The sequence below is a fragment of the Epinephelus lanceolatus genome, chromosome 13, assembly GCF_041903045.1.
Source record: "Epinephelus lanceolatus isolate andai-2023 chromosome 13, ASM4190304v1, whole genome shotgun sequence".
NCBI lineage: Eukaryota > Metazoa > Chordata > Actinopteri > Perciformes > Serranidae > Epinephelus > Epinephelus lanceolatus.
The window spans coordinates 19,670,932-19,945,905 of record NC_135746.1 but is presented as its reverse complement, the minus strand read 5'-3'; the positions used below and the strand labels follow the sequence as shown (position 1 = coordinate 19,945,905).

Sequence of the window (274,974 nt, the reverse complement as noted above, 5' to 3'; positions counted from 1 at the left end):
TTTCATGTGCAGCTAGCTTTAGTTGCAGCCTTTGTGTAGTTTATTATGGCAACGGTTTAAGTGCTTGGCTGTGACCCTGACTGAATGTTTCAGCGCATCATCGGTTATGAGTTATTTATTAAAAATAATAATAATAATAATAATAATAAAAAATCAGTTATGAGTTGAGGCTTCTTATTTCCTGATGTTCACTGATTTACATATTTTGTTAGTGTGAGAATGTTCTTGAATGAGATATGGGGAAGTCTGAACATCCTGAATAATTTTGTTTGTTGGCCTATTAGTAGGCATACAATTACTAAGTGACAATATTCACTTATTTGTCCAGAATAAGTTTGTATGCCAAGTTAGTTATTCAGTCTTTAACCCACCCATCACAAATACTGAGGTGTCGTTGGTTTTAATTTAATTTAATTTAATTTAATTTAATTTAATTTAATTTTATTTTATTTTATTTTATTTTTTGGTTTCTGAGTGATTCATTTGCCTCAACATAGACGATCTCTGGTGTTGCCTCCGCTGTGGTAGAAGAGACGTTCACGTGATTCTTTACTTTTCTGTTAGTTTCAATATTTTTGCTAAGATGTGCAGCACACTGCTACAAATTATTTACAATTATCATGTTTATATTTTTTTATTTTAGTACGTATAATTTATTTACCATGATATCGCATGTTTCTAAACGAAAAGAGAAAACAATATAATTTATAGACTATAGATTATTTCTATAACAAAACATATGCAACGGCAGTTAGCTGCACTCATGCACTTGTAGGGTGAGTTGAAAAATGTTTTAGAACAGGGAGGGATAAAATACATAATCTGATATATTTAGATATATTTCGACACATCACGTTTTTATCACACATATCTGTATTTTTTATGTATAAATATTTATGATAGAAATTGTGGCTTCAGTTGTTGCAGTTGAGGTTTATCTAATTCCTGTACACTCCCGTCAACACCCCCGCGGGACGATGATGGTACGTTCAGCTGCGCTGTCAAGTTGAAAGTGCTCATTTCAAGGGCAGTTAGGAGTTTGCGTCTATTCTGTCCCGTTTACCCAGCTATCACTAACATGAACATGCTGTGCAGAGTTGGCCAAATACGCAGGTAAAACGGATATCACCTCAGCCTTTAGTGGCATTACCCTGTTCAAAGAGCAAATGGGATTAAGACAGCTGACTCCTGCTAGCAGCGTTGAACTTGAGACAGTTGTTTATTTAGAGCTAACAGCTAACGTTAGCTAACTTAGTGTAGCAGCGCGGGGTTAGCTTGTGGCGCACCATATAAAGTATTTAGCTTAACTATGGTAAAGTCCTGCACTCATGGCCTTCAGTGTGATTTGTTAACTTCATGTTATATTTGGATACACGTATTTATTGCTAGCTAACTCAGTGCCACCTGCTCATTCAGCTAATATCTAAACACTTAACCAAGGTACTATGCTTGAATTCACATGTAACACCAGAAATTTGGGTCACTTACAGCCAGTTGCTCAAGGCTTATCAAACAGGACTTGTGCCAGGCTATCTTGGGCTAATATTGTGCAATTTGATAACACAGGCACCATTGTTAGCTATGTTATTCTTGTCTCTCCATACATTTATAAATTATTGTTCATGCTCAGCTGTATGCCACATTTATCTTTCATGCTGGCTACACTAAACCTGACTAAAAGCTGAATTCTGGTTGGTAAGTTTCACCTCTGATTTGTTCCAGGTGTGCAGCCAGCCTCAGCCAAACTATAAACCAGGTAGCTGCATCCAGGCAGAAGCACACGCTCCCTGACCTGACCTACGACTATGGTGCCCTGGAGCCCCACATCAACGCAGAGATCATGCAGCTGCACCACAGCAAGCACCATGCCACATATGTCAACAACCTCAATGTTACAGAGGAGAAATATCAGGAGGCGCTAGCAAAGGGTATGATCTCACATGAGAGAATTAACTAATATTTATATCAGGAAAACATCTGTACATTTCCTGACATCTGTTAATATATCGTTAAGTTGTCTTCATATTCACCTGCATGTGTTTGACTTGTATTTTAGGAGATGTGACCACTCAGGTTGCCCTCCAGCCTGCTCTGAGGTTTAACGGAGGTGGCCACATTAACCACACTATCTTTTGGACAAACCTTTCTCCAAATGGTGGAGGCGAGCCACAGGGTAAGACAGAAACTCATCCAGTACTCATATTTTTTTCCCCACACTGCTTAGTTTTGTATTTAACTTCAACATGCATTAAGCAACACATGACTCTGTGCTGTGAAAGGGTTGTTAGTAGCGCTGGACGTGAGTGAACAGCCAACTCTGCAGCTCATTGTGTTTGCATTATTAGCCCTCACAATGACTCTATTTTTGAGTGTTACCACACTCTCCAGCCACCAGTATAAAACATAAGCAGCCACTCCCTGTTAACAAGCTCAGACATGCTGAAAATATACCACATTTGTAACACCAATCAGCAGAGAATAACATCAGTGAGTGGCTTGTGAAGCATCCAGTAAGTACAAGGCTTTTATATTAAATTAATATGTGTGGTGTGTATATTAGGTGGGCAGAAACATGACTCCAGTGTCTGTCCCATTAGCTGGTGGTGGCTCAGCTTTGTGCATTTTCTTTTGTCATTCTGCCCTCTAGTGGTCCAAAATGCTGCCAAAACAGCTGATATGGAGACATTTTGCTTTCTAAAAAAAAATACATTTTCCTGCTATGTTATTTATTGCATAATTATTAGTCAGTATGCAGCTAACAGGGCAGCTCTCTTTCAGACTATGTAAATACAAAAATGGACTCTTTCTGATTTTGTTTTTAGCTTTTAGTGTCCAGTTTTACTCTGAATAAGCGCCAGTCTGTGTTATTTCTTGTAGGGGAGCTGATGGAGGCCATTAAGCAGGACTTCGGCTCCTTCCAGAAGATGAAGGAAAAGATGTCCGCAGCTACAGTGGCAGTGCAGGGCTCAGGCTGGGGCTGGCTGGGCTACGAGAAGGAGAGCGGAAGACTTCGTATCGCTGTTTGTGCTAACCAGGATCCCCTGCAGGGAACTACAGGTCAGTTGAAAACAGCTTTGAAGTAGAGACAAGACTCTTTCTATTATGTTATTTATATTTAAAGCCACCCTCCACTCAAAAATGTGTTTTTGGTATACCAGTGCCCCCTCACGTGTCTAACCTTGACTGTATTGACTTGTATCTGTGCAAAGTTTGTCACTAGAGGGATGTAGGGGGACAGACTTCGACACAACACTGGTAAAGGAACCTAAAACCTCCAGTACAGAGGGCAGAGTTAGCATTAGCATTGTGAAAGTTTTGACAGCAAACATGGTAGAGTGTGCAGTTTCTGGATGTAAAATGGACCCTGGAGCTTCCTTCCACTGTCTACCAAAAATTCCATCGTTGCAGAAATTATTGTATATTTCACAAAACACTAACGCAATGTCAGCCAACGTGTTCTCAGCTACTGCTAGTTAGCCTACAAGCTAACATACAACATAAATAAAAGATGCTAACTAACTACACTTACTGTTCCGGGACGTCGGTTGTTCTCATCTGAGTCTGGGTCTTACTAAGGCTCAAATATGTTCGGCTGAATCTCTCCGATGTTTCTACTAACGCTAATGTTAGCAATGTTGTTGCGCACTGCTCTTTCACCAGTCAACCAAGTGTGAGCAGCGCTGGAGAAAGCAGAGAACTAAACCTACCACAGACATTTCTCAGTGATGGAAAAACAGTAGATCTTCCTTTATCTCCTTTTAGGAGTTTTTTGTTAATATTATGAAGGAAAACTGTGTTACACAAAATATTAGTAGTAGTATAAGAGCCATCCTCAGTGTGAAATGTATACGCAGGATGCTAATTTGTCCTGTAGGGGTCACTGTATTGTCATGGATGTCTGTCAATATGGGTAGGAACCATTCATTGAGGGACAGTTGTTGCTAGATGGGGAGCACACATAGTTTTTTGACCGCAACACCGGGCCAGTTTTTCATTGAAGACTACAGCGGTGAGAAATAAATTATGCATCAAAGAAGAAGAAGAAGCTGACTCTGTTTTCACCTGATGAGCAGCGGTCAATTAGGCCAGGCAATGGCATCAGTCAATAAGTAGCCTGTCTATGCAGCCCCTCAGTAGCTTTAAGTGAAGGCTTAGCCGCTATTACAAGTCTTTTTACGTACTTCAAAATGTGTCTGGAGAGTGGACTTTAAACCGAGTCATTAGAGTAATTCTGTCCTATCTCTGACCCTCAGGTCTCATCCCCCTCCTCGGTATCGATGTATGGGAGCACGCCTACTACCTTCAGTACAAAAATGTGCGGCCGGACTATGTAAAGGCTATCTGGAATGTCATCAGCTGGGAGAATGTGAGCGAGCGTCTCCAGACTGCCAAAAAGTAGAACCTAATCCCAAATATTCTCAATTACTCCTCTCACCCTGACCTGGATTAAACAGTAGTTGCAAATAATGTTCAGTTTTATGATACATGGATTGTCAGAGTGGTGATGTTTTTTGTATTCAGAGAGTTTGGACTGTTGGATGATCCCCTGCATCAAAGTTGATTAAGTTGACTTAAGAGATTACATTCTTTATGACAAACGTGTTGCCCTGCACACATGCAAGTTGAAGTGAAAAATTATTTGCAAGTGCTTTTTATCTCAGGTCTAATCCCGACCTTCATACCTTTTTCAAGCGCACAAATTGGCCACCTTTCACATCAAGGCTGGCCAATTGTCTGGCATTAATTTAAAGTAGGTGTCCGATAAACAGAGTGAGCATATTCAGTGAGCTTTGTCTTTGACAGAATACATCGCACTAAAATCAAAGAGTTTGCTGTTCATGTTTTGATGTATTATAATAAAATTATAGGATTTCAATAATACAAGCTGCATGGTTGGTGCTTTATTCTTTTATTTTTGTGTGTTGTGACAGATAATCCAGTTAAAATGTTTTTTAAAGCTGTCGTTAGGGAGTTATAAAGGCATCAGAGAAAAGAAAAACATGGTTATTGTAGTCACAGCAGTGTACAGCACGGAGCCTTCAGAATAACAGTAAAGATCAGTGTTAATGGGTGTTAAACACGGGTCATGAAATTTCTGATTTAATAATAAAAACAACAGTCTTAGTGAGGTAAGTGAAAGCATTTTTTACCACATTTGGTGCGGCATGCAAGATATCGAGAATTTAAATTATCAGTCCGATTCAAAGGCCTCCTCTTGGCTGTAATTCTCAGCTTTCATCTTCGTGTATGGCGCTGCATGATGGCTATCAACATTTGTTTTCCCACTATTTTGTAGTGATTTAGAGATGTCTTTCTTCTACAGCACGGCCAAGTTGGCTTTAGTCCAATCAAAAGGATTAAGTTTTAGTTGGAAAAACAGTGCTTGCTGAGAAACCACAGCCCTGCTGATAAAGTCAACATGAGTGAACGAGGTGTGCAAGCAGGACGTTAAACACTAGATGAAGCATATACTGTATGTCCGGTACTGTAATAATACTTCTTAATAATAATACATTCTATTTAAAAAGGTGCCTATTGTTGCTGTGATAAAATCAGGAAGGTGGGGGTGCAGAGGGTACAGTCAGTGTAAAGTGCATATGCCAGTTTGAACAGGTGAGTTTTGAGATGGGATTTAAAGGATGTTATGCTGTTGGACTGTCAAATGTGCAGAGGTAGGGGGTTCCAGATCCTGGGGGCAGTGCAGCTGAAAGCCCTGGCACCCATAGTGCTGAGGCGTGAGGTAGGAATGGTCAGGAGACCAGTAGAAGAAGAGCGCTGGGAGCGGGATGGGGTGTACTGGAGAAGGTCAGAGGGCTAAGTGGGGGCTTTGAAAGTGAGCAGAGGGTTTTTGTAATCCATCCAGTACTGATCAGGGAGCCAGTGTAGTTGGATGAGAATGGGGGAGATGTGGTGAGATGATTTGAAGCCTGTTCGAGTTTGGTGGGAAGGCCAGAGAGAACTGCATTACAATAGTCAATACAAGATGTGACGAATGTCTGAACATACTGAACGAACGTTTGATCAACCCATATTAATTTCAGGCTTAAAATAACTTCCTAACCTAACTAATGCCCCACCCATTTCCAGTTTAAACTCTGATCATTCAAGAGTACAAATACAGTTAAAGATAATGGTGTACTTGCTTATCCATGTTAATAATGATCTTGAAGAGGTCTTAGAAAGCATTAAATTTAAATGTCTGATACCTGTGGACACCCTGGTGGACTGTATGTTGTATGATCTGTGCTGCCTTTTTACAGTGTGACCAAAGGGGGGCAGTGTTTGCCAAGGTTTTCTGCTGTAGATGCTCTGTGGCTTGTATGCGCACATTTTCCTTTGCAAAAAAATCCTTTATGATCAAGTGCATTTAAATGATGAATATACAGGACTTATATATTCATGGAATTGGCTCAGACAAGCTTTCAAAAGATCATCACCTCTTAATTCACACAACCCACAGTGGATTTGTTCAAAGGCTTCAGCAGCATAGTGTGCTTGCCTCAGGAGTTCTATGTTAAAAGAATAGGTTTCCTTTAAAATTATATCAAGGACTTTACTTTGCCTGTACAAATAGTTTCCAGCTGCTTCATCTCCCGTCATCCAAGTGATTCCGCTCTTCCTGTCAGTGATTAAGACTGACCAGTTTGCCAGTGGGAATTTCACATTCCAGAGATCTCTCCCTTTTCCTGGAGGTGGTGTCATGATGGAGAGGTGAACTGGTTTTCGGTGGACACTGTGAGCTCAGGCACATGGCGACCAGACTCCGACTGAGCAACTGGAATCAGCACCCTTTATTAAGTTATGTGTGATCTTGGTCAGGAGGGATAACTGAATGAATCAGAAGCATGTCATTTAAACAGTTTTGATTTACACTCTGCAGATGCGTCTGTAAGTTATTACAGATTGGCGTATTTTGACTCCATTGTTACATGGATATTAATTGTTCAATTTGACCTACAGGTCTTTTGGGACTTGTGTATCAAAATACTACTGATGTGGCAGAGACCAGCTGCAGCTGAAAGCCTGTGGGAACACAAGCTAATGACAACTGACTTCTGACTGCTTTGGAAAGGACGACTAAGAATTTCTCTGAATTTATCAGAGCTGTAAATACGACAAGACAGACTTGAGTAGTTTCATTTCTGAGACGTCGCCAGCCTTTAAAAACAGAAGTCTCCCCCATTTATAAGATGGTGGTTTGTCTAAATGTGGCCTACTTTTGCTCTGTAAAAGTTGGGGTGTGCCAAAAATTATTTCCTTCCTCCACAACTCGTAAAAAAAGATGGAACTCACTCAGGATAAAGTTTCTTTAACCTCTGGAAGGGAAGAGAGGAAAATAGTGGGACTGAGTAAAACTCCTCTCTGAAGTCTGTCTTTTCGTCTTACTCCCCTCTCCCTGATTTTCTCTGTTTTCCTTAAAACCAAATTTCATGCAAAAATCTGCAAGTGAAACACATTCAACTTTGTGGCTTATCTTATTATCACCCTCCATCATGAATGTCCATCCAAAAGAAACACATGTTGATCAGTGTTAGAGAGAACTTTCGATTTCAACCAAGACTGTTTTGTTTAGCTGTCTTCAAACACACACACACACACACACACACACACACACACAGGCACGGACACAAACATTGGGAAACATGAGCTCAACTGTTGGTGTGGTTTCCTCAGTGCGCGCACACAAGCATGCAATGGGACTCGCATGTGGCTTTGTTTCACATCCTTTCTTTCATTGTCAGGGCATGAGTGGTGGAAGTGCATGCCCATCACATACTGTATTCTTTACTCATTCAAGTAATGGCCTGCATTACCACACACAGAGGCATTTATTTTTCTTCTTGCATAACACTGTTAATGTTGTCCCATATTTCAAAGATAAATGTTGGAACGCAGGAACCTTCAAATATAAAATCACATTATTCAGGCTTGTTAGCATTTTCTATGCCTCTTTAGCCTTCTGTTGGGTTTCAAACACAGGAACAATGGAAAGGATATGGTGTTTAAATGAGCACGGAGAAATAGGGTTATTCATATTCCCTGTATACACCCTGATTTTTTTCAGACTCCAGCTCCAGCTATTCGGGTTTCTCATAAACAGAATATGCCATCTATTGTCATCTCACCAAACATACAACAGTAATGCAGGTAAAACTTAACAGTGTTTGCGGGGCCATTCCAACACTAAATTAATAAATACTAATACCATAAAATAGACATCAATTAAATACAATGAAACACTAACTATCCAGCAATAACTCACAAGCCAAAAGTCCAGTATGACACTCACAGTTTCTAGGCAGAACATTATTGTACAATAGCGTGACTAATTTAAAAAAAAAACAACTGAAATTACAATTTTATTTAATAAAAAAAAAAGAAGAAGAGAAAAACCACATATTGAGTCACCTGTAACACCTGAACACTGCTTGTTGCAATTGAGAGTGTGTTTGAAAACTAGCTAGCATCAATGACCGTATATTAGCATATGAACAGAAGTCTTAGCTAAAAGTAATGGATAAATGGTTAAAATAGATAGTTTAAAGCAATGCATAAACTGTTTAAATAAGTATAGCCTAAATGAAATAAATGGTTGTGTGCTAAAAAGTTGAACTAGTTAGCTAAAACCTATGCGTACACAGTTGACCTAGTTAATAAAAACCCGCAAAACAAAACAAAACACACATACGATTGAACTTTTTAGCTCTATATGTATATGTATATGTATATGCATTTACATTACATTTAGATAAACATTTGAACTAGTTGTCAAAAAAGTAGTGGACAGGCTAGCTGAAGGAGTTAGCTAAAACTAGTTCAGTTAAACTCGTTAGCGAACAGTAATGCATAGCTATACAGTTGGAGCTAGTTAGCGAAAGCTAAAGGATATACAGTTAACCTAGTTAGTAAAAACTTATGGATAGAATTACTATAGCCTACAGTTGAATCAGTTAGTTATAAATAATGGATAAAGCTTACAGTTAAAGTAGTTAGCAAAAAATAATTGATAGCTATACAGCTGGAATTAGTTTTCTAAAAATAATGTATAGTTAAATTAGTTAGCTAAAACTCATGAATATACAATTAAACTAGCTGGCTCAATTTAATGGAGATACAGTTAGAACAGTTAGCAGTTTGAACTAGTTAGTAAAAAGTAACAGATACCATTGCTATACAGTTGGAACTAGTTAGCTAAAACTAATACAGTTGAGCTAGATAGCCAAAACTAATGGATATACAGTTATATTAGTTAGCTAAAACTAATAGATGTATAACATTAGTTGAATTAGTTAGCAAAAACTAATGAATATACAGTTGAACTAGTTAGCTAAAACTAAATTGAACTAGTTAACTAATCGATATACAGTTATACTAGATAGCTAAAACTAATATAACATTAGTTAAAGCCGTTAGCTAAAACTAATATATATATTGTTAGTTTAACTAGTTAGCTAAAACAAATTAAAACAGTTGAACTAGTTAGCTTAAACTAATAGATAACGTTAGTTGAACTAGTTAGCTAAAACAAATGGATACAGTTGAAATAGTTAGCTAAAACAAATGGATACAGTTGAACTAGTTAGCTAAAACTAATGGGTATACAATTGAACTAGTTAAGCTAACTAATCGGTATACAGTTATACTAGATAGCTAAAACTAATGGATATATACCATTAGTTCAATTAGTTAGCTATGGATATACAACTAATTAGCTAAAATTATTGGATATTTAACATTAGTTAACGCAGTTAGCTAAAACTAATATATATATTGTTAGCTGAACTAGTTAGCTAAAACAAATGGATACACTTGAACTAGTTAGCTTAAACTAATAGATAATGTTAGTTGAACTAGTTAGCTAAAACTAATGGGTATACAATTGAACTAGTTAGCTAACCAATTGATATACAGTTATACTAGATAGCTAAATCTAATGGATATACCATTAGTTGAACTAGTTAGCTATGGATATACAGTGAAACTAATTAGCTAAAATTATTGGATATATAACATTAGTTAGCTAGATCTAAATATAATAGCTAAATCTAATATATGTATATATATATATATATATATATATATATATATATGTGTGTGTATGTATGTATGTATATATATATATATATATATATATATATATATATATATATATATATGTATGTATGTATGTATGTATATATATATATATATATATATATATAGTTAGTTAGTTGAACTAGTTAGCTAAAACTAAAACAAATGGATACAGTTGAACTAGTTAGCTAAAATTATTGGATATATATATAACATTAGTTAACACAGTTAGCTAAAACTAATGGATAAATTTATGGATAAATGATATGAAGTATCATCCACTTTTAAATCCATCTAAATGAACAGATTGGAACATGACTGGTGATGTCAATGAGGGAACTGAGTTCATCTGACAGGGCTGCATGATACATCATACAAAAAAGCTTGGGAGCCACGTGGTCTACAGCATTTACACCTGCAGAGAAAGATTAATACTTGTCATTAGCCTGCAAGCAAATCTGATATTCAAGCTCTGCATACTTGTTATATGACTCTCTCTTGAATGGAGGTCTTTAATCTCTGTCTCCTCAACCCTTGCAGCTTTGTCATCACATTTCTAGGCTCCAGACTCTCCTCCGCCTTGCAAAGCTGTCCCACATTGTTCCCTCATGGGAATTGCCAGTGCGTTTGCTCTACACAAGCTGTCATTGTCCCATTTGGACTGGAAAGCCATTAGAAAAAGTGAAGTGTCAACATTAAGGAGGTAAAACTTTCCAGCATTCGCCGTCCGTTGTTCCTGGCAGAGAGGGTGACGGAGCTAAATTTGGGGCACCCGTTTGGGTCCGAGCCCGAGTCTGAGTGCTTTGGAGAGGGAGCTCTCCACCAGGCGCTGAGAGCCAGGAACCAGACATTTCAGTGGGTCCGTGGCAGCAGGCTTTTGTGGGAAGCTTTTGATACCTCGGCCTGACAGAGTGATTGATTCATCATGGCTTCTGAGAAGACCAGGCAGACAGAAAAGCATCCTCAAGAGCTTGAATAAAGTATAGGTGTATACAGTATATTTCATCAGCTCCCTATGACTTGGACTCATCTGCCTCTGTTAGTGTTTCATCTCAGCATTAACATTTCTACACCTGAAAATCTTTCTCTGAGAAAGTGTTTGCTTTCAAGAAAAGAGAGGAAAAGATTGTTTTAGCAAGAGGGCGTGACTGTGTCTGGTTAATTCTTCCCAGTTATGTAACAGTCACTTGCACCAGTGAGTCTAAAGGCTTGTGGACATCATTCAGGCAGCAGAGTGTGATAAATCACTGCAGGCCTGGGGTCATTTAGGTTTATGTGGGATTGATCCAAGCTTGACAAATCCACACGGAGATCACTGACTTTTCTCTAAAAAGTGAAATGCTCTCCTCACTGCCAAGTGTAGCTCATACAAGGACGAAAAAACCTTGTATCTATGAACTGAACAATAATTGCACATATTTATGCTCATCAAGCCCCACCTCTGCGTGGTTTATGGATCATTTTACAGACTCAAATCAGTGAAACTGGAGCACTAGCTTTGAGCGTGGAAGTGAAAAGCTTTATAACACCGACACCTTGTTTTAAAGTTGTTTAAAAGTTATTTTCTTTGCCTATATTTTCTTTTTCCATATCCATAATTACTAAAGCTGCCGTCTCCATTTCTGCATTATTCGTCTTGGCAATTAAGCCTGTTGGATTTTGATTCAATAATCCCATTGGATTCAATCAAGAGAGTGGCAAAGTTTTTCTGTCAGAATTTGGCCGCTCTCTCATCCTTTGCTGAGAGTCAGCACTCAGCAGATCCTCTTTGGCCGGGCACTCAGGATGTCAGAGGGGGAAGAGACTGAAAAGACATGAAGAGTATCTGGAGGATACCCGGAGAGTAGAGAGCATTTTAATGCAATATGGTGCATTCAAGTGCAGTAGACTGGACTTCCTGTCTGGGATGGAGTGTACGTTCGTATTTAAAATCATATCAGTCTCTCCAGGTGGCCTCTTATGACAAAAACTTCCATAAACACAAAAACCTCCTTTTTCTCCCACATTTCCAGGTATCCTCAAAAGTGGCAGAAGGTGCGACAGTAGCAAGAGTGGCAGCGTCTTTGGCTTCTCTCATAGGAAATGCCATTATTTAGCATGTGCCTGAAGGATTTACTGCTGATTTAATGAAATATAAACACGCATTAAATGCGCTATACAGCATTCAGAGCATTAACATAGCAGCAAACCACTATTTGAATGCAACGCTATGGTGGAGTAATGGCGTCCTGAGCAGAGAATAAAGTCATGCTCTCCTTGTGTGTCGTAATCTGAGATTCTCTTTGTTGTGCTGGACAGTCCAGCAATGAGTGCATGTTAGTGCATGTCCCTGTGTGTGTATCCCACCAGCTAGCTTATTGCTGCTGCTCTGCACTGCGCTCAGATGGCGGTTACTATTGATATTGGGGCAGCATCTTTGCAGAGGCCCACCCTCCAGTTCTCCCCCACTTAACATTGTTAGCTCTGTCAGCACTGTTGTTAGCACCTCCATGTTTAGAGCTGTTTGCAGGCAACAGTGTTGGGCACTAATAATGCATTACAGTAAAATTACTTTTCCCATTAATGAGTAGTGTAACAAATAATGGATACAATTCCTATAGTAATATTACAGTTAATGTTACCCCCCAAACAAACAGCTCTTTACAACCTTACTTTTGTTGTCAGCCCCCTACTGGATTCATTTTCATAATTGTTGCACAGCGTATGCATGTCACAAAACAGCAAGCTATCTTAAAACATCAAAATGCTTATCATACATTCAGCAGCTATAAATATTCCCCATGCTTTGATTTTGTCAGGAGAAACAAGAACAAGAAACAAGACTCTCTCCACTGCAAGAATCATGACCTAAAACTCCCTCAAACACCTGCTACAACATACATCAAAACAACTTGAAGCTTTTGGAAATACTTCCCACCAAAGATGAGTCCTCTGCAACCGCCGAGGATGTCTGTATCCCTACAATGGTTAGGCAACCAAAATTGGATTTTAATGGTGGACAGCTGCAGGCTACAGGGGACAAAAAACTAATGAAGCTTGCGGCTGGATGTGTGGTGGATGAAATGTTGCTTGTCGACACGATTGACTTTCCGTCCTTCCGACAGATCCTTGGGAAAATACCGGTCACAGGCAACAGGAGACCCCTGGGTAAAAACTCATTTGCAAGCTATCTAGCCTTGGCGGCGCCTACCAGAGGTAACCCTGACATTTACACAGGTGTACACGCCAAGTCGGAATTGTGAGGAGAAAGGAAGCAATTTCCAATTTTGTGGGTGTAGCTGAAAAGTAATAAGGTAACAATATTACTTTTGAAAACAGTAATGAGTAAAAATAACTAATAACTAATAAAATAAAACATGTATTAAGACAGAATTGAGTTCATTTTCCATACACCCCCTCTTTGGCTTTGGCCATGCATTGTGTGTTTACAGTACATCTGTTTCTACAAGACTATATATAGAGCAAACCTGACATAGTTTTGGCTCCAACAGTAAAGATATCACTTAGATACACATGTCGACCTTTGGGAAATTATCTTATGTTTATGACGTTTTGGTACCAGTTCAACAAAGACTGAGGCATGAATGAGAGAAGCTGCAAGATCAAAGAACGAAAGACCTAATCGAATACTGTCTTTACAAGGTGATGGAGTAACAGATTTGACAATGTGCAGACAAGACAGAACCCTGGATCAAAAGAAGGACTTGATTAAACGTGAGCTTAGATGCGTGACAGAAGTGAAATATCACTTTTAACTTTAAAAAACTGGCTTAAATCCATGCACTGAAGCAAGTACACAACTCAGCGGGCGCCAGTGCTAAAGTGGTTCGATCATATATCACAAAGCACCCCCCTACATGTGAGAAGAGCCTGTACTTGCAACGTGTGACATGACTAATTCACAAAAAGCTATAAAAGTCTGCAAACTTTATTTAAATGGCCCGAAGCCTGCACACTTGTTCTGGCAAAGAAATTGATTTGCTCTGATACACTCACACAACATCCTGTTCTGGCTGCAGCACATATCCAACAGTCTTTGTATTAAGATGATATAGTTAGGATGTCAATGCTTGGCCCAGTTACTTGCTTTGCTTTTGGTATGTTTCGTCTACGCCAGACAAGGTCAGAGTCTGTGTGCCAAGTATAAGTTCTCTACGTAATCTGTATTCAGATGAAAGCTGGGCTGCAGCCAATGATATTAATACCAATAACAATATCAATATTTGAGTGACACTGTTTCTAAACTATACCTAAAAAATATTATAATGGCAATTCATTATCATCTATCAGCTGACGTATACTCCATTATAATTCTGCTGGCAACAATGTGATATCGGCTAACATAGCACTCCAGTAGATTCATTAGTCTAGCACTAATACATGCAAAAGATTAATAATAAAAAAATTAACATGAAAGTATTCTTGTTTACTGAGAGAGTATACATCTAAAAAAAAGTGCGCTTATTTGTGATATTTATCTTAAAATTTGTGACATCTATATGTGAAAATACACACATACTGTTTCGATCCTATCAGAATGTAAGAAAATGTTTACTACCTATAGCTGTTAAGATTAAAGTAGCAGTATGTGACCCTCAGAGCATATCTATGATTCAGAGTCCAAGCCAGGATTGCCTGCATAGGCTCTCAACATGGAGGTGGTTGAGCTGGCAGCTAGCAGCTAGCAGTGCCAACAACCAAGTAGGTGTAACTGTAGCTGGAGCAGCGATGTTACCCGCCCACCGTACCTATCGTCAGTCCATGATCAGCTCCATTCGCCTTTTGGCCTAGAAGCAAAAGATGAAAATGCTATGTCAGCATTTAGCTCACTATGAAGTATTAGGTTAAACAAGAGGTGGTTGAGGTTAGGGTAATGGTAAGGGTTACATCTCGTTGCTTATAAAGCAAATTATTGCTACATTTGGCCCCGTATTTAGTCGGTACAGCATCACGTTGTGGCACGGTTCAGATAATCGTCACAATGATGAGTTTGTCTTGGAGATGCACAATATTAGATTTTTTGCCAATATGCTGATATGTAACAACTTATTTGACTGATATTAATACCAATATTGATATATCCACTTATTCCCCTACTTAATTTTAGTGATCCTCAAGTCTCCTCTGGAGTGGAAGTATCATCATATTATGCATGCATACTCTTATAGTGATGGGCCATTAGCAGATGAAGACAAGGAATACAATGCTTTTCAGTGTATGTGATATTCATTCAATATGCAAAATAAGAAAAAGCATGTGGGCTGGTTCTGATAGTTCATTTTAAAGCCAATATTGGCCGATACCAAAGACGTGCCAATATTATCGTGCATCCCTAGTTTGTGTTGTATTAGTGGTGGGTGCTGTTTGTAGGGTATGTTGTGTATGCTGCAAATGGAATGTGTCTGCATCTATACATGTCTCCTAACAACAGCAACAGTGCTGACAGAGATGATGGTGTTAACCTGGGTGGTACTGGAAAGAGGGTGTATACGCTTCTGCAATGATGCTGTGGGTCAGGATGGCAGTATTAGTAGTAATGACCAGATAGCGCAGTGCAGAGCGGGGTTTAGCTAGCCAGTGGGAAACACACACAGGAACTCACATGCACTTATATGTGGGGCTGGAACGTACCACAACAACGAGCAGAGAAGTTCTGAATTCAACACACAGAGGTAGCAAGACATCATTTTCCGCTCAGAATGCTGTAACTCCACTATATCTTGACATAACAAATAATGTTTACTGCTATATTAATGTTATGAATGTCATACACAGCACCTTTAAACAACACTACAAAAATAAGGCAGAAAAAAGTTTAACCAAAAAATATTTTTATTTCTTACAGTAACTGTTGAGATTGAACAACGTAATGTTTCAGCTTTGGACCCAACCAATGGTATCCTAATCAAAGTTGCATGTTCATGAGCAGCGCATATGAGTCTGAACAAGACATAAATTCTATTAGCAGTTACTCAAATGCCAACGCATTGAGCTGTGTCTGCAATTTTTCCTGCTTAACCTTTACCAATACACCGTGGAAAGCTGGCTGTGTTAATAGCAGCAGCAGCAGCAGTAGACGTGTTTTTTTTCCCCCTCGGGAGGTGGAATGAAGGAGAATCTCCTTATAACACACTAACTGGAAAACAGGCCCTCTGACAGATGTGCATGCAGGAGAAATAAGACTATAAAATGAGTTGAGGCTTACTGTAAATAATCATGTCTGTTAGCCGAAAGTGGAATCACACAGACCTTTGTCCTCACGGTGCATGTGTGATTGTTTATTGTGTTAGTCGATATTTCATCTTTCAAGTGCTGAACATCTTCTCTAACATTGGAATGGACCATTTTTTACTATCTGAAGCTGACAATAACGTCAACTGCACACAGAGATTGATCAGGTGTGCAGAGGTGAGAACTTTGAACTCTGTGCTTTCATTCCTCACACAACTTTTTGTGTGCACCACAGTAAGATACCACACCTGAGCCCAGCAGGACTCAACAGAATTGACAACGCTGAAAGCATCCATGGTGGATGCTCTCACCTTCCAATGCAAGAACTCCAATAAAATAAACCATAACAGTTGGATTATGTCAAAAGTTCAGTTAACAGCACTTAAGAAGAGTTAATGGAGGTGAAGACTTAACATATGCCAAAAGTAAGGCTCAGATTTTATTATTTATAACTGCTGATGACATTGTGTAATGTGCGTGTCTGTGGGATGTGTGTGTTAAAACAATCTACCTGTATAACCACTGACAGCTATTTATAAGGTGTCATGTGTAATCACGGTATACAGGTAAGCTGTAATCATGGTAGCATGACAGGAATGAAGTCAGTGCTTCAGTAGTCTGCATTAACTATGCCATCTTGGGTCAGGTTCAGGCAGGTCAGGTTTGGGTTGGCCACGGTTACTACTCTTTTGGGCTCGGGTCAGGTTCAAACATATGTTGCCTGAGCTGCACTCTAGAGCGTACAACTGATTGCATTCATTGCCACACCGTGAAAGTCTTCAAGAAGAGATTGTCCGGCAGTGTGTGTCATTATTCCCGTTTGTACGATCAAGCATCAGCTCACAACACGCTGTGGTATGTTGTGAATATATCACCAATAAGGGGAGTTATTTGGCCCAGTGTGGAGCCAAGTGAGTTTTCCCTCGGATATACACACTGCTCAATCTACTCCTCCACAGTTAAGCTGCCACGAAGGTTGAGGCTAACCTTAAATGTTTTCATTTTGTAGCAGCAAATGTGGAGTGATACTGAATTGTGTGAAGGAATTAGATGTCATTTTCACTGTATGTGCTCATTATTACAACCATTCAGATTCCTTGACGTGACAAATCTTTTATAATTCTTCAAGGCTTGCCACTCTTTACCATGGCAGACTTTGGCCTTTTCACATGCATGGACTTTTCACGTGTATATAAAGATAGACAGCACATCTCCATTGCCTTCCACTGTACAAACACAAAGCCACAATATCCAAGATACCGCTGCTGGCATCTTGCACTGTGGACGTAATTTGGTGCCAGAGTCAGTGCAGTGGTGACCTTTAGGGTATTGTGTTCCTACCGCCTGACCAATTGGTGCACAAAGCTGTCAGACATATCAGACCCTCTTTTTATAGCATCAGATTACTAGTTATAACCAAACTTACAATTACAAATTACAGAAACCATCTTTCGGAAAAAAATTATTTCATGTGTACCACAATCCTTTGTGGTCCCATCTGCTAACATGGAGGAGGCAGAGTTATGACCTATACTGCAGCCAGCCACCAGGGGGTGAACAAGATGTTTTGGCTTCACTTTTGGGTAGTTCCACATGGATGTATTAAGATACAGCGTTGGAGGTGGGGCCCCCGTTCATTCCTATTAAAATTCTGCTGGCAGGTATAAAACTATCTGGATGATCAGTACTTCTTTCGCACTGTGTGGCCCATAGAGCAGGCGCACTAGAGGCTTCCACTAGCGGAGCCAGCTACTTCTGGTTTGCGGTCTGCTAACTTGAATGGGGATAAAATGATTAAATTGTGTGGCTCTTCTAGACTTTTCAAATATTTTTAGACTGATAGTGAAACGAGTCATTTCACGGAGGTTGTGATGCTCAAAAATATGTGTCCATTGATTTACAGATGTCTCTTTCACCATCTAAGTCTATGGGGAAAAGTGTTTTTGGACCACAGGGTATCACGTGATTGTGTAATTACACAGTTTGGCCACACTGCCACCCTGCGGCCTGCAGCTGTGATGTCATCCACACAGATACGTCATACAAACTAATTTGTTTTAAGCATAACCCCTTAAGTTGTGAATCTTTGTAAAGCTGCCTGGAAAGTGATGTTAAAATGATATTGTAAGCTGCTAAAAAAGTCACCTCCAGAAGAGTTGTGATTGGTGAAACTTCAAGATCAAAGAGGACGTCCAGTTGCCTTTAAGGTCCAATGTCCTGGATGACTGAATATCTTTCTAGAAAGCAGTTAAGTATCAACTCATTGATGTAAAGAAGGATCCAATAATCTAAGCAAGCTATTTAAACTTGCAAACTGCTCTCAGCTGACTTCATGTCATACATAATGAAATCATGCTGGACAGGAGGGATGGTTGTCTGTGTTTTCGCTAGAATCCATCAGAATCCATTCATCATTCTGGTCTGCTATATTTCATTGTCTGTCTAAACACATCTCCACATGGAAAACTAGGAGCAGGGAGCAGAATGGAAAAGATGACTGGGTCACAACAGAAGGTATTTTGAAAAGAGAAGAAGAAAAAAAGAGACGTGAGGTCAAACGCTACTTCAAATGTCGCAACGGCAGATTTTTCACCTCCTGTCCACATTTTGAAAAAATGATCGAAAAGATAAGTTTCCCATGAAGACATCTAAAGGAGTTTTCAGTCTAAAGGGAGACTTTTGAGGGCTTTTTAACTCATTTCCTTTCCTTGTCTTGTTTCACCTGCCACAGGCCTTTACGGGTCTGAATCCTGCTTGAAATGGTGACTAAAAAACAAAGAAAGCTGCCCACAATTAGCAGGAAAGTCTAGACTGCCACTCTGTAACAAGAACCAGCCTTTGATTGTCGATCAATTTAACATTCCTGAATGTGGCATGAAGTGTTGGTCGCTCGTGGGGAAGGAAGGAGAAAAGCATGTGAGGCCGGAGAGGATGTGGCAGGAGATGAGATCTGGATAGAATAAAGTGACATGAAGGGGCAAGCCTCAGGGTGGAGGGTGCAAAGGTCAACGTCAGAGCCAGCTATAAGAGATCAAACTAGATAGGGTGAAGGTAGAGCTGCAGGTTTGATGTGCATGTTTGTGTGCATCCATGTGTGTGTGTGTGTGTGTGTGTGTGTGATGGAGATTCTTCCTGCCAGGGGATTTTCCATAGTCACTGCTGTGTTCAGAAACAGATGCAATATTGGCAGTCAGACTAGTAGTTGGGTAGAAAGTCTTAGCAAAATAAGCCCTCAAAGCATTCTTCCTGCTGTCCCAGATAATTTCACACTCATCCACTTTCTTGCTGCCATTCCGTCTTTTAATACGACCTCCTCGACTACACTGATTCCTCTTGTTCATTTTACTCCCGCCTCAATATTTTACTCCCAGTCTCAGCCTGTTTTTCTTCTCATTCTTCCACTTCTTTTTTTTTTTAAGGATTCTGGATTGAGCCTCTTCTCAGCAGTTGCTCATTTCAAAACAAACACACTGATTAATGTCAGTATTTAAAAGACAAATTTATTGCACATCGTTCATTTCCTGCAAGAGGAAATCTTCCGCTTTGATGAGAATCTTTCATTAATGCAGGACAGATTTAAGCAACAAGTAATTCATTCTCGCGCCTTTCCTGTGCGCTGTCTGTTTCTCTCACTATTACCCTCCCCTGCCTCCCTCCCTCCCTCTGCTGCTCTCTGTCCATGTGACGTGATTCAGCATCAGTGTAAGTCTTTAAAGCAGCACGTGAGTGACCTCATCCTCACACATCTGCCGCTGTGTGTTACCAACCAGGGCACCATGAAGGGCCTCAGCACTCTGCAGGGGTTATGATCAACACATGCAAGCATACACTCTTGATGAAAAAATTAACACAGTGAACACATGTTCATCCATTCAGACACAAAAGCACAGACCATGTGAAAATGCTTATCAAATACAGTGTGTGCTTAAAGTCTGCAGGCAACGCAGACCCACACTTAACTGTCATATTTACAGTAACAATAAAGATTCTTACAGTGTGTTCACACCAGGTGCAAGTAAACTATTTGCCTTGCTCTACTCGTGCGAGTTTGACCACTGGAATATTTGTTTTTACTCGCGACATTCACACGAGTCATTTGTGTGAGCAACAGTGTGTTCACACCGCTAGTAAATGAGACAAGTATGCCGGCCGGAAAGCAAGCTACATCGGTTGTGCTAACTGGGGCTAATGCTAGTGCTAACTTTGTTGATAGAAACGTACAGCCGATAGTTGGAATCAATTTTCAAAACTTACCAGGCAGACCGACCTCCTCACTCACTTTCCTCCACGCCAGGTCTTTCTTGGTCCGAAGCTTATAATTTGGGGACGTAACGTCATAAAGCTCAGGGTGGCCACAAACAGCTATTATTAGCTTGTCCTCCATTTTCGGAACAACACGGGGCAGTTGTTGACCATTGACGTCCATCCAGATGTGGCAGAGAAGTGCGTGAAGGCTACCTGCATTCTCCATAACCCAGACACCTGCAGTGAGGGCGAGCATCCCAGTCGCCGTCGGTGAAGTGGAGCCTGCATTGAATATTAGCAACAAAATAAATATCCATCTGTCTCCGGTGAGTTTTTTGCGTGTGAAAATCAATAAATATTCACTGTATCCGGCAAGTCACATGTCGCCTGAATGAATGTTGTTTACTACAACGGCAGCAGCACGTCAGTGACGTCGGTGGGTCGGTGACGACAGGAAAATCTCAACGCTGATAGGCTGCCCCGACACAGCATCAAGCGAATATTTCGCTCGAGTTCAATATTTTGAACTTGCACGAAGAGGCAAATGACGCGAATTTCACGTGTTTGCTCCATTCGTGTCGCGCCATTCGCGTCGCGTCATTCGCGTCGCTGGCACAAACTCGCGTCTTTACATTGACTTTGTATGTAATCTTATCGCGCGAAAAATTCGCCTCGCGTCCGGTGTGAACACACTGTTACAAACACCCACACAATAGAAACAATGCAACTGTGAAAGAAGGGCTTGGTATCAACACTACATCGGCTAATTAGCAGTATAAAGGCCCTGACACACCAAGCAGCCAGTTGACCGTCGGTCAAAGTTGGGCTGTGAGTAGGCATCCGCAGCCCTCTTCAGTGCGATGTGTCCCGCACCAATGTCCCTCATCAGCACCACAGGCTTTTTTCGGCTGTCCACGATAGCGGATCCCATTGGTGAATGAAATCACTCTAATTGGCAGTTTAGTTCGATGCACGAGAAGAGAAACCAAAGTGAGGAAAGTAAACAAAGAGCGCAAGTCAAGAGGGCGTGAGACCAAAACAAACTTGTCACATAAGATAAGATTTTTTTTCTTTAGTCATTGAGCTCTTTAGCAGAAATGTTTCATGATGGTTTGTGTTACTGTTCATTGGTGCATGATAAATATGCTTTGTATGCGTTGTTGCAGCTACTGGCTAACCGACCCCAAGGCCATCTTCCAGCTTCCCTTTTTGAACGAGGATTACAGACAACCATCGTCTGCTGGTGTGGGGAGTTATTTCCTCTCACACAGACGCAGTACCTATGTGCTGGTTGACCATCATGTGTAGTCTTTGCGATGTGTTCAACCTTCCAATTAACTTTTTTGGCCAAAACACAGCGATGTCAGGTGTCAGGTCCAACAATCACCGGACTTTGACCCTGGAGATTTGTGTCCGAGACCAAAAAAACAATGGCATCGGTTGCAGAATTTGTGGCACTCAAAGCCAGGTGTTTTTAGTATCATGCCACTGTCTTTCCAGCTATGTTTGTAGAACTCAAAGCTTGGTGTTTTTGGTGATAACTGCATTCTTTTCCTACCAATAACCAAGTAGTTTTGTTTCTTAAATCTTACTGCTGACCCCTTCCTCTTGCCAAGTTTGTGCCACTCAAAGCCAGGTGCTTTTTGTGACTTGGGTCAACCACGATCTCCTCCTAACTAAAACCAAGTAGTTTTGTTACCTGATCCCAACCACAGACCCCTTCTGCTTTAAGATACAACTCAAAAGGCTGCCCTTGGCATCATTTTAGTAACACCCAGGGCTTCTGCTAAAACAGCAAAATATGATGAGCAGTCATGAGATCACATTGAGATGATGATGCTAGATAAGTGAAAAGCCAGGGTATTGATGATCAGTGTCTGCACCAAGCTGCATCATAATTCATCCAAAAGTTGTGAAGACAATTTTGTCTGATCCACAACCTTCAAATGGCATTGACAGAAAAATCTAATCACCTAAGTTATTTGGATTCATCCTCCAAGGAATAAGAATGTCTGTGGAAAAATTTCATCCAGTAGGTGTTGAGATATTTTTATGTGCACCAAAGCGGTGGATGGAGCAATAGAAAAATCTGATGCAGCTTGAGACAAGGTTGAAAGCAGTGAGAGGGATCCAAAACAATAAACTTGGGGCAGCTGTGGCTTAGAGGTAGAACGGGTCGTCCACTAATTGAAAAATCAGCCTTTGATCCCTGGCTCCTCCAGTCCACATGTCGAAGTATCCTTGAGCAAGATACTGAACCCCAAATTGCTCGTGATGGCTGTTCCATCGGTGCGTGAGAGCATGTGATTGGTCACTGAGTATCAGGTAGCACCATGTGTGGTAGCCTCAGCCACCAGTGTGTGAATGGGTGAATGTGGCATAGTGTGAAAAGTGCTTTGAGTGGTCGGAAGACTAGAGGGGCGCTATACAAGTAAACTTGTGGGGCAGTTAAACCAAAACAATGAGCTGAAAGTTACTAAAACGCTGCACAGAGCTGAGGGAATTATAGAGTCAGGTGATATCTCTCTGTTGGTTTTCACTACAAGCAACTTTTCCTCTGCAGCTTTGAATTAATTAGCAGTCACATTTACAGTTGCCTTCCCCACTGCCAATGCATCCACACATACATACATACAGCATGAGCCCTGTCACTGTAAAGATACACCTACAACCTCCATACACATCCTATGTTGCACTCCTTTTGTCCCTCCTATGAGCTTCTGTTTGTTGGCCGTCGTCTCGCCTCAGCCAGCCAGCCAGCCCAGGCAGCTCCTGTTGTGATGTGACTTTTCCATCCAGAGCTGTGGGACTCAGCCAATCAGACTGAGACGAGCAGGGCCTGTTCTTTCACAACATCTCCTGGCTCCACCGTCAAGGATGTTTTTTAATGCAGAGTGATTAATAATACACTAAGTAAAATATTGCTTTGGAAGCCTCTTTGGGAAACTGCATTCTAAATTTTCCATGTATGACTTCCCCTTTCGTGTGAGATGGCTTTTCAAGATGGGATGTTTCTCTTTTTCTTTTTTTTTAATTTAGTGTTGTAATACATGAGGCAAGAAGGGAGCAGAGCAATGCGTATCTTCAAACCCCGGTTTCAGATTCGTAAGACAATGGACAATGTTTGGATCAAGCATCACTTCCGCTCACTGAGTCGAGTGTAATCATGTTTGTATGTGCTGTTGCATTGTTTTCGTGTCGGTACCGTTTGTGTTCTCATCTGTTTGCAGCGTATGCCTGCACACACGGAAGTACTTGTGTTTCTGTTTATTCCACATCTGTTAGTGTCCCTCTGCGCATAAATAAATCTTGTCCCCGAAGTGCTTTCCAATGGCAGTTAAATGATAAGTAACGACGTCTATCATGAGCACACGGACCAGACCGGTTACGTCTTTGCTTAAAAGCTACCGCCTGTAAATCCAGATTGTTTCTATGTGTTGCTGTGTTCCCTGTCTGTCTGTCTGTTTCCTCAGCCACCGGCAGAAGGGTGTAACATTTACAGCCTCAGACAGGGTGGGATTGAGTATAAAAGACTCATGGAAATGGAGGCCAGTCTCAGAGAAAGAAAAAAGTAAAGTAAAAGAGACCAAAACCAAGGCAAGAGGTGGTCGAACAGCATTTGCAAACAATTCTTCGTTTGTTTTAACTTGCGTCAGATGAGTTTTGACATGTAGGACAATACAATGTGCCACAAGAAAGCTGGTTGGCACATCGTTGACCCACCCGACACCATCCGAGTGGTCCTGGTCTACCTGTGTGGCGATCTAGCAGGTTTACACAAATGCCAACAATTATTTGCAACAACTGTCTTCCCCCTTCTGACGTCAGGCCAAGGCTGATTGACTTTGAGGGATCACAGCAGCTGAGATTCAATAGCCCAGAGACATATGGGAAGAAATTCCAACAGAGTAACGCACATATTCCACCTTCATCTAACACGTGGCAAAGAGGAATAAGTCAGCTTGTCAGATTTTCTCAGCTCAATAAATGAGCTGAGAGAGAGTGAGACATAATAAACCAAAACACTTTCCATACCATGCTCACATGCAGAGACATGTCTGCTTTACGTTAAGCGGCCGCTAGCCATGCCTTCTTTTATTGTGTGTTTACAGTGTAACCTTTTTCTGCTGACTTCATGCTGTCTCACTGTATGCACGATACTTGATGTAACATCCCATCAAATTACATAATGTGATAAAAAAAGTTTAAGCACCAATTTAACAGTGTGTTACAGTCTTTGGCTCAGACATGAGTCATTACTGCTGCATCAGAAAAAGGCAACCTCCTCGTTCGTTTCAATGAGGCCACTGTGTTGGTCTCCAGACAGAGGAGAAAATGTTTTCTGCCTTGATAACTTTCCAGAACAGAAAGATCCTGCTTCAAAGGAGTATAGACCGCTGTGCAGTGTCTTGGCGTCTGATAAGCCTTCAAACTGAATTTCCTGGTTCATATTTTATCTTCTCATTGGTACCTGTATGCTTTTTTTTTTTTTTTTTTTTTTTCTGAAGTGGATGCTTCTCCAGAGACAGTGGAGGTTTCTGGACAAGGATAACAGCAGAGGAAGGGAAAGCTCCTTGTGATCATCCCCGTCATCTGAGGAAAAAACTAGGAAACCAAACAGTTACCTGGCTGTTTGCAGCACTGACCTCGGATTTACTCCATATTACGGGGAACCACATGAAGACAGATGAACATTTGGTTAAGCCCTGTGGTGATCAATATGTTCTCCAGACCAGTTGTAGGGGAATAAATATGTGCTGAAAGCTTTTGGTGCTTGGGGCCAGAAATTTGAGATTTTATTAAACTAATAGCCATATATATTTTGGGGAATACACTGTAGTGCTGTAGTGAAGGGTATACACATGAGTGCAGGGTATACCCAGCTCTTTGTCTGGTTGTTTACTGTATGTATCCACCTATCAGACAAAAAAGCCATCTGAAAGTATAGGAGAGTAAAACTACTTCATTCTCAGAAACCTATTTATCTTCCTAAGAGTGCACCCACCTCATAAACACCACTGGAAATACACTTTTTGCTTTCTTGGTGACAGTGAGATGAGAAAACCGAGAAAACCACTCTCATGGCTGTGCTTAATGTCTGGAGCTAGAAGTACAAGGCAACAAGCTTAGATTAGCTTAGTTTAGCAGACACAAACATGGTAAATCTCATTTGTTTAGACCTTTTTCACAGCAGACATTTTGTGTTGCCATAGCAAGAAAAGCACAGGTGAAACTGATCACATTAACAATGGCTCAGTTCCATTAAGTGTCCCAGTCAGCTGTTCCAGTGAGCCAGCATGCACAATGCCAGTGACTCCCATAAGTGGAATGCAGCCACCATTAATGTTTTTAAATACAGCTGTGCTTTTCTTACTTTGACATGCCAAAATGTCTGCAGTGATAGCTGTTTTCCTCAGCTTCCAGACTTTATGCTAAGCTAATATAAGCTAACCTCTTCTGGCTGTAGCTTCATAATATATACATATATTGATATGTCCAACGCTCTCTCTTACCTTAAACACTTTCTTAATGGCATAAATTGGTCGCTGTTCTGTTCCAAAACCACCTGCATAGGTTTAGGAAACAAAACTAAGTGGTTAGATTTAGAAAAAACATCATGATTAGGCATTAAATAAGTACTTTTGTCATTAACATATGTCAAATACAACACGTCACATACGTCACTAGGGTAGCACACTACAAATACTAGCATACAAGGCTACTACCCTTTTTCCATTGTCACTCCTGGCTGCACCGAGTAAAGCCATGCCGCGCCAATTTGTGTTTCCATTGTCAGTTTAGATGCGCCATGACACGCCAAGCCACGAGATGGACCTTCTCTGGAGTAGGTCCAAAAGCCAGGCCGCACAGGTGGCGACGTCTTGCTGACCACAGCCAACCCCCGACAATCCCCCTTCTCCCCTCCAAGTCTAATAATATGGCAGGGAGGAAAGTGAAAGCAGAAACAGCCACAGTGAGATTTTAGATTTAGAGCTGCAGACAACAGGCTCTTATTGCACCTCTGCAAATAGCTCACCTCTAACAGGTAAACTTCTTTTACCTGCCCTGCTGTGGAAAAACATGCGCAGCAAAAATAAAAGGGACTTAAGCTGCAGATCAGCTCGCTGCTTTTAAACATCATCACTCAAGACAAGCCATCGTCAGTTCAAGACACACCTTCAAGAAGGTAGCCCTGTTGTAATGGAAATGCAAATCCCTGCTGTGCTCAGCTGACAGCCCAAACCAAGCCAAGCCAGCCCATGCCTGTCGAAAAGGGGCATTCGTTATTATTAAAAGAGGTGAATCTTGAGTTCTGGACCAGCCTACTGGTTGAAAGCTATGTGTTTTTTTGACCCATCCACTGCTCATGTGATTATTAATATGGCCAGTAGAGGCGCTGCCTTACAATAAACGCAAGTATGGGTCGTAATAAGGCTTGCACAATCGACCTCTGTGGCTGTTTTTTTGGTGAGAGCAGGCTGGATATACTGTGTATGTCTGAAAATATTCACTGACATCATATTTCTTTTTTATTTTTTTGCCAGAATAGGCAATCTTGCAAAACACTATCCACTCTGACTACAGCATTATTTTTTTTTTTATCATATTATATTTTTATTAACATTTAACCAAAATCACGATCTTCCCCTAACCTCAACCAAAGTGCTTTTGTTTCCTAAACTTAACCACAGACAGGAGATTGGATGCAACCCTAGATCCCTGTCCTGCACTTTGTATGTCCTCCCCAACTACCTCCTTGTGATCCCAGCACGGTAAATAAATGTAGTATTTCATTAACTCAAAGGAAAATTGTCTCTGAACATAATCCAGGCAGCGATTACGTTCTCACCACAACCTTATTATGAAAGCAATTTAGTAATACACAAACAGAACTTCTAGGAGACAGGCTTATTCTCTAAACATGTACTGAGTAAGTATCGTCTTGTGAGTGACAGCTGAGCTAACATCAGAATATACCCACGTATCTGATACTGAGCTCATCTGACACTGTGTTCCAGACCTTGGGCACAGTTACAAACCTTCGGATTAAGGCTCATTAAATCACCTCCACTGCTCTTGTCAAATGCCAAGTTGCTCAGATTTTCTATTACTTCATTATTATCCTCCACCTCTGCAGCAGATACAAATACGTCATTGGAAAAGTCGGTGCCAGTGAAGGCCAAGGCCAGCAGCGGCTTTTATTGATAATCAAAACACAACGTTGGCAGCCGTGTCTACCTTTGACAAGTTTATTGTTTTGGACGTCATTTTTCTCCATGTTAACTTTCCAACACGGTGGCCCCTATTGTTGAGTTCAAAGATGTGATCTCATCAGAATTAGTGAGGGTAGTTTGATGTTAACACTGCTCTGATATTATCTAGTTTTATCAATCCAAAACACTTACAAGCATCCCATTATGATCATGTGCAGAAAGTGCCACAAAGACAAGTGCAAATATGGCAGTGAAATCTGTTGTATCTGAATTTTTACCTGTCATTAAAGGAATAGTTCAGCAATTTGGGAATTATGCTTATTCACATGAGAGGATCAATACCTCGCTCCATATTTTACAAAATCGTCAAACCATCCTTTTAAAATCTAAGCAAATGACGAACTCAGAAAGTATTTTCCAGCCCATTATCCCTAAAAATCAAGCCTGGCAGAAGAAGTAAAAAACATATTGTCACATTCTCCTTTTATTTTAATGCTCCTACATAAAAACAACAGAACTCCCGATGCCCTCAGTTAACTGTGAGATCATTCTGCTTCAAGGCAAATTCAGGTTTATTACAGCGAGGGTCTTATTTTAATAGTTTCAACGATAATTTTTATTGATTACACTGTAACTGCTGAGATCTGGGATTACTCAAAGTAAATACACCCAAACAAAGTCTGTAGTAATCACTTATTGTCAAATTAAAAGTGCGCAAACAACTTCAGAAAGTCTGGTAGGTCAAGGTTGTACCAGGAAGTGGGTCTGTAAACTGTGATGGATGTTTACAGCAGACAGTTTGGATAAGAATTTTACCATTTGAACTTTGTTTTCCCCCCCACAAAAGTTTGGCTAATGTGGGGGTTTGTTTCAAACTGTCTGACCCTCTGACTACTCATGTTTCCTGCCACATCAGACTTCTTATGACATATAGAAGCAAATAAAGTTGGAAAGCACCAATGGAAAAGATGGACATGATTTGGAAAACCAGATAGTATAAATTTTAGGATACTGAAATTTGCCTGCTATTTGGTCTTTATTTAGATGTGACATATTTTGTAGAGAGATAGTTGTCAGGAACTTGTTCCCTTTTTCAAAGAGTCAGACTTGTTTTACTCCGTTTAGTGCAATCAGCTTCCCAATATGTCACCTCACACCATTAACAAGAACTTAAAGGGATAGTTTGGGTTTTTTAAATGGGGGTTGTATGAGGTGCTTATCCATAGTCAGTGTATTACCTACAGTAGATGGCCCACAGTTTGGAGAAGCAGGCATAAGTGCAGCCACTGCAGCCAAGCAATGTGCTGCTGTGGACAGGGGCAGCAGCAAAATGTACATTATCTACAAATGTACAAATCTACACTGTATGTAAAATATTGTGAGCACTTAACCTTTCCGTCAGACAGCCCTTTCTAACTGGGAACTACTGACTGAAAACTACTAACTGAACTGAAAGTGAGACCTTTGGCCTTTGCACACTGTGGCTGTTTTTTTGTCCAAAATTATCGTATGTTTAAAAATAAATATGACCTCAAGTTGTGTCAGTCATGTTTGCAACTTTCATCCGACATTAATATTTTCAGAACAGGTCGATTTTCTGTGTTTTCACATCCGTCAGAACCCTTTCAAGAGTTTTTTGACCAAGAATTAGTGAAGAAAATGTGGCGGCAGGACATAGCCGTGACAAGACAGAGGAATGGGGCACACAGAATCCAGATAGTTCAATTTCTACAGGTTAGATAGTAATATTCAGGTATATGATGATGATGAAGAGGAGGAGGATGGGGACCGCACACAGAGTGTGGAGGACAGAGAAGGATGATAGCTCAGCCCCTTCATGCAGCTGAGATGCCAAATGCAAGACAGGGAGGGAATGGTGACAGCCAGGTAGGTAACTCCAGTGGAGAGAGGCAAAGAATGAAATATATCTTTATTTGGTATTGCGAATTTTCACAACCTTTAGAACAGTACAATGCATCAGAATCAGTGTGCAAGGCTTCTGTGCATACCGTTTTTTTTTTTCAGATAACGGATTAGAAAAATGCATCCATACAAAACGGACTCAATGTGCAAAGGTCTTTACTCTCTTTATGGCCAGATGCCTTTGACAAAAAAAGTCATTTTACCTCGCAGAACATGGAGTTATGGAGTTTTTTTAAAATCCGTCATACTATAAAGATCATGGCACACAGAAATCTTGTGCACTGAGTCTGGTGTGTTTTATTGTTCTAATCATTGCGACACCACTGGAGTTACCTCACTGGCTGTCGCAACTCTGCTTATGTCTTGCATTTAACACCACGGCTGAAGGGGCTGAGCTGTCCTCACCAACTGTCTCCACACTGTCATTTTTTTGTCTGTGTGTCTGTGTGCATTCCTCATCCTCTATTACATCCTCCTCCTCATTGTGAAAGTAAGCTATCTGAGTTATGAAATGACATGGTGTACCCCAGTCCTCTCTGTTGTTGCAGATGTATGTGTCCTGCAGGTTACGCCACATTTTCTTCACAGCTTCTTTATCAAACAACTTTTGACAGATGCAAAAAAAAATGCAGAAAATCAAATTTGTTCGGAAAACTTTGATGGATGAAAGTTTTAGTGTCAGTGTATAACCATAATTAACATAACATGTGGTGGTATTTATTTTTAAACGTGCAACAATTGCGGATAAAAAATATGGACTTGGTGTGCAAAGGCCTTTAATTTGGTAGTTACCAAAGTCACAAAAAGCCACACAATAACACAAACAAACTAAATGATCAAGGCAGCCAACCCGGTCTCACTCCGAAGTTGTCGAGATCTGGCTCTTGGGCTCCTGGGTGACTTGCGGTGTCAGACACTGATGAAAAAAGATGTCCTTTAATGTCGGCATTATTTGCAGCCGGTTGCAGTTATAGTTTACAGTGGCGTCAGGAAGAAATGCGGTGGTACAGGAACTAAAGTAAAGTCCATCATACATTGACTTTCACCCAGGAGAGTGGTGTTTGCGTCCCGTAAGATTATAAAGCCAAACCCTGTTCTTTTTTCCTAAACCTTACCATGTGTTTTTGTGCCACGTGCGTTAGTTGTTGGAGGAAAAAAAAACATGTTAACTTGTTGTAGTGCTTTTATTTTGAAAGAGAACTGTCCCAGATTGTCACCAACCAAAGCACCCAGGATACCTTTCACGTCGTATCTGGATGTGGAAGGTCCACGACCAAACATAAATATGTGACCAGGTTGGAGTGAGATTGTGTTGAAAAGAGCAATATAACAGCTTCAGTTCCTGGTTGTAAATTGCTGTCTGAACTGATATTGATTTTTTTTAAGGGGCTAAAATACATTTTGCCCACATGCACAGCAGTGGCAGTATTCCTGTCTGCTTCTCCAAACTGGGTGCCAACTGCCATCTACTGTGGGCAATGCTGTGACTATGGATAAGTACCACGTGCAACCCCACTTAAAAAAATCCAACCTATCCCTTTAACGCTCTCATCATCCTCTCACAGTAAAGGAGCAAATCATGATAATAAATTGCATCATTCTTCTGCAGCTGGGCTAGAACTGAAGTTCATGACAGAAGACACTACAGCATCTAAAGCGCCTCTGAGTTCTGGCAGTCAGGAATTTCGGAGCCTCATTAATCGATCACAGTGTCTAAAATTGACTTCATTATGGGTTTAACAGAGACAGTAAATACACCACAACTCAGTTATGCTCTTTCACTGCCTCTTTATCAGGTCTTCAGTATATAAACCACCCATGTATGATAGGATGACATCGTGGTTTAGTTCGCCAAAGCCATGGGAACAATTATCTATAATCCCAAACTCTATCTTTGTGGTTTATGGGCCAGTAAAAGAGAATATTATCTAGAAGCCACTGGATTTGGAAGAATCTGTTCACATAAGTGTCATGAAGGTGTACATGTGTGCTATGTATTTACACAAGTGCAGTTGTTTATGAGCAGCATGCATATCTGTCGTTGCATATAATGACTCGTGGGACATGTTAAATGCACGTCAGACCTCACATGCAGTCACAGAGGAAGGTCAGCTGTAATCAATGTCAGTGCTTAGGTGTAAGTAAATACCCTGCTCTCCCAGAGTTAACAATGTCTAAAATCCTCTCTGTTTTTCCAGATCTGTTTCCATCACGTGAAGTATTTTTAGGCTAATCTGTTGACAGAACTGGGATATGCTACAACACTTTTTCTCACCCTGACCTGATTACCTGGAAATTAGTTTGCCTTAAAAATGTTATCCTTATTTGACTGCCTTAGATTGCGGTATGCCCAAAACATTAAACAGCGCTTTCATAATAGGGTGTGTTTACTTTTTAAAGCTGAATGAACATTGGCAACATTTTCTGGGCAACAGGAGCTGAGTTTAAAGACTTCCACAGTGCTCCATGACATGAATAGTACGGTATGTCTCTAATTTCTAAGCTCCCTGTCACCATATTGTGTCTGCCTTTTTTCTCTCCTGCATCTCGCACAATAGGATATGAGACACTGAGGTTTATGTTTCAGACTTTCACTTCTTGTGTGTAACTTTAACCTTTAAAGGTTCAGTGTGTAGGATTTAGGGGGATATATTGGCAGCAATGGAATACAAATATAACAAGTATGTTTTCTTTAATGTGTAATCAATCGAAAATAAGAATCATTGTGTTTTTGTTGCCTTAGAATGAGCTGTTTATATCTACACAGGGAGCGGGTCCTCAGCTACGGAGATTGCCATGTTTTTCTACAGTAGCCCGGAATGGACAAACCAAACACTGACTCTAAATAGGGCTATTCACATCCTTGCATCGGTCACCATAGTCTGCAGTGTGATGGGAGCATTGGAAAAACACGAGACTGCTTTAATTTGGTGTTTTTACCGGTTTAGATTATTGCGAAGGCACAAAACAAGGTCTGAAAGAGGTGTACAGCACTTCGTACACAAATGTGATTTATAAAAACAGACTTGATGCGAGAAATTTTGACCCATGTTTAAAGACATTTTGGAGACGGGAAACTGGCGATGCAGATGGTGAGGTGGAAGCCTGATTGTAGGAATTGTTGAGTATTTTTTTTGGCGTGTATCCTTTTTGGCTTTGTTTGTACGCGCATTTTTCGTATGGATCCTATGCATTGTTTTATAAATGAGACCCCTGGTCTGCGGCATGGTGGTGCAATGCAAGAGGGTTCCTGGTTCAAACTCAGGGTGGGGGAGCCCTTCTGTGTGGAGCTGCATGTTCTCCTTTCGGTAGCGTGGGTTTTCTCTGGGTACTCCGGCTTCCTCCCACAGTCCAAAGACATGCAGGTTAATTGGTGACTCTAAATTGCCCGTAGGTGTGAATGTGAGTGTGAATGGTTGTCTGTCTCTATGTGTCAGCCCTGTGATAGTCTGGTGACCTGTCCAGGGTGTACCCCACCTCTCACTGTCAGCTGGGATAGGCTCCAGCCCCCCGCAACCCCATACAGGATAAATGGTGAATGAGTGAATTACCTGGTCCATTTGTTTTGGAAAGGAAGTGACCTCTGTGGATAATCCGGCTTCTGGTTAAAAACTCTTGAACATCTGGATCTTAAGTTATCAGAGACAAAAGGTGAGCACAGATTAGCAGGTGCTAGGCTAGCAGCTCATCTCCAACATGCCAAACAGCATCGGAGAAACACTGATTTGTAACCTAAAACTGCTTATTCAGTGTTTTAATCAGTTTTAATCACCTGGTGTGTTTGTTTTGAAGAGGGAGAGACTTTTGAGGATAATTCAGCTGCCGGTAAAAACCTCCTGAACTCTGAACACTGAAGGAATTCTAACCAGGAGAAGTTTTAACTGGCTGTAGTGTGTAATTCTCACCACTAGATGCCACTAAATATTACACAGTGTTACGTTTTTCAGGCAAAGGACCTCTTAGCTGAAAGAGAGTCGCAGCAGTGACTCCCTACTAATATCTAATATAAAATTGCATTGCAACTTAAACCCAGCAGATAGAGGTTGTCAGGCAGCAGGCCATATCAGTCTCTGGCTGCAGTCCTGTCCTGTATTTGCTTGTCAGATAGGAGAGGGAGGAAACTCCACTTTCACAAAGATAAGTTGTTGAAAAGGCAAAAAATGTTGGATTTATGTCAATGTGTGTTTAAAAAAAAACTTTCAGAAAATTAGCAATCAATAATTTGGCGTCTCCCCTGCATTAACTGTGAAGACCCCCTAGGGGTCCAGCACCCCCTGTCGAAGTAACAAAAGCCTAATCACAGATAATTAGAAAAGATAATGACGATATCTGACTCCTCTGTGCTCACCTCTCAGCTCTCCCCCGCGGAGTCTCTTAGGTTTATGCATGAGCTCTCCACGTGCCAGAAGAATGATACCACTGCAAACGCGCAGCAGGCTGAGTTCATAACTGACTTTTACAATGAGCTCAGAGTAGTGAACAAAAAAGAGTCCCGACTTTCATCCAAACCCCATTAAAAGAACAGTCAGCCGAGAGCAAAACAACTGAGTCTCTGTCACTGCAGCCTGCCTGTTATGTAATCTTGGAGTTCAGTAAATATTATGTCTCTGAGCAATTGAGAATTCCCAGATCTTTAATTTTCAATAGACCCCTTTTTTTTCATCATGAAAACCTTGTTCAGAGGGACAGGCCATTTTCTCTGTCTCTCTGTTGTTTATGGCTCCCGTCATTCCAACTGATACTGCAGAGGATACTCGATAGTCCCTCTGATTCTCTGCAAATGCTTTCTCCTGCCAATATCATTTCTCCTCCAATACATGTAACATTTTTTATTTGTCCTTACAGAGCTGAAACCTTAGGACTGTATTTTCTGGGTGCCTTACAGCCTCATTGTCCATCACAAGTAGTTTTTTGCTTAAACCAAAACAGCAACAGAAAGTGACAGATTCAGGTTTATAATAAACAGCTCAAGTTCAGACTAGAAATTGAATTCTTTTAACAAAAAAATATGGCTGTGCTTTTCCAAATTCTGCAGAAAAATAAAGCATACAGGAAAAATGAAGCCGTTTGGAGATGTGCCTCGTGGTTTTACTTACTGTATATCTGAAATGGATACAACAAAAAGGAAACACTTTCAAAATCTATTAAAGCTGGGGTAGACAAAAATGTGGAGAAGGAAAATACACTCCTGCAGCTCTCCCCTATCTGTCCTAAGCCCCTCGCAGCAGGCGTCCAAGGGCATAAGCACACGCTTCATTCGGTAACCCAGTGTTTCCCATACATTGAGTTCTTTAACCTTAATTAATTGTAGAGCTCATGCCCTCTCTTTTTCTCCTTCTGTTTATCAGCCCACTAGTGAGACAAGAATTAGCTAGCTAACCCTAACCCCTGGAGGAGAGTAGGCAGCAGTTCGGGAGACGGACTTTCTGTCGGCAGCTGTTGTGGCTTGGGTTTGGCCAGTGCAAACCCCCCAGCACTGGGTGTCACAATGGTACCAGGAGTACCAGGTACAACCTGTTAGTCTTACCTGTTAGCTGCAGCTGGTCTACCTCAGGAGCTGCTACCAGCTTTTCTCTTTGAGGTGGTCTGAAGCAGTGAGGAGAGACGGGGAGGAGACACTATGATACAAGGCTAAAGCTAACATTAGCCAGGCCTGCATGAAGCTGGAGCTGTGAGCCTTTGGCTCCGGTTAGCAGAAGGCTAAACTATTGGTAATATTTCTGGTCCATCTCTGAAACTCTTTGTAGATGCTGACACTTGTTTTATTTTGTATTGTCAGACTTTCTTTCAGGCTCTCTTTTTGATAAGTCTATCTTCCTTTTTTGGGTTGCTTTGCAGTGTAGGTAGTTGTTGCCAATGCTAGAATGGCAACTTTCTCTGCAGGATTCTTCACTATTGAATCAGGCTTTCACTGAAAGAATGTGCGTGCGCATCTGCATCTGTAGAGCAAACAGGGACATCCTCTCTCTGATGGACAGGTAAGCTATCCAATAATTTCATTTGACCCAAATGCGATGGTTTGACCTTGGACTTTTTTTGACCATAGAGCAAGCGCACTGGAGACTTCTGCCAGCCGAGCCAGCTACTTCTGGTTTAACATGCTGCTAACTTAAATTGGGATAATATGATTCAATTGTGCGGCTCTTTCAGACTTTAGAAATGTTATCAGACTGAATGGATCAAATTCTGATATGAAATGAGTCATTTCGCAAGAGTTGTGACTCACAAAAAACTTAATCCACTGATTTAAAGACTCTTCTTCACAATATAAGTCTATGGGAAAAAGTTTTTTTGGGCCCAATGGCATCACATGACTTACTGAGCAGTTACTGTTTGGCCACTTTGAAAAGTTGTCTACAGGCCTGAACAGCCACAGATACTGGGTTTTCTTTTTTTTTCTTTTTTTTTAAAAAACATTTAATTTATTGGCTGCTATCGGGATCTAAAAAGAATTTCAATATATATAACAAAAAAAGCTTCTAAAATGAGATGCTTACCATAGCTTTAAATATCGTAGCACACGAATACAACATGACATAGCTTGTAAAATTCTTGGTGTCTGTTTTTCACCCTTTCCCCCTCTCTGTTGCTTTTCTCTCTTCAACCTTCAACTGATTCTTCTTGCAATGATTTCAGCTCTCTAGAATGAAGTCTAACTTTTTCCAGCCCAAACAGCGTGTGACCCACTTCTATCAAAAAGAAACAAAAAAACAGGCAGCATGTGGAAAACAGTTAGAAGACCTGCATTCTTTCACAACCACACATTTTTTTACATATGAGATTTTAATGTGACTGTAATTAAGCAATTTTGTGGGATATTCAAATGTGTGGAGATGAGCTTTTTCTAAATCAACACAATAAAGCCAGGAGTAGCTCACTGGCATTGAGCAGCCAGAGTCTGAGAAGTAGCTGAATTTATAATGTAGGATCCACGTGTGGAAAGTCAGCTGGGCCTGGACTCAATCAAGCTAGCGTGGCCTTTTGCCCTTTTTTATATAAAGGATCTGCAGTTTGCTCCGTGCACGGACCTTGACTGAAAACTATTACAGAGGATCTGACACACACTGGAAAATAGCTGACACATGATGTTTTAGTGCCGTGTCATTATGGATGGATGTCACAGTGTTAGCTTGGCTGCAAAGAAGCAAAATTTCAACATCTTTGGATGGATTTGAAAGGCAGCGTTTGTGTGTGCGTGTGTTTTTGTTTATGTGTACATGGGGTTGATGTTGACGGCGGTCACCATTTCATCCTTCTGTCTACTGATGTCAGCTCTTGGCTTGTCGATCAAAGCAGATGCAACAAATCACAATCCAGCTCTTAATCCAAAGGTTGAGGCTGAAGGATGACGAAGTAAATTCTTAATGAGAAGAGAAAATGACAACAACATCAGTGATCCTACACTTGATTAGCCAAGCCCTGTCTGTTCATTGATGTGTGTGGAGTGCATTTTTTTCCCTGAGGACCACCCTGTCTAAATGAACCAAGCACTCAGGAACAGTGCTGGACATTGAAGCCAATTTTTTTAGAAGTAGCCAAACAGGGAATTAAAACATTCAGGTCTGTCACGTGATGTCCTGTGACCCAAAAAGACTTCTTCCCATAGACTTACATGGTGAAAGAGATGTCTGTAAATCAGTAGGTACATTTTTCTCAGAGTCACAATCCCCACAAAATTACTTATGTCACTATCTGGATTTGATCCAATTGGTCCCATAACATTTTTACAGTCTAGAAGAGCCACACGATTAAATAATTCTATCCCCATTCAAATTAGTGGAGCGCTAAATTGGCAGTAGCTGGATGGACTAGTGGGATGGAAGTTAGCCACTTGGTTGCTGTGAGGGCCGAAATACATGGAACATGCAGATGGCGTGTGGGTCTCCAGTGCACATCCTCTATGGGCCCCATGATGCAGAAGATCTTGGTCATTTTATATCATGAAAATTGAGCTTTATTGGCTTCATGCGCCACTGAGTAACTTTCATTGAAATGAATTGGGTGCCACCTCTGACGCTGTATCCAATTCTCTTTAAACATCTATGAGATGGACTAGGGATGCCCTGATCAAATCTCAAACATCTGTATGGGGCCGATCAAGGCATTTTTTTAACTGATCGGGATCGGCTTTATTAAGCTTTATAGAACCCGATCCAATCTGTTGTTTCATGTCAGATGTAACAGCGAAGTTTTATGCACTGCGACACAACGAGTGCAGCCCTTGTTGACACTGCAATTCTCAGCCTCTCCTCCACTCTGCACCCCGCCCGCTGCAAAACAGCACACACCATAAATGACAACAAAATGTCATCTGAGACTGTTTATTTATGTTATTTACCCAAGTTATGAGCACTGATTTCAAGCTCAGCGTGAGAGTCTCTAGCACATGGTGTTTTAGAGAGACAGACAGCAGTGCAGTGCCATAGACAACCACATTCACCACGCCACTGTAAATGCAGCAAAAGCCCTGCGAGCAAAATATCAGTCACACAAAAGATGTTCAGACGACGAAAGTAAACACTCAACAAAGGCTAACAAAGGCTGCACCCAAGCAACAAACACTGGAGAATACTCTCTTAAAGGAACGGGCATTCCCCTAACACAGCAACACGCTCGAAAACATTACAGAGAGGGTTTGCTATTCATACTTTGCTATTCTGTAAAAAAATAACAGTGGAAAAAAACACGTTAAGGAACAGCTTGGATGCTGGGATTTTTTCTTAATGCTTTGCAGAGCTCTTCAGTTGTCATGCATTGGATTGTTTTTAATAATTTTGATGTGCTTTAAGTGCGCACTGTGCAGCTGTAATACCTACAAAAATAGAAGCATCAGATCTGGACTCGGTTTCATCAGATACATACTTAATATTAAATGGCTTCGGAGCAGGATCAGGGGCAAAAAAACTTGATCAGTACATCCCTAACATGAACACACATTACACATAAAAGGTTGCATACATGATGTAAATGTGGTCTTCTTGTGACAAATGTTCACAGGCATTGTACATTTTGAGTTTAACATTTACAAGTTTCTACTTTTCTGCCTCCAGAGATGAGTTGAATCAGTCAGCTTGCTTAGTGCTGGCCTCCCAGCAAACCTTTGCAGTGATCCATAACACCCCTCTCAAGATATTTATGTGTATTTTTTATGGATGTATAGAGGGAACTGGATGCAGTGTTGAAGGCAGGGCCCCATTCATTCCAATGAATTTCCTCAGTGGCGCATGAAGCCAAAAAGGCTAGATTTCCTGGGTGTAAAATGACCCAATCTTCTGCATCATGGAGCTCATGACCTCCAGTTTAGCCCTGCTGTAACTTGAATGGGGATAACATTATTGAATTGAGTGGCTCTTTTAGACTTAGTCACTTCACGAGGGTTATGACCCTCAAAAAAAATCTATCCACTGATTTACAGACGACTCTTTCACAATGTAAATCAATAGGAAAAAGTCTTTTTGGGCCCTATGACATCATGTAGCGGAGCTGGAAGTTGTAATTCTACAGTTTGGCCACTATGTCAAATTGGCTTCAAAGCCTGCTGCTGTTTGTGCCATTATGTCACATATCTGAGTGTTGTTTCAGTGGCACATCATGTGCTTCTAATGGTATAACGTCAGTCAGCACTCAGCTGACATGCAAATTCACTGAATTAATTGACAGCTATCACTTAACATATGTGCCATTTGAGAATATTTACTGGCAGATACAGATCCTTTCAGACAGCTGTTAGTTGGGCTAATGATCCAAATGTCTGCTGTTCATTAATGGAATATTTTCACAGCAGACGTTTTGAGTTGTCGTGGCAGGAAAATGTGTTTTTCATAATATTAATGGATGATGACTGCATTTAAATCAGGTGCTCCAGTTTCAGGGCTTTGCTGTGATGCCTGCTGTCTCATTAGCATGGCTTGTGTCATGCAAAGTGCAATAATAATACAGCCCTTCTTTGTCTTCTTTTTTTGGGGTGTGTTGTGTATTTTAATATGCTTTGGATAGCTAGTTTTACTATCGGTCTCTCCAGCCAAGTTTCTAACTACTTTTGATGTTATAGCAAATTAGATTAACTCATTAAGTATTTATATTGTTAATCTTATCAATCACACCTGTGCTTTTCTTTAGACGAGCCAAAATGTCTGACATAAAAAAGGTCTACTTTGCGGTGGCTAAGCTAAAGCAGCTAGCTGTAGCTATTAGCTAAGTACTTACCCTATAGAGCATTGCAGGGATTACGTTTATCCGTAGGCCATCATTGCACATCACCTTGGTTTCGTCTTGGTTTTTGGATTATCACAGACGATAAACTCTGTGGCAAACATAATTTTGTAGAGCAAAGACAATCTTCACAAATAACCATCACTATTATGATTTTTGACATACAGCAAGGGGCTGCAGGCTGGAATGGCCCCGCTTTGGCAAGGTCTTTGCCTTCGTATGTGGGACGCCTGCGCTACCCACTAAGTCATTGGGTGCTTCGCAACCTTCTTTTTTAAGGCACATAACGGAAAACTTTCGAGTTGGGTATTTAAGGATTTATTTTATGTCCTAACCACAGATCTTATTTCATGTATCTAACCAAAAACCCATTCAAAAATCCATTGACTTTGAGATGAGGGAACCAGGAGTGCTAAAATGCTAACTCATTTCTGGGTTTTGGGACTCATTCCTGCAGCACTCTGTAGCATTGGTGGTGTAGTGTAGGGTAGACTCAGGTATCCTGGGTATACCCACCTCTTTTTCTGACTGTTTACAGTATATTCACCTATCAGTCAAAAAGCCATTGGAATATAGGAGACTTCCTCCTCTGTAACTTACCCATCTACTTCTACAGTACATCCACCTCATCAACCACCACGACACCACTGGCTCTCACAGACTGGTGTAGTGCAGCTAACACACCCACTTTCAAACTGAAATGTTCCCCAAACCTTGAGAGTTTCTGCTTCTGTCAGACAAGCCATCTCTTCTTTTCCCTGTCTCCTCGTTTTCCATTTTTTCTCCACTTCAATATCTCACGCTATCATGTTGTGCTGCTCTGTTCCCCTCATGAGCCACATCCCCACTTCCACAGAGACTATTAGTTGCCATTCTCTACTGGTCCACCAGATGCCCTTAGACTTTTTCTATTCATGTGCTCACCTGTTCCCACTTTCCCCATCAGCCTTGCAGTCACCTGACCTCCTCCTCATTCACCTGCTCACCTGTTCTCACTTCCTTCATCAGTCACTCACTACTTATCCTACTAATCCACTGCCTTTGTTTCTTTGTTGGTTCATCATCGTTGCTTTGTGATTTTTCTTGCCTGTTGCCTGTTTACCTGTTTGCCTGTCACCTGTAAACTTCATCTCTATTAAATTCTGATATGATTTTGCTGTCTCCTCCTTGGATTTGGGTCCGATTCCTGTCTGAGTTCCCATATCATGACACACTACAGAGACTGTTATAATGCACAAGTAATGCACCACAATTTGTATATAACACATGTAATAATGGGGCAGTAATTTGTGTGTACTCACATAATCGGGAAGGCTGTGATCACATGACCAGTGCCAAGATGGGAGTAAAGAAGGAAGTAGTATAAAGACCAAAAGTAGGGAGACAGGTTGGGGTGATGAATGGGTCATAAAACAGGACCCTCTACCAGAAGAGTGATGTTCAGGACTATGTTTTTGCATTAAGGTACATCATCACCATGTTTCTTTGTCAAAACCTAACCAATGTAACTTAACCTTAAGTATGTAATGCGATGATGCAATTTGTAGGGCACTAATTTGTTAAATATCACACAAACTGTTGTGCATTTTTGTAAGATACACGAACCGTTGCATGAGGTTACACTGGGCTACATCACTGCATGTTGGAATTCACTGACATTAGTAGCTAGCTGTGAAGAAATGTAGCCAAAGAGACACATTTTTCTCAGGAATTAACAACACATTTTCAATCCAACGTTATCACATATCGACATTTGGTCATGGACCTTCTACGTCCAGATAGACGTGCAAGGTACTCTGGGTGTGTTGGTTGTTGATATTCTGGGATGCCGTGTCAAGTTCTACCTGTTACATGCATTGTCTTCTTTCAAAATACACTTCCGTTTTCACAGCAAATGTACAGTTTGCATACAGTCTTTTTCAAAATAAAAGCACTACCTCAGTACAATGGGTCCACGTCATTGGTCCGACAGCCCGCTGGTCCGACATCCCATTAGTCCAACGTCCCGTTGTTCCGATATGTGATTATACTAGGCTATACTGTATTTGTGTACCATAGAGGATCAGCAAACGCAACAAAAGTAGGCTACTGGTCGAGATACAAGTGTCATAGAGAGGAGAGAGTGAAACACCATAACCTCCTGTTATTAACTCTGGGGTCCAGGTTGTGTGGGGAGCTCTCCGTGGTGCTGAACGGCTCCTGGGGGGCGTATTTCTACCTTGATGGTGCGCCGCAACCAGCTCTGGGTCAGCTGGTAAAGGCTTGAGGCAAAGCAGGCTCACGGCTTATGTGTTTGCCACTTTCTTTTTCATTTTAACCCACACCATGATCTTTTCCTGACCCTAACCAAGTGGTTTTTGTGCCTAAACCTAACCAGACCTTAACCACAGGGCATCATGATGATTTCGGAACAACGGGACTTTGGAACAGTGGGTTTAATATGGTCGGAACAATGGGATGTCGGACCAATGGGCTGTCGGACCAATGGGCAGTTCCCAGTACAACAATGCAAATTGACGTTTTTTTCCTCCAACAACTAATGCACATGGTTGAGTTTAAACAACAGTAGCACATGGTTAGGTTTAGGAAAAAAGAACAGAGTTTGGCTTTAGAAAGTTGATTGGTGATTGTTATACTTGTTATACGTCTGCCGCCCGCCCGACTTTTTTAGGGGCCTTAACTTTTGTTCTTGTACCGCCATGTTTCCCCCTGACGCTGCCAAGCGCTGTTAAACTATAACAGCGACATTAAAGGAAAGCTTTTGTTCGTCACTGTCTGACGCCGCAAGTCACTGCCCAAGTGCCGGATTTCTCAACTTTCGGAGTGAAACCGGGTTGCAATTAGTGGACCTGACTAGAGAAATGATGACTTAACTCATATTTGCTAGTTAATAAGGATCAGGATAATGTGTATGGTGCCCAACATGATGCCCATGTTTGTTGTATTGCTAACATAACTGTGGAAAAGAAACTTGATCGGCTGGTATGTTTTCAGTTTGTTATGGAGTCTAACTTTATGTCCTATTCGAAACTTGAAAACAGCAGTTTTATCAAGTGACATTGAAACCCTTCACTGTGTCATTCAATTACATTTTTGATGCTCTCTCTTCAAATATTCTGAAAGCATTGTCCTTTTTTACCAGAATTGTATGTAACATCAAAACTCATCAGTGTGAGGGCTGGTTTTAGTTTCACACGGTCAAGACTCTTGTTTGAAGCATTGGATTTTATTTTATTATGATGAAAAGGCCGTTAAAATTCCTCAATTAGGAGTTTCAGCATCTTGTGCTCTAAACACTGTGTTTCAGGTCTTTCCAAGAAGCAATGCCTTTGGGGGGAAGCAATGGTGCAGAGTTTAAATCTTGGACCACACTCCTGTTTTCCTGCTTGTAGCTCTGCGTCGCCCTGTTGTATTGGTTATGGTTTATCTATTTTTCTTCTTCCCCTTGACAGCAGTCATCATTTCTGACCGGGACACACACACACACGCACACATACTGTGTCTAAGTATGACTTTATCCTTCTAACATCTGTAGCAGATGTGGTAGCCTTCATGTACACGTGTTTATGAAGCGTGTTTGTCCTCCTGTCTCCTTCTTTCTCTTTTTTCCTCCATTTCCTCCTCTGCTCTTTTTCTCTTTGCAGAAAACACTTTATATTTTTGTGTTTCAGTGTCTTTTAAAGCAGGATGGGGCTCTCCATGATGCTTTGTATTACACAGGATTATTCTCTCAGGCCAAATGGCACCGCAACTTGCAGCCAATGAAAATATTTGGGGGCAAAGAGAGGCTCATCGCTCACTGAAAACACATGGAAGCAGAGGCTTTCATCCACACACAGCATACCTGGAAAATATGTTTGAAATCTGACAATCATCCACCAAAGTGTTGACAATTGGTCAGTAATCACTCCAAAAACAACCACTATCTCTCCATCGCTGCCCAGGGGAAATATTTTATGCCCCCTCAGAACTCAAGCTGCATTTAATGTCTTTTAAATCTGACTGCCATAGCACACCAGAGCCAATTTCAACAAAGTATCGCCTGTGCCTCTCAGATAAGAGATTGCAGGTTAGACCTTTGATACTGTGCAGAGTTTAAGCACTGGAAGTAAGAGCTGTATCAACTCTGCCTATCGTGGAATAAAAGCAATATTTTTGGAGAGAGTCTGCACTTTCACGGCTATATTTCTTGCGCTAACCTGAGTGAACTTTCAACTCCGTTTTTGGCTCATACCTGCAGAGTAATTGTAGCATTATAGCATAATGATAAAGTCTCTCGTCTCTTGTGCGTTATAGAAATCTTATTCCACTCCAGGAGGAATTTGGGGATTAATAGAAGTGATATATTAGGCATTGCTATGAGGCTGAATTGTGCATTATGTGTTGAAAACGAGTAGCTTGGCTGCTGCTGGATGTCATCAATTTTTCACACCGAGTCAGAGCTGACAGTTGTAATCAGTTTTAGGCAAGCACTGCGAAGGGCAGCTCTGGTTCTGCTGTTGGGCTTACGGAAGGAGTGATCAATCCTAAGTATGAATGTCAAAATCTCATAACTGTAGTAATGACTAATTGGCATCACATGCAAAATAGACCTCCATTCATTAAGCCTCATCTGTGAAATATTTTTCACCTGGTTTATAATGCTGCTGACCCACTTATGATCATACTTTTTTCTTTTTTTATATCACAGTTATTTTACACAGATGGACTATAATTCTTGTTCAAACAAAACATTCAAATCTTGAGCACCATATCTGGCGTTGGGCATGAAAATGAAAGGCTACTCCGTGTGAAAGATTTTTATCTGACGTTAGCAACATCAGACGCAAATTCCGACTCGTCTGTCAGGTAATTGGATTAATATTCAGTTTGAGATGATCCAGAATATACCAATGAAAATCTGTTCGACAAATGTTTTACGCTGGGCCTTTCCAAATCTAACACAGCAGATGTGGGTACTGTTTCAGGCAGCGGTGGAGGAATTTTTCAGCACCTTTACTGGAGTAAAAGTACCAGTATTATAAAAATGTAAAAATACTTATCATCACAAGTAAGTCCTATATTCACAATCCTGCTTAAATTCAGTGGCATATCTTCCTGTAGGTGACATAGGCAGCTGTCTGAGACACCAGCCAGACATATAAATAAATAAATACAAACAAAACATAAGGGAAAAGTGATACAAAGATCTAATGCTTACAGTCGGACTGTAGCAGGGGTACCACTTCGAGTCTCAGCAACACAGTTCACCTTAATGTGTTTGCCAGTAGGTGATCATCACAGTCAGAACATGCTAGAGCATGTGGCTCCCAACTGATCCAGCCACAGGGTCCACATTTCTCCTCAATTGGTCCACACAGTTTGAGACATTCAGCATCATACTAGCGTTTGACCATGTCTTTGAGCTGGTTTGCTGTCTCTGTCAAGTAGCTCTCCGTTAGTTAGTCACTCACTCTACGGCACTTCAAAATAAAAGCTCTGTGCCAGAAATTCACTGTACTTTAAAATAAAGTTGTTGTTTTTTTTTTTTTTACAAACTCAACACACTTGCAGTCCATTCAGAATGGACCTGCAACCCACTTTTGCCCCGCAACCCACCAGTTGGGAACCGCTGTGCTAGAGCATCGATGGGTGTGGTGGAGTTGAGTGCATGTGGACAGCATCAGAGTAAGATAAAATGAAAAACAAAAGCGTTCCAAGACAAAAGAGGAAGACCAAATTTGCAAGTAGAGCCTATCCCAGCTGACACTGGGCGAGAGGCAGGGTACACCCTGGACAGGTCGCCAGACTATCACAGGGCTGACACATAGAGACAGACAACCATTCACCTACGGCCAATTTAATTTTATATACTTTGTTAATCCCCGAGGGGAAATTTAATTCAATTTTTCACTCTGTTGTCAATTACACACAGGTCCGAACACACACATGCACAAACTGGACCTATACATGCACTAAGTAGAGAGATGTCAGAGTGGGCTGCCCATGACAGGCGCTCCGAGCGGTTGGGGGGGGTTCGGTGCCTTGCTCAGGGGCACCTCGGCAGTGCCCAGGAGGTGAACTGGCACCTCTCCAGCTACCAGTCCACGCTCCATATTTTTGGTCCAGACGGGGACTTGAGCAGGCGACTCTCCGGTTCCCAACCCAAGTTCTCACATTCTCAGTGCAGGACGTTTACATTAATGGTGTATTTCTACAGTGTAGTATTGGTACTTTTCCTTAAAGGCTCTCTAAGTCTCCCTAAGCTTGAAAAGTTTTTGTCACATACAGCAAACATCTCCTCGTGATCCGCTAGCTACATGTCCTCTGAATATGCTGTGAAAAAGTCCGGTCTCTGTAGGCAGCCCAGGCTCCACAAATGGCAACAAAAACATTTCACTTCTGTTTACGTTCAACAGTGTTCTCAAACACAACGAAACTAGCTCGCCTTTTAGCCTCATTGTAGCCTGTAGCTCTAACTGCCTCTCCGGGCACCACGTTCACGAGATACTCGAGTACTCACATTTGGCATACTTTCAATACTTCAGGTTTTGAAATGAACGAATTTCTACTTATAGGTCCAGTGTGTAATATTTAGGGGAATATATCGGCAAAAATGGAATTGTTTTCTTCAGTGTAGTGTAGTTGTACCTGCAAATAAGAATCATATTGTTGTTAGCCTTTTATATCTACAGAGGGAGCAGGTCCTTGTCTTCAGAGATGGCCATGTCCTTTCTACAGCAGCTGAAAACAGACAAACCAAACACTGGCTTTGGATAGGGCCACTCACATTTTTGCATTGGCACCGTAGTTAAAAGCCCTATTGTGATGAGAAGTGCCAGAAAAACAACCAATTTTATAACGTGAAACTTTATTCAGTGTTTTTACCAGTTGTAACCACCTGGCCCGTTTGTTTTAAAGAGGAAGAGACCTCTGTGAATAATTTGGCTCCTCATAAGACCCTCCTTAACGTCTGAATCTGAAGTTACCAGAGAAAAAAAGGCGAGTACACATTAGCAGTTGTGCCAACTGCCTGTCTCCTGTTTGTGGTCACCTGGTCTGTTTATTTTGGAGAGAAAGAGACTTCTGCAGATAATTCAGCTGCTGGTAAAAACCTCCTGAACAATGAACACTGAAGGAGATCTAAATGGCGAAGTTTCCACTGGTTGAAATCTGCGATCCTTATTGCTAGACACCACTAAATCTTCCTAAACCGTACACACTGCTCCCCTAAGGAAAACACTTGAGTAAATGTATTTAGTTCCTCTCCACCAAGCCAAATCTAATTACGGTGCAAAAGGTATGCATTACAAATCCAATTTGTATATTTATGGGGCAGTGTGTTAATGCTCCACACATGGCTGATGGTTCCCTCCACATTCGCTCACATCTTTAAAGCCAATGAAGTGGTATTTTATCTCTCTTTGCTCACCTGCTTCTGTCCACAATATGCTGTTTTTGACGTCTCGTCTGATTTTTAACAGTTGCTGCTCCAGCTGGCTCCACCAAACCCTCTCTGTTACTCAAATCTTCCATTAGGTTGATTAAGTAGATCTGGATCACGTGTGGAAGCTTTTGCTAGAAAAGAATGTGGCAGCGGGAGAATATGATATGATTCATGTTTTTGGATTGCTGTGGTTTCCATAACACCTTTATTCAATCTCTCACAATTCCTGAGCAAATATTTGGTCTTTTATTCTTTGTCCGTATACATAAAAAAAAAACTTACACAGTAACTTTTAATGAATTCTGGTGAATACCAAAAAGGTGTTAAAAACAGTAAAACAGTATGATGGCTTAAGGACACAAATAAACAAACAAAAAAAGTAGCTGTCAGAAGCCGTTACATTATGAAATACAAATCTCACGATTGAAAATTAACAGACCTATACACACCTTGAGTGCCCATTCTTACAGTTTGCTTTGCAGCTTGTGCTTTGGTCCAATGTCACTTGTTTGACCACATGTGTGCATTATTGATGAGATAAATAACACTGGGTGAGGACCTGTCTCTGGGATAGCTGGGAATAGTACAAGGACACTTTAAGACAAGAGTTAAACTGAGCAAGAGCACACATGCTTCTTTTTCCCCTCATATACAGACTGCTTTATATAAAAAGTGCATTGTAATGATATACATTGAATTGTTTAAAAAGTACTATATTCTCTTTCTGTGAAGCTGTAATAAATTTGTAGTGGTGTCATTGTTTCATTGTGGCAGGCAAGAGTCTGTTTTTTAAGGGCAGGGACAGTGAAGGTAAGAGCCTGCAGCAGGATGCAGAAGGGTTGCCCTCGGTAACAATGTCTCCTGTGTTACCACTTCCCGGGGATGGGCACCCCGCATTCATACCAGCCCACGAATGGATGGGCTGTGCGTCGGCCAATAACTCCAAATGAGACTGGCTCCTGTCTGTAGGCGCGATAAAATCCTGCAAAACAAAGAAACGATGATGTTGTTAAGAATCATTTAAAGACATGTATCAGGAGGTTTGAATGCAGCAAATAGTGAGCATGTCTGGATATAATCACTTTCTTATTTCTCTCCTTGACTTGATGGCAATTCTGTAGTCTTCAAGAGCCTCTTGCATCTGAAATCATGTTCTATATTCTTCTTATTCTACAAATCTTATGAAAAGACAAGTATTGTCTGTGTATCCAATGCCTGATGAAGCTTTTCTTCCCTGCTGTAGACCTCCATTGTTGTCAGGTCCACCTAATTTGAATGTCTCTTGATTAAGTGGGTGTTACACATGGTGATCAGCGTCATAGATATGGGTTAGAAGAGTCCCGCTACACTGAAACATATCTTCAGAATGTTGTTATTAGAGCAATAAATACCCGTTGGCACTGGGAGACGTGTCCTTAGGTTTTACTTTTGCTTTTCTTGAGTTAAAGCGCCCAAGACAAGGTGTTTAGGTTCAGAAAATACATCTTGGTTTGGCTCAAAATAAGTATGTGGCATAGGTCAAGTGCCATAAGTTACATATGTTGCGTGATATACACCATGTCACGTATTTAAAAAAGGTCAGCATTTGCCTTTTGGTTTCACACGGGACCTGCGTCCTGGTTTCCTGGGAAAAAGTCCTGTGTTTGACCCATCCGCCTTCCCACCAGCCTCTCTATGTGGAAACTCTCACTCTTTGTACTAACATTACATCAGCTGACTTCCTCCGTTGCCAGGTAACAATAAAAAAAACAACTATTTAATATGCTGATAACGGCTTTCTAAACACACTAGTCGGTGTAGCAGGATCCTTCTTACCCATATCTATGATGCCGTTATCCATGTATAACACTCACTTAATCAAGTGATAATATTTGTACCACATTTTGTCCAAAACTATTAAAAACACACCAATGAGCCACACCACTGTACTGGGTGACCTGTTCCTTATAATGAAATGGGCACTGAAGGTTATTTTGAATAAGATCGCACACACACCGACCTGTGAATATTCACTTGTGCACCAAATTTGTCTTATTCCGCAGCTAAAAATAGTCCCCAACAAATGCATCATTTAGTACAGTTTCAATAATGTTTACTTTAAAACTACAGTGCCCAGTTTGTTAAGAATGTTACTGAGCTTTGTTAAAAAATGAAATAATATATATGTGACCCATTCAATGGGCTTGACGCTGTGTGCCACAAATAGGGTAGGAAAATCAGTAGCCTCATATTGGCAGATGACAAAATGTTAAGCCTTTTCACTGGCTTAGTTAACAACAAGAAAAATATTGATGTAGCCCAGTCTTAAAGGGGAAAAAAGGGGTCTGGTATGATGTCGAAGCACTGCAGCATGCAACAGTGAAACAGACTACAGTTGAGCTACTGTATGTAACCACTCGGGGCAGGTGCGCCCTGTCAATTTACCTCCATTTAACGTGCTTGTTTTCACCACAGACAGGCTCAGATTGTCATTATGAGTGTTTTACAACATTACTGACAGGACACTACAGAGATATGTGATGTTTTTCTGTACCTTTAGCTTGCTCCATTCTGTTTTGCGTCCAAGTTTCGCTAATGAGAAGTCTGAGAAGTAAACTGAAGGGGCGCACCTGCCCTGTGTTGTTACATCGTTGCTTGTTTTGCCGCTGCTGGCTGCAGCACTCTGTCTCAATACTAGACTAGTTTCAAAAATTGTTCCCATTAGTCACTTAGACACAAAAGCATGGAAAAATGTGATCCAGGCTGAGAAATACCAGAGTAAGTATTAAAATACTGTGATGACATGGTGTGATGATATACTGTGACAATGTGGCGTTAAGAATGTAACATAAGGGTGCTTCCAGACATAGAGTTGTCTTGCTTTGGTCTGAATCAGGGACTAATTTTGTTACAAAGCTGCATAATTGCCGAGAGTTGGTTTGTGTTCTGACGGCAGTATTTACAAGCGGACCAGATCAAATGCCTTGCATGAGAAAGCTGCTCTTGATTGGTCAGAATTTCCATGTGGGAAAAATCCAGGAAGTAAACAAAACGTTGAAGAAGAGTACACTTGCAAGATAAATGTGACACTTTCTAATGTCACAATGGAGGGACAACTACGCAGGTTGGTTTTAGCGCTGGTCATCATGGACTATATTGCTGTCATTGTTCATTTTAGTCAAACCATACAGTTTGAAAACGAGACGCAGCTCCAACTAGAAAACAATGTTTTGATGCATTGGATGTGCTGAATGTGCATATTAAGGCAGTACAGGAGCAGGCGCACATTAATAATCCTCCAGGACTGTAACATGCTCATGTTTAACCCAAACAATGTGTCATGTGACTGCAGTTGGTTCAGATCGAGGTCTGAACACATTCTCACCACAAATGAACCGCACCAGAGTTTGTTTGTAACTGGACCGAGGCCACCTCTTCAAGAAGGTCTTGTTCCAGTTGTTTTTGTGTGCACCTGAGTGTGATTGCTGGGTTCACACCTGCCCAAATGAACCGCACTTAGGGGGCATTAAACTGAAAAGAAATAACGTTGACCTTTGGACTCACATGGGTCACGAATCTCGGTGTCCTGGGTCAAAGTCCTGTGTCTTTGTCGCCCTTTATACTACATCACCTGACTTCCTCCTTTGTTCCCGTCATAATTACTACAGTCACTAGAGGTCGCTGCCTTCACTTAACTTGAATATTGGTTGCAATTAACTGCTTGTACAAACGACCTAGTGTCATTTCTTCAACATACAGTACATCTACAGCATTCACAAGGTATGTTACTGAGAAATTAAACCCAGGCGGCAAAGAGTAAGCAAAAATATAGTCTTTTCTTGTATTGAAAACATTGCTAAATAACAGCTGACTGAAGTCTTGGATGTCAAACACAACAACAAGAGAAAGTTTTCACAACACTTTTAACTACATTACCTCATTAGGGTAATGTAACTTTAATAGAAAAAAGCCAACTACCAGTAAATGATCCTCACTGTGGTGAATTACTTATCCCAAGCAAGTTTCAGGAACTCTCACTATGTACTGATATGACCTGAAACCACTAACTGCTAGGAAGTTACAGCATTAATCTAAGATGTTATGGTATAATTAGGAGAATGGTTTGCAGTAATGAAAAGCATGTGAGGTTTTGGGCCAAAACATGCAAAACCCTGGTAGGTCCTTTAACAAGTATTCTTTTAAACACTAGTGTGCGTCTGTATTCTGCACAGATAAGATCAATGCAGCTGGTCCATTAGGAAGCCGGGGAGCCAGACTGCATGGAAAAAATGATAATAGGTTAGGTCTACGTATCAAGGCCACAAATGTGCAACTTGTTTACCTTGTGCTGAGGGCAGATAATTCGATAGGTAGGCTGGACCTGTCCTCCCGTCCCTGTAGGAATCCACAAACTGGCAGTGGTCCTCTCCTTGACCAAATGTATCTCCTATACTGTAAAATGGCTCTGTGGAGGGAAAGGGATGCAGTGGGAATCAAGATTAGGATTGTTTTAATGATAACACTGGGAAAAGGCTGATTTGAAACAGAGGTGAAGTCGTACGTTACCTCTAAGACCATCTCCCATGAAGATCTTGTATCGCAGAGAGTTACACAATACGACTCCCACAAACTTCCTGTACCACGTCCGCTTGACATACTGGCTGCCCTTACAGCTGCTGTGGGCTGAGTTATACTTGAAGGTGAAGGGGATCCAGATTGGTTCTCCACCTGAAGAGCAGAGGAGGAGATGCATTATGTGATGCATAAACACATTATGAATACACAGAGGAAGGTGAGAGGATAAAGAGAATACAGTACATATTGTCTGTAAAGCTGAACACTAAAAACGATCTCTGATAGTATATCAAACTTTATCAGAAACAGGTGTAACTCTTATGGTCAGATATTAAATGGCAGATGGCAGCCAAATTCAGACAATGATTTAAACTTCGACTGGTACAAAGCGCTGAAGGGTTTAAGGGCCAGAATACATTTTTGATCCTTTCTGAACCTTTCAGACATCTCAGACTGTCTGGTGAGGGTCTGCTTCCTGTCTCCAGAATCAAAGCTAAAAATGAAGAAACAGCGTTCAGCTTTAATGCCTCATATATTTGAAACAAACTCACAGGAAACTTCAGGTCCGCTCCAACTCTCAGTTCTTTTAAATCAATGTTGAAAACGTTTCTGTTTGCCAGTATCTAATTTGGGATTATTCATTTATACCATCTGCTGCACTGAAATTTGTGCTCTCCTGTTCAATCTGTCTTATTTAATTTAGCTTCTTTTCTATTTAACTTTGCCATTTTTAAAGGGTCAGTTCACCCCTAAAGCAAAAACACATATTTTTCATCTGACCTGTAGCGCTATTTATCAGTCTAGATGGTTTTTGAGTGAGTGTTGGACATATCAGCCGTAGAGATGTCTGCCTTCTCTACAGTATAATGGAACTAGATGGCACTCAGCTTGATGGAAATGTGCATCTACTGCTAGCTAACTGACTTGACAGCTCAGCCAAGGAGGACGCCATTAATTTTTAAATGGTAAATGGACTGCACATGTACTTCTTTTTTTTAGTCTTCTGACCACTCAAAGTGCTTTTACACTACGTCACAATCACCTATTCACACATATTCACACACTGGTGGCTGAGGTACTGTGCATGGTACTACCTGCTACTCGATAGCCATTCCCACGCTCTACACACTGACGGACAAGCCATTGGATTTAGTGTCTTTCCCAAGGAAACTTTGCCATGCGGTCTGGAGGAGCTGGGAGCTGAGCTGCCAATTCGCTCTACCTCTGAGCCACAGCCGCACCGTTTACATTTGATACTGTCACAAGCATGAGCCTCTCATCCATGAGTAGATGCACACTTCCTTCTGCGCTGTGATACGGCTGGCAAATGTCATTCCGTATTAATAGTTCCTACATGAAACTGCTCACAACAAGGTCTGTGGATTATCTTGACTAACTGGGTCATGATTTCTGGACAGAGACATTGCTGTTGTGTTTTTCAAATGTATTATTTTGGTGCTTTGAGCACCACAAGCCGAGTGCCATCTAGTTCCATTATACAGGAGAGAAGGCAGACATCTCTACAGCCCATATCTCCAACAGTCAGCAACTCACACCAAAAAAATGGAGATGGATAAATAGCACTACAGGTAAGATGAAAAATATGTATTTTATGATTTGGGCGTGAACTGTCCCTTTAAATTCTATTCATGTGTCTTGTGTTTCTTCTATATTTCATCTTAATACATTTTCCTTCTTGAGGAAAAGTCTGGCAAGGATTCAGAGAGGGAAGGAGAATGACCTTTTCATATACACAGTAGCAATCATAAGAGGGCTACTGATGGTAAATAGTTGAAGGTGAAAATCCGCACAGATTTATTATATGTTGTCATGTTGTTTAACAGAACGCCGTCTCTTTCTTTAAGACCTCAGCGCAGCTTCAGTAGCTCATTGACCTTAAATTAGAGACGTGCAGCCGGCGTATGGACTTACCAGGTGGTCTTTCGATGAGAAGAGGATCGTCTGAAAGAAAGAATGCGATCATTTCACAAGGGAGGAAATACACACAGTCAGCACCGCAGGTTTAATGCATTCACCTGATTTTGTGAATGAAAAGACCCATAGTGCACATAATGCAGAGCACATCTGGAAGGTGGCTTTTACTGCAGAAATGGTTTTATATTTGAATATCTTGCATTGCAGCACAATGAACGTCACAGTGATATTTTCGTTGCATACTGAAGAAAATCTAAAGCCAATTTAACTAAAAGTTGAACTGTAGTCAATAGGGCGTCTTAAAGTTTATCTTTGTAGGCGATGACAGGATACACACCTGATTCTGTGACATAGGTGAGCGTATCGCTGAAGGGTCCCAAACCAAACACATTCTTGGCCTGCACTTTGAAGTAGTACCTGAGTGAAAACAAACCACAACAGATGGATTCACTGAGAGATTTTGTAGTTAAAGTGTCATTCTGCCAGTGTTGTTGTGACTGGGTGAAGGTGAGGACAGTGTTAATGACCATAGCAGATGACTGGGCATGCTTCAGTCAGGCTGATTCAAGAGTAGTCTGTTTTATATTCGTATGAATCCAAAGTGAGCGCAGCACAATAAAATGGCTATTTGGCTTGTGTTGAAGGGAGAAGGAGGGAAGGCGAGTGGGGGGAGGGAGGGGTGAGGGGAAAAAGAGACATCTAGACAAGTGGAGATTAACAGATAGGAGGATAGAACATAAGAGTGAAAGACAGAAAAAAGAAGGGATGTGGAAAAAGTAAAGCACAGGGGTACATACGCTGAAGGGCAAAGAATAAATTGGATGAAAGAGAAGAGTAGTCCTCAGACGAGAAAGTTCTCACAGAGCAGTGAGCTCACTTTGTCTTCGGCTGGTGGAGGAATTATAAAATCCTATCAGATTAAAAACAACACCGCCAGTGACAACTTGAAGAGTTTGCAAACTTTTCCATAGCAGATGTGTTTGTGCAAGTGTGTGTAATGCAGTATTGTCTGCATGTGTGCTCCCTCTCAGTCTGCAAGGTCGCACACAGTAAGTTCATGGTCTGTCAATCCCCAGCCAAAAACGTTCACCACGTACAGCCACGAGGCCTGGATCCAATCACCACAGCCACGTGACAACAGTGACCAAAATACATATCACCAGCGGAGAGAGAGAGAGAGAGAGAGAGAGAGAGAGAGAGAGGCAGCAAGGCAGCTGCAGAGAGATGATGTAATGAAAGAAGAAATTGGAGAAGATATTGGAGAAGGTAGAAAAAAAGAAAAAGAAAATGTGAGTCAGAATGTAAAAACAGAGAATAGACCACAAAACGCTGCATCGAGCCAAACTGGCCATTTGAAACTTTCAATACAGAGATCGCTCAGCTTCATTCAGAGCATTGCTCTTCTTGTCTTCGGATGAAAATCGATGTGGCAACTACTTACCCCATGTTACGTTAAATCCGTGAAGAAATCTTGCGTGTCTCTACAGTGAATGGAAAGTCCAAAAATTAAGAAAATTCTTGATGAATTGAACTTAACAACAGCAAAACTTCATCAAATCATCCATTTGCAGACTTACAAACAACTTGTGCAGTGTGATCCAAGTCTAATTTATCCAGTCGTATGCCCTATGCTTCCCAACAGACAGCCCTTTCTGACAAGGAACCAGACTCCACTGATAAAACCAGTAATTTTACCTCACAGAACACAGGAGCTGCTGGTCGACCGCTACTTCCATCGTTAGGTTGTTGTGTTATTTTGGTCAATCCAAACTAACCCTTTGAAACACCAAAGTCACACAAAAAAACACAAATTAACCAACTAATCGAGGCAGCGGTAGACCAGCAGCTCCTGCGTTCTGTGAGGTAAAATTACTCGTTTTGTCAATGGAGTCTGGCTTTGAAGAGAGCATAGACAAGTTTCAACTTTAGTTCATTTTCAAATAGTAAGGTTTGAGCAAAAATGCATGAGTTTGGGAAGTACTGAGCATACGCCTGGATAAATGAGACTTGGATTGTACTGTACAAGTTGCGTAAGATTTTGTAAATGGATGTTTTGCTGTTGTTTAATGCAGCCTCCTTTTACCCCAATTCATCAAGAAGTTTCTCCGTTATGGGATTTCTTGTTCACTGTGGAGGCATGCAAGAAAGTTTTTTCACAAATTCAGCGTCAGGGTTTGAATGTGATGTGCTGTTCTCCTCTTTTATTTTGAAAGTCTGTTGTTTGTCTCTCCATGTCCTGTCAAGTTTCCCACCACCCTGATTGTCTGATTGCTTTCACTCGTGTCTCATTATACCCCCTCTATATAAGTCTGTGTCTTCCCTTTGTTCTCTGATAGATTGTCTTGTCCTTCATGTGAGCTTTCTGGTGTTCGTCCTAGCATGTATTCCTCGTGAGCTTTACCTTTTTCGTATTCAGACCAGTGAGTTTTTGCCTGTTGATTTGGTTACCTCTGCTTGTGCTGACTGCCTTTTGTGTACTGACCCTGACTGTGTTTAGGAACCCTGAACTTTGGATTGCGTCTCAGTCTGCGTTTGTGAGTCCACCCTTGTGTCTGATATTCAGCATAACACATGGTGAGTAATTTATATACAAATGGTAATTAGGGGGGTGAAGTATTGCTTCAAACAATGACATGCATCTCTATAAAGATCCAAAGTGTAAAATCATCCAGTGGGATGAGTCCTGAAAATCACTACATTTCAGTTTACATGAGCAAAAAAACTCATGGATCCACATGTGAGTGTACATACATCTGTGTGTGTTCAGTACTATAGTAGCTCAGTGGTTCTGGCAGCCAGAAGGAGCCTGCAGCATGGGAAATGCCAACCCTGTCGCAGAAACCATCCCAGAATCAACCGTAACCACGGGAGGCACACTATCATGAATACAAACTGGTTGTCAGGGAGGGAATCCCTCTCTGCAGACTGTTGGAAAACTTTACCCAATGCACACAGCTCTGTTTGTGTTCAGCAGCAGGTGTTTGGTTACCTAAGGCCCGAGATGAGACACCTATCATAACACCTTAAGCAAATTTGCGCCTCCAACGTGCAAGAGGTTACTTCTATCCTTGATGAACTCACACATCTGAAAGTGGTTTTCCACCAGATTGTAGTATGACATACAGCTTGCTAGCAGTTTCACCTGTCTGACATTTATTCAGCTGTCTTCCAGTGCTTCATCGGGATGTATTTAGCCAGTGGTAGAAGACCATTTGTAGTATCTAACTTGCCTCAAACTGATAAACAGATATGCGCCCATTGTGATCCTTAAGCCCCACGTGAAATCGATCAAACAGTATATCTGCTAAAACGCTACAGCACAAACTTTTACCTGCATAATTTACACTTTCAAGCAAAAGATGTTTTATGCACAGCGGTAAATGGAGCAAAAAATAGGTTTTTGGGCAACAGCTCTCCCTTCCTCTCCTGGGTCCACATGCTAAGAGCTGTTTCCATGCATTTATTTTAAAAAGCATAACCTGTGTCTCGTAAGACAGAGTTTTGGAAACACGCTCTAATAACTGAAACAGACCGAGGTGACAGTATCCGTGTGGAAGTGTCAGATAATATCTGCATTTTCCAAGATCTCCAAGAGTTTTACAGCATGTCACATATTGGTGGAGAATCAAATGTGTTTCCTAACCTGCCTCTATTTAGCCAAACTGATTTACTTCACTCTGAGGGTTTTACGGATCTCTTACACAAACATTACAGTATCAGCGTCCAACTCGCACTCTGCTCCCATCAGCGTCAGCCTGGTCGGATATCACAATTGGAAACATATTCCCACATAAACATGGAATAATGCATGCACACAAACATCCAGACAAGATGCATATTCTGTGTACTACGCGATGACAGGACTATGATATAAACATTCAGCCGCAGCCAAGCACCTGCAGCAACCTCGCTATAAACATTACATGTAGGTCAGGGTAAAGGATCATGCAACCGAGCATATCTTTGCTTGTAAGTTCAGGTTTGCTTTTTCTATGACTCCCATGTGTGAGATGATGCTATGAATCACTGTGTGTGTTTTGTACACATGCATATACAATGGTATAAACACACACAAAAGGTGATGATGTGTTACCTGGAATTGGGCTTGAGATTCTCCACAGGCAGGTGTGTCCCACTGGAGAGTCTGGAGGACCATCTGTTGTTGAGAACGTCGTCATATGAGGCACTGTGGACCATGTAGCCTGCAGGGAACGATGCAGAATAAAAGAGCAGACCTTGTTAGTTGATTATAAAATTTAAAATTAAAATTATTGTAGCAGATGAAAAGTTAGAAATGAAGACATTGTCTATGTTTATATCAAATTACATTAAACAATATCCTGAGATTCAGCATTAAAGGTACTGTATGTAACTTTATACATGTATTAATCATTTTTATTGCAAATGGATGAACAGATTGTAATGAAACTTAAAAACAGACTTTCCAAGACTTTCTTAGTTGCCCTTAGCAGCCTTCTGGACTGACTTTTATGTGAAGGAATCTGGCCTTTTTTCTGGGACAATCCAAAGGATGTGACATTATTCACGTTCCCAAAAGCCTTGTCTCTCTAAAGCTCCACTATAGCGCCATAAGTTTGCAACAGTAGCTAACGTTAGCTACGAAATGGAGTCTGCTAACTTCAACAAATGACCTGCACTGACCACAACACAGTCCACACATGATGTTTCAGTTATATACATTTTGCAGCAGCAGCCTGGCAAAGACAGACCTTCCCTTAGTGCCCTTTGGCACCTGAAATAGAGTGCTCCAGGTATGACGTTTTTCTGTAGGCCAACATGGAAGTTAGTGTCGCCGTGGTTCCCTCAAAATGCCTATGAGATTTTTTCCATTGGATTTTCAGTTATTGCAGAAATACTGACACGTTTTGTTCAGCAAAAATAACCTTCATAAATAAACAACTTTTTTTGATTTTTGAAACCTAAATTAAATTACCAGAATTAAAAAGCTATTGTTAGGCTACAAACAAACTACACCAGTCGTATGACTTAACGTCACCACCACAACGAGGCTGTAAAGCCACGTTCGGCAAGATGACGTTCTGTAGTTTCATTTAGAAACTTTTTAGCAACCGTCCTTTAAAGACACATAAAATTTTCTGTCTCTTGAGCTTGTATTAACCACAGACCTTAGGCATCTTAACAAAAACCCGTTTAAAAACCCCACTGACATTTTGACGACGGAACCAGGAATTGTAAAATGCTAACTAATTTTTGGTTTTAGGATTCATTCCTCTATTTAGCCAGAGAAATATCAAGCTCCCGATTGTAGAGGGTCTGATCCTAGACTGCCCAAGTCCCCAGCGCATCAGCAAACTTTCTGTTGCTGCTGTTGCACAGATTAGACACCCTGCTGCTGCTGGCCACCAGCCTACTGTGAACTCAATGGCTGTGGTTGGACTGGTTGAATTCAGGTTGCTACAACAGCTAAGGTCCGAACTGCTGTCCAGTCTCCTTCCGGGGAAATATTGCCTTAGCACCAGGAAGTGAGGCAGAGGGTCCACAGGCTGTACTAGCTAACTAACTCTCGTTTGCCAGAAAATCCATCAAATTCAGTGCCCCGTATCATAATCTCAGTGCCCACCCAACATTAGAAATCCTAACATAAGAGGTACTGACGAGTAAATATATTGATGTATTGTGGCTTTAGCTGGCCTTCCTCAGTTGCTCTTCCTGAGGTTTCTACCATTTTTTTCCTGTTAAAGGTTTTTTTGGGGTGAGTTTCAACATTTTTCCTTATCCACTGTGAGGGTCCAAGGACAGAGGGATGTCGTACGTTGTAAAGCTCTCTGAGGCAAACTGGGATTGTGATATTGTGCTTTATAAATAAAATTGAATTGAACTGAATTGAAATTGAACCTTTAAAGGAATACTTTCACAAGAGTTGGATGATACAGTCAATATCACTGTCTGTAAGGTAAATATGAAGCTACCACTAGCAGCAGGTTAGCTTAGCGTAGCACAGCTACAGGAAACAGGGGGTAACAGCCACCCTGGCTCCATCCAAATGTAACAAACCCACATGCCAGCTTTTTTACATGGACTTGGATGACCCATGATTTATAAAGTATCAAGATTTGTTTTATGCTTTCAGTCCCTTTGTGAGAGTAGGTGGTCCCCCGTATACATCTAACTGACGAAAAACTGCTGCCCTGGCATCTTCTGTAGCTCATGCTGACTGTCCTCCAACCTGCCTGTCTGTTTTCTTCTTCTTCTTCTCAGTCACGCAGATTAATCCTTAGAATCCGGTAAGCAACCTCAGGTCACATGGCTCTCGATCATTCATTTTAAAACTATGGAGACCAACTCTGCCGCACATCAAACTACCAACTGTTTCTGCTGGACTTTGGAGTCTGAGTTTCTATTTTTACTGGAGGCAGACCAACACAGCTGGCTGCTGACAGGAGAGAAGGGAAATACTAGCTACTCTGTTTTTCTTCTTTTGGTTTTTCAATGCCTCTTCATTCTACATTGTTAAACTGGGGTTTGATAGAGTGGTATGTAGACTGTTGCCTACTCTGTCTTTTTCTGCTTTAGGTATGAATGTATGAAATGTTTCCCAAGGAGTTGGTCCTTTGAGCCAAGTGCAACACTTATAATACTCAATGAATAATGTGTATATTTGGCCAAAAACCTCTAAGCAAAAGGTCCTGAAAGCATCTGAGTAAACTGAACCAGAAGTTGGGTTCAGGTAAAAACTCTTGCCAATGTCCCTCATCTCTTGAGTCCACTTGCTAACAGCTGTTTCCATGAACTTGTTTTGAAAGCCGTGACCCAGAACTCGTAAGATGTGGTTGTGCAAACACGCCCTGATAACTAAAACAGCACCTTGTGAGTGTATCTGCATGTGTGAATCAGATAATGTCTGCTGTACAAAAAGTATATTTCTTGGGATTACTACAGTACTAGAGTTTATGAGGAAATTCACACAGAAGTTCTCAGAGTTTTGGCCAACATATCTTTGATATCATACATACCACCAGCACAGTACACTAGCATCACTAAACTTAAAAGAAGTTAGCATTTGGAATGCAGCGTGGTATTTTAGATCAAACGAATTCACAGAGGAAGTATTTTAAATGGGAGAAAGTAGTGATTAGGTGCAAAAACATCTAGACAAATTAAGTCAGAAAGTGCATTTCAGTGTTGCAGAAAGTGTCAAGACGGTGTGTGAGCAGAGACGAAACACCAAGGAGAGCAGATGGAAAGAACGAGGGGAAGAAAACACCGGTGACAGACCCACTATCTGTTTTACACATCAGTGGACGGACCAGTCCACAGCATGACCAGGAGTTTGTGTTTCCCTGCCAAAGAAAACGCACTGCCTCTCAAAGCTGGCCAGACTGCTACCTCTGATAGTCCACCACGTCTCATACAGTATGCTGTTATCTGTCCCTTTTTTTCCCCCCATGTGTCACTTTATAGGTCAAAGGAATTTCAGTTTTCCCTGAGAAGCTCTGCATGAGCGGAGGAGCCGTATTCCATGTGTTCACCACAGTGTGTTTTTTCATGATTTATTCGCAGTAAACTGCTGGAGCGAGTTCTTAAAGTCTGAGTCAGGAGGGATGCTGGTAACATGTTAAGACCTAGACCACAACAGATGAAAGGCTAATGACACAGAGATCAAAAATAATAGCAGACATAAATTCAGATATGTGTGGATTGTAATGTTTTGTCCAAAAATACATGAAACAAAATGAGTGCCACGTTTTTTATCGTTTCAAGCATCTTATTCTGCAGTGGTTTAAGGGCACCCGACTGGAGAAATAACCTCATCAACTGTTTATCTTGCTGAACCCACTCCAAATATGCATGTAACAGTAGTGGGTGGAAACACACAGTAATTTGAATTTTCTTTTGCCAGTCCTCCAGAAATTTCATACAGATTTGTGATAAATCTGACTATTGACAGTTGGAACCATAAATTCATCCCTCCTGGAGAACACAGCTGAGAAATTGCAGACCAAGGCAGTCCACTGTATGAGACCAACAAACAACAAAACCAGACTTTTTTTTTAGCCAGACTTTGCTGTGTTTCCAGCGGCTGTTTAGCCACCAAATGTAAGTGTTTTTAAGTGACCCGTTGCTGCGTTTCCAGCTGGCAAAGTGCCACAAAAAACAGGTGTTTTTTACACAGACATTTCTATGTTTCTAACAGGAATTGTGCCTCCCAGACTATGTATTTTAAGCTAAAACATGATCTTTTTCTAACTATAACTAAGTGGTTTGTGTGCCTACACCTAACCACACACTAGCCTCATTCATTCATCCATTAATTTTCCATAACCATGGAACCTTATCCCGTTATTCAATTCAGAGTATTGAAGACCACATTTACTTGGCATTGTTGAGAATCCCTAATTTAAAATAGAGAGGCCCAGATCATTAGGGAATGGATTTGAATGTAGCAGATTTGTCAGCCAAACATTTATTCTGTGAACTCTACTCCAGCATAGTATAACAAAAATAGGTTTTAAAGGCGCTGTATGTAAGAATGTGGCCAAAACGGTTACAAATTCAAAATACTGCCGCGAGTCATGTCTGCCCCCCCTCCCCTACAGATTCGAGGTTGCTGGACAGCGGCACGCTGGAGACTGATTTGTTTGCCCACGGGCGGCTGCCGTGACAGGGCTGCATCGCCGCGTCCTTGATCTTCGGTTTTCCAGCGGACCGTTCGGGCAAGTCCGGCTTCTCTGCTGCTAACACTGCTGCCGGGATACAGCTGAGGAGGAGCTGGCTGCTAATGCTATGTACTGGGACACTGCTAATGCTGCTTGCCGTGCTGCTGTAGCTCAGTCGTAACTGTAACTGATGCTGAGACTCTACTGACTGTGTGACTGGCAGACGGCGGTGGGTGGCGCAACAGGCCAAAACACATATTCAAAACATAAACATGATTTGCAGACTCATGATTTTTTTGTAAAAAATATTCTGGCTGTACTATTGTTGTCGGTGAGATCAGTATGTTATATGAACATTATTCCTTAGTCTCTGTGACATATTAGGATGATTTTACGACTATTTGCTTTAGATTTCTTACATATAGCTCCTTTAATATGAAATATTAAATATACAGATTTTTGGGCATTGTATCATCTCAAATGACTTGAAAAATAGTGCGTATGGCTGCCGGGGGGCCCCTGAGTTTGGGCTACGCCCTGAATGTTTACAACACCTGGTTCTGTCACTGGTGCTATTTTTTTTAAAACCTTTTTTAAGGAAAAAAATATTTTAGTTTGATGTCAACTTTAAAATTGGGGAAAAACATCTCTTACCCGACACCATATCATCCTTCAGTGGGCGGCCCCAGTCCAGGATGATGAACGAGTGGCAGCCCTCCATGGCGACCACAGTGAGGTTATGAGGCTTGTTTTTGGGAGGCAGTTTCTGATTGGCTGCCAGGCTGTCCTTCTCCATCAAGTCCTCTAGGACGTCGACCTGAAGATACTCCAGAGCCTCCGTCAAGGAGCAGGGAGCAGCCGGGTCCTTCCGGATGTAGTTCACATATGGAGCTAGTGGTAGGAAACAGTTATATAAAGGAGTCAATAATGAATGCAAATATTTATGCTGCATTTTATTGAAAAAAAAAAAGGATCTTAATGGCAAAAACTTTCACACGCAACACAGAATTTAAAAGATGCTTCAACTTTTCCAGGTCATACAACTTTTATTTGGCGGGTCCTAGAAATAATTTGTAGTTTGTTGGGAGCTATTTCTTCACACGAGCTGCCAGAAGTTAATCTGGGGGCTCATGTGAACGCCCCCGTATCTTCTCTTTGTTTCCTCTCCTCCCCTTTTTGTCTCTTTTTGTTTGTTTTCAGTAACTCTGGAAATGCCAGCTGGACCTACAGCTGTGAATACTTCAGATATCCCACAATTCCTAGTCTGACTGGGATTTGGAGGGAACCGCTGGAGCCTGGAGTCGCTCCCACCTCCCCAGATGATTGGCCTTCTGTGCAGGCCAAGAGTCTAACACGTGTTAGGATCTACACAATCACCACACAGTCTCTGAGGCTGTACGGTTTAGGGCTGTCACAGGCTCCTACCGTTTGTGTATACCCAGTCATATGGCTTACGTATTACGCATTCAAACCCTGAGATACATGATCTGTCATCAAGGTGAGCAGATTTATGTGGCTGTCTATACACAGGGTGCTTGTAACGCTGCGTTTCTGTACAGCGCCCACATGTCCAGGATCAGTGCAGGCTCATGAACACAGAGGATCCAGATGTTTCGCTCTGTTCATGTGTTCTTCTGTCTGTCTTCTTCTGCTTGTTGAAGAGCCAAATCCGAAAACACTGACGAAAACTGGCGTGCCTGAGCCAGACTTGGATCAAATGACACTGGGAAACAGTATCAGGACAGTTCACATAATGTCGACTCTAATATCAGTCTAGTAAGGCATAAATTAGCATTGGAATCGTCCAAATATCCTGGTACTCATCTTTTAGTCCAATGTGGCAAATTCCATCCATCTGGATCTTCCTGTAAAGAAGATTCACACAACTGCTGAGAATTATTAGTTAATACTCTTTGTCCCACGTCTTTCCTCGGGCGAGATTCATTCAACCCATGCCTGGACAGATAAGGAGACTAAGGGGAAGGCTCTGTCAGACAGTTCACGCAAAGGATGTCAGTGGACTGGCAGGCTGCTGAAAAGGACCTAGAATATATTAAGCTAATAAATAGGAGAGAGGATGTCTCCGCATCAAGCCAACGCAGAATTCTCTCTGTGCTGCGGTCAGCACCCTTAACTTTTATTATTTCCACTGCTCTTCTTCTCCTGCCTGTTTTTATCTCAGGGAGAGTAATAGCTTTCAGATGGCTCCACATGTATATGAGGTTTGATCACAAGACAGCCGTACCAAGATAGATAGTGTCCAGAGTTAGACACGTTATCGTCCCCCCTGTTGCTTCTGGAGCAGATGATACTGATTGTGCTGACACCACACTGATAAAGACACAGCCATAAATCTTCCCTTTTAAAAGGTCTCTAACAATAATCAATAGAAAAGTCACAGTGACAAGTTGCATTTAATCTGTCAGTGAACGAATGTGAAGCCATTATTCAAGGACTTATCCACTTCGTTAGAATAGCAACAGGCTTGCATTGAAACTAACGGCAGTCATTCGCATTCTGAATGATAACCGTTTATTTCCATTGGCCAGAATCTGAGCATTATTTCACACTCCACCAATTTTATACAGTACAGGCCAAAAGCTTGGACACACCTTCTCATTCAATGCGTTTTCTTTATTTTCGTGACTATTTACATTGTAGATTCTCACTGAAGGCATCAAAACTATGAATGAACACATGTGGAGTTATGTACTTAACAAAAAAAGGTGAAATAACTGAAAACATGTTTTATATTCTAGTTTCTTCAAAATAGCCACCCTTTGCTCTGATTACTGCTTTGCACACTCTTGGCATTCTCTCCATGAGCTTCAAGAGGTAGTCACCTGAAATGGTTTCCACTTCACAGGTGTGCCTTATCAGGGTTAATTAGTGGAATTTCTTGCTTTATCAATGGGGTTGGGACCATCAGTTGTGTTGTGCAGAAGTCAGGTTAATACACAGCCGACAGCCCTATTGGACAACTGTTAAAATTCATATTATGGCAAGAACCAATCAGCTAACTAAAGAAAAACGAGTGGCCATCATTACTTTAAGAAATGAAGGTCAGTCAGTCCAGAAAATTGCAAAAACTTTAAATGTGTCCCCAAGTGGAGTCGCAAAAACCATCAAGCGCTACAACGAAACTGGCACACATGAGGACCGACCCAGGAAAGGAAGACCAAGAGTCACCTCTGCTTCTGAGGATAAGTTCATCCGAGTCACCAGCCTCAGAAATCGCAAGTTAACAGCAGCTCAGATCAGAGACCAGATGAATGCCACACAGAGTTCTAGCAGCAGACCCATCTCTAGAACAACTGTTAAGAGGAGACTGCGCCAATCAGGCCTTCGTGGTCAAATAGCTGCTAGGAAACCACTGCTAAGGAGAGGCAACAAGCAGAAGAGATTTGTTTGGGCCAAGAAACACAAGGAATGGACATTAGACCAGTGGAAATCTGTGCTTTGGTCTGATGAGTCCAAATTTGAGATCTTTGGTTCCAACCGCCGTGTCTTTGTGAGACGCAGAAAAGGTGAACGGATGGATTCCACATGCCTGGTTCCCACTGTGAAGCATGGAGGAGGAGGTGTGATGGTGTGGGGGTGTTTTGCTGGTGACACTGTTGGGGATTTATTCAAAATTGAAGGCACACTGAACCAGCATGGCTACCACAGCATCCTGCAGCGACATGCCATCCCATCCGGTTTGCGTTTAGTTGGACGATCATTTATTTTTCAACAGGACAATGACCCCAAACACACCTCCAGGCTGTGTAAGGGCTATTTGACCAAGAAGGAGAGTGATGGAGTGCTGCGGCAGATGACCTGGCCTCCACAGTCACCGGACCTGAACCCAATCGAGATGGTTTGGGGTGAGCTGGACCGCAGAGTGAAGGCAAAGGGGCCAACAAGTGCTAAACACCTCTGGGAACTCCTTCAAGACTGTTGGAAAACCATTTCAGATGACTACCTTTTGAAGCTCATCGAGAGAATGCCAAGAGTGTGCAAAGCAGTAATCAGAGCAAAGGGTGGCTATTTTGAAGAAACTAGAATATAAAACATGTTTTCAGTTATTTCACCTTTTTTTGTTAAGTACATAACTCCACATGTGTTCATTCATAGTTTTGATGCCTTCAGTGAGAATCTACAATGTAAATAGTCATGAAAATAAAGAAAACGCATTGAATGAGAAGGTGTGTCCAAACTTTTGGCCTGTACTGTATGTCAAAGTCAATTTACTCGCCATGGGAAGTGCTACATAGCCTGTAAAGTATTTGGAAGGAGCTGTGTCAAGTCTGAAAAATGAGCCATAGGTCCTCTTACATGGCTTGAGTTGCATGATGTAAAGCTTGATTCATGCCTAGGACCAATAGTCATGATATCTTGGCTTCCATTCCATTGATTTTAACCATTGTTTTTATAATCTCTTGTAAGTCACCCAACTTAATGAATAGTATGTGCAATATTGAGTTGCTGCAGAGTTATTTTAATATGTGCTGTGTGTGCACATGTCTCACACACAGCCTACTGTGGCGTATTTGTTATGAATACGGTCCATCTGAAGCTGATAAAGGCACAGTCATAAATCTTCTCTTTAAGCTAACAGATAAACCAATGACACAAGGCCTTAGTTTAGTCATGAATCAGTGAAGGATTTTTAACTACAGTCAGAGTGCCTCGGATACATTTTTGGACTGCCTGCCTGTACCGTGAGCTGGCCAGTTGTCGTTTTTTTTTATCTTTATGTGACTATTTACCCTGTCCTAGAAGAGCATCATTTTTTTTTTTTTACAAACAGTGCCTCAACCCAGTGCAGCGCACCCTTCTTTTTCTTCATTATCACTGACCCTGAAGCTCAGGTAATTTTCTTTATGTTTTTGCTGATTCATCACTACCACAAATGCAGCTGTAGCAAGTATCAAACTATCACTATCCTAGTAGTACAGAGAGTTATTGCTCTGGAGACAATAAACCATCTCGTCTAGCCACATTGGTGTGAACTGGCAGGCTTTCAGAACATTGCAGACAGGCACATTGCAAGCAGTCACAAGTTTCAACTCATCTCATTGCGAATCTTCAGTCTGGACTGGGCTTTATGAAAGGTCCTACCAAGGAACAGAAAGGGCTCTCCCATTATCCCTTTATTCATTCATTCTCTACAACCGCTTATGCTGTTAGGGGTCGCAGGGGGGCTGGAGCCTATCCCAGCTGACACTGGGTGAGAGGCAGGGTACACCCTGGACAGGTTGCCAGACTATCACAGGGCTGACACATACAGACAGACAACCATTCACACCTACGGGCAATTTAGAGTCAACAATTAACCTGCATGTCTTTGGACTGTGGGAAGAAGCCGGAGTACTTGGAGTAAACCCATGCAGACATAGAGAGAACTCCACCACCCTGGGTTCAAACCCTCCACCCTGGTTTCAAGCTGGGAACCCTCTTGCTGTGAGGTGACAATGCTAAACACTGCACCACTGGCAGAGCTAATTCTACCAAATTAGCTCTGGTTCTTGAACTAGTACCTTTCAGGATTCCTGAAGCCTTGGTGCTATCTAGCAAACCAGCCCAAGTTTCAACCAGTCTTGAGCGGAACCATTGTAATCACGCATGTATCATCGACATGGGGGCGTTGCAGAAAGCACAATGGAAATAAACAGCAGTAGCAAAATGGCAGAATGCATTGTTTACCTGCAAGCTCTCATTCCGTTATTACAGATATTTGTTTGAACCCCCCACCCCTGATTTGAACTGGGAATCCTCTTGCTATGAGGTGACAATGCAAACCACTGCACCACGGTAACTGATAAGAATATGCAGAACACTATTATGTGCAAGACTCCATCCTCTCTTTCCAGCCTATAGATCATGACACACCCAATGATGTTGTCATGGTTTGCACTTCAGGTCAAGGAAATGCTGATATTTATCGGCTCCAGATGGGAAACAACTTTTGGGGTTCTGAACCAGAAGCCGTTCCATGGCGGTGGAAAAGAGCTATATGGGGACAAGCTAAAAGACCCTACAAGGTTTTAGTTAGCACCTTTATTTGTCAGGGTCTATAAGTGGAATAATCCACTGCAACTTGTTAAGTTTTGAAAAATAACATGGCACGGTATGTGGAGGTTCTCTGCCTCCATGTTGTGGGTTATGTTTTGCTAATCTCACAGCTCTTAATAGATGATCTCTGCTTTTATCTGAGAAAATAAAATGACTCTGTTCCAACTATGTTACCGACAAACACTTCCAAAGCTATATAATAAGTACTCTCTGTTATTCATGTATTAATGCTTGTACTATTAGAGCCTGTGGTTTCAGTAACTTTGCACTAGTTATTTCGACAGCTGAAACATGACAAAAATACAGTCATTAAATATAGCACTATTGAAGGGACCTCTGACATGATGGAGTTTTTAGAGGGCTAGAGTCAAGTAGATGCTGTTTTTATTTCTGTCAGGAGGATATCACGGCCTGTTTGTGCAACCAGATGAGGTGATATGGTTTGAGAGGCCAAAGTCAGCACGTAGGAACAATAAAAAGGAAGCAGGGGGTTGAGACCCTGAACTATGTGTCCTCAGTGAACTCCGCTATTATGATCCAATTAGGCATGGACGGAACCAATTTGAATCCACTATTAGAGATACACTTACTTCCACAGTTCGATAGTTGATTGTTTTCCTGTGGCTGCGATTACCTACATTATGATATGGATGAGGAAATAATAAGTTACACCACCATAAAGTTTTACTTTTCCTATTTTTGGCCATGGTTACTGTAAAGTCTGAGAGGGTTGTATATTTATGAGGCATTGCTGAGAAGCCAAGATAGAGGTCCAAATTTATTACTCCCTGACAAAACTAAACAGAACTCCCATCAGCCTAGCGTTATTTACAGCACAGCGAGTCATTCATCATACAGGCTCATGAACAAGGACAAAAACATGTAATACACAGACATCAGGCGTACATGGTCGGTCATGCTGTATGACTTTCTTAGCAAGACGTATTCTGTTTATTGTGCTGTCAGGTTAAGATAATATGTTTCTTTCTCTGGCATTTACAGTCGACTAAACTCATAGAAACAAATAAAAATAATATATTATACATATAGTATATTTCCCTACTTCCTGTTAGAGTTGTTTGTCATACATCAGGTCAAAGTAAAACTCCGTTTAAAAAGTGATTCATCTTGATGATAATAAGAATTTGCTATTAATCTAAAATCTGAGTTTAAAGCTACACCGCAAACTCATAGCTGAACTCTGGAAGAAACACACACATAAAAGTCTAATCCGTCTGAGGGGGTTAAAGTTTCTCTTGGAAATAGATCTATCATGCATAATGGAAATGTGATATTAAATCTGAAATCTAAGTTTAGAGCTGCACATCAAACTCAAGCCAACTCTGGAAGAGATTACGTTAAAGGGTGAGTTCAGTGTTTTGAAACCTGGACCCTATTTTCCTGTGTTTTTGTGTCTAGATGAATAATAGGGACTAAACAAGAGTTTCTGAAACAGGTCCAGTACTGAGGAGCAGCGCAAAACAGGCTGCAATGTAACCACCTGTGGCATGTTTTCACTGTCAATTTATGTCCACTAAAGTGCTTGTTTTTGCCACTGACAGGCTCAGATTGTTATTATAAGTGTCTGACACCATTATGGAAAGCATCCCTACAGAGATAGACCTTTTTGTTTTAACCAGGAACAGCCCCAAAATCCCTATCGCCAATTCCATTAAACTCCATTTACGTAATTGTAATGTGTACAGAGCCAACATATTTTCACATCTAACTAGAGGTTTATTTCAACCAAACAAGAGTTGGTGAACAATATTAAGCTCTCTATCGAATACTCTCAGCACAGTATTAATGTTTTGGACCTGACAATTTTTAAGAGGCCTGAGGGGCTGTTACATACAACTCTTTTTAGAAAGAGTACTTCAGGCAACACAATCCTCAGAGCGGACGTTTTTCACCCCCACGCCTTCAAGAAAACATCCCATATGGCCAATTCCAACGCCTGCAACACATTTGTAATGAAGAGACGGATTTCGTAGAACAGGCTGAAGCTATATCCAATAGGTTTTTAAAGAGAGCTTACAAACCCATTGTGGTGAAGCGGGCTTTTGACAGAACACAGTCACTTGAGTGTGATACAGTACACATGCTGAACAAATTAAACGTATCATTTAAAATAACTGGGCCATTATTGAGAGTGATATTTTGTCGAGTTCCTAAACCCCCTATACTTTCTTTTAGATGTGCCCCCATGCTTAGGGACAGGCTTATGCATTCACATCTTCCAGCAGACAAAAAAGGGACTTGGTTATTAGGGCAGAATAAAGAAACTCAAATTAAAGGGAAGCTTTTTGGATCCATCAACGGGATGCTTTAAAGTATCCTGGTCTTAACGAGGATATAGACTTCATATGCTTTTTGTGACTTGTCTCTGTTCTCTATAGGCTTCAACATTTTATTCACAACCTATGTGTAACTGTGAATGAAGTGTGTTTCACTGTAATAAATTAATGTTTATTTAAATGGAGTCTGGTCAGCTCTGCAATAGCTATTTTGAGGCTGTTCCTGGTTAAACATAAAGTATGTCACTCTTTAACAAAAAGGTCTATCTCTGTAGGGATCCTTTCCATTCATGGTCAGACATTAAAATAATAATCTGAGCCAATCAGTGGCAAAAACAAACACTTTTGTGGACGTACATTGATGGTGCGACCATGCCCTGAATGGCTACACTGCAGACTGTTTAGCTACCGCGGTCTGCAATGCACTCTCAATACTGAACCAATTTAAAAACTGTTGTTCCTATTAGTCACTTATAGACACAAAAACATGGCAAAATAAGGTCCAGGCTGAAAAAAAATCCGAGCTTACCCTTAAAGTTGTGCACCAAAAAGAGAGGGAAGAGAGAGTGTGCAAGAGCTAATATACATGAGCATACACTTGTTCATAAACACTTATTTCTGTACCTGTGAATCGCTTCTTCCCGCTGAGGTCAAACACAGATGACGGGCCATGGTTAGAGGGTCTGTTGTCTGTCTCCAGAGTCGGGATCTCCATGATGGTGGTAATGGTGGTTGTGGGTGGCATGGTGGTCTGGACAAAATACTCATCTGGCAACAACACATGTGTCAGTGAGCCTTTGATTTACACAGATTTATATTATTTACATCCTAACTCAATAACATGCTGCTGTCTTCCATTAATCCTCTGTAATTGGCACCACGATCTACGGAATAAGAGTGTCAAATCGATTTAATTAATTGTGGGCAGATGCGCGAGCTCACTTTCAAATAACCCCTTTTTCCCCCGAACACCCAAAGCTGTATTCTTATGTAATGCTTTGCTACCCATATTTTCCATGTGAGAGGGGGCTTGAAGACAACGTCCATTTCACAAGTCTCCACGGCTGACAAATGTTAAGGGATTCAGTGGGTGAAATCCAATTAGTTCCTTCTGCTTTCATCACAGTTTTTTACCCTGTGCCGCATCAGTGGGCCTTGGCATTACATCATGGTCCAAACACATGCAACCAGCTTTGAGCCATGGCAGGGATTCGCTGAGAAAATATTCTTATGCTCAGTGTATCTTTTCTAGCAAAACCCCGGCAAAAGAAAATATCAATTGCTGCTCACGTGCGACCTTGAGAGATCCAAACACCTGTAGTGAAATTAGTACAAAGGCTGCAGTTTTCCATTCAGCTAGTGTTTGGCTGAAGCTCGGGTTCATCTATTATATTACAAAGCAACATTAAGAACAGCAAATATCATAAGCCAGGGCATTCTCTTCAGCTTAGTAATGCAGTTCACATGGTCCGGTTTTTTGGAATAAGAGTGATTAAAAACAGCCCATGATGGAAAATATCCAAAACCCCAGCCATGAACCAAGACCAAGCCAAACAAACGTACAAGAAGAGAAACAAAGGGAAGACCACAGGCAAGGCGAAGAGGAAGAGACAGAAAGAGCTAGCAAACAGATCCACTGACAGATAAACAGACAATAAACAAACAGTGCAGTCAACAGTCGAGGGACAATGAGCATTATAGTGCAGATTAGTCCATCCCAGCCCAGTGGCGGTAGGTCGGTCTGAAAGCCAAACTCAGCCAATACCTTTCTTAAGAGCTAAAGCATCAGGCACCATGTTCCCTGTAACCATGTGGTCCATTTCCATTCCTGAGGATTCCTCTGTCAGAGAAGCAGAACAAGCTGGAGCATCAATCTCGCATCACCGTGTACACATTTCTGAGCTGGCACACACACGTAGACAGAAACACCCACATATATAGACATATAATGGAACTAGTCGGCACTCAGCTTGTGGCAGAGTCCTGCATTGGGTTCGGCTCAGGGTTAAACAAAAAACATGCGGCTTGGATGGCAGATGTTGGGTGATAAATAAATTACAATAAAATGAAAATAATAGAAATTTATTTCAATGTTTCAATGTTTTAATCCTCTGACTGCTGACTTTGTGTATCGGCTCTGTTGTCTGCGCCAGCTGGAATTTAAGAGTTGCTTCAATCAGGTGTGTTACTAACAGGTGGTTTCAGGTCAGGCTGCAGATCTTGTGTCAGAGGGTCGGGTCGGGTTGGATTGCAGAACTAATTGGTCATATGTACAGGTTGCGTGGTGACTGCGGCATTGCAAGTCGCAGTTTAGGTTTGGGAGCAGGTCTTGAAAATCAGACCTGTACGTTAGAAAAACTCAACAGCAATGTTTCTTTCCAAAAATCAGGACTTGGTTACTCCAGGTAATCCACAGACTCTTGTTGTGAGCAGTTTTATGTAGGAACTATTTCATTCTACTGAACTACACCCACTGTATCACTGCGCATCTACTGCTAGCTCAAATAGCACCACTGAGCTAGCTAACATTACAGCTCAGCCGAGGATGATGGCATTAGTGTTTACAGCTTGTGCTATCACAAACACGAGCTTCTCGTCCATGAGTAGATGCACACTTCCTTCTGCGCAGTGATACTTGGGGGTGTAGTTCAGCAGAGAGAAAATAGTTCCCGCATAAAACTGCTCACAACAAGGTCTGTGGATTATCTTGAGCAACCAGGTCATGATTTCTGAAAAGAGACATTGCTGTTGAATTTTATCAAATGTATTTGTGGCACTTTGAGCACCACAAGCCGAGTGCCATCTAGTTCAATTATATTTGAGAGAAGGCCAATATCTCCAACAATTAGCAACTCACACCACAACAATCTAGATCATGGGTCTTCAACAGGAGGTCTGTCACCCCTAGGGGTGAATCCAACATATTAGCAAAGATAAATCAGCCTATTAATGAAGAAAAACATTTACTTCTCATTGCACAGCACTGGTGACAGACTAACTCCTAACTAACCCAAGAATCCATGGTGTATAAATATATGAATCTGTTTGTAATTTTCATTTTAATAGCTTAGTATTATATGCACCATATCAAGGTATGTTGAGACATGGCACTTTAGGCCGTCCTGCATGTTAATGTAGGCCCAGTTTAATATGCATGCCAATTTTATATACGTAGGGATTCCCTGCTCCGTCTGTCTTTCAGCTGAAGGGTCCTTGGCCTGAAAAATGTTGAAGACCCTTGATCTAGATTCATAAATAGAACTACAGGTAAGACGAAAAATGTGCATTTTTGATTTAGGGGTGAACTGTCCCTTTAAGAGTGTGATGAGTGAGTGAAAAAATATTGTAAAATCCATTCTGGCCCCACATTCTTTATTTTAGACTTTACGAGGAAACATCTTTCCAGCTGTCTCAGTTTGCTGGGCGTGTTTGAGCTCATAAGTGCTCCTGCAACACTAATAATGGGCACTGTATGGTACAGAGCTGCCACAGTGGGACAAAAATCATTGTCATAGTCGCCTGTTTTGTTACACTGGGAGAGTTTACTATTATACTGCACCGTATGTCATCATAACGAGGCAATGTTGTCATTATAATGAGAAGTTTTTGTAGTATAATGAGCTCCTATTTGGGGATTTATCCATTGTTGTGGGGAGAACAATATCTCAGAGACTACACTGAAGATATACATCAGTATTACTATATTTGTATATATATAGGATCCAAACACACACATAAAAAAAAAAATCTATTACTGCTTGGCAGGATTAGCCCCAAACCAAATACTTCATCAGTTCCTTCAAATGTTCACATCATGTTCCTCAGTTTAGCTGCAGTAATACTTCTTCTCTGTTTATAATTAAAAAGCCTGACTAATATGGATTATGGATAATAATTTGTACATTACAATGCAATTTAAAGTTCCTAACGCAACACAAATAACATTTGTTTTCTGACAATGGCAGCTGTGTGCTCACATAGATTTGTTTGTGTAAAATAATCTTTAAAAAAAACCAAAACTACCTTCTGTTTTAGTTTTTTTGGTTTATTGCAAATCTACAACTCTGATCTTATAGACTTGGTTTTGTTTTATTGTTTTTTCCCCCACCATGTGTGCTGTAATGACTATACCAGCCATGCTTTGTGTGTTCATGCATGTGTGTAAGTATGTTTCATTCATTGTCTTTGTGCGATAACACAAATGCCAGTGAGCAACTGACAACTCTGTCTAAACCAGCAGTGCTCTGACCACAGTCAGGCCCCAGATGTGGAGACTTACATGTGGTTCCTGTGGTCTCACAGAGACACACACACGCACACACACACACTGACCAGATCACACAAGACATACAGTTATAGAATTATAGGGCTCTGAGGGTATAGACAGGAAACACTCACGGCCTTGGCCTAGATGGATATGACAAAAAATACAACTGAGAGATTTAGTGAGGTCATACGTATTTATGTTCGCTATTCAGGCTCTAAAATGCTTCACTGAACTTGACTTCAGCTATGTGGAAAAGCTATTTACTAAGAAATGTTGCACTGCAGTATTTTGTTTCATTCCTATAGCATAAATCTCTGTCAATAAATCTTTTAAAATGCATTTTGTAGTGCATTATGATGAATTTCAATGTGTTTCTCAAGGTCTCACCTTCTGGATAACAGTCCAATATTCCGTCTGGATCCACCAGTGGAAACCCAAATTCATCTGTTCTGGAGAAGGTTCCGGGTGGACAGGTTGGGAAGGGTGCTTCAGTGGTAGATTCCTCTATGAACCACTCAGTGGTGGTGGGTTCAGGTGTGGTGGTAGGAGCTGTAGTGGTGGTGGTGGTGGTTGTGGTGGTGGTGGTGGTGGTAGTGGTGGTAGTAGTGGTCCTGTGGTGCGGAAGGTCCAAGCCAAGAAGAGGTTTCCCTCCAACCATGAGGACCTTGTCTTTGGGGTTGACCACAGGCCGGCTGTCTCGGCCATGGCCAAACAGAGCCATACCTTCCTCGTTTACCAGGGGGCTGCCCATATGGTCTGGTCATCAGTCGAGTGAAGGAGCAAGGGGGAGGGGAAGCAAAATATTTATGACTCTGTCTTAAGCAGTAAGCTAATGAGAGTGATTAAAGCCATTTTTGAATACAAGTTCAAGTTGTATACTGTACGTTTAAATGTCATGTAAGACACACTAAAATATATCACCAAAAATCGTGCGTCCATCCTCTCCAAGCACCACTCTCTTAGGTTTGCCGCTGGAGTCCTGAAGAACTTGTCCATCCTGGTTCATGAGAACCCCCTGCTCCAAATCAACAACCTGGAGAGACAGAAAGATTTAGTAAATCTATATTAACTATATATAGATAAAGTATGGCAGAAGGTCTGGTCCCCCTTCAAACAGATTTTCAACCAATCATAGCTGTTTAGCTAATATGGGGAGGTTTGATACAATGACTGACAGAGGAGCGCAACTGAGACATTTTTGTAAATAACCAAGATGGCTGCTGCTGCTGTGGAAGGTTCTATTGAATTTGCTAATGTATCATCATTAAACGAACTGGACTGTGTATTTTCTCTAACGGAAGAACAAACAGTTGCACTTGTGATTTTCAACCAGCTCTTTGCCATTGCAACATGGGCCGTGCATGCAACGGAACAACGCTCACCCTCCCTCTGTGTTGCCAGCACCTCCCAGCTTAAACACTGGCGGGAACCGGTGAGTGATGCAACACCTGGCAGACTTTTGCCGATGCCAAACACCATTTATCTGCACGCACTGTGGTGACACAGAACTGGTTGAAAATCTGCACATTTTTCCCCTTGAAGCTTTTGTTGATAACAAAGATGTGTTTGCTGTACTTCCGACAGGATTTGGTTAAAGTTTAATTTACCAATTGGCCCCACTGTTCACCACAAAGATGGGGCAGTACAACGTTTCATTGCTGTAACTGGTTGTAGGTGTATCGAATTGCATCCAGCGGCATTTTGTTCTACGGCCACTGCTAACTCCCCTTGGATATCGAAAATGAACTTGGCGATTCCAGACTAACTTGAATTTGCGAATCAGTGGTGCTGCCAGGCTAACATTACAGTATAATCTACAGTATGTCATGCTACAACAAGCCAGTAACAAAATAAATTACTCAAGAGTAAGATTCATCACAACGTAAGATTACAACCAAGGTTACAATCAATTCTTTAAACATAGTTACCCATTTGTTTCCATCAGGTCCGGTAATAAACCTTTGACCAACGGCCTTGCTGATTCCATGAGAGGAAGAGGAGTCTTTATCGCTTGTTGCTGTCAGGTTGGGTCGTCCATTTTTACCTAACAATTATACAGTGTAAGCAGCGTCATATTGAGAATCTGAACCAGGTTTATTTCTCGTTTCCATAATACACACTCAGCATACACGGGAACAAAATACTGTTCTCTACAGTTTAGGGTGTGATTTGAAAAATATGAAAGTTGTTACTAAATAATGTACTGATTAGTATCAAACATATTATCATTTAGCTTTTTGCTCAAGCAAATCCTTGTACCTGGGGAGTAATGCAGTGGTTGTAGTGATTTTAAATTCTACACACTTCACCTATGGACTTTACCGTTTCCATTGCTGGGTTTGAGTTGTCCTCCGTTGGTTGGTTTCCCTCTGATGATGGGATAGCGAGACCGGCCTCCCTGGCTCCCCTGGCCCCTAAGGCTGTCTCTAGATGCTGAGGATGACGATGTGGACTGGGAGTTGCCTCCAATTAATCCCCCTGTCTTTGTCACAGTAGTGCCACTGCCAACGTCACGATCTGAGGTCAAAACTGGCTGGGGAACATTTGAGGAAGAAGCTGAAGAGGCATCGGATGTTGAAGAACCCTGCCTTGAATTCTGTGCTGGCTGTGGTCTGATGGGAAGCCTAGATCCACCAAACTGCCTGTTAGCCAGCAGAGGAGAGCGTACCCTCCCACTGACCCCAACACCAGGACGACGATAAGTTGGAGTGCCTCCAGATGGTGAACCAGGTCTCGTCCTGGGAGAAGTTTCCCCTGTATCCACACTATCATTGTCCTCTGTGTTTCTGTGAGGCTCAGTAGGATTATTTTGGGCTGTTGTGGAGTCTGTAAGTTTATCATTTCTTCCATTAACTTCTCTGTTCCTTTCATCAAGATAATCCTCATTATGATCGTTGTTATTGACATCAGTGGTTCCTCTATGGACGGGCTCACTTGATTCACCATGTCCATCTGAGGAACGATGGGAGTCAGAGTCTGAGGAAGAGGCAGCTGAAGAGGAAGACGATGAGGTAGTTGGGTTTCTAGCATCACTAGATTCTGTATTGTGTTTGGTCAAAGGCTTAACTGAACCCGCCCCCACTGTGTTTTTTAGTGAGTCATGAGTTCTTGTATCTTCACTAGTCTCCTGTATCGTGGATACTCCTGCAGCACCTGTGGCCCCGGAAACCCTGGTGGGTGTCCGACTCAAGACTGGTCTGCCAGCCCCCACAGAAGATGACGTCCTGGCCAAGGGGGTTCTACCATCCTGCCTGGAAGATGAGGCTCTCGACCCTGAACCAAACCTTCCTGGGTAACGGCTAGCTAACCAAGGGAACCTTTCAGCAAATGAGGGGCTAAGTCTTGTACGAGGAACCGTAGGTTTTGTATTACTGCTCTCCTCCCTTCCCTCTCCCTCCCCTCTCTCCTCCTCCGTGGGTTGTGGTTTCGAGCTTGAAGTAGGCTCTTCAACTTTAGTAACTTCTGTGTCTGTGTTTCTGTTATTACTGTCATAATTTTCCTCCCTGTGTGCCGTGTCTTGCTCAGGTGACGTGTTTGATTTCTGTGTGTTGTGTGAAGTTGCAGAGCTGTGGGATCCTCTGTGTGACGCTGATTGAGAAGAGCCTGCTGTGTCTGTGGTAGATGGATTGGTGCCTGAGCTCTGGGAATTTGTATATGGATCTGATGCTGCCTGGCTGTGAGTTCCACTTCCTGAAGGGGACCTAGAATTGAAAGTATGCAATATTCCCTGATTTTGAGTCCTGTCTGGCAAAGTGGACTGTGATGTTGCTGAACTACGTGTGTTTGAAGTTGCTTGGTTCGGAGTTTTGCTCGGCAAATTTGACTGTGTGGTGATGGCAGGTTTGTAACCATTAAGCATTCGAGTTGAATTACCTCTAAACAAAATTCCAGGATGTCTTCGACTGTAACCGTATCTAGAGCCCAACCCAGAACCATTGGTGCGACCTACTGGAGCCGAACCTCTAACATCAGATGTAGCCTCTGTCTCTTTTACAAGTGTAGGGGAGGGTTTAATATGTGTTACACTGGGCTTATCATAGGTGTCTTTGTGTTCTGGGTACGTGGAAGCCACATAGTCCTTTCTACTGGCTGCTGACTCTTGAATTTGTGAGGAGGAGGATAATGAAGTTGTAGAGGGCGAGGATGAAGAGGTAGTAGAAGATGAGGAGGAGGCAGAAGAAGAGGAGGATGAAGCAGAAGAAGATGAAGAAGTGGATGAAGAGGAAGCAGCCTTGGAGCCTGGTTTTTGATGAACCCTAATCTTAATGGCCCTTCTAGCCCCTGGCTTGGGTTGAGGTTTGGTTGGGGAGGGCGTCAAAACTTTGAGGCTGGGGGTCTTAGTAGTCAGAGGCTCTTCATTGTATCCCTCTTCCTCCTCAAATTCAGGGGAAACTTCGTTGTCTGGCTCTTTTGTCTCCGGCACAACCTCCATTGTTGTCGTCTCTACTACTGGAGGTGGTGTTGTGGGTATTATCTCTTCTTCCTCCTCCTCATCTTCTCTGTCTTGAGTTCTTCCTCTGGATGACCCTCTGTTCACTGTGTTCCTGACTGAGCCCCTTACAGAGGAGAAGATGCTGTGATAGGAGCGTGACTGGGAAAGTGGGCGTACACGCCTGCTGGCAGGTACAGCGGGGCGTGGTGGAGTGGTTGGTTCCTCTGTTGACTGGAGGTCAGGTTCCTCATGGTCAGTATCCTGTTTGGAAGGAGTGTGAGTAGTCCTGCGGCTGTCTGTGGTTTTTGAAGACGACGAGGCAGTGCTGCTGGCTGGCAGTAGACAAAAATTGTCATGAAATTAGGATCTATCAAAATGTAAAGGATACATGCACACACATACTGTTTACAGTCGAATCTGCTTACATCCTGGCATGACAACACTGAAGGCCTTGCTCTGTGGTCCCTGTCCCCTCCTGTTGGTCGCTCTAATCTTGAAGATGTACCGGTCTCCCGGTGTGAGGCCGTCTATGGTGGCTGTGGATGTGCTGCTGCGGTACGTCACAGTTTTCATTCCAAACGGCTTCATAGCAGGAGCATAAGACAGGATGTACTCTGAGTGGAGGTAGAGCATGTCATTAAGAGATGAAATGTGACCATTCAGGAGAAAAAGTCATATCATACAAGAAATGTTTAAAGGTAGGGTCTGGAGAATGTGCGGATGTCCGGGTGTACGGAGCCCGGAGGTACGGATGAAGGCTTCACAGAAGAGGTTCAGGCAAGGCTCGCGCTGGTGAATGCTTGGACACACTCAGGCACGGCACCTGCGCTCTCTCATTGGCTTGGGAAATCTCCGCCCAGAAGCGGTCTGAGCTCACAAAAACATCAAAATACAGTTAAAGGGCAGGAGCTCTGCAAACAGACCACCACCACACATGAGTAGAAGCCCATAGGTGATGATTAAGCAGGATTTCATTTGTATATGTCTATATTTTGTTTTGTTTGAAAATCCTCCAGATCCTACCTTTAACATACCCCCATAACAATGGGTATGCATTAGGACTAGGACGATATGCTTATTTTTCTATTCAGTACTATAACATACCCCGGTGCCGATCGACATGTACGGTATTGCAATTTTGAAGTATTGCGATTCTACAAGTATTCGTACTTTTGTTTACCTTACCAGACCATGGGGAAAAGTTGAATCAGAAACTTCTAGAGACTGTATATCATGAGACATTTCCAACAACAATGCACATTTCACGTCATTCTGTTTTTCTGACTTGTATTTCAGCAGCACCAAATACTGCATAGGAAAGGAGTAGATACACTAATAACTGTATTTATGACCCCACTCCCTGCCACTAGTAGAGTATTTGCTGAGAGGAGAGCAAGCACAATCTCCAGAGAGGGACCTTCAGTAGCAGCTATAGCAACTCGAATTCAGCTGGCACAAACCCCAGCACCGGGGGGTCACAGTGGGCCAGGTGTAATCTATGTAACGGCAGCAACAGAAAGTTTCCTAATCCAGCAGGGAGTTTACGCTGGGCTGGCTGAATTTAGAAAATGAATATATTTTATTCCTCCTGGCCTGACCTCTTATCCTCCCATTGGGCTCCTCAGGTGGATCCCATGTTGCAACGACAGCTGTTCCTTTCCCCCTCAGCGGCTTGACCTCGAAGTTCTCTGGTGGCCCAGATGGTGCTAGCAAGTGAGGAGAACACACGTGAATGGAAAGACAGTGGTGAGAGGAGGAGCAGTCGGACAGAAACCAGAGGCAGCATAGAGGGATCAGGGTGAGGAAATTGCTGCTTAAAGAATGTAAAAACAGCGAGTTTGTGCCAGAAGGCTTCAACTGAGAAAAGCACTGCTGCCATACAGTGTCAGGAACCTCCCGTTGAGATCATGTATGGAACTGCAGATGGATATCTGAGCTGTGAGCCAGGCAGTAAATGCTGACATTCCAATGAACCGCAGCTCAGGAGCTGCTATGACATGGTATAAAATCTGCAATCATGACAGAGCTGCAGCCAAAGCTGGAATCCAATATCAAATAGGCAGTGAATATGATGAAGTGTGGTATGAGGAAATAAGTAGAAATGAGCTAACTGACAGAGTTATGCAGGCATGAATTCTTTTCTGCAGAAATAATTTCTCTTTTCATATCTGAGAGCTTTGGCTCTCTATAGCTTCTCCTCATGACTCGCTACTCATCACTTTTCCTAAGCTGCACTGTGACCTACAAAAATGATACTCTGTCAGCAGGCAGTGGCTGTGCAGTGTGCATACCTGACTCAGGGGTCCTCTGAAAGACGGACACGCTCCACTTCCCTTGATTTTCTCCCTGAGAGATTCTGACAGAGAACTCATACATGCCGTCAGCAGACAGGGTGTCTATCATCATCCTCCTCTGGGTGCTGTCCTTGTACTCCCAGCGCGCTGACTCACCCTTCTCCCTGAACCTGACTGTGTATGATCTGGTTTAGAGAAAATATAGAAGTTTTTATTCCAGTGAAAAGGGTTAGCATTCTGTATTACTCAGTCAATCTTGGTTTTTAATCAAATTTCTTTCACACATATACTTAAACAGGCCTCACCTGACTTCCCCAGGGCTGACCTTTCCCATCTCAACAGCAGGGTCAACCCAGGAGATGAGGACCGACTGAGGAGACATGACCCTGACACTGATGTCCTGGGCCTCATACTCCGGTGGCTCTGGACAACAAATACAGACACACAAAGACATAGAGACAAACATGTCCAGCTCCAAACCAAAATTAAAGGAATACTTCACCCTCAAAATGACCATTTGAATAACAATTATTACCTTGAATTCATGAAGAAAACTTTGTTTTTCTTGCATGCATTCATGGCGAATCCAAAAAGTGTGAACATTCTTTATGAATTTAAGTAAATAGAGATCATGTTTAACAGCAACCAAACTATTTCAATACATCTGTTTACAAATTCCCACAAAGCCTCATTCATTCATCGGTACGCTCAGTATTTCCCAAACACATGCATTTCTACTGAAACATTACAATTTAAGACACCTCAGTCCAAACAGTCTCATGCACTGCAGAGAAGCGTGCCTGGGCATGCGCATGTGTTTGGGCTCTGCTCTTCATTCACTGAGGAGGCATGCAAGAAAAAACACTCTCTCCACTAATTCAAGGTAATGTGCTCAGTACTTGATACACAAATGGTCGATTGCCAGGTGAAGTATTCTTTAAAAATCACCTTATTTGGATAAAGGCCTGCCTTTGGTTTCTCATATTTTAACAAACAAACACAACCAAATATCAAAAATTCAAACTTACAAGGATATTGATGAGCTACTTTAAGATATTTACAGTGCTAAAAAGGTTTTCTAAACCTGCATGTACCTGGTGTGGTGGTTTTGGTTGCGACTGCTCTGTTGGCGGGTGCGCTCCGGCCCAGGGCTTTCTGTGCCTGCAGTGACACCACATGAACGGACTCAGATGCTATGAATAGAAAGGGATACCAGGCACGGCCAGGGTTTACACTATGGACACTAAAGATAGTGCAAACAAAATGTATGCATTTAGCTAATTTTCATTACATGAATAAAACAAGATTTGCAAAATGTACATTGGAGGCTGCCAGTCTTCTCAGCATCATATTTTACTTTAAGTGAAAGCTTTGTCTGGTGTTTAAAAAAGCAGTGTGTAGGATTTAGTGGCATCTAGCAGTGAGGATTGCAGATTGCAACCAGCTGAAACTTCTTCTGTGTACCAAACATGAACTCCCAATTAGGATTCCTTCAGTGTTTGTTGTTGGGGAGGTTTTACTGGAAGCCGAATTATCTACAGAGGTCTCTTCCTTTTGAAAACTAATGGGCCAGGTGATTAAAACTGGTTATTACACTGATTATAGCATTTCATGTTTTAAATCAGTGTTTCTCTGATGCTGTTTGGCTCGCGTGGATAAACATGGCAGAGTTTGCAGACAAGGACGCTCCCTATGTAGATAAAAATGGCCCATTCTGAGCTGACAAAAACACAACAATTCTTTTAAAGAAATCAGACTTATTAGTTTCTATTCTAGTATATGCCCCTAAATCCCACACACTGGACCTTTAAGAGAGTAAAATGTGAGTCCTCTTACTTAGTTTGGGTGTGTTTCGGTTTCTCTGGTCAGATTGAGGTTTCGTGTGGTGTTGGCGTCTCCTTTCAAGTGGGGGAGCTCCTGCCACAGCTCTCTCAGGTTGCCTAGGACCTGATGAGGACTGAGGGGCCCTCCTGTGTGTCCTGGTATTAGATACACCCTGTGGGCGAGCTGTTCTGTCCACCCTGGTGGCCCGCCGTACAGAGGGCTGATTTTTGGCAGCAGTTGGTGGAGACATGGCGGGACCTGTCAGTGGAGGGGAAAAGTCAGAGTTTGTGTTACCTTTACGACCCCATAGTTCATTCATAATCTCTGCTCTGGGCTGGATCTGCCTCTGTGGCTTTGCTGAAACTAATCACCATGGAGAGTCATTTAATGTAATTGCTCCACTTAAGATGGATCCGCTCAGTGATAAACACATAATTACATGTCACTTTCATCCCCACAGTGTCAGCTAACATGCACATTTCTCGCAAAAGGGACGTGCCACAGAACCGCACCATGTCCCCCCGTCATCTGCTCCAACTCCTGGTGTCCTGCTTCAGTCCCACCCTAGTAGTGACTCCATCTTGGACAACAACTCAGACACTGACTCAGACAACCAGACAATCCCCCTCATCTGGCTGCAGTGCTGAGTGATAGCGTTGGCAACATAACGCAAAACTCCTCTTCTGTCCTCTCCTCCCTCTTATCCCTCCTTCATCCGTTTCTCATAATCACTGTCAGATGAAAAGGATCTGCCCTGTTTCCCATCAGGATAGCTGCATGCACAAATGGGTGAGTACTGACAAGTCAGCTGATGTAAGAAAGTGAATTTGATAAAATTCAAAGTGGTTATAAGAACAAAAAAATACTGTGGTGTAGGGTTTCCCCTTTCAGCGAACAGGTAGGGTGGGCCAACTGAGAATAGTTTCCCAAAAGAGGCCACCACACCCAAAAGTTTTCTTTAGCTATGTCTTAAAAAGAGTGCGAGAGAGATAGTTTTAGTGCTGGTGGGCTTCCACCATGACACTGTATATGTGGCAGAAACTAAAATGAGACAAAGAGGATGTGAGGAGGAGTATAAAAGCACACTAGAAAGGCTCCCTGGAAGAAAGAGGAGGTTTGTTGTAGCTCTCTGTTAGTGTCTTTAAGTCTCTCTGTCTCTATCCTCCGCTCTGTGCTGCCAGCACAGCTGAGTCCGTTTCTCAGTCTGGACAATTGGCTGTCTGATAATGCAACAACTCTCCCTCTGATGTTGCTTTTCCTGTTTTCAGATCACTCCAAGATTCTCCTGCACCTGTATAAGGTTCTTAGATAATCTGTTCTGTATGTTCCTTGTGTCTGTCTGCCAACATGACATCAAACCATCTGTAACTGTTTGTCTGTTAAAGGTGTAATTAGTAGACGCTATATTTTACATTAACCTGTCAAATTTACAGTCAAAAGGGGAAATGAACCCAGACAGGAGCCAGTTAAACTTAAACTTGAACTTAAAGAACCTCCAGTGAAAACCAAATGTTTAATCTTTTTAACATGTCCATGTGGTGTTTTTATGTGCAACAAAACATATGAGCAAAATCAACAGTCAGCACTATGGCTGAACATCTCCAACCTGGAACTGCAGTGTACCAATGACAGTCTCAAACCAGACTGGGGTTTGTGATGTCACACATATAAGGAACCAATCTCATCAATTTGTGGGGATGAGTTTTCCATATTGTTAGCATAACGCTATGGCAAAACAAGAGGTATCAGAGGAGAGGCCTGGTGTAGCTACAGATCTGTATTTTGCAAGTTTCACTTTAACTTCTACATGTCAGAGCTGGCAATTGGGAATAAGTGTTATATAATATTACACATCTAAATTCAGGACATTCACAACAGGAAACAGACCAAAAAGCTGATGCTCAATGCTCAGTTTACAATGCCACGATTCAAGTGTCTAAGTGTCTAAGTTTCTGCCTTCTTAGCCAGTCCAACTTCTAGAAGTAAATAGCAGAAATGCTGGTGGGAGGGGCATATTTATTGTGGCCACACCCCCTTCACAAGTAACTGAACTTGTCTCTGTGGCGCAACTGGTCAGCGCGTTCGGCTGTTAACCGAAAGGATGGTGGTTCGAGCCCACCCAGGGACGTGTTCTTCAAGTCAATGTGACTTAATATAAACACAGAAGTTGCTGCCACTGTGCTATTGGTTAAGAAACAAGGAGCAAAAGTTTGACTCAGACAGCAGTGGGAGAGATTGTTCACTTCAGTATCTTCTTTTATCTAAACTAATTGAATTTGATAGCAGAGTAAAATTGGAATGAAAATATCCCTCACCATTAGATTCTAAATGTCTGCATAAGGCAGGAAAATAAACTGAGGAACATATAAATTTAGGAAGCAGTGTTAGCGGCATTATACCTCTCAATTCAGGACATTCACAACGGGAAACAGACCAAAAAGGTGATATGAATTCTCAGTTCATGATGCCATGATTGAGATTTCTGTTATATGATCCAGCCTGAAGTAAATAGCAAATACAGGTAGGAGGGGCTTATAGAGTTAGGCCACACCCCCTCAAGTCGAAGGGCTCATTTATGCTCCCTTTACGTACGAAAATGTATACGTCCGTTTCAAACGATGTTACCGTCACTGCCCACATACTTCCATGCGTCCTTTACGTTGCCATGGATGTTAACCAATATATCCTCCAGGAGGCAGCCCAGCGTCAAAAGTTTATGACAACAACAAACTCAAAAACAAACATGGCAACTGTGGAGGAGATATTGATAATGTACCTCTTGCATAAAAGACAAAAACAGAGGCAGCGTTGTAGGAGGCGAGTTTGGCCCCTATCTGTAAGCTTTATGGAAACGTGCAGAAATACGGACGAAATGAACACAGAGCACGGACAGAAGGCTCCGTCCGTATCTGGATCCGTATTTAACATTGAGCATAAATGAGCCCTAAGGTGTGCTTGTCTCTGTGGCGCAATTGGTCAGTGCATTCGACTGTTAACTGAAAGGTTGGTGGTTCAAGCCCACCCAGGGACGTGTTGTTCTTAACCAGGTGAATTTTATGTGAATGGTTATGCTACTGTAGTTTTCCTGTCCAGGTGAAAAAGATTGTGAAACCAGCAGAAAAAATGTGATTCAGACAGAATTTATGACGCAAAGTCAATAGCAGTATGTTCGTAACCTAAACTTTAGTGTAAGTAAGATTAGACTAGCATTAGCAACCATGAAACAGACCAAAAAGCTGATGCTTAATGCTCAGTTTTACGTTTCTGCCATGTTAACCAGCCTGACTTCTAGAAGTAAATCGCAAAATGCTGGTGGGAGGGGCAAATATTGAGGCCACACCCCCTCATTTAAGAGCCACAAATGTCTCTGTGGCGCAATTGACCAGTGCGTTTGGCTGTACTAAATAGATGAGTTAAGAGAAAAAATATGACAGCAGTGTGAGAGAATGAATAAGACAAATAACCAACTGCAGTTTGCTCCTGTATCCAACCTAAGTCACAGTAGCCTACATTTGAAATATGGCTTCCTATTCACTGATCCCCGCTACACTGCTGCTGCTGCTGCTGCTGCTGCTGCCATTTCTACCACCCCAGCCTCTACCTCTCTAACTCAGAGTCCTAACATGGCTGTAAGGATTAATGGTATTTAAGGTCGTGCTTGGGCCCACTCTTGTATACTTGGTGGGGTTTTCTGCATTGTGCTCCCTGTTTTGGCTTAGCATGCTGCTTGACTAATCCAGGGAGCACCACAAGAGCGGAGCCCTCAGTGCCAAACATAACTTTATTTCCATTTGTTACAATAAATGGTTATATCTATGACAAAAGTGTTTCTAACTGAACTACCATAAAAGCTCTTTGATAACATAGTTAAGCTCATTCTACTTATTACTGTTGCATTTCTGATGTAGCGAGCAATGAAGACAGAGGCAAATACTCATTTGCACATTAACAGATTTGCCCATACTAAATGAGGCAAAGGTTAAGAGTTTCATTTAATACAATTTTCAGGCATGAGGGAATTTTTGTGATGAAAAAAAAAACCTTCTATATATGTAATTCTGATGAGCAGAGATGAGTTAGTGAGGGTTTAATCAATGCTAGTAGAAGAACTTTAACAAGATCACACCAATGTCGTCACCTCTTTTATCCCATATAATGCAAACCACAGCCTCTTTACACTGGCTTCCAGTATGTTTTAGATTTTAAGATTTTACTGATTACTTTTAAGGCTCTTCATGGTCTCTCTCCTGGCTATATCTTTTGAAAAACACTTTATAAGTAAAGATTATTATAATTTCTTGTTGTCAACAGTTGCTTTTGTTGATTTTTTTTGTCTGCTTCCATTTAAACCTTTATTCTATAAATTGGAATGTACTTTTCCAGACTGTTATTTATTTCCACTCATTTTAAAATGCCCTGAAAATAAATTCAGGAACTCAGGATTCAGAAACTTGAACCTTGCGGATTGTGTGTTTATTTGATTATCCGCCAAAGTTACAGTGTGTTACTATTGTGTTAAATGTATTTTGGAAACACAGGTTAATTTTGAAAGTCTGCAATGAATTATAACCCAGCATTATCATATTTAGGATAAATATGGTATGTTTAATTCCTACTCTCTGTATATTTTAGACATTTTTTCCTGCTGCTTGGGTAACAGAATAACAATAATATTGATGAATCCTCTGTCTCATACCCACTGTACCTGTTTAACCATCTTGAGCTCATACTAGATGAGTTTAAAGAAAAACATTTGGTTTTAATCAGGCTAAATCTCCTTTTCCTTATTTTCTTCCTCTTCTCTTCTGTCTGGAGAGCTGTACATAGTTTGGCCCAGGTCACCATGCCGCGGACCACTAAACCATTGACTCCGCAGTGCTCTCACTTGCCAAATCCTTTCTGTCTTTTCCTGGAAGCTCGATGGTTCGAGGTGCTGTGAGGCTGGCCTTCAGACAGACAGACACACAGACAGACAGACAGACCCACCTCACTGTGTTCAGACTCATGCTGAGGAATGTCACTGTTCTGTGCCTACTCCCTCCTCAAAAATGAGATGAAGAAAGCAAGTTCGTCTTTCACATTAAACCACCTTCTAAAGCAAATCTAAACTCTGCAAACATAAACTGGTACCATTTGGTTTGCTAGCTTAATGACAGTTCGGCTGATTAATTGTCAATTCGTCAATCATATGTTGTCTTTATACAAATGGTGGAGGCAGATTATTAATTGTTTCACTACATATGAATGCCCAAAATAAAATTCCATGATTTCTCTGCCAAATCGTCCTGTCTGACTTCTAAAAATACACAGCAAATGCAAGTGGGTGGGGCTTGAAGATTGAGACCACACCCACTCCACATCTAGTCTCTGTGGCGCAATCCGTCAGTGCATTCAGCTGTTAACCAAAAGGTTGGTGGTTCAAGCTCACCCAGGGACATGTCCTCCTGACATAACCAGGAGACTTTATGTGAATGGTTAGACTCATCCATCTCTGGAAGTGAAAATCTGAGAAACTAGGAGCAACTCTCTGGCTGTATGACATTAGAATACAGTTGGAAAGAAAATATCCCACTTAACTTTTGAAAGTCTGCGCAACACACCTTCACTTTCTCCATATAACAGGAAAATAAGCTGATGAACATATAATGTTTGAAAGTCATGTTAGCAGCATTTTACCTCTAAGTTCAGGACATTCACAACAGGAAACAGACCAAAAAGCTGATATGAATTCTCAATTTACAATGCCACGATTAAAGTTTAAGTTTCCACCTTATTAGCCAGCCTTATTTCTCGAGGTAAATAGCAGAAATGCTGGTGGGAGGGGCCTATACATTTAGGCCACACCCCCTAAGTACAAAGCCATACTCGGCTGTTAACCGAAAGGATGGTGGTTCGAGCCCACAGTTCTTAAGTAACCAAGAGAATTCATGTGATTATGAGCATTTTCATGTCTAGGGATAAAAAATTGACAATCCAGGAGCAAAAGTATAAGAGATTGTTAGAAAGCCATGTTAGCAGCATTATACCTCTAAATTCAGGACATTCACAACAGGAAACAGACCAAAAAGCTGATGCTCAGTGCTCACTTTCCAATGCCATGATTAAAGTTTCTAAGTTTCTGCGTCATTAGCCAGCCCGACTTCTAGAACTAAATAGCAAAATTGCAGTTGGGAAGTAAAAAGCAAATACATATAGGAGAGGCTTATACATTTAGGCCACACCCCCTCAAACCCAGGTTGCACTTGTCTCTGTGGCGCAATCGGAAAAGCATTCTGGAGCATTCTGTAACAAATGCAAGTAGGAGGGGCATATATTTGGAGGCCACGCCCTTCAAAAATATGTCTCTGTGGCGCAATCGGTTAGCGCGTTCGGCTGTTAACCGAAAGGTTGGTGGTTCGAGCCCACCCAGGGACGATTGTTCTTGACCAAGTAACTTCATGTGAATGGTCATGCTAGCTTCCATGTCCAGGTGTAAAAGACTGACAAACCAGGAGCAAAATTATAAATGTATAAAGTTGATGCATATGGCAGCTTGTACTTTTTCCATGTAACAGGAATATTATGCGTAAAAATCTAGCCATGTTTGTACCTCTAAATTTTAGTTTGCAATGCCTTGATTAAAGTTTCTAAGTTTCGGCCTGATTAGCCAGCCTGACTTCTACAAGTAAGTAGCAGAAATACAGGTGGGAGGGGCTAATATATTGAGGCCACACCCCCTCACCACAACACCAGACATGTCTCTGTGGCGCAATCGGTCAGCGCATTCGGCTGTTAACTAAAAGGTTGGTGGTTCGAGCCCACCCAGGGACGATTGTTCTTGACCAAGTAACTTCATGTGAATGGTCATGCTAGCTTTCATGTCCAGGTGTAAAAGACTGACAAACCAGGAGCAAAATTACAAATGTATAAAGTTGATGCATATGGCAGCTTGTACTTTTTCCATGTAACAGGAATATTATGCGTAAAAATCTAGCCATGTTTGTACCTCTAAATTTTAGTTTGCAATGCCTTGATTAAAGTTTCTAAGTTTCGGCCTGATTAGCCAGCCTGACTTCTACAAGTAAGTAGCAGAAATACAAGTGGGAGGGGCTAATATATTGAGGCCACACCCCCTCACCACAACACCAGACATGTCTCTGTGGCGCAATCGGTCAGCGCATTCGGCTGTTAACTAAAAGGTTGGTGGTTCGAGCCCACCCAGGGACGATTGTTCTTGACCAAGTAACTTCATGTGAATGGTCATGCTAGCTTTCATGTCCAGGTGTAAAAGACTGACAAACCAGGAGCAAAATTACAAATGTATAAAGTTGATGCATATGGCAGCTTGTACTTTTTCCATGTAACAGGAATATTATGCGTAAAAATCTAGCCATGTTTGTACCTCTAAATTTTAGTTTGCAATGCCTTGATTAAAGTTTCTAAGTTTCGGCCTGATTAGCCAGCCTGACTTCTACAAGTAAGTAGCAGAAATACAAGTGGGAGGGGCTAATATATTGAGGCCACACCCCCTCACCACAACACCAGACATGTCTCTGTGGTGCAATCGGTCAGCGCATTCGGCTGTTAACCGAAAGGTTGGTGGTTCAAGCCCACCCAGGGACGTGTTGAGCTTCAAAAACCAGGTGACTTTATGAAAATAGAAAAGATGAGAGCATGACAGACTTTCCGCAATCCTTTCAATGTTTTTCTTTAATGGGTTTTTGGTTAGATGCCTAAAATAAAATCTGTGGTTAGCGCAAGCTTTAGAGATTTTCATGTTTTGCTTTACAACATAAAATACGTCAGTAAATGTCTCACTCGTGAACTTGCAGTTTTTATTTGTCATAAAAGAGGTGGGTGCTAACAAATGGATGAATGAGATGACAGAACATCATCCTGCTAAGTATGGCTTTACAGCCTTGTTGTGGTAGAGATGTTAAATCATGTAGTTCGTTTATAGCCTAATGTTAGATTTTTACTGCTGGCGATTGCATTTGGGGTTCAAAAATCAAAGTACCAGTGTAAGTACCATAAACATTTTTTGCTACAGGGCTTATTTTCTGCAGTAATCCAAAACTCAATGGAAAATCCCATAGGCTTTTTGACAAAGGGAATCAGGGCAAAGCCAACTTCAGTGTAGGGCTACAATAAAAACATCATGCCTGAAGCACTTGATAGCAAATACCGATGGGAGGGACTTACAAATTGAGGCCACACCCCTCAACAAGACATGTCTCTGTGGCGCAATCGGTCAGCGCGTTCGGCTGTTAACCGAAAGGTTGGTGGTTCAAGCCCACCCAGGGACGTGTTGTCCTTCAAAAACCAGTTGGCTCTATGGAAACGTAGTAGCTAAATTTAGAAAGCAGCATTATACCTCTAAAATCAGGACATTCACAGCAGGAAACAAACCAAAAAGCTGTTGTTCAATGCTCATGTTTTAGTTTTCTAAGTTTCTCATAGGCCTATATCATATGGCCAATTAAATAGCAGAAATGTAGGTGGGAGGGGCACATATACAGACCCGACACCCCCCTCATTACACAGTAAAATATGTCTCTGTGGCGCAATCGGTCAGCGCATTCGGCTGTTACCGGAAGGTTGGTGGTTCGAGCCCACCCAGGGACGCATTGTTCTTCAAAAACCATGTGAAGTTAAAATAATAGGTAAGTGAAGGGCACAAATGTGAGAGAATGCATAAGACAAATCAACAAAAGTTTCTGCTATACAAACAGATTGTCCCAAGAATAAGCCCTATAATCAAGGCAATGTTTTTTTTAATGGGTTTTTGGTTAGATGCCTAAAATAAAATCTGTGGTCAAGTTTTAGAGACTTTCATGTTTTGCTTTACAACATAAAATACGTCAGTAAATATCTCACTCGTAAATTTTGAAGCTTTTATTTATCTTTGAAAAGGCGGATGCTAACAAGTGTCTAAATGAGACTAAAGTTCATCCCGCGGACCACAGCTTTACAGCCTCGTTGTGGTAAAGATGTTAAATCATACGACTGTAATGTGGTTCGTTAGCTTCGATAGCTTTTTAATGCTGGCAATGGGAAGGGAAAAGCATCATGGCCAGAGCATTCTGTAACAAACACAGGTAGGAGGGCCATATAATTTATGGTCACACTCCTGAAAAGCATGTCTCTGTGGCGCAATTGGTCAGCGCGTTCGGCTGTTAACCAAAAGGTTGGTGGTTCGATCCCACCCAGGGACGTGTTCTCCTTAAATAACCAGATGACACTATGGCAGGATAAGTGGGACATGTCATCAGTAGTGGTGCATCTGTGTACCTACAAAAGGCTTAATTCAAATACAGAGCACCTGTACCCTAAAAAAATCATACCATTAGTGTTTGCTTAGGCAGCATCCATCTCTTGTTGTAGCTTACCAGGCTAACAGCTAGTATAATCACTAGAAATATTAAATGGGATGATTATAATTAGCACGTAGCTACATAGCCGGATAACTCTACCGAAATGCTAACACAAGTGTGCTAAATCTTCACAACACGCAATGTCTTCCTTTGCTGGCTGCTATTCTGATGCTACTTTGCCAGAAACACAGCGAGTCTCTGGCTCCACTCGCTGAGGTTTAACTCAACAAATATGATTAGCTGTGTCTCCAGAGCGGCTCTGCCTCAAACAAACTCAACTGAAACTCCAGAGCAACGTGGTGGTTCAGTGGTTTGCACTGTCGCCTCACAGCAAGAAGGTTCAGTTGCTGGTCCTGATCCTTTCAGTCTGGAATTTGAATGGGTTTTCTCCATGTTTCCCCACCGCAGCACGAAGACACGCCAAGTCAAGTGGTTTGGAGAGGCTAAATTGTCCATGTGGAACAGTATGAACACGAGTGTCTATTTGTGTTCGCCCTGCGACAGACAAGTGAGTGTTTACATGACACATGCTTAAAAGTCCAGATGTCCCCACAACACTGAAATAAACAGATAAATATGCTTTCTTTAGTGTGCTTGATTTTAATGAGAAGACTGTTCATTTTAACCAAAGGAAAATAAATATTAGAGCTCTTCACATATTTTTTCTATTACTCACTGAGTCATTTGGTCTATAAATATCCCAAAAATAACTCAAAATGCCCATCATACTTTGTGGCAAGTGACATATCTTTAAAATCAAACTCAAAAGGTATTACATGTAACAGACAAAAACACACTAAAGAAAACTTAAGAACATTTAATGTGTTGCATATTTGCTTGAAAATGACTATTTATTATCAATCAGTCAAACTTGTTGGCAGTTAATTTTCTGTTGCATAACTAATTTAATTCATTGACTGTGCACATATTAACACAGTACACTTCACTTTATGAGTAATCTGTCAGTCAGGTTACAAGCAGTTCGGTCTGCTACTAATTTCCTATAGAAGCAGGGTGGGGGTTTCTGGCACAATTTACGTCCTACTACATCCAAGGTGCACGGAGAAGAGGAAGAGGTCTAAAGAAGTTGAAACTCCAGCAGCACTTGTGGAATACAGAACAACTTTATTGCAACACATTTTAGCCTGTGGCCTTCATCTGGAGTGGGTTGTACCAACTGGTCTTTAATAAGCCTCGTCCTGACTGCTAAGTCACTCTTTGTTTAGACTTCAGAACAGACTTTAGTTCGATTGCATTAACCAAATTAAAGCCTCATTGGAATGTTAAGCAACTATGGCTATTGCCTAGCAGCATATCTGTTGCTAGGATACATTGTACACGTTCAACCAGGCCCCATGGAAGCGCGCCGGGCTTTGAAGCCAATGTTCATAGTGGCCAAACAGTGATACAACCTCTTCAGTCTGTCACATGATGCCTTTGGGCCCAAAAAGACTTTTTCCCATAGACTTACATTGGGAAAAATGACATCTGTTAATCAATGGATAAATCTGAGTGTCACAACCCCCACAAAATGACTCATTTCATTATCAGGACTCATTCCATTTAGTCTGATAACATTTGGAAAGTCTAAAAAAGCTGCTCCCAGGAGCTTCGCCTCGATGATGGTTCTTTCTAGGCATATTTTATAATGACGCTGAGGCTGCTTGACACGTCGGTCTTGTATCACAAAAAATGTTGTTTACCAGCTGTAAACTTGTTGTCATGACCACCACAGAGGACCCGTCTCTCAAATCATCCAAATGGACAATGGGAACAAAGCAGAGATGACATGGGGCGTTTTTCCTCCTGAGTTAAAGTTCTTTCAACTTGAGGAGTTCAGAGCGCTCCAGCAAAAATGCTAGGCGCCTACAATGCAGAAATATGAGGCACATAGCAGCACAAAAACAGCAAGCAAAAAGCTTCATTCTCATTAAAAACAATCACAAAAAGCCGCCTCCAGCTGCTAAAACGCTTCCTGTGCAACTGGGGCCTAAAAAGAGCTTTTTTTTTTTGGCTCCAAGCACCACTGAGCAACTTTCATAGGAATGAATGGAGTTCCATCTTCAACGCTGTATCAAGGTCTCTTAACACATCAATGCATTCTTCCTTTGTTTTCTTAATGTGTGGACTAGCTAATCGTTTATAATTTGCAATAACGTTATTATGGAGGTCCAGAGAAATAGAAAAGGACATTTCACTGACACAGAGATGTAAAGATTGACAGAGTTGTGCAGGAGCGGCATGTCTGTGTTTGATTAACAGCTGAAAGGTAGAGCTCTACAGGTAAGAGAAAGGAGAGGAAGAGTAAACAAACTTGGCTGTGGAACAGTGGTATTTTAAAGGTATGAACCACACCAGCATCTGATGGGACCGCAGTGACTAATTAGGTCACTATCTAGCTTGATAACTGACATTAGCAGTGTTTTTCATGAGTGAGCATTTGTTTGGTCATTCTTTCAACAAGTTGAGGGGAAGGAATAGACATGTGTTCGTGTTTGTACGTTAGCTAAACAAATGGAGACTTAGGCTGATAAGCTAATGCATTTGTTTTTTGTTCAGAGTCAGTGGGTCTTCTGTATCACGCTGCTGATAAATAGAAACAGCTGAGACTTTGTTTTTACGCCTGCTCCTGACTAGGCGTCTTAGCAAGAGGAAGGCCTAATCTTAGATGGTGCAAGCGACATAACTATTAGGTCAAACATATCACGCCTAGGTTAAGACTGACTTAGCTTAAGACCAGGCATAAGGACCCTAATGAAGACCACATTCCTAATTTCCTCTCATTTCACAGTCTGTTGAAAGCAGTGTCAGGCAAATATGTGATAATTAATGTGGTGTATGCCATTAAAGGCAACAAAACTCTAACAGAGATGTTAACTTTGGATCACCTGCAAGAAAAACACACCTGGCTGAAGAGTATGAGTCAGAGACAAGGGGTTGTTTTTCCTTGCTGATCCCACAGGGACAGAACAAGTGAGCCCTAAGACATTGCAATATGAATCATCCTCACATTAGATTTGCCGGTTCCTTTTATATCCACGATGACAGCAGATAATTGCAGCAAACCACTTCTAATGGATTTCACCACATAGTTGTACATGTACAGCTGTTAACTGAGACACACCACTCCCATGTGTTGGTGGTGAAGATGCCTAGAGATCAGGTTTACCTGCTGATGAGTTGCTGACAGGTGCACCGCCCAACACAGCAAAGCCATCCAGGTTAACCCATTCAGGGTCTAAAAAATGAAACAAAAAGGAATGGTTAAATGATGTGGCCAGTAGGAACTTGGAAAGCAAGCAGGGAATTAACTAAATTTAAAAATAATTGAATCATTTCTACCAGATGACAACTTTTTCAAGTGGAAATGTTATGTTTTCTATTTTGTGGTCAACTTTAAACATGTATGATTTTCCTTTTCCCCATGTCAGTGAGAAAAGTGGATGCCTCTGCTTTTACTCTCAATCTCGCCCCCTCTCGTCTCTGAAAAGTCATCGCTCCATTTGTGTTGTTTTGACAGCGGCTGGCCAGACACATTAATGATGTGGAGGCAAACAGCATGGTGTTATTTATGATGACTGATGCTGCTCTCATGCTGCTGAGGGAACAACATACGATCTGCAAGGAATTTCTGGAAAGGCAACACCGAGACGCTGCTGAGCTGCCAGAGACTTATGGCAAACTGCACCAGAGCTGGAGAGACCACAGGGCCGCCGCAGCACACACTGGGCGGCACACAAAAGCATGTAAAGATGCATACTTTTAAAACACACTGATACACCACACAAGACAATGCATGATTCAACACTTGGCACCATCCCTATACTCTACCACAATCACCACCAAACACACATGTTGCACACACACACACACACACACACACACACACAACAAGTGACCACAACACAGGGGATTGGGTTATAGGAGCTGGGTTGGGTTTGGATGTGGAAAAGAAGGGTTGGCTGCAGACTCCTGCGCCGCTGATGAAGTATGGCTCTGAGATGCCAAGGACGGAGGAAAATGGAATAATGACAAAAGCAGGCTAGACTGTGTCAACACTGCAAACTCTATGTGTATAGAAACATAAGGACCTGTCTTATGTTTTACAAGGCAGGATCAGAAATTAAGAATCTGTTAAGACCTAAAAATACTGTCCTGCTAAAGCCTAAAATAACTGCTGTCTGCTGGGCTGGGATAATGATCGCCCATCAAGCACACCACCACCCCCCCAGTGCTTTTGCTCTCTGTCTGGCAAACTTGGACCACAACACGTCCAATGATGAACTAATGCTCTGATAAAAATCAATCGTACATGCACTCCTACGCGTGTCTACACCTCACCTCCTGGCGTCTCTGCTTTGTACACAGCTTTGCTCATCCCCCTCCTCATTTTCTTGGCACTTATATTGAGAAAGAGCAGAACTCCAGGATCTGAAAGCTCACTCCATTATTTAAGCCAAACCTCTTTTTCTTGCTCTCCCTCCATTTATTATCCTCTTAATGACTTTTTTTTTGTCTGGCAGTGCTACCAGCACCCCTCAGGTACCTCAACAGTGGCGCCCCTAAGGAAGGGCCATGGGGGGGGCCATGGCCCAATTTATAAAATTGCTGCCCCCCCCCCACTGGCGCCCTCTGGAAAAGTAATTGGAGACCTACAGTAATGTCTTTAAGAGGCTGTGGCATGCCCATTTTTAAGCTAGTGCAAAGGCAGTGGTATCTTGTGAAACCAAACAACCTACGGCATCTGTTGGTACCAACCATGTCAGCATAGCTTGTTGATAAGGGGGCCAAATAATGCTTCACATTTCGGTTAAATTTTGGCCAAGGAACAGCTGGCATGACCATTTTCAAATGGGTCCCTTGAACTCTCACCTCAAGATATCCTAAAGAAAATAGGTTTGATGGATACCCACAAGTCTCACCTAAACTTGTGAAGGCTTGTTCCCAGTAAATAGTTTGTTCCTTATAATCAATGTACTACTTCAAATAAGAGCTGTATATTTCTCTTTTTCAGGAAAAGGACAACCAGCCTGTTTGAAGATCAATAACTTACCGTATAGATACAAAAAAAACATTAAAACAGGATTGCTTTGGAACTCAAAATGATAACTGTACTGGTATTAGTCTATGCACATCAAATAGTATTAATTATAAAATAAGAAATCAAAGTTTATCAGTATTAGAGATGTCAGTTTCGGCTAATTTTGCTTCTGAAAGGTGAACACCCATTAACGGGTAGGCTAACTAACTGGTTAACTTTTAAGAAAAACAAAAAAGACATGAAATACAAGAAGTCTTTCCATTTAGTCCAGCACTTCTTCAACTCATAAGTGTTACCACAGTGCTGTTTCAATGCGCTATTCAGTTAGAAATTAAGAAATTGTGGGCCTATTGTTTTGTGTTTTATGTGTTTTTGTGTTTTTATTTTGTTTCCTGTTTGCTATGCTGACAGATGGCCAGAAAGCCAAGGTAACAGTGGCCTAAACTTCATCTCCACTGGTTTCTTGGCCACTCCGGTAGGGAGGGAGCCAATGTTAGGTAGTTAGCGGCACTGCTAATTTGGCGATTACAGCTGTTAACACCATTCCGATGGCAGAATGTATTGCTATGGAAACATTGTGCCCACCCTCAGGTCTCCCCCCTGGTCGCCCAGTGAGTAAGGGACTTCATATTGAACCACAAAACCCTTTTATCACTGTTTGCGATGTTAGCACCACTACCCGTGTTGACACTGCTACCAGTGGTGACAGAGCTAACAATGATGGCATAGTCACCAAAGCTAATAGGTTTTCTACAGCTCAAATTGAGCCACTTACTCACCAGGGAAAGCTTGGAGGAGACCAGAGGGTGGGCACTATGTTTCCACAGCAACACTGTGGGGTCAGGACAGCATTACTAGAAGTTATGGCTGAATGAGTGAGCTGCTAATACTAGCTAGCTCTCACCAGACCCTGGTGGTGCGCAGTGCAGTAGACTGCAGAATAGCAAAATTAAACTATAGACCAACATGTGTAAAAGGTCCTATATATTCTCAACAGTTAACTACTGACATAGCAAAACAGACATCCTTAGCGCTCCATATTGATTAGTTTTCAACTAGCCTTCATACTTCGACAGTATAATCTGATTCCCAAAATTCAGTTATGGTTTTTGGTTTTGGTGCACCAACCCAACTTTCAGTGGCTCCATCTGGCCACCTCTATAAACATTTCTGGGGTGCCACCATCCCTCAGAAACACACTCATTAGCTCCCACTTGATTCGTTCATGTCACTGTCTTCGTCTTGCTCTCACCCTCTCTTTTTAACTTTCTCTCTGTTTCTGCCTTACCTACATCCTCCAGTAGATGAGAGCGACTGTCCTTTCCCGCTTTCGTGAAGCGGTGTGACCTTGTGGGCTTGTTGGGGCTGATGACGAAGCGGTCCACCGGTCTTCCGTCCAGATGAATCGAAGGCTCCCAGCTCTCCCTCAGGCCCTTGTCTACAGATGTCTGTTTCCCATTGTGTGACCGCAGGGGCTTCTCTGCTGCAAAACAAATGATGTAAGGATAAATTGTGTCTGTATAAAGTTTATTTAAACAGTCCTTTCTGTCTTTATCGCTTATGTAAATGTCCGTTGCCCCTCCACATTGTGGCAGTGTCTAAGCCTACTGTTCAAGCCCTGTAAGCTGTTGATAAACCTCCTCTTCAGTGCCACTAGTACAATTTCCTCTGGATTTATTGTACTTGGCATTAAAGTAACTCTGATTCTGATGAAGCATAAACTTACGTGTAAGGCGGCCCTGAAAAATACAAACTAGTTTGATGGTTAAATAAATAAATGAGGATTTGCCTGGATGGCTACGGGCTCGGGACAATGAACAATCTTCAGTTTCCCTCTTGGCTACATTTACTCAAAACAAAACAAGGAAAATAGTAACCACCACTCTGCTTTGGACAGCAACTGCCTCTTTGCTCTTCTTTTGGTTTGCATGCTAATGCACTGTAGAGGTAACAGCACAATAATCCAACAGGCCAACAATACACCCAGATAATAAAATAAAGCATTGAGCGTGACTAACACGATATAAAATTATGGATTCAGCTTGTTTGAAAATCTGCTAAAAGATCCCAGAGGAGACATCGGAAATCATAAACATCCACTCTGAGATATTCAAAGTAGCTGACTTGAATCATCTTGTGCAAAATAATGGCCTTGTGCCTGAGAGCTAGAAGCATGGTTGCTGAAACCTCAGCTGAGTCAACATAAGTAAGGGTATATCTGCAAAAAGTCTGATTCATAGTCAGAACAGTTTTTAAAACTTGTTCAGAAACCCTGACCCAATGAACTATACATAAAACCCATCATCAGTGTATGTGCATTTCATTGCTTTGCTCCTTTCAGAGTCAGAGAATTGACTATTTTTAGCAGATGGTTTATTGTTAGAGATTCTGGTATGAGAAAACTGCTGGGAGAATTAAATTTCAATTAACATATTATTGCATAAAGAACATTAAATCTTAGTTAAATCAACCACATCATAAATACCGCGGGGAGAAACTGAGGGTGGTCCAGGGAGCTGCAGCAGCAAACAGCGTTGGCATAACAACCCATAACTGTAACAATGAGAGAGTGACAGGTTATAGTCTGTTCTGAATAGATCTGATTGGATGTTACGAGCCACACAGCTGCGAATAAGCCAGTGATACTGAATCAGAGACAGATTTTACTGCTCTGCTAGAACTTATGCTGTGTTTCATTTACAGCAAACATGTTCACAAAGTTTTTGGGTAAAGGAGCTTTATACAATATTCAGACCATTAATAAAGCAGCTAACAACTCTTTGCTGTGTAAACATGTAGTGGAGTAATGGCGTCCTGAGCAGAGACGTCACACTTCCTTTGTGCATTTTGTAATCTGAACTTCTCTGTTCTTTGTTGTGGTAGTAGTACTGGCGGCATGTTAGTGTATGTGAGTCCTGTGTGTGTATCCCACTGGCTAGGTAATCGCTACTGCTCTGCACTGCCTTCATATGGCAGTTATGATATGTTTCCACCAGATCTGGTGAGGATGCTAGGGGATGTGCTGTTGCATTTAACTAGCCACTTGATGGGCTTCCCAATAGTGACGTACCCAATCGTAGAATGCATCTGATTGGATGAATGCTGCAAAAGGCTGCTCACCATTTCACTTAGTAAACAACATGGTAGAGAACTCGTTATGTCGTCTCAACAGTCCATTAAAAGCTATTCTGAAAAAACATTTGAAGTGAAAAATAGGCCATGCCACTGCTGAATCTTGTTTCATTTTAGAACAGCATCACCTAGTTTGACAGCTGGGGCCAAGTTTTGCTGCTAGACGGACTCATTTCCATAAAGTGAATCTCGTCTTTATGCAAATACAGAGCGGTGAACGTGCCACAACCCCTCCTCCAAACGCACAGCAACACTCCCATCATGCACAGCATGACTGCTTCTTCTGTTCTCTATTGGAAATGAAAAGGAAGCATTGAGATATCCTGTTATCAGTGGTAATGGGACGGTGTTGGTACCCTCCAGTTCGCAGATTTTCCTAGGATGGCAAAGACCAGACCTGCCCTTCTCTCCCTCTGACTGGCTAGTACTTGTTGCCTTCATTGATTGGGTTGGTTAGGTTTAAGCAAAAGGAGTGAGTTTGGTTAGGGTTAGGGTAAGAATATCAGCATAAGCCACTCAGGGGCAGAATAAGGCATAGTAGGGCAGGACATGCCTTTACCATCATAGCGAAAATAAATTTGCCTCTGGTTCCCCCTAGGAACAGCAGTGGGTTTTAAAGACAATTTTACATAGTGGCCAAATGTGGAATTACAACTTCTGGGTCTGTCATGTAATACCACAGGTCCCAAAAAGACTTTTTTCCCTCAAAGACTTACACTGTGAAAGAGATGCCTGTTAATCAGTAAATATATTTTTTAATTTGAGTGTTGCAACCCTGCGAAATGACTCATTTCATATCAGGATCCAGGCAATTTTCATACCGCAAATATGAACAGGGCCCCGCTTCCAACAATGTAACCAGTTCTCTTTACACATCCATGGCTTAACACCTTTAGCTCTGTCAGCACTGTTGCTGTTGTTATCACTGTTTGTGCTGTTAGCATCGTTATCTCCCAGCTGCCAGCTCAATCACTTCCATGTTGAGAACCATGTGTAGACAACCTCTGAATCATAGCTGCACTCTGAATATCGTATAGAGATACTTCAGCACAGCCAGCGAAAAGCCTGTGAGGGAGTGTTAGCATCACTTTGGAGTTCTGTTAGTTCCTAATTTTAGCTCTGTTTTTTGGTCTCCACCTACTGTTGAGGAAAATATCTGACTCTTCAGCAGCGAAATGCTGCAGCAAGTGGCTCACTTGTGTGTCTGTTTGTTTTTTGTGCTGGAAAGATGGTGCACTGTCGGGTTATCAAAGCTTTCTTTTTTGCTGAAAACAGCTGCCTGCTGCAGCTGGAAAAGGTGCTGATGAGAGCAATGAGGGCAAACCAAAACTGTAAAGCTGTGGGCCATAAAACCAAAACAATAAATTGGAGGATGCTACAGTAAAATGGTCCAAAGAGCTGAGCTGAACTGCAGAGTCTGGTGATAATTCTCTTTGTTATCAAAATATTGATTATAGCAGGTTTAAATCCCAGGATCCAAATACGAACTATCAAGCATTGGCTAAATGAGGGATCTGCTTAAACAAAGTAGAACAGGGTTTATTAGCATGGTGGTCATTCATCGCTGTCACATATAATTGTCAGAATTGTCTGTCCATAATCATAAACAGCTGGCTCTTACGACTGTCTTTGCTCCCCAGACGTTTACAGCAGCCGTTTCAGTTTAGCGTCCTCACAAAATCACTTCATTGCTTTGAATTCTTGTTGTCTGCAGGTGTGCGCCAAGCTGGATCTGCACTTTTACTTTTCACATTAAGAAGTAATTGCTACTCAGGCCTCGTACGCTGCAGTTTACAGATGGTTGCAGCTCTTCGGAGGCCTGCAATGTTGTCTCTGTGAGTTTTACTACGTGCTGAAAGATTGTCACCTTGCTGTTTCTGCGGACTCTAGATAGCACAAACCCTCGGCCACAGACTTGGATCACATCGTGTCTCGTGTGTGAAGGAGTGTGAGTGTTTTCCCAAAACAAACACAATCTCTCCTCATTATATCCTCATTAATGCAGGGTTAGCGTGGAGTCAATTTTATCAGCTGTTTGTGGCAGACTGCATTGACACAAGTCTGGACGCACTTCAGTCACTCGCCCCCCTGTTTCCAATAAGGCCGTGTATTACGTAGGAAGGGATCTGCTCCTCTGTCCAGACATCATTCTGTGATTTGGCCTCTATGGAAATTTATGATCCAAGGACAAACCAGATATTTCTGATTAAATCAAGACTCCTTCGAGCGCAGCAGATGCATGATTGCCATCCAAGAATAAACAGTTTGGGAAGCAGTTTAGCAACTCAGTGGTTGTAACATCATAATGTTACAGAGAGAGGCTTGGTTTCAGGGCGGTTGCCATGGGAAACCAATAATATAACACTTAAAAGACAGACAGACAGTGAGAGTGTGATTAAGTTAGACAGTGGAAAGTATTAAGTATGTGAAGAATGAGGGCAGGGCCTGAGGGCCATTATGTCACTGTCTTTTTTCGATCAAAATGTTTGTGTGTGTGTGTGTGTGTGTGTGTGTGTGTGTGTGAGTGTTTCACAGACAGACAGACACACGTGTATGTGCATGTGTAGGTTGGTACGAGGAACATATGCAGGTAAGCCCCGAGGTCAAAGGACTGCTGTTAAACTGTTCTAGAAAATGCTTGCACTCATGCACCTGCAATGTGCTCCACTTTTATAAGAGCACCTTCTCACCTCGCACACAAAATCACAGACGCTGACCCCCCACTCACCCCTAATGAGTTTGCCATTAACCCCTAATAACTGTCCTCAAACTCCCATCAATAACCAGGATCACCAGTGAAGGCTCGTGTGCAGAAGGACTTATGTGTGGAGGGGTTTACACGGTAGAGGGAACTCATCGGAGGTTAGGGTGATGCAGCGTTAAGATTAAAGTCATATAAATCAGTAGCTGTAATTTGCTGTCATGGAAACAACAAAGACATGTATGCACTGACTGAGGTGTCCTTTCTCTGTAATAACCGGAGGTGGTATGCAAGTGACAGTGAAGTTTCCACTCTCCTATTTTGGGTATTTTTTTTCGATGGACCTGCACGTGCAATTGTATGATGTCTTTCTAGTCTTTCAACTACTCAAAGCGCTCTTTACACTATGTGTCACAGTTACCCATACATTCACATGCTTATGGCCTACCATACAAGGTGTCACCTGCTACTACATTCACACACCAATGGAACAGCCATTGGGAGCAATTCAGGGTTCAGTATCTTGCTCAAGGATACTTCGACATGCGGACTGGAGGAGCTAGGGATCGACTGTAGGTCCTCGGATTAGTTGCCGACCTGCTCTACCTTCTGAGCAACAGCCGCCCCTGATCCCCTAATCACTACAAGACATGAATGAAACCTCAGAGACGTCTGTGCAGAGGTTCTCTGCAGGGCCTTCTTGATGTTTGTTGTTCGTATTATGCTGTAATGATAAACCCATATTATTTTAGTGGACAAGAGCAGGATGGTAAAATTAGGTGAGGCCATCAGAGTATCGGCAATGATAATGGTAGACGGCACTGCCACCTAGTTTTAAAATATTCAAACTTTTTGCCATCCTCCACAACGGAATTTACAACCAGATGTTACGTAGCTTCCTCACACCAGAAGAAAACATGGGCAATCAGGACATTACTAGAATAATAACAAAAAATAAGATACACAAAATAGTTTTATTTAACATATTTTATTCCAGGGTGGCAAGTGGCTCACCTGGTGGAGTGGGTGCCCCATGTACAAAGGCCAAGCGTCCAAGCTCGATTCAAACCTGTGGCCCTTTGCTGCATAGCATCTCCTTTCACGCTACCACTGTCTTATCAAATAAAGGCCAAAAAGCCCAATGCATACTCTAAAAACATATTTTATTCCATTCTTTGTAAACGGTATACAGCATCACCACTGTGACATTTTGTTGTGCGTGTTTCGTTTTGCTGTCCTGCCATTCCATCAGACTTTGTTTTTCCTGTGCTGTCCAGTAGGTGTTGTCCGTCTGCTGGCTACCATCTGCCTGATTCCATGTGACTGAAGCATTAGCAATAATTAAAGGAAACATGTGAATGTGAAGTCATATTTTATGTATTAAACAAACCTAAAGTCTGATTGGTCAGATTGAGCCATAAAATCCATCATCAACCCATGAAATTGATTTAAAGGGCTAGTTCGCACAACTTACCAAGTAAATAAATACATCATTCTCACTTAACACTGGTCAGTCATGCAGATAGTTTTGGTTTTATTTGCCCACATGTTTTAAAAAAAATATCTGTCTCTGAATAGAATTAAATTTGTGGCACTCACAACACTGAAAACATTCAACAACAAAGTATCTTTTCCAGAAACAATGTCACGCTGGACATTTCACAGACCTCACTGTCGACAGTTTTCAGTGGAAACATTTTCTGCTTAAGAAATGGTCCCATGAAACTTGTTGACAGCATGTTCTGGGGATTATCATGAGTCATTGTTTCTGGGGAGTTATGTTATTTATTAATGTGTTTTCTTTATGTTTTGTGCCCCACAAACAGAATTCCATTCAACTTCATCATTCTGGGGTGGATTCAAAAGAGTCATACACAGATATCTGAAATAAGGCAAATAAAAGCCAATTTAACTATCTGTATGGCTGGACAGGGCGATAAAACCTTTTGTTTGCTTATTTTTAAAGACGTAGTTCGACATTTTGGGAAATACTCTTATCTGCTTCTTCACAGAGACTTCAAAGAGAAGATCAACACCACCTTCACATCTGCCCATTAGAGATGAAACACCTAAGAGACAGGTAGCTTAGCATAGCATAAAGACAAGGTAAACGGCTTTCAAGGCGCTTGTTGTTGCATTTTTTATATCTCTAGAAAGAGCAGGCCAGCGGTTTCCCCATTGTGTTGATGCTAAGCTAAGCCAAGGATCTTCTGCTGGGTGCGTTGGTTGTTGGCGTTCAGGGACGCTGTATCAAGTTCTGCCTGTTACATGCATTGTCTTCTTTCAAAATACACTTCGGTTTTCATTTAACGTTTAGATACTGTCTCTTTCAAAATGAACGCACTACGTCAGTACAACATCACCAACTGATGTTTTTTTCCTCCAACAACTAACACGTGGTTGGGTTTAGGAAAAAAGAACAGGGTTTGGCTTAAGAATCTTACAGAATGTGAACACCACTCTCATGGGTGAAGGTTGGTGGTTATTGGACCATACACCACCCCTCCCACAAGCCCTACTCAGACTTTTGACACCTTAACTTTCGTTCTTGTCCCGCCGCGTTTCCCCATGACGCTTCAGAGTGCCGTTTAACTATAACAGCGACCAGCCCCGTATCATGCAGATATTTAAGAACACCTTTTTTCGTTGGTTTCTGACGCCACAAGTCACTGCCCAAGCGTTGGATTTCTACGACTTCAGAGTGAAACCTCGTTGATAGGAAGCTTAATGCCTGGGTTGTAGTCCTGTGTGTGTTTGACCCATCTACCACCACTCTGACATGGGCTTTGTTGCTCTTTATACTACGTCAACTGACTTCCTCCTTTGCTGCTGTAATATGATGGCGGATAGTCTGTATGACTTAGATCACATGATCACACCATCCTGGGTCACAATTACGTGAGTTATATACCAGTAATAGTTCATTACTTTTTGAAGGTATAAATATGAACATTGAATGAGAACAGCCTGACAGATGTGAGAGTGAGATCGATTTTCTCATCTAGCTCTCGCCAAGAAAGCTCATAGGCACATTTCCCAAAATGTTGAACTACTCCTTTAAAAGACCCGCTCCTGTTTTGTGTTTTGCTGTTCACATCAAAGCAAACCTATGGGATTTGAGTACATTTAAAAACACATTTGAGCTGCCCCTAAGAACATAGATCTACCTGGGTGGGGAGGCTTGTGTCAAACTTGCCAGGAGCGACAGAATTCTTAGTACTTCCAGCTTTTAACTCCTCTCACATCTGACCCTCAGCACACTCTCCCCAGTAATCAACTCAAAGCCGACACAGCAGACAGAGACCATGACCATGTATGGCTGCTGCCCTCCTCACACCGGCACATCAATCACCACAATGTCAGACTGGATGCTGTCATTTTATTGTCAGGAGTTAAGCCTATTTCAAAGTGGAATGTGACTACAAACATATTTTATTCAAAGCAACACCCTGACATGAGTAATTGTTTAGCTTGGGAGGGTTACATGCATACATATGACATTTATGGCATGTGGCGTTTAGCAACAGAAGCTGGCCAATGCAATTACAGTCTGAAAACGTATTTGCATTTCAGTGTTGGTGGTCAAAACCTCGACCTAACAGACTTCTCAGATGATTCAAATATCCTGTCGCTAATAGAGACTGACATCTCACACTGAAACACACTTAGTATGCTGACATCCACATTGCTATGACAGGTGTGCTCGTGGCCCAGGTGGTACTTATTTAAACAACTGGAACAACGCCTAGAGATGACATCATGACACTAGATATGTCATTGCTGGCAGGTCTGACAGGCACAGGTGGGTGGGGGTGCTGGTTCGAGCTAAGTCAGGTGATCAGTTGTACCCAGTATTGTGGAAAATATTAGAAATATTAGATTTTCTTGTGTCTGCCTCTGTCATTTTTTCCCACTACAAAAAAGTTCAAGTCATGAAATTCCTGATTCTGAGAGTTTTCAGTGAGATCTGTCACTCCTGCCAAATTCCAGCAGGTTAAGTGGGGCAGAGAAATTAAATTCCACTGGCCTGCAAAGACATGATTCCCTCTTTCCCCCTCACTCTCTGCCCCGATTACTCTCTACACTTTCCAGGAGTTGATGGACTGTGGCTGCATGGAAGAAGTTGACATTATTTATCATCCAAATACACTATGTTTCTGTTCTCTCTATTTGCGCTGCTCCCGCCTAGGTGTCTAGATATTCCCAAGGGCCCAATTTCATCCGCTGTTGAGAAGAATTTCAGACTGACAAGCTGATGACATGCGAGTGGAGAAAGTTAATGAGTAACACTCCCCTCTCCCTTAACAACTACTGTCAGAATGCCCGAGAGGAAGGCATTTAACTCCAAGCTGCTGCTCAGCGGCCCGCAGCAGTGAACTGTGGTTGCATTAAGTAGCTCCCAGGTGTGAATGTATATAAGTGGATGAATGTGAAGCGGGGTGTCGCAGAAAAAGTGCTCTGCAAATGCCTCCCAAAAGATGGAAAAGGGAACGACTGAGAGGGAAAAGACCACAACAAATAGCAGCTCCCTATATTCAGAGAAAGCGATGACCTCATGCACTAAGTGCTTGCAGTTGAGTAGGAGGCATAAAGAAACATTGCAGATCGACTGACAGTATAAGTGGAGTATGTAGGAGAAAAAGAGGAGAGAAAAGAAAGTCTGGCTGTAACGTGCCTTTAAACTCATAAGGTTTGGCTCACAGCCCTCTGAAACTCATCAGGCTTTATGGTACTTTTGATATTTTAGATGTTGTGACTGTCTGGAGGATTTGGGCTCCTTTCCCTGAGATTTGATTTTACAAACAGCATTTGAGAAACTTTAAAAACCATGTGTGCTGCGGTCTGTGAGCCTGTCAAAAACTGCTTCATCTATTTGACAGATCACCGTGCAGATGTAGATTAAAAATCAAATAAATTTAAAAAATGAAAAATAAATTTCCTTGTGGGTAAAAAAGCATTTTGAGGAGTATTTCACCCATTCCTGTCTCATAGCTGATGATGGATATGACTATTAAAGCATGCAGCAAAGCAGCTCTGTCCAGAGGAAGAGTGCAGACAGAAACCCCACCACTTCTTTTCTCCTGAGCTTCACAGGCCGGTCATTTATCACCACCATCAGCCAGATTAGTCACCAATTTGGCCTGATACCCCTCACATGAAAACACAGCGATGCAGACTGATATTTATCAACTTTATCACAGCTCCTCCAGCATGTGCCTACTGTATGAGGTCAGAACTTGTTCCATGACTGCTGCTGGGACGCCAGCATCATATTTTCCTCCCATAAAGTAACAACAGTGCACACTGTCACAGTCTGTGTCTGCTGCAATGGCTCACTTAAATTTTTTTTTTTTCACAAATGCAGATGATAAATCAAACTGTAAACTCCAAATTAAATATTGTAATGCTTTGTACATGGATGCAATTAATCTATTTTTTCATGAAAAATTTGCAGCAACTGGGGGAATGCACAGGCAAGAATATGCATGCAAGTGTTTTACACCTTTTTAAAAAAATAACAGCATCAAGACAGTGATGTTAACGCACTAAAATGCGCAGATTGCAGCAATAAACTGATCAACAGCACACGTTGCACCCACTCTCATCTATAAAAGCGGAGCCATTAAACTACCAGAGGAGAAAGCAACAGTGCCCAAACAATTCCCAATGTGCATAACACACTAGTGCAAAACGTGCACCTGCTCAGGGACAACGTAAACAAATCTTTTTTACCTGTCCATCCGCATCCCGGTGCGCAAAACGTGACGAATAGCGCCAAGAGCGTCCTGCTTGCGGCTAAAGCCATAGTGAGTGTGGCGCGCTACTGCTGAGGAGCGACGCACCAGCTGGATGCAGAGGGCTGGGACACACCGGCCCTCCCCTCCTCCTCCTCCTCCTCAGATGGGACTGCTGCTTTTCACCGTGAACTCTGCGCTTCTTTGTGTCAGCAGAAAAACTTTCAAAAAATGAATAATTACAATCACATCCAGACGGGTTTGATTTGAAAGAGATGACACAATGTGGAGTGGGCTTTAAAAAAGCATTTAAACTTTTAAACAGAACACTTTCCAAGTATTTAGAAACCTATTATATAGGTTGTCATAATTTTAATTTATTCTATGCATTTATATTCTCCAGCTGCCTATAAACGTGCCTGCAGGCTGCTGCAGGGTGTCTTTGACTTGTTGATCAAATAAAATAAAACTGATAAATGTCTCCCTCTTCAGGGTACACCACTGATTTCACCCAAAATTTGAAGGTCTGGTAGCAGGTGGAGGGAGGGAAAAAAGACTACAGGGTGTAAGCCACTGATTAGTGCCAGAATAATTCAGAGCTGAGGTTTTGTACACGCTGTCCACTACTGCTTTTCATTTACAAACCACACCTTCTCCTCCAGATTTCCTTTAATGTTTACAAGTGCTTTTCTTCTTAAATCTATAAGAACGTTGTTGTTATGGTTTGTATAGTTTCTTATCCAAAAAAACCCTTAAGTTCCACCTGTCCTCTTCTGTTCCAGTCTCATTCTTGCAGACCTGGACCTCTTTAGGGTCAGATGTTTCCATGACACCATCTCTCTCCAGGTGTAAGAAGACAGGACTGTGAGCCAAAACTCTGATGAATGATGTAATCTGCGTGTGCACGATTACATGCATTTTCCGAAGAGGTCACTTTAACCACTAGATGGAGCAACACGTCATATTTTTATATATAGTAAAGCATGTGTGTAATAAAGGGGAGATTTGATTAGAGCTGATGTTTTCCAGTAGTAGCAGCAGTGGAGCTGAAGTTTCATCTGACATGCTCTCTGTGTGTCTGTGTGGAGTTAAGATCACTGAGTCTGACTACTACAGTCAGTGTGTCTATTACATGATGTAGTTTTATAACAGAGTTCGGGAGCAGAGACCACACCCTCACCTACACCTGATCCATTACCTTCTCACGCTCTCAACTCCCTGGTTTTCTCCCATGTTCCCACCTTCAGCCAACACTCATCACATGCATCCATCTATCTGTCCATGACCTGCGTTTTTCCCTCATTCCTTCACCCCTCTACCCATATCGGCCATCATCACCTCATGTCTTCATCCCTCATCTTTTATCAGTTCTTCCATCACCGGTCATCACTCAACCCTCATTCATTCACCTATCACCCCTCATCCCGTCATCCCTTGACCCTCATCCACCCACCCCTCACCCTTCATCTCCATCCTTTTATCCATCAACCCTCATCCCTTTATCTCTCACTCTTCATCCCCATCCCTTAACCCCTCAGCACTCATCTACTTATCCATTATCCTTCATCCTTCACCCCTCAACCTCTTATCCCTCACCCTTCATCACCTCATCCTTTCATTCCTGTACCCTTATCCCCTTATCTTTCACTCTTCAACCCCCTATCCCTTCATCACTCAACCCTTTTATTTATCTATCACTCCTCATTCCTTCATCCCTCACCCTTCATCCCCATCCTTTCATCCCTCAACACTCATCCCTCACCCTTCATCCCCTCATTTCTTCATCCTTCGACTCTCACCCCTTGTCCCTTGATCCTTATCAATTCATCCATTCATCCATTCACCCCTCACCCTTCATTCCCCCATCCTTTCATTCCACAACACTCATCCATTTGTCACTCACTCTTCATCCCCTCATCCTTTCATCCCCCAATACTCATCCCTCACCCTTCATCCCCTCATTCTGTCATCCCATCAGCACTCATCTACTTATCCCTCACCCCTCATCTACTCATTCATTCATCCCTCAAAACTCATCCACTCACCCCTCATCCCTTCATCCTTTCATCCCTCTACCTACATCCATTTATCTTTCAACTTTCATCCCCTCATCCTTTCATCCCTCTACCCTCATCCATTTATCTCTCACTAATCATCCTCTTATTCCCTCATCCTTTCATCCCTCTACCCTCATCCATTTATCTCTCACTAATCATCCTCTTATTCCCTCACCCCTCATTCCTTCATGCCTTTACCCTCATTCACTCACCCCACACCCTTCATCCCTTGACCCTCATCAATCTATCCCTCACCCTTCATCCCCTCATTATTTCACCCATCCATCCACCATCCTTCATCCCCCATCCCTCAACCCGCATCCCTTCATCCCGCACCCTCCATACCCTGATCCCTTAATCCCAAATCTCCTCAACCTTTATCCCCATCCCTTCATTCCTCCACCCTCATCCATTCATCCCTCTCTCCCCATCCCCTCATCTCTCCACCCCTCAACCCTCACCCTTCATCCATTCTCCCTTAGCCGTCATTTCCCCATGCTTCATCCCTTAACCCTTAACCCTCATCGTTTCATCCCCAGTCTCCTCAACCTTTATCCCCCCCTCCATCCCTACATTCCTCTGGCCCTCATCAGTTTATCCCTTGACCCTCACCCCCTCATCCTTCTACTCAAACCCTTGGTGTGGTCTCTGTTAATGAATTTGTCTTTGTATGACTCTTAAAACAGATCACACATTACATAGATATTGAATATGAGGTTCTGCTCCTGTTAATGATAAATACTAGTAATGGTACATGGTTTTAAATCCACTTTAATTCTGTAAAGTAGTCTTAATTAAATGCAGTAAAACTTTAAATTAAAACATCTAGGAAGCACTACTTCTTCATTTTTATCCCTGGTACTTTTCCTGTAGTTACTACCACACTAAAGTCTGAGGATTTGCTGCCTCATTAATCACCTCTGCTGCACATTTTGAATGTGAGAGCTCTTCGTGTTTCCCACAGATCATCTGGACTCTGCTGTAAAACCTCTTGACCTTTTTGTTATAACAGCACATATCCCATTGGAGCAGCAGCAGTGTGACAGATGGATAATTACTGAATCTATGCTCCTTTAACGGTGTCTTCATAGCTCAGAGGTTCATCTATCAGTAACATTCTCATTCATAGTGAAAGAACTGGAATAAATATGCTGCTGTAATGAATCTATCTGTCAAGTCAAGGTCGGTGCCTGTGTGGGCTCATCAAGAGACATCAAGCAACAGATTCACTTGTCTTGATGGTTTAACTGCAGACCAACATCTCCCTCTGTTGGCCAGAGCCTTCACTGAGACACTGAGAAGACATTTCAACCATCTCTTATTTATGAATGAATTCATGATTGGCGAAAAGTCAGAGTTATGGCTTAAATATAACAGCCAGGTTTTAATCACACAGTAGCCGCTCTGTAAAATAAAGTACTGCGGACAACTCAGACTCCTCAGGCTGTTTTTCTGTATTTGTTACTCAAAAAAGGGGCCAGAATAGCCACAAAATCAATACATGCGTCACTGGTCACCTCCGTGGCCCCCAAGGGCCAGTAAAGTAATTGCAGTTTGTCTTTTTTATGTTACCTCTGCCCTAAAAACTATAACATCATAAACTCATTACTGGGGCTGACTGAGTCTCTGGAAGCCCCTCTCTCTGTCTCTCTCTCTCACACACACACACTCACACTCACACACACACACACACACACACACACACACACACACATACACCACTGCAGTGTCTTGCAATAGTGCATGAGTTAGCACAAAACAGAGTACAATTTTAAACTAAAAAAAAACTTATCAAAGCAGATAATTGTCTCTTTCACCCACTCCCTGCAAACCTGCAATTGTGCACACACTGTCACTCACACACACACACACACACACTTCAGCCACCTCGGTATAGTGTATACAAGGTGTCACATCTTGTTACACGCATGCCTGGGGTTATTTATGTCAGGTCCTGCCATAGCTCTCTTGAGTGAGGTGACAGGAAGCTTGTGATGAAATAATCCGTCTCTTCTGATATACTGTATCCAACTGTACTGCATGTGAAGCTGAGCTTATATGAACAGAGTGTTCCAGTTCTATCAACAGTTTTACATTTCTCTGTCAGGCAAAGGCGTGGTCGACATCTACCCATGTTTAAGACACAAGTTATACTTCTTTTTAAACAAATATGCAGACTGTCGTGCCCCCTGGCACTACTCCTTTGGGGTGTCTCATAGACAGAGATGATGAATTACTGAACTAGCTATCACATTTCGCCGCTGTTTTTATGTTTCCCTTATTTTCTGGGAGAGTCGAGAGAAAGAAAAACACCTAATTAGCTGTCTCAGAGGCAGTAACTAAAAATAGGGTGGTTCAGCAAATAGAAACAACAAGCTCTGAGGGAAAACTGGTCCTCAGTTGCCAGTTTATTAGGTACATTCGTTCATTTACAGTAACCACTTATCCTATTGGGGGTCGCCAGGGGGCTGGAGCCTATCCCTGTTGTCACTGGGCAAGAGGCAGGGTACACCCTGGACAGGTCGCCAGACTATCACAGGGCTGACACATAGAGACAGACAACCATTCATGCTCACATTCACACCTAAGGACAATTTAGAGTCACCAATTAACCTGCATGTCTTTGGATTGTGGGAGGAAGCCGGAGTACCTGGAGAAAACCCACGCTAACACAGGGAGAACATGCAATCTCTGCACAGAAGGGCTCCCCCACCCCAGATGCTAGACACCACAGTGACTCAGTTGCTGAATACACGTGTCACACAATATATGTATTTTTGTGTGAGCAGATGATTTGAGTCCTATCTGACAGGCAGATCTATATCTGGGCTGGACCAATACGCTGCTGTTGGCCTGATTGTGTCCCTGTGCCTGCTGGGAAACATCACAGAGCTGTCAGAGGGGTCCCTATGAGTGCAGCTGTGGTACTCCTAAGAGAGGCATTTCTGAATAAACTCCCACCACAGATTAGTTTGTTACTTGTTAGATGCATTGAGGCAACATTCAATACTGAAGGTCACAGAGGAAGGCTGCACACTGCAGGCTGCAAAATAAATAGTTTATTTCTCTTTTCTTTCTACAAGATCTTCCTCAGCGACAGTCAATATTACCTGTTTCAAAAAGGCTTGGCCATGTGTTGTCAAACACAAAGAACTTCCCACAGATGATGCCAAAAACTGCCCATGTAATAGTGCTCTGGGAGGGTGCTGGTAACATCTAGTGAGGCCACTGAATTATTCTCCATCTTCCTCCCGGACTTTGGCAGGTGCCTGGACTCTGTTTTGAAAACTCTTGGCACAGCTGCCTACCTGCTGGTCGCTCTTTGTTACAGATTTGAGGGCTACAGCCAGCAGGTAAAATGTGGTTTCTGTTGAGCAGAGAGACAGACCACTGCCCAGTGTCGGACAGGGACCAACTGGCAAAGCTCATTTGACCCCTGAACTTAAGTCATCCATAGTAAGGGGTGGGGTTGCCTGGCTACTGTATTTTACTCAGCATCTGTCCGACAGAATAAGATTTAATCCTATGATACAATAAGTTTTAGAAAGCTATCTTAAGGTCATGGTTAAATTCTAGATCTTTATGGCAGTGTTAAAGGAGACATACCATGGAGAATTACAAGCACTAAATGGTCGATACCATTCATTTTATATTTATTAACATATTTGAATCCCTGTTCTGCAAAAAGATGAAAATTACAGACTGTAACTCAATAGACTAATCTATCCTTTGTGACTATACTGAAAAATATCTGATTATATTGAGGAGTCTTATTAAAAGCCCCAAGAGACCCGCAGGACTATTGGCAATTTCCGCTGACATTACTGTTTGTAAGAGGCTGTAGCAGACTGAGCTATGAAACTAGAGTGAAGGTAGGATAGATCATATGTAACTAGAAGACTAACCATGTCATGCTAACTTTTTGGGAAGGGTAAATAATGCTCCAAAGATAGGATCGTTTTGGCAAGGAGAAAAACTGGCATGGCCATTTTTACAGGGGTCCCATGATACTCTCACCTCAAGATATCTGAATAAAAATGAGTTCAGTGGGTGCCCATGAGTCTTCCCTTTATGCACATACTTTATGCAAATCCCATTCAGTTTTGGACACAAACCATGCAGCATTTTGCATGCAGATGGCAAAAGAAGAATAAATATATTCATACTGCCTTGACCTTTTCTCTTCTCTGCTGGTTTGGGGGGAATCTCAACATCTTGTCCAAAAATGCACAGAGTAGCATTGTGACAATGAGTAGCAAGAACTTGGGAGTTCAGCAGAGTACGTTGTCTGTCCTGTTTTGTGAACAGATAGTAAGAAAGGCTAAAGCCATCCTTTCCGACAGCTTCCACCCCTCATTCTCCAAGTTCCAGTTTTTGCCTTCTGGCTCTCGGCTCAGATCTGAGCAGCAGCAAGATAAATCCCCCCATGGAGTCCAAACGCTGGTGGAGGTGGTGATGGCTGATGACTATAAGGCTGATGGCTGAAGAGGTGAATGAGGCTGATGAATCCGAGAAGACTAGGCAGTGATGGGGAGGTGGATGGCAGCAGCAAGATAAATCCCCTCATGGAGTCCAGAGGCTGGTGGAGGTGGTGATGGCTGATGACTTTGAGGCTGATGGCTGATGAGGCGCATGAGGATGATGAATCTGAGGAGACTAGGCAATGATGGGGAGGTGGACGGTGCGCGTGGCTGAAGAAATATATTTAAAACAGAAAGTGGTAAGATGATAGGTCAATGGTATGTCTCTGTGCTATTGGTTGGTTGTGAATCAGCTGAAGAACAGCTGATGACTCAACTGACAGTTAGAGATAGAGAGTGAGCAGGCGTGCAAGGATTGAATGACAGGGTGAGAATGAAAAGTTACAGCCTAAGCATGAAAAGTATTGTCTTCCACACTGAACTTACATTAGAGCTTCATTTGAATATTTCTGCACACTGAGGTCCCCATACAGTCTTAGAAATGCATAAACTGGGTACAATCAGAGTGAGAGCTGAGCCTGTGGATTTCATTAGCCCAGTTTTATTCATGTGTGATGATGTTAGTCCCCATAGAAGCCATTTCACTGTAGTGAGACCATTTTGAGACATCACTATATTAAATTACCTATTGTGACCTTTAGTATAATCACAGCCTCATAAAACTTTACAGCCACACACCAGAGACCTTGGGCATTCAGATGCATATGGCTTTATGGTGACAACAAGGGTGTTTATTAACAGTTTCCAAAACAGAATGGTTCGCCATCCTATTGCCGAAAAATGCACTTCTTACAGAAATTTCCAAATGTCAAAAGTTTTTGACACCAGACCACAGCATGATTTTTTCTATGGCATCCCCAAGGTCTTGGTGTCTTAATGTGGCATTTTGGAGGGATTTTTGACCATTTTTTAAATTACTTTTCAACTGCGAAAAAAGCTTAAATTTAGCCCCAAATCTGCATAACAAATGGTATCAACACCATGGGACTGACCATCATATACTTCTATCATAATGTTTTAAGCCAGTGGTTCCCATCTGGTCCAGCCACGGGGTCTTTTCAAGTAGCTGTACCCCTGCCAACATTTGTATGTGGAGCCCATGTGTAAATGGGCTAAAAAAAATGAATGAATGAAATGGGATTGTCCATGGGTTCCATGATGGCCCCATGCCAGTTACCCACATGGTTGGGTTTAATCAAGTAAGGCCCACATAGGTTATACTAGGGCTACCTGGGTACAAAGTGGGTATCGGCCCGAAATGGGCATCTTATCTGGGGCCTGCCTGGGTAAACCCACCAATGTGGTCAATGGGCATAGGGCCAATGTGGATGTGGACAATGCCATGTAGGGTCAATTTTCTGTCCATTTACGAATCAATTTAATCCCCACATGGCTGGGTTTAATCAAGCCCCACACAGGTTATGCTAGGGCTACCTGTGTACAAAGTGGGTATGGGCCTGAAATGGGCATCTTATCTGGGGCCTGCTTGGGTAAACCCACCCATGTGGGCAATGGGCATAGCACCAATGTGGAACCTGTGGACAATGCCATACAGAGCCCATTTTTCCATCCATTTACAACCCGTATGGGCCCCACATACAAATGTTGGCTGTGCTGTTAGTAACTCACTTTAAAGCAAAGACAGCACCTAAAAATAAAAGCTCTGTGTCAGAAATTCACTGTACTTAATAATAATGATAGTAATAAAGTGTGTTTTTTACAAACTTGGCACATTTATGAGTCACTTGTGGTCCATTCAGTATGGACCCACGACCCACTTTGAGACCAGGACCCACCAGTTGGGAACCACTGTCTTAAGCCCTTAAAATCTCTAAACTTTTGAATAGGCACCTACCTAAAACAGATTCATGACTAGAAAAGCTTGCCACACAGTGCTGAGCCGCATCTCAAATCAATCTTCAGGTTCCCAGCTTTCAGATGCTGTATGCCACTTGTATGTTGCATATACTGCTGATCTGTTGTCTACCCCTAAAGATCCCCTGCCCCCCTTAACAAACACACAAAAAGGGTCTCTTCAGTGGCCATGCAGTCTGCAGAGGAGATAAAGAATATAAATATGTTAAAGGTATACAGCAGGATCATGGCTTTAAAAGATTTTTCCTCCCTGGAAAAAAAGGAAGTAGTGCATGTCCCTCAAATCCCAGAGCTGGACTGATTTTTTACAATTAGAACATCCACCATCCCCTCACTGAGGCTGAAACACACCCCCCGCCCTTCCTGCGCGACAAGCAGAGTAAAACCAAGTGCCAGCTCGGAGATGCGCGACAGACCCAACAGCCACGGAGCACGGAGCGAGAGGAAATGTTAACTGGAGCTTATAATTAATTCACTATTACATGAAAAAACCCACAAATAATTTTACATGCTGCCCGTATGGAAAACGATCTTTGTGTCCAGCCGCAAGAAGAGGCTCATCTGAAGAACACTGAACACAGATTGCACCAAAGCCGCTCAAGTTTGATCTGTGTCGGAGTAATTTTTACTCCCTGCCTGACCAGTGTGGACCAATGATGGCTCTAGTGGTTCACCTGAAGACGGTCGCTCACCTCCGGGGGAAAGGTGACAGGATCGCCAAAGTTACATTCAGAGGTAGGATAAGGTGTGTGTGTTGCAGCCTGTGTGTTGTGAAACTGAATCACCCAGTGTGTAGTGGCCGGATTTGATTCACGTTAGACGACGTGATGGGAGATGATCAGCGGTCCCGGGTGCGTAAAAAGTTGGGGGAACCCCACCGGAGACGCGCTGTTCCCATGCGCCTTTGATCCAAAGATGGAAACTGGACTAATATCATTAATATAAAAGGCAGAAAGAGAGTCTACAATACAATTTAAAAATCCAACCCTACTCTAATGGGAGTTTTGCACTTGTTATATAAGCGTTTGGTACACTCCCTCATATTCATATCATGGATACATATGCTCCAGTGCCTTCTCATATCTGTGCAGAAACAAACCATTTTGTTAACCAGTTATCCAGTCTTTTCCAGCTGTCAGGACATGGGCTTCTCTTAGCTTGAATATGAATAATTAGTATGAATTATTCATCATAACCTCAAAAAGAAAAAGCACTGTGTACATCCCTGCAACTATAGTGACACTGCAGTGATTCCTTATCACTGATTTCCCTTGATGGGTCATTTTACTCATGAAGCAATAAGAGGCCAGTAGGTTACAATTTATTGAGCTGGTGGCATTGATTATCTGAGGAGGTGCCAGAGGTGGAGGTCTTCTTTATCATATGTTCAGGGTAAGTGCCAATCCTATAGTTCTTTGGTGTTTTATAGCTCCTGAGGGGTCATTATCCTAACACCTTCCTGTTCAGAGGAAAGAGGGATCACCGAAGGATTGGAGGGACATTTGGAGGGAGTTCAGGGGATTTATTCATCGACATCAGAGAGAGAAAAGGAGACAGGAAGAGAGAGGTGTGTGTGTGTTTCAGCACCCTGGACAGCGATCAGTCCGCTCTCTGACAGATGACAGGTGTTCAGTCCCAGCTGATCTCTGATTAGACTCCTGCTGTCAGCATCAGTATTGTGTAGGATGATACAAGACCGCCACCCCCTTCCTCCTCTCTCCACTGCTCTGTGAGTGTGTGTGTGCATGAGTGTGTGTGCACCGGAGAGAGGATGGCTTTCAGTGTTGGGCTCTGCGCTGCAGTGAATTCACCAGGGTCTTGATTTTACATGAACCGTGTCATCCAAGTCAAGGATTAGATTGGCTGCTCCTCGCCCCCAATGGACCAACTGTCGGCAGAGTAGCTGCAGCTCATCTGTTTGCTAAGTTGTTAGTCTAAGAAACAATGTGTGTGTGTGTGTGTGTGTGTGTGTGTGCCTTTTTAATACTCCACTTTCTGCCTTACAGTACAGTCACTTATTCACTATATTTCAAAAGAAAAGGTGCATATGCAATCTTCTGTCTAGTTGAAGGACAGGTGACACATGCAAACAATTAAAAGAGAAAGAGAAAAGGGTTCCCCCACTTCGTAAGCTCCGATAGAGCAAACCTTAGTGTAAAGGTAATCAGAATCAGAAATATTTTATCGATCCCTGGGGGGAAATTGTGGTACTTTACTGTCACTCTGATGTATAGTATAGAGAATTATAAGAGAGAAGAAATAAAAAGGATGAAACAAAGAGTGTAAAAATACATAAAAAATATGTGCATTATTCTACAATGTACAAATATACACCGATCAGCCAAAACATAAAAACCACTGACAGGTGAAGTGAATAACTTTGATTATTTTGTTCCAGTGCATTGTTCTGCTGAGAAACCTTTGGTTCTGGCTTTCATGTGGATACCACCTGACATGTTCCAGCCACTCAAACACTGTTGCAGACCAAGTACCCCCCCATGGCAACAGTACTCCCCAATGGCAGTGGCCCTCCAGCAGGATAATGCACCATGCTACACTGCAACCACCACTCATGAATGGCCCAAGGAATGTGACAAAAACCTCAAAGGGTCAACCTGGCCTCCAAATTCCCCAGACCCCAATCTGAATGAGCATCTGTGGCACGTGCCATTAACCTACCTCACAACCCACTGGACTAAATGAATCTGCCGCTAACGCACGCAGGACACTCCCTGAGATCCTGTGTCCATGCCTCGACAGGTCAGAGCCAAGTCCGATCCAAGGAGGCCCCACCTTGAGCAGATTGGGATCTGGGAAATTTAGAAGCCAGGTCAACACCTTGAGCTTTTTGTCACGCTCCACGGGCCATATCTAAATCGTTTTTGTAGTGTGGCATGCTGCTTTTTCTGCTTGGGGGCCACTGCCATTGGGGAGTACTGGTGCCATGAGGGGGGGTACTTGGTCTGCAACAGTGTTTGAGTGGCTGGAACATGTCAGGTGGTATCCACATGAATGTCAGAACCAAAGGCTTCCCAGCAGAACAATGCACTGGAACAAAAATAATCTATCTATCTATCTATCTATCTATCTATTTATCTATCTATCTATCTATCCACTGTATCCACAGAATCTGAATCTCACTCTGAGTTACTGTTGTTTATAAACTAAAGAAATGAGAGATAATTTTTGTTTATTTTTTACTGAATATTTGAAGGCAAACTGTAAAACCATATCACTTATTTTGTTGCAATTCTATTTACTTAAGTTAACTTTTTTTTTTTCAATAATTTGTCATATTGTCAGGAATTATCGCAAAAATACCCTGAAAGTGAAATTTCTACTCAGGTCACAGAATTTGGTGTAACTGGTGATTTTGGCCCCAGGGGGATAGCAGAAACAAGCTGTAAACACAACGCTGACACCTGTTAAGTAGATACGGCGAACTTGTTAGGAAACAGCCGCTTATCTGCACATCCAGCAGTTACAGAGCAACGTTTTAATTTATTTAGGGTCGTGGTGTCTGGTGAATGTAAGTCACACTCTCTTAGCTCTGTTTTTGTAGCAGTTCCTGAGGGAACTATGTGGCTCTGCCGCTGCTAAATACTCCAGTATATTCACGAGCTAGCTAACGTTAGCCGCTAATAACGTCTCATTTCCGTTGGTGCCTAGCTAACCAACTTGCTACATCCGGGTAACACGTAACGTTACAGCTAATTAACCGGTGATATTTGAAAGACCCGGAAGGCGGTACGCTGTTCAGACGGTGTTTTAAAGTTAACTAAAGACTCCCCAAACCCACAGACTGTAAAAATAACGAACTGGATGAAAATAACGTTACATTCCGTATGATTAAAAAAAGATTTCATCCGTTTCGCCAAGTTTCATACCCAGGTAACCTTAGCTAGCTGGCGTCCATCTTTGTTTTGATGAGGAAACTAGAGGCACAACTTAGGAAACGGGTTAAAAACGTGTCATCATTCAGCAGACGGAATATTGGTCAAGACAAGTCTTTGGGATTGTGCAAAGAGCTTCGGAACAATGGTAAGTTAAGAGTTTTTAAACGACCTTATTGGTTTTACAACTTAATTAAGAAACACTGATGAGTAAGTTACCCCAGTGTGTGCTAACTAAACATATGAGAGGCACAAACTGGGGATAAGTTAGCACTGAGCAGGTGGTGTTCAGTGGCTTTTTAGTGCTTTTCCACTGAAAACGGCGATAATACAGCAGTGGAAGTACAACAGTAAACTTGTTGGCCTGACAATTAAACAGTAAGCTTCATAAACCCCAGGGGAGCTGAAGATCCAGGTGATATTTGTCAGTAGGTTCATCAGGCGACCCATTTCACAATGTCACTGATATTTAATACGGTGTGTGGATGGAGTGATTTTCTGTTAAACACTAAGCAGGCCCATTTTTTCAGTCACATATTGTAATTTATTTGCATTGAATCACTTCATCTGACTATGAAACATAGATCCGTATTGTCTCATTATGTAATTTTATATAACCATACACATAATTTATTTCTCTGTTGTGCATCCCTAGCTGGGGCCTTTCTCCTCAACTCTGCATAGTTCTTATAGTTATAAATATTCCTCCAGACATAATTGAATTGCTTCATTTTATTGTTACCTCAAGGCATTGTCTTTTCTCTGGCCAAATAATAGCCTCTTATGTCTTTCCATGTATGCAAATTAGGAGCTCTTTGTTTCATGTTGGCCTGACTGTGTTACATCATGTTTCAATTCATTTTGAAAGGGTTTCCTCATTTGGCAAGAGATTTAGTAAAACTTTGTTTTGGTAGGCATGAGATTTAGTTTAAAAAAAGGTAAGAAGGAAATCACTTCACCTGAGTGGTCAGATGTAAAGTTTGTGTTATTCATTATGATATTTGTGGGTCATTAGATAACAGAGAGCAGAGAACGACAGGAAAGGTGGGCGAGTGAGAGCAGCGCAACAGGGATCAAACCCATCGTACACTGAATCACCACAGCGCAGCGCCCACCATATGATGAGTTTGATTTTAAAAAATAATGCTTTTGATTATTTGCTAAGTATTTTGCCACTCACTAGAAAAATGTGTTATTTTCCAGTTAACAGGCTGAAAGAGGCTGATGTCTCCCTCAGCAATTACTTTGCCACAGATTGAAATAATTGTAAATGGGAAAATTTATTACCCTTTTAACATCCTGAAAACAAACGGTTTATCTCGTTCTTCTCCATATCTTTTCTCTCCCCTGAATTGCAAGTGATGTCAGCCATTTATTAAAGACATAATCATCTGTATTTTTATTACTGCCCCAAATCCAGAGTTGATACATGTCATGTGGCAATTCTTCTCGCACTTAAAGTATTTGTGTCATTCTTGCTGCATCCCCAGTCCCCAATGCAGTCCCCCAGTTTGATTGTTGTGGGTTTTTGAGTCATGCTTTTCCTTGCAGACTGTCAGTAGTACTTTCTGAGTGCTTTCAGCTAAAACAACTTCCTGTCTGGAGAGGAAGAGGTCTGCCAGGAAGCCCCAGCCCCTCCTGAGCATATCAAACAGTGTATGACCCCTATGGAGGCTGGTGGGGAGATGCTATGTCTGGCAGGGAAAGAGACCTAAACACACATAATCTAGCATCAGACATCTTCAATATTTTGAGAAAATAAAATCCATAAATCAGGGAATCGATTGCTTTCAAGGTGTAATATATAAAAAGCAATAAAGAAGACTGTTGACTTCCCTGTCCAGTCAGGCTTCAAGTAGTTCATTATTATCTACCATGGGCAATGAAGTCTTCTTCAAAGGGGAGGCATCAAAACTTAATTGATTTCATGACAAGTCCTTGATGAATCCTCGCTGTTATCTGTAGCTCTTGGCTTTATCATAGAGTGGCACTCCAGCTCTTGTTGCTCATAGGCTGGGCCTCTGCACAGTAGCCTGCAGTATTACACACACACACTGTACATGAGCGTTAACTTTAAATTAAAGCATTATCTCCGCTTGAAAGATATAATCCACACTACAGCTTTCTTCTTTTAGCCTAACTCTCTTCTACAGTCTGTCGTCTACCACTTGTCAAACAACCTGACATCCACGCTGCTGCTTGAACAGTTTGTTACCATTTTACCTCTAAATCTTCATTATTTTCTTGGTTTAAACAGAGCTTTATTGAATTCACTTCATCCTGCACACATCAGTGAAGTTCCTTTGCTTCCCCGCAGCACTCTAAAACTCTTTCTTTATGTCCTCTGCTGGAGCCGACATTTACTGTGTGTTTAGTGTGAATTGCGATAGCTATTTAGGATATACATCACCCCTTGCTCGGCTCGTAAATTGGTCAGGAAATAAGGCAAAATAAAATCCCAGTATGGCATAACAAAGATGAGCTGCTTGGAGACATACAGGGAGCCTCTGATTACATCCTAAACATTAAGGCAGATTAACAAAATGCTTTCCACTTTTCTTTTCTACACTGCCCTGTTTTCTTTGACTATATAGATCTGTGTAAAGGGGAAGAGAAGCTTGAGTCTTTCACAGTGTCTCTATCTTTGTCTTTTCACCTCCGTCTGTCTGCTCGAAAATGAGAATGTCATCTCCATCCCTTTTCTTTCTTCCACCACAGGTCGGTTCTTTCAGTGCCGCTCTGTTTTGTTTCTCACTGTTTCCACCGAGGCCAAAAGGCCCCCTGATTAGCAGAATGTTGTTTTAGTTTGGTGTGGAGCGCTTTACATAAGCTTCACATGATCTACTTCTCCAAACCCACGTCTTGGTTAGATGAAAACAGTGGTACGACAGCGATGCCTGTGTTTTGAATAATGTAGGTGGAGTATTGTCTCCTTCCCTCTCTTACATTTAAGTGGTGTTTATTCTCTAAAAAATCATCTCCAGGGATGTAAAACTGGTGATTATGAGCTAGAGTAAAAATGGGCAAGTTGTATTGGTAAAATGATACTGATTAGTTTGTATGACGCATAATTTCAGTTTTGTTTTCACATGTTTATGTGTCTTTCTCTTTCTAAACTGAGAGGTTGTTCGCTCTGTGGATGTATGCATAAATTATTTCAGCACAAATAATAATAATGATGCATCAGAGCCAGGCAGGATCTATTTATTTCTATTCAAATCTATATTTATAGCCAAACAGACAGGGGCTGTAATGTAGGACCCTGTGCATGTGTGTATAAATGCAGTGCATATATACGCATGAATTTGTCTGTACTCTTCAGCTGCACACATGCACCCAAACAAATATCAACACCCACGCAACGCCTTAGATACACAAAGCAAACTACCGCAACAAAGCAGAATACACTCAGCAGTGCAGCACCATTCATGAGCCACACAAAGCTAGCAGGTGATCTCAGGCTGTAGCACGCATGAGTGAGTCAGGTTACTGTACGGAGAATGGCTCCCTGCACTGCGTATAACCTTAAATACACACTGCACCAATGCATTATTGTTTTCATGTTAATTTAATCACATGGAAATGCTTTACTCTCAGCAAAAGTCTCATTTCTTTTATGTTTCTGTGCCGCTGAAGTCTTTTCTCTCTGTTTATTTTTCTTCTGTCGCATAATGAGTCATATTGTAGCTATGCATTTCATTTCTGTCTCCTGTGGCTCCACACAGCCGGTCTCATTCGTGTGTTTATCAGGTACTTAAGACCTTAATTTGTCTTTTCACTGGTGTATAATGTGACAGAGGTAAACAGATTTGAGACAGTAATGTTGATAAATGTATCTCAGGAAATCAATCCTTTACATTGGTAGAAGTACCAAAACTAGGGCTGGGTGATATGGCCTAAAAAAAAAAAAAAATCTCCGATTTTTTCACAACAAATCTGATTCACGATTTAAATCGATTTTTTTCCCCTCCTAGTTAAAAAAAAAAAAATTTGCGGCCTGGTAGCACATACCTGTGGTCCAAAACTTTCAGCATGTGAATAGACCCCGGCTTTTCCACGGTAGCCTATGGGCACCATATCTCTTGCAATATACATGGCGACTGTATCTGTGATCACTTTCTACCGGATCCCTTTCTTATCATACGGCAGTGTTTCCCCTACCATTATATTGGATCACAACAGAAGTCATTTAAGGTTACCTTTCCTATAGAACAGGTCCTTGTCCTTTTATTAAACAAACTAAATAGCCTTATGTTACAGGCTGAGCCTGATGTGTGTGGCTTGTGTGTGTGTGTAGTTGATGTAGGAGGTATGAAACGTTAGCGCGCCGGGTGTGGTGTGTGACGTCAGACGGATGCGCCCCAGGAAGAAAGTGAGGCATGTGCTATATTGTTTACATCGATGGTAACACTTATTTATCTTATTTACACAATGGCATGTCATTTATGTCCCTACACGGTGCGCGTCTAAAATCCTCCTCTGCTCTCTCTGTCGCGCGCGGCGGAGTTCGGCTCTGATGCGCACACACACACACACACACACACACACACACACACACACACACACACACACACACACACACACACAGGTGAGCACACAGACACAGGTGAGCACACAAAAGCGCTGAGGAACTTGGTTCCCTTTCTTGAGAACGAGTTCTTCAGTGCTCGCTGCCATGTTGTTTGTGTATCAAGTAGGGGTGTAACGATACATCGATCCACATCGATACATCGATTCATTGATTAACGATCCGATTATATTGATGCAAAATGAAAACATCGATCCATATCGTCATCTTAAAGATACACATTTATTTTGAAATTCACATAGCACGTCTGTGTCACCTTTTCTGGGCAAGCGCGCCTCCGCTCAAACAACAAACAGAGCTCAGAAATAAAATGGTCAAATCATATTCTAGTTGTTTTTGTGAGTTGATGTAAATGATTGTGTTAGATGGACATATCGCGTCATATCGATCGCAGGGTCCTGAATCGAATCAAATCAAAATCGTATCGTGACAGACTTTGTGATATCGGCAAACATCGTATTGTCATCCAAACAAATCGATATAATATCGTATCGTGATGAACCTGATGATTTACACCCCTAGTATCAAGCACGCAGGGGGAGGGGTGAGCCCACTCTGAACTACGGGAGCCCAGCGTGGAGCGGCGGTGGCAGATTTTAAATAGAAACTCGATTTTCATTAAAACAAATCGGCCTAAACTACAAATTCGAATTAATCGATAAAATCGATTTATCGCCCAGCCCTAACCAAAACCCATTGTTATTTTTATTTTTAACATGACAGATTAAACATAGAAGACAAGTGGTTATCATACATACAGAACATAAGAGATACAGTAGAAGACAAGACAAGTTAAGAACAGAAAAAAGAGACAGAAATCATATTTATGTAAAAATTCACAAGTACAACATGTAGTGGAGCAGAAGTATAAAGTCCCATAAAATAGAAACCCTCAAATACTGTTCTCAAGTATAGTTTAAAGGAAGTTTGGTCAATTTCCTACCACTGCTATCGGACACATTTCAGTTTTTACCATGTGTGGATTATGTGACAGTGGGCCCCTGGGCACAGACATACAGAAAGCCCCACCACCTCCCCCACATAGGAGCAAAAACACGTAGATTTTATAGTTGTTTAGCCCCTTGTTGTTGTTGTTGTAAGACTCTTTGTAGTTGTTTTGCCTCTCTCTGTGGTTTTGTGTCTCTTTGTGATTGTTTTGCCCCTTTTCTTTAGTCTGAGTGGGTGGAAGTTCGCTGCAAAGATCAGCCTCTCATTGGGCGGAACGAGCCAGCCGCTGAAGTCCCGCCCTACCACCTCCGGTTGCAGTTTTCAACACGTCTTTTACTAACTTTTGCGGTGTTTGATCTTGCGGGGATGTAGCCATTTTTCTGCCATGGTTCGCGTCCTGTAGGCGATATTTTTGTGGGCGTGTTACACCAAAACCTGTTTCCCCCCGGCAATATTTTTGCAAGTGCACTGTTGCTGTGGCACTGCCAAGAACGATTGTGATTGATTGAAAGAAATACAAGCAGCCAGGGCATTTTTTTCTCCAATCTTAAAGTGAGAGTCGGCCCAGCCGGGCCTTTCTTTTCTTGAGAAAGGTCTGGTGAGCGAGACTGCTTTTCTTAGTCATTAAGTGTGTTTCCATTAAAGGTAGGATCTGGAGGATTTTCAAACAAAACAAAATATAGACATATACAAATGAAATCCTGCTTAATCATCACCTATGGGCTTCTACTCGTGTGGTGGTGACTCTGTTTGCAGAGCTCCTGCCCTTTAACGATATTTTGATGTTTTTGTGAGCTCGGACCACTTCTGGGCAGAGATTTCCCCAGCCAATGAGAGAGCATAGGTGCTGTGCCCGAGCATGTCCGAGCATGCACCAGCGCGAGCCTTGCCTGACTTCTGTGAAGCCTTCTTCTGTACCTCCGGGCTCCGTATACCCGGGAGAGTTGAGCCTGATAGGAGGGGCCAAATTTGAATGTGTGTTTACAAACAGCAACTGGAAAATCCTCCAGACCCTACCTTTAACCCTAGAAATATACAAAACCTAAATATCGCAATAAAAAACTGGTAATGGAAACACCTACATTTTGAAAAAAGCTCTCAAATATCGAGAAAAAGTTTTTACGCTCTCATGAGGTGGTTTTTCAGATGTGTCGATATAGAAGTATATCGCAAAAGCGGAATGGAAACACTTTTTTCACAGATATACGTCACTGGACATGACATTGGTGAATTCCTCGTTCACAATCCTCCCCAGAAATTCTTTATCCATGGTCACTGCCACACATAAGGACTTTGCCTTTGGAATACCACTTGCTCTCTTCGTCTTCGGTTGTAGACTATTGCAACAGCAGCAGTGGCAACCGAGATGATTGTTCCAGCTCGCAAGAGATTTGGAATGTCCACCGTACTTCCGCAAACAAAGTGGAGTCTCACGGGATGAGATTTTACGAGAATTACGGCTCATACGCAAAACACCTTTTAATGGAAACACCTGCAAGTCACAATTGTACTTTGTCGAAACTTTAGAAATATTGCATTTATTTTGTGCAAAACTGTAATGGAAACGCAACTATTGAGAGTCTCCTTGCATCTCTTTGTAGTTGTTTTGTGTCTCTTTGGGGTCATTTTAAGTCTCTTCCTCTCCAAAGGGCATTAATGGGTGAAGGCCAGGGGGGCCCTTACACTTTGGGCCTGTGCCTGGTCGGCCTATTCAGTCCCCCATCCATGTTTTTTTTTTTTTTTTCCACTAGTTTTGAATCCGGCAACATTTCTTTTATTACAGTTGGGACTGACAGCTTACCTGTGCCAGTCTCATACTGCAGGTAGATAAAAATAAATGCCAAGATTGATAGCTTTTGCTTGTGCTGTGTGTGCTGTCTCAAACTGAAGTGACAGTATGAATCATTTTTCTGTTTGTTCTAACCTCAAAATTTCTCCTCACCTTCCAGGTCTGCCTTTCTACAGCCGTGTGGCAGAGAACTGTGAGGAGGTGGCACACTTTAATGAGGTCAGTGTCTTCATTTTCTGTCATAGACTAACCCACCTCAATAATCACAGATAAGCAATTATCTCTTAACTTAATAGAAACCACAGCCCTCCACTCTCCACAGCAGATAACAATATGGTGATATCAAAGGCTGCTGGTTTTGTTAATGAACCTGGTTGTCAGTAATTAGGAAAGATAATGTCAGTGATGGAGTCAGTATTTGCTTTTAATGTATATGTAATTAGATTTAAATGAGTAATACAACTCAAACTTAGTTGTATGTATTGTTAGACATAATTGAGTACAAGACATCTCGCCCCTACACAATTAATTCAACTGCTGTAAGTGGGATTTTACAATTTGATTGCTGTTGACTAAGCAGTTCCTTTGAATGGGGTTCGCAAAACAAATTTCCATCACAGGTTTTTAGTTTTTAATTCAGTTCAGCTCAAGGTTTCAGTAAAGGTCCATTACATGGAGAATAAAGAACGTCAGATGTGGATCATCAATGTCAAATCTAAGATTCAGCGCCTCTTGAGAGAAACAGTCTAATTGGTAGTATTATATTAGTTTGATATCTCCTCTGTTACATACCTGGCCTTGTGTCATTGAATATGATTTAATAGCATGATAGTGTCATAGTTTGATTCATAAGAAGCTTCTGTGGTTGGTGCATGTCCAACTTCAACTTTCTTAACTCCTGGCATGGTATACTACTTCCTGTGTTGGCAGAGTCATCCAATATTGATGTATTCCCAGTATACTTGACTGCACACAGGCAGGATAAACATAAGCCCCTTTTTCATAAAGTTCCAGGTAAATTATTGAGATAACCTTTCAGGGGATTCAAGGGATTTTCACTGTTTACACATGCACTGCATTGAGGAGCATTTCCATGTTGTGCCTTTTTGCACATGCCATGGCAATATTGGTATAGGTGGGGCAAGGGACAGTACAGCAGATGTGATGCAACCCTGTTGGATGATGGCTGTAAAACTCAACAGAAGATGGGGCAAGGCCACATGTAGGTGTAAGCGGCAGAAGACGTCTATTAATATTCTCAGGAACATGGCGGGTGATGAGATGTTTTTGTGCATCGCCAGAAGAACTTGTATTGTCACAGAATCAAATACATCATCAGCGGAGTCCCGATTGGTTCGCTCACTCCATGTGAAAGCATCTTTCATCAGACAGACTGGATCTAACCCTTCACATGCTTGTCTCTGTAATGTTACTGCTTTCATTCTCAACACGGCTTTATTGGCATTTTCCCTGAAATGTTTCTCGATATCAAGGTGGGAAATTGATACTAGTGATTTCCCTGAACATCGATCCCTGCTGAGATTCACACTCAATCCCATGCAGGGAATGTTCCTGAATAATTCAGGGACAGACTGTGTGTGTGAAAGGGGCTATGCAGCGCGAACCAGTGAGCCAGCGAAGGATCATGTCTCATCACCTAATTAATGATCTAACTCAAAATCTTACTTATTCTTATTTACAAATGGCTGATGAAGTGTTTCCTAATGGCTCTCTCCTGTTCGCTGATAGCCTATCAGGGTCTGAGAGGTGAGGCAGAGGTAGAGGTCTCTACCCATGCATGACATTGAACACTTGCTCTGTACTTGCTCTGTTGTAATTAAACTAGACACTCCGCTGCTGTGGAGAGGTAGAGCTGGTCCCCCGAATAGCTCCTCTGCCAGAACTGGAAGTTCTTTTAACTCGAAAAAGAAAGTTTAATGGCAGTGAACACAGACCCGGAAAAAACCTTTCAGGACCTCAAGGATTTCACTGCAGTTCCTCTGGTGCTGGTTAGTCTCTCTCTTTTATGGCAGTTGTGGGATTCTGGGGAATGTTCCCAGTAGGATTCCTGCAGGCTTCTGATACACTGATAACTCATTTCCACCAAATATCGTATGTTTCTTGAACTGGTTCTGTTCGGGATTCTTGGAACCTTGGTGCTGTCTAGTGAACAAACCTGCGTTGTTGCCAGTTTCATTGAGTGTAATCAAGGATGTGTCATCAGTGAAGGGTGTTGCACAATGATCAAGGGAAATAAACAGTAGTAGCAGGATGACAGAACATATCATTAACCTGCAAGCTTTTGTTCTGTCATTACAGATACTTGTTTTTATCCAAAATACAACCATGGACCAGCTATCAGTTCATTAAGTTCCCAATCTTTTTAATGTACCCTCTTTGGCATATTTTACAGGCAAGTACCCTCTGATGAGTACAAAACATTTTTGGTAGAAAAGAAAATACCCACATTAAGAGGAACAATACAGCACTGTGTCATCACTGTCTGATTTACTGAACAACAATCTCACAACTGACAAAGACTGCAATGTCACATTTCAAGTGAGAATCCATCACAAGACTCATGGCAAACCAGTTTTTTGTCATTATGCAAAAACCCTAAGGCGGCATTGTTGTTGCATGAACTGTGCCTTTTTGATAAGCTGCACTTATAGATTAGATTAGTGATGAAATCATTTTAGTAATTCTGCATGACTGATCCCCCCTGCAGTACTCCAGAGTACCCCTTTGTATACACAAACTCTCTTTTTCAGAAACACTGCTACACCCACTGATGTCGTCATGGTTTGAGCTTCAGGTCAAGGAAAGCCTCTACTTTTTGGCTCCAGCTGGAAACAAACCTTTTCTAGGTTCTGAACCAATTTATTTTTGGTCAAAGTGGTCTGAGCATTACAAAATTAAGTGCGTGACCCTAAACAGAAGCTGCTCCATGTTGGTGGAGAGGGGATATGAGAGACCAGCATTATGATGATTTAAATGCAAAGAGTCAAATAAGGGAGCAGAGGGGGGATATAAGATAGCGATGAGGGTTGAGGGATCAAGACAGAAGTGCTGGAGGAATTCCTCACAGAGTGAAAGCGAAAGAGACAGACCAGAGGTAGGGGATAAAGTCAGGGAATGAAATAAGAAAAACAAAAGAAAGAGGGCCTCAAACACATACAGTACCTTCCTCGGGGAGTTTTCTCCCCGCTCTCTCTGAGCTGCTTGCTTTTACAGAGAAAAACATTTTTCCTTTGATGGGCTCACAGGCAGAGGACTGCTTCCTTTGCTGATAACTAGGGCTTTTGTTTTCAGTCTAATCAGGAAAATGGCTAAATGACTGGGCGCGTTTGGTAACTTGCACAGCAGCACACACACATTCATAATCCCTGCGGAAATAATGTTTTTGTGGCGTCATGGGTGAAACATGAGAGAAAAGTAGAAAAAAGGGAGAGATGTGTCAGAAATATATACAGTATAATGGTGCATTATATTATTCCTGAAGCTTGACTACAGTAACTGGTACAGAACGGAGTAGCTGCCACTGATATGTGATCTCTTGTGACAGCCTCACCCGATGCTCTCGTCGCGGTCCTGTAGTGCTCGGGAGGTCATTAGCATCACTCAGCATCAATAAAAACGTCCAAGCTTCCCTTGGGACGACTTGTGCTGCCAGTAGTTCCTGAGTCTGTGTGTGTATATGTATGCCCGCTTGTGTTACATGCGGCTGGTGCCCAAGAGTACATGTAGTGTTTTTCTAGCCACCCCCACCCCACAAACTCAGTTCCTCATCTGACATCTTCATCCTCAGCACTGGAACATTTGCATGGCTCAGTAAGCTCAGTCCAGCCCCTGGAGTTGAGGGCCATTAGCATAGAGTTGTGTGTCTTGTTGCTTCATGCATGGACTAGCAGAGCGCCTTTGAACTAGTATGCGGATAGACTGGATGGGGAATCTCTATTCATTATTCATTCCATGGTGGGACGCGGCTTTTAGCTGCAGTACACCAGGGCTTCCCCCTCACTAGTTAGACATAACTGGAGCAAAGAACAGAAAGCCCTGCAAGCACTATATGTGACCACAGGGTTCATTCAGTTTGGACTAGTGGATATAGCTTCAGTACATGTGTGTGTTCATATTGGACTGAATTGGACTAAGAATGTGGGTTTGTTTAGTTTACAAACAAGATGTCAAGATATTTGAACTATGCAGACAAGGAAAGGGGAATTATTATGCAAACATAATGAGCGCAGGAATATTCCTTCTCCATTAGCCTCCAGCTGCTACATCTCTCGGCACTGCACTAAGTGTACAGTCTGACTTTTTAATGAGAGTCTTGTGATTATGCTATGCTAAATTCTGAATCCCATGACTTTTTCACAGCTTTTTTAGGCCATTGTGTACTCACCGTTTACAGCTCTGTCTGATACAAATTGCATTGCTATACCACTAATGTGCCATTCAATGTCAATTCTGTTATTTATTGCCATAAGGAGGAAATATTGCTAAATGAATACTGCATCAATTTAGCATTGCACCACACTGTTGAGGTCACAATGGACAGCTTAAAAAAATCAATGCAGCACAACCAGATATACCGTCTGTTTTTTTTTTTTTTAATCCTTGTTCTTCTGTGTCAAAACCTACATTACCCACAGTGCAACTTTATTGCCAACAGTGCAGATTTGAGTGTGGGTGCTAGCCCCAAGAAGTGATGAGGAGCAGCTTACAAAAGTCAGGTAAACACAGCCCCAGATACTTTTTTTTCCCATTTTCAAACCTTGAAGTCTTCGGTCCCACCTGACATCACTTAAAGCAATTTATCATACTTCACACAGCTCCCTGTGGAGCCACAAGAGGCTTTATATAACCTTGTAACATATGCAGAAGTACTCCTGGGAGGACTACCGCCTACTCCCCAGACTGCCAAGTTAGAAAATGTTCATTGAATGTGTCAACAAAATGTTAACTGACGATCTTATTCACTGCCTAAAATATTCGCTCCTGCAATTAGGGATCAGATCAGATGTAGTCGGTATCAGAATTTAATCGGTTGAACTTTTTAACACATGCACTCACCTTTGCCAGCAGGATGTCCTCTTATAAGGCTGAACGAGAGAGATGCTTTTGGGCACATAGGATATCATGAGAAGCCTGTGTGTGTCAGTTTGCGTACACGCTCATGCATGAAAGAATTACTGTGTGAGTGTGTTTGTTCTTGAGTGGAGATGAGTTGGAACTTTAAATACTCAGGAAATAAATGTTATTTGTTAGAGGCATACTTTGCTGATTTTTAACCAGCTTTGTATCATAACAGTGTTGGTGGTATGTGTAAATGAACTGTGGTAAACTTGCTTCCATCTTACCAACGCCCAATTCTCTTTGCTCCTCTCCCAGTAAACTTTAAAGATTAAATAATGCTCAATTTTGACTAGTCCACTAGTTAGTTAGTTAGGAACATCCCTAGCAAGACAGTATTTGCTTGTAGCATCCAAAGCATTGATTCAACGTTGTTATGTTATGTTAAAGCACTCACAGCTCTTGTTTAAAGCCCAGTTCAGACCAAAGATTTATACCAAGACGAGTTGAAACAGGCATCTACTTGCTATCCGCTGTTAGGCAACACTCTAACAACCTGGCAGTTCACACCAATGCAACTAGATGAGACGGTATGTCATCTCCATGCAACAACTCTCTGTACTTTTGTTCTGATTTCCAGCTTTTCAGGCTTATTTTGTGGCTGAATATAAATCGGAACTTCTCAAAATATGAATGAGGATAGTGATAGTGAGATACTGGCTATAGCTGCATAAATATAAGCACATACACCAAGCAGCAGTAGCAGCCCACCGTCTGACACCAGCACGCCGTCAGGACGGAAACAGAGGGTTGGCAGGGATGATTGGCTGTTGAAACAGGTGATGTGCTTTACATCCTGAAATCAGCTGCCGGCGAATTGACCAACTGCGTTGAAGGTTGAAGCCAGCTTGAGATGAGCTGAGACCAGCCATTTCACACCACTGGAACTTTTCTCTGCAACGTCCGAAAACGGTTTTGTCTCATCCCGAATCTTTGGTCTGTTTTGGGCTTAAGGGTTAAACACCATGGCCCCCCAATGAAGTACTTTTGTTGCCTGAAACTAACCACAGAAGGGACTCAGGATATGAACCCTGGGCCAAAGCATCTAAATCCTGTGGTCTATACACCAACCACCCTTCCCAAACGCCCTCTATATGACTTGCACACAATACAAAAACTTATTTTCTTGCCAACAAACATTGCTAATGTACCGACAAAACCTAATTTGCAGAAGACACAAGTAATTTATAACAAGAATTTCTAGGGGACAGGGTTGCTGTTTTACTTGTCCTTGTGTCACTGTTAATGCTCTTGCAGTACCTCACCACTAAAAGCCTCATTAGCTTGATCAGGGCTCTGAACTCAAGGGCGTGCTGCGGCTAACCAAAGAGAGTAGGAAGAGACCACAGTGAGGTCACTTCCATAAAACTTCCTGAATGCCTCTGTAATCAGGTTTGGGAAGTTAGTGGGTTCAAGGAAGGCATATCTGTTACTTGAGAACATACCACTATCAGGGTGAGGTTTTTAAACTAATATTCATCATACCCAGTACGACAGGATTCATATCCAGAGAGTCACCTGAGAATAAAAGACTCTTTAAAACATAACCTCATGCATTAGGGTGATCCACCTCTGGAGGTCATATTTCAGCTGATACAGTACTTTCCTGACCACTTGACTAAAAGTAAGAAGAGGAACAGCAGATGCCTTTGGATTGTAGACACAAGCTGGAATATTGCGGGTGCTAAAAATAGTTTATGAACTTCACCAGTTTTTAAAATTCAGGGTTGCTCCAGGGAGGTGCTTTCCCATCTCTGAGTTTACTGAATAAATGATGATCTGAGCAGAATATTTTCCTTGCCCGCTTAGAGTTGGAGAGAGGCTGAAAGCTGAAATTTGAGCATCCAAAATTAGCACAGTAGAATCTTCAGCTGACATACTTACTGTATAGGAACTGATTGATTGAGTCTTTGTTTTTCAGCTGGTTTTCACATTAGTGTTGTAGACACAGAGATGTAAAGAAAACATCCTTTCTGTAGGGAATTCTGTATTTATACTTTGTTGTGTGAGCCCTTTGTACGCTCCCATTTCTCTGTTGCTGTTTCTTTGTGTACCCATGTGCATCAGTTTGTGACTACTCTGCCTTAATGAGTCTCTCTCAAGAGTGACACAGTGCCAAACACTGGTACAAGAATCAAGTAGACAAAGTAAAGTAGTCCACTTAAAAGGATCACACAAATTTAAAAGTTAATCAATGTATTTCCTGTTAAGAGAGTTTGTGTTTGTTGTACATCCGAAACACAGCCCAGTGTGTAACAGAAACAAGAGTCTACAGCCACTTTAGCAGCTCTGTGAGGCTGTCCTTGGTTTCAGTGGTGCTTTGAACTAATGCTAAAATCAGCATGCTAACATGCTCACAATGACAATGCTAACATGCTGAAGTTTAGCAGCTATAATGTTTACCATGTTCCGCACCTTGGTTTAATGTGTTAGAATGCTAACACCTGCTAATTATCACCAAAACCCATTAGTTTATAGGTATTTAATCACAAACCAAAGTCTTGGTTGAATTGAAAATGTGACTTGATGGTGTTGCTGTAAGGAAAAGTCAATGCGGTACACTTGTCATTCGACACGTTTGGCAGAGTTTTGCTGGCTGTTGCTGAAACTACAGGCTGTACTTCTGCTCTTTGGTATTACCGCCACCCATACCACCACTGAGGACACAAAGAGTATAGAAGCAGATCAAGTGACAGACTCACTGCGAACTCCGAACTCACTCCGAACTCACTCCGAACTCTGAAATCTGATCCAAGTGCCTTTTCTCTGTTTTCTCTGGTCATATAGCACCAATTTCAAAAGTATTTGTATCTTTTTACTACATAGCAGCATAGCAGTGAAATACTTATTTAAGATTCATCCAAATGACAGTCCAATAGTTGTTCTCATTTTGCAGTGTGGACCAAAGTGGTGGATGAACTAACAGATCAACATTGTCATTCTTAGAGCCATACTGCTAGTGTCACTAAAAAAACAACACCTTTTAATCTCCCACCTATATCTGTGTGGATTTCTGTCTTGAGCGGTGGTGGACAAAATACACAACTCTATTACTTGAGTCAAAGTATAAATACTTCTGGTCAAATATTATTACTCCAATACTAGTGAAAGTTGCTGAGTCAAATTATTACTGCAGTTAAAGCACTGAAGTACTTGCTTTTAAAACAACCCAAATATTCAAAGATCTTTTTTATCTCAATGTATTGTTGTGTATTGTCACAGTACATTTACAGAATCTAATGACACAAAAACAACCCACTTCGACAAACAAACCACCAGCAGAACTGCATGATTGCAATTTATGGACTTTAGCATTTTAGAAAAGAAAAAGAAATCCCCTCCACTGTCTTCAAAGCAAATCTAAAGTGTAATGAGAGCCTTCATAGAAATGTAGTGGAGTCAAACGTACAATATTTGTCTTTAAAATGTAGTGGAGTCAAAATAATAAGTTTCCAAAAAAACAAACTCAAGTGAAGTACAGATATTAAAAAACTGTACTTAAGTACAGCACTCAAGTTAAGGTTTTTGAGAATTCCTGTTCAGTAACCAGCTGGGATGAAGTCAAAGGTTTTGTGTTTTGTGGGTGTAAATTAATAGTTTAATCGCAATACAATATTATACTGATATTTTGGAAAACAATCTGAAAATTGCTGATACAGCATCAAAAAGTCTGCCACATTAATTTCAGTGCAATTCAGGGGCCTGTGATTGATATGACAATATCAGTAGACATCGTCATTGTCTTTCTTTTAGTCGCTTAAATTATCTACCTGGTGTTAGGATGTTAGCAGCGTTTGAATGTTTGGGAAGGAGGTGGGAATGGTGACACATACGGCGTATATTAAAGATGATGATTGGTATTGATGTTTTCACTTTGCGTTGATAATATTGGATTGTTGATCATTGAATTGATATAGCTCCAGATCCTTGTGTCTTTACACCCCTCATATACAGTAATGGTTGTATTCTGGTGAGAAACAGTTGAGGAATGCATAGCTGTTAGCGTTTTGGGGGTACTGTACTGTATAAATATGATACGAGGGTGCTGCTATATTACTGCCAACAGTTTGGATGTACGTTTGTTCGAAGCTTTGTGTTGGGGCAGCTCAGCTCCAACAATAATTATCACCCTTGTTCACAGTTTTTTTTTCTGTTCCCCATAAATACATGCTGTTTAATTAATAATTACAACATATTCACTCCCAGTTTGGGCTATTGTTCTGCAGTTTCTAACAAAACAAACTTGGATAAATAGGCACCAGATGAACAGGAGGTAGATCTTCTATATTTGAAAAAGAAAAAGGAGAGAAAAATCCATCTCAGCAGAAAAGTTTTTAAATGAGGGGTGAGTGCTATCTCCCAGCACACCACCGTCTCTTTTCAAGAAGTTGTGAAGCGGCTTACTTGACAAATGTGTTGTTCTTTATCTGTGCACCATCTGGTCTTCCCCAGCAGAAACCGACGAGCTAATTGCAGTTTTAGTCCAGCCTGAAACAAAATGAGATTTCATTGGATTAACTCGATGAAAAGTCTTGTACCTATCCACACTGCTTCTCTATTTCACAACAGGAGGAAGAGCTTAATTCGAAATTGAGATGGCTATCATGTGGTGTAACTGGCCCTGCTCTTATATAAAAGTAACACTCACTTTTTTTATGGATTAAACTTTATGTCATAGTTTGGAGTGGAACATGTCCAAACATTGTGAAAGGCTGCTGTTATAAATGGTTAGTCTTGCATAGTGAAGATTAATAAAATGGCAAACAACCAACAGTCAGGGCTTGCAGCTGCTACAAATGTTCAAAATACACATTCTGGATGAGGAAAAATTCTGACTGGATTGATGTCAATATGTCGGCACCCGTGGCGTTTTATTTGACACATAGTGTAAATGAGATTGAGATGAATTCAGAAACACTGGAGCATGCAGATAAACTGACACCCGAGAAACAGAGCGGTGATGGAAATGAAAACAGGGGCGGACAGTCCAATTGGAAAAAGTAAATTGAGACTGGGTAGGGGTGGCGGTGGTGGGTTGGATAAAGTGGGCGTATCAGTGAATTGGACAAGATCGAGTTTCTCAGCAGAACCAGCTTATCAGAGATTCTGTTTCATCTAGTCTGTCAAACAGATAACACATCCGGTATACAGTACAGGCCAAAAGTTTGGACACACCTTCTCATTCAATGCGTTTTCTTTATTTTCATGACTATTTACATGGTAGATTCTCACTGAAGGCATCAAAACTATGAATGAACACATGTGGAGTTATGTACTTAACAAAAAAAGGTGAAATAACTGAAAACATGTTTTATATTCTAGTTTCTTCAAAATAGCCACCCTTTGCTCTGATTACTGCTTTGCACATTCTTGGCATTCTCTCCATGAGCTTCAAGAAGTAGTCACCTGAAATGGTTTCCACTTCACAGGTGTGCCTTATCAGGGTTAATTAGTGGAATTTCTTGCTTTATCAATGGGGTTGGGACCATCAGTTGTGTTGTGCAGAAGTCAGGTTAATACACAGCCGACAGCCCTATTGGACAACTGTTAAAATTCATATTATGGCAAGAACCAATCAGCTAATTAAAGAAAAACGAGTGGCCATCATTACTTTAAGAAATGAAGGTCAGTCAGTCCGGAAAATTGCAAAAACTTTAAATGTGTCCCCAAGTGGAGTCGCAAAAACCATCAAGCGCTACAACGAAACTGGCACACATGAGGACCGACCCAGGAAAGGAAGACCAAGAGTCACCTCTGCTTCTGAGGATAAGTTCATCCGAGTCACCAGCCTCAGAAATCGCAAGTTAACAGCAGCTCAGATCAGAGACCAGATGAATGCCACACAGAGTTCTAGCAGCAGACCCATCTCTAGAACAACTGTTAAGAGGAGACTGCACCAATCAGGCCTTCATGGTCAAATAGCTGCTCGGAAACCACTGCTAAGGAGAGGCAACAAGCAGAAGAGATTTGTTTGGGCCAAGAAACACAAGGAATGGACATTAGACCAGTGGAAATCTGTGCTTTGGTCTGATGAGTCCAAATTTGAGATCTTTGGTTCCAACCGCCGTGTCTTTGTGAGACGCAGAAAAGGTGAACGGATGGATTCCACATGCCTGGTTCCCACTGTCAAGCATGGAGGAGGAGGTGTGATGGTGTGGGGGTGTTTTGCTGGTGACACTGTTGGGGATTTATTCAAAATTGAAGGCACACTGAACCAGCATGGCTACCACAGCATCCTGCAGCGACATGCCATCCCATCCGGTTTGCGTTTAGTTGGACGATCATTTATTTTTCAACAGGACAATGACCCCAAACACACCTCCAGGCTGTGTAAGGGCTATTTGACCAAGAAGGAGAGTGTGATGGAGTGCTGCGGCAGATGACCTGGCCTCCACAGTCACCGGACCTGAACCCAATCGAGATGGTTTGGGGTGAGCTGGACCGCAGAGTGAAGGCAAAGGGGCCAACAAGTGCTAAACACCTCTGGGAACTCCTTCAAGACTGTTGGAAAACCATTTCAGGTGACTACCTCTTGAAGCTCATGGAGAGAATGCCAAGAGTGTGCAAAGCAGTAATCAGAGCAAAGGGTGGCTATTTTGAAGAAACTAGAATATAAAACATGTTTTCAGTTATTTCACCTTTTTTTGTTAAGTACATAACTCCACATGTGTTCATTCATAGTTTTGATGCCTTCAGTGAGAATCTACAATGTAAATAGTCATGAAAATAAAGAAAACGCATTGAATGAGAAGGTGTGTCCAAACTTTTGGCCTGTACTGTATGTGTTGCAGTACTCAGATCCTTCACTCAAGTAAAAGTGGAAATGATTCAATATAAAAAAAACACCCCAACACTTGTCTGCTGTTTTGCCATTCTGAAACCACAACACTAATGTGTAAACCTCACTGAAATCAATGAGTCATAACATTGATTTCTATACAGTAAATGTGCCAACTGTTTATTCTCCAGTGCCAATGTTGGTTGCTCAGATTTCAGCAAACAACTGTAAGTGGGCAAAGAAAATATTCTATGCTCTGATCATCATTTATTCAGTATACTCAGGAGCTCAGAAGAATGGGAAAGCACCTCCCTGGAGCAACCCTGAATTTTGAAAACTGGTGAAGTCCATAAACTACGTTAGGCCCCAACAATATTCCAGCTTGCGTCTAAAGTCCAGAGGCAACGGCTGCTCCTCTTCTTTGTAGAAGTGGTCAGCAAAGTACTGTATCAGCTGAAATACGACCTCCAGAGTTGGACCACCCCGATGCATAAAGTTATGTTTTAAGAGTCTTTTATTCTCAAGTGACTGATAGATATGAATTCTTTATGAAGGGACTAAAAAGACTACAGAGATGAAAAAACGACCACAAAGAATAGAATTTTAAAGTTGTAGCTGGGTTGAGTTCGAGTTCATTTTAACTACTGTATATTGCTGGGTAGTTTAATCTATAATAGTGCATCCTAGTTTTTGAACTGATTGTATGTTTGTAAAATTTGAACCTGGAAACAAACTAGTAACTATAGCTGTGTAAGTATAACTATAGCAACTTATCCTCATACAGCGGTTCCAATAATATCTTACGAAAACGCACATACAACTCCTCGTACGATATCTAATGATTTAGAACCAAGTGATGTTATGTACTTGATGTAAAATTAAATATAAATATAAGGTTACTGTATGTAGGTGAAGTGAAGCTACTGTTGCACTGGTGGACCCTCTTGTATCTAGGGCTGCCTCCGACTAAGAATTTTCCTAGTCCACCAATAGTCATCATTTAGAGCCATTAGTGGACTAGTCGCCCACCTGTTTACAATATTAATGTGATCATTAGTTTATATATTTTTGGTGGGGCAGCACAATGGATTGAGTTCAAGGTCTGAGAAAGAATAGTATAGGCATGCTAATGGGCATGTAGCTACTTCCATGTTTCAGATGATACGTCATGTTTGTAGTCGACGAATGAAGATGAGTTTACATATCACCTTGGGTTTGTCCTTCACCTCCTCAAAATGATCCCACACTTTGGATTTCCTGCCCGACATGCTATACACTAGCCTGTGTAATAACCGCAGATACCAACCCTGTAAAATTTGGGGCTGTACACATGCAACGTCTTTACCTGCCTGGAAAACGGGAGGTCGGGCGCTGGGTGCTACTGTTGTGCCTTTTTTGTGCCAGCTTTCAAGAGCGCACCAGCAAGTTGTGTCTGAGGTTGCTAAGCAAACTTAAGAAGCATTGTATAGCCTATTTACCTGAAATCCTGAGTGCAGAGCTGATCTTCTTCCAGGCGCTGTTTATAAGTGTGTAGGCCTATCGTCCGTGGGACAGATATGAAGCTCTGGGTACCTGGTACCTGTCAGCTGTGATTGGTTTGTAACATGACTCACATGTTCTGGTCATATAGGTTTTGATTTATTTCGACAATGTGCAGCTCCTGATAGAGTTTTTCTTTTTAATTTATTTATTTTTCTATGACTAAGCCACCAATGAAAACTTGCCGACTAATGACCTTTATGGTCGACTAATGTTTGATTGACTACTAGGGGGCAGCCCTTCTTGTACATACATTACAGCAAATCCCCAGAATACAGAGAAAACTCCTTCTCACCATCCTAAATATTAAACAGCCTATATGGAGCTGGCTGGTAAAGCCTGCTGTAATGAGAGGATGGTGTATACTGCCTATTTCAGCAGTCTGGCCTCATCTCTTTTATCCAGTAAGAATGCATGTAAGCCTGCAGAATCCAAGGGCAGAGGACTGAATCATCATATGATCACAACAAGGCTGTAAACTCAACATAAAAGACTACATCCTGCATAAAGAATGCTCTCACTGTAACATCTAACACTTCCCCCAACCCTTGTTGTAAGTGAATATGAAAGATAGAGCATATTGTTCATAATTAATCATGAAAGTGTTTTCATCCTTTGTGTCCATGGCAACAGTCATGAGATATCAAAGGATGGTGAGCAGGGGGAACTGAGGACGGCCCGGTCATATATCTGCTCGCCACAATGCTCCAGAGTGGGATCACAGCAGTAATAGCAGCTCTTCAGTTGAGTATTTAGCCCCTCTGATTGGCCACTGTGGCCTCAAGGCCTCCGGTTAGTGAGATCATACCTGTCACTTTTAATGAGCGGCCTCACTTCGTCAATTAGGCTGTGTACAGTGCAGAGGGTTAGAGGGGGTAGCTGGGGATATTAATATGTGTTCTTCAGACAGGCTCAAAAAATAGAGTAGAGAGGAGAATCTAAAATAAGACCAGTGGTGTTGTTTTTATATTAGTGCAGTGGTGATTGCTTTTCAGATTACAATTGCACTATTCTTTATCCATATAATGTCTGATACATTTTGATAAAGTGAGTCAGACTGAATGTTAGAGTAGGCGCATTGCAGCAGTTTTACGTCAGTCAGTGTTCGAGGCACAGTGACTACTTGACAGCTTCAAATCTTTACAAACCAAAACAAGAACACGGTAGAAATCAGATTTGTGATTTTTATTTAAAGCTTTGCACACCCTCACCGGTGTTTTCATTTATTTTGCAGGCTGATTAGACCTCTGCTCCGATTTTTACTAATGATAATTATAGAAGCACAGTGTTTCCCACCATAAAGCTGCAGTCAGACCAAAATCCACCTGGGGAAATGTACTGGCTCAGTGTGTTAACAAAAGCAGGGGACTCTAAGTCTAGGAGCTGGTGTGGTTAGCAGGCAAACAAAAGCAGTCCTCAAAGCTGTAATATACAGCATTTTCTCATGTGCTTATGAAAATATGTCACTGATTAAAAGTGCACACACACACACACACACACACACACAAACACATATGTTTGCTGTTGCATTAATGAGTTTTTGAGTTTAAAGAAAGTTTCCATTTGCTAATTGAAAAGTGTTTTACATACTGTATGAATAATGTTCAGTTACATCAAGAGAGGATTGCAGAGGATTCACAAAGAGCGAAGAGGATACATGAATGATGGTCTTAGAGGAATACTCCACACACAAAATTGTCATTTGTTTATCAGTTACTCACCCTGTGTTATGTTTAATTCTTGAAGAAAATTTGGATTTTCTCACAACTCCACTGTGGACGAAGAATCCAAAAACTGAAAAAGAAATTCAAAAGGGGGGTGTGTTTAACAATAGCAAAACCGTATCAAAATATAAGTTTACTAGGGTTGTACCCGACTCAGAATTATGTCAGTTGAACTGGGCTACGAACATTTGACTTTAAGTTTCTTTTTTTTTTCATATAGAGGTTGAGAATTTGAACAGGGTTCAGTGTGATGTTCAGGGTGACAGCGATGTTCATGTAATAAATTAACAAGCCCAGTCGGCCCTCTGAGCTAATGCATGCTGACTACGCTAACAATGAATCGGAACTTCAGCTTTCTAGTGGCAGCCCAACAGTTTACAAACTCTCACACAGCTTGTGCAGTATAATCCAATCTATGTGCTCAGTGCTTCACAAAAACGTGCGTTTTCGCTAAAACCTTTCTATTTAAAACACTTCCGCATATGAGTAGTGTCTGGACAAGTGACCGCGTTTTATTTCTTCTCAGTGGAATGCACAAGTAGAGTTCAAATGCATGCGTTTTGGGCTCTTCGTTCACCGTGGAGGCATGTGAGAAAAACAAAGTTTACTTCATGAATTAAGCATAATACAGGGTGAGTAACTGATAAACAAACAATCATTTTGTGAGTGAAAATGTGTATTCAAGTCCAAGTTTTTGGCTGAGTCATAAGCGACTTGAGGTGACGCTACTGTTGGCCCTTGTTGTCATTAGTTCTTTGATGTCGATTTGGTGTGTCTGGGCGTTAATACTCGACTGCAGAAATGATTGACTTCATCATATTTGTACCAGTTTAATATATATTTTAATATCACTTTAATCTGTAGCCTAAAGGTCACAGCACGCTCTTAAAATCGTCCAACATCTCTGGGATCTTTATTGGTCCACCTAAAAAAAGTTATTTGTCACCAGCAGCCTTACAGCCTGTTAAGAACAGGAATTGTCTCAGCTGACAGGAAATACAGCTATCCCATTAAGGTTTTATCGGGGTAACCATGGCAATGCTGAATCAAACCTAATGACTGTCCATAATTTCATCTGGTGTGTTTTATTCAAGTGCGTGCATCCATCCAGCAGGCGGATGTAACATGGCAATGTTGCTCAGGGATGGCAGATTAAAATTAAACATTGGGCTGAATCACGACATCACATCATCATTTCATTTATTCATGTCTATTGTGGCTGTTAAATAAATGAATACATCCGGGTAAAGGACATTTGGGGTGAGTGTGTGTCTCTACCTGGGGAAAATAGAGATGAAAAGTAGGAGTATGAGCCTTTAAATTTTTAAACTTTGCTTTTAAATACCTCCTTTTTTTTTTTTTAGAAAGTAAGAAAAATAAGTTTATTGGCGAACTGCTTAGCTTGACAAATGTGAATATTTTGGAGCTTAATGTTGCATAGCACTATCTGAAATTGCTTTCTTCTGAGAAAAATTGCACCTTTTTCAAAAATGCAGGAGTCAATACTGCAAGAGTATTGTGTTTTGATTTTTGTTACCCTGTAGCCAAATTCCATTCGATTGTTAAAAACTTGTTCACAGCCGAAACACACTTAACTCTTTCCACTTTCTCGCTTAATAAATTCTCTGCTCTCATTTTATTCATCGGCCATGTGTGGGTATTCAAACCACTGTAAGCACTTCTGCTCGTCATGGTGGCTGTGAAGGCATTAGGCAGCATAAACAGCTTACTCCTTCATGTTGAGGATTCATGCATGCGTGTGTGGAGAATGTGGACTCTGGAGATAAGTAGTCTTGGACAGCAGTGAATGAAGACAGGCATAATGGAGATGACATGGCTGTGAGTGGAAGCTTGGTTGGTACATCTGTGTTTGTATGTGTAGAAAAGAGAAAAGGTGGAATGAGAACCTGCACCAACACATGTGCATGTGTATTGTCTGTGCAGTCACAGATTAAAATGAGTGGTTATCCTCCTCTGGAGAAATTAATGTGGCTGCCTAGAGTCCCCAGTGTTGGATGAAGAAAACATAATCAGGTTTGCAGTTGTGTGTATGTGTCATTTTAGCTACAGTGTGCTCCGGTATGTGTATATTAGACATCGTTCCCTCCATTACCAGTGTGCGCTGTCATCCGTGCAACATTAACACCATGCTGGGGCTCCTTTTCTCTTCCCCCTTTCTCTCGGCTGTGCAAACACACTGGAGGAGATTTAGTTGTAAATGAGATGTGGCACGACTCCGTTAGCCATAATCTCAGCCAACGACCATCACTCTGAGGGTGTCTGCAGGCTGATTGTTGCCAGTGAAACGCAGCTAAGAAAGAGGCAGCAGTACTGGTCATGCCTGGCTGAAGTCCGGGAAGAGAGAGCACAGACTGCAGGGCCTCAGGGCAGAATGCAGAGTGATAGTTTAATGCAGTGCACATACTATTGTAGGGTTGCCATTGACCAACACATGTGTTATTCTACATGTATGCATCTGTATAAAGAAAAGAGGATCGCACTTAGAGTGGCATTAATGCAGTGCACAGACTCAAACCCACACACACATCCATAGATCTTTGAAGGCAGGTCTACCAGTAGCAGGTGGGAACCCCAGGATTTGGTAATGGGACAATCCTGATGGATCGCTTGCCTGACAGCCCGCAGTGTTTTCATGAGTGAGAGGCCAACATCAGCAGGGGGTGAATGAGTTTTAAATCACCTGTGAAACCCCCTCTGCCCTGTTTCCCAAGATATTATAGTACAGAGGAGAAGGCACAGAGGTGATTTACTGAACGTCAGTCAACACATTTAGTCATCATGTTTCTAAACTTGCGGATTAATGTTTTTGTTCTTTAATTAATTTTGCTACCTTGTCATAGTAATCAACACAGAAGGGCAGAGTAATACATCACAGCTTTATGGCAGACTTTACTGCTGTGCATGTTAATGCCTGTAATGGGACTGGTGAATCAGAATTGCTTAGATGCTTTTAGCACACCAATCATAATGTACTTTTGTCATAGACATTACCCACTTGATATTTCTATATTTAAATAATATTCTAAAGGCACTCCTTTTAAAATATCCATATTAATTAAAGTGATTCATGGTGAATGAATAATGCTCTGTCAATGTAAAGCCAGTAGCAACAGACCTGAAGGGAGTTCTGGGGATATTTCCGTGCTAATTTGAGGTTTGATTAGAAGTTAAAAAGGGATGCTAGAAACATCTGTGAAATATTTCCAGAAAAACTGAAAGTACTTTTTATTTTGATCCATGAATAATCACACGGATGCAACAACAACAATTTCAATAAGTCCCAACAAAACAGAAACAATGCAACACAGATAATATATTATTAGTATCCTATAGTATTAGATTTTAATCTATATGTGACAGTAGCAAGGAGAGGAATAACTTCCTGTTGTGTCCCTTTGAATCACTGTCTCCCCTCTCTAAATTGAACACATTGCAGGTGGACTCTTCATGACTTTTTTTTTTTTGTCCAGTTCCAAAAATACAAAATCAATACATTGCAGCAGATGTTGTTATGGTTGCGGGCTGACACAAATAAATGGATGTGTGAGAAACCCTGCATTATGTATATTATTTAAATTTTTTTTGTTCAATGATTAAAAAAACAGCTCAACTGTACAACTGTAAGAAACTTTTGTATATTCTTAACAGCTTAGTGATCATGGTTATGGGGGAAAGAAAAATACTACTGATTCTATTTTTTTTTATTTTATTTTTTTTTTTTACTTCAGTCCCATCATACTTTGTCTTGCCTTAACCTCTCAGCTTCCAGCTGGTTACCTGAGGCTGGTGCTGAGTGCACATTTAAATCATGACAGGGAGAAAGTCATTTTCTCTCAAAAACATAGCCAATGGGATAAAGCAGCGACACTAAATATACACATCAATTTGCGTAAGAAATAAAAAAAGAAAAAAAGTTACAATTGTCGTCTGCTTGTACTGATCAATTTGACCCAAACAAACATGATCACTTTAAGCGTTTTCCATTGTAATTTATTTATTTATTTTTTTCATACATATACGCATATCTGATTTGTACTGTTTTTAAAATCTACTATACAATAAATATCTACTGATGATTCCATCAAAGTCACCACTGCCATTATTAGACAATACAGTTACAAGAATGTACAAGAACAGTTTGGCTTGATTAGATTTACAATTCATTTGAAGGTTTTACACATCACTGTCGAGGCTTGGATGGGTTTGACAGGTACCGAGATATATATCACAGACCGTTTATTCCCACAGGATCCACTTTACTTTGGAAGAACCTGTGTGATGGCTTCAGGCTGTCTAAACCTATGTCATCTAATATCTATTAATGACTCTATTACCTTGTTTTATGGCCTTTCCTATTACCTTTTAAGTAGTGTGTTTCATCCTTAATGAAGTACTTTTTAATAAATTATTTAATAACTGTGACTGTACTTGATTTAAGTGAAGTGATTACAGCTCATCTCCCTCTTTGACTGTTCTGCTGACAAACTAACTCTGCTAATAAACGGACTCAGGGCTCATGTAATTCATACGTTACTTCAAGAGCGATGTACTGTGTGCCTACTGGAGTGAAAATACAATGAAATCACCATAGTGAGTGTCTGATCAGCCTGACAAAGCCAATTAGTAAAGACATCACTGAGGAGAATTGCGGTGAGAAAGATTTAAAACAAAGTTTTTTTCCTTTTCCTGTCTGAGCTACATGAAAGAGCAACCTGAAATCTCTTGTTCACAGCTAATTAAAGCGAAAATACCAAAATAGGGTTATGCTTCAAAGCTTTATCACATCTCACAACCTCGACTTTTTTCTCAAGGATACCCAAGACATTTTCAGGAATTCATTACCATACAGTTTTGCTTGGCCCCTGCTTTTTCTTGTTTTACCTTATGGCTAAATAGCTAATCGATATTCGCAGTCGGTGCTATAGAACCTGGAGATGTTTATGGTGATAAATAAAACATTGTGATGTTTTATTGCCTCCACGACAGCATGTAGGGATCTCAAGGACACTTCAGAGGAACATAATGTATGCTGACATGAGGCCTTCTGTTCGTGGACTCTGATTTACTTAAAGCAGTCTGAGGCTGTCTGACTCCCTCGTTTACTCATTCACTTCTCACTATATATCTATGTAGTTTACTCCATATTGAGCAGTAAATTGAGATTTTTGGAAGCCTACTGATTGCATTGGAAAAGCATTTTCACACTAATTTCATTCGTTTTATAGACTGTAAACACTCCTGAAGGTGTGGGTTATGAGTTTGTCGATGCATATGAATATCTGAGCATTTAGTTGGACGTAAATCTTCATTTAGAACATCATATTGGAACTGTTAATAAGAAACTCAAGTTCAGACTGAGGGTATGATATAGATTTAAGTCATGTTTTACTCCATCTTCACGTACGTGTTTGGAGCCAGATGCATAAACAATTCATTAGTGGTTGATGCTACAAATGGCCACATCCCTGCATAATGACAGCAGGGGCCTGTATCACAGAGCAGGATTAATGTCTTAGCGAGGTAACTTCAGGGTTAACCCTGGGTTTTTGGTCTCACAAAGCCAGTTCAGTTCTTATCGGGGTAGATCACCATGGTAACTTACTCTGAACGGCTGTCCTGCTCCGGAGCAGGGTAAGTTGAGGGTTGAATCTGATCCTATAAAAAGCACCACCCACTGGCCAATCAGCTGTTCGGGAAAAAAAATGACTCAGCTGACAGAAATGCAGCCCAGTCCTGACGGGAAGTTTAATTAATTTGATTGATTTTGATTTGAAAGTTTATTTTGAACATTAAAAAAGAAAAGAAAGCAACAACAACAGACAATGAAAAGATTGTCCAAAAAGGAGTGGAAAGAAGTCGAAATTTCATCCCACCCCTTCATAAGAAAGAAACTGATTATTTGCGGACACTTAATAGCACCATTAATTAGTGCCAACATTTTGTTTTGTTGGAGGAAATGATCCCTGTTAAAGATAATGGGCCTAATTGACAGCTTTGCTGCTGGAAATGTGGAAAGTAGCCTATCATGTCTACACTTCATGGTGTTTGAGGGATTTTCCTTTTTGATTTTTAAAGAGGGAGACTAGGTATATTTTTGCGCAGCTGTTAATTTAATACAGCTCAATATCAGGATGATTTTGTTCAGACTATCAATTTGGTGTTGATATGATTTAATTGTGGCGTCAGCTTTAAGCTTTATTGTAGCATATATAATGTTATGACAAAGAAGACCAATTTATCAGACGCAATGATGTTAGACGATAATTGTAATACACGCAATTCATCTGCGCAGCATTGATTTCATGGGATTCAAGGGTGTGATCAGTGTCAGATGTACAGGTACAGGTACTGTAGCTACTTGAACCAGTGATGAGTAATTTAACCTACACATCATTTTATTTGCTACCTTGTTTTGTCTTGATTTTTCCCTCTCTCCTCCTCTATTTCTTCTTTCCTTACCCATTTTTTTTTCTCTTCTCTATTATGTGATTTCATTGATGTTTTGACAGGAGAATTTCTTTGATAAGCTTTTAGTGGCTTCTAACCTCTCCGGCACTTTTCTTTTTTTAATCTTGTAAATTTTATACTGTCTGTTTTTAACATTATGTGCAAATAAACTAATCTAAACTAAAACTAAACATTATTCATCCCGTTATGCGTTGCCACGCATGTTTCCTCCTCCTGCAGCTGCCACGGTGTTGGCCTTTTCTGTAATGTTGCTTTTCTCCTCCTCATATTTTAGTAGAATTAATCTCTGATCCTCACGAGAAATACTTTCTTTTTCCTCACATACGGCGCTCTGTGAGGACGCTCGGTGACGTTTAGTGACGCTCAGTGACGCTGTGCTTCTGTCATGATTGTGATTGGTCCGCTGTGTGCGCGTTCACGGCTCTTGATAAAACAACCCTGGGTTGAGTTACAGAGTTGATATCCAGCGTCGTGATACCGATTATCCTGATTGCCATTGTTAGGGTTAGTCAACCCAGGATAGATCTGGGTAACCCAGGAAAGGTTGATCTCGCTTCGTGATACAGGCCCCAGCTCTGGCACCATTGGAGAACCTTGCCATTGTGACACAGCTGGGCAGCTCTCTGCTGGTCTGTCTTGTATTTACTAGTATTCTTCTTGTCCTTCGCCTTCGCCTTCTCCGTTGTCTTCTCTTTGTCCTGCAGAGGAAATCTAACTTTCCATGCAAGAAAATAAACCAAACTTGGCACATAGGTCCAGTCCCATGCTAACCTTCCTCAAAGGGAATTTGGGGCCAGTAGTCCTGATGGTGGCGCTACAGTAACTGTTTAAAGTTCAAAACTTCAAAAATTCAAAACAAATGGCAAATGGCTTCACATCTTTCACTAAACTATAGGCCCAGTTGTGAAGACACTTTTGTAAAATCCAACCTATTACAAATTATGAAGTCTGTCGCTGTGTTTTTATCAAAAACTGTAAAACTAATTAAACCTATCTCCACCCACATATTTTTCTTAATATACAGCAAACTTGCTATACGCCATCTTCAGACTCTCCTACACAAACTCATCACACAGATTTTTAGATGATCAAAAATTGAATGGAAAAAGAGCATGTTTAAGCATCATTTTTTCACCTATGGATCAATCAGTCTTTGTAAAAAAGACTATCCAGATGTTTTCTATGTTGTCTATATAACGTTTTCAAATTCTCAGACTTTTGTCTTGATAACTGAATCTTTGACAGTAGTTTGAAATCTACCTGTATCATAGTGTAAAGTCACCTCTAAATTCGACACTGGTGAGGTAGCATAACTTGATAACAACTTACCATTGGTGTCTCAAGGCTGTGAGTTCAAGTCCCAGGTGGTGCAGATTAAACATGCGGATGCCTCCTCAGACATTTTGCTGTGTGGGTTGGAAACACAATTTCAAAGATATTTCACAGATTGATGATATTTTTGGCCCACAAAGTTCTGCGGATGGATCCTCATGGGTTTGTTATTTGACTTCCTCCTCTTCCTCCTTTTCCTCTTCATCATCCTCCCCTTCTTCTTATGTTTTTTTTATTCTTCTTCCCTTTTCGAACACCATAGCCATTAGGCTTTACACACAGTTTGTTTATCTATTAGGGGTTTCCCAGCACATATAGCTTCATTACTACAGCACCATTAGCCATTAGTGTCAGTAATCAAAACAATTTCTATAACCTTTAGTTGCAGCCCTACTACCTTCTAAACCTGTCATATTCTGTCTGTTTCCCCAGCTATTTCGATGGCCCATCGCCAGCAGGCTGGATGGAAACGAGATGCTGGAGATCCAAGTGTACAATTACAGCAAAGTCTTCTCCAACAGGTAAGGCTGTACTGCTGCTTCCGGCTTGTCCTTAAACCACATTTACCACAACAAACAGCATTTCAGGAGTAAACTGTTTGTGGCTTAAGTGCCCTTTCTGCCTTCCTGTCACAGCATTTGAACAATCTGGACCGACACCCAGGGCATGTTTCTGTGATGAAGGAAAGAAAGCTTGTATTCCCAGAGAGCTTGTTCTAAATTGACTAAATTGTGTGTGTAACAGACTGCAAACCACAGAGCTGACCATGAATGAGTTTCACATCGGGAGGGGAGTGGATGTAATGAAACCACATTAGATCCTCAGTAATGGCCACATTTGTCACTTTACACTCTCTGAACCAATCAAGTCATGAAAAACGCACATGGTGCTTTAGCAGGCATTGCAGCTGGGATCACAAGTTGAATCTGTCTTATGCTGTGATTATCTACAGTGTGTGTTTATTATGATACTGGTTTGACAAGTTTATTGATGATGATATTTCCAAGTCAGACACACTTTGCTGTTGAGGTTCGTATGTTTTTACTGACAAATCCCAAGCTGAGGAGGATGCATTTTGATAGTGAGACAATTACAGTTCTTACATTAATGACTGAAGTGCTCAGACCTGCTTTGAAGGATCTGTACAGCAGTCTAGTTACTCCAAAGAAATCATTTGTGCAGATGCAATGGTAGAAACAGGCTTATTGAGTAATTTCCCTCTGCTACTCCTCATCATCACCATCTCCTTTTTTTATGTTTTTCTTCATCTTAGTTTCCCTTGAAGTGTATTTCGCACTGTAGCCCCTCACAATGATGTGTCCGGATCTGATAAGACGTAGGCTGGTTGTGTCAGGAAGTCTGTCCGTCTCCTGCGTCATGAAACAAAAACAATCAGATCATTACGGCTGCTGGGTTTAACTGGCCGACTGGTTGATGTGTCCAGACTGAGGACACATTTTTTTGCCCACACAGTCATTAAAACTTGGTATGGTTGTCTCTGTGTATGTGGGTGGTTATGTATGTGTGTGTACAACAGTCTTTATATCTTTGGCTGTGACTAGCAGCTCTACAGAGAGGGGAAGTCCTTCCCCATCTGATGGACCACCATGGGACCTTATTTTGGAAAAAAATGTATGGTAGTCTGTATAGAGAGACAAATCATTGTTTTTTATGTGCTGTGAATCACACATATGTTTGTCAGTTTAAAAGATAATTTTGCAAGTCAAGAAATTCACAGTTTCTTGTAAAAATGTTTGTGTGTAAGACTGAAAATGCGTAATTAGAACAACTACACAAGTTGCGTGATGCCATGCCTTTTTACGCTATGATGCCTGTGTGTTTGCTGATTAAAAAAACAGAAGCTGCTGGATAAAACTCAGCAGGTAAGATAACATTACATTTGTACCTTGAACATAGTTTACCTAGCTGGTATAATTGACTAATATTGTGTAAGAGGAGAGACATAGTTCACTGGGTGGTTTCACACAAAACTAAATAGTTATACGACAAACCTACATTAAATTGCAACATACTTGACATGAAAAATGGATCTTTTAAATTGTCAAACATCATCTGTGTCATTTATGGCACAATTCCAGTAAGATAAAAAATATTATCTGCCCCATGAGACACATCAGAAGGGGAGGGACTTCGCCTCTCTATTGCTCATGCTGTCAGTTGGTTGGTCGACAGAAATTTCCTGACCCTTTGGGAGCAGTTTTTGCCTTACAGAAGGCTGAAGTTTGGCATTGATGTCACCTGTGTCTGAAGGTTTGTGTTGGTGTTAATGCCAAATGATGTAGGTGCTGACACTTCCAGTTGCCTCTCTGTCAGCTCTGCTAAATTTGTGCTTAATTTAGGCTCCTATTTTGCAAGTTTTGGTGGTGCTTTTTCCGTTTAGCTTTAGATGTTGGTGGCAGGTGGGCGCAAGTTACTCATCGGGATGAGGAAATCAAGTCATCAGTCTGTAAATTCTCCTACTGTTAACTTCTGCTAGCTAGTTGCTACCTATCTAGATCGAGGTTTTGAAATGTAAACATCGGGGAAAAATTGAGGAAAATGGGCACCTGCTGAACTAGCATCCTGCTAACCACTGCACAGGTATTGGATAAAAAACTGGATGACCTGCATGCCTGCCTCATTTTCCAAAGAAACATCAAGAACTGCAATATCCTTTGATTCACTGAAACTTTGGCTAAATCCTGGACAGCGTCATTCAACCAAAAGGCTCTTCTTCTATATGCTGATCTGATCGAGCAGAGCAGGGGGAGGCGTGTGCTTCAAGATGACTGGTGTGTTGGTAGAAATGTCCTGGTCCTGCTGTGCATCACTGCTGTGCACCATGCAGAGCTGGCTGCAGAGCGAAGTCGCTGCCCTTGTTCGGGTGGAGCGACCATACGGCCATCAAGGTCAGAATGTCTGGACAGTTAAATCATTCCACAACCAGAAACCATGGGTTACCAGAACCATCTGGAAACATGGACAAGTACAAAGCAGCAGTCAACAATGTAAGAAGATGCAAAAAGTTTCAGGAGCTGATGGGATCACATTTCACTGGAGGTGTACTTTGTATAATTACATGTGACAAATAAATGATTGCTTGATTAATTGAATTATTGGCTAGATAGGTAAGGGGAGGGGTTGCATCGACAGTGGCCTATCATATGAAGGCATAAAACTTCCAAATGGATTTACAGACTTAACTGTTTTTGCCAGTTGTCAAAAAGAGGCCACATATGGATGCATGCGTGTACATGATCACAGCTATTGTGATTTTGCTCTTGTTTCTGTGTGACCTTATCTTGTCTGCCATGTGTGAATGCATGAACTGTAGGTGGTGACACATTGCTCATCCACTCATAAAGACGACTCAGAGCTAAAAGCCGTTGACAGCTGTGCAGACTGATGTTGTATCAGCTCTACATCAAGGCAGCTCTTCGCTGTCATCATGATTTTTTCTGGTGCCACTGTGTGGAAGAGAAACAAAAACAGGAGAGCCACACATGACAATGACACACACACAGAGGTTCAGAAAGTGAAGTATAGCTTAAAGTTTGTGATCCAAGTAGCCTGATAATCAGACTGAAATGCCACTTCTCTTAGTTTTTTATTCTGGCATTGTCTTCATGTCAGCCATTTTCTGTCGCAGTGTCGGTTAATCTGTTGATTGGTCCACCACTTTGGTTCAGACTGAAATGTCTCAACAATTATAAGATTTACTGCCATATAATTTTGTACTGACATTGATGGTCTCCAGAGGATAACACCTTGTGAATCTGGTGATCCCCTGACTTTTCCTCTAATGCCACCATAAGGTTGACATTTTAGTTTTTTTAGCGCAGTAGCTCAAAAACTATGCAATGAATTATGATAAAATTTTGTAGTGAAATTCTTTGTACCCAAAGTATGCATCCTAAAGACTCTTTCAGTCGCCTCACTTTTTATGGAGCATCACCAGCAGGTCAAAATTCTCACTTATCCTGTGAAGTATCTCAACATATAACAGACAGATTGACACTTTTTTTTAAATATATATTCATGGTACCCAGTGGATAAACCCCTGCTGATTTTGGTGACCCCTTATCTTTTCCTCTAGGGCCAACATGAGGTGCACATATGTGTTTTAGTGAAATATCTCAACAACTGTTGAATGGATTGTCATTTAATTTGGTACATGCTTTCATGTCCTGCTCAGGATTAATTTGAATAATTTTGGTAATCCCTTAACTTTCCACCTTTGGCTTACTTTGGCTTATGACCAAATACCTGCAAATCTGATGACATTCCCATCAGCCTCAGCTGTAATGCTGTTCAGTGTTTCTACTTCTCTAGCTCTGCCACAGGAAGATAAGGCACCCATTCTTTATCTCGCCAGCAAAGCTGTGGCTGGCCTGCTTGTTTTTCTGTCAAAAAATCGACCAAAACACCAGACCCTTTTTGAATTTTTGAATTAAAAATTGGAGACATGGGCAGCAGTGTGGAACCAGTCTCTCATCATTCTGGTGTGGCAAACCCAAAAATCAAGTATTAAAACCAGGCAAAGCATATGTGAGGTACTTCGCAGTTTTAGACACAGAAATGGTGGATACCAGTTTTCCATAAGAGAGAAAATAAGCAGGAGAAAGAAAGAAATGGTATTACTATCTTTAAACCAGGTGCAATTAACACTTTTTCATACACTCACTGCTTGATAAGGCCACAACCTCAGATGCACATGCACAGGCAAAGTATACACTCAAACAAATGTGCACATAAGCAGGTACCCTTGAATTCAAAGACGCTGAACCGCAAAAATACACACACACACACACACACACGCTCACAACTACAACACAACCCGGCACTCATTGAAATGGATGAATAATTCAAGATGAGTCATAGCCTGTGTTGTTCTCACACCTGCTCCATATGTCCACAAGCAGCATCATTACCAGGGTAACTGATCTGCCTCATCACTGTCTGCACCAACACACTGTAAGGCCAATGTGTCACACTGTGCGACCACAAGTGCGATCGTATTTCCACAATACAAAGAGAAAGCGATGGTGCGGGATGGCCTGGTGCTGTAGTGGCATATAGACCATGTTTTATGATCTGTTTTCCCCCGAGGCTGAAAGATATTGCTGTTATATTCTGCACACTGAGGCGTACACTGTGTGTGAGTTACTGAGCACTGGAGCAAAGAGGAGGTTATATGATTGTATCGTCAAGGTCTTAAACCTGAGGTCAGTGGCTCCCAAGGGGTCCATGGAGCAATATCAAGGGGTCCTTGGAAGTGGAATGAAAATATTATTATTTTTTAGTCAGATGTTTTGCAGTAAGCTCAGTGCATGATTAACACTGCTACTACGTCCCAATTTACGGTTTACCTAACAATTGTCACAATGAAACCTAAAATTGTCACTGCTGTGATAACTTTCTGGAGTGGTAAAATCCTGTCTCACAGTGTTATGAGCTGCTGTGCAGGGTTACGGTGTCTGATAAGCCTTCAAACCCACAGATCTATTACTCTAACTGGGCCAGATATTTTTAATGTCTCACTGGTACCTGAAGCTACACGCCCCACCAACACATCTCCTTGAATTGTTTTCAGTCTGACTGCCTGCAACAATAAGATGCCTCTGACTGAGGATCTCAGGCTACATGTGGGGCATATGAACATAAAAGCTCTGCAATGCAGCATGGTGCCAGGTTTTGAAGTGACTTAATATTATTACCGCAAAAAATATTTAAAAGTAGAGCAAGAAAGTCCAGGCAGCTAAAATGTAGGCACCAGTGTAAATAGGCTACAGTAGGTGTTATGTGTCTCTAAATTCAACTTAACAGCCAGAATGGCTGCTGAGTTTAGGACACTCTGGAGCCTGAAGGCTTCTTGGTTAAGACAGGTACAGAACAGTACAATAGTGTAGCCATAATGAAAAGCCTACCCTACATACACTATTGCACGGTATACCGAAAATGAGTTAATTAACAACAGTTCGGTAATAGAATTTCCCAACATTCGGTACTTGTTATTGTTCAAATGTGTCATCATCTGGGGACACTCGGCTGTGCATTCATCCCTGTTATACAGTGCAAGCCTGGATTGGATTAAGAGAGGAGCTATGCCTTACCATGTCTACTACTTAACGCTCCAGTAGGCAACATTGTTTTGGTATAATTGAGTAAAAATTTTATAATATCCTCTAAGCATAATGTAAATCAAGTGGTCTGAGACAAACAATAGGTTTCTGCACCTCACCATGGCTCTGTGTTCAGCCTCTAAAGAATCAGTATCGTGCCGATGTGCATCAACCAATCAAAGGTCAGCTCAGACCACTGCGTTCCTATTGGCTGTTCTACTGCATATGCGTGTTCTCGTGCCGCCAGCAGAAGGGGAGAGCAAGCGGCAATTGCGAACAGTGCACCAGGTAAAATAGCTATTTCAGCATTGGCTACAACTGCCTACACGGCTAAACATTCCAAAAAAAGGAAGACAGAACTCGGTTCCCCGGAGCCCCAGAGGGAGGGGAAGGGTGAGGTGGGGCCGGGACCGGCCGGAGGGCACGGGGGTCGGCCGTGGGAGCGGAGCCGAGGGCTTTCTGCGGAGAGGGAGAGCCGAGCCTCAGTGGTATATGTGCGGGGCCGCGAGGGAGGGATGGCGCGGGCTGCTGCGCGGTGAGGGAGAGCCGAGGCTTGGGAGTCTGTGCGGGGCCGCGAGGGAGGGATGGGGAGGGCTGCTGCGCGGTGAGGGAGAGCCGAGGCTCAGGAGTATGTGTGGGGCCGCGAGGGAGGGATGGGGAGGGCTGCTGCGCGGTGAGGGAGAGCCGAGGCTCCCAGAGAGGGAGAAATAGAACCAAGTAGGATAAAATACTCACATGCTCGTCTGGTAGGAGGGGCTCAGGGCGGAGACAAACGAAACCTAACTCAGATGAGACTCAAAAATCAACCGTTTTCAGGCTTTCTACCTACTGCAGCTTTAAGTATTAATAACTCCACACCGTGTACTGGTCAACAAAATGGGCTGCTGAAGTTTGCCTACTGAGCCAACAGTCGACCTGATGGTGAACCCACTGACGTAAAGAAGCCTGTACGTAAAAGATGCTATTAAACAACATCATACGAGGCAGGAAGTACTTTAAACCTTGGCAAACATCTCAGTCAGTCACAGTCACTAAGACCTCGTCAAGGAGTATGAAACATGACAGGTTAGCAAATAAGCTAGCCGGCTAGCCAACTGGTAGGATTGTGATGACCAGCTAAATTATATGAGTCACGTAACTTATCAATGGCATTGCGTATCAGTGTCAGCCCTGTATCGTAAATTGCATGATGACAAGCATATTAGAACATGAGTTTCAAAGTGACATATGTTTAAAGGTAAAGTTATTTTGGGGTCTCACTTTGGCACCTTTATAAATTGTTAAATATCAAGAGTATAGGGTTTACCTTAGTACTAGCTACATTTTACTTATGACCTACATGCGTATGATTCATGGGTACCACTCGTTCTAAAATTGGTTCAGTATTGAGCCGCGAAACGAGCTAAAATGGTAATGGGGGCAAATGTGTCCCATATAAAAGTGCTTTTTTTTTTGCCACTGACCGGTTCAGATTGCCAGTGTTATCTCTGTAAATAGCATATGGTAGTGGCCCTGGGGCAGTGGTGAGTGTGAATGAGTAGAGTCAGCTGTCAGTCAGCGTTGGAGCAGAAAGGTGGAAGTTGCCCCCGCTTGGTAATGTAAATGAGTATGTGTGTGTGAAGTGTGTGTTACGCTAGAAGAGTCAGAGGACGGAGTCTTTTACGTGCTACCCCCTGGAGTGTTACCGGAGTTTTTGGAGTGCTCAAATAAACGGGCCTTTTTCCCAAACGCAAGAACAGGATGTCGCGCAACACTCCGTACAGCTTTCATAGACTGCCTTTGTCAGACAGCGAGATGCTGAAGTTGTGGCTAGTTGTGCTACAAATGGATGCTAACACTCCTCTCCAGACCATCGGGTCTGCAGTGCTCACTTCTCCCAAGATGACTACTGCCAGCCGAAGAAGAGAAGACATCCAATCCCGAAACACCTCTTCCTCAAGAAAACGGCTGTCCCACGAGTAGAGAGAGCTACAGACACAGTGGAGCAAAGCTCGTGACATCACATAGCCCAGAGGTAAGGGAAAGGCTAAGCTAGCATGCTATTTACAGAGATAGCACTGGCGATCTGAACCAGTCAGTGGCGAAAAAACACACACTTCACACACACATACTCATTTACAATACCGAGCGGGGACACCTTCCGCCTTTCTGCTCCAACACTGACTGACAGCTGACTCCACTCATTCACACTTACCACTGCCCCAGGGCCACTACCATATGCTATTTACAGAGATAGCACTGGTGATCTGAACCGGTCAGTGGCGAAAAAAAGCACTTTTATACGGGACGCATTTGCCCCCATTACCGTTTTAGCTCATTTCGCGGCTCAATACTGAACCAATTTTAGAACGAGCGGTACCCATGAATCATACGCATACATACACATGGGGAAATAGAGCCCAGGTTGAAAAATACCGAAGTTGTCCTTTAAACATTAAATCATAGCAGATAGCAGACTGACTCATCTTGATGAGAATTCATAGCAACTCTTCAGCAACTTCAGGCAGTAATTCTGTTTTTTATTTGTCTAATGTTGTGTAATTCCTATCAGTACGGCCCCAAAGAAACATTGTTGTGTTAAGACACACATGCACTGTGTCAGGTGTTTGTGCAATCACTAAAAGTTGCAACTGTATTCATATTTATTATAATTGGAAGAGAATGGAAAATGGGAATGAAGATGAGGAGTTGGCGATGCAGCTCGGTGATTGTTTGCAACACTCCTGCACACCCAAAAATTATTATTATTATTATCAGACAAGATGAGACTGAGTTGAAGTTGGACTGTCAGTGGTGTTATCTGAAGGTTGGCTTTGAATACTAAAAACTTTATTTGTTCTGGTGCTGCTCAGCAGACAGAATCACTGACACTGACACAAGTCGTTGAGAAAGAACACTGTGTTTTAAAATTCTTGTGGTGTGTGAAACTCTGCAACTCTTTGGAATTACTTTCTTTGTTTTAGAGCGAGTATACAGTTTCTGTTTTATCTTTAAAATTGGCTTTGAATTTAATACCAGCCAGTTTCCTCTGCAGTGAGATAAGACTGTGTATGTTTCACATGGATACTCTTTGTTCAAATGAATCTTCCTCTGTGTTTCTCTTATGATGATTTCAGCCATAAATCAAATCATGCGATTCATTTCATTCCCTTCTTGACTTTCTGTTTATCTTTATGGTTTTCATTCAGCCACAGGACATTGAAATGTAGCTCAGCAGCAGGAGCAGTTTCAAAGGTATATAATCCCTCCATGCCGTACACATTGAGACTCAATAATTTATTGCTTGGTCTTAAAATGCAAGCTTACAAACATAAACCTGTTACTCAGTTGAATTTTATCTTGGCTCTCTCATGCCTGAAGCGTTGGAACGAACACTGTGGACTTGTACCTTTTAAAGTCAGTGTTTCACCAGAAGCAGAAACACATTTTGTGATTATATAGATTCTGTGTTTCACTGACATTTAATTTAATAAGTTGTAAATCATGAGCAGAGCTGCTATATGTCAGTATTGGATTTATATCAAAGTTTGTATGTGGTGAGGCACCTTCATCTAAATTGCTTTATTTGCCAGACATTCCTCCCTTTGTTATGTTATCTATAAACAGTTAAGTCAGAAACACTCTTGTCATAGATTTAATCATTTATTGCATCAAATAGAAATATAGCTATGCTTGGAGCTGATGGCTCCACTCTTATGATGCTCCCTGGATCAGAGAAGCAGCATGCTAAACCAGTACAGGGAGCACAATGCAGAAAACCCCCCTGGGTGTACAAGAGTGGGCCCAAAGCAAGACGAAGGTGGAGGCTAGGATGGAGGAGGCAAAGTTTTGCTGGCAGCAGCAGCAGCAGTGTGTGGCAGCTTAGTGTAGCAGGATTCAGTGAGTAGGAAGCCATATTGAAATGGACCTCCTTGCTGTGAGAATGGGCTGTGATTGGTGTGTGACTGATAAGAAGCAATGAACCAATCAGCTGGCTGTCAGCTGGTTCGGTGTCCTGCATGAACGAACACAAAGCTTCATTTTCTTACTTTATTTTCCATAAACTTGACTATATCAAGATCAGAATTATAACCCAGCCCCAATTGTATCTTTAAAACACCAGGTATTGGTTTATGTAAATATTGCAGTATACTGATGAACATCTGCTGTATCAAAAAAAAAAACAAAACAATAATCTCATTATTTTTTTCGTTCTCACTCACTTTCTACAGACTGACAAAAAAGACAAATTTGAGTCATACTGTGTTTCAATTAGGGCTCCAAAATGTATTGTTTTTTTAGTTTTTCATCATTATTGCAATGACAACTTGTGCAGTGAACACATATTGCAGTTTGAATATAACAAAGTATGGAATTACATTCTGTCTGTAAGCGCCATTTTGTCTGTAAAGTCCTCACCATTAGGCAGGGTCCTAGTAAACATCCGGCTAGTAAATACTAGGAATATATTTTAAATATTCGGGTACTTCTATTAAATAACTATCAAGTACTTGCAATAATAACAGGGTCCAAACACCCCAGCAGAAATGGAGGCAGAAGTTAGGGTTAGTTTACCTTACTCCGCTGCACAGACTGTAGAAAGTTGCTATGATATCAAAGTTTAACATAATATAGCTTCCACTGGACATTATTTTATTTGTTTTGTCAAAATACTTTCAAACATCACTCTTAAGCCCACTCGCCATTCTGCCTGTAATGTTAGATCGAGTGATGTCTGACTGAAAATATTACACTTTATTTGTGGCTGCGCAGATCTGTCATTTTTGCTACATGGATAAAAAATGTACACTTATACTGTAATGCAGAACAGAATCATTTTTTGTTTATAATTATTCTGTATGTATGTATGTGAGCAATGACTCTAAGCATTGAACGATTCCTGGCGTTGAAATTGAGTGTTTGAGTACATATATTAAGCCAACTGCTCGATTGGGCCGGCACTCAAAGAAGCGAGCAAAGTCACTACGTTAGCTCTATTCTCTCAAACTTCCCTCTGCTCTGCCTGAGTCTGACACGCTCTATTAGCGCAAAGACAGACATAGGCAGGCTTCTTTTACTTTACTGATGAAATGGCGGCCAATCCTAAGACAACATGTGAGTTGAAACCCAAAAGTGCATTCTTTGTATTTTGGAGAAAAACATATGAGTTGTTTGAAAAGAATGACTCATGGTATAAGAGTAGCGTAGCTCCTTTGGGGAATAGCTCAGTGCGTAGGAGTATGTGGTCGAATGAGAGAGTGGCGGTGGATGTGCTCAGAGCAGACAGCTATTGGCAGTCAAAGCAGAGAAAAAAATAAACTTTAAAGTTGTCAAGTGGTAGTGAATGTACAGTGCAGGTTTGTCCATGAGTAAACACTGCAGCTTCTCAACACCCAAGTAAAAGTAAATATATGGTATATGCAGGTACTGTGCAAGTGTGAGGCAAGAACAGAGTACACTTCAGTACCTCATATCATGGAGCTCTAATTAAAATACAATATTTAAAATTTATTTTGTCCTGCAACATGACTGATTTGAGGCTGGAGCTATGTTCTGTCTGTACGGGAACAACAACAAGAGCAATGTTACTGCCTCTAACCACACACATAGATTGGCATGGCATGCTGATGGACACTGACAGCAAAAAGCAAGTCCTAATAGCTTTTTCTATGGTTTGTGGTGAAGAAATTCTATTATGCTTGACTCTAAAAAATATTTTACATTTCAAAGCTCACCCCTCCCCACGTTCACCTGAGCCGGAGGTTTCGTCATAGTCACGCCTGGATTTGCAAAAGAAACTTGAGGCTCACAAAGAAAAATAGTACAAATTGAAAGCGAAGGGAGCGCTGAATTATAAAGCAGATGAAAGTAAATTGTTTGCAGAACTACAATTAATAATGAATGCCACCTTTTGAAGTGCTAAAAAGTGAACCAGAACATGATAGGTCTGCTCAGTTCAATTATTCAGCACTTGTACACATGTTACAATGGCTGAAAGGAAATGACAGACCATTTGCTGGTCATATTGATCACCACTGTCTCGGGAAGGAAACAGCGGTGTCGCCAGAAATATTAATTTGGATGGGCCTGTGGGATATAATGTGGGCAAGAAACAAAATGATCTGTACATCAGCCACCCAATCAGTTATTACGCTTGTTTTAAGATCTCCTCTAACTCAGAGTATTTGCCTATTATACATTATATCGTATTGATAGCAGATTACTGGTTTTGTTTACTGTTGCTGAGCATTATGTGATAGTTCCAGTAAATAATCTGTGCAAAAATGATCTACTGATTTAATGCTGCAAGGATTTCCCCAATAACATTATAGCACAACTGTTGCATAAAAGCAGTGTTAAACCTAGAACTGTAAAAATAAATACTTTTTTTTTGCTAATTTGTCATACCTTCAAAATTATTGTTATTGCAAAAAGACACTGAAATATGATTATCATATTATTATCATATTTTAGGGCCAAAACACCCGCCCCTACTGCCATCAAAAAGCACCGTAGTATGAGTTGCATGTGTCAGCATACTAGGAGCAGTTTTGGCTACATTCAGCAGCATCACAGTGCAAGATGGTAGGGTTTGGTCTTGAACCAACACAATTACCAGAAAAAAATGTTTGCGTTGAACGTGTCTGCAAAGCACAGATATGTTACATTGGTGCATTATTTTGGAGCACATATGTTGAAACTTTACTTTTCTGAACAGTGCTGTGGTTAGTTTTAGGCACAAAAACTACTTGGCTTTGGTAAGGAACAGATGTTTTTTTCTCCTAACACTCATGTTTGTTGGCTCAAATGGCGCTTGGAAATGCTGTCATGTTTTGGGGAAAAACACAGAAATTCCTTGGCTAATTGCTGCAGTGGGTCTGTACAAAACAGCCCGGGTTCGGTGCCATAAATGTCAGTGGAAAACGTTGTGATTTTCCGCTAAAAACACCTATGTTCCAAGGCTTAAAAGCCACAGTCAGCACATATATTGTGTCACTTTGAAATGTTGATATAACACGTATGAAGTGTGAAAATGTAACATATTCCTGGTTTGTGGAATTGGATGATCCGGGCAGTTTCTTCTGGCAACTGGGCTCCTTGAACTATGCAGTATTTTCATCATAATCCAAAGTGTCAGTCCACAGCTCATTTTCATGAGAGAGAGAGAGAGAGAGAGAGAGAGAACAGACAAACTGCTCAGGTGGCCTGTAAACATAGATGCCCTGTTGCTTCTTTGATCTAGTTAACAGTGAAAACAAGCACACAACTGTGCAGCTTGTAATTGGAAGAGTAATGATTCCCGGAGTAAACATTTCATGTCTGGAAAAATGTCTTTGGGACAGGAGTCGAGAACCTCAACTAGTGAGGGATAAGAATGACCCCAACTTACTTTTCTATTTATCTGCTGTATAAATATGCTACAGTCAGTTTGGGACCTACAACTGAGAGTCCATCATTTGTACTTGGTGACTGCAGTTCCCCCACTGGCAAAACGAGTCTGCATCGTGGTCGGACGTCAACAGGCTGTCAGAAAAGCTGTGACAGCCTGGCACAGGTCACAAATTACATTAATAGCAAAAAGGTTTATATGTGAAGGTGGGGCGGAGCAGTTGTCAAAGTCTGGCCCGCCCCCAGCCAGGCTCGGAGGGTGCACTATGGCATAGATGGGTGATCTTACACAAGCACATGGGAAGTCTTTCTGTCCTGTAGAGTCTATTTTTTATAATTACTTTAAAAGTGTAAGAAATAATATTAAGATTGTTTTAATTTGCAGCTGACTCATACATTTTTGATGATTACACTGGGTGTGCCAGCTTGAGATTTCAATAGCACAGTCATGTCTGGGCACACCCATGGCTACACTGTTGGAAGGAAAGAGAGAATTACACTGTGGTGCGTTAGAATTTCCAGTGATATTGCTCAGAGGTGCAGAAATTTCAACTCATCTTCAAAGAAAAACTTGACTGCACAAAACCATTAATATCCTCACAGACTCTCTTCTCGAGTCACATCAAGCCTGTAACGTCGAGCATGGAGTGATTCAGTGGGAAGCCTGGCAGACATGCACCTTCACAGAGAAAGCATCTGCCAGCGCCTGAAGGGAAGCACATACTTTTTTTTGGGGGGGGGAACTTGGATTCAAAGAAAAGTCAAGTTCTGGAAGTCTAAATTTACCTCATTATTAAGTTCTGAAGCTCAGTTGAAAAATGTAGCCTCACTTTCAACTGTGCGTTGACTTCATCACCACCGACTTAAGAGGAAAGAAAAAGTTAAAGTGAGGACAGAGATGGAGACACAGAAAGAGGAAGGTGGACAAGAAAATGCATTTACTGAAGAGAAGGTGTGTGAGATCTGGCGAGATCTGAAGAGCGAATATTGACACTACAAAAGCTGTATTTACTGGAGGAAAAGGCAGGTGGTGTTGCTCACAGCTTAATAATATCATGAACACAAGAGAATATCTCAAACTTATATATCCTCTGGCACTGCAGCGATACAAACTTTTAGGTTTCCCACACATTCATTAAATAATGTTGCACTGCCACAATATCAACACATGCCGCCGCATTTAGATTTTTTTTTTTTGGAGCTGCGTTACTCTCCCTCTCTCCCTGTCTTTCTGCTTTGTGACAGAGCATACTCTGGGCACAGACGGACTGTTGTCTATTGTTTTACAACCTTCCAACTGGCTGTGTTTCCATAGAAGCTACGCACCCCACGGTCCAGTGTGGAGTCTGACCAGCAGAAGAAAGTTTGCTTTTACTCACTTCTGCAGCTGCTCCTCTTAGCCATCGATCTGATAACATCAGCTCTGATTGTTTTGACCACAGACTGATCAAAAGGAAGAGTTGAATGTGATGATCAAACACTATGTTCCTCAATTCTACATCCTGTGACTCACAACAAATAAATAGCTGTTGAGAAAAGCAAAACTTGCCTGTGTTGTGTTCAAAGCCCTGCAAAAAATAGGAATTCAGAGAGGAGGCACAGAATGACAACAAAGTGACACACACCAAGAAGAAAATAAAGTTTGCCTATCCAGCCCAGGCCCCCAGAAAGTTCGCCTGGCTTTGAAGCCAATTTCCGTAGTGGCCAAATAGTGTAATTACACTGTCATGTGATGTGTTGTGGCCCAAAATGATTTTTGCTGGTAGACTTACATGGTGAAAGGCACATCTGTAAATCAGTGAATACATTTTTTGAGTGTCACTCCACTGGGAAAGGACTCGTTTCACTGCAAGGATTTGATTAATTTGGTCCAATAACGTGGAAAATCTAGAGGAGCTGCAAGATTAAATCATCTTATCCCCCTTCAAGTAAGTGGAGCGCTAAACTGGAAGTGGCCGGCTCTGCTAGGGCAAGTCTCTCGTTCACCTGCTCTATGGGCCACACAAAGCAGAAGCAGTGCCGATCATCTGGGTAATTTTATCTGAGCAGTTGAACGTCTTTTGCTTCATGCACCACTGAGCAACTTTCATAGCAGCGAAGGGGGCCCTGCCTCCAATGCTGTATCCTGTTTTCTTTATACATCCATTATCCAGCCCTTCTTTCCTTATACGCCAGCTACCACCACACAAAGAGTGTTTTTCTTTGGGAAACACTGGACTTACAGTGCTCAGTTAAAGTGCACATCGTACCAAGTGAGCTAAGGTGTGAGATAGAAATGAAAACTCTAGTGGGAATTTCGTTTAATCAACCAACTTCAATTATCAGAGCAGTGTTGAGAGAAGCTCTGCTCTTAGCAGGGACCTTGAAAGGTCTCCCAGAAAAACACAGCAAAAGTTCACATTTTCTTGAGGAGGAATCAATCCCTAAAAAGTCGCAGCAAGAGAAGTTGAGCGTGATAATTAATTTATGCACAGTTATTCTAGGAAGAGGGAAAGAATAATAGCAGGTGTTAAACAGTGCACTCTGTATTTGCTCACCAAAGACCTTCTGCCTTTATTGTCTTTCTTTGTTGTTTTTTCATACTGAGGTGCAGGTATGCTTTTGTACAGTACGTGTGTGTTTGTGTGTGCTGTACTCATTCACTCTCATCCGACTGTCAATTTCTATAGTCGTATTGGGAGCTTGTATCATTAGCTGCAATCCCTGCAGATTGCTTGTGTGAGTGTGTGAGCACGCCAAGTGGTAAGCTATTGATTGTATGTCCTTGTTTTATGATATTATCTCTCCCTGCGGGCTGCCTTTTATTCAGCCCAGTGATAGTGAGTCTGTTTTTCCTAATGACTGTCTTTATGGTCCATTTTATTAGAGTATTTGATGATGTGTGAGGCATATGTATTGAAATGATTAAAAACACAGCTGTGTTTTCAGTCCACGTGCTACAGGGGTGTGTTTATGTGAGTGTGTGTGTGCTAGTGACCATAATAGTATAAATTGCATGGCTGTGGCTCAGTGTGGGCTGCGCTGTATGTTCTTTGTGTGTGGCTGATTGCTCTGCGAACAACACTCTGTTTGGGGGGAAACTCTTTAAATTATTCACCAGCTCTAATTGGCTCGCTGAATGGGGACTGTACTGGGTTTCTTCCCGCTGTTATGTTCTATGAAGGATCCTCAGGCAGCGTAGAAATGAACCTTATGTCTGATGATTTTATATGTAACAACAATAATCAGAGACTCCTGTTCTGTTGTGTTTCCAACCATCAATTTGAATGTGCTTTAATCTGAACAAAGAACTAATTTTAACCTTAAAACCACAATGGTTCTCCTTTGCAGAGTTGGTGAAAATTCTATGCATTAACACTGTAGCTCTCTATATCCAATAAATTTGGAAGAAAGTTTTTGATGGACATGAGTCATCTGTGTTTATTTAGATTGAGGCATTTAAGTGTTATTGAAGATTTCAGATTAAGTTATCATAATTATGACTTGGCTGTGATGAGAATGCGACTTACATATCGGAAACTGGTAATTATAGTAGCCCCTTTTACACTGCCTGTTCAAGGCAGGAATGTTGCGCTGTTATTTGGTCTTGTAGTTCTGTATAAAAATGTATGATTTGGAATGTGGGGACTGAGTTGGCTGGCCTTGAAGCCGGCAGCAATAGTTATGACTACACTGAATCGACATCTGTGTAAAATGGACAGCCGGCAGGGTGTAAAGTTTTGATGACATGTTACGTGTGTGACTTACCACTGGGGTATTTTAAAAGCAGCTAGCAGCAGCTGACAATGTCTGCAAACTGGGGAGACGACAAGGTCCAGGAGCTCCTTATCTCCGAGCAGAGGACAAGATCAATAGCGGTATAACAGGGACTGTAAATTACCTTTATAGCCTTGTTATGCCATTGTTATTTAGAAAGTGCTGCCTGATGCGCAAATTTTATGTCACACTAGAGGCCGATGTGCCTCTTTTTGCTTCAGGTACTCCGGCGTGCTATCTAAAAATCACACTCTGTGGTGGTTTTACGCCTGAGTTGTTTGGTTCTGTTTAAAAAAGCAAAGGTAATGAAGGGTCTCTGTTGCAGCCCTGTTGGGGATCTCTCTGTAAAAGGGCTAGAAATTCCAATATATAAAAAACGCAGTAGTTTCGCACATCCCAAAACCGTTTAAGACAGGTGCTTGACCAGTAAAAGAGCAATAAACATGAAGAAAGCCTCATACATTATGGCTCCCATAAGGGGCGTAACTATGTAAAGATAATCCATGAATTCAAGCATTAGGTTTTACACAAAGAAAAGGTGATTGGTAGCCGAACATGTTATTTCTCCAGTTTACCTTGCAAGACTTACATTGTGTTAATCTAGTCATCCAAATTTCTAAAACCTTCATTTTAAGGCAAATGTAGAAGAAAAGAAGTTTCAGTTAAATGTAAAATGTGACGCACCTACTGAGGTTGACACGAAGGTCTCTGCAGCCTTCAGCTTTACTTTTAAATTCAAACAAATAAAGAGAACTTTTCTTTTTCTCGCCATTAACAGGCAACTTCAGAAAATAAAAGGAAAGAATAACATTTTCATTTAGTGTAATGGCTTGAATGAATGGTGTGCAGGTCTTCATCCATGTATTTACTTGTCCTTGGGGGCACTGATAAGAGCTTAAGAGAAGTGGCAGAAAATTGCTGCCTGGTGCAGAAATGTGTTGAAAGCTTTGGAGAATTAGCTTTCAGAATTGTCTGCAGACCTGGGTCACATGGAAGAAGCTTTCGGAATATAATTTTTAGCGTTTCATCTGTTAAGATACTAATATAAGTAGATCCAATAACAATTTCACTAATTGTCACACCAGGGGTTTCGAATGTGTTTTTAATGGTGCTTATTGTAGTGTAATATTAGGCAAACACCACTGAATGTGACACACAGGGTTGGCAGTTTACAATCAGCTGGTCTGAGCTTTCTTTCCTGAACTTTTCCTGGGTACAGCTGCCCACTGTTTAACACAGGCAGGTCATTAAGTGCAGTATGGAGGCAGCCACATGGATTAACAATCCAAGCCACTAAGCTTAGAGCTGATTCTCAGTGGGATCAGCTGTACTGGCAACTTCCATGTAGCAGGGAGTTTTTGAATTAAAAGTAAATATGTACATTCATTGTTTCTCACCCTGAAGTACAGCTGTATACAAAATAAGGACAACAAAGAGGGGATGCCAGGTGAAAGGAAGACTGACAGTTTCTGTGTATGTGAGAGCTGCTATCTACTTCCTTTAAATTGCTTTGAGGAGTGACTGGCTGCAGTGGGCTGGTGACAAAGGCATATGGCACTTTCTCAATGTCTGTCACAGCACATATCCATCACCACCCACTACACAACAGTCTGCTCATGACTCTATCACTGTCACACACTCACCTGCACACTGTGAGACAGAGCGGTGTAGACCAGATGCTTTTGGTGATTAAAAAAGTACTACAGTATATGTCAGTATTTATTAGTGTAACTGAACACGTAGATAACTACTGATGTGACAATAATGAGTACAAAGACACTATAGATTGACATAGAGGTGGACCGATGGGCAGCAGAGGAGAAACAAAGGACACTATGTATTGATGTAAAGCTATGTATTGATCTCACTGATTTCTCATTACGACGAGTGACTCTCTGTTGGTTTTTCCCTGCAGACTGGTGGGGACTTTCTCTATGGTGCTTCAGAAGGTGGCTGAGGAGGGACACCTTGAGCTGACGGACACACTCATAGACGATAACAACACATCAATAAAGGTAACGCTAAACACTGCTCTCACATTGGAGTGACAGCTACAGGGAGGTTAAAATGTTTTGAAGAGCCGGTTCATATCACTGCACAACCTCTGTTCAAGGAGTAGCGCTCAAAAGATGGTGTGCACAGAGAAATTTCCAACAAGCTGTGTTAAACTCACTGTACAGTGTCTGGAGAACGAACTATGTCGATTCGACGTAGAGGTCTAAAACCCGCATTACATGAAGCCTCTTCAACCACACAGATCCCATCAGATCAAACTAAAGCCCCTTTTACACTGCCAGATTTTCCGCGATTGTTGGGCCGTTTTGCCGGCAAGCTGCAAGCGTTTAGACACACAGAGGCGGATTGGCGAGTTGATCCGAGGTGCCCAATTTTCTGCCTCGTAGGGTAGTCATATTGGCGGAACCCTTTTAGTTTAAACAGACCGAGGCGGCCTTCCGCAACGGGAGGAGCTGTCGAAGATGCCACACATGCGACCCACTGGCGGTGGATAAACAGGAAACAGCTGATGGCAGGAATTAATGAGCAGCTAGTAGCAAGAGGGAAACACAAATCTGACAGACACTGTAAAGATGAGCAACTGGGGAGACAAGGAATTGCGCGTCCTCCTTGCCCTCGCAAACGAAGAGGCCATTAACCATCAGATGACAGGAACGGTGAGGAACGGGCCGACTTAAGAGAGATTGCCCCGAAAAAGGCGCATTCTGTATAAACAAAAGTAGGCAGGCGGCATTTTACCACACTCCCCGATTTTGTTTTTATACTGCCAATGCTGAAAAAAGACAATTCCTATCTAAAAAGGGCTTAATGCTATAGAGGCAAAAAACTATTTAAAATGTGAGTGGAGATCCCAAAGTTTTATACACAAGACATACAGAATAATTTGATATGAGGCAGCCATTAATGACATGGAGTTTGGGTTTAAATATTAATCTCACATACCTTCAACAAAGAGCTGATTCAGAATATATTTACTGTCAGTAAATTGGAAATTAAAGGGGAAAACTAGAATCTTAAAACAGTTTACAAAAGCTTAAATCATACAGTTTGTAGCTGCAAAATGATATGACTTGCCTTACGGCAATAGAATTAATATAAAATCTTATTTGTCAGCAAATGCATTCACAAGCAAAAAGGGAAACATTAAATGGAGAAATCAATCTTCCAATGCACCTGCAGCGGTGGCAATATGAAAAGTAACAGCCGTCATCTGGCCTATAAAGGCACCAGCGTTTAAGACCTGCACATGAACAAGGATCTGATATGATGGAGATACAACAGTCTCTTAGTAACATCAGAACATTAGGATCCTTTCCTTTAACATTAATCCTGATATCCTTTATTGATTGGACATTGTGAGAGCGGTACAATAGGATTTATGAGGGAGAACCTAACCACTTGAGGTTCTTAAAGCACCACAGGGTTCAGAGTTGTGTTAGTGGAGCAGGGAGTGCTGATGGGATGTTTCTGAGATGATGGGAGTGCTGTAGGGCTCACACACACACACACACACACACACACACGCATATATGCTGACATGTGCAAGTGGCTTCTTGTGTAAGAACATGTTCAAATACATTTGTACAATTAAGACAATTTCAGCACTGTGCATCTCTAGAAAGAAACTAAATCCGACATAACCTGAGAGAGAACAGTTTTACCCACAGCTGCACTGGTGTGGTTGCCATAGTGACAAATCTAACTCCTCGTGGACTACAGTGCCTTGCAAGGATGTAAAAAATCGAGAGCGACACGGCGGGAGAAAGGAGAACGAGAGCCCGAAATATATTTTCTTCTCATCCGTCTTTGTCAGTAGAATAAATTGGCCGCTCCGTAATAAAGATGAGGTCATTGTCGGGAGGATAATATTTGTCCAAACACGACTCCCCAGAAGACGCCAAAGACAAACTACGTTGTCACCAATGCCTCTGGCCTGGATTAAACTAACACTCACTGTCACTCTGAATTCCCCCAGCAAATACTAGGTAGAACAGAAGATTTATAGTCCTGTTAAAGTTTGTTGTCAATGCTGCGAGCTTTTTCTGAACATAGTTAAATGGATTGCGATAGATAAGCCAAGGCTAAACTTTAAGGTTATGACTCTTTCAGGACAGATTTAGATTGATTGATAAATATCCTGTCACAGCGCCACATTTGGCCAAGTTGGTGTTATATATGTGGGGAGTTTACCAAATAAACTCAAAAGCAAAAAAAAGGGCATATACAAACATACAGTGGGGGAAATATGAACTTTTTTTTTTCATTAAACATATTCCCATTGATATTACATTGATATTGATATTAACTCTAAAGAAGTCGTAACAATTCAATCCATAAAAAAGTTACGTACAATAAAGTGTTCTGAGACAGGAAAAGATATTGAACATACTAACTGAAATGTATCTGCTGTTTGGTGGAGAAGCCTTTCTTTGCAATGCCAGCTTTTAAGATGCTGAAGAAATCAATCTCTGACAGTGTTCAGATGGGATTTTGGTTCATTTCTCTTCACAGACAGCCTTTAAATCTAGAGGACTCTGGGGGACCCACTGGTGAATCCTCAGCATCTTCCACAAATGTTCTATCAGGTCTAAGTCTGGTGATTGACTGGGCCATTCCAAAACCTTTATTTTCTTTCTCTGGAACCAGTTAAGGGTCACATTGTGCTTGTTTTAAGTTTGCTGCACAACATTTGGAGAAGGCTATAGATTACTGGGAGAACATTGTGCGGTCAAACGAGAAAAATCTAACTTTTCTGTAAGTAGGGATGCACCGAATATTTGGCCGAATATTGCAAAAAAACACACATTCGGTATTCGGTAGAATAAGTGAAAAGCAAGGCCGAATAATAGCGCCGTGTTTTGATAATGCAATCAAACAGTGTGCGGTGACGGACGGAGTAAAATGTCGTCAGTGTGGCGATATTTTACTCCCTCCGTCACCACACTCGCATTTGCGACTAAAAATAGTTTTGTGCGGGCAAAATAAATCATTCAGCACGCTGTGTGAGTACAGATTTCAACCAGCAGCAGAAACGAAACGGCAAATCCCGCTGGTTGTGGGTTGAACGGGGGTCACAGACACGGACAGGAATACGTATTCCTGTCAAATACGGCGGCGCATGATAACGGCTTACCGGCAATAGAGAAGTCCGGCTCCAGGTGAATAACTTGTTGTCATGACTGCCCAAAAGTACCTGAACAGCCGAGCCATGGCTGCACATAGTATGTGGTGTATCAGAGGAGAAACGAGCCGTTCACATTACTCTCTTGGTCCACAAACCTCACCACACTTTAGGGACTTTTCTTTACTTATGGAGGGACTTGTCAGGGGAGCAGGGTGGCTGGTGGATTTTTATTTCATTTATTTATTTTATTTTGATCCCCCCTATGTTAATCACTTATTGATGCTGTTTTTTAAGCATGAATAGCCTAAGTCAATAAGTAATTTATTCCATTGAAATATCATTGATGTATTAAAAAAAACGGCATTCGGTATTCAGTACTCGATATTCGGCCAAGCATTTAATATTATTCGGCTTCAGCTTCGGCCACAAATTTTCATTTCGGTGCATCCCTATCTGTAAGTGGTACGACGTGTCATGTTTGGAGAAATGTCTTTGCATATGACCTTAAATGTACCACACCTTGGAAATGGAAGCATCATCGTTTGGGGTTGTTTCTCTTTTAATGGTACCAGAAGAATTCAAACTATCAAAGGTATGATGAATGGAGCCATGCATTAGGAATTTTGAGAAGAATCAGTTACCATCCACCAGGATGTTGAGGATGAGATGCATAACTTTTTATGGATTGAAATGTTACAGTTTCTGCCAGTGTCTTGTGTAAATTTCATGTAAATAGCTCCATTGGAAATATGTTAAATGTAGAAATGTTGATGTGTTGAATATTTATATCCCCACTGTAATGTATACACTTTATGCCTAAACCCACTAAGTTTTCTGATGTGCCAAAGTTTATTTGTAGAGCAGCAAAATACTGGTAAAACAGCAATAACTTAATGAGACTTAGACCCTGTTTATACCCCATTTTAAGATGCGTTTAGAGTCTACAGCCGTAATATCAGCTCTGTGAAGCTGTTCTTAGACACCAACACAATCGCCAGAAAAAAATGTTGGTATTATACAGTACAGGCCAAAAGTTTGGACACACCTTCTCATTCAATGCGTTTTCTTTATTTTCATGACTATTTACATTGTAGATTCTCACTGAAGGCATCAAAACTATGAATGAACACATGTGGAGTTATGTACTTAACAAAAAAAGGTGAAATAACTGAAAACATGTTTTATATTCTAGTTTCTTCAAAATAGCCACCCTTTGCTCTGATTACTGCTTTGCACACTCTTGGCATTCTCTCCATGAGCTTCAAGAGGTAGTCACCTGAAATGGTTTCCACTTCACAGGTGTGCCTTATCAGGGTTAATTAGTGGAATTTCTTGCTTTATCAATGGGGTTGGGACCATCAGTTGTGTTGTGCAGAAGTCAGGTTAATACACAGCCGACAGCCCTATTGGACAACTGTTAAAATTCATATTATGGCAAGAACCAATCAGCTAACTAAAGAAAAACGAGTGGCCATCATTACTTTAAGAAATGAAGGTCAGTCAGTCCGGAAAATTGCAAAAACTTTAAATGTGTCCCCAAGTGGAGTCGCAAAAACCATCAAGCGCTACAACCAAACTGGCACACATGAGGACCGACCCGGGAAAGGATAAGTTCATCCGAGTCACCAGCCTCAGAAATGGCAAGTTAACAGCAGCTCAGATCAGAGACCAGATGAATGCCACACAGAGTTCTAGCAGCAGACCCATCTCTAGAACAACTGTTAAGAGGAGACTGCGCCAATCAGGCCTTCATGGTCAAACAGCTGCTAGGAAACCACTGCTAAGGAGAGGCAACAAGCAGAAGAGATTTGTTTGGGCCAAGAAACACAAGGAATGGACATTAGACCAGTGGAAATCTGTGCTTTGGTCTGATGAGTCTCAATTTGAGATCTTTGGTTCCAACCGCCGTGTCTTTGTGAGACGCAGAAAAGGTGAACGGATGGATTCCACATGCCTGGTTCCCACTGTGAAGCATGGAGGAGGAGGTGTGATGGTGTGGGGGTGTTTTGCTGGTGACACTGTTGGGGATTTATTCAAAATTGAAGGCACACTGAACCAGCATGGCTACCACAGCATCCTGCAGCGACATGCCATCCCATCCGGTTTGCGTTTAGTTGGACGATCATTTATTGTGGCTGTGTAAGGGCTATTTGACCAAGAAGGAGAGTGATGGAGTGCTGCGGCAGATGACCTGGCCTCCACAGTCACCAGACCTGAACCCAATCGAGATGGTTTGGGGTGAGCTGGACCGCAGAGTGAAGGCAAAGGGGCCAACAAGTGCTAAACACCTCTGGGAACTCCTTCAAGACTGTTGGAAAACCATTTCAGGTGACTACCTCTTGAAGCTCATGGAGAGAATGCCAAGAGTGTGCAAAGCAGTAATCAGAGCAAAGGGTGGCTATTTTGAAGAAACTAGAATATAAAACATGTTTTCAGTTATTTCACCTTTTTTTGTTAAGTACATAACTCCACATGTGTTCATTCATAGTTTTGATGCCTTCAGTGAGAATCTACAATGTAAATAGTCATGAAAATAAAGAAAACGCATTGAATGAGAAGGTGTGTCCAAACTTTTGGCCTGTACTGTACGTTTTTGCAAACCACAGATACGTTACATTTGTACATTATATTGTAGCAGATATATTGAAACTTTGTGTTTCTCAACAACGCTGTGGCGAACATGTGATTAAATTGCAGCACAAAGTCACTTGTTTATGGTTAGGAAAAGCTCATGTTTTGGCTTAAAACACCCACTTTTGTTGGCACAAAAGCTGCTGGAAAAGCAGGGATGAGTTGGTGAAAAACATCCAAGTTCACTGTTTCAAATGCTGCTGGGAAACATCCAGGTTTGGTGCCACAAACACTAGTGGAACACTGCCAAGGGTCACCAAAAAACACCTGGTGCCGTTGGTATCAAACAGTGGTCTGCAGCGTGGCAGGCATCTCGCCTAGTTGACACACCGTCCACCATCTCCTCCACCTCCCAATTACAAAAGTCAGTTTATATATAAGGTCACTTTAAAAACATTGATATAATACATATGAGGCATGCAAATGTAACGTATTTGTGGTTTGCAGAAACATATAATGCAAACATTTTCTTTTGATGACTGGATCATAGGCACAGGAATAAGTCTTTGAGTTAAATGCTAGCATCAGCAAGCGCACAGTGACAGTGCTAACCTGCTGAAGTTTAGCAGCTATACATCTGAGGCTGATCGGAAGGTCATTAGTAGAACAGTTAATTGGTCATAAACCCAAGTATTGGACAAATTTCAATTTTGATGTAGTGATGGTGCCAGATGAAAAGTTTTGGCATCACCATAGTTTACAGTTCATCCTGAGGGGGACTATGAATGTGTGTACGAAATGTCATGACAATCCATCCAACAGTTGGATGGACAGTTTTTTTACTCAAAACCCTAATGACAACCGAATGGTGGATTCAGAGGGGGGGAAAGGGATCGCTGAATTCAGTAGGATTCATCCTCTGGGGAATGTCTGAACTTTCATGGTGAGTCATCCAGTAGTTGTTGAAATATTTCAGTCTGGATCAAAGGACCAGCTGACATCCCATGGGGTTCATCCCACAGCCACGCTGCTGGCATGGCTAAAAATCAAAGATCAGATGATAACACATGAAACATAACAAGACTTGAAGGATAGAAACTATAGATAGAAACAAAATGATTGATTGGCCGAGTAGAAAGATTTAATAAAACAGAATTTTGAGCAATAATTACAGACACTATTTTGATATGATTTTGCAAGCCTGCTGCTCAGGCTTATAAAAGTTAGTTGATAATTATCTTGACAGCTGAGAGTAAGTTATGACAGTCATGACAACACGACAAACAAATAACATCAGTGTCAGGGATATTTATTGCGCTTTCAGTTTTGGCATTGTAGGAGTTTTGTAGATTAGACATGTCCTTGGCGGCAGAGATAATTAACACAGGAGGAGCAGCTGAGAAGTAAAATAATGAAGTCTGCTTAACAGGTGGATTTGAATAAATTAGCACCTTTTATTAGTATTCAGGTTTTCCATGCAGTATGAAAACGTATGCAATTATGAAATGGAAAATGTGAAGAAACCCTGTGAATTAATTTTCTTTGCCACATTAAGATAAATATGATCTTCCAATGCTTTGAAGTAGAAAAACTGCACTGTGACCTCTGTAGAAGTGAAGCCTTATTAACTCTCTGCTGATTAAGTTAAAAAGTTTCATTCTGTTTTCAGACCAGCGTTACCATAGAGATCAGATACCAGTCGATGGACGGCACAGTGGGAGTCTGGAGCGACGGGGAGTTCCTGGATGTTCCTGATGACCGTGATGGGATGTTTGCCTTTGAAACGGACAGCTTGCTGTCAGGACAAAGCCACGGGTCAGGGACGTCTCCTGGGCGATCCTTGCAGGGATCCATACCAACCTTCAGGAAGTGAGTCAAATATGCAAACTATCTCCATGATAACTCGACTATGAGTCAGGCTGGGAACTGCTTTTAATTTGCCTCTGAACATTAAGTTGATGACTCTCCACAACTGCAAACAAGAAATGTTGTTATGTAGTTTAGTTTTTAAGAGATCATTAACAGTAACAGTGCTGCTGAGGCACACATGGGCGAGAGACAATAACGTGAATGCACTGAAGTTGACAGATGGATCCAGCATTCACACATTGATGAGGCTTCCTGCTTTCCAGCTGATGTAACAGCTGTTACTGTTAAGATGGGTAACATGGCGGGGTCCTGGGCTAAATGACAATGTGCACACCTACATAAGAATGTATGACCAGACACTGATGCCCATATACTGCAGTAAAGGGGAGAGTTTTGCAAAATTACATATTATCCATCTATAGGAATCTATAAATCAGAATGACACATATTCTGCAAACACCTTAGTAATGATGCAGATGTTAATGTTTGTGTAGACTGAATTAAATAAGTCGTGCAGTTGGAAGGCGGCTTTGAGTAAATGAAGATAATTAAAACAGACGTGTTTCATTTAAAAGTAGTTTTAGATATTTACCAGCCTCGACACTGTCGCGACAGCTTGTCTTGTTTTCACTTCGTGTGTGTGTGTATGTGTGTGCTTGTGTCATCATGGCAAAATGTGGTCCTAGTGAGTGAAGCCTATTGTAGCAAGTATACCACAAAAGCTGTTTTTTCAGTATTTTGCCAGGTGTTTATATGTGGACAGAGTTTATCAAAGTGATAGTGTTGCAACCATGCAAGATGTAGGCATGAAACTTTACAGATATGTAGTTGAGATCAAATTAAATGCCAAGGTCAGAATCTGGTGTGGTCATTCATTTCAAGTTGCGACAGGGTCAATTATTCAGCAGTAATATGCGTAACAAAGTCAAGTGTACATTTGTAATATTAAGTATTATAATTACACAAAATTTGTTTCAGTTGTTATTACCTGACATGCTTAGGCCTCCACAGTCAATTTGTGGAACGTTTGATACTCAGTTTCTGTACCCCTACGTTCACCTTTGGGGGTACCCCACCTATAAAGGGTGTCTCCTGCCTTACCTCTCCACTTTTGCTGTTGTATTCCGTGGGAGGGGTAAGCGGCATTGCTCGCGTAGTAATTTCCGTGTTTTTGCGCTGTTAGCTATGTTCATTAGTTTATTTTATGCTAACATATTCTTGTGTCACTTAATTTGTGTTGGAGCTTGAGTTATATGGTCATAATTGACAGAGGATTTTGTTCTTACCTCTTGCTGTCGGAGTTGTTAGGAATAAACAAAGATCGCCTCCAAAGATATCCACAGTGTGGGCCTGTTCATATCAACACAACACAGGCAACACTAGAGTCCACCGGTTACATCTGTATCACTATACAGGGCTCGAAATTGCGACCGTTTTGGTCGCATATGTGACCAAAATTTCATCTGTGCGACCTCAAAATATAATTGTGAGCACTGGTGCAAGTGTAAATAATTCTTCTGGTGCGACTATTCCCTACTTCCCGACTATTAATATTTACACAATGACATTTTTGATAAATAATCATCGGCGAGATACGCGATCTAAAAACTAAGACGATATGTAGTGTCATATCATGGCATTGATTTAATATCAATATATTGCCCAGCCTTAGTGAAGTCTTTTCTGGCCCCACAGGGAGCTGTGTGAAGTCTGAACCGAAAAAAATAAATCTATGTTATTAGCGTGACACATCCAAATCTCTTACCAAACTGTCAGCGGTTGAGATGCACTGTGGGTAATGTAGGTGACAAAGAAGAATGTGTGGAATAAAAAAGATGATGTCTCTAGTTCTGCTGCATTGATTTTAATACTTTTTAAACTGTGTGAGTGTGACAGTGTTACAGGAGTGCAATGTGAAATCACTTAAGTACTCTTAAGTTTGCAGAAATAATGTCCTTCAAAGAGGCTGTGTTGTAGGAAGAGACTTTTCTTGACAGTTTTCCCAACAGCATTCATGAAATCTGTTTGTTTATTAGATGTCACCGACACTATGGCGATGTGAATCTTGCTTGTCACTTACAACTTTGTCAACATTCTATTGAAACAGAAAAAGGAGAAACACTGTGGCCGAAGTTTCATGTTCTGTTTTACAGTTTAGATTTTATTACATTACTTCATAATAATAAACAAGTAACCCCAGGCTGTTGAAGTCTGTATAGATTTATCATGAAAAACTGTAAGACCTTTTGCCCCTGTGGCTGCTCTTTGCCTCTTTGCACAGTTCCTTGCTCTTCCTCTGTGGTTTGCTTGCCGTGTTTTGCTGTACCTTAGCTATGTGAAACACTGTGGGTGGTATCGATTTCCACTGAGACTACCTGCACAACCAGACCCCTAAATCCATCATTATGCTGCATGTTGAATGGGCGTGTGAAAAATATGTCTATGTGCGAGGCTGAATACTGTCGGTTGCATGTTTTTGTTTTTGTTTTGTTGACATGAAAAGCCAAAGTTTCGCTCTCTTGCAGCTTAAAATTAAAATCTATTCAGGGTTTGCCGACGTGAGAATCGATGCAGCCCGAGGAAAACAAGAAAATTTGACTAATCTAAGTTTTAGAGCATCCCACGGGTGTTATGTAACAGATAACAGTATTGGGATTTGGTCGACTAAGAGAAAAAAGCACTGCTGTGGAGAGATGCTGTAAAAGGGTTCAATAAAAGTGGGATGAAAGCAGTCACCAAACTTGTGAAAATAAAGTGTTTATTCATATCACATTTTTATTACATTTCTACCCCTTTATTCAGGTGAACAAGCTCTTCGTCCTTGCTGCATGACGAGGGCACCTGTCATCTAGTTGCCGTGGTTGCACAGAGCTGTCAGTCAGACTTTGCAAAGGCTGCCTTAGGGCTTTCGAATGAGGAAAAAAATAAGTCGAGAGCTGCTGAGAAAATACCAACTAACTTCCAGCCTAGCCAACAAATCTAACTCTAATCCGCCTCGTACTGGTTTCGGCCAGACTGATGGGCTGGTGGAAAGATTTTAATAGCCTTGCCACTTCTCATACAAACCCTTTTTATTCCCTGAATTACCAGCTGCTCAGTTTATTTCTGGTCCAGAGGTTTTCAGAATTAAACTTTTTAAGATGCGTCATTGTGTTGTGAGTTCTGACACTGCAACCAGTGCCAGTTGTTCTAGTGCCAGTTGTTCTTACTCTGGCAATGAAGTGTTAACGTGCAGGAGATGATAACCGGTGATGACTCTCTCGTTCCTCTAGGGAAGAGGAGGAGGAGGAAGAAAAAGAGGGGAATGTCATAAACAGTTTAGCCTCAAGGTATTTTCTTACATCCTCCCTTTCTGTCTGACTTTACCACCTTTGGGTTTGTGGTTTTGTGTGTCTGTTTTCCCTCCTCTTTCATGCAGATGCAGTAATTCTCAGCAATGTCACCTCACCAGTGATCATTTTACTTTAAGTCAGACACATCTGACATCTGTCTTGGAGAGGTATATGTCCCTCCTAGCTATTATTCTAGTCTCATAACTTATAAAAGGTGTTGTCATTAGGTCCCAGAAGTCTTTCTGAGACTTTTAACTTTAAACTTTGACAGAGCAGGACTTATATTTCTAAAGCACTTGAGAGGGATGCAAGCACAAACTCCTCAATTATGAATTATTCCCGAAACTGTTTGCTCATACACAGAGCGGAAGAACAAACAGAAGAACTGTATCTACATGGTCCTCTGCACTCCACCCACTGCTGTCTATTTCTGTTCTATCACCTGCCACCTAAAGGTCATGTTTGCTGCTTCCAGTGGAGTTTGTGCTCATTGCATTGTTTCCAGTGGGAATTAAATTTCATCATAACTGTACAGCATGACTGCAGTAGAGTGTAGGTGGCTTATTAAGGCATATTGGTTCCTCCCCATCTCCTAATTGAGTGAAATTGCAGCTGAGGTTGACCATCCCACTGCTGCCACCTCTCCTCTCAGCACCCTGTGCCTCGTCTCTGGTCCTGCAGGATGATTTATGGCGGAGCCCATGAAGCATTTTGTGCTATGTGCGACACCACAGTGAGCTGGCTTTGCAGGGGTTTTGTTATTCCTAATAAATAAATCACCCCCTGCGTGGTTTTGCTGTCAGTGAAGCAGATCTGCTGAATAGTGCATGTAGAAGAGCGCATGAGCCAGACATGAAGAGAATGGATTTAGGGCTCCAATTGTCATTTGATCTCTGGACATAAAAAAAAAAAACAGACAATGAGTTGAAATGGGGTCGCATGTTGGAGTGTGATCATACTTTAACACTGGTGCAACAGGCTAACAGGAAAGGCTTTTTTATTCTTGTAAAAATAACTCATAACTTATTTGGCATTGCCCCACTGAAACATATTGCTGTAAATAGTCATTGTGTTTATTCAGACTGTTTTAATATGCATGATTCATTTGCATAACATCAAATCGGCACTCAAAGGAGAAACAATTCAGCCTGAGCAAAGCTTCTGTTGAAAGGATAGTTTACTGATACAAGTGTTCATTTATATATTTATTTATTTTTGCAAAGTGCGTGATTAATTTGTCCATCGGTGTAAATTGCTGTGTCTTCAAAGACAGCTCTGGCGTCACAGGTTGACAATGTATTATCATACGGTGCTGTCGTGCAGGTGCTGCGAGGCCTTTTATCTCACTCGTCTTTATCTCAGTGGGTCTACCCACTGAAGCACTGACTCCCTGTGGAAACATTCATAACGACTGATATGTCATCTGATACAGAAACATGCCATTCTCATGAAGTGTAGCTATATTAATCTTACAGGTTATTAGAGGTTAGAGGTTGTTGTTGATAGAGGCTCTACCCACACAGGTTTTCTTCACATATGTTACCTGATAAGCAGTGGCACCCCCACGAGGGGGCCATTGGGGGGGCATGACCCCCTTCAAAAAATTGCTTGCCCACCCACAGGCAATAACAATGTGAACCCATCATTACTGTCTTTAAAGGCCCAGACACCCCAAACTGACTTCATAGAGCTAGCGGCGACAAGAGCCCCTTGCTGCGCCACCTCATGTTGACGTGTCTCAGCAAAAAAATTGCACATGAACACACCAAACTGACAGCTAACAAGCATGTATGTTCTGTGCCTGCATGAGAGGACATACCCATCCATACCAGCAGACTGCAGTTGTCTGTAATCGTCATTTAAAAAGGGAAACCGGGAGAATGTATTGATGCTAGTAAGCCAGTTAGCACATGCTTACTGTGCCCGAGGGAACAATAATGCAAACCTTCAGAAAAGATTTCTGCTGTATGGATAAATTAAAACAGTCTTACCTCATGAAACAAGCATCGACGTCACTCCCTCTTTAGCTCGTTGTTTACCTTTCCCACTACTGTTTCTCTTCTTGTGCGATGAGCTGAACTGCCAAGCAGAGTGATTTCTTTGACCAACAGGCTCCACTTTCGCTGATGCCAGTTCAACATGCTGAATTAGCAGGAAAAAAAATGTTGAAGAAAGACTCATATGACTTGGGGTAGATGCACCACCTTTTGCGGGTGTTTTATTGAAGACACAGCTTACAACTTCACATACCACAACAGTGAGACAGCCGTGTAGAGCAGTGCTCTGAACATTCTTATAGCCCTCTTCAGATAAACATCATACCTAACTTTCCACGTGTGTGTATGTGTGTGGGTGTGATTTCCTGCCGTTTCCAGAACTTGCGCTTATCTTCATCTGAATACTTGGCGTTTTATCACAACTTCTTCTGCCAATGACATCTTTTTCCCCTTCACAATGTTTCTCCATCACAATGTTTCACCACTTCAATGTTTGCCAGGTCAATCTGCTCTTAGACTTCTCCCCAGAGTGAGACCATTCAGGGTTACTCAATTTTAATAAACAAGTTTTGCTTCTAACTTGACCTTAAGGGTGAAGTATTTCTAGGCCTTTTCACCACCACAAAGCCAACTAGTGTCAACGAAGGCAGCAGATGCTCACCAACGGCCCAACTTTGACCAACAGCCAACAATTGACTTGGTGTGTGGGGGCCTTTAGAGGCTGGCATGTTTTGTTTTGTTTTTTAAACTAGTGGTATCTTGGGAAACTAGACAACCTAAGGCATCCATTGGTACGAACCATGTCACCATACATTGTAGCAAAGGGGTGAAATAAAGCTCCAAATTTATGATATTAAGATATTTGAATGAAAATGGGTGTTATGGGTACCTACAGAACTTGAGAAGGCTTGTTCCCAGTAAAAGTTTTCAAGTAGCCTTTATTCATTGGATTCCTGAAATTCAGTTATGGCTTTTGGTTTTGTTGTGCCACCCCAACATTGTCAGTGGCACCATCTGGCCACCCCTACCCACCCCTGGGAGCACCACTGCTGGTTAGATGCATTTATAGTACACTGTTGCAAGCTGTCAGCTTTCAGATGTACAGTACAGTATGCCCTTGTCAGCAAATAAAAATCTTCAGATCAGTGAGTCGACACATTGCTGACACATTCCAATCACAGATCAGGCTTTACAGAATCCAATTATGTTTAAGACTTAGCGATATGTGGGATAAAAATAAAAAAAAACATCAAAGTTTGCTTTTTTATACAATCAAATAAAAATGTGATTATTCATGATCAATCCTTCATGCTACGTTAGAGAATGTATTATTCAGCTGTTCTGCTTTGTTTCAGTCTGCAGAGACAGATGCTGGATTGAAGTGGTTGTCTTGGATTTTTGACATTCCTTGTTTCTTCTCGTGTAGCTGTATTCTCTTGGGGGGCTGCTCTGTGTTTGTCAGCTCTGCTCATGTTTTGCTGTGGTTTGCAGTGGTTCTTATTCTCAGCTTGTTTGGTAGCACAGTGTGTAAATTTGAACACTGAGCGAGTATGTGAGCTCTTCTCTTGTTACTTTTCTGTTTCAAGCCCTGATGTTGGAGCAGACAATGACGACATGAAGACATGCCTCTTGGGGTAAATCCCAGTTTCTGCATCACCTGTGTGTTTGTCCCAGATAGGAGCTAGGATCTAGGAACTGATTTTCTCATTAAAAATGATTATATTTATATGATTACATAAAAGATAAAATGTCTTTGGAGTCCCTGGGACGCGGGGATGTCGAATAAAAAGGAACACTTTGTCTCTGAAAGCCTTCAGAGTAGTCTGAAGGCAGCCCAGTTGACGCAATAACAGAGTAAAAAATGCAAGAGTGCTTTTTGGAGCGACTATTAAAATTTTAAAAAAGTGTTCATGGAAAAAACAGTTGTTGTGTAATGTACATTCTTGTACTCCTTCCTTCCTCTTCTTTTTCCTCCACCATCCTCCCTCTTCCTCTCCTCAGTATACATTATGTAGATGATGTATCCTCCACACAAGCGCACTGTAAAATTGCGGAGGCATATGTATTCTGCGGATATATGTGCACACACATTATCAAAATCAGCTCAAATCCCTTGTTTAATGTTTTGTTTGCTGTACAGTATGTAGGCCATGAAGACTCAAAGCATTTTTGAGGGCATTAAACTTGCATTAGCTTCCAACTTTTTTGACATTAATGAGGATAAAGTTATGGGCACATATGCAAGATCACAGGCAAAACATATCGATTACTTATTTGTTGTGGGCAAATAAAGCAGATGCTCAGCAGCTAACATCACAGTTGTCTGACGTAATCATGTAAAAGTAAAGGTCTCACTGCTATCAAAGTATAAAGTTAGAAAAACATTACGTGATGAGCAGCAGAGGAAGAAATTTGCCAAGGCCTGAAACCACTGAGAGAGGGAGGCAGCAGGAGGACTGCAGAGCACTCGATAAGGTTTCAGGACACAGGGTTCTGGTTTAGTGAGAGTTTTCATCCCCCAACTCTGTTATCAGGTAGAGCCGATCTTTGGCTGGCTCCAGTCCAGTGGATCCTGGCAGCACTGAAATATGTGCTTCCACTCTGTGTGTGTGTGTGTGTGTGTGTGTGTTTGAGGGAGAAGGAACAGGTGTGTGTAGGATATCTCGCTGAGCTCCATTCAGCAGAGCCCCCAGAGCAGAACGTACAGACGGTATATGTCAATGAATTATTGATCGCTGGTGGTTCAATTTTTATCTTCTACACTTATGCACACATGCAGAAGGCCAGAACACAAGCAAGGGAAGATCCCCCCCTCATCACTCGACAATACACACTGTATCATATTTAGCTGGATATAAATAAAACACAAGCAAAGTTCCAAACCCATTCAACAGCTTGACAACAGTGAGCATATAATTCAAAGTAACTTTTCTGCCCTCAATGTGTGTGCAGGTACACAGCTATACAGCGAGCTAAAAACTAATAATAAAGGCTGAAGACACAACTTGTCTATTAAAGTTTTTACTGGAAGCAGTTGTGAAAATGTGATACCAGTATTGGGTAAAATCATGATCATATAGAAAGACGGAAGGCACAGCAGCTCCTCATTGATCACCTAGTGGTGGCTGGCTGCAGTACAGGTCATAAACCTGTTTAGCTATTTCATTAACTTATTACTGTACATTCTTGAATTATTGGATTTTATGATCTATGGATACATTGCTGCTTGTTTTTAACTATGTTTTGCAAGGTGTCCTTGAGTGCTTTGAAAGGCGCCTATAAATAAAATGCTTTATTATATTGTAATTACATGCATCGCATTAACTCTCCCAGTTAAGGCCCTCTCAGACACAACACTGTTTGAGCTGCCCTGCCAATGGTTTCGGTGAACACAGAGCAGCTGCAGCACAAGCTTGCCAAGTGCTGTTCTTATAGGTTTAAATTAGAGTTATTTAAAGAGTCAGTTGCCTCTGCTGAGCGAAGTTTTTTAAACTTAAGCTCATTAAAACATACCTGCGTTCAACAATGGGACAGGAACATCTGGACGTCTTTCTACTATCAGCATCGATGCAAAACTCGCTCAGACGCTGTCATATAATGACCTCATTCAATTCAATTCAAAGCACTTTATTCATCCCCGGGGGGGCAATTAAAAGGCACTCAGAGTAGCACATTATGTTACCACATACAACATAAAGATAAATAGTATTATGTGTTAAAAAAAGGGGGAGGAGAGTGGGGTAAAGTGCATCAGTTGCAGAAGTCCACTAAAGTGAGGTAGTGCAGTCCATGGGAGAGGTAATATGTGGGAGGGGGGAGGGACATGTGGGACGTTCTTACAGCCACGTAATGCAGACGTTTGCCTCTGTAGAGCCTCCTGCAACTTCTGAAAAATGTCTGTAATGTAGTACTTCTGTACTGGGACAGCTCTGTACTATTTATTAAGTAATAATGACAACAATAACAATAGAGCACTTTTCAAGCTGAAAGCATAAAATGCTTTCCATGAAGAAGAAAATACAGAACAAAAGTGATACTAATTAAACATAAGCATGTACGTACGCCTTCACCAACTTATGCATTTACTGTAACCACGTATATAGCTGTAAGCATGCATACATATACACATGGCTGCAAATACATACACTCCCATACACACTGTAAGTCTATCAAGCGTCAGGAAAGGTCGATCTGTAAATGTAAGTTTTCAAACGAGATTTAAAGACGTGAACAGAGTCAGCTGATCTGATGTTCAGTGGGAGGTTGTTCCAAAGCCGAGGTCATCACACATCACCTCACGTCTCGTCTTGTCTCGCTTAAGATTGCACAAATGGCAACCAAATGGCCAGCAGTGGCCCTGGGGACATTCAAACTACAGGCACTTCTCAGATCAGTCCACATTTCCATGAAAACACCCACACAAACAAAGATTTCTCCAATAAGTGTACCATGAGAAATGTCTCGGTAAATTAATCAAAAGGCATTGCACAGGTGATTTATTTTTTGTGTGGGAATTTTACTTTGTTTTCTATGAGCAAACATACAAACACTAAGGAGCTGAAATCAACAAACTTCATTTAACACTCCTTTTTTTGCACAGGCAGTTTAGTGATATCCCTGCACCTCTGGCCTTGACCGGGCTTAGAATAAAATGAGACCTCTTTGAAACCAAGACAAGAATGAGTAAAAATGCAGTCGATTCTGAGAAGAGACCTTCAAAAGATGGTTTTGAGACCAACACTGATCTGGAGTACTGCAACACTGATTCAGTCACAATAACAGGAGGTTTTCCTGTTCCTCTTATTGTTGTTATGGCATTTTGTGAATGCAGCATTAGCAGCACATTAACCTCAGGTAGGCAGTATAAAGGGTGGATCAGCTAGCACTAATCTGCTCTCAGTAAAATATCCTTAATATCTTAAACCACAGTCACAAAATAGCTTTAAGAAATAAATATTTGCTGGTTACAGCAGGGACAGAAATGGTGAATCTAACCCTGTCAGCTCAACAGAAGGCGTTGCTACTAGCAACAGCATGTTAACGTGAAACCATCTGACGGTGGCACAACAGTAACCTCTTTTAAAAGTGCTTAACCACCACTTCTTTACACGTGCAGATGTGTCCATATTTGACCATCTGCTTGCAGAAAGTTCAAAGCCAGGTCTCTGGAATTAAGTGCAATATACACACCCACTCTCTGCTCCTTACCCCACTGCTTGACATGCACATTAAAGATGGATTCATTACTGGGAGGAGAATGTTTCACGCACAGTTTGAAACTCCTGTTTTATGGAGGAGATGGAAATCAAGCTGCCAGGTACAGGCACATAACCTTGGGAGTAATTCTGCTTCAGTCAGATAATTTATCTTTACTGCAATTTACACGTGCAATGAGGCCAATAATTCATGCTCTCATGTTGTATTGATTACCGCACATGCACCCCCAGACATACTTAAATTACGGTTCATTTTCAGCTTTAATCACACATGTGCATATGTTGCCTGAGTTCTCTGCTTTTCAGATATGCAATAGCTGGCTTTGCATACAGTGTTTCTAGAGTACAAAGCTTGAACGAGCTTCGCTTGTCGTTCAAGGTGTTTGTTTGTGTGTTTGGTTGATGTGCAGTGCTCAGATATTACAGTTTACGTGATAGTCACTGATGAATTTATGGTCTTTGTTTCAGATTGAAGCAAAAGAAGGAAAGGGAAAATAATAGGTACAACATCCTCTTGTATTTTAAACTTTGATTTCTCAACAAGTCTTTTCTCTGCATTTTTGTTTAAAGTTTGATATTTTGTGAATTTTACCTGCAAACCTCCAAAGTAAAGTCTAGATTTGCATATTTCCATTTGTGTAATTGGAAACCCCACACATGAACTTTCTTTGCCTTCACGCTGACATTTCTGAAGGTTCTGTCATTAAAGCTGCAGAGAGGGATGGCTTGTTAAAAAAGTGAAAACTCTAAAGGTGCATCTTATTTTAAACCCAGACGTGGTCTCCTGCTGAAAGCATTCATCTCTGATGTTTGTCCTTGTATTCACTCTTAACTCGGCTCAGCAAAGGGAAGGAAAAGAGAATGAAGGGAGCGAAAGACAAGTAAGTAAAATATTTGATGGCTTGTTTTTTGTTTTTTTTTTCGTGGAATTTCCTAGAATCACTTTCTTGTGCAGAAAATTCACGCTGTACTGCTGTCAGAGCTGCAGTCTTTAACTTAATGGCCTTCTTCCTACATCTGCTTATCCTATTCCTGACATGTAACCGTGACCTTTTGTGGCTATTCTCTCTCAGAAACAATGGCAGTGGGAAAGCTGTTGGAAGAAAAGTTTGTTGTACAGACTTTGACACAAGAGACTCCATACACATGTAGCCCCAGTTAGTGTTGGTTTCCTTTGAACCTGGATTGTTTCCAGACCCCAAAAGGTTTAGTTACCCAAATTTGGAAAGACTTTAAGATCAGAAAACATTTAATCAGACGTGAAACAATTTGGTAAAGGTTGTTTGTTTTGTTTTGGAAGGGACTGATAAAGGGAATTTCAGTTTAAAAGGAATAAATCAGAACTCCTAACTGAGTTTGTCTCCAATAAAAGGTAAAGTGAGTTTTTCTGGCCAAGACAAGGCTGAAGATTTGGATTTACATCTTGTATTGTCTAACTTTAGAACAGGTCAATCTTTTGCTTGAATCCTTGCTGCTGTGAGCAAAAGTAGTTGAAGTCTCTTTTTAACAAGCAACTGTGAAGATGACTGATAATATCCTGTGTGTGTTGGGAGGTGCAGGGGGGTGTGCCACATTGTATTAATCACGTCGTGGGATCAATGATCTGTCAGCATTGTAAGCACAGTGCTCATTAATATTAGACTCCTTCGAGATTAAAGTCCATGTAAAGTAAAATCGAGATTTTCTCAGAACACATTATGTTAGATATGTGTGAAAACAACTGCTGAAAACACGTGAACTATACAGTGCCGAATTGTAGTTTTTCACTATTTTCGTGTCTGGGATTTTTTTGGATCGGCCTGATATCATGGCTCAATGACGCACTGGAGCTATCCTCAACATAACCCCTCCCCTACGTGATACAGACACTAGAACATCAGCGATTTGCTTGCTCAGTTGTGAGTCATAACATAACTTACCACAGCTTACAGTTGGCTAGCTGTATCACCAACCAATTGATGGACCATCCAAACCCAAACCGGACTCACTAATTGCCAAACTCGTGCATTATAGGAGCACAATTGTCCGGACTGAGATAGATAGAGACAGATGAGGGCTTGACAGTGCAAGCGTTTCACTCGCATTTGCGACTAAAAATAGGTGTGTGCGAACTGTAAAAAATATTTAGGGGCACATGTGCACATAAAAAAATCAGCCGAAGCAGCCTTTATTTTTGTCAATAAAAAAATATGATAATCTAACCGCAAATGTTGGAGGAACTCCAGCCACCTTCCCTCTTCCCTCTTCCCCGTGTGACATGGTTAAGAACCACACTGCCCGCGGAAGCGCCGCGAATAGCCTCAAAGCGCCGCGAATAGCCTCAAAGCGCCTCAAAGTGAAGCCAGTTTCCTTTCGGCGCCCATGTTAACCCATTGTGTCATCCACACCGGCTGTGCTGCGCAGCTCCGCCGCCGGCCCTGCAGTGATCATTTCGGCGTCTGGTCTATTTTCTGTGCGAGCCGCGAGCAAATGTGTCAAGCTGGGTAGTTACCCATGATGGAAAAACAGCCCCAAATGTGACAGAGACAACAGCTGGGAACAGAACCGCTTATCGACCAGCATGGAGAAATGCGCGTCTGATGTGAACGGAAGTGCTCTGGCTAGCGGGAGAATTTCGGTGCGCTGCACTTCGCAGGCAAGGCAGGCCCTGACGTTATGGGCGGTTTTCCAAGCCACTGTCGGCACAGTGAATATAAGTCCCACTGTCGGCAGGGTGGAAACAAGTGTGGAGGAGACGGACCGGGAAAAGCGGCGGACCTCCAGGGAGGCCTGCTCTGTTCTCCCCACAGTTAGGGACCATTCGCCACGGTACCGCTGCTGGCCAGGGTGGAAATAAGTCCTGCAGAGTTTCAGAGGACCTGGAGAATGTTTTAGGATAGTAATAACATCAGTGTTTCCGCTACATTCATTTAAATTATTGCCACCGCTGCTGCTCCTTCAAAACATTTTTGCAAATGCACCACCACTCTGAGACATCTGTGCACTTGCACAGCGCAGCAGTGAGGAGAGCAGCGGTGAGGGGAGTGGGGGAAGGTTCCTATTTAGGGATGCACCGAATATATTCGGCCGAATATTGCAAAAAAACACATTCGGTATTCGGTGGAATAAGTGAAAAGCAAGGCCGAATAATAGCAGCGTGTTTTGATAACGCAATCAAACAGCGTGCGGTGACGGACAGAGTAAAATGTTGGCAGTGTGGCGATAAACAGTAACGGCGAATTCCACCGGTTGTGGGTTGACCGGTGGTCACAGACACAGACAGGAATACATATTCCTGTCAAATACAGCGGCACATTATAACAGCTTACCGGCGAAGAAGTCCGGCTCTAGGTGAATAACTTGTTGTCATGACTGCCCAAAAGTACCTGAACAGCTGAGCCATGGCAGCACACAGTATGTGGCGTATCAGAGGAGAAACTTTAGGGACTGTTCGTTACTTATGAAGGAACTTGTCAGGGGAGGAGGGTGGCTGGTTGATTTTTATTTCATTTATTTATTTTATTTTGATCCCCCCTATGTTAATCACTTATTGATGCTGTTTTTGAAGTATGAATAAGTCAATAAGTAATTTATTCCATTGAAATATATCATTGATGTATTATAGAAAAGTGATTTATCTTTTTATAAATGACAAAAGGCACATCTGCCTCAGAACCATGATACTTTCACTGGTATTGTACCATGGGTCCCAATTGCGGGATGTCTCTCACCTCAGTATACATAAGACAACATCAAAAACAAAATTAAATTGCAATACTTTTTCAAAACTTGATGATTTTACCTTTCTGTGCATTTTGTATACAAATTCATTCAATAATTTTTTTTTTCATTTACAAGCAAAATTATTTAAAATTCATTAAATAATTTTGCTTGTAAATGTCTATTTGCATCACGTTTAGTACGGAAAACACATTATTTGATCAATTTACATTGTGCCCCTAAAGTTCTTTGTGCGCTCCTTACTTTTTCAACTTAGGAGCACATGTGCTCCTTGGGAAAAACGTTAGCGTCAAGCCCTGCAAATGACTAAGCACTGCAGCACCGCTGTGTGTGTGTTTGAGAGAGAGAGAGATAGACAGAGAGAGGGAAAGAGAAGGTGGACTATTGCATGCTGTATTTCTGAAAGTTATTAATAACTTACTTGGAATGCTGCTTTGTCACTTTGTCACATACCAATGTTGCATTGAGTGCTTCAGCTCATTGTTGCAATATGTCATCACCGCCATATTGAACAGGCAAGACTGGCATTCACTTTGTTATAGGCTCTAAAACAAGGTGTGAAATTAAGGATAGGTAAGGTTAGGGTTAGGGTTAGGGTTAGACATGTAGTTGTAATGTTAATATTAAGGTAACCCTCCAAGGAATGTTCAGTACAATTTTGACATAAGTACAGTAGTAAAGAGACAAATGTTTGTTTGTTTGTTTGTTTGGCTGCAGCAGAGTAAAGAATGATAGCCGTAACACTAATAATAAAAATATCCTTTCAACCGAAGTGGGTGACAGGATGAATCCACACGACTATAAAGACAACAACAGTGGCGAACAATAGTATTTGGATCACTTTCAGAGTGTTGTGATGAACAACAGAAACATTGACAGCCAATCAGAATCCATCCGAATGTACAGGGTGTCACAGCTGGAGTGTGTAGCGCGTGCTAGGTGCCACTGTATAATAAACATTATCGTTCATCAGTGTGGATGCTTAACATCATTATTATAGTTCTTGGTGTGGATGGCCCTTAAGATATTAACATTTCCTTTTTGCTGTGAAAGGTGTTTTTTCCTAGCTGATCTGATTTAAGGTCATTCTGTCAGTTTTACTCCCTGCGTTTGCATATGGCCAAACACATGGTGTCACTGAGATTCGCATTTTTTAACTAGTTGATCAAACATGTTCAAGTGTTGTCTCGTCTCAGTCTTAAAGTACAATATAACATGACATTCATATCATTTCATAAACTCTTGAGGCTCTCCGTATACACCTCAGCAACAGTCTTCTTTGGTGGTGATCAGAGCCCAACCCCCTCCATCCTTCCCCCTTTTCCTCCTCCTCTCTCTGTATCTCCAGCCATGCACCTCCACCTCTTTCTCTCTCCCTCCCCTCCTCTCTCCTACATCATCCACTCATCTGGTCCAACTGTTATCTTGCCTGGTTGGTCTGGAGGATCTGCACCTGACAGGTGAAGAATATGGAAATATAGTTGAAAATAGAAAGAGGCTCTTGGATGAATTTTGTTGGGGGCAGGTTTATGGTGATCTGACCTCTCTGTGGAGTTGAGTAGGATCAGTAGTGTCTTTCATGTGGTATGTATGAAACACATTTTGTGTGTGGGTGTGTGTTTTTTAGTTTCAGCAGCTCACCGTTGAATCATAGCATTAATGAGACAAGGAGGTGGACTGCATTACCGGAGCCTCTGGTTTTGTGATTAACCAGGGCTGCAACACATGGTAATCTAATTATCAATAAATGCTTTTTCCAATTACTTGATTTAATTATCTAGTCTATAAAATGTCACAGGCCAAGGTTACTTTATGAATTGCTTTAGATTTCTTTGTAGATTGTCTAATTAATTGTCTAATTAGCATTTCAGCTACAATTAACCGATGTTACATTTAAAGGTATTTAAAATTCCTGTTCAGTTAGCTTGTAGATCAGCTGGAAATACACTGGTCAGAGTGCTTTATACTGTAGACATGACACAGGTGAAAGAGAGAGAGTCCAAGGAGCACATTTCAAGTGTGAAAAGCTTTGATTTGATTTGACTCAAAAAGCTTTTTGCCTTTATTTTTGATGAATGACTCCTCTGTCTGTCTTGACTTTTATTTTCCCATTCACATGCCTCCAGGCTTTTACTTTCAAATCACTCTTGGCACTCAACTGAAATGTAAAACCATCCAGTTTTCTGTATTCCATGAAATGAGGTTGAAGGTTGCCTCTAGAATAACGGGGAAAGATCAAAGCAGAAGTTGAACTCTGATACACTCGACTCTGAATGTTTGAGGAAACAAAAGGAAAACCTTCCTATTCATTAATGTCCTGACATGTATCCATATCCGCAGCAAATTGGACGGTCACACTCATTTTTAATTATTAAGGCCCCTCATTTGTCGTCCCGCTGATGACATCACAAGCGCTTTGTTGTTGTGGTGACATGTGATCCAGATATTATCAATGTGGAGACACCGGATACTCTTGTTTTGTGATTGAGGGTCTGGAGAATTGGTGGCGCTGATGAAGGGGGGTGGAGGGGGTTGGATCCACTGGAATTAAATGTCTAGCCGAGTTACAAAGATGGCTATGATATACCTTGTAGTGTTGGGTTGCATTTTGATTGTGTCCACTAATGGCCCGTGGGGTTTTCTGACAAGTTCAGTCAAGTCAAGTTCAGTACCTCACATTAATCACTTTCCCCTGTGGGTCTGAGTTTGAAGAAGTTCACTTTCATGATATGTAAAGTAAGTTCTCTCTCCTTTCTCCTCCCTTCTGCCTTCTCTTTCTCCTTCACCAGAGCAGGGAAGGGAGTTTTCTCAGCCATGAAGCTCGGCAAGATCAAGAGCTCAAAGGACGATCACAAGAGAGGTAAAACGACACACAAGACAGAAGACAAGCCCTGTTTAAACATTTTGTCCATTCATTTTCCATAACCGCTTATCCTTTTGGGGGTCAGGGGGACTTTGGGCCAGAGGTGGGACACACCCTGGTAAGGACAGCCCCAGACTACTGCAGTGCTAACACATAGAGACAGACAACTATTCACGCTCATTCACACCTATGTGCAATTTAGGGTCACCAGTTAACCTAGCACACACGTCTTTAGACTGTGGGAGGAAGCCGGAGTACTCGGAGAAAAACCACCACCCTGGGTTCAAACCAGGAACCCTATTGCTGTGAGGCAACACCACTAACCACTGCATCACAGTGCCACCAATTTTGTAAATTCGGCAATTTGTATCCAAATCTTGTAAGTTAGCTGAAAGGAAAATACATGTTGTAGCCCAATTCTCAAGTTATTATTAATCATATGGTTCATGTAGAACTATTTGAATGATTGAATGAATGAAATGAAACCTTTATTGCCTTAAGAAGAATTTGCTTTGTGTAACTGAGCATAAAAATATAGATACACATAAAAACCGCAGCAACACATCACATAAAACATAAGCATCATAAAATGTCATAAAAAACATTATTGGAAAATCAATAAAGGACATTAAGTTCAAGAAGTGCCAATTCCAGATTATGTGATCAGAGCTTGTTTAGCAGATGAATGCTGCGTGGGACAAATTATCTTTTCGTTTGCATCCTGGGCGTGCTACACCTTCGCCCTGAAAGCAAGAGTGCATATTCAGACCATAGAGGATGCAGTGGATCCGCTATGATCTTATTAGTGAGATTTATGGTGTACTGGTCTGTCCTTTAAGTCACAACTCCACATTGGTTCCCCTGTCATCTTGCCACCCAGTTTTAACAACCCTGTTCAATTTGTTCTTGTTTTGTAAACACAACGCTCCCCCGCAACAATGAGTACAAAAGATTAATATACTCTCAGTGAAGGCCTTGTAAAACAATAACAGGATTCTGTCCACAGTAAAACGTACAAGTTTCCTTAAAAAGTTGAGATGTTGTTGAGCCCTAGCATTGGTGTTAGCTGTCAATGTCAGTTAGCTATTAGTGATAGTGCCCAGGTACTTGTGTTCCTGTACACTTTGAATGATTACATCATTTATATTTACTGATTAAGGCCATAGCCAGGAAATCCTGAGGTCATGAGCCTGAGCCCCACTCTGTGACAGAATTTGTCCCAGACAGAAGTGATAAATTAAAAACTGTTTTTAATTTGGGGGGGTTTAAACATCTCATTAACTGATAACACGCAACTATGTTGTCTGTATTTTCTTTATTTTTTTCCTAACATTTAAACTCTATGTCAAGCCTTTGTCTCACTGCCAGGAATAAAATTCTGGTAGGGAATTGCTGAATAATTTGTTAATGTATAGGCCTAAAAGAAGTGTACATTAAAGTGGACCTATTATTCTTTTTCGTATTTTGTTTTTTCACATACAGGGTTACAGTGAGGATGCACGAGCTATTTGTCTTAAGTCCTAGTAAACATAAACAAAAGTTATCCCTGTGAGCAAACACGTCAGGCTTGAGACTGTTGTGAGTACTCTGTTTACAAATGTTTTTATGCTCTGGCTACAGTATGATGTCAAAGTGTGCTGGATTATATGACCATCTGCTCCAGGCACACTCCTGCAAGCCTTTACATGACATAGCCAACACTGCCGCATGAAGCTACATGCTAACGTCGGGGAAACGTGTAATCTTGGTTGCCAATATCGGATCATATTCCTGCTGGAACAAGTCCGATTGTTAAGTTTTGGTTTAGAGTTGTCGATTTTTTAAGGCAGAAAGTACCTCTATACTCCATTACAGTCATTCCCCAGCTGCAATAACAGTGCAGAGATGCTGAGATAAGGAATACCTGGAAACGCTGACCAATCAGAGCAGACTGGGCTTTTTTTTGGAGCAGGGGCTTAATGGGAGCATCTCGGACAGAGTATGAATGCAGATGTTGCAACACAGACAGTATGAGGAAAAGTAATTTCTTTTTGATCATTAAAGAATGTAAACGTGTCGTAGTAGAAACTCAGAGTACAAGTATGAGGCTGAAAATGAACATAGTAGGTCCTCTTTAAATACATAAAAGAGAAAAATGACGGAAATCAGCTTAGATATCCACAAAGTGATGTAGTGAATTGTAGAATATAAACCCCACCTAAAGTTTACAGAAGGTAGAGAAGACATGACCTCAGTGTCCTCAGTAGTAGTTACTGATGTGGTCCTGCCAAGAATACATTCTTTGATGATTCTGTTAATGTTACCATTGTGATATTGTTGTCCAGATGAGCCGGCGATCCTGGACATGGAGGACATGGACAGGAAGGCGAGGCGAATTGCTGGAGCAATGGACCCAGACACCATCTCTCTGGCCTCTGTCACTGCTGTCACCACCAACGTCTCCAACAAGAGGTCTCATTTTTGTTCATTCACTGAGACACGCATACACACACACATAGTAGAGAAGCACACTCAAATACACACACATAGTAGAGAAGCACACTCAGATACACACATCCTTAACGACCCCAGTCATTTCTGTACATCTCAAACTGCTGATGCTGCAGGATAATTTGATGCTGGTTGCACAGTGATGCCTTTTATTGGCATGTATTTCTGAGAATAAAATTATTCAGCCCGGGAAGATGGAAAAATGAGAGCATTCACAGTTTGAGATTCAAACTTAAAATGAAGTTAGGGCAAACTTTATTATTCCACCATGGGAATTTGTTGCAGCCAGGTATACAAACAGATTCATTATATCCATGTAATGCAACATGCTGGACAGATTATAACGACAAGCAGTACAAATGCGTACAAATCCGAGATAACTTCAAAGACAGTGCAGGAAACAGCTGAATGCTGAATACAAAAAGTGCTTATGTGTCTAGATCACATGCAAATTCAGGCTACTAACTGCTGTGCAAACCAAACAGACAGTATCTTTTTGTCCTCTGAGCAAGAACTCTGTATCCACAGCCTGTAGGCAGGAGCTTCAACTCCCTCTGCAGGGGATCATCTGGCCAGTTCAATATGTCCTGGGCCCTCCTTAGTACCTGCCTTTAGTAGAGGTCAGACAGCTGCAGCAGCTGACACACTTCAATAACTTTGCTGGCCATTTGGACAAGCTGACCTGGGGCCTCATGTACAAAGACTTGCGTGGATTTCCTACTGAAACATGGCGTACGCTTAAATCCAGAAAACGTCGTACGCACAAAAATATCCAGATGTGGAATCTCTGCATACACATGAATCCAAGCACATTTCCTTTGTACATCCCAATCAACGTGGAATTGAGCGCACATGTTGGAGTACTCGGTCCCTCCCTGTCCACGCCCCTATTTAAATATGCAAATCATATTTAAATGGCCCTGCACCTGAGATTCCCCTGTCTGCACGATCAGAAAACTAAAACAAAAGAATGAATAAGACGGGGGAAAAAAGAAAAACTTCACAGAATGCGAATTGGAGACACTTCTCACTTAAGTGGAGGTGCGCAAAGATGTACTTTTTGGCACACTGTCCTCCGGCATCAATACTAAACGCAAGAGGAGTGAGTGGGAGAGAGTGTGTGAGGCTGTCAATGCTGTGGGGACAGAAAAGCATACACACGCAGAATTAAATAAGAAGTGATCCGACATTAAGGTGGACGTGAAGCGGAGTAGGGCTGCCCACCGCCAAAGTGTGGCCAAAACATGCGGGGGGGCAGGAGAGGAAGAGCTCACCCCGTTTGAACAGAGAGTCGCCTGGGGTCAATTGAAAGCAGACAAATAGCCTAATTATGTGAACTGGATTTACAGTTTATATTTATTAATTGTATACACCACTTACACGGATCACACACTATTGTTGTAAATGAATGCCGAAGTGCGCCGGGGAAAAGGTGTGGCTGATTAAGAAATGTCGCACTTTACACACGGGTTTATTGACATGAGTACTTTACACACAGAGACAATCAGGGGCTTGTTCGAAAGCTCTGAAGCTGTAGTTTAACCAGCAAAAAACAGCAAGTCACTAACTTTAACCACTGACTAGTACTGATGCTGTGAAGACAGGATCATATTTGGGGGCGCACATGCTCAGTGCGCATCAGGGGGATTAATATTAGGACAATTAAATGAATAAATTATTTACTCACCAAGAAGCCACCCATCGCGCACAGTGCCAGCTTGTAGTCTGTTCCCAACCATGCTGTTACTCAGAATGTAGGCTATGAATCGTGCGTTGAACCAGGCCACCTCGCCACAATGTTGGTTAATTGCATTTGCGCATCACATATGATCTGTACATTGATCGAATGAAAATGCTTCCTGTTGACATAAACAAATTCATCCTGTGATGGCGCTTTTATAATGTGTGTGCAGTCGATAGCTCCGATAACATTAGGAAAACCGGCTCTCGCTGCAAATTACGCTTTAATGTTGGCCTGTTCAGCTGCATATGGGAATTTGATATACCTGGCTGACATGCGGATAATTCCGTCCCACACAGCTGGCATGACTCGGCTCAGGGTCGACTGGCACAGTCCCGATCGGTCGGCCAGCTCCCTCTGGAATTCCCGTGTTGCTAGGAGTCCCGGTGTGGTCAGCACCTGTATGGATACAGCGCATGGCTCCTCGCCGTATCGCGCTCCAAGGTCGGCCGCAGCTCTGTGCACAGTTCCAGGAGGATTGCCCTTGGGAACCAGTGCGGCAAATACTGCTAAAGCAGCCGTTGTTGTTAACGGTATTTTTGGTACCACTTTGCGCATGCTTTTATATCCACTCATCTAATTGCAGACATGTGGGTGTGTTAATTGTTCATCAGTGTTAATTGTTCATGTGTCTCTGATGTGCACATCACTCTGAGGACTCATTGTTTTCACATTTATTTATTATAACAGTTTCCCAGCATCACCTCTAAGTGTCGCCAAAGGATCAACAGCTGTAGAAATGTGCGTACGCCAGCCATGAAGTTGGCGTGAGGCACCACACATTTCCACGGTCATTTCACTATTGATACATCTGAACTTTGCCATGGAAAAGGACGTACGCCACGTTTTTGTGCTTATGCACCCTTTGTACATGAGGCCCCAGGCCTGTTCTTATTGACCATATTCAGGTTCCCAAACCAAGCCAAAATACAGAAGCACAGAACAGACTCAATGAAACGTCTGTAACACAGAGGTATCGTTTGAGTGCACACATTAAAACAAAATTTCTCAAGAGTTACAGACGTTGTTGGACCATCTTAGAAATTGCATCTGCATTTGGTTGGAAGCTCAACTTGTTGTTGTATACTTGTGATTTTCCACTAAGTCAGTTTCATTCCCCTATGTCAGTTTTGGGTAGGGTGCCGACTTCCTAGAGACAACCATCATATCCTTGGTGTTAGACACGTTTAACTCAAGAAAAAGATTCTCTATATCATTACAAAAAGTCATCAACCACTGCCCCATGTCCTTGTTCTTCTCCTTCCAAGAGGTTTAGTATAACAGAATCATCAACACACGTTTCAGTGTTTCTGTTCTGCTATATACCTTAAGAGCATTTTGTGTCAAGAATATAAGGAGAGGAGACAAAACACACTTTTGGTGAACCAGTGGATTGGTGAAGCTTGTTTGAAAGGACACTGTTAACTGTCATACATTGTGACCACTTTGTTTTAAAAAGTCAGGATTCCATCTAGTGATATTAATATCAAGATTAAGATTGAAAAGAAGTTTCATTGCAAGCAAATACGACTGAATAGTATTAAAATCAGGGATCGGAATGGAGTTTGTAATCGTGTGCCACCTCTCTTTTCACTGTCGGAGTGCAGGTTATAATCACAGATTGTTTTGTGTTTCTTAAGGTCAAAGCCAGACATCAAAATGGAGCCGAGCTCTGGACGCCCAGTGGATTACCAGGTGTGTGTGTGCTATGTGCATTTCTACTTCTATATCGGCAAGGGGTGGGAATCACATAAGGCTTTACAATACGATATTATCACGATACTTCAGTCACAATATTATTGTGATTTTAAACGTGCTGCAAGTATTGCAATAGATATATTTTATTCAACTGTAAATTATGTTGCCAAAGGAAAATCTCACTTTAATCATATTATTTGTGGCAAAATGTATGTAGGGAACTGAAACTTGGCAATACTTGGTACTGTGTGGCAATACAATATTGCCACACAAAAATATTGCTGTATCGAATTTTTTTTCCCCACCCCTAATATCTGCACATACAAGTCTGTGAAGGTTCATTGATATTGGTTTGTGCATCTTCCTCTCCACTTTTGTCTACTTCTCTTGAGACTTTGACTTTTAAATTGTGTTGTTTGTGTATAGATGCCTCTGACATGATAATGATATGTGTGTGATTTTGGTGTACAACTGGCAGGATGGTTGGGAGAAGAAAAAAGCCAAAGTACTGTTTCCATGTTAATGCAAAAGATGCTGTTAGACAACTAGAGCAAGAAAACAATTTACCCCACATTGTGCTGGATTGAAGTACCCTTAAAAGAAAAATTGTCTTCATTTTGGAAAATGCACTTCTTTGCTATCTTGCCGAGAGTTAGATTAAAAAATTCTTACTACTCTGATATATATATTTGTGCTAAGCCATGATTATACTCATGGCTGTTTGTCTGCTGTGGCTGCCACACGAAATTTATTCACCACAACATCAGTGAAAAGAAGTAAAAGAATAATTGTGGACACAGTATAACTGTTCTCCAGTGCCAGCCCATGGCCTGTTTTCATGGCCTATTTTATTTAAGAACATGAATAAATTTATTCACCAGACTGAAATCCTGGTGTAATCTTATCCTCTGTTTTCTCTTTTTTATGTTTCTCTCTGTGCTTCTCTTCATCATCCAACGGCTAATTAAACCAGAGGGATATTGCTTGGATGTAAAAAGCCTTTAGCTCAGATCTATTTTGTCCATCCAGCTCTGTATTACTTCAGCCAGGGGAGACGTCAGAGTAAACACAGGGTGAAAAAGTGTAATCTAGCAAGATTCCTCACTGCCTGAATTAGAATGATTAGTTGGTGAAAGATCAATTTGTTTTTTCTGTCTTTGAATTGTCCTCCGGGTAATCCCTGTGAAGTTGTGTGATTAATAGTGATAGTGTCGCTGCTGGTTAACTGTTAGAGGAAAGTCTGTTTGTTTTAGCTCTCACAGTCTCAGCATGTCTGATGTACTGATGTCTACCATCAGATCAGCATCACAGTGATCGAGGCCCGGCAGCTAATAGGCCTCAACATGGACCCCGTGGTGTGTGTCGAGATTGGAGACGACAAGAAGTACACGTCCATGAAGGAGTCCACCAACTGTCCATACTACAATGAGGTGAGACGCTTGAGGCTTTAAAAACTCAAACTGCAAGAATGAAACCAGAAACTATATATAAACTATCTTCCCTTTTTTCTCTGAATGTCACCATCACTTCGTCCCTCCTATTCTTCATATGGTTTCTTCATAAACGCAATTATATTTCCAAGGTTGATGCCATTTTTCTAGCCTGTGCGGTATTCTAGTTGTGCTTTTAGCTTGACAGAAACTGCCTTAAATCATGTTAGGGCCAACGTTTGGTTTGAATGAGATTTTTTTGTCGAATCAGTTGGAGATTCAAAACATTAGACTTAACTGTAGAAAGGAAGAAACACTGCTACTGTATATAAAATTAATTGTACCGTACAGTACAATGTCTATGTTAAAGAAAACCTGATGTCAGTATCTGAGAGGTGAATTTGTGAATGATTAGGTTCTGGAAAATATTATGCCAATGTTTCTTTTGCGCATTAAAACTGTCAGAAATCCGATTACCCTCCACATGCTCTCCTAAGGTAATTTTTGGATGATTATAAGTAAAACAACTGCTGCATTTCTTGTTGTTTAAGTAGTTTACTCATACAACATATTGTTCGAAAGCTACACTCCTCAAAGTTCCATTAATGCTGACAATTTCAAGATATAAACACCACAGCAGGCTCAATAAATGTCAGTCAAAAAAACAATTAAAACTCACCTATGAGGCATCATCATAATCCACAGATCAATATTATCCAGGCAGAAACTCTGCTAACACAGCTATGAGTTGATTTCTCACACACTGCCAGTAGTCCAGACGATCTAATTCCAGCGAAATATTTAGTCCAAACCAGAGTTGGTCCAAACCAACGTATAACACGTTACAAAGTAACTCGTTAGAAAGTAACGCGTTAGAGTACTTTGATTAGTTTTTGCAGTAACAAGTAACCTAACGCATCAGTTTGCTGTTTGAGTAATCAAATACTTGAGTACATTTTCAAACAAGACATCAGTTACTTCCGTTACTTTTAGAACGCTGGTCCTTCAGCTCCAAAACAGCAACGGCTGTCGTTTGGTTCTAATAATGGACATAGCGTTAAACCTATCAGTCTGAAAGAAGCCACGGAGCTTGTGGCTCGCAACGTGGTCAGAGAAATGCTGCCGTTCTCTACGGTGGAGTCTAAATAGGTGGAGGAGGACTCGCTGACAGACATATTTCAGACTCAGGACTTGCATTATGCCTGGTACATGCTACACGCTGATACTCACCAATTATCCCCGGTCGTCTTTCATGGCGTGTGTGATGTCATCGGGTTATTCTTGTCCTATTTTTATCACTTTTACTATTATTTGAGTCACTGTGTCTGTTCATGTGCCAGCCGACATGTTGTTGTAGTCACCTAAAAGCGTCAACAGATGGCAGGAGCTACATTTGAAGCGCCATAAGTAAACTATCAAGTTACTGTATCTTCCACAGGAAGATCTGACAAATGTTTCAGAATAAAAGCCTATTTAGAAAATGGAAGGATTCTCTCAGTCGAGGTTATAAGGGGCTTTTAATTTGAAACAAGTGTTGAGTTTGAAATGACGGTGCGATATGTTAACTTTATAAAGACAACTGAGCGGATCAAAAGTAAATATATAAACACACAGAGGAATTAATAAATAACGGACTGTCTATAATGTAGTTTGTTTCAAATGAAGCTGGGAGCCTCTGCAGTTGTGGTGAGTAAAAGCCCCATAGCTATTTGTTAATGTTATTACTTTATGTCCGACCGTGAGGATGTACCACTGTTTGCTAGCTTGATGCTAATGACAGTAACGTTAACTCAGCGGGTTGACAAAGTGCCTCTGCTGTTTCACACCATCATTTCCCCCTTTTACTCTGTGTGGTAACATCCCTAGAGAAAATATTAAAAACGCTGGGGTGTTGTTGTCATACAGTTGTCTACGGCAGCAGATCGTTCTGTGTTTCTACTGGTCAAAGTGACGGCTGTGATGGGAGAATTGGATCTCAGTGAAGGGCAAGTGGTCCATAACTTTAATTTTGGAGACAAAAAAATGTAGGCTTAGCGCCCTGTGGTCCATTGCCCAATAGGAAATGTAGAATACTCCAAAAGTACTTTAAAAGTCTTGAGTTACTTTTCTCAGGGAGTAACGTTGGAAGTACTTTTAAAGTAATTGAGTTACTTTACTCAGGGAGTTATGCAGTAAAGTAACTGGTTACTTTTTTAAAAAAGTAATGCAGTAACGTACTTTGATTACTTTTAAAGTAACCCTTACCCAACACTGGTCCAAACACATTATAACATCCATAGATACCCATGAACTGCTGTTGCACCATTTCAAACTTCAATATTCTACACATATTATCCATAATTTCTCTGTTTGTTTTGTGTAATTTCTCTGTCCTGCGTGTTAACAAACCTGACTGGCAATCTCAAAATGGAGGCGAACTCCTGGCCTTTCCATTGACACCTCACTCGAGCCAATAAGAGCGTCCTATACTCTTGCGATGGCCCCGATAGGCTGAAAGAAGGAACGTGTGTCACTGACATTTCCTGTAGTTTAAAGGTATTTAGCGAGCCAGTAATTAGCCCATTTGGCCCAAAGGCTTACAGTTTTTGTGGTCAATGGCACTCCTGACCTCAAGGGCACTTTTAAAGTAGTTACTGGCATCATAGATTGTTATTAATGTACAGAAATGATAAACAAGTGGCTCCTTTGTTGTCATAAGAGGGGAAAAACAGTCTCATCACTTCAGGTTTTCTAAGTTAACTCTTATATGGATATCTTCACCTGTGTTGATTAGTCTTTCACTCATATTTACACATTCAGTACATTGTTTTACCTTCTTTTCTGAAAACACCTGGTGAAAGACTTAGAAAAACATGTAAAATGTTTATATTCTGTGATATTTATAAATATTTCTGGATGATGTAAGGCTTCATGATATGACCCCTTTGTGTTGTCCAGCTAATGAGTCCCAGTTATAGTCATCTGCAGCATCTTTTTTCTGTTTTTTTATTTATTTATTTATTTATTTATTTAGAGGACAGTGCACATTAATGAACATTGCTGTAAATGTGCCGGTGTTAGCCAAAGGTTAATTTTCAACTGTAGTCCTCCGGCATGATGTTAAAAAGACCTCAGGCCATTAAAAAACACAAAAACAGGAACACAGGAGTCATAATATATAAAACAACAAATTGCAAACAAAAACAGGGACACATAAGTCATAATATGTAAAACAAATAATAAACAGATAGACAATAATTCACAACGAGAAACCAATACGTACAGTGCAGTATGATACAGTGCAGAATAGTTGATCGAGAGGCTATGGATAGTGAATAGATGAAACAATGCAAGTCCATCAGTCACTGGCATAGTGTATATGATATATATGATATATTTGCATGTATATTCAAGAAAATATACATGCAAAGATAGAAAAAAAAATTAGTTGTGTTGAAACTTACATAAGTCAGTGATAGGAGGGCATACAGTAAGTCTGACTGTTGGAGGAAAAAGTGTTACCTTTCAAATAAGACCGTGCATGTACATACAAAATGGAACATGAGCTGCTATCAGTTTACTTTTGGTATGCCTTAGATAGGCATTTGAATTTTATGAATTTTATAGGACCACTAAGAGGTAAAGACGATTAACCTCTTGGCGCTGCATGCTTTCAGTAGCATTTATTAATGTGGAAATTAACATCAATACCTAGGATGTGTTGGATAAGACCATAAGCAAGATAATTGGTGTGATACAGTAAATGTATCTTATTACAGTGTTGGGGAAGGTTACTTTTAAAAGTAACTTATATTACATTAAGTACATTGTAAGAGTACTGCCAACTAAAAGTAACCTCTTTCATTAAAATGTTACCTACTGAGAAAAGTAAATAAATTAGTCAGTTTTGCTTTACCAGAATGAAAAACCCCTTTTGTGATTCCGTGCGAATGTTGGTTATTTTGTCTAGAGGGTGCATAGTCTACTGCAACCTACCCTTTAATGTATTAACATGTCAAGAAAGGAAATATTCTTATTGTTTTCCATATTGTACAGAATATTATAATCGTACACCTTCTGAATTAGAGTTTGTCTCTTTCACTGATTATCATAATGGCTGTTATCTCATCATTCACAACAGAAACAAAACTGACCAAAGCCATCTTTGTTAGTCTTCCCACTGTTCCAACAATCACCAGCTCTGGTTTGGTCCAAATAAATACTTAATTTGCCAAGTGAGATGTGAAACAATGCTGGATTTGCACACTGCTTATCCCTGATGTCTCTCTCTGCCAGCTGAACAGTGGCGCTCAGTCGTTCTCAAGAATGAAAAAGGGCAATCTTTATATCCAGTCATCCAATAACTGATATATTTGTCCAGTCCCACAACCCCAGTACTTGACAGGTGGCAACAGTGCAACTTTTTGAGTGCTAATAATCTGACAGCAAACTCAGCAGAGGCATTTAGGTACAGCCTACACTGGCCTCGAAGAAAATAATGAAAGCACAGGCTCATGTAACTTATAGCACATCATCTTTCAATTAAAATGTAATTAATGGCAAAGTGTGAAACAGGGAAATATGGTAGTGTTTTGAAAAGTATTGGATTGCCTACTCTAATGCATTCCCCCCAACATAGATCTTATCACAGTGGCATTGTTACATCAGATGTTTCTCAACACGAAGACATCAGTAAAGACTTTTTTCTGTTCTCCTGCAACCCTACAGATTTCTGACAAAATGCCTCCCTGACATGCACGAAGACAAATGCAGAGGAGAGGCTGTCAGTGCTCTCTTTGATGGTCTAGTGTTGAAATGATTTACTGACATTAAAGTACTTCACATAACACTCTTAACTAAAGTGTTCCTGAGCAGCAGAGAATCTCTCTCAGTAGGAAGTGTTGGAGGTGGTGAGGGTCACGCAGAGCTCAGCCTCTGGGTTGTGTCCTGCAGGGAGAGGAAGTGACAGTTTGTCTGCTATTGATTGCTTCTGTTGTCTGAAAATCCCCCGTGGACAGACAAACTCCTTCATGCTTTCTCTCTTTGTATCCAGATCCTCCAGTTTGCTCAGAGTCTGTGCTGTTTCAGATAGCTTCACACCTCTGAAATTAGCTCACAGTGGAAAACTACAATTATCTCTGGTCATTGAAATTCACTGATAACATTGCAAGAACTACATCATCATGAATAAGTGTTATGTCACCCCATTTCATCAGCTTTTGCCTTGTCACTCTGCTTAGTTTTTCGTTTAGTATTCATATGACATCCCAAACTAATAGCACAAAGCTGGAGTTGTGTGAATAACCTGCCAAATACCACAGAAAAAGATCCAAAACAATTACGAGTGACACGGTGGGGGCTATTGTCTGATAATACGGCCATTGTTGTGATATCGCCTGCAGCAAAGTTAATCATATTCAGTTCTGTGGAGTCTGGCTGTCCTTGCTGTGGGAGAATAAGTGCTTTGTGTTATCCTTTGTCTCCATTGTCAACAAACACTAACGCATGAGAAAAAAAGACAAAGGAGGAGGAGCTACAAAGTGATCTCATGAGATATATCTGAGCTCTTGTGTCTGTGTGTCCTGCACAGCCTCTGCCTGTAGTACAGTTGCACATATGCTGCAGTATTAATACACCTGGAGACACCTACAGAAAAGATATGACAAACCTTTGATGCAAGACTTTAAATCAAACATTTCTTTTCAAGCCACTCGTCTTTGGCTGTGAAGAACTGAAAGCATGAGGGCTGTGATGTGGCTACAAAATGAGCTGATGTTTCTGCTCATTTCTAAAGTTCACTCGTTGAACTCTACACTAATAACGCTCCTGAATTTCAAAGTTACCTGGTGCTTTTTACTGGCAGAGTAAGAATACATACATTTCAATGGGCAAACTTTTTTTTTCTCTTCTCTCTGCAGTATTTCGTCTTTGACTTCCACGTCCCTCCTGATGTCATGTTTGATAAGATCATCAAACTCTCCGTAAGTAATCTTTACCCCAAATGTGCACGCTGCAGTACTTAAACCTCTCAGCATTCTTTTGTTACATGAGTTGTGAACATTAGAAGGACTTCGTTGCATAATTTTATGTTTTAATAATGAAATACATGGATCCACAAAAGGATTGTGCAGCTTTTATGGCCGCTAGACCTGCAGAAATAAGACAAAAATAAATTGTGTAATTCTCAAAGCACTCTCAAAAGGTAAAATGCAACCTAACCACGCTGCCAAGCAGGTATTTATATTTTTATTACTATTTTTTTCACCTTTATTCAACTAGATAAGTCTATTAAGAATAAATGCTCATTTACAAAGATGACCTGGCCAAGAGGCAGCAACATGAGGCATGAAGACATTAAGGTGCTGTGTCCACCAAAGCATTTTTCATGAGGCCAACATATTTTTTTAATGCTTTACAAACGCCGTCAGCGTGACAAGGTGCTAAGAGTGACTTCTGCATTGAGTGCTGCTGGTTAGGCTTTTTTTTTTTCCCTGAGCACCAAGAGTTAAAAACATGTTCTTTGGGTGTAAAAGCTGCACTTGTCACTGTCACTTCCGCTGATTAATCAAAGTGGGGCAGGGACAAATACCACAAAGACAAACTGACTGTCACATCTGTACAAGTACTATCTATATATATATGTATATATATATATATATATATATATATATATATATATATGATGTTTTCTCACCTGAATCCACACAGACCTGTGGGTCCGTCCTTTCTTTCTGAATGCTTCACCATTCCCCTTATCCTTAAGGAAGTACTCTGCCTTGTGCCGACACGTTTACTTCAGTGGATATTCCATACCATAACACCCAGATGCCACTGAAGCGTGTCAGCTGAAAAAATGCTGCACCTCCAAAGCGCTCTCAAATGTTGGGCGTTTCCTGAGGAGCACCTGGCGTTTTCATCTGGAAAAAACACATTGGCCCGTACTATAAAACAACAATGGATTTGGCATGCATTTGGTGAATAACTAGCCCCTTTTTTATGCAAATTAACCATATTGCAAAAATACTCCCATTCACGAAGATCAGGGCAAATAGGCACACACAGTTAAAGTAAAATTAGTTATTAGTTACTGAAGCACACTGACAGACTGGGGTATTAAATCCCAAATACGGTTTCTCTGTGTAAAGTTGCCCCTGCATCTCATCGATCAGGACCTGTGGGTCATGATCTGAAAATTTCAGTTTTGTTTTTCACTCTGCCATTGGTTTGCCAGCTGTGTTATCGGTGCAAAGCCAACAGTTATATTTTGCCGCATGAATAATTGCAATCAGACCTAAAAAAGGGCAAATTGCACTCAGCTGCAAAATTAAATGGCCATGTTTGAGCTGTAATATCAATAGCGCAGTATATTTTATGAACTGGACCTTGAGATGGGGCAGATAGCAGCTGAAACTGTCAGCGGCCGCAATCTATTCTTGGTGAATTCCCCCCTGAATGTTTTGGACATAAGTCCTTAAAACTTTATGGTACATGGAAGAGTAGATATTATGGCACTTTGGTATGTATAAATAAATGTGAAGACATAAAAAGATATGGCTGGTTACTGCATTAATTTGGTTAATTAATGATCTCACAGTAACTGGTTATGTTTAATGTACAATGGTGAAGTCATTATGCAGCCCCTTGTTAAACATAAAGTCCAGAACCATCTGTTTCCCCTTATCACACACTTGTGAATTATTTATCGCTGTTTCCAGTACAACTGTGAATCCTTCAGAGTTTGCTCTTCGTTTTAATATTTCATTCTCAATTCTGTCTGCCTAGGTTATTCACTCTAAAAATCTTCTTCGGAGTGGAACATTGGTGGGAACCTTCAAGATGGATGTTGGGACCGTTTACTCGCAGCCTGGTAAACTCACTGTAGCCACAATATCCATTTAGTAACTGATCATAACATACATGCAATGTATATTTGAAATTAAAATACACTAAGTGTTTGGTTCATTTTCATTGTGAAGTGAAGCTGGATTTTATCAAAGCTGTTAGTGACTAATTGACTGATGTCCATCCCAGAACATCAGTTTTACCACAAGTGGGCCATCCTGTCTGATCCTGACGACATAACAGCGGGATGCAAAGGATATGTGAAGTGTGACATCGCTGTGGTCGGGAAGGGTGACAACATCAAGACCCCACACAAGGCCAACGAGACCGATGAAGACGACATAGAGGGGTAATAAGCTGTTACTGATGTGTTTCAGATTGAATGGATTTCAAGGAATACAGCGGTCAATTAAAATTACCATTTTACTCATGGAAAGGGGCACAACTGATATGCAAATAATTCTATATAGGAGACATTTAAAAGGGTTTTCTGCTTCATGTCCTTCAATTCAAATTCTTATTTTACAGTATCTCTTACAGTATAAGTCCAGCACTGATAAATATTTCATACCAAAGCTGTGTTATACTTGAAAGGATTACTTGCTGGACACTGTCACCCACTATCTTTTAAAAGCTCATTCCACGAGCTATACGTTTCTTAAATTGAATCAATACCTCCACAGTCCTGTCTCTGAATGAGTTTCTGTGCTGCTGCTTGTTTCTAGGAACCTCCTGCTCCCAGAGGGCATCCCAGCAGAGCGGCAGTGGGCGAGGTTTTATGTGAAGATTTACCGCGCTGAGGGACTTCCTAAAATGAACACCAGCATCATGGCTAATGTGAAGAAGGCCTTTATAGGAGAGAACAGAGACCTGGTGGATCCCTACGTTCAAGTGCAGTTTGCTGGGCAGAAAGTAATTCCCACCACAACCTGAATTCTCTTGTTCTCTGCTAGTTTCTAGTGGTTGTTTGTCCCCCGAGGATTATCGCTGCTCCTTTAGAACACGCTGTGGTTTTGATAATGCGTGCATCTGTAGTGTGGATTTTCAAAGCTGTACTGCAATTGTTTAACTCATAACTATAGATATTATCATAAGGGAGCAGCATGCATAGCTTTGATTGGAAAACATTAAAGGGATAGTGCACCCAAAAATGAAAATTCAGCCATTATCTACTCACCCATATGCCGACGGAGACCCTGGTGAAGACATTGTCCGAGATGATGCATCTTCCTCTCAGACACTGCCACCAGGGAATCCATCTCCACCCCCACAGCATTACTGGGTTTATGGATCAGTTTGTTGGCTCTGTTGACATCTGCTGTCCCAACACACAACAGCAAACAGGATGGCACTGGCCACCACAGATACATAAAGCATCCTCAGTGTTTGGTCGGCAGGTGTTAAAGGACCTTAGACCTTCTTGTAGAGGGCTTCACTGTTCTTAGCCCAGTCCAGTTTATAGTCAGTGTCCACTTCCTGGTTTTGTAGCACTCCACAATGTCCATGCTGACCCTCTGGATGGAAACAGGGGTCACTGGTGCCTTTGCCCTCTTCAGGTCTACAGCCAGCTCCTTTGTCTTTATCACGTTGAGGTGGAGACGTGACGAAATAACTCATCACAGCCCTGTATTTAGCCTCATCACTGTTGCTGATAAATCCAACTATAGCAGAGTCATCAGAAAATGTCTGAAGATATCAGGACTCTGTAAGATAGTTGAAGTCTGTGGCGTAGAAGGAGAAGAGGAAGGTAAAAAGGACTGACCCCTGCAGGGCTCCAGTGTTGCTCATCACTGTGTCTGACACTCAGTATTGCAAGTGCACATACTGTGGTCTGACAGTCAGGTAGTTGACAGTCGAGGGCACACGGGGGGCATCCACCTACATCGAGCTGGCTGGGTGGTGTTGAAAGCACTGGAGAAGTAAAAAAAAACAAAAACATGACCCTCACATTGCTCATCGACTCATCCAGGTGGGCGTACACACCACTAAGCAGATAAATGATGCCATCCTCAATTCCCAGTCAGGGCTGGTGAAATAGATTTCTAGTTCTGTTGAGCCTTAAGTATTATGCTTTAAATGTTTGAGCTTGAACTGTGCCGTTACATCGTCTAGCCAGTGTTTATGAGATGGAGATTCAGTTTTTTCTTTATTTTATCTGAGGAATCTGAGGAGCCGACTTCGAGCATGGGTATAGAGAAGGCCACAAATCGCTCTCGTCTAGCTGTGATCTTTATGTTCTCATTGACGCCCTTGAATGTGTGCGGCAGAAGGTTAGGATCAATAACAGAGCCACACATATTTGAGAGGGTTTTAAAAATGCACTCCTAAAAATCATTCAGCTGTGCTCAGGTCCAAAATAGTGTCTATGATTGTGGGTGCCTGGATAACGCCAGATGGAGCCATATAAAGTGAAATAGCTCCTTTAATCTTACTATTATTAAAACACTATCAGCAACTATAACACAAGGACGAGAGCCACATAACTGACTGTACTTTATACCTCGTACTTGAGTGTTACTCCTCCATGTGTCCAGGGGAAGACTTCAGTCCAGAAGAGCAGCTATGAACCGATCTGGAACGAGCAGATCATCTTCACCGAGCTGTTCCCTCCACTCTGCAAACGCATGAAGATCCAGATACGAGACTCTGATAAGGTCAACGACGTCGCCATAGGCACCCACTTTGTTGACCTACGCAAGATCTCAAATGATGGTGACAAAGGTAGGTCAGCACACATACACACACACACAGTTTGTCTCATTAGCATTGATCAGCTGTCAGACACATTAATTAGTCAGTCGTAACTAGTTAATATTTTACCGCATGTAGTAATTAGCTGTGCTGCAGTCGATTGTGAATTGAACCACATCGTGACCCACCTGACCTGCTGCCAACAGCTGCATGAAATTTAGTGGATGACATTCAAATTGACTTGAAATCTATGCATACATTACCATATATTAAATCAGAGTGAAAGATTCAGCACACCATCCTCTTCGCTAAAGATATTACTTTGTCATCTCCATGGCAACATGATAACTTCCAGAGTTGAATCAAGAAACAATAGGCTACAGTATTGATACTGTATAAAAGAGATCGTTTTATTGTTAATTTTGATTTGGATCATCTTTCTTTAATGAATATTACGTATGGTATTGCTGGATTGCTGCAAGACACCCCTTTAATACTGGTGCATGTCTTCCTTTGTGTACAGCAAGCTAAAGAGCAAACAATTTTGTGACTGTACTGAAAATGTTGTTTTTAAAAGGCCAAATGTCAATAAAATATTGATTGTTGTGAATTTTGGAGATAATCACATCTATCATTTTTCAATAAATTTTGACTTCTGGACTTTACGGCGTTCTAGAGTAACCTGTTATTGGAAATATTTGGATCATATCAGCTGTGCCAGAAAGTCAATGACACGTGAAGTTTGTAGACGCAGTATCTAAATCTGTCCATCAAAAATTTAGTTTTTCAGCAGATGCCTTAGTTACAACAAGATTGAGCTAGCTAGGCAGTTTGTTTTTTTATGTGTGTGGTATTTATTCAGTTTGGGAACTCCCATGATCTGTACAAAGTATTTAAGTTAGTGCAAGTTGACTGGCTGACTCAACAGGAGCTGGAAATGGTCTCTGTTGCTAGGTCAGTACCAAGGGTCGGCCTGCCTGTTGAAGTAGTAAACTAGATTTCATTACATTGGAGTCTAGTGATGTGACAGATTGGTTTCCAGGTATTAGGCAGACTCTGTGTATTCCCATGGAGACTGAGATAACACAAAAAGTGTTTTATTGTGATCGTGGGAGTGAATTGCCCCACAGTGTGGATACATTACTGTTGTATAACTGTTGTATAAACCCAATATTTTTTGACTGTTTTTGTTTTGTTGGGCAGGGGTGGGAATATCTAGTGTTTGATGCCCTGAACATAAAAACTTTGAAAGATCCTAAATAGAATTGTTGAAGAAAAAGGAGTCTTGTAGGTTATCATGGCATCTCTTATAGCTATTTCTTTTGCCTTTACCGTCTCCAGGGTTCCTGCCCACCCTGGGTCCTGCTTGGGCAAACATGTACGGCTCCACACGTCAGTATACTCTGATGGACGAACACCAGGACCTGAACGACGGTCTTGGAGAAGGCGTCTCCTTCAGAGCCCGTCTCCTGCTCTCCATGGCTGTGGAGATCTTGGACACAACATCGCCTGAGCTCATGAGCTCCACTGAGGTGCAGGTGGAGGGTGTCTCCAACATCTCAGAGGTGAGAGGGCGTGACTGCAGACACAACTAAATTGGCTTTGGGTAGTCTCTCTAGTGTGTCTATTTGACAATGTTATTTATGTGATGGATTTAGTTTTCCGTAGACTAGTACATTCCTTCTAACAAAACAGTCACAGAAAAGCTGTTATCCTGACCTGTGATCCATGAGATTAACATGATGCTTGACCTCTCCTGACCTCCTGATCCCACAGTGTGATGCTACAATCCACTCGTATTGGCACACATGTAGTTCACTGCTCATCAGGGAAATCAGAAACATCAGATGCTTTGCTTTGGGGCAGGCCTGCCAGCTATTTGACCTTAATGTGTCCGCTTGGGACCTTTAATCATTCATGCCAGCATGAGTCTGTGCCAGCAGTCAAGTACTGTGATGTAAACGAGACACGGATTACTAATTCAATCAAAGAAATACTGTAAATTAGCTCCTTTATATGCCTACTAAATAATCAGCTTGAGATGGCTTTTACTCATCATGTCATTTATAAGACAAAGTAAAATGTCTTCATCAGTGGTTTTGGATCATTGACAGGAAGTGACATCCTAATTGCTGAGAAAAGGAAAGGATGCCAATAATGATTTTGGAGGTACAACAGTAATAAATCTTGTCTGTCAAGTCTGGAGGATTGTGGGCTGGCAGTGGTCTATATATAGTAGTCACATTTTTTAAGGTTCTTGGAGAGACCAGTCCCCAACGTGAGCCAAGAATCAGTGCCTTGATCAAAGACAGTACAGTTTAAGGTCATTTATTACATTAATTTTTCAGACCAGACTTAATAGAATCGTCCAATTTCAGGGCTTTCCCTAAAGTTTAAAGTCCCCCTCTACTCAAAAATGTCCTCATCTAAAGTTTACAACCCCTGAAATGTCTGTCCTTTACTATACTGACTTTGTTTGTGCAAAGTTTGTCATTAGAGAGATGTTTTCACATTCTTCCACTGAAGGAGGCAATGTCTTTGCACTTTTCTAAAATCTGAAATTCAAACACACGCAAGGCAAGCTAGATTAAGTATGTCACTAACACAAAAGCAGAAGACCCCAGAGCTTCCTTCCACTATCTACCAAAAACCTCAACATAGCAGATATTATGGTATATTTTAAAAACATCTATGTGGTATTGGGTCCATGTCATTGGTCCGACAGCCCATTGGTCCGACATCCCATTAGTCTGACGTCCCGTTGTTCCGATATGTGATTATACCAGGCTATACTGTATTTGTGTACCATAGAGGATCAGCAATGCAACAAAAGTAGGCTACTGGTCGAGATACAAGTGTCATAGAGAGGAGAGAGTGAAACACCATAACCTCCTGTTATTAACTCTGGGGACCGGGTTGTGTGGGGAGCTCTCCGTGGTGCTGAATGGCTCCCGGCGGGCGTATTTCTACCTTGATGGTGCGCCGCAACCAGCTCTGGGTCAGCTGGGAAAGGCTTGAGGCGAAGCAGGCTCAAGGCTTATGTGTTTGCCACTTTCTTTTTCATTTTAACCCACACCATGATCTTTTCCTGACCCTAACCAAGTGGTTTTTGTGCCTAAATCTAACCAGACCTTAACCACAGGGCATCATGATGATTTCGGGATAACGGGACTTTGGAACAATGGGTTTAATATGGTCGGAACAATGGGATGTCGGAATAATGGGCAGACCCCGTTGTGTTAGCCACTGCCAGTTAGCCTACAAGCTAACAACATAAATAAAAGACGCTAACTACACTTACAATTCTGATAAGTCAGGCAAGTCTGCTAGTCTTCAATTTTGCTTGATACTCAGCTGGTCAAATCGCCGGCAGCTGGTTTTAAAACGTAAGGCACATTGCCTGTTTCAACAGCCAATCAGCTTGTACTGAAGTCCGCTGGTCAAGTCAAAATCACCGCAGATGGCGTGTTCGCTTGCTGCTGCAGGTGCTCCGTCCCCGCCGAGCCCTCTGTTTCCGTCCTCACATGTGCCAGTGTCTAACAGTGGGTCACTGCTGCTGTTCACTGTTGTGCTTATGCCCCCTCACACACACACACACACACACACACACACACATTTTCACTGAATAACTGGCGCTGCTTACTTATATTACTGTGGTGTATTTATTATGAATACAGTCCATCTGATGCTTGTTTGATGTTTTTCACCGTTTCATCACTACTACAAATGCAGCTGTAGCCAGTATCTCTATCACTATCCTCATTCATATTTTAAGAAGCTACAAATTATATTCAGCCACAAAATAAGCCTGAAAAGCTGGAAATCAGAACAAAAGTACAGAGAGCTATTGCATAGAGATGATACACCATCTCATCTAGTTACACTGGTGTTAACTGGCAGGTTTTTAGAACGTTGCAGAACGGTTCATTGCAAGTAGTTGCACCACCTTGTCTCGTCACGAATCTATGGTCTGAACTGGGCTTAAGGGTTGTAGCTAAGAGGGTGATGTTTACAGTAGAGAATGGAATAGTTTGGAGTGGCTCAATGATATGGTCTTTATTTTGAAGAGCTTGGGTACTTATCATATTACTCATACTCTAAATTTGTTAAGATTAAGGGCCCTGTATTGATTATATTGGAAAGCAAAAAGAACTTGGCTGCAACTAAGATTTGCATGTTTATTTATGGGCCCCTTTTGAGTGTGGCTTAACGTACAGTGTATTTTAACTACCTTTTAAATCATACTCATTGTGCATCATGAAACTGTGACACAATGGCTATGGAAACTGGCTCTGAAAGTAAAAAGAAAAATTCAGTGGCACATTTGGCCCACAGTATATTGGCGCACATATGCTGTTACGCCATTCAAAATGAGCCTGGCAACCGTTTGAACTGGATTTAGGCCACTGTATGACAAGCTGTATTGGCGTCCTGGGCAGCATTGTGATGAACTCCTGCAAATACTTTTTATATGAATGAGTATCGATTAATATTTCATATTTTAATAACAACCACATGAAGGAATAAAAATAAGCATAGGGGCAGAAATAATGGGGGAAATGAGTGCTTTTATGAATGTAATGTCTAAATGAAGTAGCTCAATATTTCAGAGAGGAGTCAGGTGGATTTTATGTGTGTAGTGAATTACAGAAAAGAGCAGATGCCATTATTCTTCCACACACTCCACAATAAATGAATGTACTTCAGTCCAATGAAATGTTTCACTTTTTCTTTACTGCACTTCTCCTCACTCCATCAGAGCGCCACTGGGAAAATAGAGGAGTTCTTTCTCTTTGGTTCCTTCCTGGAGGCCACGATGATCGACAGGAAGATTGGTGACAAACCGATAAGTTTTGAAATCACAATAGGTAAATAAACCTTGATACTATTGACCCGCAGTCCGCAAGTTTGACAGTCATACAACAGAGAGATGTGGCGGTGTACAAAAATCAATAGCTACCAAAACCAAGCACATTCCATAACAGCCTGGAATGTTCTGTCCACTAACAGGTAACTATGGCAACCAGATAGATGGTGTAAGCAAGCCTTCATCGGCAAAGAAGAAGAAGAAAGATGGGGAGACTGAAGAAGAGGAGAGCGAGCTCATACACAACTCCAGCGAGGACGAGGCGGACGAGGACGCGGACCTGGTCTCCGTCTCCTCCACTCCTCTAATGAAGCCTGTCATCACAGACAGGTCAGGAGTCACAAGGGGTCACAGGGGGCAAAGTCAAGGAATGCTTAGAAAGCAATTTCTGATATATTGCTGGTATAATAAAAGCTGAGACTAGCCCCTTTTGAAACGATTAAGTGCTTTACATGTATGAGAGTATGATGAATGTCAGCCAGGGGCACGCTGCTGGCGAGGATTAGCTGTATTAAGAGAGTTTCTGCACAGTCTTTTACACATGCAGGCTATGAACTAAGTGTTTAGTTTAGTATCTAACAATTTAGGGACTGAGACTGTTTTTGTTTGTACCCTACAGGAATTACTTTCATCTTCCCTACTTTGAAAAGAAGCCGTGTGTTTACATCAAAAGCTGGTGGCAGGACCAGAGAAGACGACTGTACAACTCTAACATGATGGACAAGATCGCTGACAAGCTGGTCAGTAAACACCCTTCTTCCCAATGTGCAGCATCCCAAAGTTGGCTCAGGAGGTTAGATTGGCTAACGGCTAATTTTCTGTAGCAGTTTGTAAATAACCAGGGTGTCTACAGGTCCAAAGAGTCTTAAATATTTTCGGTCACCTTACCACAAAAATTTCTCCAGTCTGACAGACCCAGTGACTGTTTACAATCATTGGACAGACCAAAGACTTGCAGTAATAAACAGCATTTATGACAGTGATGAGATTTTGTTTTCTTTTTACATTAAATACTTTTAATTTAAACTAACCCAATTGTTAAATTGTAAATTTCATATAAAGTGGTATTAAAAATGTCTTAAAAAGTCTTAAATTTAACTTGGTTATATATCTGTAGACATCCTGATAACAAAACTAAGGGCCCTATTTAAATGATCTATAGCACATGGCACATGGCACAAGTGCTTTTAGGGCATGACCAACTCCACTTTTGCAAGTTAAATAATCTGGTAACAGAGGGGTTGCGTTAAGATCCGTAATCATAGGTTGCTTTGGACATAACATGAATTCAACTAATCGGGGTGTCATCAGCGTATTGGAGGAGCGAGCGGTTTCTGGTGAGAGTAATACAGTAAGAGCAGTGAATGTTATGGACATTTAAGAAGCAAAACTAAAAGCTGTAGTTATAAGGTTAACAGAGGAAACAGAACTAAGCATTCAGGTTTTAAAATAATCAATGAAATTACGCTACTCCTTTTGCAGAAATGCATGCAGCGTCTCTCTGAATGGGGAGTCAAACAGTGGCTTGGCAGCTCTGCTTTGCTCTCTGCTACATTCACATTTTAAAGAATGTAATTAATATTGTCCTCATTAGTGACATATTTTTTTCACCCACCCTCAACCCATTCACACTTCCCTGTGTATGTAACAAGCGCCTATGTGGGCTTATCTTATAATGCACCATTCAAATACCATTGACTTTAGACCTGGTTTTTGTTTGTCAATGGCGCAATCACTTTCTGTTGCCTCAATATAGCAATGCACCTGACCACACCTCATTATAACACCTACTTGCCCATGGGCACACAGATGGGCTAAGGTACATTCGCTACTCACACAATGTGGTCGCTGACTATGGAAATGACAACTGCGTCAGTCTGAAACTGGCGATGACAGTTGTGCTGCTCTGTGCGCTGCTTTGTGCCCGGTGTAAGATACAGCCTAAAAGTCTACAGCCATGCCAGCAGTGTTGTTAGGCTACACTTGACTTAGTGCTTACATCAACATGCTAACATGCTCACAATGGAGTTGCTAACATAGCGATGTTTAGGAGGGATAGTTTTCTTCTTTGTTGAGGGTGTTAGTTCGCTGACATTTGTAAATGAGCACCAAACAAAAAATACAAAAATTAAGATGGGAATGCCAGTATTGGAGGTATCTAGACATAAACCAAAGTATTGGAGAAATTAAAAGTTTGACCGGATGATGGAGCTTTGTGAAAAGTCAGAGGATCATCAAAATCAGTAGGATTCATCTTCTGGGGACCACGAATGTCTGTAGAAAATTTAATGGCAAGCCCTCCAATAGTTGTTAGGGTATTTCAGACTGACTGATGTTGCCATTCCCAAAACCATGCCGTCATCATGACTAGATATATGGTAAGTAAAGGAAGATAATCACTCATGATGAACAATCACATTTAAGGTGTAGACATGACAGGAATATAAATTATATTACTCTTATCAGAATTACATTATCAACTACTTCACCTACAATTACATTCCTGTCTTGACAGCCGAGTGTCGACATAAAAAGCTGTGCTGTGCATATGTATGTGCATATAGATACTATTTAATATACTCTATTAGACAGCAGTATGTGTGAGTAGATAATGGGCATTTGGCATTTGTAAAATATGTTTTGGATATACACCCATGACTACTGCCAGTTTGTTTTGTCCTAAGCTCCAGTATATTTTGTGTCCCAACAGGAAGAGGGTTTGAATGATGTTCAGGAGATCATTAAGACAGAGAAGGCTTTTCCAGAACGCAGACTCAGGGGAGTGCTGGAGGAGCTCAGCGTCGGCTGCAGGCAAGCCTCATAATAGTAATCATTTGTCATGGTCTTGTATTAAAACTGTCGCTGTGACTCAGCGGTCAGTTCAGATACTGGGAGTTTCTGCGGATGTTGACCTCTAAAACACAGTCATTATGATTGTCATGATGATGCTCGCGGATGAATATTATAAATCATTTTAATGCAGGTTTTGTTAATATGTATCGAGTCAAGCCACTTTCATGTTTCATCCTTTGTATCTTCTGGTTATTTGCAGTCGGTTTGTGACCCTGGCTAACAAGGATGTGAACCAGGCGGGCCGAACCAAACTGGACCGAGAGCGGCTCAAGTCCTGCATGAGAGAGATGGTATGAGTTATGTTTCTCATATCATGAAGAAAGGGAGAGGTGTGAGTGATAGAGGGAAGATGAAGTTATCAGTTTGGCTGCTGCTCAGTCTCTAATTCCAGCATCTTATTGAGTAAACAGTATGGAGACGCTGTAAAGGCCACACAGGGAAATTAATTTTTTGAATGTATTTTCTCTCCTTTGAATAATTCCTTTCCATACATTTACATACATTTGCAATACTGTCTCATTCTCAGAGCTGTTTCATATTCTGTTTCATGTTTATATTTGAATGCTCGTCTGATTTGCAAAGTGTTCTGTAGAAAAACATAAGCATTGTAAGCAAGGCCGTCATGGTGGCTGAAAAAGAGAAGGTCATAATATGAATAAGATCCAGTGTTTGAACAGATGTATGCCTGAGAGGTATACAGTATGTACTTAACATATACTGAGAGAGAAAAGAACTGGCTGTATTGTGTACTTGCCTGTGGCTGCACTACACCAGTGTTTGTGAGGTCATGGTAAAACTGCAATGGAAAGCACAAATATTTAAGTAGAACACAAACTTTTCACCAAAAAAAACTGGTGGGAAAAGTCGTGGATGTGTAGGGACATAAGACAGTAATTAGAAACTAGCAAGATGTTTTAGGGGTAAGTAGGGAGAGGATCATGCATTAGGCCATGTGTGTATCTGTGTCTCTGCAGCCAATCTTGCAAACTACAGGGCCAATCATTTTTATTGACCATTTTATATCGTCATTGACTGCTGATGCCTCACTATTCTTAACCGGCCAGTAGGGGCTGCGTGTTTGGCAGAAATTTGCTCAGCTAAAAACAGTAAGTCTGACTATCTGTTGGATGCCACATTTAGGCCTTCATTGTGGCTCAAAAACTGACATCTTTACAAAAGTTTGGTCTTATTTTGAATGGAAGCATCTGTACGTTAATTCCATACCTTTTATGTTATGATCCACTTAAGTTAAGCGTAGTACAAGTTGAATAAGTCACCATTTTCGTTACCCACATCCCGGCTGTGACTCCATGTGGGTCCGTCACAGCATCGTATCACACCAGGAGCCAGAGCATTTTGCCTGCACAATTTTGTAGACTTTCAGATTTTGTTGGTCATTTTCCTTTATATTTGTGTTTCCACCTAAGTAAGTAAGTGAACTATGTAGTAAATTGTTTCTTTTTTGTTGTCTGTTTTGTGTTTATTGTGTTTATTCCTACTTTGAGATAATACTATCCAAAGTCTCATTTATGAACGACATGGATCAAAGATTTGTAGCTTTGTTATAGTTGTTAAAAGTACTTTCATCCTTATAATTACATCATATCTTCTAAAACACATTGTGCCGCATCTGTTGGAATTGCAAGAATTGTCTAGAGTGGCTGTGTTCATCTCGGACAGCCAGAACGTGTCCGCCTGGGGAGATTTGTGCTCTACTGAATGCACTTTTCTACTCTCTGTATAGTCTTTAAACAAGAGTGTCTGGAAAATAAAACATCCCCCATGCAGCTGGTTAAACTGAGCATAAATCGACCCCTAACTTCAGTCTGTGCATGAGTATACAGTTTGTGTGTAAACTGCAGTGCCCTTCTTTTAGTATGCTTCATCATCACTCATCATCTCTCCTCCTGCAGGACAGCATGGGCCAGCAGTCCAAACAAATCCGAACTCAGGTGAAGAAAAACACAGTCAGAGACAAACTCAAGCTGGTGCAGAACTTCCTGCAGAAGCTCCGTTTCCTCGCTGACGAGGTACTGATTTAATTCTCTAAAAAAAAAACATTTGTATAACTTTCCCTAATTGGGGAAAAAGCCTGATTAAAGAAAAGTGCTGATCACCTGTCAATTGATCCATTGCTTTTATCTTACCTAGCCTCAGCACAGCATCCCAGATGTTTTCATCTGGATGATGACGAACAACAAGCGCATTGCTTACGCCCGTATTCCTTCCAAAGACATTCTGTACTCCATAGTGGACGAGGAAACGGGAAAAGACTGTGGCAAAGTCAAAGCTGTCTTCCTCAAGGTACAATCATCTATTCCTGCTCCTCTCACTCACACTGTCTGCTTATTAAACACACTTTGATGATTTTTAACCATCTTAAATCCAGTCTAAACTGAAATCATGTAAGGTAGAGTTATAGTTACACTGTGAGATGATCAGTCCTAGTGAGTAGTCAATATACAACACACAGTACTGACAAGTATTATGGTGAAAGGGATTGTAAATCTGTGATGGCTGCCTAGAAAGAAGGTTGAAGATCAATGAAGTGGCTGCTTAATATTTATGGGTTGGGCCACATTTAATGTATAATGACTGAGGTGCTGTAATGATGCCACAGAGAGGATACAATAAATACTTTCCAGTGTTTTTTCCAATAGTGTATTCACTTTTGTTGAATGTAACTCTTTGTAATTGTTTAGTCCATTGCTGTTGTAATTGTGTCCACAGCTGCCTGGTAAGAAGGGCTTTGGTCCTGCAGGCTGGACGGTTCAGGCGAAGCTGGAGTTGTATCTGTGGCTCGGCCTCAACAAGCAAAGGAAGGACTTTCTCAACGGTCTGCCAAACGGTTTCGAAGAGATCAAATCTGCTAAAATGGGCCCCGGTCTTCAATCTGTCCCCCCCGTTAGCCTCGTCTACAACAGTAAGCTCTTGGAGATAGAAGCTTGGATTAATTATTGTCTCAGTAGTTTTACTTTTCATTTACTGAAAGGTTCTTTATTTAGCACAGAGTTTCAACTCTAAAATCAATTGGAGGCAAAACACAAAAATTAACTCACTCAAGAGGGTGGCATTTGGCTTCTATTGATCCCTTTTACTTTGTTGTTCACTTTTCTAACTTCAATATAAGATTGCCAACGGAGGGCATTGATTGTCTGTTAATGATATATGCGTGTGTATGTGTGCGTGTCCCCAACAGTGAAGCAAGTGTTTCAGCTAAGAGCACACATGTACCAAGCCCGCAGTCTGTTTGCTGCCGACAGCAGCGGCCTTTCAGATCCCTTTGCTCGGGTTTTCTTCTCCACACACAGCCAGGTTACTGAGGTAGGACCATTAATGTGTGTATATCTTTATGAGTGTTGTAATAAAGACCACCTGAACCGAGGCCAACACAAGACCAAGACTTTCGGGGTTGAGACCAAGACTAGACTAGTCCTGTGCAAAAATGGCTTTAACCATCGTTATTCAACACTCCTGACTCATCTTTGTCTGAGAACAAAAGAAGACAGAGTGAAAGTGTGATCATTTACAAGGCGAGACCGAGACCTTCAGAGAGGTTTTGAGATCAGTCTTGAGTATTCCAACACTGCTGTACACTTTGTGTGTGTGTTTGTATCGATTATGTGTAAACTGAGTTAATAATGAGTGTGTGCCGCAGGTCCTGAGCGAGACTCTCTGCCCCACATGGGACCAGCTGCTGGTGTTTGACGATGTGGAGCTGTTTGGGGAGGCCAGTGAGCTGAGAGACGACCCTCCAATCATTGTCGTTGAAATCTTTGATCAGGACACTGTGGTATGATCTTACTCTGTGTGAATGAATGGCTGTGTCACTTAAGGACTGTCAGTGCTTGTTAAACAGCTTTAAAGCATTTAGTTTGCGCTAATAAATCTAAAAGTGCTTTGCTTCTCCCTCCTCCATGTCCTGACTGTCTGTCCACCCTTGTTTCACTCCACCCTGTCCTTCACATGATCTCTGGCCTTGCTCGTGCTGCGCTGGTTAAATAGAGTGTGAAAGCATTAATACTGCAGAGACTGTGTTGAATTAAAAGTTATAATAGCTGCTAGCTGATGTAGCATTAATAGTTCAGTTCAGCTAGCTGCTGATGAGCTCTGGAAAAATTGCATGCACCTCCTCTATTTCTCCTCTCTATTTGTAACAGCAGAAGCTGCAGGAGCATGAATGGTTTTTAGCAGCAGACATGGTGCAGTTTAGAAAATCTGCCTGTCAGTACTCAGATATGAAACAAAGAAAGCTTTAAAAAATGCTGATGAGTACACCTCGATGTCCTCTATCATACTGTATCTTTAGTCAGGGAGTTTGTGTTATGTAAGACTGAGTTTCTGCTGTTCACAAGCTCTCCTTAAACTCCATATTTTTGTAACCTTCCACCACTTTGACCAATACTGACACCAAGTGGCTGTCATCGTAACTGCACCTCCCACACCCATGTTTAACTCCCTTCCCTTGTCCCCTGACTGTCTCCACTGCCTGCTGTCACAATGTGGTGTTCAGGGCAAGGCAGAGTTCATAGGTCGGACGTTCGCGAAGCCCACCATCAAGATGTGTGACGAGCACTACGGCCCGCCGAGGTTCCCACCGCAGCTGGAGTACTACCAGATTTACAGAGGGAACTGCACCGCCGGGGAACTGCTGGCTGCCTTTGAGCTGCTGCAGGTAACATATGCAACAACACGCATCCGTAAACACACATGAATTAATAAATGCTTTCACACATGCATGCACACAAAGTACATACCAAAGCACGCTAAATGAATGAATGCCTTTAAAATATGCATGCACACACATTCCACAGGCATTCCTTCTGAAGAGGCTGCATGTACAGTTTTTATAGAAATGAGAACAAGAGAAATGAAAAAGGAAGATTCTGAATATTTTTATTGGTGATTTGTTTACGTCTGTTTCAGCAGTCTTCTCTGTCACTGCCTTTGTCAGTACTACCTTTGTTGGTGTGTTACTGCCACCAGCTGCAGAAAAGTGTAAAATCAATGGCAGAAGTGTGTATCAATAAGCTCGCAATACACACAAAATAGAGACTGGCTCAAGAAAACTCACTTATCTATTGCGCTACTGGTGTATAGTGACTAGCCCCATGCTTTAGCCACTACTGGCTGATAACTGGCTGACGTGTACTCAGAAACTACTCCCAATCTTACCAGTGCTGTATATCATCATACGTCCGGATAACTTACAAAAAGTTTCGACACAAACTACTTATAAAAACAGCCATATGAATCCTAATCCAAGCACAGTCGAAAACTGTTTGCCTCCTAACATCACCAACACCTTACTGGCATGAACTTAAATACCATGGCCCGCCTCAGCCAGTGACATAAGCCACCTAGTGGAGTTGCAGGGTAATACATTCATCACAAATCAAACACATGGCTCCAACATAGTAGTCTCGCTCACCTTTCTCAAGAAAAGAAAGGTCTGGCTGGGCCGACTCTCACTTTAAGATTGGAGGAAAAAACGCCCCGGCTGCTTGTATTTCTTTCAACCAATCACAATCGTTCTGGGCGTTGCCACAGCAACGGTGCGCTTGCAAAAATATTGCCGGGGGAAACCGGTTTTGGTGTAACACGCCCACAAAAATATTGCCTACAGGATGCAAACCATGGCGGAAAAATGGCTACACCCCCGCAAGATCAAACACCGCAAAAGTTAGTAAAGGACGTGTTGAAAACTGCAACCGGAGGTGGTAGGGCAGGACTTCAGCGGGTGGCTATGCAGCGAACTTCCGCCCACTCAGACTACCAACATAGTGGTTAGGGATCGACTGCTATGTTTGTTTGTTTTTTCGGGGCTGATGCCGGTACCGATTATTAGTAATCAATGAGACAGATAACAGATATTTAGAATCAATATACATTTGCTGTTAAAAAAAAAAAAAAAAAAAAAAAATACAATCTTAGTGTCGACACAAACTCCAACACAAAACTTTTTTAAATGCCTTTAAGCATCGTATGTTTAATGAAATGGTGCAAAAGAGAACTTTTCAACATTAGGTTAAAAAAAAAGAGCCATTGCTCCTCCACCATCCTCGCATGTATAGCAGCCTGCCTCCCTGGTGCTGGTGTATGCAGTACTCCCACAGACCTCATGCACTTTAAGACCTTTTCTTTTTGTGTCATCCAGAGAGTGAGAAAGAAAGGGAAATTACGGTCAATAATCGGCCAGGCTGATAATTGGTCGATCCTTACAGGTGGTCATAAACTCAGCAAGGTGCCTTTAATGATGTGGATCATGCACAAATGATCATGGAGAAAAAAAGCAAAAATTGTTTTTTTCTTTCTCTCTGCCAAGCATCCTGCACATGTCTCTCATGTCTTGCACAGTCTGTTTCCTTTTATCGCCTCACTTGGATCATCACATGCTGCTTTTACTTGTTTCTTATAACCACTATGCATTTCTTCTTGCTCTTTCCCCCTTTAAAGGGCCAGTGTGTAATATTTGGCATGGTTTATTATCAAATATGAATCTGAATCTGAATATTCTACCCATTAATATGTTTATATAAGTGTATAATCGCTATAAAATAAAATTCGTGTGGTTTTCGTAGCCTTATAATTATACTTTTACATATATATAGCAAGGGCCTTGCTTTAGAGAGGTCGCCATCTTGCGCCGCCATGTATGTACGGCAGACCGAGTGGACAGTCCAGCCAGCCAGAGAACGCGTTTCGCGTGTATAAATAAACCAACGAAGACAGCGGAAGGAAGTAAGAAGGAGGAGGAAACAGCAGAGAGTGTTAGTAGTTCATCGATAGAGAGTAGTGAAAAGTTTTTTTAGTTATAAAGTTTGCGAGTGGACCACACTTACCACGCAACAGGAGAGAATGAACCCGAACTGTCATCTGCGAGGAAAAGAAAACGCAACTTCACTCCTTGTGATGCACTCTCTGCGGCGCTTTTCCTCCTGGTGATATATCTCCCAACGATGGTAGCACCGAATCCCATTCTGTGCAGCCAAATGGGAGTGGAGGATTCAGCCTCTCTTCTCACCCGCTCAGCATCCAACACATGGAGTTCCTCATCTGTATGCTCCAGCTCAAACAATTATGGCTCTGGTCTGTGTCCGCTACAAGAAAGTCTTCAAAATCGCGTTCAAAGTCGTCCATTGCAGCTACTATAGTCCGGAGATATTGCTAGGCTAAATAAACAGCTGAGCTCTGTTTACAGGCTACGCTGTCAGTCAGTGTGCGGGCTGGAGATTGGTGCAGCAGAGAGGGGAGGGGGTACCTGCTAGGTACTGTAAACGAGTATGTGTGTATTAAGTGTGTGTGTTACGCTAGAAGAGTCAGAGTTTGGGACGGAGTCTTTTACCCCCTGGAGTGTTATCGGAGTTTTTGGAGTGCTCAAATAAACGGGCCTTTTTCCCGAACGCTACTCTGGTCTCCTGCTCGTGAGGGATCCATTACAATATCATAACATGGTTTAGATTTCTAAATAAACATTCACCTCATTGCTAGATAGACCTACTCCTGAAAAACTCGTGTCTGCGCAAGGCTTTTTGTCCCTACGAGGCCACTGTCATTTACCCGACGGGAGGGGTGAGCGAGTGAGCCCTGCAATCTAGAATTTGACCACTGATGTCACTGTTTTCAACCCATTTTACACACTGGCCCTTTAAGTATTCATATCTCCATTTACTTCCTTGTGTCCTCTGCCACCATGGCATTGTTTGTCCTTTCTTCTGTAAAATATCCATTTAAAATGACTCAACATCTGGGTGGTGCACTCTGTCTCCTTCCTGTGCCTCCTCCTGCTGCCCACAGATCCCTTTCAATGCGGAGGAGATTAGGCGAGCTCTGATTGCCGTCCATAACTTTGCTGTTCCTCAAATAAAGGTGCTCTTTTCTTGCATTCTCTCTTTTCATCCCACTTTGTCTTTTATTCTGTGTTTACTTTGTTGTCAGTGTTTGTACTGCAATAATCTCTGCCTTCTCTGCACTTCATCAAAGTTGTCACACTAAGCAAAGAAGGAATTTATACAAATATTATTACTGTAGGAAATAAATTTGGTATGGTGCTCATACTGTATCACAGCACAGAAGTCACAGAGGTATCCTGTTACTCTGATGTTTACTTCCTCTCTCTTCTCCTTTATTAGATTGGTCAAGGAGGGAGAGCCGATCTTCCTCCCATTGAAGGGCCGACAGACTCTGAGCGTGGCCCCATTCTTCCTGTGCCGCTGGGCATCAGACCCGTTCTGAGTCGCTACCGCATAGAGGTGAGATTTTTACCACCAGTTCTAATTTTAGACTCTAAAAATCCCCCTTCCTGTCATGCTGTTTTCTTTTTTCTGGTTCAGGTTTTGTTCTGGGGCTTAAGGGACCTGAAAAGGATTAACCTGGCTCAGGTGGATCGGCCCCGTGTGGACATAGAGTGTGCGGGCAGAGGTGTGCAGTCTGTCCTCATCCAGAACTACAAGAAAAACCCAAACTTCAGCACCTTGGTTAAATGGTTTGAGGTGGTGAGTAAAGCTCTCCATTTGATATTTAGACCATTATAAAGCTGGATCTTAGATATCATATCCAGTTCTTTTCAATAAATGTGGAACTTAAAGCCACAGTGTGTAGGAATTTCTCCCATCTAACGTTGAAATCATATATTGTATTCAAACAGATGGCGCACTCTAGCGCCTCACTGTTTCAAACACGTATTGCAACAACTGTAGCCGCTGTGTACCAAAAAGCTATGATAACACTGATGAAACCATGTCATCCGATACTACATGGAGTATTCATTCAGGCTCCTACACAGACACACGCGAGTTGACAAACCGCCTCCTCGCCATGCTGGCTGTGTTTACAACGTAGGACTGTTGGGGCAGGTGTAAATTGAAACAAACCAATCACGTCTTGTCCTTTGACAACTGACAAGTGGCTCAACCTCACACACCTCATCCCTCTCCTCGCATTACTGCGCCGCTAACAGCTGTTAGTGGCCAGCGGCACTACTGCCGCATAACAAAGTCCCACTCTTTGAGTATAATGCAGGATCATGTATTATGCAGCATCACGGGAGACGGAATCCTCGTCGCCAAGAAAGTGCAAAAGGGAATCAAAAAGGCAGCATGACCGGCGAATTAAAAAAACAAGGGTCAGCATTGGGGTTGCCTTTCCCAGGTTGAGAGAGCTGCTGAAGGAGAAAGGTAATACAATCACAGGCCAGCGCTAACAGCGGCTAACAGCTCTCCTCGCATCACTGTTAGCGACTGGCCGCTAACAGCGGCTAACAGCCAACAGCGTTGCTGGCCTGTGATTGCATTACCATTCTCCCTCAGCAGTTCTCTCTACCTGGGAAAGGCTACCCCGATGTGGGCCTTCGTTTTTTTAATTCGCCGGTCACGCTGCCTTTTCTATTCCCTTTTGCACTTTCTTGGCGACAAGGATTCCGTCTCCCATGATGCTGCATATGCATGATCCTGCATTATGCTCAAAGAGTGGGACTTTGTTTCAAATTTGCCAGGGTAGTAGCGAAGCGCCTTTTGCTCCTCTCCTTCGGCTCCTCAGTCACGCAGTGCTGGCCTGGCTCTCAACGAAAACGCCGAAGGCGGTGCTGTATGTCCCTTGCTGGCGGGTGTATTCTCAAGATGGCGAAACGTAATGGAACCCCACAGACGACTTACCCGCACAATGTACAAACAAATCCGAAATTCTCCTTTTACGAGAATAAGTCAGATTATTGGTGGAGGTAATAGTACACCAGTGATGACATATTTATGAATGCAGACATCAATTTTTGCCAATAAACAACTGAAAATGTTACACAATGTCCCTTTAAGTCCCCCTCCAGACACATTTAAAAGTGTGTAAAAATAAAAATACTCTGCTGTGATTAATATTTTGTATAAGATGGTTTTCCCACAAAAAAGTGAGAAAAAATCAGGGTCTGGTTTACATCTAAAAGCCGCACTCTACCATGTTTACTGTCAAAACTTTCACTATGCTAATGCTAACTTTGCTCTCTGTCCTGACAAGTCCGCTCTGCACTGGAAGTTTCAGGTTTCTTTGCAAGTGTTGTGCTGGGTTAGTCAGTTCCCCCGTTGATATGTGTTTCCTGTATTAGACAGCAACTGGATTTCGTACAGAATGCTGCAGGAATTACACAAGCACAAGTATCAGAATGTTAAGTGTAGTTAGCATCTTTTATTCATGTTGTTTTTTAGCTTGTAGGCTAACAGGCATTGGCTGACACAGCATTAGTGTTTGTGAAATATACAGTAATATCTGCTACAATTTTACAGTGTGTTCACATTGGTCTGGTTTACATCCAAAAAACTACACACTACAATAATGATAATAATTTAAAAATGATCATAAAATTAGAATAGACAAAATAAATAACATAGAGCATTATTCACAAAATGTTTGCTGTCAAAACTTACATACTCTGCTCAAGTCTTTGCTGGTGTTGTGTCAGAGGCTGTTCCCTTGACAATATTTGTTTCCTGTATTAGACAGCAATTGGGTTTCATATTAGTGATGTCTTTAATCTAGTTTGCCTGGCATACATTTGAATCTCAGGTTATAGGGAAATGCACAGACATCTTTCTCTTCAGTAGAACAATGTGAAAACTCCTTTCTAGTGACAAACTTTTCAAAGGTACAAGTCAGTATATTCAGGACCAGACATTGTCTTCGTCTTCACTTTACAGAAAAACTAACTACTAAACTAACTACTAACAAGTGTAACTTACTGAAAGAGAAATGTTCTTCTCTCACTGTGCCTTGCTGAGCCAACTCTGTAATCCTTAATTTTGTCCTCAGGACCTTCCAGAGAATGAGCTTCTCCACCCTCCTCTCAACATCCGGGTGGTGGACTGCCGGGCATTTGGCCGTTACATCCTGGTGGGGTCTCATGCTGTCACCAGCCTGAGACGTTTCATCTACAGCGCCCCAGACAAAACCTCCAACAACTGGGCCACTGCAGGTGCTTACACTCAAGTTAAGGATTATACTAATATTATTGTGATATGTTATTGTTAGTGAGGAGCCTGTTAACTGTGGGAGTTTGTGTGTGTACAGTTAGCTTTGGCGAGGGCTTTGAGCTGAAACCTGTCAGCAGTTTTATCAGTCCATTGTTGAAAATGAAATTCAGCAAAATGAGTAGGACAAAGACAATCTTTTACTTAAAACAAAAAAAACTTTAGTGCTGCCTTATTTCTGCCTTTGTTTTGGAGAAACACATATTCAGTAGTTAATGAGGGGCCTGTTAACTGAGGCATTTTGAGAAACCTAGTGTTTCTGGTGCCAGGTTTCAAAAACTTTAAAAAGTCAGCATTTTCAGAGTTTGCAATATGCAGCTTCACTTTTAGCTTGCCTCCTACTTGTATGTATTCTTAAGTTTTTGGGGTTTTTTTAGAGCACAAATTTCTTGTGTTTATTTGAACTCTATTTCATTATATTTTATTTTGTAAACTCAAGCATTGTACAATACTTGACCCTTGGAGGATGGTCTGTCTCTACAGTAAGCCAGTAACAAAGGAAGTCTTACATTTGATTGGCATGACATTTATTCATATTACACTCACACAGACTTTGTAATCTTCAAATATGAATGGCAATGAGTGGCAATTTTAAAACATGTCGAGGGCATTCTTTTATTCACTTTTTCACATCAGTTCTGGGTTTCCTTTACTTTTAAAAGACTTATAGGTCCTGAATTTTTTTGTTCTTTGGAAATAACTCATAGACTTTGTTTTAACCTTTTCAAAATGCCAGTTGGATGAGGCTCCTGGCAGGGTTGGACAATAACAGGGTACTGTGCATCAAGAAAGGTTAAAACAAACTTTAAGAATGTCTTTAAAATACTCGTGATTAAGCTCTCTGGTACTTAAAAGGATGCTTCACTCCCAAATCCAAAATATAGTATCTCACATTAAGTGAGTACACCCCTCCCATTTTTGCAAATATTTCATTATATCTTTTCATGGGACAACACTATAGAAATGACACTTTGATATAACTTAAAGTAGTCAGTGTACAGCTTGTATAGTAGTATAGATTTACCTTCCTCTGAAAATTACTCAAAACACAGCCATCAACATCTAAACAGCTGGCAACATAAGTGATAATGAGCCAAAACACACCTAGTAGATGACAGCTGCCTTGCTGAGGAAGCTGAAGGTGAAGGTCATGGACTGGCCAAGTATGTATCCAGCCCTAAACTCACCTGTGCACCTGTGGGCCATCCTCAAGCTGAAGGTGGGGTAGCGCAAGGTGTCTTCACATCCATCTGCTCCATGATGTCATCATGGAGGAGTGGGAGAAAATTCCTGAAGCAACCTGTGAGCTCTGGTGTATTCCATGCCCAAAAGGGTTAAGGCAGTGCTAGATAATAATGGTTGGCACACAAAATATTGACACTTGAGGCACAATTTGGACATGTTCACTGTGGGGTTTACTCACTTATGTTGCCAGCTGTTTACATGTTGATGGCTGTGTTTTGAGTAATTTTCAGAGGAAGGTAAATCTATACTACTATACAAGCTGTACACTGACTACTTTAAGTTATATCAAAGTGTCATTTCTATAGTATTGTCCCATGAAAAGATATAATGAAATATTTGCAAAAATGGGAGGGGTGTACTCACTTATGTGAGATAATGTCCATCTTTTTCTACTCACCTGGAGTGCTGTTGACCAGTCTAGATTGTTTTGGTGTGAGTTGCAGAGTGTTGAGGATGTCTGCCTGCTCGTGGATATAATGGAACTAGATGGCACTTGGCTTGTGGTGCTCAAAGTGCCAAAAAACACATCTGGAAAAACTCAACAGCATTTCGCACCATCACTTGCATGAGCCTCTTGTCCATGAGTAGATGCACACTTCATACTGCGTGGTGTTACAGTTGGCGATGTAGTTAGGTTGAAAGAAACTAGTTCCTACATGAAACTGCGCACAACAAGGTCTTTAGATTATCTTGAGTAACCAGGTCATGATTTCTGTAAAGAGACATTGCTGTTGAGTTTTTCAAATGTGTTTTTTGGCACTTTGAGCACCACAAGCTGAGTGCCAACTAGTTTTATTATATTGGAAAGAAGGCAGACATCTCTACGACGAATCTGTTCAACACTCTGCAACTCACACCAAAACAGTTTAGACTGGTCAACAGCACCACAGATAGAAGGAAAAATATGTAGTTTTGATGTGGGGTAAACTGTCCCTTTAAGAATAAATATTCATTCTTTATTAACTTTGCTGATTTCTCTGCTTGCTCTCTGCCCTGACCAACTGTTCCTGCCCGTATCCTCCCTTCCATCTGTTCTTTTTTCTCTCTCACATGTCCTTGGCTGTCCTGTCCTCTCCTGCCACCTGCTGTCTCTGCCCTCCGGCCTCACTCCAGCTAAGCTAATGAATGGCTATATGGTCCTTACTAATGGCGGCTCCCAGCCTCGCTCCTCACCCAGCCTTTCTTCCCGCACCCTCTCTCGCCCCGCAGGTGACATCATCGTCAACATGGATGCGGAGCCTCCCGTGCGAAAGATGGACACGGTTGTCAAGTTAGACGCTGTAAGCTTTTCTTTGAGTTCATGCACTGTAGAGCATTGCCTTCTAACTTCTATTGTACAATGTACAATGTACAATGTGAGTGTTAATGTATGTAAGTAGTAGCACTGCTTTATGTCCAGTCCTTATGACCTGCCTCTGTACATGTGCCGTTCCTACCTGCATCATCCATTGTGTGTATTAACCCTTGTGCTGTTTTATGTAACGCCCCCTGTCATAGACGTCTGACGCTGTTGTAAAAGTTGACATGGTAAGTAATTGTTCCTACAGATATTTGTGCTGAAGTTAACTGTTGCCTTGTTGTGAGTGAAAACTGAGCTGCTGAGCATCACTTTAATTGTCTGAACTGTTTCAACAGACCGAGGAGGAGTGTGACAAAGAGAAAAAGAAGAAGAAGAAGAAAAAGAAGGGAGGAGTAGAAGAAGAGGATGAGACAGATGAGAGAGTGCTGGACTGGTGGTCCAAATATTTTGCTTCAATAGAGACGCTGAAGGAGGTTAGTCTGTTCTATTCACATTGAAACATTTTTGTTTTTGCTTTCACACTTAAAGTTCTGTTAGATTGACAGTATTTTCTCGCCTGGTTTTCCAGACTCTCAGAGCCCAGGAGGCAGCTCAGGCAGAGGCAGAGGAAAGAGAGGACCTGGAAATAGCTGCAGAGGCAGCAGGTATTCCACCAAAACAGTTGGGCTGCCTGCCAGCGCACTCGAATGTCTGCTGCTTTGATTTCTTTTAAATGGAAATGTCACCAACATTCGATTTTAAGTTATGATTCTGCAAGTGTAGACATATTCCTGACTGTTTTCACTGTTCTGCCTGAGATGGCAGGCAGTAATTTGTTTTGAGCGATACTTCTGTCAAAGGAATATCATATGCTTGAGTCAGAAATCACTTCCTACTTGCACTGTGCACTGTATTTATTATGCATCATTTTATCTGAATGTGCGAGTGGGGAATTTATGCTCCATATAGTGTCCCTAAAAACTCCAACACTGGAAAAAAGTGGTGACAATGGCCTGTACACTACAGCTGTGTCCTAAATCCATACAGCATATTAATTCTATACAGTATGCACTACATCTTAATAGTCCCCTTAGAGGCACATTTAAAAGCACTCAAGGACACCTTAAAAGACACAGTTAAAACAAAAAAAACAAGCAGCAATGTATCCATAGATCATAAAGTCAAACAATCAGTATTATACAATAAAAGTTAATTAAATGACTAGACAAAAATTGTACTATAAATATGAGGTTGTGTAGTTATGAAGGAGTTCAGACAGGTAGGAAGGGGCTTGATTATGACGAGGAGGAACAGGAGTGATATGATATGTGGAGGGGGTTCTAGTAATGATACGGGCGGCTGAATTCTGGACCAACTTGAGTTTATGAAGACACTTGAGAGGGAGACCAAAGCATTGTTTCCATAGGCCACCATTGTAAGAGAGACATCTGTAAAGCTTTGACAGGACACCTTGAACTGCAAACATGCTCAATTATGAATCTTTCTATTATGATTTTTAGACCACCACTACACAGAGGCACTACTGCGCATATTCAGTGGGCTGCATACACTGAAAGTAACACCAGAAGCTAGAAGTTTTTCTGTTGTACGCATCAGGCAGGCAACTCTCATTAGACTGAATAGGCACCACTTTGAGGTCGGACATCTAGATATTAAAATACATCCAGGGTTGAGATGTTTCTTCATTTACTTTGTGCATTAACAGCACACTTAAAAATCAACCGTATGTGGTCTGCAAGCTGTCTGCTTTGAGTACACTTTAGTACTGTGTAGTATGGATTTTGGACACTGCATGCTTTCTGTTAACAATCCCACAATGTCATGCGCCCAATTTTATAGAATTTAAAAACTAAAGCTATCAGTGATAACTAAAAATTACAATGATTCATAAATGTCAGAAATCTCAATTTGCTGCTCATTATAAACCAAACTACAGGGTGTTTGTTATGAAAGAGTAAATGAGTGAATGATGGAGGGCTTCCAGACACAGCTTTTGTCAGACGTGACCTCCAGCATAAAGTGCGCAGAGGCATCATTATGTGCTTCCTGCTATTTGTCTCTGCTCCCACGGTTCATCCTTCATCAGTGCTTTGAACACGAGTTGAACATCATCATATTCATGACCATATCCCACATCAGCATGACGTCCCAGCTCTGCATTACACATGAAAGCTGGCTGATACAGACTCACTGAATTAATCTACCTCTACACCAACATGCTCACATACATAATGACATAAATCATTTACAATTAGACTGCAATCAATGCAGCATTAAACTTCTCTAAAAGGTGCTAGATGTAGTATAAAAATAATGTTGAACCCGAGCTATTCAGTTGGCGGCCCCAGACTGGGTCCGTCCCACGAGGTAGTTTGAACTGGCCCGGATTACTGGTCACTTGTATATGAGTACTCTCATACAGCTCATGCTGCATCCTCCAGTACCATAGGTAGCGGTATGCACTTTTTTAAACTATGGTTGCCATAAGCTATTAAATCAAAAGAAGATGAAGAAGCATTACCTGTTTCAATCACACCAACCACAGAAGAAGTAGCTGAATCACAGGAAGCAGTATCTTAAAGTGGAGTTAAGTTACTATTTTTTAAGACTAATTAATTTAACATTTTGTGATGTTTTTGTTTCTTGGAGTGCCTTTTCTAACATACACGGACATTTGACTACATTTACAACATGAGTTCAGGGAAACTTATTCCCCTGATAAACACACCTGTCAGCTTTCATGTTGCATGACACATGTACTGTGCAACCTTGCTACCCCTCTTCATGACTCCAACCCTACTTTGTCCACCTCCACTTCCACTCACCCCTCTGATCAGATATCAAACCTGATGACCTTCTTCTAAAAGGCTCCAAGACAAAGGAAAAGAGCAAAGAGAAGAAGGGCTACAAGGACAAAAAGAAGGGCCAAGCTGCAGACGGCTCTGAGAAACGACCGGTTAAAGCAAAAGTAGACGAGCTGATGGTCAGTACGTCATTCACACATTCATACCAGCACACAATAGTACACATCTAGATACAACGCTTAATGTGTTTGTTATGTTATGCAGGTGTACAACAAGGAGCTGGAGAGTGAGTACGGCAACTTTGAAGACTGGCTGCACACTTTCAACTTGTACAGAGGAAAGGCCGGGGATGATGACGAACACGCTCTGGATGATGACAGGATTGTTGGCAGATTCAAGGTGGGAAAACCCTGAGTAAAAATTAGTACTTCTCAGCCCAGTGGCAGCCTCCTCGGCTGAAATCTAAAGCCAACACGGAAGTGCCTTAAATGGCCACTTGAGGCTGGCTCCAAAAGCAAGTCAATCCCATAGACCATATAAATAATGGACGTAGCTACCATGACATTACCCATTGGATTGTGGACTGCTGTTTCTAAGCCTTGAGTTCTGCATTCCAGCCATCGCCATCTTGGTTTTTCTGGAGCCAGAAGTTAACATATTTGGACGAGATGGGACAAAATGGTAGTCCACAAACCAGTAAGTGACATCACTGTGGCTGCGTCCATCATTTTTATACAGTCTAAGGTCCCAGCCTACACTAATTGAAAGAACATAAGCCATGGCCGGAAGCCTTATGTTGTTGGGTTGTCCGTCTATCCGTACCTCCGTCTGTCTATAAGCTACATCCCATTCTGGTGAACCCCAAATCTCAAGAACACCATGACGGAATTTTTTTCAAATTTATTTGGACTCAGAGATGAAGCAATTAGATCTTAGTGGTCATAGGTCAAGGTCAGTGTGTCCTTGCATCTGTCTCATTCTCATGAACAGGATATCTCACAAAGGCCTTGAGGGAGTTTCTTTAAATTTGACAGAAACATCCACTTGGACCAATGATGAACTGATTAGAGGTTGGTGGTCAAAGGTCAAGGTCACTGTGGCCTTTTTTGTCTCATTCTTGTGAACAAGATATCTCAATAACACCATGAAGGAATTTCTTGAAATTTGGCACAAATTAAACAATGAACTGATTAGATTTTGAGTGGTCAAAGGTTACTGTGACCTTGCATCTGACTCATTCTCGTGAATGCGGTATCTCAAGAAATCCTTTTCACAGACGTAGATGACATAGATGTAAACTGTTTAAAAAAAAAAAAAAAAAAAAGACTGGTGCGCAAAGGCATACAAGCGCAAGGCAGTAATTCTAGTTTTCAACCTTTTTTTTTTTTTTTTTTTTTTTTTGCTGTGACCCAGGGGTCCTTATGTATGTACAAGCTACCCCTGTCTGAGGAGATCACAAGAGAGGCAGGATTTGATCCTAATATGGGCATGTTCCAGAGCATTCCACATAACGATCCAATCAACGTCCTCGTCCGTGTCTTTGTGGTCAGGGTGAGTGACCTCCTTATCATTTCACTCTATAAAAAACTCACTCAGCATAATAAACATATAGAGATAAATATTCTGTGTGATTGTTGTGGTTTATTCTGCTTTTCTCTTTCTTAGGCTACAGATCTTCATCCAGCTGATATCAATGGGAAGGCTGATCCATACGTTGTCATCAAGCTGGGCAAGTCAGAGGTCAAGGACAAAGAGAACTACATTTCCAAACAGCTCAATCCTGTATTTGGCAAGTAAGTTGAGAGAAAGCTACTCTTCATCTAGTTCCAGTTTGGTGTCACATGATTGTAGAGCAGCAAAAAAGTCTAGCTGCCAAAAAAATGTTGTGCAGCAATATTCTGAACGAGCCTGAATCTGTTACCCTCCTCACACTAGCTTTTATCTCGGAATTTTTCCACTTGACTTAATTTGTTTATCCTACATCTGTGCTCAGATCATTTGACATCGAAGCCACATTCCCCATGGAGTCCATGTTAACGGTGTCTGTGTACGACTGGGACCTGGTTGGCACTGACGACCTGATCGGAGAGACAAAGATTGACTTGGAGAATCGTTTCTACAGCAAATACAGAGCAACCTGTGGCATCTCATCCAACTATTCTGTGTGAGTATCCATGTGTTTTATCCTTTACGCGTTTTGGTTATTTGTTTAGTTACAGTGTCACCATATGAAACCCAACACCTGTCTTAATTTAGTTTACTTTGTAATTTGACAAGGATAAGAGGTTTATTAATTGTGGTAATAAAAAATGCTATCATTACTCTTAGGCTATATTGTGTAAGCATCTCAAAAGCCCCAACTGGATCCTATGTTCTACTGTATAGATTATAACTTCCTGAATAGCTCACATACCTAATGACTTCAGATGTTCAACTGCTCTTTGTCATCTATTGATGTTAGCCATGGATACAATGTTTGGCGGGACCCTATGAAGCCCAGTCAGATTCTGGCGAAGCTCTGTAAAGACGGCAAGATTGATGGACCTCATTATGGGCCAGGGGGCAAAGTCAAGGTGGCCAATCGAATCTTCCTGGGACCTACAGAGATCGAGGATGAAAATGGTATGGCTGTATTTCTCTCCTTAAACTGAGATTCTGTAAAAGTTAACATGGAATTAAACATCTTTTCTGGTCATCACTCAATGTCAGATTTTAGGAGCAGAAGGGGAAACATTTGGTTAGGTACTGAACTGGTGACACTAATCTTGGGTGTCCACCTTGACACTTTGCTAATTGTGTAGATCTTCTGTGCTGCTGGGGGAAGATGTTTGTGAAGCATCCATGTTTTTAAAGACATGGATGGACTGCACAATCTGACTGGTGCCCAGAGGCATACAACTACAAGGCAGTAATTCTAGTTTTCAGTGGGGTTCAATAAGATACCAATCTATAGTCATTGCCAGTATATGGCAATAGGCACGCTCCTAGGTTGGAGAAGCAGAAGGGAGGACTGACATGGAAGCCAAGTGATGTACTGCTGTGGATGGTGGTTAGCAGCAAAACATATTTCAGCCATCTAAAAAAAACATCAATATCAGCCTATGTGGACACTATACTGAGAATATTTTCACCTCTTTACCTGGCTGTCACAGCCCTTTCTTTTGGCATTACTTTTTCAAATCTGTAGAACTTCAGTATTCCTACTTATCAGTACAGCTGTGCGCCTCAAGGCAGCTGTTTGAGTCAGACTGTCAGGGCTTTATGGAAAAGACAACAAATACAAGGAAATGAAAAACTGAATGATTATGACAGTGATGATGAAAAGCTGTTCATATGGAGACAAAAGGATACCTTAATGAATCAGAGTATAGAGAAGAAGAACTGACCTGTAACATAATACAGAATGCAGCACAGTTGCACTTATGCGTAGGTTTGGTTTGGTCCGATTTCAGTGTTTCCCTTTACACCTTTATCTTCTTTGGTTTGTGTCGATATCTCAGGTCTGAAGAAACAGACAGAGGAGCATTTGGCTCTGACGGTGCTGAACCACTGGGAGGAGATCCCGAGGGTGGGCTGTAAGCTCGTCCCAGAACACGTGGAGACCAGACCCCTGCTGAACCCCGACAAACCCGGCATCGAACAGGTAGGAGAGAGCCACGCTTGTTTGGAGTCATAAAACAGATTGAATGTACAGTTCAGCTGTATATATTCCTCTGTACGTTCAAAGGGCCGTATTGAGATGTGGGTGGATATGTTTCCTATGGACATGCCTGCTCCTGGACCTGCGATTGACATATCACCAAGGAAACCAAAGAGGTAGGTTCAGGCTGGAGCAAACAAGACAAACATCACTATGAATATGATGCTTTCTGATTTTGAATAACTGTAAATCCATTGCAGATTTTATTGGAAAGATATTTGTTAATTGGAAAATTCTTGAGTTTTTCCAACAGAGTACATAGTTTTATCCCCTGGTTAAATTATGGTGAGTCTGATTGACTAGTTAGCTCTCCACTTACTGTCAAATATTAGTCCAACCATGTGTTCCTTCCTCCCCCCCTTACCAGATATGAGCTCAGGGTGATTATTTGGAATACAGACGAAGTAATACTGGAGGACGATGATTACTTCACTGGGGAAAAGTCCAGTGACATATTTGTCAGGGGGTAGGTACAGCGGGACGCGGCGACCAAGCCTCGTCCCGTGGATGTGAGCTGTGTGTGGATTTTTTTTTTTTTTTGCAGTTAACCATTATTTTTTTTGTTTTGTTTCCATTTTTATCTGTGTGCGTTTTTGTGTTGTTTGTCTTTGTGTTTGTGGTGTGTCTCCCTGTCTGTCGTCCTCTCTCTCTCCTCCGGTCAATGCTCTGCTGCTGTCTAGCTTTGAGCTTCGTGTTGTTATTTGGAACACTGATGACGTAATTCTAGAGGACGATGCTTTCATGACAGGAGAGAAGATGTCTGACATCTATGTCAGGGGGTAAACACACGATTCCATCGCATGGCTCGTTAAACTACCTCCCCTCCTTCCTCCTGAAGCCCCGGAGTCATTTTTTTCTCCCCTTTCCAACTCTCCATCCAGCACGTAACCTCGCTTGTATTAAATTCTCAAATGGCACGCTGAACACCAATGCCAAATGAAAAGTGAGATCAGTCAGGATCAAACCACATAAACAACCTGTTGAGTACAATCGTAATCATACTTAGTCGATATACACCAAAACAGTCCACGGGTATGCTGAGAATTAAAGTTCGTTTATGACCTTGGAAACTGCAGAAGCCAATAATCTAACATGGACATAAAGCCCTTCAGGTGCTCAGAGAAATATTTTTAAACATCTACATTGTCATGACTAACTGCTGTCTTCTTTTGTTTTTTTTTTTGGTCAAAGTTTTTTTACTTTGAACTACAATTTTTTTGGTCAAACTACTATTTTATTTTGTTCAACTACCATTTTCTTGTCTTTTTGTAAAGCTATTTCTTGTGTTTCTTGTTTTGTATTTTTTATGAAACTACTATTTATTTTATTTAATGAAACCACAGTTTGTTTGTTTGTTTTGTCAAACTATTTTTAATTTTCTTTTTTTGTCACTACTATTTTCATTTACTTTGTTAAACTACCAATTTGGTCTCTTTTTTTTTTTTTACCAGACTACTAGTTTTTGTGTGTTATTTTGTGAAACCACCATGTCTTTGGTCAAACTATTTCAATTTTGGTAAACTAAATTTTTTTCTTGTCTACATTGTATTTTTTTTTTTTTTTTTTTTACTACTTTTTTTTTTTTAAGTATTTTTCTTTTTTGTTAAAGTACACATTTTCATCAAAATACGATTTCCAAGTCGAGAGCAAACTTGTATCCTCATCTGTGATTATGATGAGGATGATGACAATGGTACGATGTATTACCTTTTGTGGTTTGGTCCTGTATTGTAGATTTTACTCAAAATTTTTCAAGACTTTCAAGATATTTGTAATTTAAATTTTAAGGTATTTGGAGCCTCTTGCATGTATCTGAGTAAATAAATAAGAATATGCATGTCAGTACGACAGAGCTCCAATGTTCTTGATAACATTGTTGTGTTGCAGACTAGTGACAATAATGGGCCCTTTTCATGGCAGGCATTTTGACTTGACGTCAGGTGCCGTTACATTGGCCTTCCGTCCAGTGAGACTGCCTCACATTGACCCCCAAAAAATAACTGGGAATGCATGTCTGAATTAATTTAGTGTATGAACTCAGCAGATACTCACAGGATGGACGTGTAATGTGACGATACACCTGTGATAGAAACAGCACTGATGTATCTAATAACATTAATAATGTCTCATTCCATTAAGTGTCCCAGTCAGCCATTGCAGTACAGCATGCGCAATAACACCTACATGCAATGCAGCCATTATTAATGATTTTAATTGTGCTTTTCTTGCTGCTACATGTAAAATGTCCACAATGAAAAAGGTCTTTTGACATTTAACTCCTGTTTAAAGTCAGTAATGTCAGCGTCATGCGGAGCCTCCTCACTCCTGCATCTCTTAACCAAACTCACTTTTCCCTCAGCTGACCTGGTGTCACTGGCGGATGTGTCACCTAAGGACTGCACTGTAACAAACAGGGTGCCATCCTCAAACAACCCTAAATACTTGGAGGATGATTGAAGTATTTTAGAAGTTGTTCAGTGCTGTGGAGTTCAGTGACTGACCCAGCTGTCCTTATTGACAGTAGTGAAACGAGGATGGGTTGTTTCAGATGGATCCAGTGTTGTGATACAGTGGTTATGATTCAGTTGTTGGGTCACATGAGATCAGGCATGTTTTAGTGGCATCATGTCCTCTGTAGCCAACAAACCCCAATGCCTCTCCATCTTAACCCCGGCCTTATTTATGCCAGAGCATCTCAGTAGTTTAATCATAGCACATTCCCTCACATTTTAGGCCGACAACCCTTTGTCAGCTTACTTTTTTATGTTTTCAGTGTTGCGTTTTGAGAAGAGACGGCAGCTTCCCTCCTGCTCCTCCTCCTCCTCACTAATAAAGCCAGTCTCACTCTACTGTTAATGAAAGAGCTCCAGCCGGCACAGACTGTCCTCATAGCCTTTGATCCTCAGCTCTCTGCATCCAGACACTACAGATGAAAGGGTTTTTGTTTTTTTTTGTTTGGGTTTTTTTTTTAAAGGAAAATTTCAGATAAATTTCACTGATGGCATTTTTGCAAGCTTTGTGTATGCATGGCTTTGAAAATAGTGTGAAGCTCCAACATCAAATCAGATTTTTATGAATCATTCAGCAACGTTTTTGACATTATCTCACACAGATTTATTAATCTGATTTGCTTTTGGGGAGCCACATTATGTGTTTTGAATTTTGACCTATTAGCATCATCTCTCTTGTTGGCAGACTGCTACATTTGACATGTCCTGTGCTCCTGTTCAAGTCAACCAAATTAATATTTAATAACTAACACACTATTGTAGTTTCCTACTTGATCGACCTTAGAAGTGCATGACTGACAAAATCAAACAAAAACTACTCGCTCACCCAGACCACGGTCCTGAAGGTGAACCTAACTCTGGTCTCTGTGGTTCTTCTCTGCTCACAGATGGCTCAAAGGGCAGCAGGAGGACAAGCAGGACACAGATGTGCACTATCACTCCCTGACCGGTGAGGGAAACTTTAACTGGCGCTTCGTCTTCCCCTTCGATTACCTCATGGCTGAGGAGAAGATCGTCATTTCTAAGAAAGAGTCCATGTTCTCCTGGGATGAGACTGAATATAAGATCCCTCCTCGCCTCACGATGCAGGTCTGGGATGCCGACCACTTCTCTGCTGATGACTTCCTGGGTGAGGAAACACTACAGAATTTACCATCTGATTAAATCATAAAAACAGCCAAAGCATCACCATCCTTACTGTCTTTAACAATCGCCACTCCCAGGTGCAATCGAGTTGGACCTAAACCGGTTCCCTCGTGGCGCCAAGACGGCCAAGCAGTGTTCCCTTGACATGATCCGAAATGAGCAGGAGCTGCCCACGATTTCCATCTTCAAACAGAAGAGGGTCAAGGGCTGGTGGCCGTTTGTAGCCCGTGATGAGAACGATGAGATGGAGCTAACTGTGAGTCAGTCATGAAATGCATAACAGCACGAGCAAAGTCACAACGGCAGGGTGGCACCACATCTCAACAGTCTTTTCAAAACTGCACTTAGAGAGCCACATTCAACTGAGTAAAAGATGAAATAAACTCAACTGTAAAATGCCATAGCCAGACTCTTAAGTCATGATAAATACTGGAAGGGACACAGTAGATGATGTTAAAGTAAAGTTTATTTATTGCAACAAAGTGAACAACAGCAAAATAAACTCCATATGGAGTGTGGTCAGTCAGTAAGTCAGTGATGTAGATATGAGTGAAGTGTAAGGTGTTGTGAAGCAAAAGCAAAAGAAATACCACAATTCTCAATACCCAATTCAAAACCATGGTTAAAAAACAAAAACTACCATCTAATTAAACATACATTCCTTTATTAAAACATTTAAAAAAGTGACTGTGACAAGAGCAGAAGTTGAGGATTTTTTAACTTTTGGCAACCACCCCCTCTGGGCCTGAAGAATTGCAGAAAAGTGAGTAACGTCACATATTCAGAATTTTGGCATCAACTTGGTACCACAGTGTCAGTTCTCGTGACAACCCTTGTACCCAACCTGGGTGTCAGGAACCCCTGGGGTCCCAAGATAAATCTAAAGAATTGAAACCACTGCACTGATCTACACAGAACAGAGAACAAAGATCAGGTATCTGTATACTCAAGGCATCTAGCTGATTGATTTAACTTTTCACATGCATCATATGTTGTCATTGCAGGGTAAGGTAGAAGCTGAGCTTCATCTTGTGACAGCGGAGGAGGCAGAGAAAAGTCCTGTAGGACTGGGACGAAATGAGCCTGATCCACTGGAGAAACCAAAGTAAGATGTTAACGTTTATTCAGAGTATATGTAGAGTCTAATGCTCACAAACACACACACATTTATTTCACTAATCAAATGTGAGGATGTTGTGATAAAAGGTGCAGACATGTCCCTTAAATCACCTCTTCAGTAAAATCATTCTCACAGTGCAAAACGCAGTGAATCAAATGTTACAGATCACCATCAGTCAGGACCTCATATTTAACAAAGGTGTGATTTGGTCTTGTTTGACCCTTGCGCTGCTTTTTGCACTGTCAAAAGGCCTCTGTTACACTTTCGCACTCGTTTCTCCTCCTACCATCTCTTCAACTGTCTCCCTCTGTCTCCCCCCTCCTCTCCTATCTGTGTGTGTGACTCCCCCTTTCTCCTTACCCTTTCTCCCTGTTTTTGCCTCCATCTGCATTCCTTCCTTTCTTCCTTCCCTCCCTCTCTCTACCTCCTTCCGCGAAGTCGCCCGGACACCAGTCTAATGTGGTTTCTGAGCCCCCTGAAGTCCATTCGTTACTTCATCTGGCACAACTACCGCTGGCTGATCCTCAAGGTCCTGGGGCTGATACTGCTGCTGCTCATGCTGGGCCTCTTCCTCTACTCTATCCCTGGCTACCTGGTCAAGAAGATGCTGGGGGCCTGACTCGCTGGTAGCCTCCGCCCCCTCCTCGCTGTCTCTGCTTCTCTATTTAACCCCCTTGCTTCCTGGATTCTGCTGTCCTACCTGTAGCTGCTCCTCTCCTGTCCCGCCAAAACTCAGCTTCTTTGTTTCTCCTCTGTCGTCTCAGCTGTAGAATAGTCTCTTTCTTCTGCTGTATTTTGTATCAGATCTCTGTGCCAACCAGTGTCCCTTGTCACCAAGTGCCATTACACATCTTACATGTGACCAACTGTTTTGTGTGGCAGTATGTGGGTGGGGCAGTTTGTAGGTATGGTTCACATCATATGTAGAGGTGGGAAAGATTCACATGTAACAACTTACTGTACAAGCTTTAACGTCTAAACGTCTAAATCCTTTTCAGACAACACCACAACAGATCCTCACTGGCATCAATGTGAGGCACCTCAATGAAAAGTAATTAACATAATAATCAAACTGGAATATGTGAATTCAGGTTTCTTATGTTCCATATTATGACCTTTATATAAAATCCTCAAAAAATAAATAAAACCACTAACGTGGATACTGTGTGTTGATGTTATTACACACAATCCAGACTTATAGTCAAACTAAAATACAAGCCCAGTAAACGTACAGTTCCAATATTTGGAACTGTACATTTCTGCAAACCATGGGTACTTTACATTTGCATGTTTCATATGCATCAAATTAATGTTCCTGAAGTGACGTAGAATATGAGCTGACTTTGTCATCAAGAGGTGCACAGGGTGGTGGATGGCGTGCAACCCACAGACCACTGTTTGAAAACAACAGACAACTAAAATGGTTGTTTAGCAAGTCGTAGCTGTTTTTCCACCCAGGATGGTGCCATGAGAAGCAGTTTTATTTCACAGAGATCGCTGCATTTATTACAGAGATTCTGCCACTGGGTTTTTTTGTTTGTTTTTTTTACCTAGAAATTGCTGCACTTCCTGTCAGGATAGTGCCACAAAAAACAGGGTTTTTGTTTTCTAAGACATAGCTGCATTTCCAATGTGCCCCCAAAACACGGCATTTTAAGCCAAACACTAGGCTCATTCAAGGAGGCGGAGACAAAAAGCCACCGTTAAGTTTCCAGCAGCATTTAGTCTGTACAGGAAGTCACAGAAACACATCCTGTTAGATCTGGTGCCGATTTACTAATATGTTACTGCAACTGCAGCACCTGGGTCTGAAAACTGCAGCCGCCTTGACCTAGTAAGAACATCGTTGGCCGCTTTTACATGAGCATGCACTGTGTGACAATTGCCGGTGATCAAATCTGCGCAGGCCTGACTCATCTCAAACAGACAAATAAACAAATAACAGTGTTGTTCGAATGAAAGTTTTAATGTATCCGCTACATAACGTACAAATGTAAGGTATTTGTGGTTTGAAGAAAGATGCCAGTGAACGTCTGGTTAAAGAACAAACGGCCCTGGACAAACATGAGTGTTTGGAGCTGTTGGTCAGTCATCCATCCATCCATTTTTATCATCATATTCATTGTGTGTATGTTTTTAACTGTTCAGCTTTTACTCTGTGATGTGATCTTTTGGTCCTCTGACACATTGTATTGATAAACATGTGAGCATGCTGTAGTATAAAAATAACTAAATGCAACATGGCTGGCTAACCACTAACGCCAGCTTTCTCTCTCTTTTACTCCTCCCATGTTTCATCCCATTTCTCTCTTCCCTTTCTCACCCTTCATTTACTCGCTCTTCCATCCCCCTGCATGCCTCCTTCGCCAAATTACCTTCACCTTCCTCTTCCTAAAACCTCCATCCCTCCCTGTAGTCGCCCAGACACCACCTTCCTGTGGTTCCTGAGCCCGCTGAAAGCCATCCGCTACCTGGTGTGCAACCGCTACAAGTGGCTAATCATCAAGATCGTGCTGGCCCTGCTGCTGCTCATCATGCTGGGCCTCTTCCTCTACAGCATGCCGGGCTACCTGGTCAAGAAGCTGCTGGGGGCCTGAGAGGCTGCTGGGAGGACAGGACAGGGTGGGGCGGGGGGTGGCCAGCCGAATAGATGGATGAAGAGAGGTTGGGGGAGACACAGAGAGTAGATGTTGGTTTGTGGGCGCAGACAGAAGGAGAGTGCTTGGAGTCTCACAAGGGGAAAGATATCAGATTGCATTATTTCCTCCTCTCTAATCCATTCTGATGGTCACAAACAGCTCGCCACCTTCCTCCTTCGCTCTGCAGAGAGAGGCAGAAACCACCTAAATGACTTTTTATCCCCCCGAGTCATGAGAAACACTAACTGTCTAATCTTCCATCCAATCTGCAGCAAGCCTAACAAACCTAACGCTCAGTATCTGGACTCCATCCTTGAACTGACTCTAAAGCAATCCTTTGCCACAAAGTTTAACCCCTGATGTTCTTCTTCTTTTCCAGCAATGTTACATGACAATGAATGTTTCTTTATCTGTTTATACAGCCTCTCGTTTATTTATTGATTAAGTTTATTTAGCGTGTCGGGTTAGTGGTCAGACGATTGCATGGACATTCATTTCAAGTGATGCTCTAAGATCTCCCATTACTGTTCTAATGTCTGCTGTTGATTTAAGTTCTTAGGGAACAAATGAACAATGTGTTTAATAACACTTTACTCTAATCCCCCTTTCAGCATTTATAAGCACTATATGAATATTTAATAAAAGGGTTTACTGTATAATACACTATGATGTAGTTGTAAGCAAAAATACGGACATTTTTAAGTGTTTATTAATGTACAGTAATTGTCAACGATTATTCTTTCTCCCATGAACACATTTTATATGATTACCCTTGTGTTTAACTATGTTATTTATTATCTGTTTATACACCAGCCTCCAGTTATGAGTGCCTGCAGGACAAGTTACAGTTGTTGACAGATACATTAATAAACACTTGTTTTTATATGTCACTTATAAATGCTAAACATGGGGGATTAAAGCTAAGTGTTACATTTTTTTATTAAATTATATAGCTCTTGCAGTCTTTGCACACTTCAAGAATAATAATGAAGAAACAAAAATAAAGATGTCTATTTTCCTAATGAAATCCGATGAGACATTGAACAAGATGACTTCAAAATTAAATGAATTATCAATAAGCGTTCGACAGGGTTTAATTCAACTGAAATGTATCAAAGCAACAAAACCAGACTTGAGTCAAAAAGTATTTGTAGGTAATTACCGAAAAAAGACAACAGGAGAATAAGGCATATTATCTGCAGATATTGTTTGACAAATTCTGGTTGAAACATCTTCAAAAGCAACAGACAGTACAAGGTCATTACTGTTTTCTACCAAAATGTAGACTTATATGTCAATATGCATGCATCATTGTGATAACTGACCACAGAGGTAATGTGTGTTGGCATGACCATCTCTCCAAATCACCGACCCTGCTCTCTTTAACATTACAGATGATGTAAAGGTGATTTCATGGGAATACGATTAAAGTGCACTTGAGGGGGGTTTTGAAAGGGGGTTGATTATTTAAATCCTGGCTCCATCTTTGTTTCAGATGGTGTTGTTTGCAGTGTCCGTTACTCCCTTTCAAATTTGACTGTGCTTGACCTCATTTGTGTTGCAGTCTTTGTTTGTGATTCTGTGTTTCACCAATTACAGAGTTATCGTTTGCACTAAACTTGCCTGTTTTTACAATGAATTTGTGTTTATATATCTGTTGAAATGTGTGCAGTATTTATTTTTTGTCTCTTTTGGCATTGTGAAATAAACTGAATTCCATGGACAACATGTTTAAAGATTGGTAGAGCAGCTGTAATTCATATTTTATTGTTAACGATGGATCACATAACTATTTGTACGTGACAGGGGTCGCTTTCATTACTTTCACTAGCATACATTTAATACACTATTCAGCTCCTGCATTAAAATACACCCCACTTACAAGCATCAAGTTAGGAATGACAACTTAAAGAAAGCTACTGTTGCTCTGCAACTAGTGGCACCCAGCAAGTGCTGACTGAATTAAGTGCAGTCAGCAAACTAGTGCTGTTACCTAAAGTTATATGAGGGTATGCAATAAAACAAAATGTCACTTAAGATCATAGTATAACATGTCATGAAAAATATCATCAAAAAGTCATACTATAGTATATAATAAAGAAACGTTTTTGTTTTTAAAGTCATACTATAGTATAAAGAGGTCATGGTATAGTATGTCTTAAAAAACGTCATACCTCGTCAAAAATCATGTCGTCAAGAGCCATGAAAAAACTCCATAGTATAGCATGTTGTCAAATACCATGAAAAACAGTCATAGTATAGTATGTACTCAAAACCCATGAAAAAACATCACAGTATAGTATGTCGTCAAAAATCATGAAAAAAAGTCACAGAAGAGTGTCGTCAAAAATCATTTAAAAGTCATAGTATAGTTTTTCGTCCAAAATCATGAAGAAAAATCATAGTATAATGTGCTGTCAAAAACCATGAAAAAAAGTCATAGTATAGTATGTTGCCAAAAATCATGAATAAAAGGTCATAGTATAGTATGTCGTCCAAGACCATGAAAAAAAGTCAAAGTATAGTATGTTGCCAAAAATCATGAATAAAAGGTCATAGTATAGTATGTCGTCCAAAATCATGAAAAAAACTCAGAATAGTATGTCGTCAAAAATCATTTAAAAAAGTCATAGTATAGTTTTTCGTCCAAAATCAAGGAAAAAAATCATGGTATAGCATGTCGCCAAAAACCATGTAAAAAAAGTCATACCATAGTATGTCATCCAAAATCGTGAAAAAAGTCATAGTGTAGCATGTTGCCAAAAACCATGTAAAAAAGTCATAGCATAGTATGTCGTCCAAAATTATGAAAAAAAACTCATGGTATAGCATGTCGCCAAAAACCATGTAAAAAAAGTCATAGCATAGTATGTCGTCCAAAATCATGAAAAAAAGTCATATTATGGCATGTCGCCAAAAACCCTGAAAAAACATCATAGTATAGTATGTAGTCAAAAACCATGAAAATAAGTCATAATATAGTATGTCATCCAAAATGATGAAAATAAGTCATAGTATAGCATGTCTCCAAAAACCATGTAAAAAAGTCATAATATAGCATGTCGTCTAAAATCATGACAGAAAGTCACAGGATAGTATGTCGTCCAAAATCATGAAAAAAAGTCATAGTATAGTATTTTGCCAAAAATCATATAAAAAGTCACAGTATAGTATGTCGTGCAAAATCATGAAAAAAAGTCAGAGTATAGTTCATTCATTCTAACCGCTTCATCCTCTTGAGGGTCGCGGGGGGGCTGGAGCCTATCCCAGCTGACATCGGGCGAGAGGCGGGGGACACCCTGGACAGGTCGCCAGACTATCACAGGGCTGTCATAGTATAGTATGTCGTCAAAAACCATGAAAAAAAGTCACAGTATAATATGCCGTCAAAAACCATGAAAATAAGTCATAGTATAGTATGTCGTCAAAAACGCAATAATAAAAAAAAATGCAATAATATAGTATGTCATAAAAAATAACATCAAAAAGTCATAGTCTAGTATGTGATTAAATATCATTTCAAAAGTCATAGTATTCTATGCTATGGAAAATTATTACATCATCAAAAATATCATGAAAAAGTCAGAGTGAAATATATTCATTTTCTAGAGACAACACTTTGCATTCTGTGCCTACAACAGATTATCAATAATGCAACCAGGCAGGACACAACTCAGACACCAAACATGAGCGACAACAAATACGAAGAGCTATGAGAACAAGCTTCACAGCCACAAATAAAATACTGTGCAACACAGAAATCACCGACATGTATCAACATCAACTCAACAGCAGCTGCAGCTACAAACACAAGTTTTTACCCAAGGTGTGGTGAAACATGAACATTTTCCTCTGGGGGAGTCGCATCCATCTGAATAAGCTGGTTGTTGTACTCACCTGTCTGAACGGCATTCTGCAGGTGTGCACCATAAACTCCTCCACAGTCTGCTCCATCTTCAACTTATTTTAACGCTCCTCAAATGTTTCAAACACTCTGAGAGCTGAGTGAGGCTCTAAAGCCATATTAAAGATTAACAGTAGCAAAGTAGCAGAAAAGCCGCACACACCTCAGTGAGGATAAAAGTTAAATAGTGAAAGCAGAGGGTCTCACCATGTGCAAGTTAGCAATTACCGTTTCACACTGACCCCAAACGCACCTGTTAGTGACGTAATAATACTCAGCAGAAATGTTTTTGTAAAAACTTTATTTAGAACAATTCAGTATTACACTTCCTCACAGGAATATTACCTTGCAGGCTTTAAAACAATAACAAACAGGTTCAAAACAAGGCTTTATTTGCAATAAATAACAAGTAGTAACATAGTCTATTTAAATCAAAGTAAAAATTAAAACAATATAACATGTACATAGTGCAGCTATTTCACACAGTAAACCCATAATGGTAGAAGATCCAACTCAATGAATAAATAATACAAAACAAACATCTTGGTCAAAACACATTTTTTGCATTTGTGTATCAGTTAATAGATATAGAAAACAAAAATACTTTTAATCTATTACTAAACAAAGTAAGGTATGATATAATAATAATATTTACTGAGTATCATTACAGTTTATCCATTTGTTTTTATTCTGTAAGGGATATTACTTGAAATGTGAGGGGGAAAAAAACTTGAGATAAAAAAATATAGAAAAATGTATATACTCAAATAAAATTATTGGTTTTTAGTGCACAAGAAAAGAACTGTTGATCACTGAGGGGAAACTGTGATTAGTTACATTCGCTCCAATATAAAGAATAGATAATTATGAGAAGAATATGAAATAGAACTATGTAAATATAAAATAATAAAATAAAATAGAAATAAAAATGTGCATTATGCTACAATGTTTAACACTAGTACTTAAGATAGTAAGAATAAAATACATATCTTCACTGTGCTAAGTCTGTAAAAAATTCAGTAATTAAAAACCTGTTGATTCAATATTTATGTTATTTTTTCCTGTAGTCACATATTCTTCAGTCCTCTTCATATGGAAATAATAATGTTAACTGTCTGCTTCTCTCTGTGCAGTCGTCCCGGCAGCAGCATGTCGTGGCTGCTGAGCCCTCTGAGGACGATGTGTATCCTGGTGTGGAGGCAGTACAGGCTGCACTGTGTGCTGCTGCTGATTGCTGTGTTGGCTCTGCTCTTCCTGGTTCTGCTCTTCTACTCGTTCCCCTCAGAGCTCAGCCACAAGCTCTTCAACCCTGCTGGATGAAACCTCTGTATTGTACTCTTCTGTATTCACTTTGTACCCCACATGAGCTGTTGTGTGTCTTACTAATGTTACAGTTAACTGTTCTGCCTGTTTTTTTTTCTGAGGCTGTAAAAATAAAAAAGTGCAACCACAACATGATTTAATAGAGGCTTTATTTTACAGTGACTATAAATCATGTATACTCAGATGATCTCACACACACTGTCCCAGTCCTGCTGATCCCACGGTGAGTTTGGATTATGGCGTCTCCAGCTCTGTGCCAACGTATCAGACAATCAAAGATGTCAGCTTTACTATTTTCTATACTATTAGGCATTTTCTGAGCGGAGGAACTTTTTCAAGCTTCTAAGGATATAGTTCTTAGAAGGCCCCTTTTTGTTGCGTTCACATCGTAAGAACTAGGAATGATCGAAGAGGAAATATAACACTAAATGTGAAGCTGAAATGGGAAAAAGAACTAGTCGTGAATATTATAGAAGATGGTTGCATATTTAGAGAACACAACAGTCAACAACATCCTCTCACACTGTTGGAAGAATATAGATTCTGTATTACACCACAGATTAAAAGCAAATACTATTTATATGGCTATTATCAAAATTTTGGGCTATGATGTACCTAGATCATACATGATATTGTACATAGGCAGTATGATAGTAGGAACTGTGTTAAGAGAAGACAGATACCTCCTGAAAATCTTATTTGAAGCCTGTAAAAAGGCCATCATGAAGAGATGGTACAAGGAAGAACCACCAACACAAGATGAATGGCTGAAATTTGTGAATTAAATATATGATATGCAACTATTAACTCATAGGATAAGGACTGAGATGACGAGAGAAATGGACAATGTTTGCATATCAACAACAAGATGAAAGATTGAGTCACTGACTATGTCACAGGGATAGATTGTAAAAACATTAATCTTAGAAAGGCATTTTGGGAGCCTTTTTTTAAGCTCCTATTTTAGAGTAGTGCAAGAGGAACACAAACACACACACATACTCATGAGTTGAGGGACTGTTGCAGCAGCGTCCACGGCTCTGCGTTCTGCTGCTTCACACATCCCTCAGGGATGAGCTCAGAGATCTCCGTCAGGGCCGCACTGGAAACAAAGACAAAACATTTGAGTGCAGATAGATGTTTTTGTGTGTGTGTGTGTGTGTGTGTGTGTGTGTGTGTGTGTGTGTGGTTGTTAATCATTCGTACTGTACTGCTTTAGTCTGCATCGTCCCAGAGTTTCACTTTGCTCTCATGGATGATATTGCCCATGCTCTTCCAGTAGGCCTTACTCTCTGAAGTATGCCGGCCTGCAACATGAAAGATGTGATGTTGGCGGGCAGCACTCTCCGTTAGAAGCACCAGAAACACATTAGCATGACTAATGTATAACATAATTTCATGTTGAAATCTCACAGACAGTCCAGATAACAACCATAACACAGCCTCTGTTGGCATGAACATACAAACATGATGGAGACTAATTCATGAGTGTAACCGTGGTCTTACTTTGACCTCCTGTGCTGCTGGAGGAAACTTTTTAGAGCAGGCACCACATGGTTAGGAGCGATGAGTCCAGAGGTCGGATGTGTCGCAGACCTGGTCTCCACTACACCCAACTCAGCAGAAACATCCTGCAGGCAGACAAAACACACAAAGAATAATTGTCTCATTTCATTTGTCTTGTTTATCAAAGACTCAAGGACGTATTGTGAACAAGCATCCATTCTCTGCATCTCTCTCCCTCCTCACCTCCGTCTGCTCTCTCTGCTGCCGTTCATACTTTAATAAGAAATGAGCCAACCTGGGCACGTCCTGCTCTCCAAGGCCAAGAGTCTGGAGGAGAAAACAATATGTCTGGTTGTTGAGTATCTGCTCCATACAGTCCAGCTACACACTGATGCATTACACTGCATGAACTCACACAGAGGAGGGAGTCCATTTTCACAACGGTCTGTTTCTCCTTCTCCAGAGGAGCCAGCAGGGTCAGGAGTTTATCATCCATCAGGAAGTGCTGAGACAGAAGGAAGGGAAACTTTGAGTTGAAGATGCTCGTCACATAATTTCATGGATGATTGAAAAGAATGATCGGAGGAGCCCGAATCTGTTTCAACATGAAATTAGCTCAATTGACATTTGGTTTCACATGACACAGACAGCGGGCTCTCAGATGAAAGTGCAGAGTTAATGCGACCTATCCACCTCCCCTCCAGGCACCCTCTGCAGGCTTTCTAGCTTTTTATACCATGGTAGTTGCTCGAAACATCAAAAAATGCCACCACCCTTTGCATTCAATACCCCAGCCAAAGGGTGCCTCGTGCGTCGGTATTTGACACCAAAGGCCACTGACTAAGCATCGGTATTTGACAAGTTGGGCGTGAGACCGGGTTGTCATGTCTGTGCATTCAATATGAAGCTACAGTGAGTGGCTAGCTTAGCTTAGCATAAAGACTGGAAACAGCCTGTGTGGCTCTGTGGAAAAGAAAACCCACCAAAAAGCACCTGTAGCGATCATAAATTAACACATAACGTCTTGTTTGTTTTATCCACACACAAATCAAAGTCTAAAAACAGCCAATCTGAGCAAGCTGAGCGGCATCAGCCCACTTGAGTCAAACTGTGCAACTTTTCTCTGTAACATTTTGAAACAGTTTTGCCATGTTGCGAATCACTGGTCTGACCTGAGCTTTATGGGGGTTATGTGCCAGGCTATTACTTGACCAGGAGAAGTTACATCCTGGTGTCTTGTCATCACTGTGACAGCAAGAGACGTTAGACTGTTAAATTTAGTCGGTGATTCAATTAAAGTAGTGATGAATCACCAAATCATACATCAATATTCAATCATTCATTTTCCGCAAGGGGGGGGGGGGGGCTGGAGCCTATCCTGGCTAACATTGGGCGAGAGGCAGGGTACACCCTGGACAGGTCACCAGACTATCACAGGGTTGACACATAGAGACAGACAACCATTCACACTCACATTCACACCTACAGCCAATTTAGAGTCACCAATTAACCTGCATGTTTTTGGGCAGTAGGAGGAAGCTGGAGTACCTGAAGAAAACCCACGCTGACACGGGGAGAACATGCTAACTCCACACAGAAGGGCTCCCTTACTTCAGGTTCGAACCAGGAACCCTCTTGCTGTGAGGTGACAATGCTAACCACTGCACCAGACATGAGAGTGGTACTGGTCTTCATCTGACTCTCAGGATTAACATGTATCTCCTAAATGTCCAACCACTCCTTTAATATAATGCATACAGTAAACCTGTGTCACCTTCCTGTCCTCCTCTATACAAACCTCTGCCTGATTACTCCTGTAATAAAGATGAATAATGAACTAGCTTCTCACCGTCTCATCACACAGCAGCTCCATCACTTTCCTCTGTGTCTCCGTGGACAGCTCCCCTTCCTCCACCTCTGCACCGCCCTCACTCTTCACTCTGTCCAACTCTGCTCCTCCTGAGTGCCTGCATCACGTGGAGGAGGGGTTATAGTGTAAAGAAAAGAGACGAAGAAAGTGAAGAAGAAGAAGAAGAAGAAGAAGAGGAAAAAGAAAGAGTGGAAGAAGAAGAAGATGATGAAGTAGAAGAGGAAGCAGAAGGAGAAAAAGAAGAATCAGAAGAAGACGTAGAAGATGAAGAAGTGAAGGGGTAGTAGAAGAAGAAGAGGCAGAAGAAGAATCAGAAGAAGAACACGAAGAAGAAGTAGAGGAAGAAGAAGAAGAACTAGATTCAGTCATGCATTATGTCAGTGATAATTAATTATGACTCACTTGATTTGCCTCTGTATGCTTCATGTTAACGGTCTCTGCTAACTGGAGCACTCAGTAATCAGGTTTTGAAAGCTAGCTGACTTACCCGCTCTCAGGCTCTTGATTTTCGGACACAGAGGCTTCAGACGCCTCTTTTGGATCCTTACAAACTTCCGCCATATTAAGATTTGTTGTTGTGTAAAATCTATCGATAGAAACAGTTAAATATTGTAGTAATAATGATAGCAAAAAAGCAGCAGGCACAGATATACGTCTGTGGCAGCAGGTCCGTGTGGCTGCGGTCTGTTTCATAAACGTTGCTATGGCGACAGTAACTGGAATGACCAGTGCTGCCTTCAAGTACTTCTCGTAAGCTCGAAATTTTAAGATAATGTGCAAAAAAAGTTTGTTTTATAAACAACAAAAACTACACATTTAAATTTGATTGTATCTATATTTCACTGTCAGTCCCTCTAATTCTGATCCAGACTTGATTATAGGGTGAAATCATGTAATTTGAGACACATTTTGGGAGATTTACAAGAAAACTAAATTGAGTGCTACTTTCATAACTTGTTATGGTCCTCTTCTATATTTCTATAAGGAAACGGTGTTGCCAGTTAAAGTAATTTATAAACTTTGGGCGGTCAATCACATGGAGAACTCCTACCTCACTCCAATGACCTGCTCAGGTAAAGTGGTATAGCTGGTAAGATAACAGGGGATAGTCATGTTTATTTATTTCTTTAATGGTTAAATCAATTTATCAGTTCAATAATTATTTAGTTAAATCATTAATGCAACCTGTGGCTGGTCATTTAAGAAGATTATCCAACTTTTCTGCCATGATTTCTCTGTTCTGTGCCTATTTCTTTGGTGTCATACTGTCTACAATTATAGCTCATTATGGAATATTGTGGTTGACATGGACTCCCTGCATCATCTTAATATTATTATATTAAATTATATATTATATTATATTATATTATATTATATTATATTATATTATATCACAATAATTCCCTTCACTATGACAGGATGGCACACAGTAGCATAAGTCATGATTTTATGGCACCTACGCCCAAAACTATGCTGGTTTCACTTCAGGAAAATGTCCAATTTCAGCTTATTTTTTTTGTCTCAATTTACCTGAATGTGTGTGGTCCATGTTTGTGTCTCATACTGAAGCTGTATTGAATGGCTGCAGCACTGAAAAAGTTTACAGACAACTGTCTGTAGATTTTTATTTTATTCTATTTTATTTTATTTTATTATGTTTTGTTTTATTTTAAAAGAGGGGGCAGTGACCATGTCTTTTGATCACTATGTGTTTTAATTACTGTTTTGTTTTTGTTTTTTGTTGTTGTCCTGTTAAACACATTAATTTAAAAATTTACTTTTACTTTTTACAATTTACTTTTGCATTATAATGTTGACTTAATGTTTTATTAGTTGCACTTTAAAACTGTACTTTTTCCTGTTTATGCTTTACACCACCTTGTACTATGCGTACTGGCACTACTGCATTCAATTACTGTCATGCCAATAAAGCCTCTTTGAATCTGAAGTGAATGGATGTATGGTTTGGTGCTGTCATCTAGTGGCAACACCAAACTTCAGCATTGCCATTATAAGGTCTTCACCTCCAAGGCAAGTTTTGGACTCCCTGCACAGCACCAGTATTGTCATTTTTTATTTAATTATTGACACTTAATTGGCAATGCTCTATATGATGATTATTAAGGCATTTGAGACCAGAAACAGGCACATTACCTCACAGCATATTACAGGAGAGGTACATATTTACATTTAGAGTGGGGAAAGGTATCATTAAGCATTGCACCCTTACTTTTAAACAAAAAGAGGCATGTCGATTAACTATACTTTTAATGTTATATTGTGAAGCTGACTGTAGGTGGCGCTACTGTCTCATGATCAAAATTCTCCTCAGTTACCACAAACTAATTTCCTGAAACATTTTATTTTGGAGGAGATGCATGTTTCATACATATGCAGATTTAGCGTCCATGGCTCGCTGTCATGTGCTGTTCACAAACAAAATCCAGACTTTATAATTCACACACACACACACACACACACACACACACACACACTCCAGACTGCTGATAAATGTCTTCTCAAGCTGATGGCAAGATGGGCACTTGTCCACACAAACAAACCCACACATGGGTCAGATGTTCCTGCCCTCAGGAGTGCCCCCTACCCTTCCTGCCTGTTGGCAGCTCTCATGCTCGCCCTCACCCCCCGCCGCACCTCGCCGCTCTTTTGGCCTCAAGTGGCCTCCGTTGCTGCTGAGCCACAAGGGATGTAAGTCAGCCAGCAAAGGTTTCTGACATATGATCCAGCATCTGTGATGTCACCAACAGCTGACTTGTCATAAGACCTTTGTGAAAGAGGGGAGAGGTGGGGGTGGGGGGGGGGCGTAAGGGATGAATGAGGAGAAGGCCTTACTTTCAACAGACCCTTAGCTGGAACGCTGAGTGCTTTTGCATCAAGCTGCAGAGATTACAAACTGAATGACTGCCATTAGAGAGTGATTCTATAATCTATTATAATACCATAAGCTAGGGATTGACAGACTTTGACCCCACTCGCAGGTGTATAATAAGCCCCATTCACTCTGCATATGCTCTGTGAGAGAGGGTGCATGTGTGTGTGTCTGCTAATTCCTACCCCCAGGGGCATATGTTTACTCCTTCTACAACAAAGCATCATATTCATTGCTCAGGGGTTGAGAGGTGCATAATCTAAGCCTAACCTTCAGCCAGTCAACTAACTGACAGCTTAGAGTGTTTGTGGTGGGGAGGGGGTTGCATAACAACTTAAGTCCTGACTAACAGTTTCTTAATATTGCCATAACGAAGGAGACGCTCGCTGCTTCGTAACACGGGACGAGCTTCAGAACACCGAGGAGTCAAGGGTGGCTGCAGAGGACAGCAGAGAATTCAAAGGCATTTAGTCAGAGGCGGTCCTGGCTAGTTTTACGCCCTGGGGGAACCATCCCTCGGACCTGGAGTCGGACTTCTCTGTCACCGGTAAGCCGTTATCTTGCGCCACAGAGAGCTATGAGCCTCCGCCATATTCCTGTCTGTGACCCCCATTCAACCCACAACCGCCAGGATTCACCTTTCCTTTCTGCTGCTGGTTGAAACATGACAATAGGGGCGCCCCAGTGCCCACTCCACTAACTTGACGTGGAAATGAGCGGTAGTCTAGAAAACTGGCAAGTTTTGTTTTTTTGCGCCCTCACATAGATTGCACCCTGGAGGTTCGCCCACATTGCCCATAGCAAAAACCGTCCCTGCATTTAGTCTAGAAGAGGCCATGACCTTGTCAAAGAACATAACAGTCATTTAACAAGAATTAGATTTAATAAATGAAAAAAAGGAAGGCCAGATTCAGAAACAACATAAAGAGCATCCTCCTACTCTTCTATCAAATATGAAATGTGCTGGCCTTGTCTCAAGGTAACTGCTGGAGCATCTATTGCAAACAGCCCCGTCCCCCCCAATGTAACCCTGTTGCCTCTAAATGTTCATCTGCACAGTTTTAACCTTTAAATATTAAGAGAGAGTGAGGGACAAACACAGATGCAGATATGCAGAGAGATAAAGAGGCTCTTACAGGAAAAAAATAAAAATCTATTCTGATGTTGCCTTCATAATTGTTGTGGTAAATAAAATGATCTCAAGGTCCATGCAGCGGAGGCCACTTGGCAGTCTCTTAACGGAGGAAAGGTTTGTGTCATCATTTAAAAAGCATCAACAATCCTCAGTTCACCTTCAGCCGTCATGCTCCAACATTCCTGCCTTATTCAATCCTCAGCTTTAAAGAAGTCATCTAACGAGTTCACACATTAAGCTGAGCACTCAGGAGAAAGGGATGAATGGGTGCACAATTTGAAGGTCTGGATTTATCATAATGTCAATTTTTACTGTCAATGAGCGTTCAAGAGACATTTTTGTTTTTATTTTGGCAAGAAAATGTCTCATAATTGATCGTTTGGCACCACACACAGTGATTTCATCCAACACCTGCTCTATCTGAGGAGGTTTTTAGATGCTGGCTTGTTAACTCAGCTTTCAATATAGAAATTAATCAACAAAAAAAAGTATTTTAGATAAAATACAGCGTTCATTTAAGACAAATTTTCAGTTATATAGGTTGGTTCCCTGAGTACCATTGATGTGCTAAAGGCAGAGGTGGGACCAAGTCACTGTTTGGCATGTCACAAGTCAGTCTCAAGTCTTTGCACTTAAGTCCCAAAACAAGACTGACAAGTCCAGAGTCCTAAACTTTGAGTTTTGAGTCTTAAACAAGTCATAATGTGCTATTCACCAAATGTAATGCCATTTTAACAACACAGTATTCATAAAATAAATAATATTATTAAGTATATTAGCATTAATTTTGGTAAAAAATGTCACATAATTGATCACATAGTATCCCTTGCAGTGATTTCATCTAACATTTACTCTGAGGAGGTTTTTTTCACTCCACTTTCTTTTTAGAAATGAATCAATTAAAAGTTATCTATTGAAACTGCTGGAATCTAGTTTTGGACAGAAATTTGGGATTTCATTGCACATCTTTTAGATGTAATACAGCCGTGCATTTACAGCAAAATTACAGTAACTACAAGTTAAATAGCTACATCTCTGAGCACTGCTAATGCACTAAAAGCAGAGGTGGGACCAAGTCCTTGTTTTGGAAGTCACAAGTACATCTCAAGTCTTTGCACTCAAGTTCCAAATCAAGACTGACAAACAACAACATAATAATGATGCATTAAGTTTAAAAACACCATGAATGCTTTTTAAATGTGTCTTCATGTTGAAACAAGTTTTTGGGAAGTTGTTGCATCTCCATCAGTAATTTTCGACCAGCACATTTTTGCATACTGAAATTAGTTTTTTGTTGAGCATTGCATAGTTTTTGTACGCAAATGAAATTATTCTTTGGTATCACTTTTCCAACTGTTGCTCAGCAACCTAACGTTACGTCTTCATGGTTCTCTCCAGTGACTTCAGTGGATGCTGTCAGATTGGTTCAAAGTGTATCGGGGGTGTCAAGAGTCACTTGCTGGGAAAAAATAATGTTCATGTTAGTTGATTCAGGAAATTAATTGATTGGTTGCTCCCTCTCTCTCTCCCCCTTTCATGCTTAACTGTCCTATCAAATAAAGGCAAAACACCCCAAAAATTTTTTTTGAAAAAATAACATATTTTTTCATATTTAGGCTTGGCGTAAGCTTCCAAATATTTTAAAATCAAAGTGAAGTCACGAGTCATTAAGGTTCAAGTCTAGTTGAAAGTGTGTTTGTTTGTTTGTTTGTTTTTTTAATATTGTCAAGTCTACAGTCATTAAATTTGTGACTCGAGTCTGAATCGAGTTCACGTCATGTGACTGGTGTCCACACCTCTGACTAAAGGTACTGACTGTTTGCATGAAGCAAATTTCAGATTCATTTCTGACCATTTTGAATGTAAATTAAAATGCAATAACTGCCATAATCATTTATTTGCGTGTGTATAAATTGTCTGTTCTAGTGATCATTATTTAGTTTTCTAAAGAACTTTTAACACAAACCTCAGCACATTTTTCCCACTTTAATCCAGCAGAGAACTGGAGCAAGCAGTCGAGATCAGGATATGACTCAGGTTTCCAAATCATATTAATTTCTTCCACATAAACTGTAACACTTACAGTAATATTATTCTCACAGTCATTTTTCTTACCAAAGCTCTTTGTGAGGGGATTAGGTGTACAATAATTATACGTGGCATTAGGCCATGATTACTGCTGGATTGTATTTTTTGCTGCACTGCAGTCAGTTCATGAGAAGGTAAACAAGCTGCCCCCATCATCCCATCATCGCATTGTATCATAAACTGTGACCAAGAAAACACATGCACACTTTGTGGCTAAACAAAAAGGCATATAATAGAAAAGTAAAGTGTGCACACTTGACTTGTGAGGTAAAATTAAAAATGGTCTCCTTGCAGCTAACAAAAAAATCTGACCTGTAACAAAAGCTGTCTCTCAAGGTGAAGTATGAGGGGCCAAAGATCAAGACAGAGCTCAGTATTAAGATTCAAATATCACACCAATGTGGGGCCAACAATTAAATGTCATACAACAAAATCCACAGTATGACTCAAACTTAGTCACTCTGCTCTTTACAGCTCCAAACTGCTCAACTGAAGCTCCTGTGTTGGTCAGTTTGGTAGTACAAGTGTAAATGTGAGAATTAGAGGCAATGCATTGACTTTTTATTCCATTGCTTGTTTGACAGCTTTACAGATTAATATCTTACACATTAAAGCCCCTACAAGGAACTTTCATTTTGAGTTGATTTTGGGGACCCTGTGGACAAAAGCGGTAGTGTTTTGTCGGAATGAAGCCTACATTTCCCATGAGCTCTAGCGCGTATTGTCGTAAAGACGCTTACCTGGCTCGTGCATGTGTTTGTTTTGGGGATGAATGAAACAACAAGACGGGAAAACTTTGCACCCGCTCCTATCGGGGATCCCAGCTCACCTCTGCCGCGCCCCAACTCCATCTCTCCGGCGTAAGCGCCACCGCCGCCGGGGTAAACGCAGCGGTCGGCTATGGCTGAAGGCCTGTTTGGTGAGCACTTCCACGGCTTCTTGGACTGAGTATGGAGCGGTGCCTCGCCTCTTTATTTCTCGGCACTCGATGGATCCTGTCAATGCCTGGCTGGTACCTGTCGTCGGCCCGGATGAGGTGTTCCAACCCCGCGGCCCCTGCTCTCCTCGTCCCCGCTGGCGCGGGGTGAATCTGCACAACCTGCGGCCTCTGTGTGTGGCTCCCCGGACAGCTAACGCCATGGACCAACTGACTTCAGCCAGGATTGGGCTGGTAAATGCTAGATCGCTAGCGAACAAAACGTTTATCCTGAAGGATTTCCTGACTTCCTGAGGATTGGATTTTCTCTGTGTGACTGAGTCATGGCTGACTGTTGGTGAGTCCAGTGCTTTCACAGAACTTTTACCCAATGATTGCTGCTATTTTAATTCCCCGCGGATGTCGGGTCGAGGAGGAGTAAAAGTAACTAAATGTAAGCAGCTAGGTAATATGAAGTGTGCCGTCTGAGTGCCGTAAATCGCTTCGTCCTGGAAGCGACCTGGTGCGGACCCGGAGACAGTTTCCTAAAGGTATGGATATATATATATAGAAATAGCTTATCTTCACACCGATGGTCTCATTTGCTGTTGTAGGTCACGCACAGACATCAGCAGAAACAAGAGACATTTGCATATCCAGTTAAAAGTTCCTTGTAGTGGCTTTAAAGATCATCAGTTTATTTAAAAAAAAAAAAAAGATGCATTATTATAAATTAAACTCAACAGGAAAGTAACTAAAAGTAACTAAATACATTTATTCAGGTTCAGCCAGGACCACTATTTCCATTTGCAGTATTATATTTGGGGGTATGGCTCTGTTCTGGGGCTTCTCTGCCTTTTCTCGGGCCTACGCAGAAAGCCTCTTTCACCTGCCTTTAAGCAGAAAGCTGAAGGGAGAGCACACCTCTCTGCCCTTCCATGTGCCTACATGGAAAGCCTGAGGCAGAGAAAGCATATCTTTCTGCCCTTCCATGTGCAAAGGAGGTAAGCCTGAAGCAGAGAGAGCAAACCTCCCTGCCCAAGTGAGCAGCAGCAAAGACTCCCTTGGAACAGAACAGAGCAGCATCAATGACAAACAGAAATGGCATTGATAAGTCAGACACAGAATGCAAAGGAGGAGCTGGGGTGGAGGCAGGTTGCATTGCAGCTTGCAGAGGAAGCAGCAACAGTAGGCAGGCCAGAGCAGTTGCCCCTGACGTCCCTCTCCCACTTTCCAGCTCCTCCTGGGGGTCCCAAGGTGTTCCCAGGCCAGATGAGATATTTAATCTCTCCAGCGTGTTCTGGGTCTGCCCCGCACTTAACAGTTGAACATGCCCAGAACACCTCTAATCCTGATCAGATGCCTAAAACACCTCAACTGACCCCTTTCAACACGAAGGAGCAGCATCCCTCCAGATGTCTGTGCTCCTTACTCTATCCGCGATCTCATTCTTTCGGTCACTACTCAGAGCTCATCATATAGGTAAGGGTTTGGATGTAGATGGACCAGTTAAAAGAAAGCTTCGCCCTCCGGCTCAGTTCCTTCTTCACCACAAATTAATTTCTTACTTTCTGTGATACTGTTGTCACATATGCAGCGTTGATTGCTGGGTCATATGTATGTTGTTGTCCAATGTCAAGTCTCTTTTTGTGCTAAGAAAATACATACATGATAGTGTGCACTGGGGCCTGTCGTAACTTCCTCACGCCACCGCACAACATGTTCCTCAGTTTGCTTTTTCAAATTTCCATTACACTACTGTATGTTACATATTGATCCATGATTGGTGTCCAAACCAGCACTTTTCCCTCTTCAGCAGATAGAAGTGAAAAAGGCTTCCAGTGTCAAACTCAAACTGCACCAAAGGTGTTGATTTTGTTTTATCTCTAGGGAGAGCATTTATGAAGCTTGAAATTTGGGGGTCCTCTGCCAGAAAATGTTCAGCTTTAAACACTTAATTTCCTGCATTCCAGTGAGTTTTTTCTGCACCAATCTGTTCATTTTCAACGTCACTTTATGTAAATGTATTTAATTTTCTCAAAAGTCCTTTGCAAATGCACATCCCCTGCATCGCCCTCAAATCTACACATATATAACAACCAAGTGAAGCAAAGCAAATACAAAGTCTGAAGGAGGACTTTAAAATGAGCTCCATATACTGTACACTATTAAAACTTTGCTTAGGCCTAAATGAAAGAAATCTATAATCTAATAATATAGCAGTAATAATGCACACTGAATGGAGCTACTCTCCAGGAGTACTCTTACTTTGGAGGCTCAAGTAGCCTACAGTTCTCTGTCAGTGCTTGTGCAGTCTGAATGCAGGACTTTAGATTGTCATAGAGTATTTTTAGACTGCTGTGAATACTTATTGCACCAAATCACTAAATCACAGGGAGCTGCAGCTTTCCCATCGGTCCTCTGGTTCACGTGGCGGCTGCTCCGGTGCATTTTGCCGGGAGTGTTTCATGACTTTCAGCCCCGATTAGAGCCCCGGTGTGCCTCAGAAAAGCACCGGGGCTTAACGGGAATCAAAGCTGTCATTCTTGAGCTGCGGGGCCGCGCCGCCGCACACGAGCCGCTCAACACACCTCAGTGTGCGGGGAGCGCAGTGACCAAAGCCCGTGCCTCTCAGCCGCTGTGCTGGCCGCAACCGGATCATATGACTCGGCATATCCGTAATGCTCTTAGACCTGCTGATGGCCAGCGGTGGCTGCGCTCCACAAGACCAAAAAGCCAAAGGAGTTTAACGGATGTGTTGCTGCGATTATTCGGCCAAGTATCTTTATCCCACATCTAGATTAGCTGCTAATGACGGAGGAAAAGCCTCGTTGCAAGAAACACAGGGCCATGTAACCTGAGAACAAGGGCCATTACTGTGTGAAGAAACAGATTTAAGCACAATACAACACAGGCTCATTAGACATAATGTAACCGCAGTCACAGTTAGGGAGTGTTGACACCCTCTAAGCACCAACACAACCGCATAAGTACAAGTTTGCATTCAAAGTTGCCTACAAGTGTGTTGTTAGACAGAAGTAGGGGAGAGCGGGGTCTGTTGGGACAATTTTGTATTGACATGAGATAACCTGCCATTACTCATAAAATACTTGAACTGTAATACAAATAACTTGATACCTAGACAGATATGTCAGTCAATGATACAGCAGTAATATGTGTAACAAAGTGAAATATATATTTGTAATAATAGCATTATAATTACACCAGATTAGTTTCAGTTGTTATTACCTGACACACTTATGCCTCCTGAGTCAGTATGTGAAATGTTTAATACTCAGTCTCTGTGCCCCTGCGTTCACCTTTGAGGGTACCCCACCTATAAAGGGGTGTCTCTCGCCTTACCTCTCCCCTTTTGCTGTTGTACTCCATGGGAGAGGTAAGTGACATTGCTCATGTTGCATTTTCTGTTTTTTAGTGCTGTTAAACTATGTTTATAAATTCATTTTTCAGCCTAAACTTATTGTATAATATGCTAACATATTCCTGTGTCACTTAATTTGTGTTGGGGCTCGAGTTATTTGGTTGTAAGGAGTGTACTTTGAAAAATTCTGCCTACCAGGGGCGTTTGGAGCTGTGGGTAGGGTCAGTTGGGACGTCTTGTCCTGGGATAAAATAAATAAATAAAAGAAAGAAAAAAGCAGTCTAAATTTTTAACACCTTTATGTTTACAATTTCACTTCTTTGTGCATTTCTTTGAGAAAAAGAACATTTGTAAAATTATTATATTTTAATAAATTCCTGAGATATTGAATGTGGCTGTCTTCTGCGTTCATTTCAGTGGCACCTATCAGCTCAGTGTGGTTACCATAGGCTACATGTACAGTACAGGCCAAAAGTTTGGACACACCTTCTCATTCAATGCGTTTTCTTTATTTTCATGACTATTTACATTGTAGATTCTCACTGAAGGCATCAAAACTATGAATGAACACATGTGGAGTTATGTACTTAACAAAAAAAGGTGAAATAACTGAAAACATGTTTTATATTCTAGTTTCTTCAAAATAGCCACCCTTTGCTCTGATTACTGCTTTGCACACTCTTGGTATTCTCTCCATGAGCTTCAAGAGGTAGTCACCTGAAATGGTTTTCCAACAGTCTTGAAGGAGTTCCCAGAGGTGTTTAGCACTTGTTGGCCCCTTTGCCTTCACTCTGCGGTCCAGCTCACCCCAAACCATCTGGATTGGGTTCAGGTCCGGTGACTGTGGAGGCCAGGTCATCTGCCGCAGCACTCCATCACTCTCCTTCTTGGTCAAATAGCCCTTACACAGCCTGGAGGTGTGTTTGGGGTCATTGTCCTGTTGAAAAATAAATGATCGTCCAACTAAACGCAAACCGGATGGGATGGCATGTCGCTGCAGGATGCTGTGGTAGCCATGCTGGTTCAGTGTGCCTTCAATTTTGAATAAATCCCCAACAGTGTCACCAGCAAAACACCCCCACACCATCACACCTCCTCCTCCATGCTTCACAGTGGGAACCAGGCATGTGGAATCCATCCGTTCACCTTTTCTGCGTCTCACAAAGACACGGCGGTTGGAACCAAAGATCTCAAATTTGGACTCATCAGACCAAAGCACAGATTTCCACTGGTCTAATGTCCATTCCTTGTGTTTCTTGGCCCAAACAAATCTCTTCTGCTTGTTGCCTCTCCTTAGCAGTGGTTTCCTAGCAGCTATTTGACCATGAAGGCCTGATTGGCGCAGTCTCCTCTTAACAGTTGTTCTAGAGATGGGTCTGCTGCTAGAACTCTGTGTGGCATTCATCTGGTCTCTGATCTGAGCTGCTGTTAACTTGCGATTTCTGAGGCTGGTGACTCGGATGAACTTATCCTCAGAAGCAGAGGTGACTCTTGGTCTTCCTTTCCTGGGTCGGTCCTCATGTGTGCCAGTTTCGTTGTAGCGCTTGATGGTTTTTGCGACTCCACTTGGGGACACATTGAAAGTTTTTGCAATTTTCCGGACTGACTGACCTTCATTTCTTAAAGTAATGATGGCCACTGGTTTTTCTTTAGTTAGCTGATTGGTTCTTGCCATAATATGAATTTTAACAGTTGTCCAATAGGGCTGTCGGCTGTGTATTAACCTGACTTCTGCACAACACAACTGATGGTCCCAACCCCATTGATAAAGCAAGAAATTCCACTAATTAACCCTGATAAGGCACACCTGTGAAGTGGAAACCATTTCAGGTGACTACCTCTTGAAGCTCATGGAGAGAATGCCAAGAGTGTGCAAAGCAGTAATCAGAGCAAAGGGTGGCTATTTTGAAGAAACTAGAATATAAATCATGTTTTCAGTTATTTCACCTTTTTTTGTTAAGTACATAACTCCACATGTGTTCATTCATAGTTTTGATGCCTTCAGTGAGAATCTACAATGTAAATAGTCATGAAAATAAAGAAAACGCATTGAATGAGAAGGTGTGTCCAAACTTTTGGCCTGTACTGTAGATAATAGATTTAGGAAAGATATTGAGTTTGCTGCATTTGAAAAAAGAAGTCAAGAGCAACAACTTCAGAGTTTAAAAAAAAAAAAAAGGTTAAAAAGCTTTGGCAACGCATTCTCATCCCAACTAATAAACTATTGCCACTTTGTGGACTTTCACATTCACATTTTCAGCACTCAGTATCCTGCATCTGTTGTTGATGTTCCAGGATACCGTGTCAGTTTACGCTTGTTACATGCATTCTGTCTTTTCAAAATACACATCCATTTTTTTTGTATTACCTCTTCTATTCTCGTTGACTTCCTTATTTATACTTAGCTTTTCCGTGGGTCAATTCAGAGTGAAAAATTGTTTCGATTCTCTGTATGTCTGTCACATAACTGCAGAATTGACAATAAAGCCTCTGGAATTTTCACAGGACATGTACAGTTCCTGCTCGTTAGATGCATAGAGACTTTTTCAAAATAAACTTGCATTGTCTGTGAAAGACTTCATATTCAAGCTTATTTCCTTGTGTAACAAAAGCACGTGGTTTGGTTTAGATAAAAATCATGGTTTGGCTCAACATTTTCATGGGAAGCAAACAGCTGGCTCCTGGCTGAAAGTCCAGGGTTTATTGGACCTATCCACTTCCACTCCCACCCACCTGCCCTATAGGGCCTTTCCAGCTCCTGACCTGACATTGTCATGACATGACATGGCTGATGTGTTTCATAACACTACGAAAGGAGCATTTCGATGGCCGAAGAGCAAAACCTCCTATCTGAAAAGTGCACTTTTTTGAGACAACTAAAAAAACTTGTTTTCTTGCAGAATGCTATCTGCTAAGGATACCCAATACATACTACACTGTTTTTGGACTATATTACTATATTATGTGTGAACAATACCGACTAGGTATTTGTGCCTCTAACACCCAGATCAGTGACAAAGCAGCTGTATTTAGATGGGCTGACTCTGCACATTCACAAAATATGCTTTGGGGTTAAAACGTAGGCCTATATGGAGTTCATGCAATAAATATTGGCTTTACAGTGGATCTTAAAAGGTTTCATCTTGTTTTTGTCTACTTATCTTAATATCTAACAAGTAGGAACTATAAACAACACTGGCCCAACCATCCCAGAGTGAGCAGACACACTTTGGAGTCCTGTGCTAGCTACCAACAAAAATTCAGACAGCTTGCACCAGCACCAACTGATAGGACAGAAAATCAGCTTTCCAATGAAGTGATTTTGTATGTGGCATTACTAAAAACAGTAAAATAACAAAAAGAGCCAAAATGTACACACACTCTGTAGATTCCAAAACAGGGGAAAAAATGTGAGGAGTATACAGAAGGTCTCCACTTTGAGGTTGGAAGTGAAGAGGGTGTGGCTGAGTATGAGATGATGACAGCACTTAAGATGCTTTCTAACTTGCTACAAAGGCACTGTCCCAACTGACCCCGCTCTACCCTACTAATTATGCATTATTGCCACCTGTCTGTGTTTTAAAGGAGATATAATATCAAACTGTTATTACTGCAGGTAAATAAACATGCAGCCAGCAGTTTAAGGTCTTAGCTGGTGGTTGTGGGGGTCATTTAAACTGAATTTTGATAAAACTGCTTCATATTTTTCGAGATTGTCATAGATTTTGGATACAAATGTTCATCTGAAATGTAGTGAAGGAGAAGTATAAAGTAATATAAAATGGAAATACTCAAGTGAGGGTCGTTTAATAAATATACTTTCTCACTTTCCACCCCTGAACTAAATCATGATCAGCATAAACCCAGTCATGTTTAAATCACAGAACATATATCTGCAGGTGTTTCTGACGCCAAACTATTTATTTGAACTTATGCATTCAAAATGAAGGTTTAAATTACTTTACAGGAAATGCATTTCAAATAGGCAAATTCATCAATTCAACATTGGTAACTCATAAAGGAGGCATTAAGGAGATATCAGCGTCATGAGCAGTCAGAAAGCCCTTAACAAATTAAGTTAAACATCAGTGGGAAGCACATTAAAAGCTTTATGACAAAAAAACCCACAAAAAAACCCCACACTGACTGGAAAACAGGTAACGTCAGAGTGTGGTACTCTGGAGTGCTCTTACATTATGTGTGTTATGTCTGTTTTTACTCCCCCCACCCCCACTGATGTGCACCCCCTCTTCTTACAGCAGATACATGTCACCACTAATGGACATCAAGTGCTTCCTTTTCTGCAGCTCTCGTCTGGACATACATTAGAGACAGAAAACCCATTTCTCAACCCATAAATAGAGCGCACACACACACACACACACACACACACACACACACACACACACACATTAGCTCACTTACACACATGCACACACATGCACACACACGCACACACACACACACACACACACGCACACACACACACTCTGCATTCAAGCCACTCACTCTTTCTAGTGACAGCTGTGTGTCTCAGGCTGCAGGATGCGCTGAACAACCTGAGGATTGTTAACGAGTTGAAAGGAAAGACAGTCCAGGATCTGTGCAGCAACACCAACAACCATCTAATTAGTAGTTTTTAAAGTTAGATAAACTTTGATTAAAACACATGTACCGCTTATTATAGATCCAAAATGTCACGACAATTCACCAAAATAAAGTTGATCTCAAATAATGGCAGTAAGAGGTGATTCGAAAACAGTCTGTGTGCAGTTTCTATTTGTTTGTTCGTTTGTTTGTTTTGCTACAAAACCTTTGAAATATACATTCTGTGTGTTTTTGTTCGATGTGGTCCAATGTCATTTACTTCATTGTGAGAGGAATAATTTAAGGACATGAAAGCTTTTCACTCTGACTTGTTTAGATCCTTAAAGTCCTCCGAATACTGATCAGTATCTCAGCATCCTCTACGTTCAAACCTTAGTCACAAGACGGAGAGGAGTGAAATCTGCTCCCAGGTTCGGATAACAAAAAGTGCAGTCCTCGGTTTTAAGTCATCATCCGTCTCCTCTTCAGCTCAGCTTGTCCTGAATGTTCATCAGACTGGCGTATGACTTCGCCCGTTTGGCTGCGAACACACAGAAGTTACATTAATAAGCAAAAGAACCATTTGAGGGGTTGAATTGCTTTGCTGTCTAGTAATTTAAGTACAAAATGTGTATTACAGAGACAAGCCAAGATGGTCGTGATAAACAATGAAGCTGATATGATCCCCAAGAGAGATCGCAGAAAAATAAGTGGGCCTCATACAAGACCACTGTCATTTTCTTGTCATGAATCCCTGTATTAAAGTGTTCCTACACATTCTCAGTAGATTTTTCAAACCATATTTGACATCTGAGTACAAACAGCTAAATGTTTATTGTGTAAATAAATGGGTTTAAAATCCAACCGCTAACATGCATGTTAAATTCTGACTATGTATGATAATGTGTTCTCCCCCCTTTATTTCTGTCTCCATCATAAATAAGAACCAAAAATGAGTTGAAACTAGAAGTGACACTTTGCGGCTGTATGTCTCCATGAACCAGTCAAGTTGCACTTACAGTTTACATCCATGTGTGTGTGAAAACATGGATGCGTAACACACATTTGCCCCCCAGCAGCACAGAAGATCTGTACAATCAGCACAGTTTCAAGGTGGACACCTAAGATTAGTGTCACCAATTTAATATCTGATCTGAGAGACAATATGTCTCTCCTTCTGTTCTTAAAATATAACGTTGAGTCATGGCCAGAGAAGTATTTTTTGCAGAACATTACAATGTCATGGTGAAGTTGACCTTTGAAATTTTGGATATAAAAGTCCAATTAGAAATTTGTGTGAAATTTTGCCATAATTATGTATGAATTCTTGAGTTATGACCAAAAATATTATGGGAGGTCACAGTAACCTTTGACCACCACTGATCAGTCCAGTCTTGAGTCCAAGTTAATGTTTGTACCAAATTTGAAGAAAGTCACTTCCAGGTGTTCTTAAAATGTCACGTTTACAAGAAAGGGACATACAGACAGACGGACGAATGGAAAACATCATGCCACCAACCACGACCATCACCTGCCCAAAGTTTAATGCTTAAGTTTTCACTAGTTCTCTATTTACTGTGTCTATGGAAACGACGGTGAATGCAGCCGTAACGTTTTTCTTATGCAGAAAATATAGACTGCTTACTTTTCCGATAAATACATCACTGCATAACGTAATATTTTTAGCGATGCTATGTATCTGTGCAATTCAAAGATATTGCCGCATTGTCTTTCAAACTAATTTGGTCATAGATGTTTGCCTTTGGTTCAGTTATAAGGCACCTCGGGCAGAGCTGTTTTGCAGGCTGTGACGTACACACATAGAAGCAGCTCTGCGTAGAAGTGTGCGTTCAGTCACACGTCATACTTCTTGCCTTGCTTTCGACGACCTAAAGCTCGCTCTGGCCCACACTCTTGCCACTCTAAAACACTCTGCTTGCATGATCAATTTGTTTTTAGAAATTCTGGATTGTATATTTTAGAAAACAAAACTGGGGCATACTTATCAAGACCTGGAAATTACTCAAATCTAATTCCATACTTTCCATACTGCATAGGAATCCTGTTAGTATAACCATCATAAACACTCATCAACTGCAGCCCAGTCGCCAGAATAAAATGTTGGCATCGTACATCT

General features: G+C 41.4%; 5 protein-coding genes and 5 non-coding genes across 34 annotated transcripts in view; 7 read left to right on the top strand and 3 right to left on the bottom strand.

Annotated features, from left to right (window-relative positions):
• The first annotated feature begins 968 nt into the window (after nucleotides 1-968).
• sod2 (superoxide dismutase 2, mitochondrial) lies at nucleotides 969-4,880 on the top strand. The gene is made up of 5 exons (XM_033647953.2): nucleotides 969-1,113; nucleotides 1,723-1,928; nucleotides 2,057-2,173; nucleotides 2,878-3,057; nucleotides 4,254-4,880. Exons 1-5 carry the CDS (start codon nucleotides 1,079-1,081, stop codon nucleotides 4,397-4,399), a joined length of 684 nt encoding a protein of 227 aa, XP_033503844.1. The 5' UTR covers nucleotides 969-1,078; the 3' UTR covers nucleotides 4,400-4,880.
• Nucleotides 4,881-47,511: 42,631 nt separating this feature from the next.
• fndc1 (fibronectin type III domain containing 1) lies at nucleotides 47,512-109,733 on the bottom strand. 3 transcript variants are annotated; one of them, XM_033649216.2, is made up of 22 exons: nucleotides 109,585-109,733; nucleotides 99,307-99,501; nucleotides 96,147-96,215; nucleotides 83,637-83,882; nucleotides 82,895-82,993; nucleotides 82,106-82,223; nucleotides 81,798-81,985; nucleotides 81,105-81,212; nucleotides 79,932-80,120; nucleotides 77,397-79,838; nucleotides 77,003-77,118; nucleotides 75,996-76,107; nucleotides 75,462-75,830; nucleotides 72,573-72,647; nucleotides 71,432-71,575; nucleotides 63,108-63,344; nucleotides 57,908-58,016; nucleotides 54,152-54,231; nucleotides 53,812-53,841; nucleotides 51,871-52,032; nucleotides 51,647-51,769; nucleotides 47,512-48,307 (listed from the first exon to the last, which is right to left on the bottom strand). In XM_033649216.2, exons 1-22 carry the CDS (start codon nucleotides 109,655-109,657, stop codon nucleotides 48,192-48,194), a joined length of 5,400 nt encoding a protein of 1,799 aa, XP_033505107.2. In that variant the 5' UTR covers nucleotides 109,658-109,733; the 3' UTR covers nucleotides 47,512-48,191. The 3 variants fall into 3 exon arrangements, with proteins under 3 accessions (XP_033505107.2, XP_078029983.1, XP_033505108.2); XM_078173857.1 differs by having other exon boundaries at nucleotides 99,307-99,498; nucleotides 109,585-109,716; XM_033649217.2 differs by lacking the exon at nucleotides 72,573-72,647.
• trnan-guu (transfer RNA asparagine (anticodon GUU)) lies at nucleotides 85,679-85,752 on the top strand. Its single transcript has one exon. It is a non-coding gene; the product is annotated as a tRNA-Asn (tRNA).
• trnan-guu (transfer RNA asparagine (anticodon GUU)) lies at nucleotides 89,965-90,038 on the top strand. Its single transcript has one exon. It is a non-coding gene; the product is annotated as a tRNA-Asn (tRNA).
• On the top strand, nucleotides 91,153-91,226 carry trnan-guu (transfer RNA asparagine (anticodon GUU)). Its single transcript has one exon. It is a non-coding gene; the product is annotated as a tRNA-Asn (tRNA).
• trnan-guu (transfer RNA asparagine (anticodon GUU)) lies at nucleotides 91,836-91,909 on the top strand. The gene has a single exon. It is a non-coding gene; the product is annotated as a tRNA-Asn (tRNA).
• trnan-guu (transfer RNA asparagine (anticodon GUU)) lies at nucleotides 92,745-92,818 on the top strand. Its single transcript has one exon. It is a non-coding gene; the product is annotated as a tRNA-Asn (tRNA).
• Nucleotides 109,734-118,390: 8,657 nt separating the features above from the next.
• Nucleotides 118,391-254,460, top strand: otofa (otoferlin a). 20 transcript variants are annotated; one of them, XM_078173845.1, is made up of 48 exons: nucleotides 118,391-118,734; nucleotides 129,378-129,436; nucleotides 152,648-152,736; nucleotides 171,377-171,476; nucleotides 178,842-179,041; nucleotides 196,096-196,166; nucleotides 198,494-198,620; nucleotides 202,041-202,095; nucleotides 203,397-203,528; nucleotides 209,426-209,488; nucleotides 211,290-211,374; nucleotides 211,539-211,698; nucleotides 212,075-212,261; nucleotides 213,884-214,070; nucleotides 215,382-215,605; nucleotides 218,800-218,908; nucleotides 219,051-219,237; nucleotides 219,527-219,647; nucleotides 221,618-221,718; nucleotides 221,960-222,050; nucleotides 223,674-223,790; nucleotides 223,912-224,064; nucleotides 224,491-224,683; nucleotides 224,960-225,084; nucleotides 225,419-225,553; nucleotides 226,274-226,435; nucleotides 229,558-229,629; nucleotides 229,893-230,012; nucleotides 230,094-230,255; nucleotides 232,555-232,717; nucleotides 235,131-235,297; nucleotides 235,515-235,544; nucleotides 235,653-235,790; nucleotides 235,886-235,961; nucleotides 238,155-238,300; nucleotides 238,386-238,520; nucleotides 239,535-239,672; nucleotides 239,787-239,914; nucleotides 240,115-240,285; nucleotides 240,583-240,743; nucleotides 241,622-241,764; nucleotides 241,849-241,937; nucleotides 242,189-242,287; nucleotides 245,219-245,460; nucleotides 245,555-245,733; nucleotides 246,482-246,582; nucleotides 247,036-247,223; nucleotides 249,014-249,153. In XM_078173845.1, the coding sequence occupies exons 1-47, from the start codon at nucleotides 118,653-118,655 to the stop codon at nucleotides 247,214-247,216; spliced, it is 6,156 nt and encodes a 2,051-aa protein (XP_078029971.1). In that variant the 5' UTR covers nucleotides 118,391-118,652; the 3' UTR covers nucleotides 247,217-247,223; nucleotides 249,014-249,153. The 20 variants fall into 20 exon arrangements, with proteins under 20 accessions (XP_078029971.1, XP_078029969.1, XP_078029977.1 ...); XM_078173843.1 differs by lacking the exons at nucleotides 247,036-247,223; nucleotides 249,014-249,153 and adding an exon at nucleotides 254,274-254,460 and having other exon boundaries at nucleotides 225,419-225,550; XM_078173851.1 differs by lacking the exons at nucleotides 247,036-247,223; nucleotides 249,014-249,153 and adding an exon at nucleotides 254,274-254,460 and having other exon boundaries at nucleotides 235,227-235,297.
• LOC117270641 (dynein regulatory complex protein 1-like) lies at nucleotides 253,425-263,850 on the bottom strand. 4 transcript variants are annotated; one of them, XR_013493145.1, is made up of 8 exons: nucleotides 258,327-263,849; nucleotides 257,819-257,936; nucleotides 256,385-256,474; nucleotides 256,213-256,296; nucleotides 255,970-256,094; nucleotides 255,670-255,770; nucleotides 255,466-255,565; nucleotides 253,425-254,714 (listed from the first exon to the last, which is right to left on the bottom strand). XR_013493145.1 is itself a non-coding variant. In XM_078173856.1 (6 exons), the coding sequence occupies exons 1-6, from the start codon at nucleotides 258,530-258,532 to the stop codon at nucleotides 255,749-255,751; spliced, it is 645 nt and encodes a 214-aa protein (XP_078029982.1). In that variant the 5' UTR covers nucleotides 258,533-263,850; the 3' UTR covers nucleotides 253,425-255,748. The 4 variants fall into 4 exon arrangements, 1 of the variants encoding a protein (XP_078029982.1); XR_013493144.1 differs by having other exon boundaries at nucleotides 253,425-255,565; XR_013493146.1 differs by lacking the exon at nucleotides 258,327-263,849 and having other exon boundaries at nucleotides 253,425-255,565; nucleotides 257,819-258,311.
• An 8,300-nt stretch (nucleotides 263,851-272,150) lies between these two features.
• ostm1 (osteoclastogenesis associated transmembrane protein 1) overlaps nucleotides 272,151-274,974 on the bottom strand; it is a 9,085-nt gene continuing 6,261 nt past the window's right edge. The window contains exon 6 of the mRNA XM_033648066.2: nucleotides 272,151-273,378. Coding sequence (XP_033503957.1) covers nucleotides 273,323-273,378 — 56 coding nt within the window. The 3' untranslated portion in view covers nucleotides 272,151-273,322. The remainder of the gene's footprint in view (nucleotides 273,379-274,974) is intronic.

What these genes read in the sequence shown, in the direction of transcription:
- sod2 (XM_033647953.2), top strand. Translation starts at nt 1,079, where the DNA reads ATGAACATGCTGTGCAGAGTTGGCCAAATACGCAG. An exon ending in TCAGGAGGCGCTAGCAAAGG is followed by an intron (nt 1,929 to 2,056) that starts GTATGATCTCAC and finishes CTTGTATTTTAG; the next exon opens with GAGATGTGACCACTCAGGTT. An exon ending in TCCCCTGCAGGGAACTACAG is followed by an intron (nt 3,058 to 4,253) that starts GTCAGTTGAAAA and finishes TCTGACCCTCAG; the next exon opens with GTCTCATCCCCCTCCTCGGT.
- fndc1 (XM_033649216.2), bottom strand. Translation starts at nt 109,657, where the DNA reads ATGGCTTTAGCCGCAAGCAGGACGCTCTTGGCGCTATTCGTCACGTTT. An exon ending in TCAGAGGACCCCTGAGTCAG is followed by an intron (nt 81,213 to 81,797) that starts GTATGCACACTG and finishes CTCACTTGCTAG; the next exon opens with CACCATCTGGGCCACCAGAG. An exon ending in GAAGGATGATATGGTGTCGG is followed by an intron (nt 58,017 to 63,107) that starts GTAAGAGATGTT and finishes CGTTCCCTGCAG; the next exon opens with GCTACATGGTCCACAGTGCC.
- otofa (XM_078173842.1), top strand. Translation starts at nt 118,653, where the DNA reads ATGATGGCTCTAGTGGTTCACCTGAAGACGGTCGCTCACCTCCGGGGG. An exon ending in AGTCCTGCATGAGAGAGATG is followed by an intron (nt 222,051 to 223,673) that starts GTATGAGTTATG and finishes CTCCTCCTGCAG; the next exon opens with GACAGCATGGGCCAGCAGTC. An exon ending in ACGATGAGATGGAGCTAACT is followed by an intron (nt 245,734 to 246,481) that starts GTGAGTCAGTCA and finishes TTGTCATTGCAG; the next exon opens with GGTAAGGTAGAAGCTGAGCT.
- LOC117270641 (XM_078173856.1), bottom strand. Translation starts at nt 258,532, where the DNA reads ATGAAACAGACCGCAGCCACACGGACCTGCTGCCACAGACGTATATCT. An exon ending in AATCAAGAGCCTGAGAGCGG is followed by an intron (nt 257,937 to 258,326) that starts GTAAGTCAGCTA and finishes CACGTGATGCAG; the next exon opens with GCACTCAGGAGGAGCAGAGT. An exon ending in AGCAGAGAGAGCAGACGGAG is followed by an intron (nt 256,095 to 256,212) that starts GTGAGGAGGGAG and finishes GTCTGCCTGCAG; the next exon opens with GATGTTTCTGCTGAGTTGGG.